Below are 227,442 nucleotides of genomic sequence, written 5' to 3'. Positions count from 1 at the left end.
AACCTTACCAACCGGACTAAAGATATGGCTTTAGTCCCGGGTGAAAGACCTGGGACTAAAGGTTAGGACCTTTAGTCCCGAATGATTAATTCCGGTTAGGAAAATCGAGATCTATTAGGTTTCCCAACCGGGACTAATGCTCGTTTCTGTACCACTGGTTCGTCATCTAATCAAAAGTGTTTGATTTTTTTCGTGGGAGAGAAGTTGAACTATGGCCTAGCTTCCATTTAATTTGTACTGTACAGTACCAAAAAAATATGTACACCACGGAAAGACCGTAGCTCACCTTGGTTCACGAATGGTTGAATGCTAATCGGCTAAACTCATCGATTCTTTAGTTCCTAGCCAAAGTTAACTGGCTACATACCAAATCGACAATTAGTTTTGTTAACAAAACTTCTCGATGATGATTGTAATAATTAACTGTTACCAAATTGAAATCTAGCGAATCGTTCAAAAAAAGGTGAAATCCAGCCATGCCAACTAGTCTTGGTGTAATTCTCATTGATCCGATGCCAGAAAATTAGATCTCAAAAATTTCAAAATAATACCCTCGATTATACGTAGGTGAAAATAGATTTCATTGCATTTTAGAAGATATAGACACTAGATTTAATGTTTTGGAGATGACTCAAACTATAGGGTGGTGCACGTGTACCGTTTGGTTTTGACTTTCCAAAACCTTTGATATGAACATTTCTTTTAACATTTTGAATGAACAAACTCGATCTTCCTTTTGAAAAGGAAGAGCTTATATATGTAACCGCCATAATGTTTCAAAAATATACATTATGTATTTGGCTTCAAAAGCATGAAAAGTCATGGGAGGAGCGTACTATTTAATTTGTAGTGCACATACGGAATAATTTGTCATCATATGCATGTGCCCATGGGACCGTACACAATATGTATGTGTACATATATTGCTTACTGTATATTATGAAAAAGGAAAAATATTATAAGTTGCTGTTGACGCCGGATTTTGACACGTGTTTTGAATCGGCGTCAAAAAAGGAAAAAATTGGCCGATGCGGCGGGTTAAAAGCTACAGTTGGGAATCGGCCGATTGACGCTACGGTGTTTCGGCCGATTGGCAAACGGAGTTGGTGAAGGTCGGCCGATTGGAGGCTGGAGTGGCTTGGGCCAGTATGGGCCTAAAGTGGGCCGGAGAAGAAGATTAGCTAAAGAAGAAGGTTGGCCCGTGTGATATGATAACCAACTCCGATACGAGTTGTGTTTGTAAATATTTATTGTTATTTTCAAATTAGAGATAGATCCTAGTCGGTTAGGAAATCAGTTGTAACAGGCTATAAATAGCCGTCTCTAGAGATTTGTAAAACAACACATCAATCAATACAATAAACCTACTTATTCTTCATACTTTACCTTCAAGTCGGCGACTTCGCCAAAAACCTTTTCTTTTCACGAGTTCGTACGGATTGGCAGGGCTGCATCGACACGATCTCCAGCCGATTTGTAAATTCCGTTTATCGAGTAATATCTAAGCTTTAACTTCGGGCGCATCACTGTCGTTTTGTTTAGATTTATTCACCAGTTATCGATATTAACTAGAATTATAGGTTTTATCTATTGCTCTAGTTTTATCACCAGTTATCCAGCTTGAGATTCGAACTGTCGGCTTCGTTATTGTTATTCTTATTTATTGCCATATAGCCGATTAGATCTACTTCAAGTGTTGCATTTCGTAGCGTTGTTTAAATTGCTCTAGTAGTTTCTTTACAATCGCTACTTGATCATCGGCTGCTCTATAGCCGGTCATCTCTACAGTAAATTGGCTGATTCGCTGATACGCTTTTCGAGACAGATCGGAACTTCAGCCGATCGAAACCCCCGAAATTTAATACTTTTCTTTCCTTGTCAATCAACAGGTTAGATTGACTGGCACGCCGCGCGAACTGCACCAGGGCAATAACCCGAACAGGAGTTAAGCAGATTCTCCCGGGTCGTGTGTCCGACGCTGAGGGTCATCGGCCGATTTTCAGCGCCAACAGTTGCATGACAACAATAACTCGTACAATGGTTATTGAGTTGTCTCGTAGTCCTACAATTTAGTTTCACGAAACAACGACCTCTTTCTCTCTCCTCGTTCTCTTTCCTCCACGTTATAAAAAAATCCTACGTGGCACTGCATGAGACGACCTATGAGACCGTTGATGTGTAGTAATGTATTTGCTCTAAACACTCTACCGCAAATCTAAAGGATCAAGCTTTTAAAAAAGTATTTCAATGGGCCCTCTATAGGCCCTCCATTTTTAGATGCTTCCGTACCCCCCGTCCATTCCTAAGCATGTGTTTGGTTTTGGGACCAAGTGGAATGGGTTGGGTCCATTCCACTTTACTAGGTTAGATTCAACCCGTTTGGTTAGGAGGGATAGGTCCGTTCCAGTTTTTTGTTTGATTGGAGGGGCTGAGAGGGTTAGGATGGATACAATTCTAACACCGTTAGCCACGCTTATCAGTGGGTCCCACCTGTCATCTATGGGTCCCATGTGTCATCCTCCTTTCCCTTACCTTTCTTTTTTTTTCTTCTGGTCGGCCTTATCTTCTATACGCGGCTCGTCGACCTCCCGGCGGCACCAGCCTCTACCGCGTCGCCCAGCAGGATCCGCTACAGTGCCGCCACCCCTACCGCCACCGGTGACCGCGCTCATCTCCTTGTCCTCCCCTCCACCGCCGCCGCCGCCCATCCCTCCGCACTTCTTCCTTGACCCCAAGCATCTCCGGTGCCTGAAGCGCGGCAACATCCCCGCGGAGCTCGCTGACATGCACCTCCTCAAGTTGCAGCTGTTGTACGTGCACGTCCGCCTCAGGAGGCGCGCTGACGTGGACGCGGGCACCGCCGAGCTCCGGCACAGCGTGGACGCCGTCCAGCCCTAGCGCGGCGGCATGCTCGTGGGCGGCGAAGCTCGAGCTCGACCGGCATATATTGCTTACTGTATATTGTGGCGAATGTAGGATGACATTTTGATGGTCTTTTTACTTTTTTAGCTGTAGAGATTGTTGGATATATAAGCACTTTTAGTTTTAATTTAATCCAGAAATAAATCATGAATACGATGAACATATAGTAGATTAAACTAGACATGTCTACACAAGATCTAGACAAGTCTATCATTGCAAATAGAATCACACATTCTACCATACTATCCAGTGCTATCAGACTGCAACAGATCATAATAGCTAGTATGGAAGACATAATTTGAGATAAGAGATCGTACGTTTCTTTCTTGATGAAGACCGGCTCCTGGACGACTACCGGGTACAACAGGCGATGACGATCAGCAGCCTGATGTTGTTCGCGACGACGAGTGACGCCCGAGCGACGAAGAGGTAGATGAGCCGTGGTGAAGGAGTTGATGAAGAACTTGACGAAGCGGAGGAAGCGATCGAGCAGTCGCGCAGAGCGCTTCCCAAAAACCTTATTCGCCCTCTCCCGGTGCAGGATCGCTGAAGACGACGGTTCCGGAGACCTGCTCTCCCAATTGCCGATGCACGCCGACAATCGGGATGGAGTAGACTACGGTGGCGGTGCAGCCGCGAGAGGAGGCAAAAACCTAACTAGTACAGACCATCTTAGGGATACCCTAACCTGGGGGCCTTCCCGTATAGTAGTCTATATTGCATCTTTTTCATGAGGGAGGTGGTCCATATATATAGGGAGGAAAAGCCCCGACACCCTCATCTATTAGCAATATGGGACTAATAGATGGTGTACCCCCTCTTTACGCAAATGGGCCTTTGAGATTTATTCAGAATTATCATATATATGGGCCAAGCCCATATATCTAACAATCCCCCACCAGATCTCAAATACCCATTTAGATGTTTTGCACATTTCTCACTACTGTTTGATATACCAGTATTTCAACAAGGACTGTTAAGTTGAACTCTCGCCTAGAGCTTCAAGCTACATTCATCCACAACTTGAACAATGGACTAAGCCTTGAATTGCAAGTTTTGTGCGGACAAGTTTCACTCAAAGTCGGAACTAGTACCTAGCTGCCAGTAGCCTACCCCGCGGGTGGGGCATATAGGTCGTACCCCCTGGTCTCTTCATGAGCTTAATAGAGATCACCCAAGTCTCACAGACTGCGACCTTACAACAGTCAGGCTCATATAGGTATATTTTTCCAAGATGTTCTGCAGGGCAACATCTTTGCTAATTAAAGTCAACAAAATATATTAAGGCAGTAGCCACCCTGCCATGCAGTGGTTTGAGAGTGTTGCATCATTTCTCGAGTGGGTTAGTAGGATACTCTCATGCTATCCCATGGCTTGTTCTTCCCAGATCCTACTTCACGAGATCTCCGATCACATAGGTTGGGTTACCACCATGGTGTAGCTCATATGGGTCTCATACCCATCTCCTTTGATGCACTGTCTATCACATTACGTGACAGCCCCTTAGTGAACTGATCTACCAAGTTCTTATCAGTTGAGATGTAATCCACTGATATTACTCTGGAGTTTCTCATTTTCCTGACAGATTTCAGACGTCTCTTAACGTGTCTTGATAACTTCATATTGTCCTTAGAATTGTTCACTTTGACTATCACCGTTTGATTGTCACAATTCATAAGTATTGCCGGCATAGGTTTCTCGATAATAGGCAAGTCCATCAAGAGTTCACGTAGCCAATTAGCCTTAACTGTGGCTGTATCTAATGCTGCAAGTTCTGCTTTCATGGTAGACCTCGTTAAGATAGTCTGTTTGGATGACCTCCATGAAACAGCACCACCACCAAGAGTGAAGATGTATCCACTTGTGGCATACAGTTCATCAGCATCAGATATCCAATTTGAATCACTATAGCCTTCCAGCACCGCAGGATACCCGGAGTAGTGAATTCCGTAATCCATAGTACCAACTAAATAGCGCATGACTCGCTCAAGCGCATGCCAATGATCATCTCCCGGATTAGAGGTAAACTGGCTCAGTTTGCAAACAACATATGAGATGTCAGGCCTAGTAGCACTGGCTAAATACATAAGTGATCCAATAATCTGAGAGTATCTTAATTGGTCTCTACCAATTCTCTTGTTTTTCCGAAGTATCAAGCTCGGATCATAAGGTGTGGGAGAAGGCTTACTGTCCTTGAAGCCAAACCGGCTCAAGAACTTTTCCACATAATGAGATTGCGTGAGAGTAATCCCATTCTCTCCTTTGATCAACTTGATATTCAAAATTACATCTGCCTCTCCCAGATCTTTCATGTCGAAATTTTGGCACAGAAATGACTTGACCTCTTTAATCACGTCAAGATTTGTACCAAAATTCAGTATGTCATCGACATACAAGCACAATGTAACTCCCTCACCCCCACCATGGCAGTAGTACACACATCTATCAGACTCATTGACAGAAAAGCATGCTGATATGAGTGTAGTATCAAATTTCTCATGCCACTGCTTAGGTGCTTGTTTCAGGCCATACAAAAATTTCAGCAATTTACACACCTTGTTCTCTTGACCCTTTATTACAAACCCATCAGGCTGATTCATATAAATTTCCTCATCCAACTCTCCATTAAGGACAGCTGTCTTAACATCCATCTAATGAACGAGAAGACCATGTGAGGCAGCAAGGGAAAGTAATACTCGAATACTGGTCAATCTAGCAACAGGTGAGTAAGTGTCGAAGAAATCTTCGCCTTCTTTCTGGGTATAACCCTTAGCCACAAGTCGAGCCTTGTACTTATCAATAGTACCATCAGGCCTAAGCTTCTTTTTGAACACCCACTTGCAACCCACAGGTTTACAACCATATGGTCGATCAACAACCTCCCAAGTTCCATTAGAAAGAATAGAGTCCATCTCACTATGGATAGCTTCTTTTCAATCATCTGCATCTGGAGATGCAAATGCCTCTGAAATAGTCTTAGGAGTATCATCTACGAGATAGACAGTGAAATCATCACCAAAGGACTTTGCAGTTCTTTGTCTCTTGCTCCTCTTAGGAGCTTCACTGTTAACCTCCTCATGAACTGGCTCAAGTGTTTGTTCAGCATGATCAGGAAGCACAATAGGTTCAGGAGTTGTCTCATCAATCATATCAGAAGATAGTCTAGACATACTATGCAATTGTTTCATAGGAAATATATTCTCAAAGACATACCAAGCCCATATATCTAACAGAGATATCACTTCTCATCGATAAATTATTATAGGCCACGCGCAGTGACACGGCAACACATATACCTGACCTTGATCACAGATTTTTTTTCATTATATTATATACTAGCAGAGGTTCACCCTATTATGGGTATGATCCGGCAAGCGAAACAATCGACTTTAGCAAAAACCATTTGGACGTCCGGAAGGACCAGCCCATCTGAGGCGGCGATGGTTGGCGTCTGCGCGTGGACAGTGTCACCGGCACCCTTGTTGTGGCTGGTGGCGGCGCCGCCGGCGTTCGTCGTTGCATGCAGGCCGCCGTTGTTCATCGGACGGAGTAGCCCACCTGAGGCGGAAACCACATCGGTTGGGTGCACCTCCGCGGCGACCGCCATCCCGGGAGGAATGCTTGGCGCGCCGCAGGCGTGCGGAGGAGCAACAAGGAACGCCTTGCCGCTGCCATTGCTCGTCAGGGCGTCCAGATGCTGTGCCGAGGTCAGGCTCACGGCCATCACGATCTGGCCCGTGCTCGTCGTCCTGCCGGTGCCGGGGATCGTGGCGTTGTTGATCACCAGCTGCAAAGGAGCATCTGCACACACGCACACGGTGATGAGACGACGACGGCATGCAAAATGCTACTCCCTGCATTCCAAATTGTAGATCATTTTAATTTTTCTTGGTGCATAATTTTTGTCTAGATACAGTTTATGTCCAGATACATAATAATATGTACAATTTGGAACTATGTTTTTGCGTAAAATTTATGATGCCATGTACATAGTCTTCCGCTGCATGCATACGTTATATGATTGTCGATTATTCGGACCGCGTGGAAGGCGTGGTTAGCAAACTCAAACTCATATGATTGTCTATTATTCTTGGGCCATTTGATTTGTGAAAGAAGTTTAATTAGCTTGTTGACCCAGCATATAAATTTACTTACTGCTGATGATCCTGGAGGTGTTGATCTTGCATCGCGCTGTGCCGTAGAAGACGACGACAGTATTATCGTCCTCCTTGCTCTCCGCTGCGAGCACGAGGAGGAAGCAGAGAGTGACCGGGAGAAGCATCTTGCTGGTTGCCATTGCAGCCTTGGTGGTTGCCATTGCAGCGAAAGGTTTGGTCACCATTTATAGGCGAGAGGTGGTGTTTCGATGCCGGGGCTGCTTTCGATACGCATGAATGATAACGTTCACTAGTAGAAAAATAATCTTCCATCCCTAATAAAAGTCTGGGTTGTTTTTGAACCCAAAACTAACCGGGATTAAAGGTGATCCTTAATAAAAAGCTCGTCCGCGGAGACACCTTAGTTCTAGTTGGTAACACCAACCACCAACCGGGACTAAAGATGACTAGTCCCGGTTGGTGTTACAAATTCGGACTAAAGTGTCCCCCACGAGTTACTACAAAAAGACTGCATCCTCTACTCAATTAGATGTGCTTTGTAGGTGAGATGGTAAAGAAGCTACGCGGGAGGTTTGAGGTCGTAGGTTCGAATCCAACGCACGACTCATGCGCATATTTTGCGTGAAAAATCACGTAACTTGTAACTTGCGCGTGCGTTGGGGGGGGCCTCCCGAGAATTTCCAATATTCTCTTTTGCGCAAAACCCTTTAGTCTCGGTTGGTAAAATCAAGATCTATTGGGTTTCCCAACACTAATGCTCGTTTCTCTACCTGTGTTCGTGGTCTCATTAAATTTGTTTGACTTTTTTCGAGGGAGAAGTTGAACTATGGCTTAGCTTCCATTTAATTTGTATTGTACAGTATCAAAAAAATATGTACACCACGGAATTTGTTTGACTTTTTTCGTGGGAGCGAGGTTGAACTATGGCTTAAGCTTCCATTTAATTTGTATTGTAGTAAAAAAATATGTACACCACGGAAAGACCGTAGCTCACCTTGGTTCGCGAATGGTCTAATGCTAATTGGCTAAACTCATCGACTCTTTAGCTCCTAGCCAAAGTTAACTGGCTACATACCAAATCCACAATTAGTTTTGTTTAACAAAACTTCTTGATGATGATTGTAATAATTAACTGTTACCAAACTGAAATCTAGCCAATCGTTCAAAAAAAGTGAAATCCAGCCATGCCAACCAGTTTTGGTGTAATTCTCATATCCGATGCCAGCACACAACCGCTAATGATCCTCGAGGTTGCAAAATTAGATCTCAAAAATTTCAAAATAATACCCTCGATTATACATAGGAGAAAATAGATTTCATTGCATTTTAGAAGATATAGACACTAGATTTAAAATTTTGGAGATAGGGTGGTGCCCGTGTACCGTTTGGTTTTGACTTTCCAAAACCTTTGATATGAACATTTGTTTTAACATTTCGAATGAACAAACTCGATCTTCCTTTTGAAAAGGAAGAGCTTATATATGTAACCGCCATAATGTTTCAAAAATATATATTTTATATTTGGCTCCAAAAGCATGAAAAGTCATGGGAGGAGCGTATACTATTTAATTTGTAGTGCACATACAGACTAAATTGTCATAATATGCATGTGCCCATGGGACCGTACACAATATGTATGTGTACATATCGTGGCGAATGTAGGATGACGTTTTGATGGTCTTTTTACCTTTTTAGCTGTAGATATATCACTTCTCATCGATTAATTAGTATAGGCCATGCGCAGTGCACTACTAGAGAAATGGCCTTTCGTCCCAAGGCTCAATAGTGCATGTATTTTGGCACCGAACCTATCGGATAGTCCCCGAGGAGGCCCTCGTGCCCCCGTTTAGTACCGGGTGGGGGCTCCACCCGGTACTAAATATCACCCTTTAGTATCGGATGGGAGCTCCACCCGGTAGAGCCCCCATCTGGTACTAAAGGCCTTCCAACCGCCGCTCGTCCTTTTCTGCTGTCTTTATTTCCCATCCGTCCCCGCCACTGCTATCTTATCTTCACATGCATCATCTGTTTTCGCCCCATCCCCGCTGTTATCTCTCTCTCTCTCTCCTTTATCTCCCCTTCCGCAAGCTAGATCTCGATCCACTGCCTCCCCTCCCCTCCCCCCTCCGCTCGCCCCTTACCGGCGCAGTGAGGAGCAGCGGCGGGGCGAGGTTAGACGGCGGTGGCGGGCAGAGGGCAGAGGTGTGAGTGGCGGAGGGTGGCGGGCGGGCGGCGGGAGGAGGGCAGGCGACAGGAGGGCGGAGGCGGGAGCGGTGGCAGAAAGGTGGAGGAAGGTGCGGGGCCGGGCGGAGGGTAGAAGTGGGAGAGGCGGCGGGCGGGCAGATGAAGGCGGCGGGGCCGGGCGGAGGGCGGCGGCGGGGGCAGGGCGGCAGGAGGAGGGTGAGTGGAGGTGGGGGCAGGCGGCAGGAGGGTGGAGGCGGGAGCGGCAGTGGCGGGAAGGTGGCGGGGCCGTGCGGAGGGCGGAGGCGGGAGAGGCGGGCGGGCAGAGGAAGGCGGCGGGGCGGGCGGAGGGCGGCGGCGGGGGCGGGGGCGGCGGGAGGAGGGCGGCGGGTGGGCGGCGGAGGACGGAGGCGGGGCCAGGCATGCGGAGGGCGGCAGGGGGGTTTGCTTTTTTTAATTGTTTTAATACCCTTTGGTACCCGCTATTTCAACCGGTACTAAAGGGTCCCCTTAGTACCTTAGTACCGAACTATTAGTGATGGTTGCAAAATTGGTACTAAAGTCCCTAGGAATGATGGCACGACAATGCAACCCATATACCTGACCTTCATCACAGATTTATTTTTTCATTATATTATATACTAGCGGAGGTTCGGATGAAGATATGCCTAGGAGCAGGCAAGCGAAACGATCTATGACTTCAGCAAAAACCATTTCGACGTACGGAAGGGCCAGCCCATCTGAGGCGGCGATGGTTGGCATCTGCGCGTGGACAGTGTCACCGGCGCCCTTGTTGTGGCTGGTGACGGCGCCGCCGGCGTTCGTCGTTGCATGCAGGCTGCCATTGATCATCGAACCGAATAGCCCACCTGGGACGGGAACCACCACATCGGTTGCGTGCACCTCCGCGGCGACCGCCATCCCGGGAGGAATGCTTGGCGCGCCGCAGGCGTGGGAAGGAGTGACGACGAACGCCTTGCCGCTGCCATTGCTCATCAGGCCGTCCAGATGCTGTGCCGAGGTCAGCCTCACGGCCATCACGCACTAAAGGGTGACCTTTAGTCCACCAACCGGGACTAAAGGGTCCCCACAAGTTAGTACAAAAGAATTACATCCCCTATTAAACTAGATGTGTTATGTAAGTGAGATGGTAAGGAACCTACGCGCGAGACTTGAGGTCGTGGGTTCGAATACTACGCACTGCGCACGAGTATGTTTCGCTTAAGGACCTTTACTACCAGTTGTACCGGTTGGGAAAACCGAGATAATGAGTTTTCTCGACTAGGACTAATGCTCGTTTCTCTACTGGTGAACGTTCGTTGTCTAATCAACTTTGTTTGACCTTTTTCGTGGGAGAGAAGCTGAACTATGGCTTAGCTTCCATTTAATTTGTATTGTACAGTAAAAAAAAATATGTACACCACACGAATGGTCGAATGCTAATTGGCTAAACTCATCGACTCTTTAGTTCCTAGCCAAAGTTAACTGGCTACATACCAAATCGAGAATTAGTTTTGTTAACAAAACTTCTTGATGATGATTGTAATAATTAACTGTTACCAAAGTGAAATCTAGCCAATCGTTCAAAAAAGTTGAACTCCAGACATGCCAACCAGTTTTGGTGTAATTCTCATTGATCCGATGCCAGCACACAACCGCTAATAATCCTCGAGGTTGCAAAATTAGATCTCAAAAATTTCAAAATAATACCCTCGATTATACATAGGAGAAAATAGATTTCATTGCATTTTAGAAGATATAGACACTAGATTTATTATTTTGGAGATAGGGTGGTGCACGTGTACCGTTTGGTTTTGACTTTCCAAAACCTTTGATATGAACATTTGTTTTAACATTTCGAATGAACAAACTCGATCTTCCTTTCGAAAAGGAAGAGCTTATATATGTAACCGCCATAATGCTTCAAAAATATACATTCTATATTTGGCTCCAAAAGCATGAAAGGTCATGGGAGGAGCATACTATTTAATCTGTAGTGCTCATACAGAATAATTTGTCATAATATGCATGTGCCCATGGGACCGTACACAATATGTATGTGTACGTATATTGCTTACTGTATATTGTGGCGAATGTAGGACGACGTTTTGATGGTCTTTTTACTTTTTTAGCTGCAGAGATATCACTTCTCATCGATTAATTAGTATAGGCCATGCGCGGTGAACTACTAGAGAAATGGTCTTTCGACCCGAGGCTCAATACCAGTTGTATTTTGGCACGATACTAATGTGAGCATTAGTACCGAGCCTAACGGATAATCCCTGAGGAGGTCCTCGTGCCCCCGTTTAGTACCAGGTGGGGGCTCACCTGATACTAAAGGTTACCCTTTAGTATCGGGTGGGAGCTCCACCTGGTAGAGCCCCCATCTGGTACTAAAGGCCTTCCATCCACTGCTCGTCTCCTTCTGTTGTCTTTATTTCCCATCCGTCCAACCCCCCCCACTGCTATCTTATTTGCATATGCACCATTCGTCCCCCACCCCGGCTGCTATCTCTCTCTCCTCTATCTCCCCTTCCGCTAGCTAGATCTCGATCCACTACCTCCCCACCCCTCCCCCCTCCGCTCGCCCCTTACCGGCACAGTGAGGAGCAGCGGCGGGGCGAGGTGAGATGATGACGGTAGCGGCGGGGCGAGGTGAGACGACGACGGTAGCGGTGGCGGTGGGCGGGCGGGGGTGGCTGTGGGCAGAGGGTGGAGGTGGGAGTGGCGGAGGGCGGCGGGGGCGTGTGGCGGGAAGGCGGAGACGGGAGCGACGGCGGGAAGGTGGAGGAAGGCGGCGCGGCCGGACGGACGGCAGAGGTGGGAGAGGTAGCGGGCGGGCGGGCGGAGGAAGGTGGCAGGGCCGGGCGGAGGGCGGCGGCGGGGGCGGGAGCGGCGGGAGGAGGGCGGCAGGTGGGCGGAGGTGGGCGTGCGGAGGAGGGCAGCGGGGCCAGGCGTGCGGAGGGCAGCGATGGGGGATTTGCTTTTTTTTTAATTTTTTAATACCATTTGGTACCAGTTATTTCAACCGGTACTAAAGGAGCCCCTTAGTACTGAACTACTAGTAAATCGGTATCAAAGAAGGGTTCCGGTACTAATGGCATTTTCCCTGGTCACGATGGCACAACACATATAGCCACAACACATATACCTGACCTTCATCACAGATTTATTTTTTCATTATATTATATACTAGCGGAGGTTCACCTTCATTATTAAGCTCATAAAGCCACGCAAGCGAAACGATCTATGACTTTAGCAAAAACCATTCCGACGTCCGGAAGGGCCAGCCCATCTGAGGCGGCCATGGTTGGCATCTGCGCGTGGACAGTGTCACCGGCTCCCTTGTTGTGGCTGGTGGAGGCGCCGCCGGCGTTCGTCGTTGCATGCAGGCTGCCGTTGATCATCGAACCGAATAGCCCACCTGGGACGGGAACCACCACATCGGTTGCGTGCACCTCCGCGGCGACCGCCATCCCGGGAGGAATGCTTGGCGCGCCGCAGGCGTGCGGAGGAGCAACAAGGAACGCCTTGCCGCTGCCATTGCTCGTCAGGGCGTCCAGATGCTGTGCCGAGGTCAGGCTCACGGCCATCACGATCTGGCCCGTGCTCGTCGTCCTGCCGGTGCCGGGGATCGTGGCGTTGTTGATCACCAGCTGCAAAGGAGCATCTGCACACACGCACACGGTGATGAGACGACGACGGCATGCAAAATGCTACTCCCTGCATTCCAAATTGTAGGTTATTTTAATTTTTCTTGGTGCATAATTTTTGTCTAGATACAGTTTATGTCCAGATACATAATAATATGTACAATTTGGAACTATGTTTTTGCGTAAAATTTATGATGCCATGTACATACATAGTCTTCCGCTGCATGCATACGTTATATGATTGTCGATTATTCGGACCGCGTGGAAGGCGTGGTTAGCAAACTCAAACTCATATGATTGTCTATTATTCTTGGGCCATTTGATTTGTGAAAGAAGTTTAATTAGCTTGTTGACCCAGCATATAAATTTACTTACTGCTGATGATCCTGGAGGTGTTGATCTTGCATCGCGCTGTGCCGTAGAAGACGACGACAGTATTATCGTCTTCCTTGCTTTCCGCTGCGAGCATGAGGAGGAAGCAGAGAGTGACCGGGAGAAGCATCTTGCTGGTTGCCATTGCAGCCTTGGTGGTTGCCATTGCAGCGAAAGGTTTGGTCACCATTTATAGGCGAGAGGTGGTGTTTCGATGCCGGGGCTGCTTTCGATACGCATGAATGATAACGTTCACTAGTAGATAAATAATCTTCCATCCCTAATAAAAGTCTGGGTTGTTTTTGAACCCAAAACTAACCGGGATTAAAGGTGATCCTCAATAAAAAGCTCGTCCGCGAAGACACCTTAGTTCTAGTTGGTAACACCAACCACCAACCGGGACTAAAGATGACTAGTCCCGGTTGGTGTTACAAATTCGGACTAAAGTGTCCCCCACGAGTTACTACAAAAAGACTGCATCCTCTACTCAATTAGATGTGCTTTGTAGGTGAGATGGTAAAGAAGCTACGCGGGAGGTTTGAGGTCGTAGGTTCGAATCCAACGCACGACTCATGCGCATATTTTGCGTGAAAAATCACGTAACTTGTAACTTGTAACTTGTAACTTGTAACTTGCACATGAATGACAACGTTCACTAGTAGAAGTAGAAAAAGGAACTTCCATCCTCAACAAAAATCTCGATTATTTTTGAACCCGGAACTAAAGGTGATCCTCAATAAAAGCTCATCCGTGGAGTCACTTTTAGTCCCGGTTGGTGTTACAAACCCGAACTTAAGTCTCTAGAGATTTGTAAAACAACACATCAATCAATACAATAAACCTATTTATTCTTCGTACTTTACCTTCAAGTCGGCGACTTCGCCAAAAACCTTTTCTTTTCACGAGTTCGTACGGATTGGCAGGGATGCATCGACACGATCTCCAGCCGATTTGTAAGTTCCGTTTATCGAGTAATATCTAAGCTTTAACTTAGGGCGCATCGCTGTCGTTTCGTTTAGATTTATTCACCAGTTATCGATATTAACTAGAATTATAGGATTTATCTATTGCTCTAGTTTTATCACCAGTTATCCAGCTTGAGATTCGAACTGTCGGCTTCGTTACTGTTATTCTTATTTATTGCCATATAGCCGATTAGATCTACTTCAAGTGTTGCGTTTCGTAGCGTTGTTTAAATTGCTCTAGTAGTTTCTTTACAATCGCTACGTGATCATCGGCTGCTCTATAGCCGGTCATCTCTACAGTAAATTGGTCGATTCGCTGATACGCTTTTCGAGACAGATCGGAACTTCAGCCGATTGAAACCCCCGGAATTTAATACTTTTCTTTCCTTGTCAATCAACAGGTTAGATTGACTGGCACGCCACGCGAACCGCACCAGGGCAATAACTCGAACAGGAGTTAAGCAGATTCTCCCGGGTCGTGTGTCCGACGCTGAGGGTCATCGGCCGATTTTCAGCGCCAACAGTTGCATGACAACAATAACTCGTACAATGGTTATTGAGTTGTCTCGTAGTCCTACAATTTAGTTTCACGAAACAACGACCTCTTTCTCTCTCCTCGTTCTCTTTCCTCCACGTTATAAAAAAATCCTACGTGGCACTGCATGAGACGACCTATGAGACCATTGATGTGTAGCAATGTATTTGCTCTAAACACTCTACCGCAAATCTAAAGGATCAAGCTTTAAAAAAAGTATTTCAATGGGCCCTCTATAGGCCCTCCATTTTTAGATGCTTCCGTACCCCCCGTCCATTCCTAAGCATGTGTTTGGTTTTGGGACCAAGTGGAATGGGTTGGGTCCATCCCACTTTACTAGGTTAGATTCAACCCGTTTGGTTAGGAGGGATGGGTCCGTTCCAATTTTTTGTTTGATTGGAGGGGCTGAGAAGGTTAGGATGGATACAATTCTAACACCGTTAGCCACGCTTATCAGTGGGTCCCACCTGTCATCTATGGGTCCCATGTGTCATCCTCCTTTCCCTTACCTTTCTTTTTTTTTCTTCTGGTCGGCCTTATTTTCTATACGCGGCTCGTCCACCTCCCGGCGGCACCGGCCTCTACCGCGTCGCCCAGCAGCACCCGCTGCAGTGCCGCCACCCCTACTGCCACCGGTGACCGCGCTCATCTCCTTGTCCTCCCCTCCGCCGCCGCCGCCGCCCATCCCTCCGCACCTCTTCCTCGACCCCAAGCATCTCCGGTGCCTGAAGCGCGGCAACATCCCCGCGGAGCTCGCTGGCATGCACCTTCTCAAGTTGCAGCTGTTGTACGTGCACGTCCGCCTCAGGAGGCGCGCTGACATGGACGCGGGCACCGCCGAGCTCCCGCGCAGTGTGGACGCCTTCCATCCCCAGCGCGGCGGCATGCTCGTGGGCGACGAAGCTCGAGCTCGGCCGGCATATATTGCTTACTATATATTGTGGCAAATGTAGGACGACGTTTTGATGGTCTTTTTACTTTTTTAGCTGTAGAGATTGTTGGATATATAAGCACTTTTAGTTTTAATTTAATCCAGAAATAAATCATGAATACGATGAACAGTAGATTAAATTAGACATGTCTACGCAAGATCTAGACAAGTCTATCATTGCAAATAGAATCACACATTCTACCATACTATCCAGTGCTATCAGACTGCAACAGATCATAATAGCTAGTATGGAAGACATAATTTGAGATAAGAGATCGTACGTTTCTTTCTTGATGAAGACCGGCTCCTGGACGACTACCGGGTACAGCAGGCGACGACGATCAGCAGCCTGATGTTGTTCGCGACGACGAGTGATGCCTGAGTGACGAAGAGGTAGACGAGCCGTGGTGAAGGAGTCGACGAAGAACTTGACGAAGCGGAGGAAGCGATCGAGTAGTCGCGCAGAGCGCTTCCCAAAAACCTTATTCGCCCTCTTCCGGTGCAGGATCGCTGAAGACGACGGTTCCGGAGACCTGCTCTCCCAATCGCCGATGCACGCCGACAATCGGGATGGAGTAGACTACGGTGGCGGCGCAACAGCGAGAGGAGGCAAAAACCTAACTAGTACAGACCACCTTAGGGATACCCTAACCTTAGGGTCTTCCCGTATAGTAGTCTATATTGCATCTTTTTCATGAGGGAGGTGGTCCATATATATAGGGAGGAAAAGCTCCAACACCCTCATCTATTAGCAATATGGGACTAATAGATGGTGTACCCCCTCTTTACGCAAATGGGCCTTTGAGATTTATTCAGAATTATCATATATATGGGCCAAGCCCATATATCTAACAATCCCCCACCAGATCTCAAATACCAATTTAGGTGTTTTGCACATTTCTCACTACTGTTTGATATACCAGTATTTCAACAAGGACTGTTAAGTTGAACTCTCGCCTAGAGCTTCAAGCTACATTCATCCAATGGACTAAGCCTTGAATTGCAAGTTTTGTGCGGACAAGTTTCACTCAAAGTCGGAACTAGTACCTGGCTGCCAGTAGCCTACCCCGCGGATGGGGCATATAGGTCGTACCCCCTGGTCTCTTCATGAGCTTAGTAGAGATCACCCAAGTCTCACAGACTGCGACCTTACAACAGTCGGGCTCATATAGGTATATTTTTCCAAGATGTTCTGCAGGGCAACATCTTTGCTAATTAAAGCCAACAAAATATATTAAGGCAGTAGCCACCCTGCCATGCAGTGGTTTGAGAGTGTTGCATCATTTCTCGAGTGGGTTAGTAGGATACTCTCATGCTATCCCATGGCTTGTTCTTCCCAGATCCTACTTCACGGGATCTCCGATCACATAGGTTGGGTTACCACCATGGTGTAGCTCATATGGGTCTCATACCTATCTCCTTTGATGCACTGTCTATCACATTACGTGACAGCCCCTTAGTGAACTGATCTGCCAAGTTTTTATCAGTTGAGATGTAATCCACTGATATTACTCCGGAGTTTCTCATTTTCCTGACAGATTTCAGACGTCTCTTAACGTGTCTTGATAACTTCATATTGTCCTTAGAATTGTTCACTTTGACTATCACCGTTTGATTGTCACAATTCATAAGTATTGCCGGCATAGGTTTCTCGACAATAGGCAAGTCCATCAAGAGTTCACGTAGCCAATCAGCCTCAACTGTGGCTGTATCTAATGCTGCAAGTTCTGCTTCCATGGTAAACCTCGTTAAGATAGTCTGTTTGGATGACCTCCATGAAACAACACCACCACCAAGAGTGAAGACGTATCCACTTGTGGCATACAGTTCATCAGCATCAGATATCCAATTTGAATCACTATAGCCTTCCAGCACCGCAGGATACCCGGAGTAGTGAATTCCGTAATCCATAGTACCAACTAAATAGCGCATGACTCGCTCAAGCGCATGCCAATGATCATCTCCCGGATTAGAGGTAAACTGGCTCAGTTTGCAAACAACATATGAGATGTCAGGCCTAGTAGCACTGGCTAAATACATAAGTGATCCAATAATCTGAGAGTATCTTAATTGTTCTCTACCAATTCTCTTGTTTTTCCGAAGTATCAAGCTTGGATCATAAGGTGTGGAAGAAGGCTTACTGTCCTTGAAGCCAAACCGGCTCAAGAACTTTTCCACATAATGAGATTGCGTGAGAGTAATCCCATTCTCTCCTTTGATCAACTTGATATTCAGAATTACATCTGCCTCTCCCAGATCTTTCATGTCAAAATTTTGGCACAGAAATGACTTGACCTCTTTAATCACGTCAAGATTTGTACCAAAATTCAGTATGTCATCGACATACAAGCACAATATAACTCCCTCACCCCCACCATGGCGGTAGTACACACATCTATCAGACTCATTGACAGAAAAGCATGCTGATATGAGTGTAGTATCAAATTTCTCATGCCACTGCTTAGGTGCTTGTTTCAGGCCATACAAAGATTTCAGCAATTTACACACCTTGTTCTCTTGACCCTTTATTACAAACCCATCAGGCTGATTCATATAAATTTCCTCATCCAACTCTCCATTAAGGACAGCTGTCTTAACATCCATCTGATGAACGAGAAGACCATGTGAGGTAGCAAGGGAAAGTAATACTCGAATACTGGTCAATCTAGCAACATGTGAGTAAGTGTTGAAGAAATTTATATCTTCGCCTTCTTTCTGGGTATAACCCTGAGCCACAAGTCGAGCCTTGTACTTATCAATAGTACCATCAGGCCTAAGCTTCTTTTTGAACACCCACTTGCAACCCACAGGTTTACAACCATATGGTCGATCAACAACCTCCCAAGTTCCATTAGAAAGAATAGAGTCCATCTCACTATGGATAGCTTCTTTTCAATCATTTGCATCTGGAGATGCAAATGCCTCTGAAATAGTCTTAGGAGTATCGTCTTAGGCATACACCCGGAGAATGAGTTGTCGGCCTCTTTTAACATGAGCAACTATTAGATCTCGTTGTACCAGCCAAGATCAAATAGTTGAGGGTCTACTGTTGGGGGTGCGTCTTAAGTGGACTAAGGGTAGGAACCCTTTGTGTATAATATCGGGTGGGAGCTCCACCCGATAGAGCCCCCATTTGGTACTAAAGGCCTTCCACCCACCGTTCATCTCCTTCTGCTATCTTTAGGCCTTCCATCCGTCGTTCATCTCCTTCTGCTGTCTTTATTTCCCATCCGTCCCCCCACTGCTATCTTATCTTCACATGCACCATCCGTCACCCCACCCCCGCTGCTATCTCTCTCTCCTCTATCTCCCCTTCCGCTAGCTAGATCTCGATCCACTGCCTCCCCTCCCCTCCCTCCTCCGCTCGCCCCTTACCGGCACAGTGAGGAGCAGCGGCGGGGCGAGGTGAGGTGGCGGCGGTGGGCGGGCGAGAGTGGCGGCGAGCAGAGGGCGGAGGCGGGAGTGGCGGAGGGCGGCGGGTGGGTGGTGGGAGGAGGGTGGTGGGCGGGCGGAGGCGGGAGCAGCGGTGGGCGGACGGAGGAGGGCGGCGGAGCCAGTCGTGCGAGGATTTACTTTTTTAATTTTTTAATACCCTTTGGTACCAGTTATTTCAACCGGTACTAAAGAGCCCCCTTAGTATCGAACTACTAAGTACCAGTTGCGAAACCGGTACTAAAGGGGTTCACAACCGGTAATAATGGCATTTTCATGGCACGGCAACTCAACACATATACCTGACCTTCATCACAGATTTATTTTTTCATTATATTATATACTAGCGGAGGTTCACCTTCATTATTAACCGATTACAAAAAAGCCTAGGAGCAGGCAAGCGAAAGGATCGATGACTTTAGCAAAAACCATTTCGACGTCCGGAAGGACCAGCCCATCTGAGGCGGCGATGGCTGGCATCTGCGCATGGACAGTGTCACCGGCACCCTTGTTGTGGCTGGTGGCGGCGCCGCCGGCGTTCGTCGTTGCATGCAGGCCGCCGTTGTTCATCGGACGGAGTAGCCCACCTGAGGCGGAAACCACATCGGTTGGGTGCACCTCCACGGCGACTGCCATCCCGGGAGGAATGCTTGGCGCGCCGCAGGCGTGCGGAGGAGCAACAAGGAACGCCTTGCCGCTGCCATTGCTCGTCAGGGCGTCCAGATGCTGTGCCGAGGTCAGGCTCACGGCCATCACGATCTGGCCCGTGCTCGTCGTCCTGCCGGTGCCGGGGATCGTGGCGTTGTTGATCACCAGCTGCAAAGGAGCATCTGCACACACGCACACGGTGATGAGACGACGACGGCATGCAAAATGCTACTCCCTGCATTCCAAATTGTAGGTCATTTTAATTTTTCTTGGTGCATAATTTTTGTCTAGATACAGTTTATGTCCAGATACATAATAATATGTACAATTTGGAACTATGTTTTTGCGTAAAATTTATGATGCCATGTACATACATAGTCTTCCGCTGCATGCATACGTTATATGATTGTCGATTATTCGGACCGCGTGGAAGGCGTGGTTAGCAAACTCAAACTCATATGATTGTCTATTATTCTTGGGCCATTTGATTTGTGAAAGAAGTTTAATTAGCTTGTTGACCCAGCATATAAATTTACTTACTGCTGATGATCCTGGAGGTGTTGATCTTGCATCGCGCTGTGCCGTAGAAGACGACGACAGTATTATCGTCCTCCTTGCTCTCCGCTGCGAGCACGAGGAGGAAGCAGAGAGTGACCGGGAGAAGCATCTTGCTGGTTGCCATTGCAGCTTTGGTGGTTGCCATTGCAGCGAAAGGTTTGGTCACTATTTATAGGCGAGAGGTGGTGTTTCGATGCCGGGGCTGCTTTCGATGCACATGAATGACAACGTTCACTAGTAGAAGTAGAAAAAGGAACTTCCATCCTCAACAAAAATCTCGATTATTTTTGAACCCGGGACTAAAGGTGATCCTCAAAAAAAGCTCATCCGTGGAGTCACTTTTAGTCCCGGTTGGTGTTACAAACCCGAACTAAAGTCTCCAAGGGACTAAAGGGTCCCCACGAGTCAGATGTGCTGTGTAGGTGAGATGATAAAGAAGCTACACGTGAGGTTTGAGATCATGGGTTCGAATCCCACGCACCGGACACGTGCATATTTCGGGTGAAAAAATTGCATGACTTGTGACTTGCGACGTGTGGGGGGTCTCCTAGGATTTCTAATATTTTTTTGGCGCAAAACCTTACCAACCGGGACTAAAGATATGGCTTTAGTCCCGGGTGAAAGACCTAGGACTAAAGGTTAGGACCTTTAGGGCCTGTTTTCTTCCACCTTGCTAAACTTTAGTTGCTAAAAGTTGCTAAACTTTAGCAAAGCTGTTTGGATACTCTTGCTAAAAGGCATTTAATGAGCTGTAAAAGGACCTATCTACCCTTATTAAAGGTGCGCAGGAGGGGGGAGACAAGCAATAAATGAGGGGTATATGTTGTCCAGCCCACCTTTTAGCAAGTTTTAGCAATCAAAAACTTGCTAAAGTGCTAAACTTTAGCAACTCAACTTTAGAAAGTTTTAGCAAGGGTGTTTGGCAGTTTAGCATCTAAAAGTTGCTAAACTTTAGCAACTAAAATTTAGCAAGGTGGAAGTAAACACCCCCTTAGTCCCGAATGATTAATTCCGGTTAGGAAAATTGAGATCTATTAGGTTTCCCAACCGGGACTAATGCTCGTTTCTCTACCACTGGTTCGTCGTCTAATCAAATGTGTTTGATTTTTTTCGTGGGAGAGAAGTTGAACTATGGCCTAGCTTCCATTTAATATGTACTGTACAGTATCAAAAAAATATGTACACCACGGAATTTGTTTGACTTTTTTCGTGGGAGAGAAGTTGAACTATGGCTTAAGCTTCCATTTAATTTGTTTAATTTGTATTGTACAGTAAAAAAATATGTACACCACGGAAAGACCGTAGCTCACCTTGGTTCGCGAATGGTCTAATGCTAATTGGCTAAACTCATCGACTCTTTAGCTCCTAGCCAAAGTTAACTGGCTACATACCAAATCCACAATTAGTTTTGTTAACAAAACTTCTTGATGATGATTGTAATAATTAACTGTTACCAAAGTGAAATCTAGCCAATCGTTCAAAAAAAGCGAAATCCAGCCATGCCAACCAGTTTTGGTGTAATTCTCATATCCGATGCCAGCACACAACCGCTAATGATCCTCGAGGTTGCAAAATTAGATCTCAAAAATTTCAAAATAATACCCTCGATTATACATAGGAGAAAATAGATTTCATTGCATTTTAGAAGATATAGACACTAGATTTAAAATTTTGAAGATAGGGTGGTGCACGTGTACCGTTTGGTTTTGACTTTCCAAAACCTTTGATATGAACATTTGTATTAACATTTCGAATGAACAAACTCGATCTTCCTTTTGAAAAGGAAGAGCTTATATATGTAACCGCCATAATGTTTCAAAAATATATATTTTATATTTGGCTCCAAAAGCATGAAAAGTCATGGGAGGAGCGTACTATTTAATTTGTAGTGCACGTACAGAATAAATTGTCATAATATGCATGTGCCCATGGGACCGTACACAATATGTATGTGTACATATATTGCTTAGTGTTTATTGTGGCGAATGTAGGATGACGTTTTGATGGTCTTTTTACTTTTTTAGCTGCAGAGATATCACTTCTCATCGATTAATTAGTATAGGCCATGCGCACCGCACTACTAGAGAAATGGCCTTTCGTCATGACGCTCAATACTGGATGTATTTTGGCTCGATACTAATGCTCACATTAGTACCGAGCCTAACGGATAGTCCCCGAGGAGGCCCTTGTGCCCCCGTTTAGTACCGGGTGGGGGCTCCACCTGGCACGGTACTAAAGGTCACCCTTTAGTATCGGATGGGAGCTCCACCCGGTAGAGCCCCCATCCGGTACTAAAGGCCTTCCAACCACCGCTCGTCCTTTTCTGCTGCCTTTTATTTCCCATCCGTCCCCCTCCCCACTGCTATCTTATCTTCACATGCACCATCCGTCCCCCCCACCCCCGCTGCTATCTCTCTCTCCCCTTTATCTCCCCTTCCGCAAGCTAGATCTCGATCCACTGCCTTCCCTCGGCTCCTCCCTCCGCTTGCCCCTTACCGGTGCAGTGAGGAGCAGCAGCGGGGCGAGGTTAGGCGGCGGCGTCGGGTGCGGGGGTGCGGCGGCGGGCAGAGGGCGGAGGTGTAAGTGGCGGAGGGCGGCGGGCAGGCGGCGGGAGGAGGGTGGGCGGAGGTGGGGGCAGGCGGCAGGAGGGCGGAGGTGGGAGCGGCGGCGGGAAGGTGGAGGAAAGTGGCGGGGCCGTGCGAAGGGTGGAGGTGGGAGAGGCGGGCGGACGGAGGAAGGCGGCGGGGCCGGGCGGAGGGTGGCAGCGGGGGCGGGGCGGCGGGAGGAGGGCGGCGAGCAGGCGGTGGAGGACGGAGGCGGGCGGGCGGAGGAGGGTGGCGGGGCTGAGCATGCGGAGGGCGGCGGCGGGGGGATTTGCTTTTTTTAATTTTTTTAATACCCTTTGGTACCAGGTTTTTCAACCGGTACTAAAGGATCCCTTTAGTACTTAGTACCGAACTATTACTAACGGTTGCGAAACTGGTACTAAAATCCTTAGTAATGATGGCACGATAACGCAACCCATATACCTGACCTTCATCACAGATTTATTTTTTCATTATATTATATACTAGCGGAGGTTCACCTTCATTATTAAGCGGATGAAGATATGCCTAGGAGCAGGCAAGCGAAACGATCTATGACTTTAGCAAAAACCATTTCGACGTACAGAAGGGCCAGCCCATCTGAGGCGGCGATGGTTGGCATCTGCGCGTGGACAGTGTCACCGGCGCCCTTGTTGTGGCTGGTGGCGGCGGAGCCGGCGTTCGTCGTTGCATGCAGGCTGCCGTTGGTCATCGAACCGACGGTAACCACCACATCGGTTGGGTGCACCTCCGCGGCGACCGCCATCCCGGGAGGAATGCTTGGCGCGCCGCAGGCGTGCGGAGGAGTGACAACGAACGCCTTGCCGCTGCCATTGCTCATCAGGGCGTCCAGATGCTGTGCTGAGGTCAGCCTCACGGCCATCACGCACTAAAGGGTGACTTTTAGTCCACCAACCGGGACTAAAGATCCCCATAAGTTACTACAAAAGGATTGCATCCTCTATTGAACTAGATGTGTTATGTAAGTAAGATGGTAAGAAAGCTATGCGCGAGGCTTTTGGTCGTGGGTTCGAATCCCACGCACTGCTGACGAGCATGTTTCGCTTAAAAAATCGCGTTTAGTGTGAAACACTCGGGACAAAAGGCTGGACGTTTACTACCAGTTGGGAAAACCGAGATATATGGAACCTTTTGGACTAATGCTCGTTTCTCTACTGTGAACGTTCGTCGTCTAATCAAATTTGTTTGACTTTTTTCGTAGGAGAGAAGCTGAACTATGGCTTAGCTTCCATTTAGTTTGTATTGTACATTACCAAAAACAAATATGTACACCGCACGAATAGTCGAATGCTAATTGGCTAAACTCATCGACTCTTTAGTTCCTAGCCAAAGTTAACTGGCTACATACCAAATCGAGAATTAGTTTTGTTAACAAAACTTCTTGATGATGAAAAGTGAAATCTAGCCAATCGTTCAAAAAAAGGTGAAATCCAGCCATGCCAACTAGTCTTGGTGTAATTCTCATTGATCCGATGCCAGAAAAATAGATCTAAAAAATTTCAAAATAATACCCTCGATTATACATAGGAGAAAATAGATTTCATTGCATTTTAGAAGATATAGACACTAGATTTAGGCCCTATTTGGGAGGAAGGGGCTAAAATTTAGCCCTGGCTAAACTTTAGCCCTCTCAAATGAAAGGGCTAAACTTTAGCACATTGGGTGTTTGGGAAGAGGGCTAAAGTTTAGCACCTCTTCTGTAAAATGTCCCTTTTGCCCCTACTGTGCTGCCCCTCCTACCGTTTTCCTCTCCGCCGGTGTTCAGCAGGGGCTTCTCGGGTGGCCGCGGGGCGCAAGCGGCCGGCAGCAGCGGCGCCGGCGAGCGCGCCGAGGAGGCGGCGTAACGTGGCGGCAGGGCAGGGGATGAGCAGGCGCGGCGCGGATCCAGCTGTAGCGGCGGTGGTGAGGCGGACTGCTCTGGCGGTCTCCACCGCCGCCACCTCGCTGCATCAGTCCGCCGCCGCCGACAAGCCGAAGCCGAAGCGCTCCCCGCGGTCGCAGAAGGGCGCCGGCCTGCTGCTTGCCCTCCAGTGAGGCGCCGGTCGCCACAGCCGCGGGCGCCGGCGCCATGGCCAGCGCCGGCATGGCCACCGCCGGATCCGACCGGAGGAGGCGGGGGTCGGCGCGGAGGCGGCAGGGGCGGGCGGGGCCGGCCAGGCGGCGGCGGCGAGGCGGAGGTGGCGGCACGGTGGCGCGGTCCAACCCAGGCGCGTGGATCATCGTGCGCACCGGCACCACGGGGTCGTCGGACAGTTGGCAGACGTGGGGCCGGCTCGAGGCGTGGCAGGAGTCGGCGGCGGCGGCGCCGGCGGCGAGCAGCAGGGACACGGTGCGACTGCGGCTGCACCTGCTCCTGGACGGGCAGGACGACTGCGTGCTGGTGTTGGAGGCGCCACTGGGCAGTGACAAGGGCGGCGAGTTCTCCATCGACATGGACAGGCAGGTACCGGCGCCGGTGCCGGCCACGGCGGTGGCGGCGGGGCACTGCGCGGTGAGCCTGGGCGCCGCGTGCGTGGGATCTGGCGCGAAGGAGAGAGAAGAGCGCGGGGAGGAGAGAGGGGAGGGTACCGGGTGGAATTTTGGATGACGGGGACCACTTTTAGCACTTTTAGTCCATTTTAGCACCTCTTGAGAGGCTAATGGATTATGGGGGCTAAAATTTAGCCCCTCCATTTTAGCCTAGATGTTTGGGAGCACTAGGGGCTAAAAGTGACTAAAATAGGGGTGCTAAAATTTAGCACCCCCTCCCAAACACCCCCTTGATGTTTTGGAGATGACTCAAACTATAGGGTGGTGCCAGTGTACCGTTTGGTTTTGACTTTCTAAAACCTTTTGATATGAACATTTGTTTTAACATTTCGAATGAACAAACTCGATCTTCCTTTCGAAAAGGAAGAGCTTATACATGTAACCGCCATAATGTTTCAAAAATGTACATTCTATATTTGGCTCCAAAAGCATGAAAAGTCATGGGAGGAGCGTACTATTTAATCTGTAGTGCACATACAGAATAATTTGTCATAATATGCATGTGCCCATGGGACCGTACACAATATGTATGTGTACGTATATTGCTTACTGTATATTGTGGCGAATGTAGGACGACGTTTTGATGGTCTTTTTACTTTTTTTTAGCTGCAGAGATATCACTTCTCATCGATTTATTAGTATAGGCTATGCACTGTGCACCACTAGAGAAATGGTCTTTCGTCCCGAGGTTCAATACCGGTTGTATTTTGGCACGGTACTAATGTTGTACTAATGTTGAGCATTAGTACCGGACCTAACGGATAGTCTCCAAGGAGGACCTCGTGCCCCCCATTTAGTACCGGGTTGGGGCTCACCTTGTACTAAAGGTCACCCTTTAGTAGGTCACCCTTTAGTAGGTCACCCTTTAGTATCGGGTGGGAGCTCCACCCGGTAGAGCCCCCATCTAGTACTAAAGGCCTTCCATCAGCCGCTCGTCTCCTTCTGTTGTCTTTATTTCCCATCATCCGCCCCCTATCTTATCTGCACATGCACCATCCGTCCCCCCACCACGGCTGCTATCTCTCTCTCCTCTATCTCCCCTTCTGCTAGCTAGATCTCTATCCACTGCCTCCCCTCCCCTCCCCCCTCCGCTCACCCCTTACCGGCATAGTGAGGAGCAGCGGCGGGACGAGGTGAGGCGGCGGCAGTAGCAGCCACGGCGGGCGGGCAGGGATGGGGAGCAGCGGCAGGTAGAGGGCGGAGGCGGGAGTGGCGGAAGGCGGCGAGGGTAGGTGGCAGGAAGGCGGAGGCAGGAGCGGCGGCGGGAATGTGGAGGAAGGCGGCGAGGCCGAGCGAACAATGGAGGCGGGAGAAGCAACGGGCGGGTGGAGGAAGGCGGCGGGGTCGGGCGGAGGAAGGCGGCGGGGGCGGTGGGCGGAGGGTGGAGGGTGGATGGAGGCGGGGGCGGGCGGTGGCGGGTGGGCGGAGGAGGGCAGCAGAGCTGGGCATGCGGAGGGCGGCGGCAGGAGGATTTGCCTTTTTTTTAATTTTTAATACCCTTTGGTACCAGTTATTTCAACCGGTATATCGAACTACTAGTACCGTTTGCGAAACCGGTATTAAAGTCCCTAAAGTCCCTAGTAATGATGGCACGGCAACGCAACACATATACCTGATCTTCATCAAAGATTTATTTTTTCATTATATTATATACTGGCGGAGGTTCACTTTCATTATTCAGGGGATGAAGATATGCCTAGGAGCAGGCAAGCGAAACGATCTATGACTTTAGCAAAAACCATTTCGACGTACGGAAGGGGCCAGCCCATCTGAGACGGCGATGGTTGGCATCCGCGCGTGGACAGTGTCACCGGCGCCCTTGTTGTGGCTGGTGGCGGCGGAGCCGGCGTTCGTCGTTGCATGCAGGCTGCCGTTGATCATCGAACCGAATAGCCCACCTGGAACGGAAACCACCACATCGGTTGGGTGCACCTCCGCGGCGACCGCCATCCCGGGAGGAATGCTTGGCGCGCCGCAGGCGTGCGGAGTGACGACGAACGCCTTCCCGCTGCCATTGCTCATCAGGGCGTCCAGATGCTGTGCCGAGGTCAGCCTCACGGGCATCACGATCGGCACTAAAGGGTCCCCACAAGTTACTATAAAAGGATTGCATCCTCTATTCAATTAGATGTGTTGTGTAAGTGAGATGGTAAGGAAGCTACACGCGTGGTTTGAGGTTGTGGGTTCGAATCCCATGCATGAGCATATTTTGCTTAAAAAAATCGCGTTTCTTGCAACGTGCGTGTTGGGGGGTCTTCCGAGAATTTCTAATATTTTTTTTAACTGCTCCAAACTAAATCACAGTAGAAGTTACAGCAACTCAGGCTGGACCAAAACAGCAAGGAAAATCGAGATATATGAACTAAAGGTTGGAACTTTACTCCCAAATGATTAGTAACGGTTTCCCAATCAGGACTAATGCTCGTTTGTCTACCTGTTCATTTCTCTACCGGTGAATGTTCTTCGTCTAATCTAATTTGTTTGACTTTTTTTGGTGGGAGAGAAGCTGAACTATGTCTTCCATTTAATTTGTATTGTACAGTACCAAAAAAAATATGTACACCACACGAATGGTCGAATGCTAATTGGCTAAACTCATCGACTCTTTAGTTCCTAGCCAAATTTAACTGGCTACATACCAAATCGAGAATTAGTTTTGTTAACAAAACTTCTTGACGATGATTGTAATAATTAACTGTTACCAAAGTGAAATCTAGCCAATCGTTCAAAAAAAAGTTGAAATCCAGCCATGCCAACCAGTTTTGGTGTAATTCTCATATCCGATGCCAGCACACAACCGCTAATGATGCTCGAGGTTGCAAAATTAGATCTCAAAAATTTCAAAATAATACCCTCGATTATACATAGGAGAAAATAGATTTTATTGCATTTTAGAAGATATAGACACTAGATTTAAAATCTTGGAGATGACTCAAACTATAGGGTGGTTATTAAGTTGTCTCGTAGTCCTACAATTCCTCTTATGAGGCGGTTGTTTCACGAAACAACGACCTCTTTCTCTCTCCTCGCTCTCTCTCCTCCACATCATCAAAAATCCTACGTGGCACTTTAGAAGATGACCTATGAGACCGCTGACGTGTAGCAATGTACTTGCTCTAAACACTCTACCACAAATTTAAACAATCAAGCTTTAAAAAAAGTATTTCAATGGGCTCTCTGTAGACCCTCCATTTTTAGATGTTTTCGTATCCCCTGTCCACCCTCATACCTACTCTCTAGGGAATGGGCACAACCCACCCACCCTTCTTCCTTCTCCTTCCCTGCTACCTGACTTTGCCCTTGTTGTCCTTTGCGTCTCTCGTCCAACTCCATCCCACCCACCTTCGCCCCACGCAGCGTCTGGATCCACCAGCCGGTTCGAGGTCATTCGCCCACTGTGGTGAGCTGAGATCGCCATCGGACCAAGCATGAGAGAAAGAAGAGGCAAAAAGGAGAGGAGATAGAATAGAAAACTAAATAAAATAGAATGCTTAGTAACTAATGAACAGGTCTCACTTGTCATAAGAAAAATAGAGGGTAAGAATTGAGGGCTATTGCTAGGGTTGGAGCAAGTTTTAAGACCCTCAAGAAATAGAGACATGTCCCATTTAGTGTTTGAAGGGTCTGATTTAGAGACTATTGCTGAAGTTTTTTTTGAATCACACAGTACAGATGCAGACACCCACATACACGCATAGACGCTCGTCCCTATAAATACACGCACGCAAATCTACCCCTAGGAGCACCTCCGAAAGACTAAGCATGTCGTCTACCACTAAAAGAATAACGCTGGATAAATCCTGAAATAAATCCAAAAAAAAGCGAGCACCTATGCAGAGTCGAGGATTCGAACCCGGGTAGGTAGTGTCGGATTTAGTGATCGGTAGTCCACCAGGTAACCTTAAAGGTGAGGTGCTCGGTGCGGTAGTTGTCGGGGGTGCCGAACGTGACCGGCAGGATTGATAGGATAGTCTTCGTAGGGATGGAGCTGCTCAAAGTTGAAGTCCATGCGCTTCAGGGGTCTCGGTGAAAATGATGTTGAGGCCGCTGCCGCCATCGATCAGCATCTTGGAGAAGAGGACTCTGTCAATGGTGGGGCACACCACCAGCGGGTAAGACCTAGGGTCCGGGATGTGCACTCAGTGGTCTTCCTGGAGAAGGTTATGGGCATCTCTGACCACCGCAGATACTGGACTAGTGCGACGGAGATGGAGTGCACTTCCTACCTTTGCAACTTGTGCTTGTGATTGTTGTAGAAAGCTTTAGGGTCGTCGATGACGATGCTCACCTCCTAGGAAATTTCTGATATTTTTTTGACGCAAAACCCTTTAATCCAGGTTGGTATCACCAACCGGGACTAAAGATATGGCCTTAGTCCCGGGTGAAAGACTCGGGACTAAAGGCCAGGACCTTTAGTTCTGAATGATTAGTTCTGATTGGGAGAATCGAGATATATGAGGTTTCCCAATCGGGACTAATGCTCGTTTCTCTCCCGGTGAACGTTGGTCATCTAATCAAATTTGTTTGACTTTTTTAGTGAGAGAGAAGCTGAACTATGGCTTAGCTTCCATTTAATTTGTATTGTACAGTACCAAAAAAAAACATGTACACCACGGAAAGACCGTAGCTCACCTTGGTTCAAATGGTCGAATGGCTAAACTCATCGACTCTTTAGTTCCTAGCCAAAGTTAACTGGCTACATACCATATTGACAATTAGTTTTGTTAACAAAACTTCTTGATGATGATTGTAATAATTAACTGGTACCTAAGTGAAATCTAGCCAATCGTTCAAAAAAGGTGAAATCCAGCCATGCCAACCAGTTTTGGTGTAATTCTCATTGATCCCATGCCAGCACACAACCTCTAATAATCCTCGAGGTTGCAAAATTAGATCTAAAAAATTTCAAAATAATACCCTCAATTATACATAGGAGAAAATAGATTTCATTGCATTTTAGAAGATATAGACACTAGATTTAAAGTTTTGGAGATGACTCAAACTATAGGGTGGTGCACGTGTTGGCCGGTGCCAGGGGCGGCATACCCTGGGGCCCAGGCATGGATGGATGGATACGCGTATAGGAAGCTTCTGTGTGTCACGCCCGTCGGCCCATCTCTCTCGGGCACTTGGCACTATTCGCGACTCAGCGCCGTCGGCTTCTGGGACCCGTTCCCTGAGCAGCTCGCCGCGCTCGTGTCGCTCGACCTCAGCGGCAACAGCATCGAGGGCCAGGTGCCCGCCGGCCTCGCCGCGCTGGGGAGCCGGCTTGAGGTGCTGAACCTCGGCGGCAACCGGCTCTCCGGCGTGCTCCACCCGGCGCTGCTCCGCAACCTCACCGGCCTGCACCTCCTCGACCTGTCCGGGAACCAGTTCACGGAGTCCGAGCTGCCACCGGAGATCGGCGAGATGAGCAGCCTCCGGTGGCTGTTCCTGCAGGGGTCGGGGTTGGCCAGCGCGATCCCCGAATCCTTCTTCGGGCTGGAGCAGCTGCAGGTTCTTGACCTGTCCATGAACAGCCTGACGGGAGCCGTGCACCACGATTCGGTGTCAGGTTTCATAAGCTCATGACCCTGGATTTGTCGCAGAATGGCCTCTCCGGGCCGTTTCCGGAGGAGATTTTTTTTCGGCCTCTCCGGGCCATTCCCCGTTCAAATTGCACAAGATTGTTTTTAGCATACCCTGTGATAAAATTCTAGGTCCATCACTAGTCGGTACGGAAGTACCAGATGATGTCACGGTCTCCAACACCAGCAAGCGTGTTGCGATTGTTGAAGAAGCGGTTAACGTACTTGCGAGTTTCGTTCTTCCGCTGGCGGACTTGGCCGAGGTTTTCCATGTTTTTAGGTCGAGTGTATGTAGCATGATAGTTTTGGGTGAAGGCTCTAGCAAACTGTCCCCATGTGTCGATGCAGCCTCGCGGGATGTTTTTCGAGCCATAGGAGATCTGCATTTCCCATCACCACCGGAAAGTAGGAGGCCATTTGGTCGCAGGTGCCATGCACAGCCTTGACCGTGGTGCAGTACGTCTTCAGCCAGATCTTCGGGTCGGAGCGACCGTCGTACTTCTCGTTGATGGCTGCCTTGAAGGTGGGTGGCCACTGGACAGCCCTGAGGCGGGGGAGGGGGTGAATGCGACGAACCTATCGATGTCCATGTCGTCGTCTTCCATAAGGCAGTACTGTATCGGTGGGGCCCTGGGGCATGCACCGTTGTGTGCTAGAACCACCTAAAATAATCCGGCTTAAGTGTGCTAATCATCACCTTAAATGCGATCGGACACATTAATCAGATCTAGATGGAAATTTGTTAGGTTTCACCCGATACAACCACATATTTGAGATCGAAACAAGCATACAAATACTCGTACGAAGATAAGCCCAGAGATTACAACAATCCAGATGAAAACATCACAGAGGTCCATATTTATGTATTACAATCTGAGTTCAATTCATAAAGTGATTCAGAGTTCAAGTGCAGCGAAAAGAATCGATAGTCTAACGACGATACATGACATCATGGTGAAGCCGCCCATGACATCACTCACCAAGGTCCTCACCCATCGAGGACGTGTCCCACTCAACCGTCCATCCCGGAGGGAGCTGGCAAGAACAAGTCAAATTAGCAACCATTGCATCAATTTCATTACCTGAAAACAAAGTCACAAGCAAGGCTAAGTATACTAATACTCCGCAAGGCTTACCTAACAAGTGGTATCCAATCCACCGACTCCTGGACATGCAAGGCATTTTGGCTGAAAGGTTGTTTTTTGCCAAAAACTTCTAAAATGGGTCCTTGTTTTCAAGTTTTAGCATCAAATTCTAGTTGATTAACCATTCTAAATAAGCATCTATTCTAAGCAAGCATGGTAGAACAATCCATTTAATCAAGTCTCAATATTAAACATCATCCTTGTTCATCTTTTTACTCAATGCAGCATAGTGGTCAAGCAGTCTCAATAATTGCGAGAAACAAACCTTGCAAGGTGGATCTAAACACACGACTTGCACGTACCGCGATGGGTCCACCCATTATCAACGGATCCCATCGATCCCCGGTGCATGTCCAGGGCCCACTTCCCTTGGATACAAGGCCCCACCGGTCCCTGAAACAAGGCCATGTCATGGTCGCACTTGTACCCACATGATATACTAATGGAACTGTTTCCAGAGAGAGCGGGGAAAAGGTCCACGCCCGGTTCAATCAGGTACTAGGCTTACCGATTACCATATTCTTCAGCATGTGTTTAGTACGTTCAAAAACTTGACCACGAACACCGACACATTTCGACCTTAGCAATTTGCTCTATACAGACGGAGCATCAACAAATTCAGGAACATCGCACAAAGACCCGCTCGTCGATCTTATGATTCCAACATAAGTAAACAGGCAATTCCTATATCTCACGAGTGACAGGAAATCACTTGACTTTTACCATGTCCCTATTTAGCATAGCAACTAAGCGACCTAACATGCTAGTATTCAAAACATGGGTATTAGGAGCATGCAACTAGGGTTTCGCTACAACTCCTATGGACTTAATGCACACACATAAGTAACAAGAATATTGTATAAATTTGGAAATTAGGGTTATACTCCGGGGCTTGCCTTCCCGCCCTGAATCAGCCTTGGGATCTACCAAACTTTGGTTCAGGCCTCGGTTTGCCTCGATCACGTTCAGCTCACCCTCCTTCTGTCCTTCTTCGCATTACGGGATGAGCTCGTACATTCCGTCGGTGATGTTAGCTTCTGCACGAGATGCATATGCATAAGATTTCTTTTATAATCTTTTGTGACGTAGGTTTTATTTCGTTAACCATTACAAAAACATGGGGTGTATTTTCTTTTGGCCACATTCACCTAGACAAGTCATAAACATTTCTTTTCTTTTGGCCACATTCACCTAGACAAGTTTATAAACATTTCCTTTCTTCACAAAACAGATTGGTTGGAAAAAAATATAGGTTTTAATTTGATGGTGATTGTGTACACATATAAAATTCTCAAAAATTTATTATTCAAAAGACAACAGGTTGTGCTATTCTGGTACTGTTTAGAAAATTTTTTTAGGAATGATCATGCTACTGATGAAGAGCATAAATAATCATTTGTGAGCCTACAAATCCTAGTAGCAATAATCTTTACAAAATAAACTAGCTTTCAACATGAATAAATATTCAGGAAACATCTGCTAGTATATGAACATCAATAATTTACAGGAGCTTTCCCCTACACAAGAAATCTACTATCAAAATTTAAGATGGATTTGACAATTATAGAATTTACTAAAAATCGAACATGGTTACACTACAGATACGAAGAATGATTTATAACTAGAGTTCTATCATCAGTTTAGTTCTACAAACTTTATAGAATGGTTTTCAACACTATCATATAGTACTATGAATTTATCAGGATATTATGAGTACGAAAACTATTTATTCCATAATAAGGAGATTAAACAATATGCATTTTGATAAGCAACAAAAACACATATTTCACAAGATCAAGTATTTTTACTAGCTAGATATGAGCATCAGAAAGCTAACAAAATTTATTTCGCATTTTTACCATTTCTCTATGATTTTATACGGATTTCCAAAGTTACAGCCATTTCAACTAAAACTAAACCCGAAAAAGGAAAAACACTTTTTGCAAGAAAACCCTCCGAAACACTTTTTCCCGATAGATACGCCCTTCATTTTATGAACTAACCCCTGACTTTTGCACTTAAGGTCCCTGAAACTAAAACTTAGATTACAAGGGGTCCTTGGCCGGCCGGCGGCTCGGGGAGCTCGATTCCGATGATGTGGGTCCACGAGGGCATAGGCTAGGGTCACGAGGGCGACGAGGGACTTAACAGCTGCCGGTTTGGTGCAGGACTCGGAGGAGGGCCGGTGATGGCTCGCGGTGGAGCAGTGGCGGCGCGGCCGCTTCGGCTTCGGCTCCGGTGATGGTAGCGGCAGGGGTGGAGGTTTGTGGGGCTGGGGAGGTGGAGTGGTTGTAGGGGAAGGCGCTCGTGCGCTTGGGTAGCGACGGGGATGGCCGGGAGGGGGTGCTCGTCGTGCGGCGGCAATGGCAGAGCGGTGGTGGTGAGGGCGGCCGGCAAGGCATGGACACGGGGCCCTTTTATAGGCCATTAGGGGAAGGGAAGGGGCGAGGCGTTGAGGTTGAGCCTCGCAGCTCACTAGTGCGGCAAGGTAGTGGCCGGGCGCGCAGGGAGTGGCTTGGCGTGCCGACCGCGGATTTTGTTGTGTAGGGAGGGAGATCACGCGCGCGAGGGTTGGGCGAGCTGCTACGCGCTCTTGTGCTGTTGCCTCACCGTCGACCATTGGCTTGGCACGGCACGGCGGCAGGCATCGCACGCCACGTGGCGACGGTTAGCGAGGTGACCGCGCACAGGGCGCGTCGCGTGCGCGTGGCATGCGAAGGTGCCGTCTTCAACGCGAGTTTTCTCACAAGTTTTGAACTACACATTTGAATCTCCAAATATAAAAGTTGGAGTTCAAAGTAGAGGCTACAACTTTTGTAAAAGCTGACATATGAAAAAACTTGATGAACTTGGAGATAAACTTGGGAGAAGTTTGGTGGAACGCCGGCCAAAACTGGGTTTGAAAATGATTTGATTTTTGTCCAAACTTCTTCTCAATTTTTGAGTACCTTCCACTCAAAATAAAGAAAAGTTCCAATTATAAAAGTTGCTCCATTTGAAGAGATCTATCACTTTTATATTGGAAAAAAATTGAGTTCTTGTATAAAATTTGTTTTTATTTGCTTCCTAAGTGAGCATCATTACAAGGGTGTTTAACACAACCATTTTGATTTTTCTTTGACTTATTTCTTAATTTTTCTTGATTTGGCTCTTAATTACTTGAGATGTCACACGTTGTCATGCTGGGGTGGGTTGTAGGCATTGCCAGGGGTGCCATAGCGACGGTCGCAATCGTCGCGGTGGCGTAGCTCCTCCTCCCGACGGTTGCGGGCCTCCTACTCCACGTCGCATTTTGGCTGGTTGACGACCGCCTAGAGCACCGAAGTCACAGTTGTATTGGGCGCACCACTGGAGCTCCGCCTCATCCTACTCCTAGTGACGGTCCTTGAGCTCACCACGGAGGTCATGGCGGTCGTAGAGATCGCGGTCAGGTTGACGACTAGGCCGACCGTGGCGTTCACCGTCTCCTAGCTGTCATGACGGCAGTTGTCGCGGTGGTGGTTATCTGGTCAGCGGTCGTCGTCGTCAGGATGGTGGTCATTGCCTTGGACTGGACCACCTCCTCCTCTTGAATGGGTTCAAGCCGGCCTCCCTTGTGGCGACTGTGGTCAGCTCGACTATGATCGGATCTACTCTGAGTAGATCGGCTTCGAGAATGCCGGGTAGATGTAGATCTTGAGTGCGACGATCAGCTTCTTGAGCACGCTAGGGACTGGGCCTTTTCCTCTATCTGGGCATTAGCAACACGGAGGTGCACCCGGATCCACTGTAGTTGCTCTGAATTCGGAAGGTTTTCCAGATCGGCAAAGACACCCCCAGGTTGGCCTAGGGTGTGGTAAAGACATTGTAGCCGGCTTGTTTTAAGTCGGCATGTAGATTGCGAGCACGCAGGGGGTTAGGGCGCCTTTGCCGACCTCCTGCATCGTCCTGGCCACCATAGTTGCCGTTGTTAGGTGCCGGTGGGACGGGCGGTATGCCGACCATTGCAGGGGCGGCAAACGGCTGACGAACTTGCTCGTCTCATTCCTGTTGGCGGTGCCTGCCGCGATCTCAATTCCTCTCGTTGGCCCTTCCTCCTGGGAGGAAGTTTTTCCATCATGAGAAGGTTCATCGGCGAAGACAGCGAAGACTTCCTGACCTACTGACGTAGAGCTTCCGTTGTCGCCCTCGCCGTAAGGGTTTGGGGTTAGGGCGAAGCGAGGGACTTGGAACTCGCCGCAGTCCAGAACCTGGGTGGGCCGTCAGATTGAATCTAGAAAGACTGCACGGGTTTTTCGAAAAACATGACAGCCGAGTTCTTGATGACAAAAGGGGCATGGGGAGAGCCCTGTGCCGACCTTCCGAGGCGTAGTACCGCATCAGAAAGGTTGATGCACTCAGCAATGATGTTGCCGATGCGATCTAGCCCCGCGATTAGATCGGAGGGTGTGGGTGGGCGGGTTGCCATGAGTATGCGCGGGATCCTCTCTAGGAGAGAGAGATCACCGACCTGCTAGGCAAGCGGCTTGATGATCCTCGAGTGAAGATCTTACTCCGTTGATGCAGGTCCGACGGATGCTGAGTTGGTAGCAGACACCGAGTCGGCGATGGAGGCGGCGGAGTTGGAGTCCACTGGCATGCTCCCAAAGCGGAGCTGGATAGGATTGGCGAGGAAGTCATTCATGTTCTCAGGGAAAATGATGCCGGGGCGGGATGCCATCGAGCTCGCTGGGGAGGATCTCACAATCACCCCTACCTGGCCCGCTAACTGTCGGATTTAGTGACCAGCAGTCAACTAGGGGATTACCTAGGTGGTAGATTTGTAGGCGGGGGAGATCGTAAGACCAAGAACTTGAATGTAACACAGGACGCAAGGTTTAGACAGGTTCGAGCCTCCGGAGAGTAGTACCCTACGTCCTGTGTTCTGGTGGATTGTATTGTTGATCGCAGGTGCGAAGAGTTAACGTGCCATGGGGTAAATTGCGTTAACCTCGAGGGGCACCCCTGGCCGCCTTATATATGCTGATGACCTAGGGTTACAATCGGATAGGATCTAATCCTAGTCGGTTATTACATGGAAAGCAATTTGAGTCGGTTTACAACAAGTATCCCGTGATATCCGGACAGAATGTTCACCCGACCTCCGAACTTGTGCTCCACGTATGTTCATGCCTTGGCCCGCACGGCGTGGTCGGACGGGCTCACCTGTCAGGACCGACCAGTATCCTGATCGGTGGGGAGCAATAGGTACCCTTATCCCTCGGGCAGGTTCCATCACACCAGATGAGCTGCGCTCAGTTCAGAGACTGCTGACGAAGTTGTTTTTATATAATTTGCCATACCAAATCAACAATTCTGTAAGTGTACACAATCATAAAGGGAGGTCTCCAGACACTGAGATGGGCTAGGCTTTTAGCTCGTGTGATTTGAATGATATGATGGGTTTTTTTTGGCTAGGCCAAATTTAGTAGACCTTTTCAAGTCCTACTATTTTCTTTTGTAGGGTAACACTTGGACCAAAACTACTATACTAAACATTTATTTATGCGGTAAAAAATATACTTGTAAGAAAGTCTTTTTGAATTCTATGTCGGCCGTCATATCATTAAGACCGTCTCCCCTCTTCCGCCACCTCTACGGCCTCCATTGTCGGCCGTTGTGCCACCCCAAAGCTCTCTCCAGGTGCGCAGGGGCTACAGCTAATACCCAACCTTGAGCCCTGAATCTTAGCGCATCACTCGATCAAGGAACCCGGTCTCTTTTGTTTCCTCTCAGCACGGAGCTCCACTTCCGCAGAAAGGGAGAGACCAGAATATATCATTTTAATGGGATAGTTGGGGAATTTCTTCTCAAGTGCCATTTTATTTCGCATCTTGCAAATGGCCAAATATTTAGTTGTTCAAGCCGATACAAAACCCCGTGCCTGTATACTGCTCGATCATCGATTTGTTGAAGAGTGCCGGCGCGTGACACCCACTCGATAGAAGCTGTGTGGCTAATCGGTCGACGGCGCCGAGACGTAGGAGAAGCCCCGCGGGAAGAAGACCATGCTGACGAGGAGCCGGAGGTCGGACTGGAGCATCCCGGTCGCCGGGAGCGCCGGGTTGCAGGAGGCCAGCGGTGTGTCCACAACGAGGTCGCAGTAGCTTGCGACGCTCGACGGCGCCACCGTCGTGTTCACCGCCATGCGGAATCTCCCCTTGCCGTCCGTCGTCGCGTTGGCCGCCAGGTCGGCGCCGTCCGTGCACTGCAGCTGCACCACCGCGCCTGCACGTGCCATGGTAACAAGCACGGTCACCGACAAATCGGGCACCAATCTAAAAGCAAGCTATAACGGTTGGGTTAGAGCTCGCGGGGACCTGCGAACCCTGGAGCAGAGCCCGTTCTCATGGACGTGCCGTTGTTGCAGGGCACGAAGCCCATCACGACGACGTCGGCTTGGATGCGCGGCGGCTGGACAGGCGGCGCGCCAGATGCGAGCACGATCGCTACCGCGACCCCGATCACCAGCAGGAGGCCCCTCTTGGACGCCATGGGTACTGGAAGAGAAGCGGTTGTGCGCTAGCTGTATGTTAACTGCGCGTACTTCAGTTCTTCAGTTGAGAGTGTGCGTGTATATATGATACAGCTTGGAGGCAGAGTTTGATTTCATCTCTTGATTATTTATGCTATCGGCTTTGATTAAGTGCGGTTATCCACGATTTAGCGCTTGTCACGTAGGACCGTGATGCACAGAACAAAAATAAAGAATGTGCTCTTTAGTCTTTACTTCTGCATTTCTGACGGCGGAAGATTGGTGGTAGTGCTGAGCGGTGACTGCAAATATGTGCAGGATGAGTAGCTAACCACTGTGACTCCGGTCTCCGGGCATGTGCAGAACGTCATTGGCTTCTGTTGTTCTTATCCTCACTGGGTCTTCAATTTGATTTGAAAAATAAAGCGTACCCTCAGCATCATATGGTAACTAAATTTTGGTATTATTTGTCTTCAGAGGGTGGAAGTGAAATGATGAAAAGCAGTGCTGCAGTTAGGTAAGGGCGCATGCTACACTCAACTTTTGTGAGTAGTGCTATTTCTTTCTTCTTCTTTTTTGCCTTTATGTTTTCTTTAGTCTTTAGAAAGCAAGGAAGAAAGGATATCTTTGTTTCCAGCGCACCTTTTACCAGTCGTTCAGAAAAAAAAAATCCCAGTGTCAGCCAAAAGGCGAACTCACTAGCGAGTCCCGCTTAATACACAAGAAGATTCTCTTCCAAGCAAGCAACAATCATCAGGCGTGTAACGTGTTTTCCCAGCATCATCAAATTTCCCTTATTTAGGGTGGTAGATAAGCTCAAGATTACTATGCAGGGGGACAGGTTTATCTTCAGAAAAGAATGGTGGCCAACGGTATCGATGTTAGTCATGCATGCATAAGACGCAACAAAAACTTCAGAACTTGGATCAATTTCCCTATGATTTCTAGTACACACGAATGTCCAAAAACATGCAGTTGATAGCGGGTAGCAGGACTACCGCTGCCAATAAGCTTCTTAAGTTACAGTATGACTGTATGAGAATCGTCGTCCCAACGATCCAGTTTGATTGTGACTCGATACTAACAATCTTGCGTACTACAGTAGCATATACCTACACTGAAGACTGAACAACCTTGGACTTACAGAGATCACCACATCTGTTGTAGAGTACAAGTACGACCATTGTATGAATCCATTTCCAGGAAGGCTGGGTAGAGACAGACGAGAGAACATGAGACCATGTTGCATCCTAGTAGCTGATTATTCTCGCCGGGCGTGGAAGGAGAATCCGGCGGGGAAGAGGTGGAAGATGCCGCCGAGCAGCCGCGTGAGCGGGCCCTGCAGGTAGGAGACGAGGGTCCCGACGTCGGTGAGGTCGGCGTTGCACTTGATGAGCGGCGTGTCCACCACCAGCGTGCACCCGCCGATGAAGGCCGCCAGCGCGCTCGTCATGTCCAGCTCCATGGAGAAGGTCCCGTTGGTGTTGGTGGTCGCGCCCGCCACCATCCTTCCCGCGCACCGCAGCTCCACGTCCGCGTCTGCATGCAGCATCGAAGAAAACAACCCAAGAGCTTGGCGTGAGCCAAAGAAGCTAGCTCCAGGAGCAGGAGCGACTGAGTAGAAGTGGTGATGAGCAGCTAGCACGTACTCGGGAAGACGGGGGAGGTGGCGATGTCGATGAGGCTGCCGGTGTTGCAGGGCACGACGCCGGTGATGACGAGCCGGCCTAGCTTGCCGAGCCTGGCCTCCGAGGTGCCGAGAACGCACGCCGCGGCGACCGCGGCCGCCGCGAGGAGAAGGACGGCCTTGGATGCCATCTGTCGGAGCGCAATGCAACCGGATGCCACTTTGCTTTGGTCGCCTGGATTCTTGCTAGTTTAAGGAAGGACTCTCTATATGTAGACCCGGAAAGCAGGTAGTGAAAGGCACGCACTTAGTACCACCAGTTTTACTACTTACTCAAGATAACTAACAGCACCGGGTTGAATAGCAATTTTAACTGCGTCGTCTTGCTTTGACCTCGGTCGAGTCAATCGGTGGTGGTTGAGGATCGGAGCAACTATCAGATGTGCGCCGCGTAGCACAAATTAAAACACGGTCTCGCATGAGAGCACCTATCGTTTCAGAAAAGAATGGGAATGCAGTGGTGAACTCGTGATGATTGCCAACTTTGTTTGGGATAAATTCGATCCTTACGCTTTTCTGAAGCAGATCTGGATGCTCCGTGCTGCGGTTGGTGCACTGCACTCACGGGCTAGGTGCTCAACTGCTCGAGGAATTGTAAACGACAAGGTGCCACGCATGTCGGCAGTTGTTTACTCCGGCAAACAGCATCAGGAACAGCACGGCCAGCTGGGCGATCTAGGGATGATGCCGCTATAGGAAAACAGTTAATCGGTTGGCATGCTCAGGCAGTGAGACTGATGAGGCTCAGCGGGTGCTGGCATAATTTGTTGGCACTAGCAGCATCCGAGCCAAGCGAGGCCGTCACGGATCAGATCAGAAACGAGTGCCCCACTCCACTCCGAGGACTGGCCGGCTGGGTGTACTCTCCACTGGTGCTTTGTGCGCGGCTGCCAACTCGTGACGCAGTTTTCCATTGGAGCTACTGTGCAGTGCAGCAGGAATGGTTTTGGTTTTCCCCCATGGTAAGCTGTTAGTGTCTGTCCATCGAGCGTCGCTCCTGTCGGGGAGAAAGAATTGGATTCGTCGTCGTGGTCGCGAGCTTTTCAGGCGTGCCACTGCCCAGGGGGTGGGCGGATCATGATGCGGGTGGGGTGCTTTGCTTTCCGCAGCGTGATCCCTGCTGAATTCAGCAGCAGAGAGAGGGTGTCGCAGTGGCATCCCTGCATTGATGTCGAAACGGCCCTGCTCTCTCTTTCAACTGGGCCTTTGAACGCACACCCAGTTCATGGGCTTTCCGTGAAGAAAACATTGGAACGCCGCGCCAGGCTGAGCGTGGGCTCAAACCAGCTAGTAAGTTTGGCCCAAAAGTATAGCAATTGCTGCTTCTCGCAGCCCGACCGAATTGAGTCCGGCGGCCCGACCACCCCAAAAACAAGATGTTCCACGGAATAAGCAGTCCGCTGCATGCAGCAGCTGATCCCTTTCCTTTTTCTTTTGTTTTCCCCGGCAACCAACACTGGGATGAACATTGTTTTTTGATGTGCCAATTTGCCTCGACAGTTTGGATCCTATAAAGCATCAGTATGACATACATCTAACTATCTAAGTAGGAAGAATCTGAGTAATGCAAGACTATGGTTATTGAAAAGATGCAATGAAACTCAAGCTGTTGTTTTCGCAGTTGTGTGCTAGCGTACGTGGGAGGCCCGCAATGATGTTAGGAATTCTGAAAGTAAAGGTTGCCACAAATCACTTGTTAAGAAGACACAAGTATATGTGGATACGATCATGATGCCATTGTCTTAAACCAATTCATTCTTTAAGGTGTGCAACCCAAAAGCAACCTCGATCAGAAGTGGGTTCCACTTAGCTTGGTTTGTGTGAATGTTGATGCGTCAGTCTTTTCTTCCTCCTCAAGCTCGGCGTGTGGTGTGGTGATTTGGGACCATCAAAATATGTTTCTAGCAGCTTGTCGTCAGTCGTTTCACGGTGTGTTACCACACCGTAGATTGCTGAAGCACTAGCATTAAGAACTGCTGTCAATCTTGCTCGGGTGGAAGATTTCAACAGGTTGGTTTTTCAATCCGATTGTCTGACCTTGATCAAGAAGGTGAATGCTGCTGCCAAAGGTAGATCCACGTACTATAGGCTTTATTGTCGCTGACATCAAAATCTTTGGTGAGTGAATTTATTTATGTTGTTTTTGTTCATGTAAGATGTAGTGCTAATGAGGTGGCTCATTTGCTGGCTAGATCGAGTGAGCTTGCTGCTTATTCTATCCACCGGCAATGTATCCCTGTTGGTATCCATGCCGTCGTAAACTCTGGAACAGTGAACGAATGAGCTAACTTTTTTCTTAGAAAAAACACTACGGCGTAATGATATGCAGTGATCCGCGTGGTAACTCCAAGAGGCCGATGTCTAATGGTTATTTTCATGTTCGGTTTAACCATGGTGTCGTGTCAGGCGGTAGCCATCACGGCATCCCGCATCCAAATAACTCGTCCGTCCGCCAGATCCAAATAAATTGATTTGATGGCGGTAGGTCTCCCCTCCCCCGTTGGTGGGGTGGGGTGGCGTGGCGTGGCGTGCGTCGGGTAAACGGTCATAAATCCATTTCCCTGGATGAGATCAGATCACATCCATGGAGTTGGATGGGTGAAGATGATGGGAAGAAGGCCTCCGCACTCGAGCGCAAAGAGAAAACGTTACGCGCCCCGGGCCAATCAGTCTCGAGAGTTTGGCCCTGGATCCCGTCCACCACTGTCACCATCCCTTCTCTTGTTGCTGTGGTTTTCCTCCGCCCGAGCCGGCCGTCTCCCACTCTCGCTGTCCATCCATCCATTCCCCGCATCCGCTGCCGATGGGGGGGGGGGGGGGGGGGGGGGGGGGGGGGGGGGGGGGGGGGGGGGGGGGGGGGGGGGGGGGGGGGGGGGTGCATCCCGGGATACGCAACCCAACTCTTTTCTTTGCGTGTGTGTCCCGTGAGATCCACCAGGGTTTCAGCGCTCGAGGTCGAGGCCACTCCTGTGGGTCGTGGCTAATCGCGACAGCGCCCTGCGCTCGGGGCTTCGGCTGGATCGAGCAGCAGCTACTAGCTGTGCGTGTCAAAAAGGGATTGGAACAGGCCTTGCTGATGCATAATGCATGGCCTGCACTTTACTGCTTAATTACATACACATGGATGCTGACGCATGAACGGACAACACAGGAGTAGGTAGTTTAGTTGTCTTACACAAAAGTCGTGATCATCATCCACACTTTTATTTAGTTAGGGGTGTTTCGATACACCCCACTAAAGTTTAGCACCTGTCATATTGGATGTTTGGATGCTAATTAGGAGTATTAAACATAGGCTAATTACAAAACTAATTGCACAAATGAAGTCTAAGGCCCTCTTTGGCACGGCTTATTTCGGCTTTGGCTTCATCTATTTCACGCAAATCGAGACACTGTAGCGTGAAGCCGTTTTGTAAGCCGGGACTAAAATGAACTAGAAGCCGGGTGAAGCCAGTTTTTTTGGCTTCACCGGCTTTGGCTTCACCGGTGAAGCCGTTTTGGGATGAGCCGTGCCAAAGGGGGCCTAATTCGCGAGACGAATCTATTAAGCCTAATTAGTCCATAATTTGACAATATGGTGCTACAGTAACCATTTGCTAATGATGGATTAATTAGGCTTAATAGATTCGTCTCGCGAATTAGCATAAGGTTCTGCAATTAGTTTTATAATTAGCTCATATTTATTCCTCCTAATTAGCATCCGAACATCCGATGTGACACAACCTACTATCTGAACAGTCCCTTAATTTCTGAAACAGCGGTCGTGGTCATCTATAGTGCTATACAAGCCATGACATGACCGAGTTAGGTCTCGTCCTTTGCATATGCATACGGTCTACTCCCATCATCTTCCAGAACCACAAGCATCTTAATTCTTGAAAAAACTTAACTGTCCCTAATCAACGGACAAAACCAGAGTCTGCCAAATGCTAGCGCTCTGAATTAAGTGATGCTCTCGTCTCGCCGGCAGCCCGGACGGGGACGGCCGCTGCCGGCCGCCTCGCCTACAGCTAGCGTCGCCTCCACTGGTCCCGATTCGATCCACGTCCCTGCTGCCGCTCAATTCCCAGGCCAACCATCGCGGTCAGGATCGTACGCGATGGCGCCGTGACCTTGTTGAGTAGCTGGTGAGTGAGCGCAACAGCAGGCGCTCCATCCAATTCAATTCGATCCAACTTTGTAAGGGTTTGTTTGGCTCCCACGTCCTAAACTTTAGCATTTGTTACATCGGATATTTAGATAGTAATTATAAGTATTAAACATAATCTAATTACATAGATGGAATCTAATTCGTGAGACGAATCTATTAAGCCTAATTAGTCCATGATTTGATAATGTGGTGCTGCAGTAACCATTTACTAATGATTGATTAATTAGTTTTAATAGATTTGTCTTGGGAATTAGCCTAAGAGTTCTGCAATTAGTTTTATAATTAGCTCATATCTAGTCCTTCTAATTAGCATCCGAACATCTGATGTGACACGTCTACTGGTATCATACACCTCAAAAGCTACTACGTCGACAGGACTGAAAAATCCGCGGCGATCTTGGTTGCAACGGCACAGCATGTGGAGATTAGCGGATTATCAAACGGCAAAAGCCCTGCGTGCATGATGACCGCTCGCTGTCACCGGAGGCGTGCTCCGGGCTCTGTTGCGTTGCTGTCCTCACAGGATCCAACACATGGCGATGGCATGGCTGAGCGAGTTTGTTGTTGGCCCGTGGCCGCCTGTAACAAGCTGATCGATCGATCCACCGTGCAACAGCCGGCCACTGCTGGCTGCTGCTTTGTCAGCGACGATCGAGCTCACCTTACATCTCCATGGGAGACTGAGGCTTGCGTGGCACACTGTCCACGTATGCAGGGGGCCATTATATACTTGCGTGTCTCAGGTGAGGTGCAACTGCAAGAGGGAGGGATTATTTGGGGGTCGCCTTCCTCTCGCCGTCTCGCGTACGCATAAGTGGCCCGACAGAGGTTCCAGCGAAGCAAAGCTTCTGCTTCTGCTTCACAGCCTCTCTCTGTTCCCAACAGGCAACAGGCTCCCTCCACCTCCCATGGAGCTCCCTCCCATGACCCAGGCAGATTACTGGTTACCTGCTCCAACACCCCGCACCACCGCCATCTCGTTTTCTCTCTCCGCGCCTCGCGTACATGTATAAAAAGGGAGGGGCTTCTTCCTCCTCCGCACTCCTCCTCACCATTTCCATCGAGCTCAAGAAAGGATGAGATCAGTGAGGAGGACCACGCTGGAGAAGCAGGGCACGTGCATGGATACGCTCTCCTCTCCTCTCCATGGACCGGAGCAGCTAGTATACATATTGCACGTGTTCTCCTTCTCCATCAAGGTCTTCCTCACTTCGCCGCTATTCTTGAATTGCAAGCATCAACGAACCCCTCGCCTTCATGTTCATGTTCAGGTATGCAACAACTTCAGTTCGTGGTCACTAGCACACTGATTCATGCTCATCCATCTTCTCAATGAAGAAAGACGCTGCACTGCGCATGCATGCTTTGTGGAATTGTTAGCTCTTCTTAATGGTTTATTCTGTACGTATGCAGTATGCTGCGAAGAATTACTTGCCATTTGTCTCCTCGTAGCTTCATGCAGCTTCTTCTCATCCGCAGCAGAAAATCAGATGTGTCATTTTCCCCTTTTTTCCGTCTCCCTTTGTTTATTGTACGACTATGACGCAGTAGGTAGAAAAATCCGAAACACGGCCTGTCGAATTCTTGTCCTTGATCCTGTCAAACTCAAACTTAAATGTAGTCCAAGTGGTGAATGTTGCTATATCAGAAGTTCAGAACTGAATAAATTCAACCTCTCCAAAAAAAAAAAGATTTGAAAAGCGAGCACGTCATCGACGCACAAGTGCGCGCGCCCGAAAATGATTACACCATCAGCCAAAGTAAAAATGATGAGGGTGCTGCATTGCTTTTTTTTTAACCCTAGTTTATCTCAAGCAGACGATTGTTAACTGCACGGTGGATGGATGCGTCAGTTGCAAGCATTCAGTGTCTACCGGATATCGTCGTGGCGCGACCTAGCGTGATTTGTTGTGTCAATTACTTTCGATATCCAATACAATGGTTGATCGGCGTTCTATTGCGTACCACGTAAATTCGTTGCGAATTAATCAGCTCGCAACAGTCGTCCACACCTTGCATATGCATGCAGCACTACACATTACAGACTTCTATATTTTTTACCCGCCAGTCGTCTACCGGTGATCCTCTATTTGATTATCTCTTTTAATTCTTCGTGCCGGTAATATTTTTCATCAAGGAAGAGATTGTATGTATTAGATGAGTCATCAGAGGTTGGTTAAACTTGCAATCAAGTACTAGGACCGGAGTATCGAAGCCAAACAGCAGTCAACATTTCTATTCCTATTCGTGTCGGTAATTAATTTGTCCTTGATTTACTCCTGTTGCCCTGAAAGAGAGACACTAATGACACTAAAAAAACAATGCTATGGAGTATCAGTATAGCCGTAGCCTGTTCTGGAATAACCTTCTGAGAAATTGTATAAACCATTTCTGTTGACCCTGTAATTCTATTCCACTCATTAATTTCCTACTAGTTGATGATGCATCATCCATGGACTTTTGACATGAGCTAAAGGTATTTGGTCGTTGAACATCAAGTCATCAAGTGATACCAAATCGCCACCCAGTCCAGGAAATTGTACAACGACTAACCCATGGGCCATGCATGGCCACTAATTCGTCTACTACTCATTTCTATTGGCTGACTTGTTGTCTTTAGTGGTGCCTCATCTGCATTGGGCTTTTCGCATGAGTCTAGGGACATTGGGAACCAAGTGGTACGGTGCATATACTATGCATAAGCAATTAACTTTGTGGCAATTGTGGTGCCCATTTACAATCACAAGTAACTTTGAGTATATTAGTAGTAGTGTTCACCCACTAATTCGATTCTCAGTCAACTCATTTCTACTGGTTGGCGTTGGCGATGAACCGTGGGCTTTTGGGACGAGGCTATGGACGTGTTGGAACTCAAGTGACACGGTCCTCTAGCATGGCGGAGGGGCAATAAGGTGGATGCAACTAAGGATGCGTGCACCCGCAGCCAGAGAGAGTGCTTCTATACGTGTGGGACGATATAGCCAAGTTAGCATTTACTTATCCAATTTTGAAATCACTTTGCCTTTGCGATTTGCAAAGACACAAAAGCCGATCCATGATGTAAAAATAATTCAATCCATTTTCACATTACAAAATACAAATGGTATATGATTTACGGAAATTCAGAAAAGCTTAGATATGATGTAACTACACCTCAGACATTTGTAAGCTAAAAAGCCTAAAAAATAACATAGGTAAAATTACACTGATCTAGATCTCGAGACAAAACGATACATATGTATTTGGTTGTACGCACGCACGGTTATTCACACCTATTACGGAACAGTTATTTTTTAAAAAGGAAAACTGTATGCGGTGCACTGTTTTAGAATATGCACACTTAAAAAGTTTGTACAAACACATATTCATGTATGTGTCTAAACTAATACAGAAGAGAACATGTTTTCCAAAGCTAATTATCTCCTTCATGCATGATCATAATTTTGTACAAAAATTTGCATGTACATATGTCATTTGTTATTATGCATATATAAGGTTAATTTATTTTTTTAATGTAGAAACATGTGCATATACTAAAAATAGGTGCGCTTGATAAAATGAAAAGTAAGTGTCTTAATAAATCACCCACACCCAGAGGTGGAAAAGATGTAGTGGAAGCTTATAAGCCTTTGCTCGTAAAACTGTAAATAAAAGAGTTCAAACATAAAATGAAGAGAAAAGAGGGATAAAAGCTCTACATCTTCTGCAAAGAGTGAATTATTTTAATTTGTAAAACTTTTACTTTTTGAGCTTCAACGTAAGAAATTGCAACTTATCTGTTGGCTATAGTTTGAGTTTCGCATCGTAACATCTATTTGCTTCCCAATACAAGATAAGACAGAATTGCTACTGCTTTGCTCTGTTTGTCACCACAGAAATTTGAACTATTGTGTTACTAGAATAATGTAATTTTTTATAATTATGTTCAAGTAAATTTGTAGATTTTTGTGAAATGCTGTAAATTCGCATCTGCCTGGTTGTTGAGCTATCTTCTCTTCCCTGCTACCCTGCTCGTAAATCGATGCAGCACTAGCAGGGCTAGCACCGTATGTATCACGCGCGCGCGCACAGGGCAATGGTAAAATTTTCAAATTTTGGTTAATTTCAAAAAAATTCAGTGGAAAAGTGCAAGCCACTGCACACACACACAGAGAGAGAGAGAGAGCATGCAGCACGCAACGTTTTCGCTGTGGCAATGGCGCAAAGCACAGAAAGGAACAACCGAGGAGTGCACGTACTTGCAGGAGCATGGCCATCTTCCTTTCCGCTGTCGGGCAGGTTACACAGTCCAATTCAGTTTCCCGATCAACGAGGAGGCCGGGGCTCCAGTCCTCCTGCTCCTGCATGCAGGGGTAGGCGACTAGCCAAAGATGAAAAGCAATTGCAAGACGCGCACGCAAAGGCAAGATCGAATCAGGTCAGGTACTGCGTGCACTGATCTCCATGCGTGTCTCCCGGGGGACGCAGGGAGGAAGAAGCATTGCATTGAAGCAAGCAGCGTAGCCTCCACGGACGAGCCATGGAAACCGGGATTCGCGGGGGGGCGATCTGACGGAATTTACAGCATTCACCGCCTCTGAATTTGCAGAGAGAAACTGCAACGTCTACAGCTGCGCTGCCTTCGGAATTCAGAAACGTACTGCTCTCCATTTCCATCCACGCCAAAACCATCAAGCGACTGTACTGCACTGTACGCGGGCTGCAGTGAAGCGGAGAAAAAAAGCTTTCGTTTCGTTTCGAGATTGGCTGATGCGACGGTGGTGTGTCTCTGATGGAGTGAGTGGAAGTGCGTCAACTCTGACAGGAAGCTCTCTGCCAGTGCCTGCTGAGTGAGTGAGTGCTTGATGATGGATGGCTGCGTCGAGTCTGTCGGTCTACTCCATCGCTCCCCTCCATGCTACCATGTCACCGCGCGCGTCGGATTCTGCGAAAGCGCCCATCTCCATCTCACACGCAGGCAGAGGCAGGGGCAGGGGCAGGGGCAGGCTCCTGAATGACATGTAGCTTGCGGCAATGGTCTAGGGCAACGGTGGGGCAGACGCCACGCAACGACGCAAGCGCACTGTCGCTCGGCGTCACCCCGAGTCACAGCACCGCTGATCCTGCCAGTCTGTCGCTGCCTCGCTGCGCCTTGGCAGGCCTGCGGTCAACCAGGGACGTCTCTGATTTCTCGCACCAGGCCGGGCTCTCTGATCTCCTTTCCAACAGCCTGTCTGGTGGGCTGGACAACACGAATGTCTTGGGCTGCAAATTGGAGCCCGTTGTCCAGCATGCGATTTGAACTGGCCCAAGAAAGGGAGAGTCGATCGTTTTGGGCCGTGAGCCTCCATTTTCGGGCTGGTTCGACGGCCGGGTAGCTTGTTGAAACTCTGAAGCCTGAACTGACGACTGATGGCCGCCGGCCGACCGGGAGCCCGCCAACCAAACTGCTCGCCGACTTCAGCCTGCTCGTCGGCGGCATTAGCTATGGTGGCCTAGCCGACTAGTGGGCGCGGCTCGGCGTCGGCGATGGGTACCGCGAATCCTCCATTGCCATCCCTGCAACCGCAACACCAGCAACCGGACCTGCTCCGCCTGGTGGACGACCTCTGCGCGTCGGGCCGCGCCGCCGAGGCGCACCACCGCGTCTCCCTCCTCCTCCTCTCCGCCGCGTCCCGCCTCGACGCGCGCACGGCGGACGCCCTCCTGCGCCGCCTCCTCCGCGCCCGCACGCCGCTCCTCACGCTCCGTCTCGTCCAGGCCGCCGCGCTCGTCCCCTCGCTCCCCAACTACAACCGCCTCCTCGCGCACCTCTGCCGCGCCGACCCGCCGGCGATCCCCGTCCTCCTCGCGCACCGCCTCCACCTCCGGATGCGCGTGCCTCCCAACGCCGCATCCTACGCCGCGCTCCTCGGCGGATACGCGCGCGTCCCCGACCCCCGCGCCGCGCAGAAGCTGCTCGACGAAATGCCCCAACGCGGGTTGGTCCCCACCTCCCTCGCACGCTCGTTCCTCGTCAAGGCGTTCCTCCGCGCCCGCGACGTCTATGCCGCAATGGACCTCGTCGACAACAATCTCTGGCCGACCATGGCAGACTCAGACGGCCATCAGCTTTTAGAGGACCAGGAGGTCACAAACGCCGCGTTCGCCAATCTGGTGCAGTGCCTGTGCGACGAGGGATTCTTCCACGTCGTTTTCCGGATCGCCGAGGAGATGCCGCAGAGGCAGTGCCACGTGGCTGACGAGTTTGCCTACGCGCAGATGATTGACTCACTGTGCCGATCAGGGCAGCACCATGGCGCGTCCAGGATAGTGTACATAATGAGGAAGAGGGGTCTGTGCCCAAGCGCCGTCTCCTACAACTGCATCGTTCACGGGCTGTGCACCAGCCCAAAGCCTGGGGCATGCCTGAGGGCGCACCAGCTGGTGATGGAAGGCACACGTTTTGGGTATCGCCCAAGGGAGGTGACATACAAGGTGCTCGTGGACAAGCTGTGCCGTGAGAATGAGCTCGCCAAGGCGAAGGATGTCCTGGAGCTGATGCTACAACACACCATTCAGTGTGGCCAGGACGAGGGTGGAGATGCTGGCGACGAAACCAGGACAAGGATATACAATGTGTTTCTTGGAGCCCTGCGTGCCATGGACAACCCAAGTGAGCAACTTGGCGTGCTTGTATCCATGCTGCAGGCTGGATGCAAGCCGGATGTGATCACCATGAACACTGTCATCCATGGCTTCTGCAAATCTGGGAGGGCCCAGGAGGCTAGGAGGATCCTCAACGACATGCTCAACGGAAAGTTTTGTGCTCCTGATGTTGTTACCTTCACCACTCTCATATCTGGATATCTGGATGCAGGTGATCATGCAGAAGCCCTCAATGTGCTGCACACTTTGATGCCTAGGCGCCGGTGCTCCCCTACTGTTGTCACTTACAATTGTGTCCTCAAGGGACTGTTTGGCCATGGGCAAGTTGATACAGCAATGCAGGTGCTTGAGGATATGAATGCCAATAACGTTGCAGCTGATTCCGTGACTCATACTGTGGTGATCAAAGGGCTCTGTGATGTGGGGCAGCTTGAGAAGGCAAAGGAATTATGGGACAATGTCGTCTGGCCATCAGGGATACATGATGAATATGTGTACAGTGCAATCTTCAGAGGTCTCTGCAAACATAGGAAACTGGAACAGGCATGCGATTTCTTGTATGAATTGGTGGATTGTGGGGTTGCTCCCGGTGTAGTGTGCTACAACATACTCATAGATGCTGCCTGCAAGCAGGGATTGAAGAAGCAAGCATATCTGTTAGTTAAGGAGATGAAAAGAAATGGCCTCACACCGGATGCTGTCACTTGGAGGATTCTTGGCAAATTGTATCACTATGAAGAGGAAGAACAACAGGGGCACCAGCCTCCGACGGCTGATGTAGGTCAAAGTTCTGCAGATGACACAGTGGAGCCTCTCATCATGACTAAAGAGATGCCTTTGCTGCCGCCTTTGCCGTCGTCCAAAAATGTCTATGAAATTAATGAGAATAATAGCCCCGCTGAGATTAATAAAGAGGTTGGTTATTTAACAGATATGGCTAATAATAACAAAGCCAAGGCTGAGGAGGTTGAATACTCAACAAAAATGACTGTGGAGGAACCACCAGATAATACCAATCCAGCAAGGGGAACAAAAGTTGGCAAGGGTGATATAACTTGGGGAGATGGGCTTAAGAAGCCAGATAATCAACCTTTAATAAGAGAACCACTCTCTAGAGTAGCAAAAAAGGTGTTTGGGATACTGTAGAGAGTGTTGCTTCTAGTCCTCCCTGAAGACTAGTTTGGAGGACAACAAATCAGCAAACTGAAACTCTTCAGTTAGATTGTGCTGACAACTGCAAGTAGGCTGACAACTCTGTGTTCATGAAGAATTCGTGTCATCGGAAATTATAATTTCCAGAAACATAGGTACCTTTAATACAGCCCAGTTTGCTCTTTCTAGTCTTCAGATGTAATGTGATATGTCTATATGTCTTGTATTGATGCAAGGTCGTCAGTGATCTAAGTGGAAAAGGCAATATCGTAGCAACACAAATTGCTGGATGTATTTCTTTGCACCAGAGGGGATTGCCTGCTTTGAAGCAGGAGTTGGGGTAAGGATTCCCAACGAATTCAACAAAAATGTTCAATTCCTTTCATGTGTCCATTGATTTTCAATTATCTTTGTGTTTATAACTTAGCAATTTTTCAATTTTCATAAAACTTTCCGACACTATATACAACAAGATGGATCGGTCATTGTTCATATTCTTCAATTGTAGGGTTTGACTTGTTTTTCCTAGAAAAAGGTCATTGATATGTGGCTATACCACAATTTATCAATGCAATTCAGGCGGGATTCTCTCCCTCCAGTGACCAATCAGAAAAAAAAATAATCATAGAAGAAGGGCTTAACTGTGATTATAGCAAAATGTCACAATGTCAACTTCCCAAGCACTTTCCGTAAATTTCTACTGTCCCAAGCATTGAACTACTTCATGCAGACCATGGTACATTTTCATTTCATCATTTAGACCCTTTTATCACCCTTATAGAGTTCAATCTACCTTTGTCCATGACTTGGTTAGACCACTTGGATACTTTCAGTGAAGCACCAGATGTAACAAGGAACAGTTTAGTGCTTTAACTCCCTCATGGTTAGGAACTCTCATCAAGAATTTCTCTGCATCATGTTTTATAGCCTTCCACTGGAGCTCCAGTTAAACATGAGCCCAAATCCTTTGTATTCTTTATTTGATTTGTGTTATGTCTGCTAGATGATCAGTATGCATAAATGCAGCAGTCTCTGTATACTTTGTTTGATTTGTGTTATACCTGCTGTGATGAACTGTACAATTTAACAGTATGTTTTCCTTATATAGGTTCAGTGGGAGAGTATCAGATTTGATCACATGAAGTATGCAGAAAATGGCTCATTCAAGGAACGGGTTTAGTTTTGTGTCCTGTATGAGCTTCAGCAGTCTCTTCTGGAAATGTAAGGCATGGAGATGGAGCATACCTCCGTACTTGGCCTGTGCATGCGAAATATGGTTTGCCCCGTTGCTAAGTTGAGCCGCAGTCCTCCAGAACACTTTGCTTGCATATTGCTGGCTAAGCTGAGTTGATGCTTTCGCATGGTCTCGTTGATAGTTACTACCAATGCTTACATACCTAGCATGCTGAAAACTGTTGTACTGCTTCCTTTTCCCTGGATAAGAGAAGTATCGAGTCATAATTGATTCACGGAGTGTTGTTTCTAGCTAATTTTATGTCGACATTTGTTCCTTTGCACGAAGGATGGGCCTGCACTTAACCCGCACCTACATGTTGTACCGCCGTTTGCAATTGAATTCGAAGCTTCCAATTCAGCTGCTTGGAAGAGGCTGCGTTTGGTAGAGCTCCCAGAGCTAATTCTCTGCTAAATCCAATTGGAGCTTTGCCAAACGGTTTTTCAGAGAGAAGTAATTCTTTGGTGATTCTGTGAAGTGATTCTCTGAGATGAACTAAGAGGCTGTGAGTTGAAAAAAGTAGCTTCTTCTAATTCTGTGAAGTGATTCTCCATCCTGATTTTAAGATTTTACGCTAGAGAATCAAAGAGAATCACTTTCAGGTACAGAATCAATCACTTTCAGGTACAGAATCAGCTCCCATAGAAAAACAGAATCAGATGGTGAGAACATTTGCAAGTGACTGAAGCTTCGATTCAGCAACTTGGAAGAGGGTAAAAGTAATAAGAAACATAAGAACAGTAGTCCTTTGGCCTAGAGTACTAGCAAGTCAATTTTCTTCCTCACGAAAAGAACAACAAGCATGAGTCACATTTTTTATTGAACCAATATAACTTTTCTGCAAAATGTATCGTCACGAATCAGAACTGCCTCATAGCTTCTTTTCTTCCAACTAAGCAACAAAAGCTTGCGAGAGATACAAACAATCAACCTCCAGTTTCCAACAATCCTACTCTTTGATATGCTTGCACGGTACAATGTCAATAGACTTCAGACAGTGGGAAGGAAGCAGAATAAGTACCGCACATAATTTTCACACCAACGCAATATTCTCTGTATCACCTTTGGCGTCAATCAGAGTACAATCTTGAAGTCGGAGGAATTCTAAACATGACATTTTCTCCAGTCACAGATAACTTGCAGACACAAAGTAGGCACAAAAATTGAGGCGATCAAATGTAAGGATTCTTCAAATTAACCATCCAAAATTCACCACAGCATAACATGGGAAGATAGGTGCAAATGACTACCGAGTACAAGTATCAAAATTCAACAAGCTCAAAACTAAGATATAAGTGGAATGCACTCTAATCTTCCTCCTCGCCCTCATTCTCGGCAATGTTGAAGTACCGGAGCTCATACACGGTGCGGTCCTTGTTGGCCGCAATCACGCGTAGCCAGTCCCGCACATTGTGCTTCTTCAAGTACTTCTTGGTCAAGTACTTCAGGTACCTGATAAAACAGAGAATGATTCTATCAGATTAAACAACTAGTTACAATCATTATTAACAAACACGTTCTGGATGCTCAAAGATGCACTTAACAAAAGAAAAGACAGAATGAAATTGACTGTCCCATTCAAGTGTTTACTTGAGTACAGGTTAGTTTGAAACTACACTAACCACAATGTTCCAAGCATCGAACATAATAATGCTACCATGTAATTTGTCATATGGCATCTGCTATGCTACAAGTTTCAATGACTGTTTGCAGCTGAAAATTATCAAAAACCACCTAATACCGGCACACAAATGCTAAAATTACCAAGTCACTGGAGTTTCCATTTGAAACTACGCAGGATCAAAATAGAGTACACTATCACGAGTGAACGTCTACGGTCATTGACGAATCCGCATGTAGCATTGCAGTCACAAAGCTCCTCCATACCGAAAAAAACCATCGATTCGCATAACAGAACTGAAAAATGGACCAAACCAAGCTCCTACATAGCAGTGACCTTGAAATATCGTGAACACACAGAGCTGAAACTAGACAGATCTACACAAGGATAATGGCGACCTGAGGAACAGATAGTAACAGTACGACGCAAGCACCGTGAAGAAGGTAGGCGTGGTATACCTCTTGGAGAAGGGGCCGTCGGAGGTGACGGTGACCTTGGTCTTCTCGCGGGAGACGGTGACGGAGTCGCCAAGGCTCCCGGCCTTGCCGCCGGCGACCTTGATGCGCTCCTGCAGGAACTTCTCGAGCGAGGCGATCTCCATGATCTTGTCCTCCACGGGCTTGGTGCAGTCGATCGTGAAGGTGACCGACCCCTTCTTCTTCCCCGCGGCCGCGCCGCCCTTCGCCGCCACCACGCCGCGCGCCATCTCCCCTCCGCTCGGCTGGTGCTCGGGTGGGTCGTGAGGTGTGGCGGCTAGGGTTTTCCGAGACGAGAGACGGGGCTGATGCGGCTGGTGACATATATATAGGACACGTGGGCTGCCATTCGATTGCTGCGAGTTGGCGGGCCGGTTTATTGGAGAGGAGTGATTTTGGTTGGGTTGGTTGGACTGGACCACCCACCAGTAAAATATGAGTTTATATGGGCCGTTACGTTCTGATGATCCACGTTATTGGGCCCAGTAATGGAGCACTCGTAATCGGTTGGGCTTCCTACTCCTTCCTTTTTGGTGGTGGGTTCCGCTGAGTTTAACGGATTGAAATGGCCCATTGGATTAACATTTCAATTTTGTTTTTTTTTGGTCTTATCGGAGTTTTTTTTGGGGCCTTATCGGAGTTTTTGGTGGGTAACAATTTGAGTTTAACATGTGCTTGTCCGATGTTCATTTTCTCAAAACAAAACAAATACCCCCTTCCAAAAAAACATGTGATAGCTACTCCCTCCATCCCAAATTACTATTCGCTTTGACTTTTCTAGATGGATGGAGGGAGTACTCGATTTTTGGAAATTTTCCCCGGTACTACACTGCTACCTTAGTTCTAGAGTACACACATATAAGCATAGAGTACACACATGTAAGCATGCTCCGTGTGTAAACTGCGAAGCAAATTGATATAGGCTGCAAACGAATTTTAAGTTGCAGCTGCAACCTGATCTGCTAGAAGCAGATAGAGTCTAATGTCATTTTTTTTGAACCTTAAGAACATATTACAGTTGTGGCACCATCTGTTTGACGCATACTTCCACAATCTACAGCACTCTGCTGATCAGAAACTGCCGCTTTCTGAAATTCTCCCCATTGTTTTACATTCTGCAATGAACAGCAAAGAAATGTAGGCTGCGGAATAAGGACCTGTTTAGGAGCACTCCACTTCAGAAAAACCAGCTCCACTTCACCAGCTCCACACTTCCTAGCTCCACTCCACCAACTCCAAAAAAACATGGAGCTGCTGCACGTGTTTGGCTAATGGCAGTGCTCCAGCTCCAAAAACATGAGCACTTGTTGTGAATGGTCTATTTTACCCTTCGTAAACGGACCCACATGTCGTACTCTTCTATTTTCTCCTCTCTTCTTCCTCTCTCTCCTCTCCTCTTCTCTTCTCAGTTTTTGGAGGTAGAACATGCAGACGAGGCGTAGCTGGTGCCAGCGCTCTCCGGTGGGCACCTGGCCCGAGGAGCTCGCCCCCGGCCGCCGCGGGGAGCTCACCCGCCGGCCCGCGCCCCGGCCGTGCCGCCGCGGGGAGCTCGCCCCGGGCGGCCTGCGCCCCGTGGGAGAAGAAACGGGGACGACAGGAGATAGAAAAATCGAACCGGTAACTTGTGTAACCAGTAACAATGGTGGGTAAATAACCCTAACTCCATGAGGAGGTCTGAAAAGGAGGTTTTTGGAGCACCTCTTGAGGTACTTCATAAAAAACGTGGATCTAACCTCTGCTCCACCTTTTTCCTGGAGCCGGAGTTGCTGGAGCTAGACGCGTTTGGCTGCAAAATTTTTGAAGTTGGTGGAGTGAAGCAATTTTTTCTGAAGTGGAGTGCTCCCAAACACCCCCTAAATATAACGACGAGAATTAGCAGGACAATAGAGAGAAAATGTGTATTTTGGCATCCACATATTGGTGTTGTTATTGCCAAATCATCGTCATCGACAGAGACACAGAACAAGAGCTAAGAAGATCTCAAGGTACATTTCTTCGAAGAAACATATTACAGTTTATATGGCTGCTTTCTGTGTAAACGCCGAAGCAAATTGACATAGTGTGCAACAGAAATTTTAAAGTGCAGCTGAAACCTGAACGGCTAGAAGCAGATAGAGTCTGATGTCATTTTTCTGAACCTGAAGAACATATTACAGTTCTGGCACCCATCTGTTTGCGCACACTTCCATAATTTACAGCACTCTGCTGATCAGAAACTGCCACTTTCTGAAAATCTCTAAATTATTGTACATACTGCAGTGAACAACAGGAAAAAAAAATGCAGGCTACGGGATAAATAGAGTGAGTAACGAATTTGCAGGACAAAAGAGTGTACAGGTGTATTTTGGCATCCACATACAGGTACTGTTATTGCAGAATTGTCGTCATGGTCAGAGACACAGAACAAGGGCTAAGAAGATCTCAAGATACATTTCTTCCAAGAAATACAAAGAAGAACACATGGAAAATAAAAGAAAGAACGAACTCGTGGCTACCAATAAGAGGGACTAACAAAGAAGAACAAATTAATAACACGAAGGTCGGTGGCATAGTCGTCGTGAGCTGGGGCCTCGACCTCCTGCTGCTGGCAATGGCTCATCATCAGTTTTCTTCTCTTGCAGCAGCAGCACCAGCAGCTACACGTATCCTCTAATTAACTATCCTACACACATGTATCGATCGATTCGATCCTTGGTTGATTGATTCAGTTCGATCATGGATTACCAGTATCTTTCCTTCCCGGCCTTCAACTGGATCTTTCCCTAGCTACAGGTACCACTGAAAAAGAAAACAATGATCCGGTCGGTGTGGATCATATATCAGTTGTCGCCGGCATTGGCGTTGGCATCCTTCTGCTGCTGGTCGCCGAAGATGCGGTTACGGAAGTCCTGGACCATGAGGGGCAGGCCCTTGGTGAGCGGGATCTTGGGCTCCCATCCCAGCAGGTCCTTGGCGCGGGTGATATCGGGCTTGCGCTTGTGCGGGTCGTCGGCGGTGTTTGGGCGGAACTCGATGCGCGCGTTGGGGTCGATGGTGTCCTGCACCACCTTGGCCAGCTCCAGCATGGTGAACTCGCCGGGGTTCCCCAGGTTGAAGGGGCCCACGTGCTCGCCCTCCATCAGCTTCATCAGGCCCTCAACCTGCATATAAGTGGTAATTGGTAATTGCATCTCTCAGTAGTTGATCTGGGTTACGCCCACGGTAACTAATTGTAAAGCCAGGAACTGCTGATGTGGAGTGAATAATTGTCAGGATCACTGGATCACAACACGAGAAGGTATAGTAAAAACAGCAGTGCCGATGAGGCGATGCAAAGGAGGATCGAGGACATGGACATGTTGGTATGGCCCTGCGTTGAGTTAAGCGATCGATCGGACGTGAACAGTGCCGCACAGAACAGGGACTATTCACAGCTCCATCTTTCGTGGGGAGGAGGCTGCCATGTCGGTAGCAAGCAAAGCAACCACCAAACAGTCTGGAAAGCAAGTGAGGTAGCAGCAGAAGTAGCAGTAGCACCTAACCAACCTGCCTGTACTGCGCGGTCCAAACCGTATCCAATTCTGTGCAACAACAAGTACTATGTACGTGCATTGCATGTATGTATCTTGTGCTCACTGGGTCAGTAAGTACTTGCATCGAATTAGGCATCGCATACACTCCGTATAGGGTAAGGCAGCTTTGTAGTTGTAGCTCGCTTTGCGTTGAAGCAGCAGGCGGCAGCAACACGATGGACCAGGCTGCTAGTGGGAGTAGGATGCTGGAGTTGTGTACGGGCATCAGCATTTAGTAGCAGTGAGGCCCAGCAGGCCCAACCAACCGAGCCGAACGGGTCCGTATCACCATGGCTTTCCTTCCTTCTTTCCTAGGGTTCGTCCGTCGTCCGGGTGGTCCAGAACGCACCCATCAACTAATTGGCACGAAAAGTTTGTTCACATTCCATCTCATCCTCACCAAAAAGAAAAAAAAGATTTTTCAGTATATACCTACTCGCGTGCCGTTGGGAGCACGGGTCCGCAACAGCAACCGCAGCCTAGCAGTTTACAGTGCAGGCAGAGATTGCTAGCTGCGTCTCAGAAGACGCGAAAGCCTCTGCTGCTAGCTGTATAATCTTTGCAGTAGCAGACCAGCAGTAAACAAGCAATGGAAAAGCTCTTTGCAGAATTGCAGCTAAAGCAACGGTGCATCGCGTGCGAATTGAATTGAATTTATAAACAAACGTAGGGAGACTGGAAGCTAGCGTAGTTAGGATCGATCGATCAGGCTGGCAAGCCAATGCGCTGGATGCGTTTGCTTGCAGTTGCAGGAGGAAAAGACAGCCCAATTGGCTGGCTTGCTTTGGAGAGCAGCTAGCTAGTGTGTGAGTTCTGAGAGGGAGAGCTTACCAGATCGGAGACGTACTGGAAGCTCCTCGTCTGCTTGCCGTCGCCGTACACCGTCAGGGGCTCCTTCCTCAGCGCCTGCACGTGCCCACATCAACATAACCAGTCAATCAATCAGAATTCAGCAACAGAAGCCATTGCCAGCGGTTACAGTACTGTCGCGGCAGGCAACAACACAAGAGCCGATCTATTAGCCAATGCAGCAATCGCTCGTCGTGACATGGATGTGGAGCCATGTGGTCGGCTTGTGCTAGTAACCGGCCACCACCACCTCTCGTTTCCTATCATGCTTTCACGTGTGGACCGATCGATTAGGTGTGCAGGTATCTGGTTCTGCAGGTCGCAACTGGACGTGCTCTATCGTTTCCGTGTTTCTCCGTGTGTATCAACATCAGGGCCTTGTCTTCCTTTGCAATTTGCATCAGGCATCAGTTAGTGGTGGGGGTTTTCGTGTCAGGATTCAAGTGAAAGCAAGTTTGTATGGAGGCTGACGGGGTGACGGCCACGTGTTGCAGGACTTTGGGTGAACAAACAACCCCACCCTCTGGCTTGCTTCCTTAACGTGAACTGCTCCCTCCGTCCCAGATTACTCTTTATTTTAGTTTTTTCTAGATTCATAACAAAAATCTAGATATATGCTATGTCTAGATACGTAGAAAAAACTAAAACAAATAGTAATTTGGGACGGAGTGAGTACAACACTTGTTGTGCTGAATAATTAGATGGACGACTTTATTTACCAATAAACTGATTATGTATTGTACTCTCGCAATTTAAACCATGAGAAGATTTCCATATATGTCTAGAGATCTGGAACCGCCAGTGGTACCACGATAATAGGGAAGGTGTTACGCAACAAAGCGGTTTAGATGTTCTTTGTTACCTGAGCGACGAAGTTGCTGACGACGCGGCCGTCGTCGATGCACATGCGCGGCCCGTAGGTGTTGAAGATCCGAGCAATCCGAACCTGCATGTGCATGCACAACAAAGGTTAACTAATTGTTAGTAGCTTTGCTACAATTACCTTTGTTTATTAATTATTGTAATCCTAGCTAGCTACTTGCATGCATACTCGATCACAGCTAGCTAGACCTCGATCGTCCCAGTCTATAATTTTTAATCCCTTTTTTTTACTTATATAGAGTTAGACTCTAGCAGTAGTAATTTTTAACACTGGAGGAGGAGTGCTGAATGATTAAAGCGTCCTGGTGGCGGGGCCCGGGCGACGTGCACACGAACCTCGAGGTTAGCGCCGCGGTGGTAGTCCATGGTCAGCGTCTCCGCCGTCCGCTTCCCCTCGTCGTAGCAGCTCCGAACACCTGCTCCGACAATCATCAGTCAGTCAGCAAGCTCAATCATGCATCAACCCAAAAACACAACGAACTTTGTCTGCTTCCTACAAATTAAAGAAAAAATTGGAAATTCCTATACAAATTAAGGCGTTCGATGCGATTGATGGTGGACAGCAAACATCAATGACCAGGTATGGATTTGAATTCGAAACGGCAAATAGCAGAGTAATGCAACACGAAGGAAAGGAAATTCCTACCGATTGGGTTGACGTTCCCCCAGTATGTCTCGACCTGGGGGTGCTGCAGCGGGTCGCCGTAGACCTCGCTGGTGCTGGTGAGGAGGAATCGCGCGCCGACGCGCTTGGCGAGGCCCAGCATGTTGAGCGTGCCCACCACGTTGGTCTTGATGGTCTTGACGGGGTTGTGCTTGTAGTGCACGGGCGACGCCGGGCACGCAAGGTGGTAGATCTGGTCCACCTCCAGGAGGATCGGCTCCACCACGTCGTGCCGGATCATCTCGAACCGGGGGTTCCCGGCGTGGTGGAGCACGTTCTCCTTGCGCCCCGTGAACAAGTTGTCCACCACGATCACGCTGTCGCCGCGCGCCAGGAGGCGGTCCACCAGGTGGCTCCCCACGAACCCCGCGCCGCCGGTCACCACCACGCGGAGGCCCTTGCGCTTCAGGCCCAGCGGGACGCGACCGGGCCGGACGCCGCCGCGGGGCTCCTCGAACAACGCCACCCTGCTGCTGTACTGCCGCGACGCCAGCCCCACCGCCGCGAGGTGAGCCACGCTGCTGCTGGTTCTGGTGGTGCCGCTCGACGCGGCGGCGGCGGACCCAGAGCCGGAGCCGGAGGGCGCGAGGAGGAAGACGAGCGACGCGAGAGCCATGCCGAGGAGCGCGAACGCCAGGCGCTGCTCGCCCATCACGTACCGCAGCGGCCGCGCCAGCCACGGCTTGTTGCCGTGCGGCGGCGGCGGCGGCTTGGCCGACGACGAGTACCTGGCGCCGGCTTCGTCCGCCGCCGGCGCGTCGTGGCCGCCGCGGTAGATCAGCTCCGAGGAGCCGGCACCGGCGGCCATGGACGACGAAGACATCATCATGGCCCGCGCCGGCGCCCGCGCGTGTGGTGAATGGCGAATTGAATCGGCGGTGCCCCTCGATCCGATGGCCGATGCGGTGGCAACCGAGGAGCGCGGCTCGCTTTGCGTGGGAGCGAGTCGTCGAGAGGCGAGAGAGTATTTGAGGAACGAGGAGGAGGCGCGGAGGTTGGTGGGCTCGCGGGCGGACGCGTGGGCAGTAAGGCGCGATCGGGCCGCCCACGTGGACCCGTTATTGGCGCCCGCCCCCGGGTGGCGAGCAGCCGAGCACGCACACTCACGTCGCAGCTCGACCCTCGATGTGGGCGAATTTGCTGAACCTGCCACCCGTACGTCGTTGCTTTGACTAGGGCATTATCGTACCACTACTAATGTCTAATGGAGTGAGTGACCGAGTCGTGGTGCCCACCATACCAGCAACTGCCTTCATACTATGCATCATAGCTCTACTAAGTTTAATGATTTTCTAGTAGTTAACACTACTACGTGCTTATTTTACATAGAAATAGTATCCTTAGTTCGGGGAGCGATCATCTCTCGCCTCCATGTCGCTCAAGCCGAGCGACTCAGGCGGCCTATGCGCCTCAGGCGGCCTCGCCCCCCCCCCCCCTCCCCACTGGAGCCGTGAGCCAATCGCTTGGTCACCCTTGCCAACGTCGTTGCCGCTGGTCGCCGTCAGCGTACGTCGCTGCCTGGTCCGGCGTTGCCGGATCCACCCCTGCCAGTGGGGATCCACCCCCAACGGCGTGGATCTGCCCCCTTCCCCTCCCCCAAGGCGGCTCCCTGTCACTGGCGTCCGCCGGTGGCCCTTGGGGCTGCTACCGGTGCCCGTGAGGGGCCGTGGAGGTTGTCTCACCGGGTCGTCGGGCTGCTGGGGCGACTCAGGAGATGTCGTTGCCACCGCTGGTCGTCATCGTCGAGCCTCGGGAGCCATTATCGTTGTCGCTGCCACTACTTGTTGCGCTACCCATGTAGGCGTTGGGTGCCCTTGAGCCCCCTGTTCCACCGCCCATCCTTTGTCGTGTAGGTGCCCATTGCCGGGCCCCTGGTCGTGGGCCTTTGTCCCCCTTTGGTCGCTCTGGTGGTGGGAGTTCTAGGCCTGTGCTGCCGCTCGTATCTACTGGCACCCCTCTCCGGGTGATGCTGCACTAGCTTGGTCGTAGATATTTTGGTCATCGGGCGGCGGTGGCGTGCTCCTTCACTACTTGCTGGCACGTTTTGGATCGATGTTGGGTCGTCACAGTCGCCTCTTGGTCGCCCATGGTCGTCTGGAGCCTTCCCTCTTCTCAAAGGTGCCTATAGATATTTCTCATCGCCGTCGCCATGGATCTCTCGCTGCCATCCCATCACTTTACCTCTCACCCAGGCCTCGACGGTCTGCTGCGTGGAGATGGTTTTGGGCGTCTTTGGCGAAAGCTTTGCCTGACATTCGTCGATGCCAACAACAGTTGTGTCCTTTAACATAGCTTACCCCGCTTGGGGGTGGGGGCGTTGTTGTGGCTACCAAATCCATTTGGTTTCGCCAAGTGAATACTTGAATTGCTCCTCCGTGGACAGTCGGATGGTGGCGTCGCTTCCTCCTTGGAGGTATCGTCTTGCATGACCTTCTCGCTCTGCCTCCGCTGGCTCCGGGTTGTTAGGCAATTAGTGATTCGCGTGTGTTCTTAGTGCCCTTCTCTCCTGCAAGTATCGGTCGTCTTAGGTCGTGTTTAGTGTGGTGGTGCTGTGGTTTTCTTTTCTTTTCTGTTGTGTTTGTGTTACCTGTCGTGGGTGGTGGTTCTTGTAACTCTGCGCTTTAGGGTCTCTCCTAAAGTGGCATCGTTGTAATCCGCCTCTTCTTAATGAAGAACGTGCTATGGACGTCTTAAAAAATAGAAATAGTATCCTTTAGTTGTAGTTTTCTAAGCAAAGAATGGCAATTAAACGGTCAGGTGGTTAGGACTTGCAAAACGCCTAGATAATTTACCAGTCGTGTCTTTCTTTCTTTCTTTTTGATACTGTTATTCTGCCAATTGGAATTGCTCATGTTAGGTGGTGTTCTTTTCTTCTTTCCCATCAAAGCTAATGTCTGCGCTGTATTTACCAGTTCTTCCCCGCTGTCAATATAGCATGACAGAACGAAGAAAACTCTGAACAGCTAATGTCTCTGCTGCATATATATTTACCAGTTCTTTCCCGCTGTCAATATGCCATGATAGAAGAAAATTAAACTCTGAACAACTAATGCCTGTGATACTTTCAACAGCGACGATGACATGTGTGTACATCGATGGAGATGGATCGGAGGGAATCGAGATGGAGGACCAGCTCGTCCGATCCCTCTTTATCGTGGCAGGATACGAGGTAAGGGGCAAACGAAATATCTCTGTACGTACGCAGCGTGTTTGACAAGTACGTTTCGAATAGTGCGATTCTCCACGTGGTCCGCCCTGCCCATTCACGTTTGGCAGGTTCTGACAGAATGCACGCGTGTGAGCACGCGTGAGGATAGATAGCAATTTCAGTTTTCCCATACTACTGTTAGCGAAAAAATTGGATGGTTCACATATACGAACACTCAACATTATGAATATACACACCTAATTCTATCTTTACGAGCACCTTCGAGAGACCGGACCGGTAGATCTTCGAGATTGATGAAGTTATCACTTGCACATCGCTATTGATGGGTATGTCACCTACCACTAAAAGAATACTGCTGGTTAAATCCTGAAATAAATTGAAAAAGTTGCGAGCACAAATGTCGAGTCGAGAATTCGAACTCTGCATGTGACATTAGAGTTTTTATTGAAAAATATTTGGAGCAAACCGTATTTTCTAAAAAACGTGAAAATTCTAGGAAAAAATCATGCTTATAAAGTCAGGACCGTACATTAGGGGTGCAAGTGGTGTGACCGCGCCGGGCCTCCAATTTCGAGGGGCTATCCCTAAGCAGCAATTAGTCTATTAAGTATATTAGTCTAATTATTTTCACATCAAGTCCAGTAGCCGGATGCTTGGCCAGTTTGGGTTTCAGTTCTATTATTCCCGCATTATAGCATGCATTAATGCTTATGGTAATTAAATTATAAGGTATAAATACATTTTTGTTATTTGCATTATGGAAATATGGGGCTACTATTTGTGTTTGGCACCCGGACCTGGTAAACTTAGATACGGGCCTGTATAAAGTATTTAGAAAACCCGAAGCGCAGGCATGTTGGTTTCAGCCCGGTCGGAGATGTCGGAGCCAGGCAACTCAATCCAACGCCAGGCGTTCGAACGCCTGGAAGCACTGCGTGGTTCAGGCAGGCAGGACCACAACCAAAGAAGCCGAAAGAGTCTAGATGCCTTGTTTTGACGTGTAGAGGACGAGACGCACGGTGCGCTTTACTACGGCTTTAGTAGTTCCCAGAGTCTTCCAACGTTTCTCTGGCCCGATATAAGTTGGCGACCATCGCGGCTACCAAACTGTTGAGTGCTGATGAGCGTACGTCAACAACAGGCGAACTGGTGGCAGTTGCGACCTGCTTGCCTCCGGGCTCTGGTCTCGATCTCGTGTAGGCCTTTTCTGCCTCCCGATCTAATCCCTTGATCCGCGCTCTCGGCAGCGTCCGGGATTGACCAAACAATAAACCGGGCGGGGCGGATCCGTCTGCCACGAGCTGAGGCCTGAGGCGGTTGGAAGCGCGCGCGCGCGTTCGCTCGTCGGCGGCGGGGCAGGCTGGTCGGATTCGGGTAGATCCGTGCACGGGGGTCCTGCGCTCGAGGGCTTTGCTTTCCGGTGGATCCGCGCACCACCGGTCGATCGATTGTGTATCCGTCGTCCACAGTCGACCCGTCGCCGCCGCCGCCTCGTCGGAGAGGACGTCATGCGTTGCGTGCAGATTTTCCGTTGGTTTTGGGAACGCGATCGAGCTCTCCGAAGTTGGCGCCGGGACGGGTACCGGTGATTGCCGTCAGGGTTCCGCTAACGTAGCAGTGAACTGCAGGCAAAGTCGTTTTCTATCTCTTGATGGCTTGGTGAACGGCAGTGGTATTATCGAAAAGGCGAGAGGGACACCCCATCCAACGGTGTAGTCGGTTAACAGTAATCCAGCCACACGACGGGTTTCACCTTTCATGCGTGACAAGAAACCACACCACACCACCCGGCCTCTTCCATAACCACAACATCTGGAGCAATCAGCTTTATGATTCACAAAAGAGAGAGAGAAAAAAGGCATGCTCCACGTTGCAGGACGTTGGCGTGTTGCCTTTCCACCGGGGAAACTAAGTCGGCCACAGGCCAATGCACGAGTCTATCCATACGTGGTACGCTTCAAGTGCTTGCGAAGCTCGCAACACGCAAACAAAAATGTAGTACATTTTTTCCACGAAAATATCATTTCAACAAAAAAAAAGACACCTTTTCAGCGAATGCAATTATGCATTGCTTTCCAGGAGAAGAACGATTAAAGGACGGTGATCAAGAAAAGCAAAGGCGATCGAGCTGCACGAAAACGAGCCCTAATAATTCGTAGACCCGGAAGGCCGGAACGGGACCCTGCTTTCCAGTTTCGTCTACCATTTGTCACGGCGAATTAAATTAGGCACCAGAAAGAAAATGGCTTGCGACGATGGCGACCCCGTCCCCTACCACACGCCAAACTTGCAGGAACGGTAGGGCATGCTAACTGCTAATATAAGTCCCCGGTGAAGTCAGAGCTCGCCGGGAAACTTGCCGGTTGGACGACGAGACCAGACGCGAACCATCCATCCATCGCCGGAAATTAAAACGAGGGCGACGACAGTGTCGGCACACCACCACCGCCGAACATCTCCACGATGCTTCATCGGCGGTTAGGCCTGAGCTACCTCAACAGGAACATCTGAACTATGACCAAACCCTCCCACATTCAATAAATGGCAAGTGTGATGAGGCTTTCGCAAAGACACGTACAGGTTGGTGTCACCAACATGCATGCACACCTCTCGGTTTTGTGTAAAAGGATCGTTTGTTGCCTCATCGCCTGTGTGTGGAGCTGCTACTCCAGATCTGGAGCCTGGAAAGTCCATGTTGTAATTTAGCATTACAATATTTCTTGTGTGTAGAGCTACTCCGGAACTTGTGTGTTTTGCTCTTTTTGTGGATCTAAGTTTGGCAGTACAGTTAGGCAGGGGATCATTGCCTGACTATCCGATCTGGAAAATTCAGCAAAAGCTGCAGAGAGTTCTTCAGAGATAAACACTGGTGGCTAGATAGCACCGTACCCCAGTTCGTAGCATGGATTGAAAAAGGAAACGGAACGAGATGGTATCATACGTGATGTATGCTCCATCCTTTTCCAACTCACTGTGACCAATAGCACGTCCTCTGTCCAAGCTGAAGAAGATGTGCTGCAACACTATAAGACTTGAAAAAGAGTTCAGGATCATTGTATCCTGCTGAAGTCACTGAACATTGCCTGCTCCTTTTGCTTCATGATTGATGGATGCAGGGTCAAGAAAGGCAAAGCGCAAGTTGAGAAAGAGACAAGGGTGTTAGGCCGTTATGAAGTTGGTGGGAAGCGGTGATGGGGATTTGAACTGGGCCACGTCCCTCAATTATTTCCTTCCTCATGGTTCATCAGCATAGAACTGCAGATCACTAGACTAGGTCACCAACTATGCCTCGCTACGACGACCCCGTCCTGTACGTTCATATGTTCCCTATTGACAGATGCTGACAGCGAGCTCAATATCTCAAGACTTTATTATTGTTATTTTTGGCCGAGGTCGCCACATTATACTAAGCTGATTGTCAGAAACTAGTAATGCTTTGGAGATTCGATTGCTACGAGATCTCAAAATTCTTTGATTTATGTAAATAAATCTTCTTCAGGTAAATAAACAAAGGCGCGGTCTCTGTTTCTGAATTTCTTTGGATGTTGAGTCAGTCAGGTCCATTTTTAAAGCATGGACCTGCTTGTTCTCTTTTATTTATTTCTTGAAACAAGGCATTCACTTGTGTCCTGAAACTGTTACACCATTTCTGAACTTTTAGCTAGTTTCTCTGACACTTTCCTTCTCTTGTGCATCTCCACCTTACGATCTGATTTTTCATCTATACAAATGCTGCACTTATCATTTTATCATCTGCAAAGGTGTGTAGGAGTATGTTGCAAGGCTCCTACTTCATGCCATTCAGCAACAAACCACGGAACTGCCCAGCCGCTTCTGCTACTATCCTTCCAGCGCACTGAAGATGTACATGAAGACACCGACAGACTACAGAGGATGCAGCAAAGCTAGGAAGCAACCTATAGGTTTGGTCCAATTGGACAATGATAACTATGATACCACAAATCGCCAATAGGAAACATCCCCTTTTGGCCCCTTTCTTCCTGAAGTTATGAATGAATTATTACATTTACAACCAGCTGATGAAGCACCACCACCACAAAGGAGAGGAGAGCAGAGGGCTCCATTCACTCGTCAGCACCTAATGTTGGAAGCAACACTGATGTTTCACCCATCACCTCCATAGCTTATTAGCACATTATGCGCATGTGCTTTAGTTGATGCCACCAACGTGCTACCAGCTATCACCTCTTGCAGTTTTATATTCCATACAGAGAAATGGAACGAATCTGATCATGTGAGGCGCGCTTAATTTGATAATTGCAAGGGGCATCGCCAGGCGAGATGTTTATTGGATCGAGATGAAGCTTCTCTGCGCAGTGAAGGTCACGGAGGGAGGATCAAGGCTTGCGTTTTAAAATCCCTGTTTAAGAAAGTTCAGAGTTGGTAATGGAGAGCACTAATACTCCGTCAGACATAATGGTTCATTGTCATGTGTGCCAGACGGCTTTTTGACTTTTGGGGCTCGGAATTGAAATCTGCCGGCGATGCGTGCCAACCTACCAGCCCGTCAAGGGACTGTTCACCATCCATCGTTTTTACCAGCTGCACTTGAGCAAGGCGATATCCATTGATTGGAGACATGAGCTCTCCAGTCAACAGCTTTTAAGCAGCGTCAGTGTCAGTCTACTAGTAAGTACCAGGTGTCCTACATCTCACTGAACATATCCTCATCTTGTTCCGTCAGGCGTACATCGGTTGTGCTGTGTAGACGCAACTGCATCGTCAGACTGTGGAGCGACAGAAGAACAGATGGGCCGTGCAATGTCGACGCATGCGGTTCAGGAACATGAGATGCGTGCTGCCATTTTATCTCTGACTTGAGAAACATCTGAAATGCGCTGTTAGTAGCGATGCGCGGCCCACTCCGATGGATCTCCGGGGTTCTCTGCTCGACCCGGCCTCTCGGGCGACTTTGGTGTGCTATAGCCCCTGCTCCTCCGATCCGCATGCACAGGATCTGCGATCCGATCCTATTGTTACCCGTGAACGTCCCGTCCAGCGCTCTTCACTCTGATTTCCGTTTGGCGCTGCAAGAACTCATGGCCATGGATGTCTATATAAGCATTGCTCATCAGCCATCTCTGAACACTACCAGCTCTGGCGCCTCTTCTTCTTCCTCGGCGGCCACCGGCTGAAAGAAAAGGAGGAATCGTGGTTGGCTATCTTAACTCACCACGGTTACGTGTTGGTTACGTGTTTATAAAGACGTGAAATTCACCAAGAGATATACATGAGTACGATTGTGATCACCTAGAACTCGTTTGCTTCATATGTTTGAATTACAACAGGACATCAACTATCTCTAAGCAAACCGCCGGCCTAAGACTGCCAACCCTAAGATCACATCCGCACGGTTCAGGACTCCATCGAGTCCAAAACGTATACAACCATATCTGTTAACACCTTCCCTCAATCTAAACTTCTCTTTCTCTTGAGATTTAGATTGCTCTTGAATTCTTCTAGCTTACTAGCCGATAGTGCTTTAGTGAATCCATTTGCAACTTGATCATGAGTAGATACAAACCGTATTTGTAATTGCTTCTTAGTTACTCTCTCTTGAATAAAATGAAAGTCAATTTCAATATGCTTAGCTCTTGCATGAAAAACTGGATTAGCTGAAAGATAAGTAGCTCCTAAATTGTCGCACCATAGAATAGGGGGTTGCACCAACCGAATACCAAGTTCCAACAGTAACGACTCCAACCAAATCAACTCAGCTGTAGCATTAGCCATAGACTTGTATTTTGCTTCCGTACTGGATCTAGATACAGTAGCCTGCTTTCTAGCACTTCAGGAAATAAGATTAGGATCAAGAAAGATTGCAAATCCTCCAGTAGACTTTCTATCATCAACATTACCAGCCCAATCAGCATCAGAGAAAGCACTCAAAACCATAGAGCTTGATTTCGCAATATGTAACCCAATATTCAATGTAAATTGCACATGACGAAGAATTCTTTTAACAGCAGTCCAATGAACTGAAGTTGGTGCATGCAAAAACTGACATACCTTATTCACAAAAAAGACGAGATCTGGTCGAGTGAGAGTCAGATATTGCAAATCCCCAACAATGCTCCTATAACGAGTGTGTTGACGCCGGATTTCGTCATCAGTAGAATCGGCGTCAAGGAGGGAAGAAGTCAGAGAAGTACGGATGGGAATCGGTCAAAAGGTGCTATAATGCGGAATCGGTCAGTAGCTTTTACTTCGCTTCAGGGTAAATACACCAGATTCCCAATCGGCAATCCTTTGCCGATTAGAAATCGGCCGATCAGGAAGGAGGACTAAGGTGGGCCTGTATGGGCTTGGAAAGATGGAGAGATAAGGTGGAGATTCAGCCCACGAAGCGTGGGGTAATTAGTTTAGCACGGATTGTGCTTGTAGATATTTGTTTTCTGTTTGAATTAGAGATAGAGTTCTAGTCGGTTAAGAAGATTATTTGTACGGGGCTATAAATAGCTACCTTTGTAAATCTGTAAACACAACAATCAATCAATACAACAAGTTACTTTATTCTTCGTACTTATTGTCAAGCAGGCGACTTCGCCATTACTTTTCCTTCTCACGAGTTCGTGCGGGTTGGCAGGGCTGCATCATCTTGATCTCCGGCCGATTTTGTAAGTTCCGTTTATCGAGTAATATCTAAGCTTTAACTTCTGGCGCATCGCTGTCGTTTCGTTTAGATTTATTCATTAGTTATCGATATTGACTAGGTTCATAGGTTTTTACCTGTTTTTTCTAGTTTTTATCACCAGTTATCCTGCTAGGAATCGGTAGTATCGGCTTTCGTTGCTTTCTGTAGTTAGATCCATTCGTTGCCGATTAGATCTTTTCCTAGTACTGTTTTCATAAGCTTTGTACCGATTGCTTTAGTATTTATCTGTTTACGAGGCTACAGGGATCGTGCTGTCTTATAGCCGATTTCATCATCACAGTAAATCGGCCGATCTGCCGATAAGCTATCTCGATCGGAAACTTAGCCGATCGCGGTTACTAAATTTAACACGTGTTCTTCCTTGTCAATCAACAGGTCAGATTGGCTGGCACGCCGCGCGAACCGCACCAGGGCATTCACCCGAACAGGAGCTAAGCAGATTCTCCCGGGTCGTGTGTCGGTCGCTGGGATTCGGTTGACCGATTTCTAGCGCCAACACACTTTTGGCACGCCCGGTGGGACCATTACAACCGCTGTCATGTCGAAAGCTGCTGAAGTCTCCGAAGATAACGTCATCGAAGTGACGGAAGCAGATCTAAAGGACGACCAAAAAGAAGATCTGAATCAGTATTTGGAGCAAGTCCGTAGAACTTGCTTGAAATCCTTCAGTCGTTCTAGGAGCGGGGAAACTGTTAAAAAATCTCCTTTCCCTACTCCCCGCCAGATTACAATTTCAGAAGATTCGGATAAAATGTCCGATATGATTCAACAATCCCTTCACCACGCCTTCATCAACCAATCCCCGGTACTTTCAAACATGGTGCACAATGCTGTTGTCAACTCCTTCGCCGGAGGTATACCACAAGGGTACAGGGGACCTACGTATTTTCAGCCGATTCCACCGAATCAGGCTTATCAGGCTTCTCAGCCGGTCCAATCCTCTATCGGAGGAACCGGTGCTTCTACGTCATCAACTCCGTTGGGATACGGCTCCATCCAGCCGTCCTCTGCACCACTCCCTCCAGTCATCCCTTTACCCTGGGGGGCACCCTTAAACACGACCGGTTTGAATCAATCGGTCAGCCAAGGAAATCCTCCGTTCCAGACACCCTCCCAAACGGCCACTCGGCCGGTCATACCACCATACCAGTCTATTACTCCGGAGCTCAACAAGACGTCAGAGCTCATGTTATATAATGAAACAAGTGGTGCCTACAAGCAGCCGTCCTTTACTACACTACCGGCTTATACTCAGATACCACCTTTTCATCAAACTCCTTTTATTCAACCTCCGATTTATCAGCACGTGCCGATCCCACCGCCAACTATTCCCCAGCAACAACCAGATTGGTCGGCGCAAATCGCGGAGGTAATGCAAGAACAATTCGGCCTGAAGCCGAAGGTGCAAACGTATACCTACAGGACACCATACCCATCTACGTATGACTTGTTGCCGTTTCCCCATCGGTACAAAGTTCCTGATTTTACCAAGTTTTCGGGGATGGATGATACGTCTACTGTAGAACATGTGAATAGATTCATCATCCAATGTGGGGAGGCAGCTACGCAAGATACCCTACGGGTACGGCTGTTCTCGTCATCCTTGTCTGGATCGGCCTTCCAATGGTTCACTACTTTACCACCAAACTCAATTATCACATGGGCCGATCTGGAAAGGCAGTTCCACAAGTACTTCTATGCTGGGGTCCATGAAATGAAGCTGTCCGATTTGACTGGCCTTCGGCAAAGAAGTGATGAGCCGATACCCTCGTATATACAAAGATTTCGGGAGATCAGGAACAAATGCTACTCCTTGGCTCTAACCGACGCGCAGTTGACCGATATAGCTTTCCAAGGCTTGCTGCCACACATTAAGGAGAAATATGCTTCACAAGAGTTCGAGAGCCTGAGCCAGATTGTCCACCGATTGTCCGGACAGGAGGTGCGTCCATTCGATCCAAGAAGGAATTTCCAGAAGAAAGTGGCGTTCCTGGAGGAATTAGAGGACGAGGAAGATGCCGACATCGGACTTGCAGAGTGGATTAAAGGAAAGAAGCCGATATCATGCCCGTTCGGCAAGAAGGAGCCGGAAGCATTTGGTTTCGATACAACTAAAGCTGACAAAATCTTCGATCTTCTACTCCAGGAAGGACAAATTAAACTCTCGCCTTACCACACGATACCCTCTGCCGAACAATTGAAGAAGATGAAGTATTGCAAGTGGCATAACGCCACATCACATGATACCAACGAGTGCAAAATCTTCAGGCAACAAATACAGTCGGCCATTGAGCAAGGCAGACTCAAATTTGAAGTGCCGGCAAAACCGGCTAAACCTATGAAGATTGATCAACACCCTTTTCCTACCAACACGGTGGATACGGGTAAAAATCCCCTCCAAACAAAAGTGCTGACGTCCGAATCGGCAAAAAGGAGCGGCTCTGTCGATCCCAGAAATCAAGTCACGCCCGAAGACGTCAAAGGGAAACGGCGAATGGAGGACAACGATGGTGAGTCTGATAGACCACGCATTACTTCCCAGTTCCTGCTCCAAAAGTACCAACGCCAACATGAACGATCGAGGTCCCGAGAGGAAGCAATGCGTCGGCACGAGGAACACTGGAGATGCCCATTCTTCATCCATTGTTGGGAAAATAACCTCAGGCTTCCATCAGCCGATACTTGCCCAGAGTGCAACGGTCCCTATCGAAGCAATCGGCCGTTCACAAGGTCTCGCTCCAGAGACGGAAGGCCAGAACCGATCAGCAGGAATCAGCGCAACCCAGATGATCAGCGCCCTTCCATGCGTGATCGGCTGGGGGGCAGAAGTGACCGATATGATCGGTCAGAAAGTAGAAGCCATAATAGGCAGGGGGGCAGGATCGACCGACACGATCAATCAAATAGCAAAGCCAGCGTTCACAGTCGGCTCCAAGACATGGCCGATGCTCGGGTAACAGACGAGAACCCGTTAGGACGCGAGCCAGAATGGGAACGCGCCAGGAAAGAAGGAGGGCCAATAAACCCCAGATGGTGTCCCGATGGTTTAACCAAATCACAAAAACGAAGAGTCCAACGCCTTCGCCAATGGGAACAGCAAGAAGAAGAGAGCACGATGGACAAGAAGGAAGGAAGGCCTCGGGTATGGCGCCCCAAAGGAAACGACAAGGGCAACGATGAGTCGGTGGGCGAGGAATCGGCAGCCGAAATCGGTATGGTTTTCATATTGCCGATGGAATTCATGACCCCTGCCGATCAGCAGGACGTGTCGGCAGTAGAGGAACAAACAGCACGGTTGGTTTTAGAACCAATGATGGCCACGTTCGAAAAGCCCGAAGACGACGAACGTCAACATATGAAGGCACTGTTCCTTAAAGGGCATGTTGACGGTCGCCCCCTCACCAGATTGATGGTCGACGGGGGAGCTGCCGTCAATATCATGCCGTATGCCGTACTCCGAAAGCTGGGAAAGAGCGACGACGACCTGACCAGGACGGACATGATGCTCAAAGACTTCGAAGGCAAGGTGTCAAATGCTCGCGGTGCTCTCTGCGTCGACCTCACTATCGGCAGTAAGACCCTTCCTACCACATTTTTCGTCATCAATGGCAAAGGGTCCTATAATATGCTTCTTGGCCGAGACTGGATACACGCAAACTGCTGCATCCCATCAACTATGCATCAATGCCTCGTACAATGGGTCGGCGACAACATCGAGGTGGTCAAAGCCGACTCCGCATACAGCATCGCAGCAGCCGACGCACAGCAATGGAGCTACGAAACCGTCAGGTGCATATCAGGTAGGATGTGGGAAACCGATTTCCTGAAGGTCACCGATTTTGGCCTACAGCCGATCCGAGCAGTCGGCTCCGAAGAAGCGCAATAGATGGATCAGTTCGCCCGAGAAGACGGGAAATTGGGACACGGATTCACGTCGGCCGATTCATTGGAGATGGTAGATTTAGGTGACGGGACCAAACCAAGGCCGACCTTTATTAGTGCAAATTTAGATCCAGAGTACAAGTATAAATTGACAAATTTATTAAGAGAATTCAAGGATTGTTTTGCTTGGGAGTATCACGAGATGCCCGGATTAGATCGGTCTATTGTTGAACATCGGCTACCCATAAAGCCAGGGTATCGGCCGTACCAACAACCCGCACGGCGATGCAATCCTAAAATTTTACCAGACATAAAAGCTGAAATAACTCGGCTAATTGAAGCAAAATTTATTCGGCAATGTCGTTATGCCGAGTGGATTTCTAATATCGTACCGGTGTACAAGAAAAATGGGAAGCTGCGTGTTTGCGTTGATTTCAGAAATCTTAATCAGGCCACACCGATGGATGGTTACCCCATGCCTACGGCCGACGTACTAATCGACGCTGCCGCGGGGCACAAAATTATTAGCTTCATGGATGGAAACGCCGGATACAATCAGATACTTATGGCCGAAGAGGATATACCCAAAACGGCTTTCAGATGTCCAGGCCATCTTGGTCTATTCGAGTGGGTGGTGATGACTTTCGGTTTGAAAAATGCTGGTGCTACATATCAGAGAGCCATGAACTACATTTTTCACAAACTCATTGGCCTCCTGGTGGAGATCTACATCGATGACGTTGTGGTCAAGTCCAAAAGCCACGAGGAGCACCTAGCCGATTTGCGACAGGTGCTAGAGTGTACCAAAAAGCATGGTCTCAAGATGAATCCCAACAAATGCGCTTTCGGCGTCTCCGCCGGACAGTTCTTAGGATTCATGGTGCACGAACGAGGTATAGAAGTCAACCAGAAGACCATAGCGGCCATCAACAAAGTCGTCGCTCCACAGAACAAAACTGAGCTACAGTCTCTAATCGGCAAGGTAAACTTCATCAGAAGGTTTATATCTAATCTATCCGGACGGATTCAGGCGTTCACACCACTTCTGAAGTTGAAGCCAGACCAGGAATTTATATGGGGAGAAGAACAGCGCAAGGCGCTAGAAGACATAAAGCGATACTTGGTCTCACCCCCAGTCCTGGTTCCCCCTCAAACGGGCAAGCCGTTTAAACTATATTTATCAGCCGATGAAAAAGCTATTGGGTCGGCTCTAGTCCAAGAGGTTGAAGGCAAAGAGCGGGTAATCTATTACGTTAGTAGAAGACTCCTGGATGCCGAAACAAGATATCCTCCAGTGGAGCGTTTGTGTTTGTGTCTTTACTTCTCGTGCACCAAGCTCAGACACTATCTACTGTCGGCAGAATGTATAGTCGTATGCAAAGATGATGTAGTAAAATACATGCTGTCATTGCCGATGTTGAAAGGACGAATCGGTAAGTGGATCTTAGCTTTATCGGAATTTGACCTACAGTACGAATCGGCAAAATCCGTCAAGGGTCAAGTCATGGCCGATTTCGTCGCCCAGCACTGTGGGCCGGAGATCGCTTTCTTGGAACTAGCGCCTTGGCAGTTATTTTTTGATGGGTCATCATGTGGAGTCGGATCAGGAATCGGCATCGTTCTCATATCGCCTCGGGGGGCAAGATATGATTTTTCTCTGCCGATAGAAACTGCCGCCACAAACAATCAAGCGGAGTACAGAGCCGTATTAAAAGGCTTACGATTACTGAGGGAAGTCAAGGCCGATGCTGTTGAGGTCTTCGGAGATTCGATGCTAATTGTGGATCAACTAACCGGAAGGGCCGAGTGCAAAGATGACATATTGCGAATCCATCACGAAGATTGCTTACAGCTTTTGAAAGAATTCAGATCGGCAGTAATCGAGCACGTCCCAAGAGACCACAACGAGGAAGCAAACAAACTCGCTCAACACGCATCTGGGTATCGGCCAATTCCGGGCGCCATGGCCTTAGAGCTTGCAGACGACGATTGGCGTAAGGAAATTGCCGATTACCTAAAAGATCCGTCTAAAAAGGTGGAGCGACGAGTGCGCTTTCATGCTACCAAGTACGTGTTGCTCGAAGATGATCTGTTCTACCGAACGATCGATGGTGTTCTTCTTAAATGCCTTGGGACAGAAGAAGCCAAGACTCTAATGGGAGAAATCCATGAAGGGGTGTGCGGAGCTCACCAATCAGCACATAAGATGAAATGGATGATCAGAAACAACGGGTACTATTGGCCTACGATCCTCGAAGATTGTTTCAAATATTATAAGGGTTGTCAGGAATGTCAAAAGTTTGGAAATGTCCAGCGTGCACCCGCATCGGCCATGAATCCCATCATCAAACCATGGCCGTTCAGAGGGTGGGGAATAGACCTCATCGGCCAAATTTATCCACCATCGAGCAATGGGCACAAGTTCATTCTGGTTGCTACCGATTATTTCACCAAATGGGTGGAGGCAATCCCACTAAGGACCGTGACGTCGGCTATCATGGCCGATTTCGTAAGGGATCATATCGTCTACCGATTCGGTATCCCTCAAACTATAACAACCGATCAAGGAACAATGTTCACATCGGGAGAATTTGAGGAGTTTACGACCGATATGGGCATCAAATTGCTAAATTCTTCTCCGTATTACGCTCAGGCCAATGGTCAAGCAGAATCTTCCAACAAAGGAATAATCAAGTTGATCAAAAGGAAGATTGAAGAATACCCGAAGAAGTGGCACCTATGTTTGACCGAAGCCCTATGGGCATACAGAATGGCCTGTCATGGGGCCACCAAGTTATCTCCCTATCAGTTGGTATACGGTCACGATGCGGTACTTCCATGGGAGTCAAGGGCAGGATCAAGGCGCATTTTACTTCAAGACCAGTTGTCAGCCAATGACTACTCGTCTCTTATGAAGGAAGAACTTGATGATTCGGCCGGCCAGCGTCTAAGGGCTCTGATAAGTATCGAAGAGAATAAAAAGAGAGTGGCCAGGTGGTACGATAAAAAGGTCAAAGTCAAGCAGTTTTCCCCCGGAGATTTGGTATGGAAGTTGGTACTACCGATCGGGTCGAAAGATCCTAAATTCGGCAAATGGTCTCCTACCTGGGAAGGGCCGTATAAAATCGGCAAATGCGCTCCAGGGAATGCCTATATCTTGGAAACAATGGAAGGAGAAGAATTCACTAGAGCTCTGAATGGGAGGTACTTAAAAAGATATTACCCAAGTATATGGGTCGGTGCCTAAGGAATCAACACGATCATACATGACCGATACGATTCGGTCTTGAGACACACATAAAGTCGACCGGAACGACCGATTACATCTATTCGGTACGGGCGACGCATCACATGGCCGACAAATGTCTAGTCGCCCTTAGAACAAAAATACAGCAACTAATTATTCTTTTTCTTACGCTCCCTCTCAGCCCGACCTAACTCTATCATGAGTCGGATGTATTCTTCTTCTATGGCCTTCATTGAAATCTCCGCTTCGACTTGACGGGGGAGATCTACGGGAGGGCGCGAAGTCCCCGCTCCCGCATCTTCAAGAGCGACTTGCCGAGGGAGTGGATGACTCCTGTCGATGGGAGGTCGCCGGCTGACGTTCCTCTCCACGAAGTCCAGGATCGTTCGGGCCTCCGTGGCGATGTCGTCTTTAAGATCGCCACAACGATCGCTCCTGACAGGTGGAGGTTGATGGTTACTTTCACTTACCACGGAATCCAAGACTACGCGAGCCTCCGAGGTAATGTGATCCTGGAGCTCCTCTCGGTGAGCCACGATCAACATCTTGTCCTCCGACGTTAATGGATCCTCGGAATGAATGCACTCAATGGCGCGCACGAGCTCGGGGCTAAGACGTTGTTGCTGAAACAAAGGAGGAATGAGGGGGGATTTTCTCTTCCTTAGGGTCTAAAAGAGGAAGGAAGGTAGAGGTCAAAGACTTCACCTGGTTAACAGAGGAAGAAGAAGACGACGAGGCCATGGCAAAGAAATTACGCCAATGAGAAGGGGCAGAAAAGTTAAACCGAGAACCAAGAATGGTGCTACCAGGAGTAAGCACCGAGGTTGGTATTTATAAAAGAATTCGTGGAAATCTGGTAAAGCTACGTCCCATCAGTAATAAGAGGGCAATAAATAGAAAGGGCGTTGCGAAGGGCGGTCAAAGAAGATAATAAATGATTCGTACAAAACGGTCAGTGTTTTTACAGATTACCCAGAAGGGTATCGATAGTCGTGATGGCCCGACGCCGGATCTGGTCGGCAGAGTCAAGAACCCGTTGGTCTTCTTCCGCCGATCCAGGAACCTCCGATGCGCTGCGATGGAGTCTCAGTGCCTCGTGAGCAAAGCGTTGCCTCTCCCGTGTTAAATCGGCAATAACAGAAGGAAGCTCTTGGAGTTTGTTCTCTTCGGCACTGATCGCCTTGGTCACTTGCTCCATTTCCTTGGCAAGCTCCGCCCTCCGACGCTTGAGACGGTCTATCTCACCTATGATCGCCGGGCGGGAGTCTTCTAGAACATGGATACGCCGATTCGCCTCTTGAGCCTGACGCTTGAAAGCGTCTTCCTCTTCACGAGCCTTGGTCAGCTTGGCGCGATCGGCCATGTGACGAAGGGCTCTGAAGACCGGGATCCTCATAGACTCGATGAAGGCCGCCGGCGCCAGGGCCTCCTCTGCCTCTTCTGGTACTCGTCCGCTGACGTCATTGAAGAGCTGCCGAATCGGTGAAGCGTCTTCTACTAATCGGCTGATGTCCCCTTGAAGGAGGGATCGGATGCTGGAAAGTTTGGCTCGGACGTCATCAGGAACGGAACTCAAGGCGACTTGGCGAGAAGCAACTTCTTCGTCGTCAGAGAGGGCAACCGCAAAGGAAAAAAGGCTGTTGTCGGGGGTGTCCTGTTCCTGAAGATAATAAAGAAGAGAAATAAATCAGCTGTAAGTAGAGCAAATCGGCTAAGATAGAAGCCGAAACAGAAAATTACCATTTTGAAGCGAATCTCCTCCGCCATGCCTTGCTCGGGGGCCTGCGCCATGGGTTCATCAGATGAAGAGGACTCCACGGTAATCGGCGCAGTGTTTGGACCAACCTCCTGACAAGAAATCGGTGATCGAGGAGCGATTGACGTGCCGATGGCCTGTGTCAGAAGTTTGAATAAATACGTTACGAATGCTCAAAGGAAATCGGTACGAGAGGCTCTATACCTTAACGGAAGGAAATGGGGGCGCGTCAATAGTCGGAGAGGCTGCTGCCGATTGTGGTACTTCTGTAGGGATGCTCTGTACAGTTAAGGTTAAAGAAAAGTTAATATCAAAATAATAACCGAAGGCAGCTCGACTCAGTGTTACCTGTATGGCCTCCAACAACAACGACGCGGCGGCCGCCCCAGCTTGCGTCATGGTTTGAGCATCGGCACCTTGAATAACCTGAGAAGGTGGTACGGCCGAAGTTTCTGCCGATACGTGCACAGGAGGATCCGCCGATTCCGTACGAGCCCGGACTCGGCGACTGGTTTTCTTAGTGGTCCTTTTATGAATTTGTTTCAATCGGCCAGTAATCACGTCAACAGACGGGGCGTCATAGCCGATAAGGGGATAAGTAGTGTATGGATAACTCTCTATTAGTCGTCCGCTGCGGCTGTGTGTTGGAGGGGTCCGATTCTCGGCCTAGGATAATAAAATCATTAGTCCTCGATCATGTTAAGAGGAATAAAAGGGAATAAAAATCGGCTATGTGAAGTACCTCGGCGTTTGGATCAATGTTAGCCGGGTCCAGAAGATTGCAGTATGCCGATGCTGAGTTGCAGAAGAGGAATTGCTTCCAATCGGCCCACCAAAGTTTGAACGGTTGGGCAGCAAATGGAGCTACTAGCCAGTCGTTCAAGTTAATTGTACTGGAGTCTAGAATTCGGTCTCGCAACCGACCGTAATCTAGGCCAGTTGTGAGCTTATCCCTAAACTTGATTTTGCCAGCAAAGTACACCTGAATCGGCAACTGACCCATGCCGAATTGTCGTGCTGCAGCAGAAGGGTTGTAGAATTCGTATGTAGGGGCATCTTTCCCTGAAAAGAAGTTGGCCGGTAGGAGCCCTGGCTTGATCAACCCTTCATAGAGATCTTCATCAAACCGGCCGGAAGTTGAATCAAAACAGGAGGGGAGCTCGAAAATTGGAATGTCTCGCTGGTAAGGAAACCAGATAGTTGCGTCCTCATTAAATCCATTATAAAAGCACCGAAAATACTCGGTTACCTTTGTAGCGGAATACGCACAACCTGGGAAAGCTGATGCCGCTTCACCATAAGACATGCATCGGCGACGCTCGGTAGGGTCTTCCGCCGATTCAATATTGGGAAACGTCATGTGGTATACTGGCTGCCGAGTGATCCTGTTCATATAAAGGTTCAACCATAGATTGATGAACCACCAAGGCCCGCCTGGGTTGCCGATTGGTTCTCCCTTGGAAAGTTTTGTGCCGATTTGATGGAGCATGTGGTATACAGCACCCAGAAGATGTTTCCCGAGAGGAATGTGGCTTCCTTTAGATAGTGCCTCGGCTAAAGATTGGGTGTTGGTTGTTGGGCCGGCGGCTCTTCCACAGAAAAGGTGTTTTTCTAGCCACATCATCAGGAAAGCGGTGTGCTCCCTGTTATCAATAGTACCGGTCTTCTTGTTATTACTAATAAAGCCCTTCCAGCCGCCGATTCCTCTTACGTCCAGCCGATGCGACGGTACGGTCAGAAGTTGGAAAGGCGTGTCAGGAGAGGATATGTCCAGGCCGGTCAAGAGGACCACATCGGCCAGAGTGGGGGTCATAGGACCGTGTCCAAATAAGAATGCATTAAGAGCATCAGACCAAAAATAGGAAGCCGCCATCACTAGCGGTTCGTTTTTCTCCATTTGCGACAGGGAAAGGTTGATACATTGGTCGATTTTGAGCTCATCCCACGAGACGCTCCTTGACGCGGCTACCCGTTGGTACCATTCCCTCCAACCTGGGGTTTCATTCGGCCAAGATCTAAAAGTGCTGGCCCATTGATATAAGTTCATATCAGATCGTTTGAAAGGTATCCGGTCAGTTTCCAAGTTTATAAAGTCTGCTGGGTCTGGGTCTCCCATAGGACCAAGGCAAACAAGGCCAGGACTACCCGTGAGATGAATAGTAATTCTATGTCTAACTGCCTAAAAAAGGAAAAGAGGCATAAGAATATAAAGAGTAGATCTAAGACGAATACGTTACCGATAGAGGAAAGATTCGGTATTTACCTCCGGTATAAAATTCTGAGTAATCGGTGTGGTCGCCGATGCAGATGCGGATGTTGGAGTCACAATGGGGATCGCCATTGGGATCTCTGTTGAAGCTCCTTCATCTGCGGATGGAGTGACGGTTGTCGCCACCGTTACCGAAGGCGCTACCTCCACCGGGGGTATTGTCCCTGGAGCATCGCGTGTTGGGGAATTACCGGAGGGAGTCGCCATTGAAGGGAAAGGAGAAGAAGTGATTGGAGCTGAAACTGGAAGACTTCGATGGCAAGATTGAAGAAAGAAGGAGGTGCGCGCGCTGGAAAAGGAGATGCGAGCTTGAAGATGAGTTGCGGTGAAATGATATTTATAGGGTGCCTGAAGAAAGGGTAAAGATGGAATTTTCACCGCGCCGGCGCATCGAGTTTTTCGGGGTAGTGGCTGTCGTGGGCGCCCGTTTCAAAAATTGCAATGATCAGCCGGGAGACCGCGAAACGGAAGGATATTTTCACTGCGGCCGTTTCGGAGGAAAGGTTATAAAAAAATTTTCGAAGTAAAAGACTATGTTTTACTCCGAAACTGGGGGGCATGTGTTGACGCCGGATTTCGTCATCAGTAGAATCGGCGTCAAGGAGGGAAGAAGTCAGAGAAGTACGGATGGGAATCGGTCAAAAGGTGCTATAATGCGGAATCGGTCAGTAGCTTTTACTTCGCTTCAGGGTAAATACACCAGATTCCCAATCGGCAATCCTTTGCCGATTAGAAATCGGCCGATCAGGAAGGAGGACTAAGGTGGGCCTGTATGGGCTTGGAAAGATGGAGAGATAAGGTGGAGATTCAGCCCACGAAGCGTGGGGTAATTAGTTTAGCACGGATTGTGCTTGTAGATATTTGTTTTCTGTTTGAATTAGAGATAGAGTTCTAGTCGGTTAAGAAGATTATTTGTACGGGGCTATAAATAGCTACCTTTGTAAATCTGTAAACACAACAATCAATCAATACAACAAGTTACTTTATTCTTCGTACTTATTGTCAAGCAGGCGACTTCGCCATTACTTTTCCTTCTCACGAGTTCGTGCGGGTTGGCAGGGCTGCATCATCTTGATCTCCGGCCGATTCTGTAAGTTCCGTTTATCGAGTAATATCTAAGCTTTAACTTCTGGCGCATTGCTGTCGTTTCGTTTAGATTTATTCATCAGTTATCGATATTGACTAGGTTCATAGGTTTTTACCTGTTTTTTCTAGTTTTTATCACCAGTTATCCTGCTAGGAATCGGTAGTATCGGCTTTCGTTGCTTTCTGTAGTTAGATCCATTCGTTGCCGATTAGATCTTTTCCTAGTACTGTTTTCATAAGCTTTGTACCGATTGCTTTAGTATTTATCTGTTTACGAGGCTACAGGGATCGTGCTGTCTTATAGCCGATTTCATCATCACAGTAAATCGGCCGATCTGCCGATAAGCTATCTCGATCGGAAACTTAGCCGATCGCGGTTACTAAATTTAACACGTGTTCTTCCTTGCCAATCAACAGGTCAGATTGGCTGGCACGCCGCGCGAACCGCACCAGGGCATTCACCCGAACAGGAGCTAAGCAGATTCTCCCGGGTCGTGTGTCGGTCGCTGGGATTCGGTTGACCGATTTCTAGCGCCAACAGAGTGCTATCTTCTAAACCAAGCGAATCACCCTCAAAGCTTGAGAGTTTTTCTAAACTGGACAACAGAGCTATACAACCTTTGCACTTATTCATGCCGACACGCATCAAAATTTTATGCGCATACTTTTCTTGAGAGGGTAACAGACCATCATTACTTCTTTGAACTTAAATACACAAAAAATAATGCAAGTCACCAAGATCTTTTAGAGCAAAGTCCTTGCACAGATCCAATAATAGAGCTAATATTGCTTCATTAGAAGAGTTAGTGACAATATATCATCAACATATATGAGCATATAAATTGTTACTCCTGATTTTTGATAAATGAACAACGACGTATCTGATTTTGAAGCAACAAAACCAAGCGCAATTAACTTAGTACTCAACCTTGCATACCAGGCACGTGGAGCTTGCTTAAGACCATAAATAACTTTATCAAGCTTGCACACTAGATGTGGGGCGCCATCTTTCTCAAACCCTGGAGGTCGTTTCATATAAACCTCCTCTTCTAGAACACCGTGTAGGAACGCATTCTGAACATCCAACTATCGTAAACACCAATCTCTAGAAACTGTCAAAGACAAGACAAGCCTCACAGTAGCAATCTTGACCACAAACTAAATGTGTCCTCATAATCAATTCCATATCTTTGTCGAAATCCTTTGTCGTGCCTTGTATCGATTAATTGTTCCATCAGCTTTCTTTTTGACTTTAAAAACCCATTTGCAGTCAATTAAATTGCAGCCATCAGCACAAAAAATCCCATATCTGATAGTCCCATCTGTGAACCTCTTAGGTTTGACAATGCCATGCTGAAGACGCGTGCGTCGCTGAACCGGTGGTGGAACTTGAGGTGCCAGCACATATGATCCAGAAGCCGGCGCAACAGATCCTCCAGGCGCTGTCGGAGACGCACCAGCCACAGGTGAAGGCGAGCCGCTCGATTCGCCACGCGGCGCATAAGCAGAGTTCGGCACGGAGACCTGCGACGCGCGATCGGACTCCAGAGGTGCAGTTGGGAAAAATGTCTGCCCCCCCCCCCCCCCCCCCCCCCCCCCCCCCCCCCCCCCCCCCCCCCCCCCCCAATCAAATCTGGAGCGGGCGAAGCAAAATCCTGGGAAGCCCCGAGCGCAGGTGGATCCATCTGTGAGGGCGCACCTGGCACAGACGCACCTGCTATCGGTGAATTTGTTTGGACTGCACTGCCAGGATGGTCTGTGGCCGAGACTTTGTTGGTAGCTGAAACAGGAGCATATGCACTGTTGTGCTCGGTGTTTCCTCCAGAATTTGGCACGACTGGTTCCTGCACACTGTCAGCACCTTCACTAGGAGGATTAGTAACATTAGCTACAAAACTTACATCCCCATAGCTAAACAAATGTGAAGGAAGGAGGTTAATTTCTTGGCGAATTTGGGCACCTGCATTGGGATGGAGGTGTGCAAAGGAAAAAATGCCTTCATCAAAGATAACATCTCTAGAGATATATATGCGACCAGTGAAACCTTTATGCATGGCACTATAACCAAGGAAGTCGTAGCGAAGAGAGCGGAAAGCAAGCTTGCGAGAATTATATGGTCGCAAATTTGGCCAACAAGCACAACCAAAGACTCGAAGGGAGGAATAATCTGGAGTTTCTTGTATGAGGCGCACAACTTGGACATCATAATTTATGACTTTACTGGGAAGGAGATTAATGAGGTAAGTGGTTGTAAGAAAGGCATGATCCCAATATTTCAAAGGCACGGATGCATTAGCGAGAAGAGCAAGGCCTACCTCAACTATATGATGATGCTTTCTTTTTGCTGCACCGTTTTGTTGGTGTGCATGAGGGCAAGATACTCGATGGGTAATCCCTATTCGTTAGAAAAAGGAGTTTAATTTCTCATCCTCTCCTCCCCAATCTGATTGAAGAGATTTAATCTTGTAGCTAAATTTTCTTTCAATGAGCTGCTGAAAGTCTTGAAAGACTTGAAACACATCAGATTTTTTCTTAAGCAAATAGATCCAAGTCTATTTGCTAAAATCATCAATAAAGCTAACGTAGTAGCTATGGCGCCCAATGGATAGAGGCGCCAACCCCCATACATTTGAAAGAACAAGATCAAGTGGAGCTTTAGATGCACTATTTGAAACAGGATATGGAAGTTGATGGCTCTTGGCCATCTGACACGGATTACAAATAGACTCTGAACTGTTTTCAATAGCACATGGAAGCTTATTTGAACTAAAAATTCTCTCTGCTATGGAAAAAGCTGGATGACCAAGTCTACTATGCCACCGAGTGGTAGAGGGCTTATTGACTGAAAAAACTTGTTTTCTGGAACCTTCTTTATGTAGGTGCGACCCTAGAGGATAGAGACCACCTCGGGATCTACCTTGATGGATGACTTTCTTCATTTCCTGATCCTTTATACAAAAAAAATTTGGATGAAATTCTATGAAAGCATCATTGTCTCGGGTTAATTTATGGATGGAAACTAGATTTTTGCTAGCACTATGAACATGAAGAATATTTTTCAGAATAATGCTTTTGCTAGGGGCATGTAAAGTTGTATGACCAATGTTACTAATTCTCATACCTGTTCCATTAGTTGCATGTACTTGATCTCGTCCAGTATACTTGTCATGCATTGTCATATTCTCGAGTGCACTAGTGATATGATCAGACGCTCCACTATCTACATACCAATTTGTGTCATAGCCATAATTGGTTGTAGCTGCCCCTGCCACCTTTTGATGATCCTCATCTTCATCATATCTATACCAACAACGATATGCTTCATGTCCCGCTTTCTTGAAAATTTGACAGACTATTTTGTTGCGTGGACCTTGCTTGGCTGAACTGGAGGTGCTAGATCCATGGCCACCTTGGTACTGTTGGCCACCACCTTAGCCACAGTCACCACCACGTCCACGTCCACGACCACCATGGCCACGTCCACCAAAGCCACGTCCTCTACCAATCATGTTAGCTAATGACTAAAACTGATTCCTTCTTGATACATCTCCATATGTTGATCATAAGTAAGTAGCTGGGAATACAACTCACTTAAGGAGAGAAAGCCAACACGACCAAGCATCGAAGATACAAAAGGATTATAGTCAAAATTAAGGCCGTTTAGAATGAAGTGAACCATCTCATCGTCGTATATAATTTTCCCAACAGTGGCTAATTCATCTTTGAAAGAACACATCTTGGTGAAATAAGCTGAAGTGGACATGTTACCCTTCTTTGTTGTGGAGAGTAAGACGCGTAGATTTTCTATCCGCGCCTTGGAGTGCGCCAAAAACATTCTTTCCAGCACCTCCCAAGCTTCTGCTGCCGTAATTGCTGTTGCTACTGGCGCCAAAGCATTCTTGGTGAGAAAATTTAGCAGGTAGCTCAACACTTGCTGATCTCTCGCAATCCTGGAGTCGTACTCAACATTGTGGATGATCTCCTTCTTGCCGTCTTCCTTGACCATCTCCAAGGTCTTGGGCGGCACCGGCGTAGATCCATCTAGAATCCCCATGAGTTGAGCTCCTCATATAGCAGGAAGGATTTGAGCCTTCCATAGAAGATAATTATCTCAGGTTAATTTCTCCGAGACTACTCTTAGCACCGGCATGGCAGAAGTTGATGTCGACGCCATGAAAGCAAGTTGCTGGCGCAGGAATTTCTGTTTCTGTCGCAGAAAATTATCCTGGCTGACGTGCAGAAAATTGAGCTGGCGCAGGAGCTTCCGGTGACGCACATAAATTTATGTTTCTCGCGTAGGAGGTTGGGGTGTTGGGATGTTTAGGAAGAGGATGCTTTGATTACCATGAAAGAAAAGGAGGAAATGTGGTTGCCTATCTTAGCTCACCACGGTTACGTGTTTATAAAGGGGTGAAATTCACAAAAAAAATATACAGGAGTACGTTTGTGATCACTTAGGACTCGTTTGCTTCATATGTTTGAATTACAACAGGACATCAACTATCTCTAAGCAAACCGTTGGCCTAAGATTGCCGGCCCTAAGATCACAACCGCACGGTTCAGGACTCCATCGAGTCCAAAACGTATACAACCATATCTGTTAACACCGGCCAGTGCCACTGGTCCCCCCACGGCGTTTCCTGTGATTTCCTCGACGACGCAGGCCATGCACGCCGTGAGAATCAGGCCCTCGTCGCTTACAGCCTCGATGTCCAGCCATATATCGCAAAACGTCGCCTCCACGTCGAGCGTGTAAGGGATGAGGGTCCTGATGTTCACGGCGTGCATGGCTTGCGCGATAGAGGGAATCTGCTTCAGGATACCACTGCATCTTGTTGTACTGGCATGTAAACCTAGCGGCAAGCTACATATTAGACCCCTTCGTTTTTTTTCCTTTTCCCCCACAGCGTGCAACATGCATCAAGGAACCAAAGCAAACGGCGACCGACTCCTCGTGGGGAATCAACAGATCACTGGTGAATGGTGATCGTTTCTTCATTTCTTGTGCAGTTCAAGAGGACTCAGGAGTCAGGCGAAATTTCACCGGCATGGCGTTCTAGGTGTACAGCGATGTCAACTCTTCTTCAGTTTGCGTTGCATGAATGCCTATTTGAGAATTGCTTACTAGCGAATACGACTATAACAATTGCGTGAGTTGTAGACAGTCACATGTGTAAGCCAGTGCATAACTGAACTGAACATACATTTTCTCGTACAAAACTGAACCGTACTTTTGAGAAATGAACTGGCAAGCCAAGGGACAAAATGTACAGCATTGTGGAACAGACCTCATGAACAATTGGCATACCATTTTGTCTGCACTTTTTTTTTCCAGTAGTCAAGCTAAATGGAAACAAAGCCTTCATGTCAGTCAATCGCAATGCCATACGCAGCTTCTCATGAGAGTGAACCATTGCGCCACAAGTCCATGCATCCTAGTATAGCAGAGCAGTATCTGAATATGAATGCTTAATCAGGACCTAACGAGGATGCAGGCAGCCAGCAGAAAACAAAGTCGAGATAGCTGCTCCTGTTGGCAATCTGCAACAGATTAAATGATGGATTGCTTTTGCATAATCAGATACGCAGCACCACGCAGCATGCCCATCTGATTAAGCATCACACTCAAGTTGCAGGAATCGGGCAAATGGGAATCGTGAGTCGTCCAATCTAACAAGCACGCGCGCACCTTGGATGAGCTTCAGCCTTCGGCTCCTCGCGGAGGCGGAGGATCTCGCGCTTTCCGGGTAGAGATGCGGCCATGGGAAGGGCTGACCTTGCGCTACAGGTGGAGGCGCGCGGCGGCGATGACGAGCCCGCGACGGCGGGGGCTGTACCAGGGAGGCGGTTTTAGTGGACGAGAAGGGCCATGGAGAGGGCGGCGTTCAGCTACCTATTCCGCGGCGAGGAGTCGGCTGTCTCCATCGAAGCCGCCGGCATTGGCGGCTGGAACGGGCCGCCATGGCGATCGGGGCGGAAGGGGGCCGGGACGGCGAAATCGGGGATAAATATTTTACGTATGCACCCCTGGATATTTTTATAAAACCCTCTGAAATGGATCGCGATCCAATAGTTTACAAATATACCCCTAAAATGGATCGCGATTAATTTTACATATACCCCCCTAAATCGGATACATCGTCTGCGTCCGGTGGCCGGTAATGTCGACGGCGGAGAAAAGCTCGACGCAGGCGGAAGGGGACCGAGTTCGTAGCTTCCGTCGGTGGCCGGACGAGGCTGAGTTGGCCAACCACTTCCGCGAACTCGAGGAAGAGGACGGGTAGGAGGAAGAAAGGGAGCGTTGCGGTGGATGGGAGAGGGCCGCGAGAAGTGTTCCGCGTCGAGTCGTCGACGAGCTTGTCAGAGACCAGATCGGAGTGCGATTGATCCGATCGGAGCTCGAGATCGTGGGGTCGTCGTGGCTCTATAGAGGAAGCAGGATCCAAACATCAGTATTCGGTACAAACATCTGCACCATATAATGTGAAACCTGAAGCTGCAGTCAGTGGCGGAGCTTGAGGGGAGAGTTAAGGGGGGCCGGCAACACTAATTTTACATTCAAGATCACTAAACAGTAGCTTAGTCAATGGAGTTTTTAGTTTGGCAGGGGGGCCATGGCCCACCCTGGCCACGACTAAGCGCCGCCATTGGCTGCAGCGACGACCCATTGCATCGAAACATCAGGCCTTCGGCTCAACAGGCCTCAACTGACGACGTGTCCTCTGGCTTCATCAGGCTTGCATCGGTTGTATGCTCCCATTCCCATTTCCAACCAGAAGAACACAGGGGACAGCTGCAATCCGCCACTCCACAAGAGCAGAGAAGGTGCAGGGCAATGCCGGGAACCTGATAGGGGGCTCCAATGCTGTTAGCAAATAGCAATGCGCAGTACTCATATCTCCGGGTTCTCTGGCTGACCAATCTTCAATCTTCATGCACAACTGACAGAGTAGTTGATGCCCCAATCAACGTAAAGAAAAAGAAGATTGTTGATTCGTCACAGCAGCCAAGGGCACAAAACATACACCTCATGAACATTTAGCATGCCATTCTGTCTGCACTTTTCTTTTCAGTTGTCAAACTAAATGGAAATATAGCCTTCATGCCACTCAACCACAATGCCATACGAAACTTCTCATGAAAAGTGCACCATTGCCACCACCATGCATCCTCATATAGCAGAGCAGTATCGGAATACGAATGCTTGTTCAGGACCTTACAAAGATGCAGGACAGCAGGAAACTAAAAGAAAACAAAGTCTGGATAACTGCTCTGCTCCTGTTACTAATATGTAAACTGCAGCATGTCTGGCCGACTGCTTCCGTAGCATAGTGGTAGTGCGTTCGCTTCGTAAGCGAAAGGTCGCGAGTTCGATCCTCGCCGGGAGCTCATATAATTTTTTTATTTCAAAAAATGCAGCATGTCAGACGAGAGGAAGTGCTTTGCCTATTGCTTGAGTGCTGAACGTTGGGTCAGATCATGGTACCCCGGATCAGTGCACAGTTCAGACCTGGCCACGGCAGCCAGGGTGAGATCCAGATCATGCACAGATGCAGCATCCAGGCATGCCAATGTTAACCACGGCAATTTAATTTCTTTCACATCCACATGAACTGCCATGGATGCAGGCCTGTCAGTGTTAATCACTGCAAAGAGGAGCAGATGAGAGAGGAGGAACAAACAATTGAGCGGAGTAGAGATGTCTGATCTCGCGCTACTAGTGAAGGCGGTGGCGGATGGTGAGCCCGCGACGGCGGGGGCTGTATGAGCTACATCGAGCCTGTCCGCGGCGAATACTCGGTTGACGGCTGTCTCCATCAAAGCCGCCGGCGTTGGAGGCTGGAAGCGGCCGTCATGGTGATCGCGGTGGATGGGAGAAGCGACCGCGAGGTCGGGGATAAATATTTTACATATGCACCTCTAGGTATTTTTATAAACCCCCTAAAATGGATCACGGATAATAATCACGATCCATTACTTTATAAATACCCCTTTAAATTGGATCACGATTTTTTCGGAAGTTAGAGGGAACACTATCTATTTTTATAAATTTCTTTTATTACAAACTATTTAATTTGTTTTCACGGGAAGTCGAATCTAAACCTGTTGGATCCTGTACTCTACCACTAGGTGTCAGAGATCCTTTCACAATTAATCGCGATCCGATTTTTTTTCAAAACGCCCCCTAATTCCGGGAATGGCCGGTAATGTCGACGACGGAGAAGAGCTCGACGCCAGCGGAGGGAGACGGAGCTCCGAGCAGGCATATCGCAGCTTCCTACGGTGGCCGGACGACGCGGAGTTCGCCAACCACCTCCGCGAACTTGAGGAAGAGGAGGAAAGGGAGCGGCTGCATTGCGGTGAGCACGCCGCTATTCGTCGCCTCTGACGGACGGCGGCGGTGGCGCCGTCGGAGACCGGGATTAGCGTCCACGGGCACGGCGGCTGATAAGACCCAGACGCGGATGATGAATCGAAGCATCAGTAGTACAAACAGCAGCACCATTGTGAAACCTGAAACTGCACTGCTTGGTCGACGATCCAAGCCTGCAGCACCTGTGCCAGCAAAACCAAATTCGATTCAAACCGACGCAGCTTATTATGTTTTGCCACTGTTTCGGTGTTTCCATTAATTTCATTCTTCTTCTTCTTCTTTTTGCAGGTTCTTCAGTCATTAGCCAGTGGAGATTGGATTGTAACTCAAGAGATGACTCAGAAGTCAGAACCCGCTGCAATTGTTGGTAGTCAGGCCATTTTAGGCATGTTCAACTGACAATTAAAATGCTTCTACTACCTTCAGTTGACCAAAGTTCACATCGGTCGATCAAAATAATAGGCTCGAGACAATCGATCAGGGTCATTAAAAACACAGTCGACAAGAGTTTGCCGCAAAATTACCAGCAGCAGATGAAAGCCATTCCATTCAAGACATTCAGGGAACATCTGCTATCAGCAATTCAGCATATCACATCATCTGAAATGCTGATTCAGTAGCTTACACAGAAAAAGTGGCAGCCCATCAGCAGGCAAAGTTTTCAGAAGTTCCCACAGAATGTCACAGGCAAATTATTTGATCGGAGTATAACATATAGCATCCGACCCGTTCCATGTCTCACTGCTGCTAATTCGTCACCCATGCCTAACCCAACCGTGCTGCCTACTTGTTTTGTGAGCTGCCATCAGATGATATGAACTGCTTCGCATATTGGTGAACCTTTGATCCTGATCCTTGCTGATGATCATAGTACTCCACCAGTGCGGACCCAGCCAAGGCAGCCAGTGTCAGAGCCTGAGCATGTAGCCTGCCAAAGTTAAAACATTCAAAGAATTAAGATTCAGCTTGGATTCGTTACATTCAATAGCCTAGAAATTCATATCTTTTTTGATAAATGCATGCAGCACGATTTCAGAAGAATAAATTCAAGCACAAGGTTTGGAGCTCTGATTTGAGGTTTCTAAGTCTGTTGCTAGCTTGTACATCTCAAAATATATTACGCACAAATGCGACTTAAAGAGTAGGTGTAAGGTAAATATCATTAGCGCCACATAACAAATGCAGATGTCAACGTTATTTAAGAGGAATCTGAAATAGCCTATGGTACAAGCAGTAAAGCAAATAGAAACTACCACTGCGGCCAGGGATATGTATTTGAACATAGAACAGAGCACAGAAAAACATATTGAATTATTGATGCACGGACATGAGTTGATGACACTAAAATGCCAAGATGGTATAGATATAGTATGTCCAAAAGAATTTAAAATTAGCATCTATTGCAGTTAATTTAAGTGCAGTTAAGCTAGTTTATTTAAATGGAGTTGAAACAGCATGTACATCATAAGAGCAGTAAAACAATGACCACCAGGAAATTGGATGACAGAACACAACAAAACACCTTGACGCACAGGGGACATGAGTTGATGCTGCTAACATGACAAGTTGGTATATTAATGCAGAGAATATAATCACAGATCCACATGCAAGAGCTAGTGGATGAAAAATTTATCCAAAAATGATATCAATCAAGATTCACCGTTGCAGAATCTCTTAAATAGTTAAGCAATTTGTCGTGTTGTGAATTTGCAGTGCTACATATACATGGCATTATGCATAAAACTTCCTAAAAATAGCCAGTGGAAAGGTTATCGGTGAATATGTGTACAAGACCCAACGAACCTTCTTGTGTATGCCGGACCTGTGTCCAATATCCATTGAATAAAAAATCAATTACAAACCATGACGATGATACCAGTTAATCCTCTATGATGGAAGTGAGTAAAGCTTTCTGTGCAACAGAATTTGCTATCATTAAGTGCTGATCCCTCGGAAATTATAATTTCCAGACGCACAGGTTGACTCGGCTAAATTTATTTTAACATGCGTTCTTACCAATCTATTCAGCACATAGGAAGACTATTTTTTTTGAAAGATTCCATTGTCTCTATACTCTGAAGTAATAATGGATAACTTGCACATAGGCAGCAACACAACCAGGAAAATTATTGACACCTTCTGGCCTTCTGAACTAGCTCCTTTGTTATACCCTCAAATGCATATCAGATAAGCAGAAGTGAGTCTCTTTCCCCCTTTAACTTAAGCCCAATCTCACACCAGTGTTTTTGGAAGTAGAATTAATTAAATGCTGAACTATCAACTTAATGGATGTGCAATATGCTGCTTATGAAGTTTGCATCCATAGCAACTTAATGCAGGCCAGATGCTTGGCCTAATGTAATGTGCCTTAAACACCCAACTCACTTCACTGGGAACAAAAACTCGACCACTGGGGATACTCCTAGAGTTCAACACTTTAAACGGTCCACCGCGAGAAACTTGGCATTCACTTCATGGGATGGTTGGTATGAGTATCGAGTACAAATTTGAAGGGGTTAAATACACTATATCTGTACAAGGATCCGTTGTTGTACTTGCATTGAACCTAAAGGTTAGTCAGTTTCCTCAGATCCAAACTACTTAAAGTATATCAAGTGGAACAAATAATGAAATAAGAGATAGTAGCGCAAGCCAAATTGCATATTCTGTGACATTATTTTGTCCTTCCTGATTAAGGAGTTTTGCTGTTCCAATAGAAATTTTGAACCAATCGATGTTTTTGGAGCTACATTTTACCTGACTAGAACCTAAACAATAAAGGGAATATCCTAGATTCTCTTAATAATAAATAGGACATCCACTAACATTAGAACATGCGAGTCAATTAGTCAATCAATGTTTTTTTTTCTGAAGCTATTTTCATCTGGCTAGAACCTGGACAACTACAAGCCTTGTGACCCAGAAATGTTAAGAGTATATTCCGCGCTTCATGTAAAAAATGCAGCACGATACAGCTACCTCTCGACAAGCATTGTTCATACAACCTTGCCAATTTGTTTCTCTTTTTAGCAGACAAAATGAAGGCAGCAAGCAGCGTAGCTCGTGAGTGCAACGGACCTGGCATGGATGATCTTGACGCTGGTCTTCATACCGGGCCTGGACCAGTTGTAGGCGATGGAGCCAACGATCCCGCTCAGCCACAGCGTCCCTTGGAGCACAAACAAGCCAAGCAATCAGCAAAGCGATTCCATGCCCAGGGAACAGGACGGCGCGGCACGAGAGAGAGAGAGAGAGAGAGAGAGAGAGAGAGAGAGAGAGAGAGAGAGAGAGAAGGGGAACGAAACAGGGGTGAAGAAAGCCCTCGTTTCAGAGGAGCAAGCAGCAGGGGCGAAGAGGATTTGGGAGCGTACCGACGGCCCGGAGCTTGTGGTCGACGACCCACTCCCTGGCCGACTGCAATGCGCTCTTCTCCTCCGCCATCTCGCCGGAAAGCTTCCTCCCGAGCCGCACCGACCCCAATTAATCCAATCTAGCTGCTTCCGAGTGCGACCTCTGCTGGACTGCGACGGTGGAAGGAAGAAGAGGGGAAACGGGGGGATCTTATAATAGCGAGCGAGCCGGCGGCTAGCCCGTGCGGTAGCGCGGGGGGAATGGAATCGGAAGAGGCAGAGCCGTACGTCACGGTAGCCAATAGCCACGGTTCAGCCACGCAGGCGCCCACGGGTGGCTGCCCCGGCGCGGCTAGCGGGGCCTGCTAGCCAGCCAGGTAGGCCCGAGCCGGCGAGACCGCGGACCAACCGGCAGAAATCAGGGGGTGGGGTGCCCGCCGGTGCGATCTGAGGGGGACGATGCTGCCGCGGCGGAGATCGGCGGCACGTGGCTGCTGGCCGCTTTGGCGTCGGCGTGGCGGAACATGCGGCGCATGGGTTGAGGCGGGCGGCTTTGTACGCACCACCACCGGGATTGAGTAACAATTGGAAAAGGGCACGATGAGGGGAGCTAGCTGAGCGGGGCAAGTACGTTGCACGGTGAAATCTGTGGTCAAAACAAAAACTGCGGCGGCGAAGGCGAAGCAGCGAGTCCGCGCTGGCGGTTTTGCCACTCGTGTCATGTCAGTCCACTCGTGTCAAAACAAAGACTCTTTGTCCCTAATGGAACGGTGGAAAAGCTAGGATCGGGTCTCTCGCAGTACCTAGTTTTTCCTGAGGATGTGTCGGCACGGTGCTTTTGACTGTGTTTTGGACAAGTCTCTGTGGGCCTTGCGTCGGATTAGAAACGGGAGCCGTCGTCGCTCTAAAGCCCGATCACATGATATGGCGACAAACTGGGCCTCCTCCTCTTGTCCAACCACCAGAATAACGGGCTCTGGCCCATGAAAAAGCAACGGTAGCAGCCTTCTGTCATTCTGCACCAGCCTAGAATTAGATCGCTACCAATTCTATTCAGCAGCCTTCGTGGCTTCGTCTGGATGATCCATGCATAACCGTCGCCAGTTGATCACCCAATTTTAGGCCCCTGATCCCCGTTCCTTTATAAGCCGTGCGTGCTCCCTCGGTGCTGGACCGTCAGCCATCCATCTTCCGGCCGGCTTTCCCACAGGCGAGAGGAGAGAAGCTCGACGAGATGCCGGCGGCGGCGAGGCGTGTGGTCCTGGAGGTGCTCCGTTCGGCCTCCCGCGACGCCTTCCAGGTGGCTTTCTCCTTCGCGGCCAGGCCGCCCGTGTCCACCATGATCAAGCCCGCCATAACCAAGCCCCTCCACGACAACAAGTGACGCGCTGCTAGCTGCTGGATTCGATCGTTTTAATTTTAACTTGCAGCAGCCACTCACTGACGGGGTTGCAAAACGGCCTGTCGCACGCGGCTTTCACCGACGATCTCGCCCGCTGTGAATGATATACTACTAGTCATGCTGATGTAGGCAATGCAAACTGCCAAGCTCTTGCTGATGTAAGCTTGACCATACGTCACCTATGTAAAATGTTTACTACTACATGTAACCATATCTTAAGGGGCCCATGCCCACGCCTTGTCAGCAGAGCACAATTATCTGCAGCAACGGAGCTTTCAGCATTGCAGGCCCGGCCAAATATTGACGCGCTCGACATACTACCGCAAGTTGATGGAGGTTGGGTGGGAAATTTTGGTCAGTGACGATCGGACAGACCAGCGAACTCGTACACCTGCTGCTGAGAAACTTGTGCGCCGGTCAAGGTGGTTCGAGCGTGCCCCCGCGGGGTGCTCACGATACTCTCGCCGCTGGGTTCGCCCACCCGCGGGCACCACCAAGCGCGTGGCCCGCCGTTTCCGGGAACGAACGCTCCCCGCGCCGAACAGGGGCACACGGCAACCGCGGCTCGAGTCCGGCCAACAGGCAGATGCGATGCCGTTGGCGCTGCTAGCCTGCTCCCTGCCAGTGCCCGGAACGGCCGGCCACACGGCGGTGACGGCAGCGAGCACGAGTCCGCGCGCGCTCCCCCATCTGGTCATGGTCAAGCAGAGAGGTGTGTGAGATGAGATGAGGCGTGCACACCTCATGGCGTCCCCACCACGTCATTGCCTCCCCGTGCGACGCCGAAAAAGTCCAAGCCCGCCCGCGCAGCCCTCATGTGACCGTGACCCGCCCCCCACATGCCTCCTCCTTCTCTTCTTCTTCTTCTTCTCCGTAGCCGATCGAGTCGTCCTCGACACACTCATTCCAACTCCCACCATCACCCTCCACTCCACTCCACTCCACCCGCCCCAACACACATCTCCCTCTCGTCTCGGTCTCGCATAACAGAAGCCGGAGACGGAGAGGACGAGCGAGCGAGCAACGATGATGAGGGGCGGCGGCGACGAGTACCAGCAGTACTACGGCCCGCGCGGGGCGCCACACGGGCTGCTGATGGCGGTGGTGCTGGGCCTGGTGGTGGCGGGCCCGCTCTTCATGGGCGACGGCGGGGAGGCCATCACGGCCGCCGTGGCGGAGCTCCTCGGCCCCACGGGGCTCCTCCTGCTCCCCGTCGGCCTCATCCTCGTCATCCGCATCCTGTCGTCCGAGCGCGGCGCCGCCGCGCTCGCCGACGTCCTCTCCTTCGGCGGCTCGCCGGACTCCGTCCACCGCGTCGGGGGGTCGCCCGTCGGCGTCGCGCTCGCGCTCACGCTCATCGTGGTCCTGCTCTACTACAGGACCTCGCTCTTCGGCGGCGACGGTGGCGACGACGAGTAGCGGGTAGCGCAGGTCGATCGTCATGCCTGTGATTACGAGAGTACTCCAAGTAATAAATATGTTAATTCTATAAAAAGTGGTGCTTTGTTGCGATCTGTAATGATGATCCTGGATCGCTCAGCCGCGCTGTTCTGATTCGGAAATGCGAAGCTTCTCCGCTGTACCACTTGAGTAGTTGGCCGTGTTTTCTTCTTAGTATTTTTTTTAACTGCTACGCAGAGCACATCACATGCGAGAGATGTGAGCGATTGTGCGCCAAGCTGAGCTGCTCTGCTCTGTTCTGTCTTCGGAGCACACAAGAGAAGAAGAAAGCACAGCATGGGTTTTTGCAGTAGCGGCCGATGTGCAGAGAATCAGTGGCCCATGAGAACACAGTTCCACTGTACAATGACAGTCCCAACTGAAAGAAGGGGACAAAAGCAGCCATCCTGAGTAAACTCGGTGACTCTACAGTAGCCTATCCACCCTTTTGGAACTAATAAAATTCGAAACCCATGGAGCGCGATTCACGATTCATCTCAAGTTTACGTTTCCTTAGTTTATGTGCATTTAAAAAACAGAAGCAGAACAAGGAACCATTGGAGTGCGATGTGCATTGATCTAGCTAACAGAAGTGCAGGATCGGGAAGGACTCCGACCTCCGAGTTATCATGAACAGCTGCCACCTGCATCATACCACACCCAGCAAGGTTCAGGCAACTGTCTACTCCCTGGAAGCGATAAATTATTATCATCTACATCTTCAGAATGATCAGGACTCCAGGGGTTGCTAAGATAAAGTAAATGCCTACAGGAATAGGTTTCTGTCATTCGGTGATAATTTCAAAATTCTATCATTTGCTGTGCAAGGATGAATCATGAGAATAGATTAATTTGACACAGCTAGTGCTGACATTGGGTTACAAAATATGCAGGCCTCAGAGCACAATCTTTCTGTGCCAATAAATGAGTTTAACTGGGAACAAGATCCATACTAACAGAGTAGCTGCTATACAACTGTTGAATTATTCTCATAATCAGCATACAACCATGCCACGAGTGTACCAGCATAATCAACACCACCTGGATTAACTGAAGACCTATCTAATCCAACAAACTGAAACCCTTACTATGTTGCAATGGTCCAATAATATAAACCCATGAGCACAAAACAGCTTAAATCTAAATACCATATGAGCATTGCAGTAAACCCGTTCGCATAAAGAGATCACACTTATAATTGTGTTCCTGGCGAAGCAGTAGCTCTTGAAGTAGCACTACCCAGCATGTCTGAAAAGCCAATAGAAGTATGTACCATATCGCTTGAATCACTGGTGGTGGTGGAACCTGATGCAGTAATGTGGATTTGGGCACTACTTCCTGATGCTGGGGATGGAGTCCTGGAGGGTCAGTCGAGATAACAGCGACTGAGTGGCAACTTTTTGGCTGGCTCAGAAATGCATGAAGGACATGTCAGTGAAAAAGAACTAGCTAACTTCTAGCATGCAGGCTGCAGTGCAGCTAACTGAAGAAATCAGAACTTTAGAAGTACCGATCTATTGGAATTTTGCCGAAGACTGCAAATTCAGTGCAAGGGAAGATAAATAGGTTCATCTATGGCTCTGTGATCCAGTCATCCGAGAAATCAAACAGAAATATACTTTGTTTCTGCCTTTCTTGCTCAAGGATGCTGGATAAATGATGCCAGTATAGTTGCAAACATTAACATCATCAGTCCACTATATAAATTTAATACAGCAACTTATCCCTTAGCAATCTACTGACCTCTAGTCTGATCCTTGTAAAGAAGGAACAATTCACATCATACCACTAGTAGAAACATTAATCACAGATGACACCACCTACGATTGCCAGTTACTCAATTCAATGAATTAAGCAAGCACAGAACTCATACAAAGGAGCTTACAACAAGAAGAAAGACCATTTTAAATTTCTCAAAGCGTGCATATTACCTGCTTTACATCTGCAGCTACCGTATCACAATTCCAACGCAATGCAATGCGTGATCGTTGACCCTTTTGGCACATCCGGGAATAGAACAGTGTCCCTAGAGACCACCTTTCCTCTAAGCCGCCCCTCTTCAGCCCTTGTAACCTCAATGCCGGCCCATTCAATCACCACCATGCTCCTCACTTCCCCCCTACCTTTTCCTTTCCCTTTCCACTTCCCTTCCCAAACCAAGTACAGCAATCCTCCAACATTGGCAAGTGTGGCACCGCACAAAAACTTTGGCAGCTCCCTCTCCAGCCCCTCCACTGCGCTCCACGAATCAGAGTCTGGATCATAGCCCTTAACCTGCCCCAAGTAATCGTAAGAGTACAGGATTCCTTCAACCACCGCAGCTCGGCCCTTCCACCCCATGTCAAGCACCGGTGACACCGGCGCCCACGCCTCCGCAGGTGGCGCCGCAGGATCGTAGGCCAAGCCGCCACGATCCGCCACCGCAAGGACCTTCCCGGCAAGGGACGCGCAGCCGTGCATCCACTTCTCACGGAGGTGGACAGGGCTGGCTAAAGTTTTCCACTTCGCATTAGGGGAGGAGAGGTCGAGAGCCTCGTCCCAGAAGGGGGACGAGGGAACGCACCCGCCGGCGACGAACAGTACACCGGAGTGCACGACGGCCGCGGCGAACTCCCGCGTGGAGGACAGGCGCGGACCGATGGACCAGGATCTGGCTCGGGGGTCCAATATTTGCACCGATGCAGAGGGGACCCCGGCAACGGATCCGCCGACTAGGAAGAGCCGGCTACCGTCGGTGGCGACAGACGAGGAGGACGAGACGGGGACGGGAGGGGAGGGAAGGGGGAGAGGGGGCCACCCGGGATGCTGGAGCAAGAGGAAGAAGAGGAGGGACGCGGAGGAGGGCGGCCGGAGGGAGAGGAGGATGTGGGAATCGGAGAGACGGAGGGCGCGGCGTGCCGCGAGGAGGGGCTCCGGATGGCGGCAAAGGAGGGCGTGGAACGCTCGGGAGACGAGGGCAAGGGATGGGTGCGCGGCGCGGGGCAGGAGCGCTATGCAGTGGACAGCCAAGTCGTCGGGGAGCGCAGGGATGAGGCTGCCGCGGATCAGTTCCGGCGGTTGAGATGGGGAGGTGAGTTCGGTGTACATGGCTCCGCCGTCGGCGGCGACTCGGCGGTAGGGGAGGAAGAAGGCGTGTGGATGTGCGTGCGCCTCACTGCCGGCCGTGTGGGGACGTCGCGTTAGAACGGAGTACATACGACATGGGCCGTTCTTTCTGGCCCAGTATGCAAAGTGAGCTTAATGTGTTTGAGCCCTGTTTCTTAAAGATCTGCCAATTGTTATTTTCAAAAAAAAAGACCTGCCAATTTTGCCTGCAGCTGCATCTCCAAAATCATCATCATCAGAAGAAGAAGATTACAAGCTTGACCCTTAAAAAACATGCTTGATCCCCGTTCTACAAGAGTAACATTTTTGTAATGAAAAAACATGCTCAAGTAACATTCATTAATGAAAGGAAAAGGGACTATTCTCTTTGTCTCATATGAAGTTGTGAACGTACTCGTGGAACCTAGCCAGCTTTATTTTGACAAATACTTCTTTAGGAAGCAAATAGACTTGAAAAATATTTTTAAGGTAATGGGCACTTCGTACGGTTTTTTAATAGCCAAAGAAAAGTGGATCCAACAACTTGTAAAATGTGATCCACTAACTTGTAAAATATTTTAATCTAGTACAGTAGCTTATCAAGTGGGTGCAGATTGGTCCAACAAATTATAAAAGGTTCAGTACAATAACTTAGCATGTGGGTGCAGATTGGTCAAGAACTTGTAAAAATGCTCATATTAGTGCAATAAATTGGTACATTGGTGCATCCCTAGTCCAAATATTGTAACAACATTTTTGCTAATGTCGGGCTAGAGGATATTCACGTCAGAACAAGTTATTCAGCATTACTTGACCATTGATATTCGTGTCGCAAGGGTAATGTATTTGACTAGGACTAGAACCTTCAGTGTTTAGGAAATTAATGTTATATATTTGTATTAGTTATTTTTATACAATAATTTAATTTTAATTAGGAATATTTAATTTTATATTCAATATTGATAAGTTCACCCTCGATGTTTACATTTTGTACAAACAATACCTTTTATAAGTTTAGCATAAATATTTTTTAAAGCCACATGTACTTGTTTAAAAGTAAAACTGAAAATTAGAAATATGCTTCTCTACGGTTGTTGAATACATGAGCATAAGCGCAGAAGAAACCTATGGTCATAGGGTCTCTCTTGTGAACTTTAGTCTTTCCCTAATAGCAATAGTGTAATTCTAAAATTTTATTCAGTTTTAACTAATGAACAAATAAGTTATATACACAGTTGAGAAGTAACAGACAGGTCATGGTCAATAACTTTTACTAATAAAAAATAAGAATTATTGATTGAATAAAAATTTACATGCCCATCTACTTTGCTTATTACGTTCTCGTTGTAACGTTTGGATTGTAGGTGCACCAATTTGCTAAGTTATTCTACCAAATTGAACATTTTATAAGTTGTTGAACTAATCCGGACAAGTTATTGTACTAGATTAAGTATTTTACAAGTTGTTGAACTAATCTGCGCTCATTATCCTTTGTATATAGCTTTTGCACGAGGTATGCGGTCGCATGAAAGAACATTGTGAATTTGTGGCATTGGCTTCGAGTACGAATGAAACCACCAAAATGCACCTTCTCTACGTCTTCCTTTCATATTCACCAAAATTACCTGATCTAATGTAACTGAGGGACCAGAGATGAGCTGAGACCTCAACCATGCATGAAAATCAGAAACAAAATCTAAACCTCATACCCCAGCACACCACAACCACGGAGCCTCCTCTGAAGATAAGCCTTATCCTGCAATGGCGCGACCACAGCAACCCACGTCGGACTCCAGCGCTGACCTGGCACGTCGCGCCGGCTCCTCCCTGTCCACCCAAGCTACTTTAACTTTCTCCGGGCCAACCATGTCCATCCCCACACACGCCATCTCTCCGCGCCACGAATCTCATCGATCCTCGCCATGGCCACCGCGTCCCTGTCCGCCGTCGCGGCGCCGCTGTCCGTCGCCGGGCTCAGGAAGCCGACGTCGTCGTTCCAGCCCCTGCAGCTGAGGGCGAGGCCGGCCGCCAGGATGGCCGTCCGGGCGTCGGCGTCCATGAAGGAGAAGGCGGCGGCCGGGCTGACCGCGGCGGCCATGGCAGCGGCGCTGGTGCTGCCTGACGTCGCGGAGGCCGCGCAGTCCGGGCTGACGCCGTCGCTCAAGAACTTCCTGCTCAGCATCGTGTCCGGTGGTGTCGTGCTCGTGGCCATCGTCGGCGCCGTCGTCGCCGTCTCCAACTTCGACCCCGTCAAGCGGGCCTGATCGGTCATTCGTTCGTTAGGAGGCACGCCTCCCCCTGTATCATGTATCGAGTGGTGTAATCTTGCTATCTTGTTTTGGAGAATGTTCAAACATGTTTATGATACGGAGTTCGAGTTAAATCATCGTTTGCTTTTTGTATATGTGATTGATGCTTTGATACATGCATGGTGTATAGTTCAATTAACACTGATGCTTTTACTTTGAAGTGATTACTGAATGGTAGAAATAAAAAAATCAATATATCTCCAGTCTTATACACCCGATTGTGTTTTAGGGGTAATTTCCACACATGTTAAACGACAAAAGTGTACATTAACTAACTAAATATAAAGTTAAAATCACAATTTATAAAATATACTCCCTCCGTTCCCTGGAATGTAGATCGTTTTAAAGTTCATAGATATTAGTGTGCATCTAAACATACACTATATCTAGAAAAATTGGAACGAAGGTAATTGGAACGGAGGAAGTAACATGTAACAATTTGGAACGGAGGGAGTAATATGTAACTGGAAAACCATCAGAAAACATCATGATACTTGCACGTCTTAGGTGGACATCTCGTGAGAAAATTGCAAGAATTAGTTATGTTGGGGATGACCACATTACAAGATGACTTAATTTTCCTGTTTGTGTTTTTTTTCTTCTTTCTTCCATCATGATATACAGCTTCCATACGCGCCTTTATTCTTTCATTTATACACAAAAGTAGATCGTTATAAAGGGCTAAGATTCCTATTTTAGAAAGTACATTATTTTAGTGTGTAAGTTTGTTTGCTAATTAAGTTTTTCTTAAAAAACACAATTCAAATGGAGACGGGCTGGCACTATGAACGCACTTGCGCGGGCGCAGGCCCATAGCCCTTTGAGTACCTTTGAGAAATTGGGTTGGCAGATATTGAGATTGGCAAATTGAGTTCGTTTATCAAGCATTTTGTGTGCGTTAACCTGCATGAATTTAGAGGAGAAAGCACGTGGCCTCATTCCTAAAATTTAAGACTCAGCATTCGTTTTTTCCTTTTCAAGTTACCAATTATCAATTGGGAGATAGCAGTGTAAACGGACACCAGAAAATAGGAATGCTAAGCATAGAAAAAAGCGCAGAAGCAACTTGTGATGCAAGGCACAAATATTGTTTGAGATAAAAGTTGATATCACGGAACACAGCTTAAGAGGCTGCTATACTGTACATGCTCAGCATTTGGACATTTGGACACAGGTTGGTTCACTAGTTCACTGTCATGGAGCACAACACTATGCACCTGACCAACACGGTAGTACATGCTCAGCATTTGGACTTGGGGCGCTTCACTATCATGACGGTGCAGTGCGTGTGGTGCGCGCAGTAGTCGCTCACGCTCCCCAGGAAAGCCCTGCACATGCCCAGATTTTCAGAAAAGGAAAACCCAAGAACGCAAAACGAAACATAACTGAAACCAGGGACGTGGGCATGCCAAGAACCTCTTGATGGCGCCGTAGCCATGGCTGCCGACGACGAGCAGATCGGCGTGGTGCTTCTCGGCCGCGTTGCAGAGCACGTACCTGGGCTCCCCTTCGACCACCTCGATCAGAGCGTGCACCTGCAGTGAGATTTGGGTAATAAGAAAGGAGCTCATCGCGCCGCAGAACCAAGCCCGTTGCTGCAATCTGATTGAATTACCGAGTTGGCGATGCAGACTTGGCGCGCCCTGCCGACGACGGCCTCGGCCATCTTGCGCAGGTCGGCCTCCACGCACCTCATCGCCTCGCCGGCTCCTGGACGGCAACGGATCATCCCAACTAGTCAGAGCAGCTCCCAGCCTTTTCTTGACAATTCTTTCTCAACAGCTCAATCAAGAAGAGGAACCGAGGAAGGACGGCCGATACGATACATACCTGGTCCGCCGAAGCTGACGACGGAGGACGCCGACGGCTTGGCGTGGACGATGACGAGCTCGGCGCCGCCCGCCACGCCGCCCGCCACGTGGCGCACCGTCCACTCGAGCGCGTAGTAGCTGTGCTCGCTGTCGTCCACACCGACCACCACCACCGTCTTCCTCTGCTGCTGCTGCTGCTTCTGGTGCTCCACCGAACCATCCACTGCCGCCGCCGGCGGTGGCGGCGGCGCAGGATGAGCAGGCTGAGCAGTCTTGGCCTCCGCCATGTACGCGAAAGAACCGAACAGGGCTATCGATCGATCGAGTCGAAACGAGATCGGTTGCACTGGACACTTGTGTTAGTCTATGTGAGAGCCGCGCCAGGTGAGCAGAGCAGGCTACTTATGGTGAGCGATTGGATGAGGGCGTGAGCAGGGCACGGGAAGGGGGCCGCGCCCGGGCGAAACCGCGAAACCGGCGGCGGAGTTGCGGCTAGCGCACCTGGCTTTGGCTGGGCGCGGAGACTGCTGGCGCGGCAAGGGATTGCCACTTACACACCTGACCCGGCCAGGCTCGTGTGCCGCCGCCTCGCCGCGACCCCGGTTTTGAAGTGGTCTTGCCGGTGGTTTTGCTCGGCTCGCCTCTGTGTTTCGGTTTTTTCTGGCTCTCTGCAGCAGGTGGTCTGCCGGATAAGGACGGACGATCAGCGGTGGCAATCGCTACTACCATCCTGCCACGGCCCAGTAGAGAAGTACGTCGATCCATCACTGCTGATGTCGCATTGCAGGCCGAAAGAAAGATCCTTTTGCTAGGCGTATGCGTATCGTGTGTGTGCCATATGATGATTCATCGAAAGGTGCTGTTGAGTGCTGGGCTTGAGCGTTTTCTGACAGGCAAACGTCTCCCGTGAAACCGCAGTTTGTTAGCCGAAATTGACGTGTCGATGGATGATGGTGCACAACTGCACAAGAGTGTACATGGAAAGGAGGCGTGAGTGAGCTTCTCTCTGAATAGCGGCGATGCGAGTCGAGCGGGCCAAAGCAAGTAGATAAAAACAGGCCGCGGCTCGGAGTTCGGCCCATTCTGCATCTCCAGGCTCTCTCTGTTACAGCGACGCACCCTCGCGATCTCGCCATCCTGATTGAGAGAAAGAGAGATGACATCACCAAAAACGTAGACACGGATCACGAGGATGAACTGAACTCCATCTCCCACTGGCTCAACCTCCGAAACATTTCTCTTTAGGCTATCCGCTCTGTTAACTGGACCTGACTGGACCTGAACTGCAAATTTACCGGCTACGGTCCTGCACCGCATACCTCTATCACAACCCCAACCCTTCCGTTTGCTACAGGGCACCTCCAAATCCAGAGGCTTCCGAGACGAATGCTATCCTCTCCACGCTCTCTCTTGCGCCATCCTGGAGAAACTGGAGCTCGGCAATAGCTGCGGGCGAGCCGCCATGGGCGCGAGCTCCGCGGGCCACCGTCGGCCGGGTCTCGGCGGCGTGGCGAGGGCCACGGGGAGCCGCGCCGCTGCCCGTCGGGTGCCCACGCATGGCCCCGCGCCTCCGGGCCGCCGGCCACCACCCGCCGCTCGGCGCGGCCTCTTCCTCCATCCCCTACACGGTGGTGCATGACGATGACCTCCACCTCCATCCCCTCCGTTTTGCAGGTTAGTGGTGGAAGTAGAGGCCAGGACATAGGAGTTCGAAGGCGAGGGTGAGCTTGGCGGTCGGCGGCATAGGTGGCGGGGATTTTCGAGTGGAGGTTGGGAGGTGGGGGAGGCTCGACCGGCGGCTATTTGGCAATGGTGGCTGGAGTAGCGAGGAATCAGCCAGCGGGTGGACTGCTCTGTTTGCTGGAGGAAAAAGAAAGAGAAAGAAGCGTGCGGCGGTTGATTTGGGGATCGGAATAGAAGCGTCTGCACGGCAACGTTTTCAGTTTACCGATCTCTATAATCGGAACTGTCATGTGAGCTACACTCTTGTACAGGTGTATTTAGCCCTTGAGAAAACATTTCTCTTTCTCTGATTTGTTTTCCCATCATCAATTCTGCGGGCTGCCGCCCGATGATCGATCGATGCCGCTTCCCTTTGATCGTCGCCGTCGACAGAAACTTTTCTAAAGCCACAAAGGGAAGGAAGTAGCAGCCAAGTAATCCTGGAGACGACCGTCACGTGCCTCTGCTTTGATTTACAATCACAATTGGATCAGCATTGTGCAGCTGCCGATTCTGCTGCGTTGAGTTTTCGGAGAAAGAGAAGCTGCGGCAGCGGTATCCATGTGACCGGCTGGTCACGAGATGCCTTGGCCCAAGCTGCTTAAAGTCTAAACAGAACAATATGATGCTTAGTTGGATGAGACTAGCTGCAGGTGCAGGATGACAAGATTGCATCATAAAATGCATGTTGCACGTCTGATCAGGCAAGCCTGGAATATGAGCGATATGCACTGTCAGTACTGTGTCACTCAGTCACTGTATAGTGGATGCAACTAGGCCCTTGTTTAGTTCACCCCCAACTCCCAACTTTGGCACTATGCAAAAGAAGATTCCCCATCACATCAAACTTGCGATACATGCATGGAGTACTAAATGTAGACGAAATTAAAAACTAATTGCACAGTTTTGTTGTACTTTGCGAGACGAATCTTTTGAGCCTAATTAGTCAATGTTTGGACAATAATTCATAAATACAAACGAAACGCTATAGTGTGCTACAGTGCTTAACAGTAATTTGGCACCTCCAAACTTTGCCAACTAAACAAGGCCTAGGTGGCACCTTAGGGTGCTTGGATATCACTTGCTAAAGTTTAGCACCTATCACATCGGATGTTTGATACTAATTAGAAGTATTAAATATATACTAATTACAAAACTAATTGCACAGATGGAGTCTAATTCGCAAGACAAATCTATTAAACCTAATTAGTCCATGATTTGATAATGTGGTGCTACAGTAACCATTTGCTAATGATGGATTAATTAGGCTTAATAGATTCGTCTTGCGAATTAGACTCCATCTATGCAATTAGTTTTGTAATTAGCTTATGTTTATATCCGAACATCCGATATGACACCGCTAAAGTTTAGCACCTGGTATCCAAACACCCCTTAATCTTTTTGGGCCTGTTAGCTTTAGCTTATAAGCCGGCTGAAAAGCTGAAACGGCTGATTTGTTGTGAGAGAAAAATACTGTTTGGTGGCTGATAAGCCAGCTGAATAAGCTGAAACGAACATGTCGTTTCTCATGGAGAATGTCAGAATGAAATTACTACCTGCCGGTCTTCGTCCTTGAGGCGTGGCCTGATCAGGGGATGTATGCATCCAGCCAGTGCAGCTAGGACTGGAAGGCAAGATCGACAAGGAGACATTCGAAACCACTGATCGCCAGTGGTGGCGGACAGTCGGACCCCGGGGTGGACAGTATCCCATCTACCGTCCGGAGTGGACGGTAAATGAAATACTGTTCACCCCGGAGCCATCTCGAACGTTGAATCGGGCTTGGGGGGCCGAGATCGGCGCGGATCGCGGCAAGGTAGCGAGGCGCCGAGGCCCTCTCCGTCTTCCCCACGTGACGCGTCCCCTGCGGTTCCCTTCCACGACGGGCTGAGTGCCGGCGGCCATGGTGTGGATGTTGGCAGCGCAATTGAACACGGCTGGCTCCGAGATGTTACAAGGTACATTGTCCACCCAACTTATTACAAGTACAAGTTATTTTATTTTCTTTCACTAGGTAGCTCATGTACCGTAAATCTATTTATGTGTAGGAAAATTCTACTGACTACGCTTTGCGGTCTGGATTCCTTCCTCCGTATCGGGCTGTTAGGTACCACATATCCGAGTTCGAGGGTAGGAAAACCCCTAATAATGCTAAGGAACTGTTCAACCTAAGACACTCATCCCTCCGCACAACAGTTGAGAGGGTATTTGGAGCTCTTAAGGGCAAATTTCGAATGCTAGACAATAAGCCATACCATTCATACCCCTTTTAAGTTAAGGTTGTCATTACTCGTTGTATTCTACATAATTGGATCTTGGGTTTTGGGTAGATGAAGTTGTCCTAGGGGAGGATTTCTCCCCACCACCCTCACAAACACAGTCTGCACCCACTCATGCAGCTATGTCATGGGAAGCTAGGGCCTGGGGTGCTAAGAGGGATGAGTGGGCTTTAGCTATGTGGCAGAACAAGGGTCTTCTAGGGTGTAATTCTTGTGTGCTTTAGTGAAACTGTAAGGAACTATGGTATAGCAGTGATGTGATGCTGGCTGAAACTTGCTGATACTTCAACTGTACTTAATTTAACTTGCTTTCTTCCTGCACCTGCTGGATCGGTGGCTGCCACGGTTAGTCTTCGGCTGTGAAGCTGGCATCGCACATGGAGGCTAAGATCGTCGACCCTGCCACCAGCGAGGCGCTCGGGGCGGGGCAGTGCGGGGAGCTTTGGGTCTGTGGACCAGTCATCATGAAAGGCAAGTAGACTAAGGGGGTGTTTGGATACCAGGTGCTAAACTTTAGCACGTGTCACATCGGATGTTCAGATGCTAATTAGGAGGACTAAACATGAGCTAATTATAAACTAATTGCAGAACCCCTAGACTAATTCGCGAGACGAATCTATTAAGACTAATTAATCCATTATTAGCAAATGGTTACTGTAGCACCACATTGCAAATCATGGACTAATTAGGCTTAATAAATTCATCTCGCAAATTAGACTCCATCTATGCAATTAATTTTACAATTAACTTATATTTTATACTTCTAATTAGTATCAAACATCTAATGTACACCCTGGTTTAGTAGCAAAAGTTGCCAAGTTTGAGTAGAAATTCTTGCTATTTTAGTATTGTTAGTTCACACTGGTTTTGTGCTTGTCTGCTGTTAAGCATAACATTCTTTGCCCTGATGCAAAAGGCAACACTGAAACGTCATGTACTACTATAGCATACTGTTTGCATGTAGCTATGGAAAGCAACTTAACTTTCCAGTGGCCATTCCAGCAAGGGATCATGCCGCCACTGGTATGTTCAAAAAAAAAAAATGCCGCCACTGATCCTTTCTTTATGCATGATATTCTAACAACCTTTTGCTGGAATAACTTGATAATGCCTTAGCACTTCAGGCAGTTGTCTAACTCCGGCCTGATTTTTTTTCCTTTTATGGCAGGTCGCACCGTACAAGGAAGTCCGCCGAGTGGCCTTTGTCTCCGCAATACCGAAATCGCCTGCCGGGAAGATCTTGCGGCGGGAGCTTGTACAGCAGGCCGTGTCCATGGGTGCCTCCAAGCTTTGAGGTTTATGCTGACTTGGAAATCTAGGAGGAAAGTTCTTGTGTAGTATACCAGATTACCAGACCGGGGATTTGTACATGCTGCTACAGTTTCAGGCTGACTCAGATATTCAGAGCTGGACGGTTGTACCTCCGGATGCTCATGCTTCTTTCATGCAACCAAGGGATGATGGAATAGATTTTTTTTTTCGGCAAACTTTTATGCCATTGAAGAATTGTGCTATATTTTGTCCATTTTCATAGCGGAATTTCCATTTAAAGCCGCGAAGATAAGAGATGGTATTTGTACCTTGTGTTCGTTACTTCGTTCTGATGAAAACATTTGTTTCGTTTTGTCAGAACTGAACTCAAACTGTCTTGTTGTCCCCCAGAGGCCCAGACTTTGGGCTGGGCTTCCATCGTGTCAGTGGGGTGGTATTTGGGCGCTGATGGATTCACAGAAGAGTAAGAACTTGTGTGACCTACTAGGTGCTGAACAGCTCTAAGTTTTAGGAAGCTTTTGACATGGGCATTTAGCTTTTGAAACATGGGCAAACATTGTATATTTACATATCCGACAATTACAAAAAAGGTTATATGCACAACACAAGCGAATATGTTTACACCTTTTAATATGAACCAAATTGGATGAATGCTGAATGCGCTGACTAAAATTCAAGCTGCATCAGGAGAAAATGGAGCAATTTAACCAGTTGAATTAGCTCCGTTTCATTAGCCGATCAGATCTTTTGTTTTTAAATACTTAGCCGATCAGATCAAATGACATCTTTTCAAGTTGTTCACGGCCTGACGAGTACTGTGCAGTCGTGTCCACCTTCTAAACCCATAAACCCCCTCTTGCAGCTAGCCCATATTCCCCCGCCGCCGACGCCGAAGCCCCACCCGACCAAATCGATGCCGTCGATCGCCGGCGGCGGGCGCGGGCGCCTCTTCGCCGCGCACCGGGACGCGATCTGGTGGCTCCGCCGCCGCCAGCACCCGCCCTTCTCGTCCCTCGTCGGCGGGGGAGGCCGAGGCGACGCGCCGCATCTGCCGGTGCTCATCGTCGGAGCTGGGCCCGTCGGGCTCGTCCTCTCCTTCCTCCTCACCAAATTCGGTAAGAGCCCCGTGCCCCTCGCGCGTCGCTGTTCCGAATCGTGCTTCTAAAGTAGTATAGGCGGTAGTGTTGAGCTGAGCGGAAGTTCAATGAGGGAACAGGACGAATGTGATGTGACGAAACAAGTCATCTCTCAAGTGCGCTTGCTAGTTTGGATGACTGCTTAGTGGTTCGACGAGCTTAGCTGCTTAATTTTTGGGAGGACTCGTGGAAATTCTTGTGAAGACTGGCAACCTCTGATACAGTCACTCGTTTGATTCCAATCTTGCAGGGATCAAATGCGCGGTGATAGAGAAGAATGTGGAGTTCACTCGCCATCCCCGAGCGCACTTCATCAACAACCGCACAATGGAGGTGTGTATTTTTACTAATGCACTCCTACCTCGCTATTGCAGCTTTATGTGTGTTGTTTGGGCGGTGGTTTCACGGGTGGTTGGCATTTTCAGATCTTCCGCAAGTTGGATGGCTTGGCAGGGGACATCGAGAGGTCCCAGCCACCTGTGGATTTGTGGAGGAAGTTTGTGTATTGTACTTCACTCTCTGGTTCCATTCTTGGATCGGTCGATCACATGAAACAGGAAGGCCAGTTCAGTTCTTCTCATGTTGAGCCTTGTTGTCTTGCACCTCTCTGCATATGTCTTCTGACGAGTAATTTTGGCAGATTTTGACAAGGTCATTAGTCCTATATCGGTTGCACACTTCTCGCAGTACAAATTAGTTGATTTGCTACTCAAGAAGTTGGAAGGTATTGGTTTTCAGACATGCTTTCCCAGTGAGATTGGTGACTCAGCGCAGGATTTGGGGTTGGAAAGCAAGATATTGATGGGGCATGAGTGCACATCCTTTCAGCAGACCGATGAGGGTATTTTGGTTGAAGCATCAGTTAACAATGGAGGGAAGATACGGAACAGAAAGCTACACTGTGGTCTTCTACTAGGGACAGATGGTGCAAGAAGCACCGTGCGTGAATTGGCAGGTATATCTATGGATGGTGAAAGGGACTTGCAGAAACTGGTCAGTGTGCATTTTCTTAGCAGAGATCTAGGCAGATATTTATCCAGACAGAGGCCTGGGATGTTGTTCTTCATTTTTAACCCAGGTGCAATTGGTGTACTGGTTGCACATGACCTGGAGAATGGGGAATTCGTATTGCAGGTATGTGAACCTTTGTGGTGTTGGAAGTAAGACGATCCATATACAGTTATGTAATCTTCATATGCGCACTAATACTAACTTATATTTTATTCTCAGATTCCATTTTACCCTCCTCAGCAGATGTTTGAAGAATTCAGCACTAAGGTGATTTCATTCTAGTAATTTTCTTGATTCTAGTTCGTTAGGTACTGAAATGCTATTTTCTGAATCAAGTTGTGTTTCAACATTTATTTCAGAAACACTCTTGCTGTAGTGCTCTTGAAACAACTTATTCATAGTACACTTGAATATGCTATACATAGATGAATTTGTAGACTAAATTTGATGGGTATATTTGCATCCTACTTAAATTTATGTTTTCTTGTCTTTCTAGGTATGTGAGCAAATTATTGTCAAATTAGTTGGATGGGAGCCTGCAGATATTCAGGTTTTAGACATAAAACCATGGGCAATGCATGCTGAAGTGGCAGAAAAGTACATTGGTTGCAACAATCGTGTAGTTCTCGTTGGCGATGCTGCTCACCGTTTTCCTCCTGCCGGTGGTTTTGGTTAGTGGTCTACTTTAAATTTTGATACTGAAATGTTACCATGTGTCCATATTAATATGCCTTACTATGCATATAAAGTCCAACAGTCAGAAACATGCATCTGCTGATTTGTTTACAGGAATGAACACTGGTGTTCAGGATGCACATAATTTGGCTTGGAAATTGGGCTTAATGCTGACTGGTGTTGCTTCACCATCAATAGTGCAAACTTATGAATCAGAGCGCCGACCTGTTAGACTCTTCTCACGGGCTTTCTGTTCATTCAATGTCAATGTCTCCACTTTAAAATTAATTAAGTGCCATAAATTGCTCGCTTATTGCAGGTTGCCATTTTCAATACAGAACTGAGTGTGGAGAACTTCAAAGCAGCAATGTCTATTCCTGCAACCCTTGGTCTTGATCCAACTGTTGCAAACTCAGGTAAAATGTCCTATTCCTGCATGATGAAGTAGACATTTTGTTGATTTTATTTATTTTCAACGTAAAATATTGACAACAAATTCAACTGACGATATACCTTGCTATCTGCCCCTTCTCATCTCATATATGCATTCCCTGCACATATTTGTCAGTGCATCAAGTTATTAATAGAAGCCTAGGATCAATCATTCCCAGAAATGTACAGAAGGCAGTGCTGGAAGGATTGTTTTCCATTGGTCGGGCACAAGTCTCAGATTATATTCTGAATGAGAAAAATCCCCTGGGGTCCTTGAGATTAGCAAGATTGAGAAGCATTCTTGATGAAGGAAGAAGTCTGCAGCTGCAATTCCCTGCAGAGGATCTTGGCTTCTGGTTAGTCTCATTACAACTGATCATTCTTCAAAAGAATATGTTTTTCTTTTCTTTCATTTTAGTTGCTGAGACAAAAAAGCTGGACAGAATATTCTCAGATCATGGTGAGATATGCAAATTTTCTTATGATCTTATTTGTGTGCTTTCAGCTATGAAGAAGGAGCAATACATGCTGAAAATTGCGGTGAGAAGACTCAGAAAGGAGTAAAACTAAAGCACTCGAGGGCATCAAGAAAGTACATCCCATCCGCAAAGGTTGGTTCGCGGCTACCCCACATGCTAGTAAGAGCACTGCCTGCTTCAAGTGAGGTTTGTCCCTTGGCACATAACCAATTCACTCATACACATGTTTTTTTGCTGTTACTCTACTGTTTTTGTTTTTTTGTTTTCACATTGCGACTGTGATCGATTCTTGCAGGGTGTGTTCTCAACACTGGATCTGGTAAGCAGGGATAAACTTGAGTTTGTTCTCATCATCGCACCACTGAAAGAGTCATATGAGATCGCCCGTACAACCCTCAAGGTAGCAGATGAGTTCAAGTTGTCAGCCAAAGTATGTGTCATGTGGCCACAAGGTTCTGCTGATGCGGAAGTGGAAGAGAGCAGATCTGAGCTAGTACCCTGGACGAACTATGTCGATGTCGAGGAAGTGCCTAGGGTATCTGGTAATTCATGGTGGGATATGTGTCAGATTAGCAGGAAAAATGTCATCCTGGTTAGACCTGATGAGCACATAGCATGGAGAACGGAATCAGACGTGGTGAGTGACGCTGATTCAGAAGTTACGGGAGTCTTTTCACAAATTTTGTGCCTAAATAATTCTCACCAGGTATAGGGATTTTCATTCATTGTCTGACTGGGTTTTACGGTGTCACTAAATTGGTATAGCAAAGAATCTGTTCGCGCTGTGATTATAACGATCAATAGATAATTGCATTCAAGTAATCGTTGGCATGCACCTGGGATGATGGTGAACACATTTTTTTCTTCCATACATGATGTTGAGGATAATTTGCCGGTTCCTTTTAGTGGAGTAGCATATGTGTTCTTTTGCTTTGAGCTCTCCTTTGTCGTCATAAGCTCAACTCAGCTTTTGGGATTATTACGATAAAAGTTTTGATTATAACTTTATATAATCAAAACTGAGTCCTTACTCCGGCCGGTGGTGGTGTACTGGTCAGGGAGGCCGGAGGCGTGCGATTTCGACCGCGTCGCAGAGCCATGAATCGACTGCCTTTTGGTCATTGGTGTGGCCGTGTGGGATCCGCTCGCGGCCGAGGGACCCCGTCCCATTTTTGTAGTTTTTGCATGTTGGCCCATTTAGACAGTTTCCTACAGGCCAGGACTCAGACGGCCAGAACCTGACCCAAGTTCACGGGCTCCGTCCAGTTTGCGGCCCATCTCAAGGTTGTTCATAACTTCAGAAATCAGAACGCGTGCCTCTTCCTCTCCTCCACCAGTCCTCGTATCCTCATGACACGGATAGCACAAACCCTAGCCGCCCTGGTGCAGAACGAACCTAGATCTGATCAGGAGGCCATGGATTTGCACACCTCCTCTTGGGCGCTGTTCCGACGTGGCCGGCGCTATTGTGTAGGGGCCGGTACCGGCGCCGGCCGGAGAGGCAAGTTCTACTTCAACGGCAGCCTAACCGAGCTGGGCGTGCAACTAGGGATCGGATACCCAGCAATTTAATTTTAGGATTTGATTGCAACGTACGTAACTAGTAACAACCAAGTTGACACCTTTTTTATCGTGCAAATTACCTGCCGGTCTTGGTCCCTGCGGCGTGTGGTCTGGTCCGGGATTAGAAAAGCTAGCTAGACGGCACTCATCAATTTTGCCTTTTGAGCTCTGTATAACTTTTTCACCACTACTGGTACATACTTCTACAGACCAGTGAATGAATTTCTCTGAAGCAAAGCAATTCTTCAGCTAGCCTTGTCAAAATTCAAAAGTACGTAGTTGAACACGGGATGCCGTACTAGAACCGTTGCCCATCTCTTATCATTCCTTAGCTTCTGTAGCTAGCAATGGACGGAGTAGCACTGTGGTAGACGTACGGTACGTACTTGGATGAAAAAGGAGCTCATGATCATCAGCTATTCAGCCATGACTGGGCATGCAGCAAATTCAAAAGGAATACGTATATGCATGTACAAACAATATATAATACGATAAGAGTTTGTACAAGCAAGCAGCAGTACTGGATGATATTTTCTCCCACGCGCATCCAACCAGCCGCGGAGGGGGTTGTGCGGGGATGAGGAGATGACGGGGGGTCCGTCCCGGCGAGGCGACAACGGGGGTCGCCGGCGGCGGCTAACCTTGGCGCCGCGGGCGAGCGCGGCGGCGGGGCTGCCAGCGGGCATCGAGGAATCTCAGGTATGGGATGCCTCTTTTTCAGATTCCGACGGGAGTGAAGGAGATCAGGAGCTGGGGAGTAGATGTGGGGTGCTCGACGAGAGCTCGGAGGAGGAGGGAAACGGGCGTGTTCGTCGGCGACGACAATCGGCGCCGTTCTTTAATTTTTCTCCTCAGCGAACCCGCTGGCCGGGGTGCGAAGCGGTGGCTCTCGCTTCTGGCCGCTGGCGGAGGAGTCGAGTTCGGATGAGGAGGAGGTCCGGCGTTCGCCGGAGCTGGAAGAAAAGTCGGAGGCGGAGTTCCTGCGAGATGCTACTTTAGCTGGTTTTACAGCGGATGATTTAAGAAGAGCTTTGGCTCGGTTGATTGTGGAGATGGAAATGCCAAACACCCGAGGACGCTTGCGCGGAGGGTAGTGGACGCCGGGGCGGCGCGGAGAAGACCTGAGGTCAGGCCATGGCGCGGTCCCCTTCCTAGGCGGGGGTCCTCACTGGAATGTTCACTAGGTGACATATGGGTGAAGGATCTTCGTTCTAAAGGACGAGCAAAGGGGAGGCTGAGGCTGACGGAGTTTGCCGATGCTGCTGTTCGGAGTGACTCTGACGCCGAGGTGTTCGTCGGTGCTCCGATGGCGGAGATGGCGGCGGAATCCTCAGATTCAGGCGATGGAAATTTTGAATATCGAACGGAACAAACGTTTCAGTTTCCTGGACCAAATGTTTGGGCTGGCTACTCGGGCTGTGTAAAGGTTGGGGCCCATCCATCTTTCCAGTGTGCGAGTGGTCTAGGGCATCTATTTACGAACGGAGGGAAACCCAAAGGTTTCGCGACGCATCGTCTTTCCACTGCCCAAAAACAGCACGCTTCGTTTGCATCTACTAAGCTACCTGCAACAAGCGATAAGGTGAGGGGGAGTGCTAAAGCAGTGATGCAGTGCGGAGCGGGATGGCACGCGCGACTTCCCAGGGGCGAGCCATGACAGGAGGAGGAGGCCATGACCGTGATGGTCGCCGGGGTTTTGGAGCAGAAGGGAGGTTCAGTGGAGGAGGTCATAGCGGAGGTGGCAGGACCCATGGAAGGGAATGGTTCCCAGCGACAGATAATGGTGGCGGCGCTAGAGGCCGAGGCCGCGGATGGCCGCGACTTGGTTTCGGAGTCAGGCGTGGAGGCCGTACCTCGAGGGATGGCTACCATGGACATGCAGGTGGATGGAACAAGCGGCAAGAGCAGGTAAAAGCAGGGCCGGGCCTCCAAAAATCCCAGGGGCAACGGTAACACAATTTTTAGAGCAAGAGCAATGCTTATGTTGGAAATAGCATTAAGGTGGGGCCTAAAAAAATGTAGCTTTTGTTACTGCTCCGCCCACAATGGTTCACAGTAAAAGGTGACATTAAGGTGGGCCTATTTCGTGGTAAAAAAAAAGGGTTCAATTCATCTACCGCACCCCCTCATCCCTATCACCTCACCATGCTGCTGGTCCTCTCTCCCGCTCACATCGTGCGCCCACCGCCCCTCGGTGGAATGGCGGACGGGCGGAGATCAGATAGGAGATCCTCAATTCGCTTATGTGATCAGGTGATTCGATTGCCAATTCCCCAATTCTCCATACCATTAATTATTAATTCACTATCAAGTTATTTAATTTCAACTGATTTATAACTATAATGTATTTATAATAATTTCAGCATTGTGGGGTATCATGTCGTCTAGAAAATATGAATCAGGTAACGAGAAAAAGAAAAGAAAAAGACGTGTGGATGAGTTGATAGAATCACTGTGGGATATCATGTACATATAATAATTTGATATGAATATTTCTTTTAGATACATTTAAGTATTTATTGGTAATATTTCATATATATTTATTATAATGTTTATATTAAAAGGTCCCGAGTTTTACTTTTGCCCCCGGTCTTCCCAAATCTCAGGACCGGCCCTCGGTAAAAGGTTGCGATGTTAGGCTTACAGGGAGACATGCCATGGGGAAGAAACTTGCTTTGAACTTTAGAGCCGAGAAAATGAGCAAGGAAAAAGATAACATGCCGAAAAGAGCTACAACAGAGACCAAGGGTGAAGATATTCAGATGGAGGAAGCAGTTGAGGGGAACGAAGGTGGCTGTGATGACGCAAGGCCGAGGGTTAGGTGCTTGAAATGCACAAAGAAGGGACACTTAGCGGCAAAGTGTTCAGTTGAGCTGTACTATGTAATCTGTAACAGCACTAAGCATGTGAATCATAGATGTCCAGTGCTCAAACAACCTCGGCCAATTGCGCATGTTGTGGGCTATGCAGTCCATGGACTAGGTTTATATCATATACCACATCCCCCTTTGCCTAGAGTAAGGAAGGTTTCAAAAATGACCTTAATCACAACAGTGGGAGGACAGCTAACCAAGGATCAGGTGCAAACCCAACTTCAAAGGATTTTTCCTAGTAAGTGGGAATGGGAACTTACTGACCATGAGGACAAGTCTTTCATCACAAAATTTCTTCAAACTCTAAATTGCAAAGGGCAATGGCCTTTGGAGGGGCTGATGTTAAGGAGCAGGGTATTCCACCAGATGTGAGATTGCAATTTGATGTTTGGCATGAAAAGGAGGAGGGTTTTTTGCTACCTAAAGTATGGATTAGAGTTGGGATGAGAAAGAATTAAGGGAGTTTCTTAATCTCTGGGCAGTTGGTTCCATGTTGGGATCAACACAAACAGTGGATATGGAAATGACAAGGAAGAATAATTTAGGGAGAGTTTTTGTGACGGTTCTTAATCCAACATTGATCTATCCACATCTTGATGTGGTGATAGGGGATCATTATTTTGAGTTGGAGTTTGAAGTGGAAAGAATAGGGGTGGATGAGAATGGAGAAGAAATAGTAATTGAATGGAGTGGAGATGCGGATGGAGAAGGGGAAGAGGAGGGAGATGGGGAGGACCATTCACCAGAAGATCCAGAGATGAGTAGGGAAACAAAAGGGAGGAAGAGTTCAGAAGGGCTTAATGAAAGGAAGGGAGGAGATAATGGTGGAAAACATACTGGTCATGCTAAACATGATGGGGCAGGTTTGGACTCTCTCAGGGAGAAAGTACAGAAGATGAATAAGCAGGAATTCATGTCTTTCCTAAAGGAAAAGATAGAGGTAATCCTAGATATTTCAGTACACAAGACACTTGAGGAACTAGCGGAGAAAGTTTTGGCTGAGGATAATGAGTCTTCATTGATGAATACAAATTTAGAGGAGATGGAGAGGGATTATGAATCTGACCGCATTGTGGACCAGCTAATGGGTTGTGATAGGGTGAACACTCTTGCTCATTCCGATGACAACAATGTTGGCAAGGAGTGGCAGGCTATTCAGAATATTTAGGAAGAAGAGATGGAGGGAACGGAGGACTCTTTGTAGAAAATAGTAATGCAGACACCAAAGACATTTGGGAGGGCTAAATCACCTTCTAATATTTATGCTTGGTTTGGTGATGGAGAGTTCCTAGTGGCTGCAGCCATACCAGAGGTGGTAATATCTCCTACTAGGGCTAGTCGAGGCTGGTGCATGCTACTGGTAAGCATACCTTGGTGAAGGCTGAGCGGAGGGCGGTAGAAAGAATTTGGAGAACATGGAAGGTAACCTGTCAAAAACCTTTTGTTGTCCTTTAATTTTAAGCAATGCTGTACATAACATTAAATAACTAGGAGTGTGTTGTGGTTCCACATATAGTGAAGTTGCTTATTCAGTAAAACAACTCATTTGGATAGAAAGTTCTAGTGTTTCCCATATACCTTGTCCTGATGACATGGTTAGTCAATTTTCACATGATAGAGGAACTGATGATGATAGCATAGATTTGTTAGAACAGATTATTGTTAAACAGCTTTGTGGGGAGCTTGTAGTGGAGATTTTTGATGATGACAACTATCACATAAGTAGTGAACAAATTGCTGTCACAAAAAGAAATAAGTCTAGCGCTAAGTCGCAAAGAAAAAAGACTTGTAAGGTGAAATTGTCAAATAAGCTAAAAATGGTTTCCAAATGAGAGGAATTTTCTGGAATAGCAAAAGTCTTAATGATTTGGCTAAAATAAGATTCCTTGCTGACAATGTTAAGGAGCATAACTTAGATTTTATTGCTCTGCTAGAAACAGGAAAAAAGAATTTCACCCAATCGACGCTTATTAATTTTTGTGGGGGAAGAAATTATATTTGGCATTGGACAGAACTCATGGGAGATCAGGAGGTATTTTACTAGGAGTGAATCTAGACATTATTGACATACAGAGTATAGATGAAGGAGATTTTTATGTGAAGTTCCACCTGAGAAATAGGAAAGACAATTTTCAATGGGTGTTACTGGATATTTATGGGGCAGCCCAACCTGAGTTCAAGGAAGTTTTTCTTAGTTCATGCGTGTAGAAAAAGAATCTACCTATTATGCTTGGAGGTGATTTCAATATCATCAGAAACCCAAGTGAGAAAAACAATGATAGGTATGATAATAAGTGACCTTTCCTATTTAACACCATTATCGATGGCTTAAATTTAAGAGAGATCGAGATGTTTGGATGCAAATTCACATAGGCTAATTCTTTGGAAACCCCAACTTACAAAAAGCTTGATAGAGTGCTGGTAAGCACGGAATGGGAACAGAAATTTCCCCTGGCCACAGTTGTTGCCCTGAGTAGGGAGATTTCAGACCACACTCCATTGCTTATGGACACCAGGGAAGGCAGTTAGACCAAGAAACAAGCTTTATTTAAGTTTGAGCTTGGTTGATTTTTAAGAGATGATTTTTTTGAGATGGTGTCAGACGTTTGGAACAAAGAGAAGAAAGGTTCTACGCCCATGCAAAAATAGCAGAATAAAATTAGGAGGCTGTGACAGTTTTTAAGGAGCTGGGTTAAAAGTATGAATAGGGTATATAAGAGAGAAAAACAAGAACTTCTTAGGAAGGCAAGAGATTTAGATAAAAAAGCTGAATCTCAGCTTTTGACACAACAGGAAGTCGATTTAAAATAAAGTATTAAGGATAGGCTAACTCAACTCCTTATAGAGGAAGAAATCATATGGTTTCAAGGAGCCAAAACTACAGAGCTTCTACAACGAGATAATAATACCAAGTACTTCCAGTTGATAGCAAATGGCAAAAGAAGAAAAACTAGAATATTTTGACTTGAGCAAGAAGAAGGAGTTATAGAAGGGGAAGAGAACCTTAAGAAATATATCACAAAATACTACAAAGGGTTGTTCGGCCTTGTAGAGAGAAACAATATCCTTGAATGAAGCTATGACCGAAGATATCCCTCAAGTGGTTAATATAGAGAATGAAGTCCTAACAGAGTGTTTCACTGAAAAAGAGGTTAGAGATGCCATTTTTCAAATGAAACATAATAAAGCACCGGGCCTGATGGTTTTCTGGTTGAGTTTTATCAAGTGTTTTGGAGCCTCATAAAAGATGACCTAATGGACATGTTTAAAGATTTCCACAAAGGCAAGCTCCCTCTTTTTAGCCTAAATTTTGGGATTTTAACTCTGATCCCAAAATTAAAGGAAGTTAAGATGGTACAACAATATAGACCGATTTGTATGCTAAATGTTAACTTCAAAATCTTTACAAAAGTTGTGGCTAATAGATTTAGTATAGTGGCAAATAAAGTTATTAGACCAACACAGACGGCTTTCTTACCAGGAAGATACATTATGGAGGGGTAGTCATTTTGCATAAAATGATTCATGAGCTCCATAGGAAAAAGAAAGATGGGATTATTCTCAAACTAGATTTTGAGAAGGCCTATGATAAAGTAAATTGGAATTTCTTACAACAAGCTTTAAGAATGAAGGGCTTTTCTCCTTTATGGTGTAACTAGATAGAGAACATTGTGAGTGGGGGCAGTGTGGGAATCAAAGTAAATGATGACGTTGGGCATTTCTTCCAAACCAAAAAGGGCTTGAGATAAGGTGATCGCTTGTCACCCATTCTTTTTAACGTTGTGACAGATAGGCTAGCAGTGCTGATCTCAAGGGTTAGAGAGAATAACCCGTTTAGGGGCCTAGTGCCCCATTTGGTGGATGGAGGCTTATCCATCCTCCAATATGCTGATGATACAATAATCTTTATGGAAAATGATTTAGAGCAGGATAAAAATTTAAAAATGGTGCTATGTGCCTTTGAAAAGTTATCCAGTCTCAAAATCAATTTTCACAGGAGTGAATTGTTTTTTTTGGGATGCTAAGGAAGTGGTAGGAGAATATGTGCAGCTTTTTGGCTGTAAAGAAGGATCCTTCCCTTTTAGATATCTTGGCATACCAATGAATCACCATAAGATATCAAATAAAGATTGGGGTTTGATTGAAGAAAGATTTTAGAAAAAATTTATAGTTGGAAGGGCAAGATGCTATCAGAAGGAGGAAGACTAGTGCTAATAAACTCAATACTCTCCAGCTTACCTATGTTCATGATGTCATTTTTTGAATACCTAAAGGTGTTTTTAGAAAATTGGACTATTACAGATCTTGTTTCTTTGGCAATCTGCTGAACACAAGAAAAAGTACAGATTGGCAAAATGGAGTATATTGTGTCAACAAAAGAGTATGGGTGGGCTAGGAATTATTAATCTGGAATTTCAGAATAGGTGTTTGTTAAGCAAATGGCTATATAAACTCGTACACGAGGATGGTATTTAGCAAAATTTGCTCAGGCAAAAGTATTTAAACAATAAGATGTTGACACAGGTTACTAAGGAACTGGGGACTCATAATTCTGATCCGGCCTCATGGAGGTTAAATTCATATCCAAAGGTCGTTTTAAAATCCAAAGTGGCAACCAAACTAGATTTTGGGAGGACTTATGGGTTGGAAATGAGACTTTAATGGATAGATACCTCTCTTTGTACAACATCACTAGGAAGAAAAATGAATCTGTTGCTTAAGTGCTAGGCACAATTCCTCTCAATGTGTCCTTTAGATGTGCATTGACAGGAAACAAATTGGCTCAATGGTTTGATCTGGTTGCAAGAGTGGCAAATTGCTCGCTGAACGAGCAGGATGACGTGTTTGTTTGGAATCTGAATAAGAGCAATAAATTCATAGTTAGGTCCATGTATACAGACCTAATGAGGACTGAGGGAACACCATCAAGGTGTGTGTCATGGAAGTTAAAAATACCACTCAAAATTAAAGTTTTCTTGTGGTATTTGAAGAAGGGGTCATTCTAACAAAGGATAATCTAGTTAAAAGAAAATGGCAAGGCAACACCAAATGTTACTTCTGTAGTTGTAATGAGACTATACAACATTTGTTTTTTGAATGTTATATAGCAAGGTTTGTTTGGAATGTTGTGCGTATTACTTTCGGTATTCAACCACCAAGTAGTGTCTATAATCTATTGGGTTCTTGGCTTAGAAATTTCTCTTTGAAGCTTAGAAATCAAATTCTTTGGGAGCTACAACTCTTTGTTGGGCTATTTGGTTGAGTAGAAATGATGTTGTATTCAACAGAAACACCCCTAACTCTTATATGCAGTGGACAAGAAGTTGGTCACTGCTATCTAAAGAAGAGAAGATTAATCTAAAAGAAAGCGGTTAAAAGCTGGAAGTCACAGTGATGGCGATTTTCAGCAACTTCGGTTGGAAAGTCAAGAATAGGCTTCAGTGCTAGAGTCTGTAGTTTTTCTTTCATTTGAATGCTTTGTTCTGCCATACATTGGCGGTAGCCAAGTGCTACTTTTTGTTTCTGTTCTGTTTGGCTGTAGACATTCACTGAGAATGGTTGAGGTCGGATATTTTTCCTTAATTAAAAAAAGCAGTACTGGGTCAAATTCCCTGTGGAGGCCAAAGAGAGCGCTACGGAATTCGGGATACACGTGGCTGATAGAGACCATGCCGGAATTGGAATTGATTAGACGGCAGTCGTGTTGAAAAACGGTGCGACCTGCTAGCGTTTATCGAATTGGACACTAGAATTGGAAAAGAATTGGACACTAGAAGGAAATCCAGCGTCCCGCGACGTATACGACCCTAAACATGCGTTCAATCCATAGATTGAGCACAGGCTAGCTGCTACAGCTACACGTGCGGTGCCCAAGCGCGCATCATCAAACCGGGGAAACAAACAAAAGCTTCCTTGAAGAAATGCATCATCAAAGCAGGAAAAGAAAGCTTCCCGAAGAAATGGCATTTCGGCATCAGAGTAGAGCATGGCAGGAAACGAGCGGCGTATGCGAGCAGGCAAGTCCTTTCCAACCCCACTACTAAAAGAAGACATGGAATGCATTTGGCTCTGCCATCCGGCGCCTTCCTTTCCTTTCCTTTGGCTCACCTGTCACCTCCTCCTATAAAGGAAAGCGGAGGAGCCCGTCGGCTTCGGCTCTTGCAAAAAGCCTCCCACTCCCGTCAACCACGCCGCACGAGCCCGTGGGCGACCTCCCTTTTCCTCGACCCTATCTTGGCATGCATTCTGCTCGAGCTCCATCATATCCGAAGCATCCGCAGCAATCCCATTCGCTCCCCGTTGATCCTACGAGACTCCTCTGATCCCGCCACCTCCTACTCGCGTCTCATCCCTTGCTCAGCCAGAGCCCCAGCCAACCACCAAGTTTCACATGAAGTTTGCCAAGAAGTATGCGACGTACATGAAGGGGATGGAGGCGGAGCTCCCCGCCGTGGGGCTCAAGCGCCTCAAGAAGATGCTCAAGAAATGCCGCTCCCACGACGGTGCCGCCGCTGGCTCCCCCGCCGCCGCCGACCGCTGCCCCGGGCATTGCTCTGGTAAAACACGAAACTAGCTTGCTAGTCTTCATTTCCTTTCCTGCTCTGAGCCAATTTCCATCGTTAAGCAAGTAGATTAAAAAAAACCTTCACTTCGTTCGCTTAAGCAAAAGGACACCAAGCCTTTGAGCAGGATTGCAACTGCTCGATGTCAGGTGGCAATATTTTTGCATTGTAAGCGCGTCATATGCCTGCAGGTTCGATCCGCTCGACAGTTTCTTCACGGAACACATACCCCGTCCTGTTGGCACCTGTCTTATGGTTTTACGAGTTCAACAAGTTTTATATTTCGAGTTCTACGAGTCGATCCTTCCTGACAAAGTCCACCTCACTTCACCTTGTTGACGTTCCTCCTATTGCAATATCTTTTTGTGAATGTCTGGTTTCATGGTTTGTTTATCAACATGACAACATCCTGACCTTTCATTCTTGAAACCAAAAGTTTGCTTTGTCCGTTGAAAACAACCCTTGGAGCATAAGCCAGTTGTATTTCGTTTAGCTTTTCACCCGATCTATATGCATACGCCTGTTTTGAAGGTAAGGCCTATATTGTGGGTTGGAGATTTCTCTACCGGCACTGCAAATTTTTAGTCCTGGATTAATGTAGATTATATCAACCAAAAATACAGTAGCATATATCTCGGTAAACGGTGTCTGTGGTGCAACCATTGGCCCTTGGCCGCACTAGGTCGTACTACCTGTCAAATAATTTGCAAGTGCTTACCCTCTTCCAGTGCAGAGGTGCCGAAGATGATGGCATCTGTAAACAAAAGGCCACTTGTCATCCACCGTGTCGATCTAGCATTTGAATGACGCATTCTTTTTTAACCAAGACTTGTCTACTCTGATTTTGGGGGATGACTTTGGGGATGCCTACCTCTTTTGTATATTGCCTGTCATTTTTGGTTCACTAAAGAATTTCTAACAAACGTGCAGTGTGCGATGGGAGTTTCTTTCCATCTCTTCTGAATGAGATGTCGGCTGTTGTCGGTTGCTTCAACGCAAAGGCCAAGAAGCTGCTGGAATTGCACCTGGCGTCAGGCTTCAAGAAATACGCCATGTGGTTCACCAGCAAGGGTGACGAGAGCCATGGGAAATTGATACAGCAAGGCAAAGACTTGGTTACGTATGCAATTATAAATGCCGTGGCCATGAGGAAGATTTTGAAGAAGTATGACAAGGCATGACCTTCGACTCAAGCATCTTGCACTTTCTTAGTACCTGAGATGAGAAAACAATATCACTTCGATTCTCTTAATATAATACTAGAAAAAAATAAAATAACTAGAAAGCGTGCACCAAGTTTGCATACATTTACCAGGACCTTTGTTTTTTTGAAGTGCATAAGGTGCTATAGGGTGCGTTATCGTTAGGGTAACTGTATATTTGAGCTGCATTACCATTTTTTATAGACTGAAAAGGAGCTAAATCCACACACACAAAAAGAGATCCATCTGCCTTTGCATTTCAGATTATAATAACTAGGTGTGAGTAGTAAGCACTCACAAAGAAGTAAAAGCAACTCCTTTTCCAGATACATTACTCAAAGCAAGGGCAAGAATTCAAAGCTCAAGCTCAGAGTCTGCACATTGAGATACTTCAATCCCCATGGCTCTGTGAGCTGATGGCATTCTACATGAACTTGAGAAGGAGCAAGAAGAACAAGGCTGCAATTGAGCTCTTCAGTGACTGTTCCCTCATATTCGATGATGACAGACCAACGCTCTCATGCAATCTCTTTGACTCTATGCATGTTGACATTAGCTTGACATGTTCCATTTGCTTGGTGAGCTAACTTCTGACAACGATAGAGCAATTTTGCTCTATGGACTTCCATTACAAATTTACGTTAACAATATATGCTGATTACACTGTCCAAGTTGCATGGGAAAGAAATATTCCTTTTGTAACTTCTTGTTCCTTGTGATATTTAAGCCCACCGTCCAATTCTCTTTTTTATTCTTGCTTTTGCAGGACACAGTGTTCGATCCAGTCTCTCTTTCTTGTGGTCACATATTTTGCTACTTGTGCTGCTGTTCTGCTGCATCTGTGACCATTGTTGACGGGCTAAAGTCCGCAAATCACAAATCAAAATGTCCCCTATGCCGACAGGTAAACAATTTATCACTTAATTTCAATGAGCAGATACTTGGACACTGCTCAAACAACCATTCTATCTTCATTGCAGCAAGGGGTCTTTCCTGATGCTGTGCACCTGGATGAACTCAATATGCTACTGAGCCATAGGTAAGTGTGCCTATACAACCTCCCAGAAGTAAAGAGAGATTAAAAAAACTGCTCTCTGTTTTTCATCTCTTGATTATGTATTACTAATACACAATTGTTAATATCCCAACAGTTGTCCAGAGTACTGGGAGAAGAGGACGCAATCAGAGCGAGTTGAGCGTGTTCGCCTGGCTAAGGAGCATTGGGAGTCACAGTGCAGAGCATTCTTGGGCATCTAGATAGTGAGTTTCTACCAGTGGAAACTTGGTTCAATTTGTCAAGATTTTTGTCGGTAGATCATGCTTTGCCACAACTCTTTTGGTAATAAAGTTGGATCTAACCTCTGTTGATAGAATTTACCTGTAAGCAGTTCACTTTTGTGCTCCTAGCTTGGCTGCAGAAAGAGAGCAACTGTAGTGGCTGTTCAAGTGTAATTGCATGTGTTTACATGTAACCCTCTTGATTCACCTTTGTGATTTTATCCTAAAAGTATGAAGTAGTTCCATCATTTTTCTGGACCACTTTGAGTCCATATACATCGAGTTTACATAGGACGTATGGTTGCAGGACTCCTGCATCTATGCACAACCGAAGATCCACACTGAAGTCATGCAATCGCTGGCTCTAGTTTCCAACAGCATATGTTATGTTTATGTCAAAGGGAACAAAACGAACTATGTGTCAGTTACTTGTACTACCTCAGTTACAACTTACAAGGGTGAGAGTACTGAGTCAAACTACTTCTGAACTCATACATTTTCTCTAGCCAAGCATTATCATCTTAACCAACTTATCTTTTCCCTTCTCCCTACTCTAGCAAAATCAGGTCCTAGATAATACATGCCTGCAAAGATGTAGTGTCATGGACATGATTTGACACCAACAACTTATAATAACATCTCCAGAGTTCAACAGAAAAACATACTCCCCCCGTTCCAAATTGTAAGTCGTTTTGGAATTTTAGACAAAACATATATCTAGATGCATAGCAAAAGCTATGTATCTAAAAAACCAAAATGACTTACAAATTGGAACGGAGGGAGTATTTAATTTGTATCGTTGCTGGAAAAAATGCAAGAAGAATACCTGACTTGACAGGATGTCAAAGAATATTAGCCATACAATGGCCATTCTTCAGTCAGCTCTTAATCTCAAAATCTCTTTTGCTGTTCGTTTCCTAAAATACATCATGTGTTCCTGCAAACAATAGCTCATTTAGACAAATCCAATCTACATGAACAAGGTAAATGCATAAAGATAGTTTCCTCGTAGAACTTTACGTGTAACAATATACTTAACCAATCAACTTACCTGACTGAAAGATGGTTCAAGACCTCTGCTATGGAAATCGATGTATTTGAGCATAAACATACCACAATCCCACCTGTAACAATGTAAAGGTGTCAAACATATCCAGGCTGCTGATTGCTATGTACAGCATAAATTTAGGATAGAAAACACTTGGATGTTGAAAATGCAGTATTGTGCTCAACACTGGAATTTAATACTTTATATGATTTCCTTTTCTGGAACCAAAGAAATAAACAATCGCACACTGAATTTATGCAGTGATCAGTACTAGAAGGAAGAAGTACCCATTATGCTGCAAAGGAAGACGGTCTGATACTTCTACCACCCAAGAACTAGTGTCTATCTCTATACTCTTGTCCTTCAATTCGTCCATGATATATCTAGTCTGGCACAAACAGAAAACATAATTTAGACCTTCAACCTCACAATAGTATATACAATAATCACAAAACTGGAATAGTTTGCAACCCCATGCATTTCAGACAATGAACTCTAGTAGCAATGTAACATTCGGTTTGGTGGGTAAGCTTACCAGTACTCTCAGTACATCATGGCCCGAACCTCCAAGAGAATCAAGATATTGGAAAGTTTTATCCTTCATGTTTATAACTGCCAGGCACCAATGTATATCTCTATGTACTGGAATAAAGATCTGTATGATAAATTATGACAATCAGTTGAAATGTGGGAAATAAGCATATAAAAGGGGGGAAAAGGACAGTAGAAAAAAACAGCAACTTTACTTTCTCACACTCAGTAAGTCCATATCCCAACTTTTTGAATGTTGTCCATCTTCTGACAGACTGATAGTCATAACCAGCTATTCCACAAGTAAGCTGGGCAATAATTAAGAAGTTGTGAGATCTGCAAGACACTAGCCAAATGCTAAAACAAATGAGAAGAATTAACTTGTAATTTAAAGGAAAGTTAGACTCCAATCATATGCTGGTATTCTAGCTAAACTGAGATGGATGCTAAGACAAAAAAAGGTGATCTTTTATAATGTATAATTCTTGCATGTAAATGAGGCAATAAAAAAAGTAAGGAGTTCTGGCAGAAGCTAATTTGTCAATGCCATTTTCTGAACTCCAGGAGAACAGGAAAATGTGTTCAATTTACGAAAAGAAGACCAAACACATGTATATATCAGGTAATCACTATATGTTCTTTTATATATGCATAAGAAGACCAAACAGATATATTGTGAGCTTCAAGGTAAGGGTCCGGAATCAAGTTATCACTATGCAGATCAGTTAACTTGTTAAAGAGACCATCTACTATGAGGTAGATGCCTGTTCATAAATTATTGTACAATCTCACATTCTGATTTCCAATAGCAAAACTTGCTGATATTAACCAAGATCCATCTTGACAAGACGTAAACCATTGATTAACCAATAATTAAATCCCTGATTGGTAATGCTTTTGCTACCTATGCAGTATAAGACCATAAGTCCCAAATAGGATTTATATATATATATATATATATATATATATATATATATATGCAAATAGGCCCAACATTTTAAAAGGCATTCTATATTTGCAGTACAGGAAGAAAAGACAATGTGGTCTGACAAACCTTCTTGTAAAAGAATGTATTGAAGAAATGGCATTTCAAAAACCTTTGGGGCTCCCTTTCTGCCCTCTCCTTCAACAATTCGATATATAAATTGATGACCTGCAAGGAGGAAAAACTATAACACCAGAGGTAGCAATATGACCCTAGCATCACACAGATATGTTGAAGCATCATTTAACATCTCTTTCAATATGTTCTGTCTCAGATGAAGAAAAGGTATTCAGTACACTTGTTTCAAAAGAAGAAGAAGAAGAAGAGATCAGTACAGGTATTCACCTCATCATTTAACCAACCACGAGGTCTCAAGCATTCAAGTTTTTCTTTAGTAATCGCAATGTTAGAAGGCTCATGCATCACTATGATTTCATTACTGCAAAAAGTAGAGAGGAGGAATCAGAATGCCACTTAATTGCACCAACATTATCAAGCAAAAGTTGCATACAAAATCAAGCATTGGATGCAAAGAATACCTATGACCACTATCATATAGAAGATTGTTAACTTCTCTTTCATCTTTGTCGGTTAGAGGTGTAAATAGTTCGGACAGATCCTGCAATAAACAAGTACAAAAATTCTTGCATGTCAATGATGTTACTACATATGAAAAGCTAATTAAAGAAGTCACAACCAATGAAGGGTAATTGGCCAATATGCTAATTTATATGTTTGACACAGTAGAAACTACCAAAGGAAGATTACTTTTAAAATTGAGTTTATACAGACAGATCATAGTGTCTACTGAAATTTAAGGCTCAAAAGGAAGTTACAATACCCTGGATCTTTGGTGGTATTCACCCTAACTAATAAATGCACAATAGTTATTTAGATGAGCTACTTCCACAAGTATATTTCACAGAACACAGTTCATAAAACCTTAATGCGCACGAGCCAATTTACTACTCAAATGAACAAGCCATGTGTTTGTTTTCTCAATATACTCCATGAATCAATAATGGCTACCTACTTGTATCTATGGGACAGCACAGAGCACACCGGGGAATTCAGTATGCTTGAGCTCCTAGAGACTCACCTCGAATCCTGACTCACGCAATCTCGTCCACTCGAGTGCCTCATTGTGGAACGGCGCCCTCTTCTCCGGCGGCGTTGGAGACTCCAGTGCGGAGACGCTCCAATCGCCAATTCCCCTCCTCACGACATCGACCTTCTCCGGTTCAAGGTCCGGCTCCAACGTGAGATCCACTACTTCCGGCGACCCCTCGAGCCGCTCCCTGCGCACATCCAAGCCACCGTCGCTGGTCGTCTTCCGCAGCAGCTGTGAGATGAGGTTACCCATGTTTACTGAAGCGGGATTCCGGCGACTCCAGGGGGCTGGTGCGCCGGTCGCGAGGAGGAACCGGAGGGCGAAGGGGCGAAGGCCAGGGAAGCGCCTAACCCTGGAAAAAGGTCTGCGGCTGCGGCGGGTAGTGGAGATGTGGTGGCGGGCGTCGTCGAAGCGGAGCTTGCGGCGGCGGCGCGGGGAGGAGGCTAGCGCGATGCGGAGGTTAAACGGTAGGACGGCAGGGAACGGGCTGGTGCTGGGGAGGCGGTTGCTGCGGCAACGGCAGAGGCGAGCCGGAGATGTGCTCTCGTCGTGGCAATGCTTGCAGGGAAGGTGAGGCGCGCTGGCGAGCGCGATGCGAAGGCCGAAGCACCGGACGGCGGGGAACGGGGTGGGAGCGAGGAGGCGGCGGCGGCGAGTCGGGGAGGCGCCCCCGTGAGCATCGTCGCGGCGGCGCTTGCGGCAGTGGCGGGCTGCAGCGCTGCTCATGCCGCCGAGGGACGGCGGCGCATGGGATGGCGGCGTGCGCGCGGTAGCTGGGAAGTGTTGGCGGCGGCCGCGAGGAGGAAGGGGAGGGGAGGGAACTGCGAACGGGGAAATGGATGCTGGCGGCGGAGTTTGGATTTGAAATCGGGGACAGGGGATCGACGGGATCAAGTAGCCGCCGGTAATTTCGCGTCTAATTTCGATTACGGTACAAAGTACAAACCGTAAACATATCGAAACGGTGATAATTTGATACTTTTTGTCACCCGCAAAACCTTGTCAAAACCTTGTAGCAATACTTCATGAACCGTAATCAAAACTTTGAAATTAAGCTCATGAAGTATTGCTGAAGCCGGATCCTAAAAACCGAGAATTTTACTCATGAATTACTGGTGAGTGGATCACATAAACCGGTAGAATGTGAAAATAGGTTAGATTTCAAAATCCAGTGAAAGTCGGATCATAGTAAGAGGCGATCATAATGAAACCCGTAATCAAACTTCAATAACTATGCTGTGGTGGTGGTGGAGGAGGCGAGCGCGGTGGAGAGTTAACGAGATGTTGTCAGATCTCGATAAAAGATGGTGCGAAATTACGACCGTAAAAGAGTGCCAGCACGCACTAGTTATAGTGCATAGAGAAAAATATTGCATGAGTGAAAGTAAGAGATTATAAAAAGTACACAATAAATAAAAACCGAGTATACGGTAAAATGCAAGATAGACGGAGTGCTTATGAAAAGAAGAAAAATGACGTGATTCAAGCAGTGTTACACTGTAATTTTGATTCAGTGGGTCAAGTTCGGTATCAACTTTCTCGTTGGTACAGTAAGATAACCGGCCTATTAGACTGGTGTGACTTGTAAAATTCTGATTAAAAATATTATAATGAATAATGACACTTGACACGTCTACAAATTAGATTTCTTAAACTTTACGCAAGTGGCAATCTAGAAAGCTCCTCTACCATAGCCTGCAGGGAAACATCCAAAACGAACGCAGACTAGTGACCGGCCCCGTCCGTCCGTCCGATGTGTACTCGGACCATCGTCAACCGTCCCGAGTCGGCACCACCCCGCCTCCCCGTCTGCTCCCACGTGCCGTCCGTCCGTGTAGCCATCGACCATCACCGTCTCCCCACGCCCTCTCCCTCGTCCCACCCTTTCCGCGCACTCCACATCGCCTTCCCCCCTCCCTCCCCTCCCTCACCCACCGCCCCCAGCCGCTCCAGGGCCCGGAATGTCGGACGAAGGCGGCGCCGGCGAGCCGCTCAGCGACCGCCAGAAGCGGGAGATCGCCGTCTGGTTCCTCTCCAACGCGCCCGCCGGCGAGATCCACTACGTCGCCAAAGGCAACCCCCCTCCTTTCCTCCTGATCCTATGCGTGCAATCCGGCTCGATTTTTGACTCTGCTCGAATGCGTGGCGTGGCGTGGGTCCGCAGATGTGCGCGCTCTGCTGGGGGACGACGCGGTGTACGAGGCCGCCGCCGCGGAGGCCTTCCCGGAGTACAACAAGGCCCACCTCGTGTCCCTCGAGCTCCCGGACCGCAGTGGCGACGTGAGCATCTCTCTCCTGATTTCTGTTTGCTGATTCGCTCTGGCGTTTCGTATTCTTAATATGCGCAGCGGTTATGATTTTGGGAAGGGAGGCTATATCTGCAATAGCATCGCCATCTGTAAATTACTAGTAATTAAGTCATAGGAATCCTGCCTTTTTGCATCAGTCATTGCTACTATGCTTTTAGATTCAGAGGCTCAGAGCACCTGCGGACTGCATAATTGTTGTTTATGAGAACTTAAAAACATTTTGGCAGATCCCTCCCTTTGATAACATGATAAGTAGGGGCATTTTGTGTTGCAATGGTCACTGTCAAATGAAAGTTGGGTATAATGCCTTTATGCTTGCCGAAATTTTGATGAAACATTGATTTCAATTGTGTGTGTGCAGATAATCATCACAACATTTGGGGAGCTTGACAAGAATAATTATCTGGACCCCAGGACTGCTCAAGTTGCTACTGTTGATCATATTAAACAGGTAATGTTGCACAGCACTAACAGTGTTTCCCCTGCCATACTAAACAGATCTGTTATACCAACTGTACAGCTGATGTTTTTCAATGTTAGGAAACATAGTACACCAAACAATCTAATCATCTTAGAGAATAGTTTACCTTAAGGTGTTTGGTGAAGTTTCTTATTAAGTATATGGATGTGGGGCTCTTTCTAGTTTTACAGATTTTATATGGTCACTCTCAAATATAGATCTTCATTTAATGAATCCATAATGTTTTGTATTTTCATGATAAAAGACTTGTACAAAATTGAGGCCTGCTGCAGATGAGGAGCTTCCATCAGCTTATATTGAAGAGTTTAGGTAGACTAGCTCAACTTCTTTCCTTTTACTCATTCTCAGCTTCCATATTATACCACCCAACTCAACATATGTTGCCTAATCTTATGTATTAATACAGGAGTGCTTTAGATGTTGAATTGTCAAAATATGTTGCTGAAGCTTATCCCAAAGGGGTCTGTGCCGTTTATTGTACCAGTGGAAAAGATATAGAGGGACCAGGAGCAGATTTCGGTTTTGCAGTAGTTATTTCTGCTGCTAAGCGTAGCCCACAGAACTTTTGGTATTGTTCGATTCATGTCTTCTGTCTTTTCCTTGTTCTTAAAGAAATCATGTTTTCTTTATTCTTGCACATATGGATCAGTGTGTTTGGTTCTGCATTATAGGGAGACTTCAACTTTTATGGACCCTTTTTAGCCTTTAAGGTGATTTACCAATTACCATTTTCCATATTCTCTATGGTTTAGATCTTTATTCAGGAAAGATCCTTAAAATCTGATTTTCTATCAGTGTCTCCTTGCATTCCTACTTATTTTTTTTCATTCAGTATGCAACTTTTGGTCATTAGGTTTTTCATGAGTAACTGAGTATACTGTTTATCATCTGCCTATAACTTTATGACATGTTTAATACCTCTACGTTCTTTGTATTTCTCTGTCTGAAGAATTGCTTATAGATTTGCTCTGCCTATCACTAGAGTTGTGTTAAGCATGCTCCTTATAGATTTGCTCTTTTAATCGTTTAGCCTCTGATGAAGGCCAACTGGTTACTGAATATTGTGTCATCCAGCAATGGCAGCTGGCGTTCAATTTGGACTATGGAATTCAATTATGAGTTGCAATTTGTTGATATTAAAGGAAAGATACAGGTTGGCCTTTTTTACTTAACTGAAACTAAGAGCTCTAACTTATGTTAGTATAATAAATAGAAGTTGATAACTTTTGTGTAAATATCGCTTGCATATACACCAGGTAGATGCTCACTATTTTGAAGAGGGAAATGTCCAGCTGGATACTAACATCGATCGCAAGGACTCCACCATAATGCAGGTTAGTTAATGAATTAATTTTCAATTTTTAGCCCTTAATATTAATATGTCATCCTTTCTTTCCTGACCCCACACATTTAGTCCATCCGCTGTTTCATTGGTTGTCACCTGTTTGGTGTGTTTCACCTGCACAAAATAATTCATTCTACAATGTAGCATATTCCTTCTACATGGTATCTATTTGATTTAGGTGTTTGTTAGAACTTAAAAAGTATTCCATGTACGTGTTTCGTTATAATGCATGCATTTAGGCATACTTTCTATGATTTAGTATCTATAGTTTGTAGGACTACCTGGTTCTCTCTTCTTTAGAAAAGTAAGGAATAAAGAATGAAGTGAACTTAAATCATGCCTCTGACATTATATTTCTCATGTTTGATATTTTAGTCACCGGACGATTCTGCGGTTTCAATAGCCAGCATCATTCGACATCATGAGTCTGAGTATTTGTCATCTCTTGAGGTCTGAATCTGTCTGATGTTTATATTCAACCAATCAGCCACTGATGCTAAACATTGAATAATGCTGAGTTTTCTTTACACGCAGGAATCATACTTGAATTTATCTGATGCAACTTTCAAGGTAGGCAGGAATGGACAGTTTTAAATGATAGTTATAATAGTTACAGTGCTATATCGTCATTGCTACATGTCCTTTTGACCTTTTGTTTCACAATCGCTGAAACTGCTCATAATTTTGGCACAGGATCTTCGGAGGAAACTTCCAGTTACCCGAACCCTTTTTCCATGGCATAACACATTAGCCTTCAGTCTGACGAGAGACCTCGCCAAAGAACTAGCGCTCGGAAAATGAAGTCTGCAGACTATGTCACCAGATAGCTTCAAGTGGAATTTTTATCTCCATGCCATGTGATGTTCTGTAGATTGTGCTATTCATATGTCGTAACCAGCAATCTTCATCTTTTGATCGGTGAGCTTCACCGCCCGTGTAAATCAAGAGAACACACTTTTTGTGGAGAATTGCATTTCCTGAAAATATACATCCATTCAAATTTCCTCCCGTCTGTCATCCAGAAGTAAAATCTTGCCCTCTGCAAGGCTTCTATAGACGTGTGTTTGTTTAATCACCATTGCCATGGATTATTACAGGTGTTCATGTCTCATTTAAAAATCTGTATTATGTGGAGATTGATATCAGAACTCAGACCAAAGAATGCACAGTTTTTTTTTAAGGTAAGAATGCACAGTTTTGTTTTAAAGGTAAGAATGCACATATTAGCCATTACTGCTGTTATGAAATTTCTATATGGGCCACATGATACGAACCCAAATATTAGGCCCGGCCCGGCCCATATGGTCCATACTTGGCGCAGCCCAAAGGAAATTTATAAGCCTCTGACTCGGCTCTTCTTCCTTCTCCTTTCCTCCCTCCCCCAACCGAAAACCCGAGCTTCCTAGGGTTCCGCCGCCATGGTAAGTCCCCTTTCTCGCCTCCTCTGATCATGGACCTCTCTCCTCAACTTCCTGCTCCTCTCATTCCGATCCATCTGAGCTCCCCGGCTCTTCCGTTTGCTCATCGATTTCGCTTTTTTTTAAAAAAAAAATTTGTGCTGATTTTTCCCGTGCACGAGTTGGCTGCAGCCGCAGGGAGACCACATAGAGCTGCACCAGAAGCGCCATGGGCGGCGCCTGGACTACGAGGAGCGCAAGCGCAAGCGCGAGGCGCGCAAGGTGCACAGACTTTCGAAGGATGCCCAGAAGGTGCTGTCTGATCTGACAATTTACCAACGTTTTGGGTTGTTGTTCATGTGTTCCTGTTGCTGATGACTGCGTGCTTTTTTGCTATCCCAGTTGCTTGGTGCTAAAGGTAAGAGGTTCGCCAAGAAACGGTATGCCGAGAAGGCGCAGATGAAGAAGACGTAAGCGCCCGTTTGCTACTCCCAGTTCATTTGATACTTTAAGCAGTAGATATGAGTTTGAATTTGATGCTTCTAGTATATGTGAGAATTAACTGATTCAACTGATGTATGAAAATTTGTAAGTCCTACTCCTACCTAGGGACAGGAAGTCTGAGCATGAAAATTTGTTGACAACTCAATGTTGAATATACCTTTCTGACTGCAATTTTATTTATGCGGGTTTTACTTAAATTGGCTCTTTTGCAGCCTGAAAATGCACGATGAATCAACTTCACGGCAGAAGGCTGATGATGTCCAAGAGGGTGCCCTTCCTCCGTATCTGCTGGATCGTGATCAGACACAGCGTGCCAAGGTAAATGACTGTTCTTGGCTTCTCACCAGCTAATTGTAATACAGTCATCTTATGGCATTGATCATTGGTGTCTGGTGAAACACAGGTTCTTAGCAACACAATCAAGCAAAAGAGGAAGGAAAAGGCTGGCAAATGGGATGTTCCCTTGCCAAAGGTATTTTTCAACTCAAAAGGCCAATTCCTGGTTGCTGCAGTATGTTCTTGTGTACATTGACTAACTACTGTCACAATTTTGTTCCTTTCAGGTCAGACCTGTAGCTGAAGAAGAGATGTTTAAGGTTCTGCGAACTGGCAAGCGAAAAAGTAAGTGATGATGGGGTTTGTTAATGAATGTGGAATTTGTTTGCGTTAGTTTTTTTTTTTGCATGACAAGCTACACATTGTTATGCTTTGAGGAAATTTAATATGCTACATGCGTGCAAAACAACTGATTTTTGTAAATAATGTGTTCCATCTATTAAAGATTCTATAAACACTTCATAAGATAGCACACAAAATTGTACATCTCTTTCCTTCGATCTGAATACTGTAGTTGATCTTATTTTCCTTATTATGCAGCCAAGCAGTGGAAGAGAATGGTTACTAAAGCCACCTTTGTTGGAGCTGGGTTTACAAGGAAGCCGCCAAAGTATGAACGGTTCATCCGGCCAACTGGTCTGCGTTTCACTAAAGCTCATGTGACTCACCCAGAACTGAAATGTACTTTCAACCTGGACATTATTTCTGTGAAGAAAAACCCAAATGGTCCAATGTACACTTCTCTTGGTGTTATGACAAGGGGAACAATCATTGAGGTATGTCAAGCATTTTTTGCCAATCATTGCATAACTATCGTGGTTGATACTTTTGGTATTTGATTATCTAGCAATATTTGATGCTTGTCATAGTCACTGAGATAAGATATACCTCTCCCCATCCTCCAAAATTGGTGCTTACATTGGCCTTCCTTTCAGGTGAATGTTAGTGAACTTGGTCTGGTAACTCCTGCTGGAAAAGTTGTTTGGGGTAAGAGATCTGCTGGCCTTTGCGTTTCTTTTCCAGACCTTCCCTGAATCCTTCAGTAAACCAAATTTCTTGTGTTGCAGGTAAATACGCCCAAGTAACAAACAACCCAGAGAATGATGGGTGTATCAATGCTGTCTTGTTAGTGTAGAGCCATAGTGAACTTCCGTTTTGCTTGTTCATCTTACCATTTGTATCCGCTCTGATGAAGATGCATTTTTGACCGATGTTGTGGCAATTCAGGTAGTCTGTTGTGCACCATGGGCATAACATGTGGCAGATTCCAGTAGCTTATTGTGCACCATGAACATAACATATCTGTATTGTGGCTTCACAACAAATGGCTTCACAATTTATAGCCCGCTGTAAAATTTGAGGAAATTCAGATTAGCAACGTTTTCTGGAACTTAATGGTTCTCGTTGATGAGCTGTCTTTGTACATATTATCATGTATCAACCTACATCTAGTTTAAAATGATCGTCATCAAAGATTTGATCATCTTCTGTCACGGTGGGATGTTTAAATCAAACATACTTTTTCGGAATGCTTTAATTCAATATGAATGCTTCACAAGTACAACTACAGATAAAACTTGCGAGCAAAATACTGATTTCTTGAGTAGCACATCAAATCCAAATGTTAAATTGAAGTCTGTTTCTCCTTCAATAATTCACACCATGTAACTTGGGAAGATGATAATATGGAGGGCCATCAGCAGATGAAAATTCTATCTACTGGAGCTGAATTGGTCACATTCAGATAATTGACGTCAACTGCATTCTCCCCGAAATCATCTGCAGAAGTGTTTTATCTGTTATTAAACTGATACACATGTCATGCCAATGACGAAACAAAGCGCCGGAACCTAACCTTCGTACACTGTTCTTACAATTTGAACATAATCACGAATCATCTCTTGGTAGATAATGCCATCAGGATGTGCATCCAAGACGACCAATGTTCCTGTCGCGTGTGGCGCAGCTGCTGTTTCACTGCAGCGCATAGTTTGTTGCTACTAGTACTTACAGGTTGTATTTGTTTTCCAATGTAGCGTTCTTATGCAAAAAAAACCGTGTGCGTGTGCCCGGATAGTCCGCGTTGTAATATTCTTTTTCTTTGTCAAGGTGCGCAGCTCTCCGCGTATTCTCAAAAAAAAAGTTGCGGAGGAAAATCATGAAATGCCAGTTAATGCATAGAGATTGAGATTACAAAGACATCATAGTTAGCAGCAGTCGCTGGCACTGAAGTGTTCAGCTTGGAGCTTGTTGGAATCGTAGCACTGATGGTGAGGTATGGAAGCTGCAAGAAATTGCGCAGCAAGTTGGAGATACTACGCCGGCCGGTACAGCCGATCGCTGGTTGCAATTGGGTCCTAGTGGCTCGACGTCGTCAGAAATCTGTACTTTTTTTTTCTAGAATACGAAATCTGTACTGAAACAGACCCGCTCTCTAGTCCGGTGATCCAGAGACCGTCGACGCAGCAAAGATCGACAAGAGCACGCCATTGACCTGACTTCAAGTACAGTATGTCAGTATCATATGCAGTTCATTGTTTCCTCTATTTTTCTCTACACAACTCCCAATTGGGTGGTGATTTTGGGTATAGAAAAGGGTTCTGGCTGGTTAAAATTTCTCGGCAGCATCACTTGTCATCCTGCACCCAACAGGATCAGTTTGTTCTTGGTGGATAGATAAGAGACCGGACCTGCAAGAACTAAACGCAAATCGCCGCCATGGCCGACCTCCCACTCTACCTCCTCTTGGTATCTCTGCTCGTCGCCATCCCACTCTTCTACTTCCGCCGGTCGTCAGCGCGGGGGCACGGCAGCGCGCTACGTCTCCCGCCGTCGCCGTGGGCGCTGCCGGTCATCGGCCACATCCACCACCTCGCGCTCGCGGGCGCGCTCCCGCACCGCGCCATGCGCGACCTCGCGGCGCCTCGGCCCGCTCATGCTGCTCCGGCTCGGCGAGCTCCAGGTCCTCGTCGCGTCCTCGGCCGACGCGGCGCGCGAGATCATGCGGGCAAAGGACCTCGCCTTCGCGACGCGGCCCATCAGCCCGACGGCCAGGCTCCTGCTCGGCGAGGGCAGCTACGGCATCGTCTTCGCGCCCTACGGCGACGGGTGGCGGCAGCTCCGCCGGATCTGCACCACGGAGCTCTTCTGCGCGCGCCGCGTCCGGTCGTTCAGGGCAGTGCGCGAGGAGGAGGTCCGCCGCCTCCTCCGCTCCGTCGCCGCGTCGGCTTCGGCGTTAGCCTCGCGGTGAACCTGAGCGAGATGGTGTCGGCGTACGTGGCCGACGCGTCGGTGCGCGCCATCATCGGCAGCAGGTTCAGGGACAGGGAGACGTTCCTGACGCTGCTGGAGCGGCGGCTGAAGATCATGCCGGCGAGCAGTTTGCCAGACCTCTTCCCCTCGTCGCGCCTGGCGATGTTCATCAGCCCGACACCGCGCTTGATGATGCGCGAACGCGAGAAAATGATGGCCTTCATCGACACCATCATCCAGGACCACCGAGACAACAGTGCCGCCGGCGTTGACGAGGAGGATTTGCTGGACGTGCTCTTGAGGATACAGAGGGGGGACGAGCTGGATCCACCTCTCACCACTGACAACATGAAGAACGTGATAGTCGTAAGATTTCTCGCAAAGGAATTTTTTTAGAAGTTCTGCAAACTTTGTGCAGATAACAGATCACTTACGTACTGTGATTCCTCCAGGATATCTTCGCAGCGAGCAGCGAGACATCTGCCACGACGCTGTCCTGGATCATGGCGGAGCTCATGCGGAACCCGAGAGTGATGAGAAAGGCGCAGGACGAGGTGCGGCGAGTCCTCGACGGGGAGGAGAGTGTCACTGAGGATAGCCTCGGCGAGCTACGTTACCTCCCACTGGTCATCAAGGAGGCGCTCCGGCTGCACCCTCCGGCGACGTTGCTGATTCCACGGGAGTGCCGGAGCCCATGCCAGGTCCTCGGCTTCAACGTGCCGGCTGGAGCGATGGTGCTCGTGAACGCGTGGGCGATCGGCAGGGACCCGAGCAACTGGGACGCGCCGGAGGAGTTCATGCCGGAGCGGTTCGAGAACAGCGACGTCGACTTCAAAGGGTCGGACTTCGAGTTCATCCCGTTCGGCGCCGGGCGGCGGATGTGTCCGGGCATAGGGTTTGGCCTGGCGAACATGGACCTCGCGCTCGCCTCTCTCCTTTACCACTTCGATTGGAAGCTGCCGGACGGGATGGAGCCCGGCCAGCTAGACATGACGGAGGCGCTGGGGATCACGACCCGCCGCCTCTCCCACCTCATGCTCGTCCCCACGGTCCGCGTGCCGTTGCGCGGGAACAGAGACTAAGGTGTCTTTGGTTGCATTCGTTCAAAATAATAATAATTCTTTTATTTGGTTATACCCAATCCATCAAGGATGAAACCATCCCACTTAATATATTACTAGTAGAATTGCTAGTGCGTTGCTACGGGTCTTTACCCTCTCTAAAATAATTATTTGCTTATTCCCGATTCATGTTTTATGGTGCTTTACTACTCTTCTTCTTCTCGTTCCCGAAATTCTGCACAAGAAAAATTAAAGAAGGAGATAAGTTATCATAAGGAGAAAAGTTCATGGATTTTGTACCAGGTGCTATCACAAGAATACAGAGGTTCTAGATGTAATTTGATGTTGTGATCTGTCACATTTTTAAATCAATCTATATTAACCCCCTCCACCGCTGCCCGGCCAACGAAGCTAGTACCGCTCCGCTGCAACAGCCCCCCACGCTGTCATGCGAGGGACACGCTGCTTGTCATGCGAGGCGCCCGCACCCACGCTGTCCTGCGCGCTGGCGTTGGCGTGCCAGCCATGGCTGCAGCGAGGTGGGGAGATGCACACAGCCATGCCAACGGTCTTCCAAGCCGTACTCCTCTGTCGATGCGGTGCCGCTGTGGGCTGAGGCTGCCGTTCTCAACCACGCTATCCGCTGCAGCTGCTCGGTCGTCCTTCTCCTCCCCCGCTAGATTTGCAGCGCCCGATAGGAAAGGAGAGTCTTTCGGCATGGGGAACTTCATCCTCAACATCCCGACGAGCTCACAGTGTGACTGCCGAGAGCAGCACCAGCATCCGGGCCGAAGATGATGAGATCTAGTCCAGCACCACTACGACGCTGCGCTTGGCTTGGGCCTCCGCGTGTACAGGGCAGGTTCTTCAGCCGTTGCCGGGACCGCCACCAACGGAGGGGGAAGCAGCAGCAGCAAGCTCCCCGTCATGGTCGCCTCCCATGGCGGCAGCTTTTGCACCAACTCCTACGCGACGCGCTGCGACTCCCCGGGCGGGCGCGGCGAACTCCAGGAGGGAGGCCGAGTGGTGCGGCGTGGGGAGGGGGACAGACGGCGGCGGATTGGGAGGCTGACTCCCTGGGCGGGCGCGGACCCAACTCAGAGTGTGGGTGGACGCGGGCGCAGCTCAGAGCAGGGGCGGCACGGGACGTGGAGGGACGGCGGCGGGGAGCTGGACTGGAGGGCAGCGCGGAACATGGAGGGGCGGCGACAGGGGGTGGCGAGAACTCCGGGAGGGAGCCATAGACGTGAATCACGGCGCAAGAGGGACGGGGGCAGCGCGAGGGATGGGCAGAGGCGCGGGAAAGAAACCGAGGCGGAGACCGAGACCGGAGAGAGACACGCACCACGGTCAATAAATCAATTGTTAGGCCCACCCGTCAATAACTAAAGTTGGCCCACCCGTCAATGATTAAAGTTGGACCAAACTAAAAAAGTGGGCAGAAGCGGTCCATACTTTATAAATAGGTGTGTGTGTATATATATGTATGTAGATTCTACTAATAATAGGGTGTGTTTGGTTTACTCGTAATAGGGTGTGTTTGATTGGTTGTATAATTTGATTCACGAATGAAATGATTCAAAATAATAATGATCCTTTTGTCTGGTTGGATGAATTGTACACTACACTAGAAATGATTTTTACAGGCGGGTAAATGAGCTCTGTGCTGGCGAGCGGAGCACCTGCCAGCACAAAGGACTATCCCACTTAATACATTATTCTACTAATTAGAGTCAACCATACGGTACAAGCAAATTGGTTGAATCACACTATCCTGGATCATCCATACATGCACCATGTGGTGCATGCAACCAAACACACACATAGTGAACCATATGGTATAATTAAATTGGTTTAATCCCACCATTCAGGATCATTCATACGTGCATCAATTAATGCATGCAACAAAACACACATTTAGTAGCTTGATGGTCCTTGTGATCATTCATTAGTGCCCAGGCTGGCCATGTGATCATGTGCGTAATCACGTTGTCATGAATTGATTACCCGCTCCAAACTATTTTTGGAACAGGGGTAGAAATATGTGGTTAAATTATCAATCGTTTTTTAAATTTCATTTTAAGGTACTCCAATTTCAAAAAAAAAAAAGAGCTACTCCTGGGCGAGTTACTTTCCAGCCCTGTGCCTCTAATTCACTCCATTTTTCGCCCTATATATGCTTATCCAAATGCTTATATATACCAGAAAATGATAATTTGTTCCCAATAAATATTTTTTTTCTGCACTCATCCATAGATGTAGTGGGATAATTTGTTGTTTTCGGACCAACCATTAAGATTCTTGCTAATGACAAAGTTTGACTTGCTAATGACTAAAGGACAAGCTTATCAGTAATAATTTTTGAATTGCCAATGACTAACAGACAAATCCTAGATAGAAGTCTTTTAAATGCTTGGGATACCAGCAAAAGTAGAATGTACCTCTTGAATCTAGATATTTAGCTTCTTTTCCCTGCTAAACAGGTTTTAGCAGAAAGCAGAGGAGAGCTGCGTCCTGATCCACGGTTTGATGCCATCAATGCTGTATCTTTGGCCACTGAGGATGATGCTGATAATACTGTTGAAGTTCATGTGTTTATACGTGACAACAGTGACATATCACGCAGGAGGAGGTCTAAAGCCACTTGATATTTAATCTTGTTCATTTTGCAATCATCACACTTAGCTCTCTTAGATTTTGTAGAAATCTACAATGGCCTCAAAGCTTCTCTTAATCAACACCTACTATCTATCTTCAATTGCAGAAGATTTTTCTAAATTTAAAATATCAATTAACTGGAGGTCCTAGGCAGTTACCAGTCAACCCTGCCAAGCGTCTGATTCCCTTTGAATTATAGACAAGTGAGATATATATGACATATCAACTGACTAGGATGGTGGCGATGGCAACTGATGCTGCATTTCACGAAAATATGTTGCTTTGCATAACTAAGTTACGAAAGATCTATTGTAGAATTGATTTGTTCAACCAGAAACTTTGGGTGCTTGCTTGTGCTGGCTTATGATATTTGCTTATCTTTCTTACATGCTTTAATGCTTATAGATTCAAACGTCACGCGCTTCTTTCTTTTATATACAGAAATCTGGATGGTATTGCTGGCTGTAATGTAGACGTCTTCCCTGAAGAGAGGGACCTTCTGAACAATCTTATTAGTGCAGTCTGTTCAATTGATCCAGATATCCTAGTCGGACGGGAGATTCAGTCAGATATCTGGGTATAGGCTTACTGAAAAGGATTTCAAGAACACCACCGCATGAGCTGAATCATCCACGTAAAGTTCCAGTTGATGACTCTAGTCAGATGCTTGCTGAAGCATCTTCTGCTGATGATGTTGATGATGTCAGTGAGAATGACTGGATTCATAATCATGCCAGTGGTATACATGCTGGTGGAAGAATTGTTCATAATTTATGGCGTCTAATGCGTGCAGAAGTTAAGCTTAATAATTACTCCCTTGAAGCTGTAGCTGATGAAGTACTGAGGAGAAAGATACCAACGATACCAAACAGGATATTGAACCGATGGTTTGCAACAGGTCCTGGACGAGGAAGACACCGTTGCATAGAATATATTAGCACTAGAGCTAGAATCAACCTTGAAATAATGAATCAACTGGACCTGGTTAATTGAGTTTCCTCCATGATATTCTTCCTAGTATATTGTCAACTTTGTTTTTTTTTCAGACTTCCCTTGTTTGTTCAGTTCAGATATTTTATCAGTTAAGCAACTTGTCCTTTTGATTTTCTACTTCTTTTATCATTTGAACAACTTGGTTCTATTTACATGTCCTGAATAAGCTATGGACTTTTTTTCCCTGATAGCTCAACATTACAATCATGATGATCATCCTATTGTTACTTGTCCTGGTATGCAGGTGAATCGAACATCTGAATTTGCTCGTGTATTTGGTATTGACTTCTTTTCTGTTCTTTCTCGGGGATCTCAGTATCGTGTTGAATCTATGCTCCTGAGATTGGCTCATACACAGAACTACCTTGCAATTTCGCCCGGTAATCAACAGGTGCATTTTTCTGCCACCTGCCAATTTTAGTTCATTTTTTTGCTGTAAATATACTGTAGTTGCTCATTACCCAATTCTGAACCTCCAATATTAGAACAACATATCTTGTTCATTTTGAAATTCTACTGATGAGCATATATTGCATGAATTTTTTCTGCCAAAGATGGATTTTTTTTTGCAGGGATCCTAAGATGTGGCGTTATGTAAGTAGCTAGAAATGGGCTCATCGATTTCTTTAGAACTACAGGCTGGCCATTCACAACCTCACTTGAACCACAAAAATAGGATATGTTTTCTACTAAACTGTTACTGATGCTGATTTGCAGGTTGCTTCTCAACCAGCCATGGAGTGCCTGCCGCTTGTAATGGAACCAGAATCAGCCTTCTACCCTGATCCAGTTGTTGTACTGGATTTTCAGTCCCTCTATCCTTCCATGATAATAGCATATAACCTATGTTATTCTACATGCTTGGGTAAACTTTTCCCATCAAGAAGATCCGCATACACTTGGAGATCTGAAAAATCAGCTGCTGCTTACCCCAAATGGGGTCCTGTATGTGCAACCTGAGGTGATGTTCTTAATTTCTGAGCAATATCTGATGTTGGTAATGGCAAATTTGAAACATTCCATAGATAGTTGTTCATATACTACAGTTTACCTGAATACCTCTATGGTCGGTAGATCAACCTGTGTGATTGTCCTTTGCTGCCATCCAGATGAATTACTGGATATATTGTTGAAAATTTTGTTTTCAGCTACATGTTTAGTGATTCCTGGTACATTCACTGTATCACTGCACATTATATTTCCCTAGTAACTATTGACCTTTCCAGAACAATCTTAATGGTACTCTGCAGATAAGAAAAGGCGTGCTTCCTCGCCTTCTAGATGAAATATTGTCAACGAGAATTATGGTGAAACAAGCAATGAAAAAGTTGGGTCCATCCGAGCAAGTTCTGCACAGGGTATTCACTTCTTGTAAACCATTTTTCAAACATTAGGTGAAATGCCTAAATATCTTACGGATATGGTGATTGTACTATGATACAATAGTCATTTGCTTAGGCTGTCCTCATGTTGCTTTCCCTTTTGCAATCTTTATTTTCAGTAAAAGGGTTTTCTTACCATTGGTGGATACATTACAAATAATTAATTTGTTTCCAGATATTCAATGCACGGCAGCTTGCATTGAAGCTGATTGGCTACACAGCTGCTGGGTTCAGCGGTCGGATGCCTTGTGCAGAGCTTGCAGACAGCATTGTTCAATGTGGTCGTAGAACGCTTGAAACAGCAATATCATTTGTCAACCAGCATCCTTTGTGGAAAGCTAGGGTTGTGTATGGTGATACTGACAGGTATTATTGTGTTTCATGTTTTCTCTATAAAGTACAATGTAGCCATACTATACTTATACCACTGCTTCTGTTGCAGTATGTTTGTTCTTCTAAAAGGGCGTTCTAGGGAAGAAGCATTCAGAATAGGAAAGGAGATCGCCTCATCTATAACTGCGGTGAATCCTGATCCAGTCACATTGAAGTTCGAGAGTCCTGAACAGAATGAGCCAATCTTTGATGCAAAGGGGATAGAAACAGTTCCGAGAGATACTTGCCCAGCAGTTGCAAAGATCTTGGAACGGTCTATCAGAATAATGTTTGAGGAACAGGACTTAACCAAAGTAAGTAGTATTTTCCTTCTTGCAACAATTACTTAATCTCCTCTTTATAAGGACCATTTTCCTTCTTTTTATTGTTGTTTTTGTGAAGTGCATAGCTTGATGGTCTTCAACCATTGCAGGTCAGGTCATATTTGGAGCGTCAGTGGACACGACTATTATCGGGGAAAGTTGTAATCCATGGGGAACCAGGGGCTCGTCTCGCCGACATGGTTATTGATCCTTATGGTCTCCTAGAAGTTGGATCTCCTTATAGATTAAATGAACTATATTACATAACCAAGCAGATTATCCCAGCACTACAACGTGTTTTTGGACTCCTTGGTGCCGACCTGAATAATTGGTTTAGTGAAATGCCTCGCCCCATACGACCAACTCTTGCCAAACGGCAGTCTGCTTCTGGTCATGGTTTATTTTCTCGTGGTGGCAGATTCATCTGGTTAGGATTGAATAATAAAGCCTCCAGCAAGGGAGGCAGAATAGATACATACTACATGTCAAGCCACTGTTCAATTTGTGGTGATCTAATTCAAGGATCAGAGACCTTCTGCGAAAATTGCTTGAAAAATGAAGCTGTTGTTGCCACAGTAGTTGCTGGTCGAACTTCAAAGTCTGCAATGCCTGGTTATTATGTCAAACATACTTGTGTAGTTTACCTCACATTTACAGATTTACTCCACTCAACAAAAAAGCTAGAGAAATCTTGAGTTCAAACTGAGTTTACATGCTAAGCAAAATAGTATCATTGGATGAAATGCTGTTTCATTAGCATTTACATTCTATAATGGCAACTTACTAGTCACTTAATTGATTCCTAACAGTTGTGTGCAACAAGAACTTAATGTCAATATTTGATGTTTAATCTTTTTTTGGGCATAACAAACACATAGTTTTGATCTGAGCTGCTTAAGAGGAGTTGGCAGTGACGCTTTGAACTTTGTCCAGATATGTGGCCACTGCGGCGGCGCAGACTGGATCGTTGAAAGTGGGGTCACGTGCATTTTCCTTGCATGCCCAGTCTTATATGAACGGAGGAAAATTCAGAGGGAGCTGAGAGTTGTCTCAGAATCGGCGGGAGAAGCTGGTTATTACCCTTTTTGCTGTGCTGAACTTTTTTGACCAAGAACATTTTTCGGGGTTGCGTCGTCTTCTATGTTCATACCGTGCAAATTGTGAAATTTGTAGCTTGTACGTCACACTTGTGTATAGTTGCTGCTGCTGCTGCTGCTGTTGTCGTAACGATGTACATGTATTGAGGAAATAGATGCAAAGGATATGTAACGAATGAGCTCTACTTAAAGGGGCACGTGTACCACATAGCTTGCTGCAGACCTGTTTTTGGGTTCAGTATGTTGTTGGTGTAGCATTATTGTACAACATGTATCGAGGAAAGAGAGAGATGTAATGAAGGAGCCACGTTTGAAGGGAGATATGTGATACCTGAGTCAATCCCTGACTGGATATTTGACTCTATGCCTAGCGGTGGTGATTACTTCATTGGCAATGTCTGTCCTGCAAGGATGGACTTCCGCTGGTTCTGCTTGGGCAACCTCATTGCGATTCTGTCATCTTTAGCAACTGGAGAAAAAGCTAAAACAATATTGGATCTTGTGGAGGAATGCTGAGAAAAACTTATTGTAGAGATTGCCTTGAAGATCTGTTACCCTTCAATGGAAAACCAGGGATGGCAGATAGTCACTGGATGCGACCCAAAATCACCTGATGTTACTGGAAGAATACATTCAGGCAAGCTTGCAATATTGAAGTACTTTGCCCAGGCCCCAGCCCAGACAAGTACTCCTCAAAATAACAATTTGATTTTTTTTGCATTAAACGACATCATTTTACACAAGCACAATCCAGCATTCAAACAACAAAGTGATAGACGAGAAACAAACAGAAGCTGTTATGTTCTACTTCTAAAATAGCAGGTCAAGTCAGGTAAAACAGAATCTTCAGAGAGACTTCAAGTAGGAGTACTACAAATCAGTTGCTCAGCAGTAAACCTGAAGACAATTCTGCAACACAAATTAGGCGCTGGAATAAGCATCCGGAACAATTTATGGTGGTTTCATACAATCAGTGTCCCAAGATTATTCAAACACACACATTAGGTAGTCTCTGGTAGTGGGTACTGACAGTCCATCCTTGCATAGATAGATAAAAGGATGGAGCTTTCAAAGCAAAGACACAGTCAAAGTACCGACTCGAGGGAGTAGTGGATGTTGGCAAGCTTGCAAACACACAGTCTAGACTTGTGCTTAATCATGCGGAGCCCATTGCCATTGCCCTTGTCGTTGCAACTGTCTTTGTCACTGTCACTGCTACTGCTACTGCTACTGCCATTGCCATTGCCAGCCAACACTTCCAAGCCAGAGAAAACAACAATTGGACTGCCATCTGAAGCTGATAGTCCATCCATCGAAGGGGGCCTGCCTCCCATATCTTGGAAGAAGTTGATGATACAAAACCTACCAGAACCCAAGCTGACAATCTTGGCAGGATTAAACAGATTCGGGAGCCATTCCGCCGGCACATGTGGATCCCCCCAAACATAGTGCTGCTGCTTCTTCGGAGCATGCCCTCTCAGGATAGGGGAGAGGTCAGCTGCACATGGGAGCTGGTGATTACCAGCAGAGGCGCCAAACCAGAGCTTGAGCTCAGGGACGTACTCGGCCTTGCCGGAGAAGGGCATCTGCCAGTCACCAGCCATGCTCCACTTCTGGCTGACCGTGTCAAAGCAGTATGTGCCATGGCCGTTCACAGAGACGCAGATGATGTTGCCCACCACAGCATAAGACTGTACCGAGGTAGGCTCGTCAGGTCGATGATCAAAGAAGGGCGGCCGCGGGAGGGCGTCGCAGTGCCATGACTTGTGGGTAATCAAGTAGTGTCCACCTGCGCAGTTGCGCCAGATGAGGGCCTCGAACGGAGTGGCATTCATCTCGTCAAGAAGCGTGTCCATGATGTAGAGGCTGCCGCCGTCCTGGTCCTGCTCGCCTTCAGGTCCTTCAGGGCTGGGGACGGAGAGGGCGACAGGGAGCTTCTTGGGCGCATGGAGGCAGGGCGTGCTGATCGAGCAGCGAGCCTTGGTGTCGTACAAGGTGGTGCGTTTCCCACTGTCGGCGAAGAAGATCTTGGTTCCAGAGAGAGGAAAGGAGTGCAGCCGGTTCCAGTCTCCTTTGGTCACCGGGCACGTCGATGGGCGGAGGCTGAAGATTGGTGGCGGCGGCTTAAGAGTACTCTCCAGCTGCTTATCTGTGAGAGCTGCCGCCTGTTTCTTCTTTGGGTCAATCCAGGAGGACAGAGCATTTTGCGGCACTCTTTTAAGTCTGGGCAGATCTCGCGCCTTTGCTGCTGCTTCCTTTGCCGGGTAGAAGAAATTGTCGTTGTTGAGGCGGCGCAGCGAATAGATGCCTTGATCGTGGTTCGCCATCACCAGATTCACGTACCGCCGGAGGCTCATGGTTGAAAAATCCGAGCTTGCTTCAAAACCCTTCAAATCCACAACAGAAAGGAAAGCATTAGAGCAGAAAATCCTCCCCTTTCATCTATTTGATTGACGTCAACAAATTCTATCATCCAGACTTGCGGATTGCTCGAGTAATGTTCCCCTTAACTGTGACATCATATGTAATTTCATTACGGACTTCTAATTTGACAGTTCCTGCAATATTTACTCTAAAATAGTTCATAAACCACAATAGTATGCAAAGGCTTGCATATTTACTCCAAAATAGTTCATAAACCACAATGGAATCTAAAAGGCAGTTTGAGGGTTTTAAAATCCAACATAAGACAAATACCCTCAAAACTTGGATTCATATTAAAAAGCCAACAGAAACGATCTTAATTAACATGGATGAGTTAATCAGATCATTTGAGAATTTAATTGATCTCAAAACTAGTTCAGTCACTGAACATCTGCAGCAATTCAATAAGAGAATTTAACTACTACTACGCATTCAAAAAGATGAGAATCAACTAAGTGTCTGCAACCATTTAAGTGTCCTAGATGAGAATCAAAAAGATGAAAATCAAAGGAAACCTTGCATAAGACATTTGTCTGCAATCATTTAAGTGACCTAGATGTTCCAAAACATCGGACGGAGCCGGAGGTGGAGGGGAGGGCACCTGGCGGCGACGCGAGGGAGGAGGCGCTCGGGGTGGGAGGGGATGGGGAGGGAGAGGTCGGAGGCGGGGAGGGGAGGGAGAGGGAGACGGCGGGGGAGGCAGCGAGTCGGGACGGGCTCGGCTAGGGTCGGCCGGTCGGGCTCTTCTTTTCGATCAAGGGTTAGCACATTGCCGTTGGCACAGTAAGTTACGTTACGACGATGGTAATGGTGAACGTCGGCATAGATTTTTTTTTCTTTTTTCCTTACATTGGCACTGAGATAAGATATACCTCTCCCCATCCTCCAAAATTGCTGCTTACATTGGCCTTCCCTTCAGGTGAATGTCAGCGAACTTGGTCTGGTCACTCCTGCTAGAAAAGTTATTTGGGGTAAGAGATCTGCTGCCCTTTGTGTTTCTTTTCCAGACTTTTCCTGAATCCTTCAGTAAACCAAATTTCTTGTGTTGCAGGTAAATACGCTCAGGTTACAAACAATCCAGAGAATGATGGGTGTATCAATGCTGTCTTGTTAGTGTAGAGCCATAGTGAAATTCTGTTATGCTGGTTTATCTTACCATTCGTATCCGCTCCGACGAAGATGCATTTTTGACCGATGTTACGGCAATTCAAGTAGTCTGTTGTGCACCGTGGGCATAACATGTGGCAGATTCCAGTAGCTTATTGTGCACCATGAACATAACATATCTGTATTGTGGCTTCACAACAGATGGCTTCACAATTTATAGCCCGCTGTAAAATTTGAGGAAATTCGGATTAGCAACGTTTTCTGTAACTTAATGGTTCTCGTTGCTATCCCCTTGTGCTGCTGCATTAATCTCGTTGATGAGCTGTCTTTGTACATATTATCATGTATCAACCTACATCTAGGTTAAAATGATGGTCGTCAAAGTTTTGATCATCTTCTGTCACGGTGGGATTTTTAAATCAAACATACTTTTTCGGAAGGCTTTTAATTAAATATGAATGCTTCATAAGCACAACAACAGATAAAACTTGCGAGCAAAATACTGCTTTCTTGAGTTGCTCATCAAATCCAAATGTTACTTTTGACGTCTGTTTCTCCTTTAATAATTCACACCATGGTAACTCGGAAAGATGATAATATGGAGAGTCGTCAGCAGATGAAAATTCTATCAACAGGAGCTGAATTGGCCACATTCAGATAATTGACGTCAACTGCATTCTCCCCGAAATCATCTGCAGAAGTGTTTTATCTGTTATTAAACTGATACACATGTCATGCCAATGACGAAACAAAGCACCAGAACCTAACCTTCGTACACTGTTCTTACAATTTGAACATAATCACGGATGATCTCTTGATAGATAATGCCATCAGGATGTGCATCCAAGACGACCAATGTTCCTGCGGTGTGTTGCGAACGAAAATCATGAAATGCCAGTTGATGCATAGAGATTGGGATTACAAAGACATCATCAGATTACACACAAGGTGTACTGGAAACAAATATCATCAGGGAAAAAGAAAGGATCAAAGTAGAATGCAAAAGCAAAAATGAGTACTCAGTATCACCATACCTGGTGCTAACCAAGCTTTCGTCTCCTTTGAAGGCAATGGTGCTAACCAAAGGATATTGCGCAAGTTCATAGAATCATCATATGGTACATTGGATCCTATAAATCAAGAAAGGGGAGTTCAACAAAATAATGCTCGAACATGAACTGAAGGAAAAGAAAGTTGATTATCTATCCAACTACAAACAATCCAAAATCATACCTGCTTGGCAATATCCCAAATTATAAGGAAACAATTCCTTGTCAATTGCTGGATATTCTTTAGCATGGAATCTGCATTGAGAGAACCATCATGAGGTTATGACTAAACCAAACAATTAAAACATTTTTTTACACTTTGACACGATTTAGCTCTTAAGTGTTCTGAATATACCTAGGGGATAACTTGAAAGATGATACATTGACAGGAATGTCATGAAAACACTGAGATAAAATCTGATTTTGTCCAGCTCGGTTAACTTTCTCTAAGACTTAAAAGATCTGTAGGTTTTAGGTGATTAGGTCTGGATTGGCACATGAAAATTTGACATATTGTGACACCAACAGACGTGTCTGAAATCAGATAGCTATTCTGCAACAATTAATGAAAGGAGGTCTGAGGCTCTGAGCAATGAACGCTAGAAAGTTCTGGGAACAAAGCTTTTGCAACAGTTAAAGGCACCTACAGAATTCCGAGCCGTCCTGTTTCATATGAGAGGAAAAGATGCCCATGGAACAAATCATATCGACTGAGTGATACGTTTAGTCCAACCGAAGGTCCCCGTGCCACAATCAATTCAAACAAGAACGCCAAATACGAATTGAGCTCCTGTTAATAACACAAAGGGGTCATAACATGTGAACAAACTGCCCAACTTAGGAGTATAATTTCAAGCAGGTTTGAGCTAAATATGGACCTCATTGGCGAAGCGCCTCCCATATGGTGTTCTTGTGAGTTGGCATTTGTCCTTCTGCGTCCCCTGAACATCTGGCACCTGTTGCAATGATTTAATTTGTTAGGCAGTAAAAAAACAATTATATTTCAGGATGATCTTGAAACTGCGGCCGGGACTTAGATCATTTTGTGCACCAAGAAGCTACGAGAAGGTACCGTAATTCAAACTTAGTACAGAACTATGGCCCATACCACCAAATTCAGACTGAATTATCACTTGCAGCCGTGCACCATCGCGTGTATCTATCCAAACTAGTTCTTGCAATCCAAAATGATATCAAATTGGATCCTCCTTGAAATTTTTCTTTGCATTACCAGTGCAGAAGATAATAAGTTAATAACCGAGAAAATGGGAGAGCTGAAGACTCACTGGCAGCATTGTTGGATCCAGCGCGCGGTGGATGGCCCCGGGATCGCCGCCGGAGTCGACGGCAAGCCGCGCAAGCTCCATGACCGGCGCCGGCGGCCACATCACCATCTCGTCCGCCTCCGCCGCACCCGCATCGCGACCTTCCCGCAGAAACTTCCGGGAGCCTCCGCCGCTCCAAGAAGAGACCTTTGAGGCAGCCGCGGGGTTGACCGGGGAGAGAAACCGGAGGCAGGCGCGGAGCCGCGAGGCCTCCGCGGGCGGCACCCGCGCCGCGGCGCCCGGGCCGGCGAGGACGGAGAGGAGGTCCGCGGCGACTGCCTTCGGGGAGGGAGGCGGGGACCGGGACCGGGACCTGGCCGATGCGTGGGACGATGACGGTGGGGATGGGTCGGCGCAGCAGGAGACGGAGAAGGAGACGGCGAGAGAGATGGTGAAGGCCAGCTTCAGAGGGAGGGGAGGAGGCCGGAACAGCCGGTGAAGCATCCTCTGTCCCTCAGCAGCTTCTCCTCTGTCCCTGTGCTGCAGAGTTCACTACGATTTTGAAGCAGATTTTCAATGGAGATTGGCGAGCTGCGAAGGATGATTGGATCGAGAGGACAATCAGTGCCCAGACGAGCTGCTTGTCTTGAACACGATGAACATGCTGTGCGCTTGCTTTGCGCCTGGTGGGTGGATGATTTGCTTGTGCTGTCGTCAACCTCATAAAATTTTGATCGAGTCGAGACTAACTCATGTGTTTATACGCGGGCTTGGACAATAATTGACGGGATTACCCGTAAACCAAACCAAACCAAACTCTGAAGTCCCTCTGATCCGAACTGATTCCTTCTGAAAATTGTTGCGACGCAGGACGCAGGACTGCTGCCGGCTGGATCACGCGGCTTCGGATCAGTACACAGACAGACTAGTTAATTGTGGGCTGTGATCGTGACGAATCAGCATTGATTCGCGAGCTGGGCAGCTGCAAATTGAACAGGGAGAAGGAGAAGAAAGGGGAAATGGTCTCCAGCGAGACTAGGGGCGCTGGGTTAGGGGTTGCCAGGGAGGGCCAGCGGCGGGAGGCCGGCCCGGCGGAGGTGGCGGTCGCGGGGGCGGTGAGGCGCGGCGGCGGGGGCGCCGCCGGTCGGGCGGTGGTGGAGGGTGGTTGGGCGGTGCCGGGGCGGGGCAACGTAGCCGACGGCAGCGGCGGACGGCGGGGGCGGAGGAGGGAGGGGTGGCGGTGGGAGGACGGGAATCGCCGGCGCCGGTGAGGCAGCGGGGAGGAGGAGGGCGGCGGGGGCGGACGAGGAGGGAGGGGCGGCGCCGATGAGGCAGCGGGCGGTGGGGGCGGACGAGGAGATTGATCGCGTTCCGAATATTTGCAAATGTACCCCTATATTTTACAAATAGACCGCGATCAATAGCTGTGATCCGAATATTTACATTTCAAATAACCCCCTGGATTGATCCTAATTTCACAAATTGGCCGCTGGTTTGCCTCTGCTCCGGCTCCGGCTCCGGCCCGTCCCCCGGCGATTGCTGCTGCCGCCGGCCACCACCTGCCACTCCAGCCGGAAGCGCAAAGACCCCATCCCTCCCAGCCCTTAGAATCAGCTATGCACTCCCCTAATTCGCGCAGGAAGGAGCCAAGGAGCGGAGGAGGCGCACACGACTCGACGACCCGGAGCCGCCACCAGCCGTGCGCTTGAAGCTCGCGAGATCGGTCGAGCATGGCGGCGGCTTTGCCCGCAGTAGGCGCGCCGTCATCTCGTCCCGGACTGCGGCAGTCGATGCATCGAAACCGCGGGAGCGAATTTGGTTGCTGGCTCCTGGGGCATGGCAATCCAATTGCACTTCGCTGAAGATGGCAATGCGCATTGGAGGACTGTGCGATGAAAAGTGGATGAAATCAGAGGTGGGTCATGGTGAAATGGTGAAGTATGAAGGCGTGGAAAATTCCCCAGCGGAGAAGTTTACATCCACATCTGACTCTGTAAATCATGGGGCCATCTGTAGAGCAGAGAGGAAAAGAGACGGAGCACCCTGGCGCGCCTCTGGAAGGTAACCGAAGGGGCATGGCACGCGCGTCACCTACGTGGCCACTGGTCAGAGGTAGGCCGGCCACGTCGCGAAGCTGCATGCCGCCGCCGCGTCTCCCGGAACCCTCCGCCATCACCCCCTGCCGCTTCGATCCATGCTTATTATACATCCATGCTCCGATCATCACACCTCGATTGCCGCTACAGCCACCTAGCTCGTCGATCAGACCAGCACGGTATACATCGCCAGCCATGGCGCAGGGCGAGCGCGAGCAGCTGAGCGTGGTCATGTTCCCGTGGCTCGCGCACGGCCACATCAACCCCTACCTCGAGCTCGCCAGGCGCCTCACCTCCACCGACCGCGACGGCGTCGACGTGGTCGTCCACCTGGTCTCCACGCCGGTGAACCTCGCGGCGATCGCGCACCGGCAGACGGACAGGATTCGGCTGGTGGAGCTCCACCTCCCGTCCCTCCCCGACCTCCCTCCCGCGCTGCACACCACCAAGCACCTCCCGGCGCGCCTCATGCCGGCGCTCAAGCGCGCCTGCGACCTCGCCGCGCCGCGGTTCGGCGCGCTCCTCGACGATCTCCGCCCGGACGCCCTCCTCTACGACTTCCTCCAGCCCTGGGCGCCGCTCGAGGCCGCGGCGCGCGGCGTGCCCGCGGCGCACTTCAGCACCTGCAGCGCCGCCGCCACGGCCTTCTTCGTCCACTGCCTCGGCAGCGCCGACCGCGCGCCGCGGGCGTTCCCGTTCCAGTCCGTCGGCCTCGGCACCGCCGACGAGGAGGCCAAGTACACCGAGCTGTTCGCCTTGCGCGAGGACCCCGCCGCTCTGGTCTCCGAGCGCGACCGCCTGCTGCTCAGCCTGGCGCGCTCGTCGGGGTTCGTCGCCGTCAAGACGTGCGCGGACATCGAGCGCAAGTACATGGACTACCTCTCCGAGCTCCTGGGAGGGAAGGAGATCATCCCCTGCGGGCCTCTGCTCGTCGACTCCGGCGGCGGCGGCGGTGCGGCCGAGTCCGACCGCGTCATGCGGTGGCTGGACGGCCAGGAGCCGGGCTCCGTGGTGCTCGCCTCCTTCGGCAGCGAGTACTTCATGTCGGAGCATCAGATCGCGCAGATGGCGCGCGGCCTGGAGATGAGCGGCGAGCGCTTCCTGTGGGTGGTGCGGTTCCCGGAGAGCGCCGGCGGCGGCGAGGAGGACCACGGCGGCGCGGCGCGCGCGCTGCCCCGCGGGTTTGCCCCCTCGCGCGGGCTGGTGGTGGAGGGGTGGGCGCCGCAGCGGCGGATCCTGTCGCACGGCGCCTGCGGCGCGTTCCTGACGCACTGCGGGTGGAGCTCGTTGCTGGAGTCGCTGGCGGCGGGGGTGCCGGTGGTGGCGCTGCCGCTGCACATCGACCAGCCGCTGGGCGCCAACCTGGCCGCGGAGCTGGGCGCCGCCGCGCGCGTGCGCCAGGAGCGGTTTGGGGAGTTCCGGGGCGAGGACGTGGCGTGTGCGGTGCGCGGGGTGCTGCGCGGGGAGGAGGGGAAGGCTCTGAGGCGCCGCGCAGGGGAGCTGCGGGAGGTGGTGGCGCGGAACGACGCAGACGACGCGCAGGTCGGCGAGCTGGTGCGGCGCATGGCGCGGCTCTGCGGCAAGGGGCAGCGGGTGGCCGTGCCCAACTGAAACTGTGGTGCAACGAAACGGTGCACGGCTTCAAAGTTGAAACACGATTTGAATTCGACGAGGAGACATTGTTTAGTTGTCATCGTCTCGGGTTTGAACTGGCAGCCATCGTCTCGGGTTTGAGCTGGGCTGCCAGTTGACACCTTGGGCCCTTGTTGGCTGTTTGAATGTGTTGCAAATAACCCATGGAATCCTGTTCCTTGTTTGCTACTCCCTCCATCCCGTCCCAAATTATAAGTCGATTTGACTCCATCCCAAATTATATATTTCTAGATTTTTAAATTTTACTATACATATCTAATATACATAATAAAAAAGTTATGAATCTGAAAATACCAAAACGATCATACATAATAAAATAAAAGTAATAGTAAGTTATGAATCTGGAAATACCAAAACGATCTACAATTTGGGATGGAGGGAGTATATTATTTACTAGTAAATATGCCCGTGCGTTGCAACGGGAACATCCAGCTGTTGCTATTCACAAGTTATCTTGTTTTGATGATACTCAGCTATCATTTGTTAAGCGTGGAGTCACCGCCACTAGCTAAGCACAACTGGTATCGTTGATTGTCATGGCACTGCCACCACTTTTGCTCACTCGATTTTCACAAATTGTTGCTATTCGCAAGTTATCTTATTTTGATGATACTTAGCTATCATTTGTTGAGCGTGGAGTCACCGTCACTGGCTAAGCACAACTGCTATCGTTGATTGTCATGGCTCTGCCACTATTTTTTCTCACTCGGCTTTTGCCTTGTTCAGCCACCAACATCAGCTACATCAAAGAGCGTTTTGTAGATGCTTTGATCAAGGGTGGCATCGCTTCACTGTGGAGGATATTCACTGTGGAGGATATGGGCTATCTCAATTATTCGCACATTAAGTTTGAGTGCTTTAGAAAATCCTTCAGTTCCTAGTTTTTATCTATAGAAAGATCCTTGAACTACAAAATATTTTTTTTATTCTTCGGATTAGTTTTATTGCTATTTAATTCTTTTATTATTCATTTGTATCTAATTTTTATAGTCAAATTTACTTGACAGTTTAAATTATTTTGGACCAAAACACGAAGTACATCTAAGGACAAAACACTAAGCAAATTTAAGAGGCGGTCGTGCCAAGCACCATTCCTACCTCTCTCTTGAGATTTTTTCATGTGTTTCTTCATCATTCAAATAGGCAAACGGCAGCTGCAGAGCACCCATGCCAAGCATCGGCTCCACCTGCATCTCTCTCTTATTCCCTCTCTCAATTGCTCATCTCCAGGTCTTCTTGTCAGTTGCTAGTGCAGCATGTCCATGCAAGGATCTTGAGGGCAAGCTCAAGCATGACCTGCAGCCTCGCGAGCTACTCCTGTGCTCATTTTCCCTCCCTGCACCACGAGCTACTCCTGCGCTCATTTTCCCTCCCTGCACCACGTTGAGGATCAATGTGCCATGGGTCCATGGCTGAAGCAGATCGACACGAAGGGGAGCAGCAATAATAAGCGGTGTGCATGCAAGGGCAAGGTGAGTGGGCGGCGGAGGGCGGCCTCCGTATTATTTCTGCTGCCTACGAGTTCTGGCCGACCACGACGGAATAGTTCCAACCTTCCATCATCAAGAACTATTTCAAGGATCGCAGGTTAATTACGGAAAAAGTTGAAGATCATGATGCACTATTTATATTAGGTAGAGATTACTGATTTCATTAGACCTCCAAGTTTAGCCAGGATGGCGTGGTGGAATGTCCGGCGAACCAAACCATTTCGGTTTAAATAAAATCCAACTTGTTCATCTCGTAAGCAATGCAATTGGGGTTCTTCTATAGTAGTATAGTATCGCGTAACATGACAACTTTGAAAAGTGTGACATGACACAAAGGGTTGAGAGTAGCGTTACTTTTTTTTTTTGTTTTGAAAGTGATTAGCGTGACTTATAGCACCATACGCAGTCTGCCGGTGCGCATGCCTTTGGTTGATGAGACATTGAGACCGTCACCCGTGAATGGATCAGCTGAAGCCGCCTTATGACCTGCACGGAGGCACCTCAGCACCTGAGAGGAACGAACGTCCCGTGAATGGGCTCAACAGTCACCGGCGATGCCGACGAGGCAACACGATAACAAAGTGCTCATCAACAGGGCTGTCGTCTGTGCAAGGCTGCAAACTTGTCCTCCCAAAATTGACCCTACTACAAGGAACCGTTCATTCTTGTGCATGCACGTCAAGTGGCAATGTGCTATGTATGGAACACGAGTGAACGTAGTTTACTATAGTTTTCTGAAATTTCGGCGAAAACCTGACAATTCAGTCTACCAAACTCTTCATTTTATGTTGAACTATGCGCACCAAAAAAAATGCACTAGTACATGCATCTGCAGCTATAGTGGCTCCTTGTGCGCTCGTCAGCTCGAGGGGGAAAGAAAACAATCCAGTTCCAGTTTGGAAGCTTGCGTTGTGTGCACTTTTGCATGCGTGGTCATGCACGCCTGATGACGCGAATGCCCTTAACCCCGCATGCTAAAACTGACTATACTTACATGTTTGGCACCAAGCAGTAGTAACTAACCTTATTTTTCTGCCTGTACTGTCATCACCTGCTGTCATGTACCGAAAGTTGAACGGGTCCGTTCGCTTTTCTTACTTTTTTTTAGCATGAACTTTATTTGAAGGGTCAGTTTAAGAGTGCCTGTCATTGCCCGTCATGTTTGGCTAAGGGACTTGGCCTCTCGGTTTCAGCGCTTTGTTACATCCATTGGACAGAATGAACAGGAGACATACCCAACTCACCCAACTCTGCACGGGGAGTGTTACGTGTGTTTAACATTATTTAATTTGTCCCACATCTGCTAGCTTTCTACTTCCTCCGTTCCAAATTATAAGCTGTTTTGGTATTTCTAAATGCATAACTTTTATTATGCACTTAGATTTTGTATTTTATATTTAGAAAAGTCAAAGCGATCTACAATTTCAAACGGAGGACGGCATAACAAAACGACCTACATTGACGCACCGCAGGACAGGTCACAGGACTGAAAGGAGGAACGATATACACTTGGCTTGATTATGCCCCCAAAAGAGTACTATTGTGATTTGCCCTCCACCCATTATAGCTTAATAAGTAACTACCAAACCACGTCACTCTCTATCGACTGTCAATGGAGTTGTATCCTATCTCCTCTTCGTCCTTTGTTGTAGTATATTAGCACGCGAATTGGGGCAAACCGCGAACGAATCCGGGCAGCAATGGCGCCGCGGGTGCACTCCTCTCCATCATCATCGCCGCCGGCGACGTGCGCGGGTGAGCAGAGGAAGGTGTTCACCGTGTGGATGAAGTCGCTGGTGCTCAACGGCCACGGCTGCACCGTGTACGACTCCGGCGGCGGCATCGTCTACCGCGTCGACAACTACGGGTCCAGGTGCAGCGGCAGCGTCTGCCTCATGGACCTCGACGGCTCGGTCGTCCTAAACGTTGTTAAAAAGGTACAGCTAGGCCGTTACTGACATAATCCACCAGGCCATGTGATTTTTGCGTTGCCGCTGCTCATGCAAGTTCTTGATCTCATGTCCATGGTGCCCGATCGCACGCAGAAGCTCGCGTTTGGCCGATGGGAGGGGTACAAATGGCGAGGCCAGAAGCAAGAGCCGAGGCCATGGTTCACGGTTACACGCCCGGTCATCAGACCGTTCCAGTGGAGCCACGGCCGCCCGGCGGCGTCGTCGTCGTGCGAGTTCCGGTGCGACACCACCGGCCGCGTCATGCGGTACACGATCGCCGACGAGTGCCGCGCCGGGAGCGGGAAGCAGGGGTGCCGGATCGTCGACGAGGCCAGCGGAGTCGTCGTCGCGGAGGTGAAGAGGAAGGTGACGGCGAGCGGGGTGGCGCTAGGGGAAGACGTGCTCTCCCTGGTGGTGGAGCCTGGTACTGACCTCTCGCACGTTGTGGGGCTAGTGCTCGTGTACGGGCTCATGAATCGCACCATGTGAAGCTATCTTCAGAGAGCAGGGGAGCCTAGTGAAACAGGAGCCCTGACTCGTCGGAGATACGAGAGTCGAGTAGCAGCACTAAAGAGAACAATCTTTTCGGTTGATTTGTTAGCGATGAAATAGAAGATTCGCTTTCAACTTTAACGTAAGGATTTACAAAAGCTTGTCTAACACCCTTTAGTTTTGAGGACCAAATTTGCGCTACAATCTGGCAGAAGCTTGTAGGATATAGATTGCTTGCCACAATCCAAAGCTAAAACAGACCAATTCATGTTAACACCAGCAACAACCAACAGGGCAAGCAGGCAACTCTTTGAAAACGTATAATTTTCTTCCATGCGCCATGCCGTAACAGCGCCCTCTTTATAGTTCAACTGCAAGAGTACTAGCTTTTCACAATGGGTGAGCATTAGGAACACTAGTTTGAACACATCCCACTGCCGAGCAGCAACGACAATGACCACGGTGAAACGACATGCATTTGCCATCAAGATACATTAAACGATCACAATCTCTGGCTACATGCAGACATCCAGGCTCGACGGGAGAGAGACGACCAAGCACCAATCCAGCCAGGCACTATTTGCCCTCGTCCTAAGACTCCTAACTTATCTGGAAACCGACCCCAACATGAATAAAGGTTTCCAGCAAATTATCTGGAAACCGCCTATACAAAAAGGCTATTTCTTGCCTCATCTTCTCGGCTGCTTTACGCTAAACGCTTCTGCTGTATGTACAAATCATCTTAAGCTTAAGCTACATGAAGTAGCTGAGCGATGTCTTCTGCCTCGACCCGCCTTCTCCGTAGAGGTCGTTCCATTGGACAAGCTCGTTCATATTGTTTGAATCCGATGATATACTCGCACAAACCTAGACAGGTGACAAGCCATGTTAGCAACAGATTTTGATTGTATGCGGCAACAGAAAAAATTAAAATTATGCGACAATAAAAGGAATGAAACTGGACATAACGTTTACCTGCTCATGTGCGTGTTTGAAATCACTATACTTCAGGGAACGAACATCACTGCTAGAACACTGAGGTGGTGCTGGCCTATTTTCTGCTTCTGCTAAGATTCTCTCCTGCATTGCACAAAATAATCAGTTAAGTTTATGTAAGTTTGAACATGCCTAAGAACCAAATGGCCAGCAGATAAAACTGAAGATCCTTATAATAACGTAAAGTCAATGCTCTTTGCATACAATTATGTCACAAGACATAAATAAGTTCATTTTTATAAACATTGGTTGTATCTAGTAAGTATATTAGCCACAACTATGGAAAACAATTATGTTGTAGACATTAAGAAACAAATAGAGAAGTGTTGTAAGAATATAAACTGACCTTTTTCTCCCTTTCAAGAATTTCCCTTATGGGACAATGTGCAGCAGTAATACACAGGTTCTGCAAAATAGTAGTTGCCATCAACACGAATAAAGTGAAATTCAAAAAAAGGAAATAAATAATCTAAATAAATACCTTCAGATCACTGCCTGAATATCCATCGGTAAGGTTAGCTAGTGCGTCCAGATCTACATCATCACCCAAATCTTCTTTGGCTAATATTACACCAAGAATCTTTTTTCTATTGGGTGCATCTGGCAAGTTCACCATCAACCTAAGGAAAAATTGTCAACGAGTTATTTTTGGCATGGTACCATTAGCAGCAAAGTATAGACCATAAACACGCAATGCAAATTACCTCCTGGGGAGCCTCCTGACAACAGCCTCATCAAGATCAAATGGCCTATTAGTAGCAGCAAGTACTAAAACACGTTCTTTGTCTTTTGTTCTCAGACCATCCCAGTTCACCATAAACTCATTTTTCATCTTCCGCATGGCTTCATGTTCCCCTGGGTTCTCACGTCTTCCCAGCATGCCATCAACCTAATACACAAAAGGGGCAGCAAGGAAACAAGTTATTGAGTAAAACAAATCAGTGCAAATCATAGGCACATCATCAGTGACAATAAAGAAATTCGCTGACTAACCTCATCCACAAAAATAACACTAGGAGAAATTTTGCTTGCAAGTGAAAACACTGCTTTCACATATTTTTCCCCCTCTCCAAACCACTGTTACAATTAAAGGGTTAAAATCAAACAAAATAATGACAGCAGACTCAATGATATGATATTGCTGAAGTACCTTCGAAGCAATGCTTGACATTGATATGTTGATAAAATTAGCACCAGCCTCTGTTGCAACAGCTTTAGCAAGCATGGTCTTTCCTGTGCCGGGTGGACCAAAAAGCAATATCCCCTTACATGGCTGGTGCACATAGATAGTCAGAACTATTGAGTGCAAATAAAGTAAGTTGGGGGAAAAACACTACATGAAATCTAACAAAACAAATAATACCAGTAAGTAGCATTCAGCATCCTAACTTAACAATTCCATTGTTTCAGTTTAATACAGGATACAGGATAAGAAATACACGGAGTAATCATTTTGCAAGGAAACGGAAAAGCCTCTACAGTAGCCAAAATAATCCCAACAGGATGTGATTGACAAAGTCAAATGAAAAACAGCGCACTCAAGGAAACAGAAAACAATGGAATTAATGGGCAGAAAAAATAACAAAAGGCCAGTCTCGACAAATAAACTTAAGTTCGGATAATTGTATGTACCTTCATAAGTTGTCCTTTGCAGAACAACTCAGGTCTTTGCAAAGGAAGCATAACTAACTCCTTCAAAGTTTCCTTGACATTTTCTAGTGCTCCGATGTCCTCAAAGGTAACACCAATCTCATCTGGAGGGATCACATCAGTAAGTAGCCGTTTTTCAAATTCATTCTCTGTGACGACATCCTACAATGACAGTGAATGTAAGACAAAGGCACAGATATAATATTTTAGTCATTATAATAACAGATCATAAGATATAAAATTTTCTTTGTTGCCTACTCCGTTTCACAGTATATATTGTGCAATCGTAAGATGAATCAATCTTAATTCAAGCAAAAAAGTCACCTTGAGTGATTTCTTTGTGCTTTTCTTCTTAGGAAAGTGGATACTGTCCAACATATCAACTCCATGCTTAAGGCTGCAGTTTAGCAAGGATCAGCAAAGCAGTCACCTGATAAAACTAGGAAACAGGAATTCAGGTAACAAGCCAATGATACAAACTGACAAGCTTAGAAACAATACCTTTCACCGGATAGAACAACTCTCACATCCTTTCCAGGAGTTTGAATGGTTCGATCCTTGAGATGATGACTCAAAGCATAACCAACTATTTTATCAACACCTGATAATACAATTAGCAGGTTAATGATGCTACAGACTAAATTATACCAAATCAGCATGGAAGGAAGGACTTCAACTCACATTCGCTTGTAAGAATACGATCCTTCACACAAACCACTGATTCTACATCAGTACAATCCATACTATGGCGGGTTAGGAACTGCATCCAGTAGCAGAAATATATTAGACTTTCAAGATTACTCATCAAGAACAGAAAAGGCAGTAGAGTCAAGTAAAAAGTCCCTGCAGTATGTGACTATCCCAAGATGTAGCATAATATATAGACAATTACAGATAAACAAATAAAAATCACTTGACGTATGAATAGTTCTCAACTATATAATAAGCCCATACAGAAATCACAATCGATACAATTAATATAATGTTTTTATACTGTCCCAACCCCAGAGAAGCAGGATGTTTGTCTAACAGAATAACAGACCGAAAGACAAATTATGCCTACAGATCTGCAATATGCATCATACTCAAAGCAAAGGGATGTGCAACCAAACAACTACTTGACTTTGAAATGAGCATAGTAGCACTGGTGAAGTTGTTTTTGAAACCGAACAGACCAAAGAAAAAGAACAATTAAGCATTACAGTGCTACACCAATTATTGAAATCAGAAAGATAACAAGAGTCAAGTAAGCAAACATAAATAGTTTATAAAGGAAAGTATAGAGACGCCTTCACACCAGATACTTACAGACTGGATTTTCAAAACATTAGCCTTTGCCTTAAGAATTTCAATGTCACGATCCAATAGCTGTTTCCACCGGGTGAGCTCTGATTCATCCTGTAGCATATTTTCAAAGTTAAAACTAGCAAACGAAATTCCTTGACATATAAATCACTCGAGAATTAACATAAATGCCAGACCTGCGGTGTTTCTATTGTCACTTTATTTGGGAAAAGTTTAGTTAAATGCTTTGACATCTTCAGAGCTTCTTTATTTTTTTCACTCACACGGCCAAAGCTATCCTGCATTGATGAGACACAGATTGTAAAAGACAAAATAATAGGTGTAAGTGTACAGTGCAATCAAAACCTGAAATTTAGTAACCAGATAGGTCAATCAAGATGGAAGATCGCAACAAGTAAACAAAAAAAAGTTTGCTGATATACCACCAATTTCACCAGTCGGTTGATGATGTTCTACAACACTAGATTGCAATAAGTAGGAAACATTAACCCTCTATCCCACATCATCCTATCTTCTAATGTAGCAATGTGGCACATAGGAACCAGATGGCGTGCAGATAATAGTCCACAAGCTAGCGGGTAGCCAGCTCACAAATGTCTCGGTATTCAAATACAAAGGCATCACAGAAGCAGAAGAACATGATAGGACTTAATGTAAGCAAACTTCAATTTGCAAGGTAAGCAGAATCAAACTATTAACCACACCTGGAATGCTAGGTCAAGTATTGCTGCTTGGCTGTAAGGAAACTTGAGCCAAGGAGACCCACTGTTTGACTGCAGACAATACAATTAAACTTTAGCTATATACAAGGAGAGGAAAATGATTAGAACAGAGTTGAGTGTACATTCTCTTCAAAAGTACCTTATCTTTCCGAGTGTCCGTCTGAATCTGGGATCCAATAATAAAAACTCCAGCTGGGAAACTTTCAAGCTTTTTCTTTAGACCATGGTAGGTATAATTATGTCCACACATTTTCTCAACATCCTTAAGAAATAAGATTAGAGGCTCATTTTGACTTTCTTCAGAGGCAAACTGTGAAGAGAAACAAATGAGTAACAACAAAAGAACAAGATATACTGATATAATTAAATGCAAGAAAGACTGTATCACCTCAAACACAACATCAAATGGATGTTTTGCTCTATCTTCCCATCCTGGACCATCGAGGCATAGAGAATCAACTGGCAGAAAAAGTGAATGGACAAAGTGAGTTACAAATTTACAAGATAGAAATAAATTACAAAAGTCAGGATATACGTCTGATCTAGTTATAAGTGTTTGAAGAAATATGAAAACAAGAGAGATGCACCTGAACAGAATAAACCATGGTCAAGCTCACAGTTGCCACCAAGATCAATGCCCCCAGGGATCTGTTTATCAAATCTGACTCCAACTTTTGAGGATCCATTTTCCTCAAAAGGAAGCCTCACTTCACCTTGTGAACCATAATCTGGGGCTCTGCAGATTGATGAATGTATCAGCCTTGACATCAAAATGAGAGAAGTGACAACAATCTGAGATTATCCAAAAACAAAGGGTGGTGATAAATTATTTTTTAGACATAATTAACTAACGCTCAGTCATAGGTCACCTCTTGTTAGACTAACAAGCATGAACTCAAACTACATAGGCACAGGGCCTTTGTTCAATCAGGAAGACTATACAACCACAGTTGAAGTAGGGGGGAAAAAAATCAATTTCAGCACCATACAATGCTCATCGTTTGCAGGAAATAGAGTTGATGACAATTACATTTTCTACTGCATACAAATGGTGCAACCTACTTGACCTTGAACCTATTAATCCTTCCAGCCGACACAAATATTTAGTTTGGAAACATAAAAAATCATACACGGTAATTTCACTAATGTCATGAAACTAATGGATTTTATAAATCTATTCTAGAAGAAATAGGTGGTCAAAGGTTCATTGGAGACCACGCCATGTCTAAAGCGTCAAGTATCCCTAGTGTAATTTTTCTTTTTTGCATTGATGGCAAAACAAAAGGTGTAACTTATCCCAATAGATACGGTGGCTTTCTACAGAACAGTTTGTCCCCATACTGGATTTGTACATAGAATCCTACTCTTACTACCCATGTAACCCTTAAAGTAAATTACTACTTTAAAATATTTATTGGAGCATTCATGCAAGCGAAGCAGGAAAACTTGAAGCGAAGAGACCAACCATAACAATTGAATTTTCAAACATACCTCTGTCCCTCAAGGAACCCTGAGGATCGTTGAGGGCCAATGTATCTCACCCTATCACCTGAAACAAACCATGAGAAATTAATACAGCCTGGAAATGGATAGCGATCTATATCAGATCGCAGGAGGTTTTATTATTACATTACAACATTGTTGGAAAATACTGCAATTTCCTGTCAATTTTCTAAAATGTAGATGAAGGCTAGCATACCCAGTTTGACAGTAAACCACTACAATACAAAACAGTGGCAAAAATTAGCCAAGGTTTAATGAGGCAAGAATGACCTTACCTTTTTTGTATGACTCATCCTTTGATTTTGAAGGCTGTCCCTGAAACAAATATATTATCAAACCCCCATTATTTAAAGTGAAGCGATATACCAAATAAAAAGATAGAAGACGATTTTTCTTTCCCTCCCCTGTTTCTGATTAATTTTCCAGTTCTTTCATTCTCGGTCAACACTGTTATTAGATTTTGCCCAGGTAATTTCGAGATTACTGGATTTTGTCAAAATGCAGTATACAATATTCCTTCTTCCAAGCTTTTTTGCATAAATTTGAACTAGAACTATTCCCATTGGATACAACAAAGTCCAATTTACATCAGGCAAGCATCAAGATATGAAATTACTTTGTAAATAGAAGAAATACTGCAGAACTTTACTGCACTTTTATGAACAGATTTTTTTTTTAAAAAAAAAGGCAAGTTTCTAAGGGGAAGCAAATGTATCATAATCTTATAAGCAATAGCAGCATTACAAAGAAATATCAAAGGCAATAGTATAAGGAGAGCTTGGAGCATGTGTGGTTCTTCTGTGTCACCTTGTACATTAAGGTTAATGGGTAAGAAATGTAATTAAGTCATGAGGTTTCACACATTTGTTGAGAGCAAAATTGATCTTCTACTAGCAAGGATTTCCTTGACCACTACCAAGACTCCAAGGGTAGGGTAGGAAAAAAAACCGAGCATGCCTTTAGCTGTCACACAATATGCAACTATTGAAAAATAGTACCGGAACTATGCAAGTAGTATGGTTAGGAGGCTTACACCAGACAGTAAGGAATAATCTATGATGATCAGTTTAGCTTCAAAGGATTTGGTCAGCGCTTTCACCAACAATTCTTGGTAGATCTCGGACCCTATAAGCAGGCAAGTTGATTTTAATATAAACGTAGCAACAAAAGTTGTGGTATCATATTTATAGAGCAAGAATGATACCTGCTGGACCAGATAATAGTACCCTTCTACAAAGAGAAGATATACCCTTTGTAAACTTTGCAGATTCCTTACAACATAGGTTTACATATGCTGATGACAGGAGAACATTTTTTGTATTCTCACTGCAAGGATGAGGAATTATTAGAAGATACTTCATAACTACAAGAGACTAATCAATCAACATGACTATTAACTTCAAGGAAAACATATATTTGGTAATCAGTATTGATCAGCCCTATTCAGTGCCGCTGATTAACTAGTCAAAGATTATTCAGAGATTAGAATTACGGTTGCAGTCAGATGGAGGAATAAAAATGAGAAAACAATTTTTTTAGTTAGTAAATAAACAAAAGAAATACAGGTCGATAACAACTCTTCAGTATCCAGAAGTACTGCATCATTGTAATTACGACATGTTAATATGAAAAACATGTGCTATCGCAAACTCAACCATTACTATGTTACATGATGAAGAAATTAGGGACATCACTTCGTTCAGCACTTTTTACAGAATGAACTGCAACATGAAAATATATAATGTTCAGAATAACACAAAAGAGCTGTTGTAATGTGAGTGTATACCTAAGATAATATGGAAAATTATCGAATGACTCTGATATGTCACTTGAATTTATAGTCGCCTTCTTCAGATCATCCTTTAAAAGTTGATGTCGACCAAATGGCACATTTTCTTCAGAAGTGCAGTAGCTCTGTTCCTCCATAGTCTTACATAAACTGCTGACTATCTCCTTATCTGTTCAAGACCAAACAGTAGACTTCACCTTAAAATTATCATTCTATTTAGCACCGTGCATCTTTGCAAAAATAACTAAGGCTCCAGAAATATAACAAATTTTGAGAAGCATGAGTCTAGGGAAAAAAATCAAATTATCTTGAAAGGCACATGCTAACTCCACATCAGCGGTTAGCAGGGGATATTTGAAAATGAAGCTACTATGATATAGGCTCACCATGAGGAACCAGTGGAGGTCGGCCATTTCCAAAGTTTAATGGTGTTGATATTTTAGCTGTTTTAGATGACAGATGATCCAGTGCAAGTGCTGCATATCGGTCTTGTTGAGCGACAGATGTTGAACACAAAGATGATGTGCTTGATTTTTCCTCTGGAAGTTGCTGAAATATCTGCCAACACATTAAGGAATATCATACCCAAACAGATGCTTGTCTAAACCATCATCCATACTAGCAGCAGGCTTCCAATAAGAGCAATAGAGCCTAGAGAAGAACTAAAGAAAGTAGTTGGTGGTAAAAAAGGATACATAAGCATGCCTCCCAAGAGAACTAAAAACGACTTCATCACCACCAACTAAGGTGACCTTAGCAGTCTTGTCCAGGGCCTTCCCGTTGACATGGACAACTTTAGATACATAGATCTCAAGGGCAGCACCCCTCTGGTACAAAAGTCATCATTGAGTTCAGAATACAGGCAAGAAAAGTAGAGGAGTGCAAAGCAACAAAAATACAGGTACCTTAACATGCTTCAGTTTGCAAACAGGTGACCCCGGAGATGACTCGGTGAGCTTCAGGTCATTCTTTCCACCATGTCCAACAGTGAAATGAGTAGGATAAATGGGAATCGAGGGATACTGGAGAGAAAATGGCAGAAAATTATCACAAAATCATTAACTCCACTGCACACACAAACAAAGTAGACTAAATGGAACTGTCTCTTCAGAGGCAAGGTTGGATGGCCTCTGTCCACCATCATCAACCACTATGACATTTGTAAGGTGAACATGCACCACCTAGCCCTGAGAGCTAGGCATCTTTTCTCCCCACCTATCCCACTTGACAACTTTTGTCATCAACTTCAATAAGGAATACAATATAAACGCAGGACTACAGTACTACACCATTAAAAATGAAAGTGCATTCTTTAGACCTTTTATATAAATTGCAAGGTGAAAAAAATTATTCCGTCAACATAAATGGTGGCCTAGCAGGGTCAATTGACAATGCAGGTAACAAGGAGCTCGTGATAGCTAAAGTTGAATGTAGACCACACAACCATTATTAAAGTGATGATTGGCAAATTACCAGACTAGTACACGAATATAGATTGCACATTCAAGGTTCTTTATAGAGATATGAAAAAGGCATGATACATGTCGGCAGCACAACACCAGGAGAAAGATAGCGCACACTTGAAAAGAGCATGGGAGCATTACTTTAATGAGATAAATTACATATTCTCAAGTTTGAAAAGATACAATGATAATGCAGCAGATAATGGTTGCATGTTGCCACCTGATATCATGCATGATGTAATACAGCACACAATTCACATTAGCCCTACTATTCATAAGATGATACATTGCAAGCAAACACACGATATTTTGCTCATTCATTCAAAAACCAAGTTAGAGATGGAATGTCAAAGCAACTCAAAAGATACAAGTAAAAAAAAATGTTAGCAGATCGTTAAAATATTTGCTTTCAGGATGAAATTGTTTAACTTAAATGTTTACTCTGCTCAGTGCTCACTAGATATTTTGGCAGTATGTGATGATTTGGGTACAACAGTTGAGCTCACCACCCAATAAATTGGACATTCAGGACTGACTGTAAAATAAAATGGTATCACTTGCGTTGCCTGTAAGTAGAGCCCCTTAACTTAACCCTATCTCAACTGAAATTTGTGGGGCATATCATTTCCACATTGATTCAGGAGTTCGATAACCAACCTCAGAAGATTGGGAAATCAATCTACCCCAAGCCTCAGAGCGCCCACTCGCCGAAACTGGCCGCGTCTTCCATAGTGTCCCCTCGTCTGTTGGAAATGACCTTGTTGGCCTACTCTTCTTCCTCCTCCCTAAAATCACGAAGAAACCGAATCAAATCAAAAATCTCGACCGACTAAACCCAAACCTAGGTCTCTCCAATACGCAGACGGCAATCCACCCACGCAACCAACCAACCAAATATCGGACCTCCGGAATTGGACACGGTGGACGACGCCGCCACGTCGACGGTCGACCGCGCCACGCCCTGCAGGTTATCCAGGGAGCTGTCCAGCACATCGACGGCCGCCTGCTCCACCGCCTTGACGCCCGCCGTCCCCTGGTCCTCCGCCGTCGCAACCTATCACCATCACCACAACGCAGCCACGGTGTCAGATCAATCCCCCCTGAAAATCCGCACGCACGCACACACATGCAGCGTCCGTACCGCGACTTTCGCGCGCTTCCCCGATCGGCTCCGAGGCGGCGGCGGCGGCGGCGGGGGCGACGACGGGGCGGGGTCCACGGGCGCCGCACTCGCGGGGGACGCCGGCGGCGGTGAGGCCTCTTCGGACGGGGCCCGCCGCTTCGCCGCGGAGCTCCGCCTGGTGTCGACCATCGCGCCCGCCCGCCGCGGAAGGTGGACGGGTGGGCTCTCCGGCTCCCCGGTCCCGGATCGGCGACGCGAGGCGGCCGGCCGCAACGGCAGTGGGGGGCTGGAACGTAATTTCGCGGCGGGGCGGGACGGGAGCGAGATGCCGTGTGGGGGGTTGTGGGGATGAGTCGGGCGGGGGGTTCCCTTCCCTTTCCTTCTCCTCTTCCGTTTACGGAACGTGAAAGGGTAGGTGGCGGGCGAGCGGGCAGGGGGCGGCCGCTTATATATAGGCTGCCGCCGGCCCGGTTCGTCTCAGGAATCCATCGGTGGCGGTTCACGGCAAGTTATATATATCTCTCGGCGGAACCGGGACAAGTACGTGATGGGCCCCACTCCTTTGGTTACTCTTTTTTTAAGCGGCGTAGCCTTTTTGGCCTCTGCCGACTTGTGAGCTGTCCTGTGGAGGTGGAGGCCAGGTGAGTTCGCTGTACCCGTGCGTGTGCGCGCGGCGCTGCGATCCGGTCGGCGTTGACACGTCGGCGAGGCCGTTGGGTGCGGGGTCGACGCCGATGCGGCGGCCACCGGCGCCGCCGTCTCGGCGGGGTGGGGTGTGTGTGTGTGGGCCTATGGGGTGGGTGGGGGGTGTTGAATGAATGAATGGGTCCGGGTTGTTGCCTCGCCGGCCGCTGGGTAGGGGCTGGCGTTTAGGTGCGTGGTGTAGAAAGGGAGTGTGGATGGCAATCGGGTGGGTCTGACCCGGCGGGTGTGGGTCTGGTTTCTTCCCCCGCAGGGCTGTGGGTTCGGGCGGGGGTGAGTTTTGATTTACCCCGTGGGTGCCCACAGGCCTTCGAATTAGGTCCAGTCAGCAGCTCAGCATGAATACTTAGCGCAGATTTTCAACCCACGAAGCCAACGAGGTCGGCCCACAACGCACCTAATGTTACATTCCAATAACATATATGCCCAACCCAACTTGTAAACCCTGCCTGCAGTCTGCACGTCTCTACCGCGCCGCCCCCTCCCTCTCTCCCCGCGCCGCCGGCCGCCTCTGCACCCGCCACTCCTCCCTCTCTCCCCGCGCCGCAAGCCGCTCCTCCCTCTTTTCTCCGAGCCGCTCGCTGCTCCTTCCTCTCTTCTCTGCGCCACCCGTCACTCCTCCCTCTCTTCCCCAGCACCGCTTGGCCCTCTGCCGCCACACGCTGCCTAGCCCAAACCCCGCGGGCCGCGGCTCCTTATCATCCAACCTGGCGCCACCTAGCCCTCCATCGTCGTGCGCAACCCTAAACCAGCGGCGGCGAATGAGCACGATTCGGCTACAGCGCTCGATTTGAAAGCTGGTGGCGGGGATGGAGGGAATGGCGCGACCGCCAACTAGGAGGAGGGCGCGGTGGCGCTGGTAGAGGTGAGGGGCGGCGGTGGTGCTGGCAGAGATGAGGGGCTCGGGTTTCGGGGTCACATCGGGTTACGGGGGCCCGCGAGGTTCGGGGGCCGGTGCACATTTTCACTCGAAATGAGGTTCGGGGTCAAATTGGGTTTTATTCTCGGATTTCGGAGGTGGGTTCGCGGAAGCTCCACCCAACCCCGACCTGCCCCGTTGACATCCCTAAAAGGGAGGCGCGGCGTTAATTGGGTGCGAGGTGGGGATTGAAGAGACGACGACGACGACGGGGTTCGGTGCCCCTTTCGCCACAGCGGCGTGTCGACGTAGGTGGTTTTCACGGGGAGATGGGATGGTTTTTGGCCGCATCTTCATCTTTTTCTTCGCCATACAGGGATTTGAGTATCTCTGTCTTATTTTAGACCAATATTTTTTGCAGAAACGCTTTATCATTTAGCGTGGAAATTTTACGTTGCTTTATACCTGGAAAAAAAACATTACTCATTTCAAAATCCAATGTTCCTCGCTACAAGACTTGTCACTTAGCAGCAATTTTCATTGTTTTGTGCGCCACAATATAGCCGGGTAAAGTTCCTTTAGAAACAAACCATATTTGTTCGCGTCTCGAGCCAACCTTTTTACTTTGTGATCTGCTCTTTATGTTACGTCGCGCCTCACATATATTGATCAACTTGTTTCACGAACACGCCATGTTCAGTGTTTGTTTTCATGCAAAGCGTAAAAGTAAAACCTTTACACTAGATGGGCTACAATTGCGGGGATAGATCCAATGACGTGTTTCTCTGAAGTGCCGTTCACACAGATATGTATGCATAAATATATTTTCCTACAACGGTTATAGGTATTTGATGTCAAGTAAAGACATTATTAACATATACATTGAATGTGGACGGGCTTATGTCATCATGTTCCACTTTGGCTCGTAGTTTCCTCTCACAATAAGCCTACCAATCCTACCTCGCATTAAGACAAGAGCCTCATTTGGTGGGAGCGATCGGACCCGTACTTGTGGATGTTCCTTCAAAAGCCCTCCACGAATACAAGACTTTAAGACATCTCAATTGTATGTTGACTTACAATTCCATGTCTCATGTGTCAAACTACAGGAGGATGACGAGATGACTTTGAAAATATATGTTATATGGAAGTATAATTTGTATGTAAATCCATTTCCTTGAATACAAGTAAGTAAATGCTTCATTGCAAGTGTTCGAATAGATGCATTGTGTCGTCAAAATCAACTTCGATTTGTAGTTTTCTTTTATGAAGTATATTATTCATTAGCTGATGCTAAGGTAAGACACTTATTTGGTGGAAAAGGGATCCAAACAGCGTTCGTGTTTTTCTTGGGCTTCAGGCTTGCATTCTGAACTTAGTGATGAAATTCGTTTTACAGGGACGAAACACTCAAAGTTTTATAGAAGGAAAAAATAATGCAGTGCTTTTTTCCCCGGGCCGTCCCGGCAAAAACTGTGAGGCCCCGTATAGAACTAAGCGATGTCTACTAGCGATTGTTTTATAATAAATTTATTCATAGTTTTTTTTTCTGAGGTTGAGGTCATTCCTTATCCTTTGTTTTTTTTCTTACGCTTTTGGTGAGCAGAATCATATTTTCTAGTTGGTCTGCAAAAGATATGGCTTCGATTATGAAACATTAGATATTTAGACCATTTTGATGCGCATGTATAAAAAAAATAAGGCAAAAGCTTGTTAACTAGTCCATGTGAAGCAATAAGTAGAATTGATCAATCGAGGAAAGAAAAGAAAAACCACCTTGTGACTAACTTGCTTGTCTTCTGGCTGTGCAACTCAGTAAGTGAGTACGTCCCGTTCAGAAACAAGGTCTCAAAGAATTAAGTTCCACAACTCCAGCCTCCACTACGGCGGCGTGACGAAAAAGTTTTGAGCTCTGGCATTGCGTTAGAGAGATAAATGATCACGAGAAATATATTTTAGGCTAGGGATTAGTAGGTTTGATTGGCTTTGAAAAATGGAGGTCCTGTACCGTCTCACGGGTCGCACACCACTAGGGACAGGCCTGTTTTTACCTCATGAAAATCGTGCTCGCGAGCCATGAGTGTAATCATGAGGTGTTCCTTTGGCGACGGAGTCGCCGGCCGTACGTGGCCGATTCAAGGTAGCTAGCGGAAAGCAGCACGTGTTAGGCGTGCTGGTTGGACCTCCCCACGCTCGGTGGTCCGTTGACGCAGGCCGGGCAGATCTCATCTCAGCTCAGTAGTCCTCAGCTGGACGCCGGCCGGCACACTCAGTGACAGAAAAAGGGTGAAAGCATCCCATGGATGCACCGGGACACGCCTGCGATCGCGACGTTGCCGTCAAACACGCGGGCCCTCCGCCGCGCGCATCAAATCGGAGCCTCGGCTTTTTATCTTCCCCGTTGGGGGAATCGCTTCGCTGCGCGCACGCATACGCATCCAGCGACGCCGACCGCAGTTGGTAAAGCAAGGATACGGGCAGGCAGGCGGGTCGCTTTGCTTGGTGCTGCCGTCCACATTTGGCGACCTTTTCGCCTGGCCGCCGCTGCCCGAATGGAGCAACGTCCAAGGGTAGGAGGATTCTGAGCGGCGCAATCATTCAGGCAGCAGGATAGGCATCGCCCCACTGCAACTAATTGTCATCGCAGCCGACTAATCATCAGGTCAACTGTTCGAGAGAGCAGGAGTAGCATATTGTGGAAATTGGAGAAGATCATCCATCATCGCTGAGCCTCCGAGTTCAGAATAGTAGGTGCGGGCAGCGATGGGCCGAAAACAGAGCCTCTATAGTGGAGTTTGGGCGAGAGAGAGAAGAACGTGTGAGCTTCCTTTTTTTCGCCGAGAGCGAGGCCCGTAAAAGACACATTCGGACCCGAGGCCCAGAGAAGAAGGGACGACGAGGAGGCGGCCGCTGGCTGCTTGGACTTGTATATCATCGGCATGAATTCCTCGGCGAGCGCAACCGACAGGAACCAAAAAAAAACCTACAGCTTTCACATCACCAACCGCCAACGCGCCAACCACAAGAGATAAGGAGCCTGTTCGCTTCAGCTTATAAGCCGACTGAAAAGCTGAAACGGCTGATTTGTTGTGAGAGGAAAATACTGTTTGATGGCTGATAAGCCGGCTGAATAAGCTGAAGCGAACAGGCTGAAGATAAAAGGGCCTTCAGCTGGACTTATAAGCCGACTGAAAAGCTGAAATGGCTGATTTATTGTGAGAGAAAAATATTGTTCGATGGTTGATAAGCCGGTTGATAAGCTGAAGCGAGCAGAGCAAAAAGGTGGAGCCAAGAGCACAAGATATAACATTGCAATAAAAGGTTGGCTCACGACAATATGATTTTTTATAAAAGATATAAAAGGTATAAAAGGTTATAGCCTTCTTAGTTTTTCTTCTTTTATCCTTCCTTTTTCCCTTCTCACGACAATGTGATTTTTTTCTTTCCGTTTCATTTTTCTTCCTTATTTTTAGGTAGGTTATTTTGTATCCAAATTAACTCTGTGAGTTCATGTAAGTTGCTTTAGATATATTTCCTCCAACCCATAAAACCAATTCATCTAAGAAATTATAGAATAGGTTAACAAGAGGTAAAAATAATCTTGATTGTCCCTAACATGCCCGTATGCACATGCGCAAATTAGATATAATGACTTGTTTGCGGAACTAAGTTTTGAATCACACAATGATTTGTCTCTTAAGGCAGAGGGAGTATGTTTTTTATTTATGTTTCACTTTTTTTACTTTCTTTTTTCTTTTATAGATTTGTTGATATTAAAATCATATATTTTGGGACTATAGCACTTGATGGTTTTTATTTTTTTATGTTCCCTTCTTTCTTTAGTCTCTTATGTAATTTGATTTAACTCTCATTCACTATCTAATGTATTTTTCTTTTATTATCCATTCTTTCTTTACCTATCCTCTTATCCTCTTGTGTAGATATTTGTTCTGTAGGTTAGTATAAATTGTTCTTGATGTATAAATGTTTTGTTCCATAAGTTCATATTGTCTTTTTCTAAATTTTTTCTTGAGTTCATCAATTTGTTCTAGATATACATATCTTTATTCAGTTCTAGGTATACAAAGTTTTGTTCCGAGAATTAGTATAATTTCCTCTAAACATATACATCTTTGTTCTATTAATTTGAATAATTTATTAAATGCATACACTTGTTCTGTTCCTTTAGTTCATAAAATTCGTTCCTTGGGTACAAATATTTTAGAAAAATCTTTATATAATTTGTTCGAGGTGTACACTTCTTTTGTTCCATGAGTTCGTATAATTTGTTCGGATGTACACTTGTTTGATTCCATGAGTTCGTATAATTTGTTCCAGGTGTATATTTTTTGTTCCATGAGTTCATATAATTTGTTTGAGGTGTACATCCATTTTGTTCTTTTAGTTCATAAAATTTGTGCGATGTGCACACTTTTCTTTATCAATTCATATAATTTGTTTGAGGTGTACACTTTTTTTCCCATAACTGTGTAAAGTAATGGAAAAATTATTGCTCAAAATATTATAATATATTTTACAAAAATTTTTCCATTCAATTTGTAATATTATATTTCTTAGAGACTGTGTTGTTGAATGCATCTACAATCACGCTCATATGACATCACACTAAATTCTCATGGCCATATTACTCAACTATCATGCATATGTCATCATTTGCACCCGTGTGATCCATGATTAGAGAGAGATTTGTGAATTGAGCTAGTCGTGAAGATTCTAAGGTAAAATTTTACCAAACACTATCCTATAGCGTGCTCTTATTTTGAAGATTTTGTTGTAGCAACAAAATAGTACAATCTAAATTTAATTTGGATGCTCTATTTAAGATTTATATGTGTTTTTAAAATATTTTGAAATTGCTTTCATACTTTTCTAATATGAAATAAATTACTTATGTTTTTTGAGATTAAAATAGCACTGTTTATATTTGAAAACACATATATAATCAAAACCACACTTGAAAGTTGAAACCAAGTAGACAACCAAATTTGTTAGGTTTCCGTAGTTTGATGGTCAAAGATGTATGAGTTTTTACTTTAATTGCTAAAATTGGACGTTGGTAGTAGTTCAATGGTAAAAAAAATGAAATTATTAATTTTCTCGTAGTATATTATTATTTATGCACAGTTTTTAATCTTTTTACACATAAAAAACTAGTTTTTGTATTTTTTTGTTAAATATTATAAATGTTTTTTTAAATCATTCAAACATAGTTAAGCGTGATCTTGTCGTAGAAAATATAATGGTGCAATTCAAATTTAATTTGGATGCTCAGTTTAAGAGTTATGATTTTTTATTTCAAAATCCAATGGTGCAATTCAAATTTAATTTGGATGCTCAGTTTAAGAGTTATGATTTTTTATTTCAAAATCCTTTGCATGCATGCAAGATGATCCATCCATCTAAAATTTAGCTATTTAGCTGTCTAAAGTTTAGAAGTTTATTTTTAGACTAAATTTTAGTGGTTGTTTGGATCCACTAACTAAAGAGTAATTATTACCGTGCTACCCTCCATCTCCCTCAGCTCACCCTCCTCCCTTCTGCCAAGAATGGAGCGACTGAATCGTTCTCCTTCCAAGTCTCCTCTCTCCCCCATTCTCCTCCCCCGTTCCAATTCTTAACTCCCCGAGGCCCCAAAATCACGCACCCAAAGAGGGCAAGTGCTGCCTGCCTCGGCCCCCGGGAGGGGCTCCGGCGGCGCCACCCTCGGCCGCGCCGAGGTGCCCGGCGCCGTGCTCGTGCTGGAGTACGCCATGCTGGCTGTACCCGGACCTCCACACGAGGGAGGGGCACGCCGTCGGCGAGGGAGGGACCCACGCGACGGAGCGGTGCAGCGGCGGGCTCCCCGTCGAGGGTGCCCGCGGAGGACCCGGCGGCGCGGCGGTGCCCCTTGCGAGCGGCGGCCCCCAAGGAGCGAAGCGGCGGCCCCCAAGGAGCGACGCGGCGGCGCCCCCGGCGACCGTGCGCGCGGCGGCGGGCTCCCCGTCGAAGGAGCCCGCGGGCGGCGGCCCCCAAGTTGCGGCGCGGCGGCGTCCACGGCGAGTAGCGGCCCTCAGGGAGCGCGCGCGGCGGCGCCCCCGTCGAGGGTGCACGCGACGGCGGACCCTGCGAGGGACGGGAGGCAGGGCGCGAGCGGCGAGGGTGGGGCTGTTGGCGTGGGAGGGAAACGAGGGAGGGAGAGCGGTGCAGGGGGATTTTCCGAGGAAATGAGGAAACGAGGAATCCAGAGCGCGCAAAACGCCATGGCAGTATGGCACCGACAGCTCTCTCTAGTCTCTACACGCTACCAGATGGGCAAATACAACAGGCTGAGCCAACAGATTCCCACCAAAAAACGAAACCTCCCTATCAGCAATCTACACACAGGATTCTCAAGCCAGCCAATGGCACAGCTTAGAGCAGCTCTCAAATCAAAACCTCTAAAGATCAGATTCTCTTCCAGAGGCATAAAAATATTTTCAACTCAAGAAAAATAAAGTAACTCCTCTCAAATCAAAACCCCTGAAAATAAAACAACTCCTCTCAAATCAAAACCCCTTAAAATTGAATTTTTAGGGGGCATAAAAATATTTTCAACTCAAAAAAATAGAGGCCATAAAAATATTTTCAACTTCAAGAATAACCTCTATCCTAGCTCTCTATAGACCCCAAAGAATAACCTATAAAAAAAATATTTTCAACTCAAAAAAATAAGGACCATAAAAATATTTCTGACTCCAGAAGTAACATCATCGAAAAATAAACCATGGATAGAGGGCTTCCGGAGACCCACCACCCACCATGGATAAAGGGACGGAAGCTCTCTATAAGCTCTCTAGAGACTCCAAAGAATAACCCGACCCACGGAATCTATCCAGAAGCATACGCACGGAATGAAGGTGGAGGGAAGAATTTGAAAACATCCGGAGCCTGGAGTGCGTTTTTTTTTTAACTCGCTCCTGCTGGAGTTGCCCTTGCCGGCTTCGCCCGTAACCTGACAGGAAAAACAAACAAATGGCAAGAGATAACCTAATCGCATCGGATTAGCCAAAGATTGCGACATCGACCGACTTTTATACAAAGGCAGAGAAACAGAGCACCACACAAAGCAGAGCGCTAGTGGACTACATCATCATGGTCCGTGACAACGTCCCACCACCATATCTAGTACAACATTACCACCAAACTTAAGCCCCCGGGTTCTCACTTTCTTATTCAAGTTTCAGTTCGAGGGCAATCCAGAGCTTAACCCATCATCAGGGTGATGCTAATGCGCTAACGGCATAAACACACTACTGGGCCTCGGCCTCCGGCGACGACGCGAACACCTTGGCGATGCGCTCGGTGGGGATGGCCGGGAGGTACTTGGCCCCGGTGTAGCCCTGCTCGGCCGCGGCGGCGATCACCTTGTTGTACTTCTCGGCCCAGTACGCCGCGGTGGGCACCGCGATCTGAGCGACCTGCGGGAACACCGGGAGGCCGTTGAGCGTGCGCCAGGTGGAGACGGCGAGGTGCTCCGCCGCCGGCTCGTAGCGCACGTACAGGTCCCTGGCCACCGGCTCCACGCGCCCGTACACGTCCTTGGCCACGGGCTCCACCTTGGCGAGCGCCGCGCGGGCCGCGCCCTTCACGCCGGACCGCTGCGCCTCGGCGGCCAGCTCGCGCGCCACCTCCGGGATGCCGCGGGCCACCGCGTAGGCCTGCGCTGACGCGGCCTTCAACGCGACGGGGAGGTGCTTGTCCACCTCGTGCACCGTGTCATCCACCTGCCATTGTTCACGCACCAAGGTCAGCAAGAAGCACAGAAGGCAAGAACGCACGGGACTCATTTGTTACCATATGCTTGAAAACCACCAATTACTTACAAACAACTACCATTACAGCTGGATTGTTACTAAGCAAGCTTAATATTACCATGCAAACTCATTTGTTACCATATGGTTGAAATGATGAAATCTACTACTATTTAATTGAAAACAAAGATCATTATAGCCGAGTTTGTTACTAAGCAAGCTCAAGGTAATTTAACCCCTTGCTAATTTAGCCGTCGACAACATGCATCGTAGTCTCCGCCCGGTGCCGCTAACATGCGCCGGAATCAAGGGGATCTGGCGCGATGGCACTTGAGACATGGGCGGATTCCCCGCACCACCGCGGGAACCCCGCACACCCACCCGAGTAGTGATGGGGTCGCAGCGCAGGTGAGCCGCACACGCCCCGCTCGCGTGGGGGCCGTAGCAATCATGCACCGCAAGGAAAGGAAAATATCCATACGGCGGCACAGAACCGTCCAAAACTACCGTGCGCCACACGGCGGCTGGAGTCGTTTCGGCCGCCGGTGTGAAACCGCCCCAGATGGGCGCAGGCGCAGACCACGGAGGCCACGGTGCCGTGCTTCCCCGCGAAGCAACGGCGAGACCCGTGGCCGGACGAACAACTGCAGGAGTAAAGTAACGGGGGGTTTGGGTTTTGTGACTGGGCGGGCTAATTACCTTGCGGTCGACGAAGGCGAGGACGTCGAGGGGCACGCCGTGGAAGCGGTCGTAGACGGGGCCGACGACGCCCTTGACCGTGGACTCGACGGCGTCGACGCCGGGGCGGAGCGGGCCGGCGTGGTCCTTGGCGAGCCCGTAGAGCCCCGCGAGGCACACCGCGGCCTGCGCCGCCGCCACATGGACGAAATCCAGGTACCTCAGCTTCGGGGCCCTCCTCGCCTCCTGCTGCCGCTCCACCACCACCTCCTTCTCCACCTGCGAACGAACCGACAGATCAGACCCAAAAACCCCCCAAATCCCAAACCAAATCAGCACCGATTCGTCCCATTCGGAACCGAAAATTGAGAAGCGGAGGGGAGGGATCACGCTTACCACTTGGGGCTGGGGGTTGGGCTGCTCCGCCATCTCGCGGATCAGACGGGGTTTCTCTGGAACCTGATCGTGAATCCGGACTGCGGGAAGAAGAGAAGAGACGAGACGATTTTTTTCTCCTGCTTCGCTGGAAGTCTAAAACAAACGAGGGAACGGAAGGGTTGGGGAAAGCCGGCTATATAGGAGGCGAGTGGTGCCGTCGGGCCGTCCGATCGGGGCGCGGTCGATCGAGGCCGTTTGGGACGGCGCCAGAACACTCTGGAGCGGGGCCGCCACGTTGGGGCTCGCGTGAGCGGCACGTCGCTGGGGTCTCGCGTCCACGTCGCCACCGCCGTGACCGGCCTGTATCTTTTACTCGCTGGGGATCGATCTGTGTGCGCGGGTAGACGAGTGGTTGAAGGGCTTTGCCGCTGGGGCTGGGACGGCACCGGTTGGGCAGGGGTGATGTGAGCTGATGATGTCGACACCAAATTCTAGAAGTCTCGGTTGGGGATGCATAATTTGGGTTCGTTTGGTTCTTTTACTTATTTTTGGCATATGTCACATCGAATGCTTAGATACTAATTAAGAGTATTAAACGTAGACTATTTACAAAACCCATTAAATAAGTGGAGGCTAAACGGCGAGACGAATCTATTAAGTCTAATTAATCCATCATTAGCAAATATTTACTGTAGCAACACATTGTCAAATCATGGACTAATTAGGCTTAATAGATTCGTCTCGCCGTTTAGCCTCTACTTATATAATAGGTTTTGTAAATAGTCTACATTTAATACTTCTAATCAGTATCTAAACATTCGATGTGACGGATGCTTAAGCAGGAGAAACCAAACCATGCCTTTGATTTGAAGATAATACGACGAGACGCTGCCTTTTGATATTCTGTCTGCAACGCCTGTTTTTCGCTTGCTCAGCTTCGTTATTTGGCTATGAAACATCGCATCGAGATTAGACTCTACAATTGAAGGCAAGCCTTCCTCAACCAGCGACGCTATGAGCTGATCAACAGGTTTAAGTATGACCACTGACAGATCACAGGATGATGCATTGCATTTTCAACGTTCAGTTCAGGGGTGTAGCACCTAGTACGAACGAAACCCTGGTACAGATGAAGCGTTTATTATATCGCAGGCCTAACAGCTGGTGGCTACGACGACATGCCCATGCGGGCATGCGGTGCCAGAATGAATACGACAGACTCACGCGCCACGGTCGAAATGGCGCACAAATGAGATCACCACAACTTGCAGAAGCTCGCACGCCGGGATAGGGATATTCCATTGCCGGCACCGTTGATGCACCCTGCAACTGCAATCGATCAAACCATCCTGCACGGACCCACGTGTGTCCGATTCCAGCTGTTCTTCAACTTTTTGGGCCTTTTTCTTCAGCTCGACGGATTCAGATCGGATCCAGCCTTCAGCAACTGTAGTTCTTTACCACATCGCAGCCGATCCACAAGCTCGACTCAACAGTACAATAGTCTGATTAGATCCACCATCAGAAATATCTTCATCACTTTCACAAATCACAACTACCACTCGATCTCAATTGATGGCCAGAAACTATGGACCAGGTTCATGATGATTTCACATGCCGAGCATTCCAACGGACGTTTGACACAGTAGGGGACCAAACGAAACTCCTGCCTTCTGCAGGCTATGCCGGGCAGATCTGTGCGTCAAGATGCGCCACGACAAAAGCAGACGAGGCCAACTGAATCAAGAATACGTATTCAAGATCAAACAAGTAATTTCTAGTAACAAGAATATTGGAAACAACATACAACTGTCCTAGTTAGTATATGCCTCCGCTGTTTAGCTTCTCCTGAAACCAAATACACTTTATAATTGCTTTTTGTACTCCCTCGCAAGAAACGGAGCAGACACGAGCACAATTAGCTGCAGCTGCACTACTCAAGAATGATCTCGTACACCTCGAATGTGGAATTAGCCTTTGGCAGCTAACGCCTAACAACATAGGCTGAGGGGCACAGTGAATGAGTGGAACTGTTGTACAGACCTGAGCTCGTTGCTGGAAGCAAAGCATGCAAACTCAGGTTTTTCCTCGCTATCTAGTGAAGGCCACACTCCTGGTCTACTTGGTCTATAGTGATGCCTGGGCTAAGCCCTTCCTGCATGTGCTGCTCTGAACCCTGTTTGGCGTACAAATGTTACAATAGCACATATGATGAATGCAGCAAAAATGGCAATGAAATGCTGATTGAAAGCTGAAGCAGCAATTATAACACCAAACAGCACCAGAGGAGATTCTCAGGCAAAACAATTAACATACACCCTATGTGTGGGGCGTGAGCCCTAGCTAATCATGATCTCATGGCAATGACTAACGCTAGACAAACTCATTTTGTCCATTGTGGTGATCCTGTAGTGGACAGGAGCCATGCTTGCATTACTTCAGTACTGCAACATGTACACTATAGTACAAATCAAAGTACCCATCACATATCATTAGCATTTTTGCAAGAATTTTCCTCAAGTGACTTGTAGTAATAAGAATACCACAACTATTAGCAAGCCTTATGAAAGCTGTGTCAGTGCTAAGGCCATGCATACGCATTGGATAGATGCACAGCAGGCCAACAACTTAATTGACTACCATGCTTCATAGTGGCGTACTGCACAGGATGATGAACTAAGAAATAATTATTGCTACAGAACAAAGGCACATCTTACCTGTGGCTTCAGAGATGGTAGTTGCTGCTGCTGCTGCTGCTGATCTTGTTGCAACATGTAGGATTGCGGCTGAGACAACCTGTAGTATGGCTCCTTGAGTTCAAGTTTTCCTGTAGATGTCTGTAGGATACCACCTTGATCCACACCCCACATTTTAGCTTCAAGGAAGAATCAAAAGGAGCATAAGAACTGTAGTTTCAAATATAGAAAACTAAAGAGAAATGAAAAAAAAATGAGAAAGTGCCTAACCTGACATTGTCAAGTATATTGTGTAGCTTTGAGAACTGTGGGCTACCAGATGAAGGCGCCCGGTTATTTCTTGGCCAGCCATGACATACAATGGCTGTGAAAGCACACATCGCAGTTGGTACCAATGTGTGGTGGGGGAGCCTGGAGCAGTGGTAAGCCACCTTTGCACAGTGCTGCAGTATAGCATAGCATGTTTGAAAAGATGGGAGACAGATTTAAAAGAATAGCTGCAACTCAGAAATACTACTAGTATACAGAGAATTCCAATATAGACTGAGATGTACTGACCTCCCATTGAACAATACATCAAACCAACAAGCAAGGCCATGTACTCTAGTGCCAACAGATGCTACAAAACTCAAAGGAATGTCAATCTCGTAAAGCTCCTCTTCCTGGAAAAAAAGAAAAATAAGCATGTGATATTTTGCAACAAACAAACCAAACTTTCAGAAAATTTACATGTAATTTTGATCTCATCCCCTGGAGCACAATCTTACCTTCATGCTAGTAAAATCAAGTGTATGATAGGTTGGTGGAGAAATCAATAATCTTGGGTCAAATGCATCTACAACAGGCTGCATGAGAATAAAATAAGCATTTAGATTCATCAAGTAAAAAGGAAAAAAACACTCAGATCAACAAGAACCTCTCTAGCACATAACAAGGCAAGGGTAACAGAAGAAAACTCAGAACTGCTCACTATAGCCATAAAACTTCTGTGATAGGTCATGTGTCAGAACTCAGAAATGAACACAATTAATTTCAACTTCAGTAATCAATAGCCATATCTACTCCAATCTTATGCCCATTCTTCCAATTTACAAGCACACATAAAGGCAGTAGAGATTGTGCCCTGCTTCAATGCAAAGTACTTTGGGAGTATAGGAAAAATTATGGTTTTGTAAAATACTTTGGTTACAGAAAACTACTGGGTGTTTGGATGTAACAAACCTTTTAGTGCTAATAAAACCATGGTATTGCTCTTTTTGGACTTTTAGAAACTCCACTCGGACCTCTTTTTTGTAAACCACAGTTTTGCACATCTTTGGCTTATAAAACTACAGTTTTTGATACCATAGTTTTTTAAAACTAAAACATCAAAACAAGCTGGATAGGGAGTAAATATATCTCTTCAAAATTATAGAATGGGGACTGTGAGGTGTAACCTGTGAAAAATATCCCTGGAATGCTGAACCATGTAAAGGTGTAAGATCAACACCAAAAAAGTTGTGCTGCTGCCAAAAGAGAGCCTGCAAGCGCGTGCGCGCGCGCGCACAATCTATTAGACAATGTTGCACGAGAAAGATTTGAGACTAAAAATAAAGACACACGGCAAGAGATAATTACTGCATAACAAGCATGTGTAATCAAATAAGACGGATCTTTTCATGGCAAATCGAATAGTCTTCTAGGAAAGCAAACAAAATGGCAACACTGATAAGAAAATCAATGACTGATAAGCAAAAGTGATACTTTAATACCTAGGGAAGTTTTTTCAATAAGCATGCTTTAATATTAGATAGATACCTAATAGGACACTAAACATCAATGAATACTGGGTTTCAGAATTTAATTATCAAATCCCTGTGGTTAGCTGGTTAGCCTACTAGCCCACAGATCCACCTTAATACTCGCTTTACTTATGTTCAGAATGCCCAGTGATCCAGCACTAGACTTCAGGCCTCAGTCAAGGCATTACCGCTACTTGAATAGCAATGTACCCATTAAGTTGAGCTTTCAGCCCTTCAGAGTCTCATGGATAAGAAAGATTGAGCATGCACCATTGAAGGAGTGATATACCCTCTTATATTTAGTATCAACAAATATCAACAAGTACTCAAGATAGCAAAAACAAACTCCTTGATTGCATTTGCACATGAATGTTTATGACAATATTAATAAAACATCACAAAAGGGATTAGACAACGAGAATGTAAGAAAAACATAGTGATGATTTAGTACCTTGTTTGCCATTTCAACATAAAGGTATTCGTCAGAAAATGGAGCCATGTGAATCCTGGCAATATTCAAGTCATGGAGTAATAATGAGTATTTTTGTGACAAAATCCAAAGAACTATGCATTACTCTGAGCTCAATATTTTAAATGTTATTGGACTGCTTGTAAGAACATTAAACAACTATGTTGAAAAAGAAAATCACTTAAGCAACCTTCTAAAAGAGCCCTATATGATCTCCTAATTACATTCCAATCCCACCTGAATTTTCAAATGGCATCCTCCCGGTGTGGTTCTATTGGCCTCTGATGACTTCAACTCCACAAGTGCATGCTATCAAACAGAATGACTAGTGTGCCTCTCGAAGTAGAAATAGGCAAAAATAACATGGCCAGACCATGGGCCTGACTACATGGTCTAAAAATACCTCAAAACCTTAGGAAGCAACGCACCAGGAAGTCTGCTACGGTACACACATCTAACTGAACCAATGAAATGCAGAGGTTGGTCCAAGTCTAAGATCATGCTAATATGTACTTTGGTGATTCAGTAACATTTATTGCCGTATGACAAACATAATGTATTGATAATTTATGCACATTATGACATTCACAATCTATGATTAACAGCCACCAAGCGATCTGTTCGGAAATTGCACAGGTAGAAAAAACTGAACCCAGAGTAAAGACAAAAATCATGAAAACTGAACCCCAACTGAAAGCAAACAGACAAGTGAATCAAGAATGATTTCAGACTATGCTGATCCCAGAGCAGCAATTTAAATTTAGTATGTAACTCTTGATGGCAAACATACCTTCCTGTTGTTGGAAACATTTTACCATCTGGAGCAAGGAATCTGTCTCTAGCAATAACATAGGACTCCAGCATCCTCTCATTAACCAAAAGGGTTCCTAAAAGCAAGGAATGCAAATCAGTAATCAGTGCAGCCAAAAAAAGAAAGAATCGTGATGTACAATTACTCAAAAAGTTTGAGTTGCCAAAGTCGTAACTGCAAACAAAATTTTCTTCTGCCCAAACCAACAGCTAGACTAAGCCCAGATACTTGATTCATCCAAATTGTTTAATCTTTATAAGCGTGACTGTGCCTGACCACAATCGACAGAACAGAGACCTTTTTTATATACATTAGTGCCTACTTTGCACATTTAGGATTTTGACTTGGAGAACAATTTTCTCCAAGTCATTTTTAGTGTGATAATATTTTAGATCATAGTGTAAATTTAACATAAACTGAATTTGTTTGGTTAAAAAGTGATATACCATAGCTTCTGCGTGTCTGGTGTATTGGCATTTGCCAGTTGGCACAACATCCAGATAACACTTCGCTACTAATTAACTAAAGTAAACTGAAATTTTATCAATATATGTTTAAACAAGCAGATGTTAAGTATACTAAATTGTTTAAAAAGGTATATTGACAAGAAAGCAAATTAGAGCATATTTCCTAAATCAAACGACATAGTGAAAAATTACACATATTAGTTGGTGTAGCTCAGGCATGCAACTCTCTAACAAGACTCAATGAATGGTTTATAAGGCAAGTGATGTCAGTCACCTATCCTACAAGGTTACCAACTGGTCACTGCTAATACAAAGGGCTCATAAATGAATGATAATTCTAACCCAAAAAGGTTTTCATATTGATATGCTTGTTTTTATAACAGGTTTAGGGTTGTACAATCCCAAAATTTTCTTTACCTAGCCACAAAAACTTATAATACCATAGCATAACAGTAATCAGTGTACAGCATACTGCAGAAGAAATAGGATTGTAGGATCTGGACACAGGGACAGAAAACTAGCAGGACATTGCAGAAAATAAAGCGAGTGTTCTGAGTCATACCCATAGGTTCAGAAATTAGTATATCAACCTTCTCTGGAAGTTCGACTTCCTCAACCTTGCCTTTGATGACCTATTTAGGAGGGGGGCAAAGTATCAGTTGAGGATCAAAGGTGACCAAAAAGGGAACAGATCCAAGGGATTCAAAACAAACCGTTATCCGTTGACCAAGAGATGGGTTCCCAGAGATTAGCCGTTGAGCATGTTCAGCCATTTCAGATGCCTCAACTGCGTAAACATGTTTGGCACCAGCCTAAATACATACCAAACACAATCTGTCATATCATATCACTATATAAAGGACAGAAGTAGGAGATGAAATGGAAGTTTAAAGCACACCTGGGCAGCAAATAACGAAAGAATACCACTACCAGCTCCAACATCGACCACAACTCGGCCCTCAAAGTCAGATCGGTTTTCCATTACAGCAGCATAGTATGTTCCTGAAGGGAAAGAACACAAACTACCCTATTAATATTTAATCAGAAAGTTGAGTATCATGACATCCTGCGGATTAAGGAATAAAATGAACTGAGCTTCAGTGAAAAAGTTACCTGTCCTCACAAAATCTTGTAACATATTTTGCTGATGTAATAGCTGGCCATAGTAGTGGAAATACATCTTTGCTGACGATGCCTCAATTTTTGTATCAAATTTGCTTTTCGAAGCAATTATTGATCCATTCTCCAATGGCTCACCTGTGTGGGATAAGTTACACAATCAGCATATCTGCTCTATTTTATCTTTGTTTTAATGCACTGCAGGTGCAGAGTGTTCATGCAACTTCTCAAAAATAATTTTTTGACATTATGCACAGGCTAATACTATGTTCTGATTGATAGAACGACAGTTGCTCTCTGGAAGATACAAAGCAAAAATATGCACATTCTGGAAATGACCAAGAACATAGCTTTTTATCATGAAGGTATAATTAGAGTATGTATGGAGATAAAATTCTTCTGATATTTCATCGGATTGTAGAGTTAGATGAGCATGCAAACCACAGTGCAAGTCAGTATGCCAGTATGTACTCTGAAATTCATTCATGCTCTGGGCAATTGTTTCACGCTTATATGATGTGGATATGGGGAGATACAATCAATGCTATTTACGTGGGTATTAGAATTAAAACTAACATTAAGGTAATGACTCATAAACAATGCAACAAAACGTACTGCTGAAATTATCTGAAACAAGTCATGAAAGGACAAACCAGCTTTTCCACTAATAACTTGTTGTTTCCATCGTTGGAAAGCTAAAGAGAAGGCTTTGCTCTCAGCTTCTGTCCTAAGAACAACCTTAATTGCTCTTGAAAATGACTTCTGCCTCAAAGAATTGGGAGTTAACATGAAGCCATTTAATATGTACTACAAGAAAGTTTTAATGTGCAAGGAAGATAATGATCTTCAAATTCACATATTAACTTTATACATCTAGTCCATGGTAAGGAATTTATGCACAAAGTTGTTAATATGTCAGCAAGTATGGCAGCAGTGTGTTAAATACATGCACCTTTATGTCATGTCGACATATAGTAACCACTTATCAGCAGAGGCGTAGCTCCCCATACAGCAGGGTGAGGCAGCTGCCCCAGCTACCCGGCGGAGTAAAGACCACCCTCCCCTTCTTCCTCGGCGAGATCTTGGCGCGGATCACGGCGACGGCGCGCGTCATTCGTTGGTCAGGGCGTCGAGCGAAGGAAGAAGAAAGGGGAATATGGCTGTATGGGCCACTTGGGCTAGTGAGCCTGTGATGTGTGTACGTAGCCCAACTGTAGAAGGCCGGGTCCAGCCAGTCCTTTGCTTGACGCACACGCACCTCAAATAGAGCCTGCCCGTCACCTGGCCATTCTCTGCTCTATGCTGGCCGTCGGCCACCGGCCAACATCCGCCCCTAGAGTCCTAGCCGAGCTGCCCGGGCATCGGCCACTCCCTAGTGCCCCGACTGATCCAATCTGCTAGCGCAAATCAGAGAGAGATCCATGGAGGGGAAGCGACGGCGTGCAGCAAAAATAGCGGCGACGGTTAACATCTATGGCAGCAGGACCATGGTGAGTTCTGCCCCCAGCTAGAATTCTTGGCGAGCTACGCCTGTGCTTATCAGAGTGCTATTTATGTTGCAATTTAGGAAAGGCAGTGTATATTCAACTAAGCATAGGTCAAATCCTGTGAAGATGGATAAAAAGAAGTGCCAGCGCATGTTTGCCATCCAAACCTGAAGCTACGTTCAACTACATTTAGAAACATCGATCATTTTACATATAGAGGGAGGAGGGGTTTGCCAGCTTCGCTGATTAATCTAGTATTAACTAAGTAGTGATTAGGAGAAAATATGCCCCCCAAAAAAATCTGTGCTCCGGAAACAGAATGCAACGCAATGCAACCTGCTATTCCTGCCAAGCTACACAACTAGTTATTCCCACAAAGTCAGCACAGGCAATCGACCAAACAAAAGCACGAAATTAACATACAAACCGCCGAAGCAACAGAATATCACCTCCTCGACGCCAGCCTTAGCCTCCGACTCGTCGTACACGCACAGCCACTCACTCGGCCCCAGCTTAAATATCTGCAAAACCCAATGGTGTTACGCCCCCAAACGTATGAAAACAGCGCGCACCTCCACAAAACCACGCCCAATCAAGCCAAATTACACCCAGAGGCAGCACACAGCGCCACTACCCTCCCCCGCTTTCCGTCCCAAATCGCATTCGCTGAGATCACTGCGGCTACCTGCGCGTCGAAGAGGTCGATCTCGACCGTGGGCTCCACCTCGGGCTTCCCAGCCTTCACGAGGCTGAGGCGCGGGGCTCCGGTGGCGGCGCCGACGCCGAACGCGGCAGTGGCCCCCTCGTTCGCCGGCGCGGCGGCGGCGGAGACGTCGGAGAAGGTGACGTTCGGGAACAAGTCCGGCGAAGCCATTGGGCCCGGCACCCCGGGATCGCAGAGGCCGTCTAGGGTTTGGGGCGGGGGAATGGAGCTGGGGGCTAGGGTTTTGGGGGGAGGCGGGGGCGGGAGGGGCGGAGGGCGAGCTGCTGCTTGTACGCGTGGGTGGACTGGACTGCACACAGTGGCGAGGCCCCCGTACAAGTAAAGCTTTTTTTATGCGGGAGACGACGCGGACACGCCGCCAGCGCCAGAGTTTGCGGCGACTGGGCCCACGAGTCAGTGGGAGGTTTCGCGTGCGAGCTCGTCACTTTCCGCAACCGCGCCACAAGTTTGTTTTTAATCCCCGTCTAAATCGGGTAAATTGTGAACTGGGCTCTCAGGACATTTCTGGGTAGTGCAAGGTCTTTGGCAAGGCTAAGGCTTCGGCGGTGGCTTCTCCACTAGCACAAGCTGAAGTCCCACTAAAGGGCCGTCTGTAAAATGGCTTCAGAAGGAGGTTTCCCGAAATTCGCTCTCTGGAGCTATTCGAGGGAGGGGGAGCTGGAAAATGAGCTTCTCGTGGCTTCCTCCCCAACCCGCATCCCCAGCATACCAAAATACCCCTGAAGTTGGATGCAATTACAGGGAAATTGCCACTGCCTCACCTGGACGGCTGGACGCCAGGACCATCAGTGTGGCCCCGCCCAGCCTCGTCGTCGGCGTGAGGTCCCGCGTGCTTGCCGCAGCATGGGCAGTCGGCAGCGGGCGCTGCGGCGTGGGGTGGAGGCGGCCGGTGCTGCGACACGAGGTGGAGACTGCCGGCGCTGGGAGCGAGGTGGAAGCGGCGCAGGGGAGGAGGTGCGTCCGGAAGGCGCTGATGGAGCAAGGGAAGGAGGCGAGGCGGGGGATCGAGCGAGAGCCGAGCGACAGGGAAAAGGAGGGCAGGAGGTGGTGGAGTGGATAAGGGAGAGAAGGGAAATTAAAAAGAGTAGAAAAAATAAAGGAAGAAAAGAGAAAAATAAATAATAATAATAATAATAATAATAATAAGAACATTATAGATATTTTATCTTTTTATCCATATTACACAGCTAGGAGAAGCTATTTTGCCATATATTTTTTCATCCAGACAAGCCGAAGTAAAAAAAACTACTTCGCTAAAAAAAAGCCGTTGAAAGCCCATAACACATGTGGGCCACTTATGGGGTCCGTACTTCTGCTTGGGTAATTTCCTTCCCATTTCGGCCATGCGACAAATGGATGTAGCTGAACAAGGGGTTCGAGGTCTCGTGGCTTGGTGTCTGTATTTCCCCATGCATGTGATTGAGCTATAATCACTGATTCTAAGCACTGGGGAATCTTGGAGGAATAAAAAAACGACCTAAACACGCAATATCTTGGAGGAATAAAAAAAACATGCCAAAAACTACGGGTCAATTTGGTAGAGCTCCACCTGTTCGTAATTCTCAGTGGAATCTAATTCTTGGAGAGAAATGATTCAGTGGCTGAAAGTGATTCTCTATGATTTTGTTTATAGAGAAATGTTTTCTGTGCAAGAAATGAATAAAGAGAAACTACGTTTTCTAGCTCCTAACCCCTCAGTTCATCTCAGATAATCACTTCACAGTATTAATAGAGAGTCACTTATCTCTGAAAATTGTTTAGCAGAGCTCCTTCTAGATTCAGCCTCTCTTGGAGCTCTGCCAATCAGATCTGTATGTCCAACACGTTGCTCCGCTTTGCTCTATATGTATAATGTATTTTGGGTCAGTATACTAATGATTTAAAATAAAAAAAATACGTAACTGAAGATCGCAGCGGATAACTTGTCGTCGTGATTGGATCAACAAACATCTCTCCAACCATGAGTCTTCATGCCAGCATCTACAACTGTCGTACGTTAAGTTACTATAATACAAAGATAAATAAATTTATAGACACCTTTCATTCCATCGCTCCTTTTTATTTTTCTTTCTGAGGATGAGTTTGGTGGTCCACATGTCCTCTGTCTCAGCCGGGTCAGCCGCTAATCATCCAAGTGGTGGAACAGCAGTCCTTGCACAGCTGTAGCGCCTGTAATGTTGAATTGCTGATTGCAGCTCAGAACAACAGCATTGATATCGCTGCAGCTGCAAAATCGTCAAGAAATGCTGCAGCAGGTTCACAACTGAAGTTTTCATACGAACTGGAATCAAGCAGGACGACGTGATGCACAAACGTGCGGACAATGCCACACCATTTGGTTTCAGTTGACGCCTCATTGTTCTATCCATATCTCTTTCCTTTGGGCATCACAGCCATCTAGCGGAGAGGGAGCATGCAGTTAAGCACATCTATTCTTTGAAAAGAAAGGAGCTGCATCGATTGGTTCATTAAGCAGTCAAGGCTCAGAGATCACCAGATCCATCATCCATGGTGGCAGAATACAACGTGGAGATGTTAGAAAGAGTTGCTGAGGATTGTGATGGCGCGCAACCAATGAGCTGCAGAGGGACGATACGTCGTCTCAAAGATTCAGATTACTGAATTTTGTTTTTTTTTAAAAAAGATCTTCAGTTCTGCTATGCATGGACGAATGAAAAATCGATGTATTGGCTTCAAAGTGGGGCTTGCATTGCATAGATCAAACCCAAAATGCCAGGGGACAAAGCCAACACAAAAGAACTAGGAATAATCTCGCATGAGCACCGGCCTCAACACGGATGTGAATGCAGTAACTGTAAGAATCAATTGACTTACATATATGGTCATACATCTCACAATACACAGCGTCATTCTTAGCATAAGAATAGCAACAATTTACAGCAAAATGGTAAACATCAATTCAATTCGTTTTCAGTTCCTCGTACCCAAGAGAAGCACCAACAAATAAGCAAAGAAAAAGAACGGCGCGCGAATGGCGGAGCGGCCTAGCTCATCCGCGGCACTGCGTGATGGCGGAGCAGCCGCGGGTGTAGGGGTTGGCCTCCGCGCCGGGTCCGCAGTTGTAGTAGGACGCGCCCCGCTGCGAGCACGGGACGCTGTCCCTGTACAGCGCCAGGTAGCTGATGTACCCCGTCGTCGTCGTGGCGTCGTCGGCGCTTGTCGAGTTGGCGTCGGCGCTCGTGGCGTTCGCGTCGGCGCTCGTGCCGTTGAGGTCGTCCAGCTGCCTCCTGCCGATCATGCCGCCCCGCCCGAACACGTCGTCGTCGCCGCCGATGACCAGCTCCTTGTCGGCCCCGCGCACGTAGGCCGAGGCCGACGCTGCGGCCACGGCGAGCACGGCAACAACGGCGAAGAGCAGCGGGGCGTGCCGTGCCATGGTTGTGCTTTTGTGGACGACGTGCCGGGGGTCTCTTCTTGCTCTGGAGTCGTGAAATTGTGAATTGTGATATGGCCGGCAAGAGCCCGCGGAGGTCAGAGATTTTAAACAGGGGGCGGCGAGCCAAGGGGAGGAATCATTTGGACAGGCCGGCCCTCCAGCTGCCGTCTGACTTTCGAGCTCTCTCTCTTGGCAGTTGCTAGGGGATTGGGCTTCCACTAACAATAGGATATATGTTCCCCCAAAAACACAGTTGCACCAACGGGGTTAGTTCCAAAGACTAAAATTTAGGACCCGTTTGGTTACTTTTGCTTATTTTTAGCACGTGTCATATCGAATATTTAGATACTAATTAGGAGTATTAAACGTAGACTATTTACAAAACCGATTACAGTAGCAACACATTGTCAAATCATGGACTAATCAGGCTTAATAGATTCGTCTCGCCGTTTAGCCTCCACTTATGTAATCGGTTTTGTAAATAGTCTACGTTTAATACTCCTAATTAGTATCTAAACATTCGATGTGACGGGTGCTTAAATTTAAGTCAGTGAACCAAACCAGGCCTTAGTTACTATCATATTAAATATTTAGATACTAATTAGAAGTATTAAATATATATTAATTACAAAACCAATTGCATAAATGAAGGCTAATTCGCGAGACGAATCTATTAAACCTAATTAGTCTATGATTTGATCATGTGATGCTACAGTAAATATATACTAATCATGAATTAATTAGGCTTAATAGATTCGTCTCGCGAATTAGCCACGGCTTATACAATTAGATTTATAATTAGTTCACATATAGTCATTCTAATTGGTACGCAACTCGATTAAAAATTAGTTCATGAAACGCCCTCTTAGAACTATCGAGAACAATCTCTAACTGAGAGAGATGTTGGTCGTTTGAGGAGACCTCTTGGAAGGAAAAAATGCCCCCGCATGCGCCGCACCCGCTCCGCCCGCCAGCAATGGCACCCCAGCCGGCGCCACCCAAGCTTCTGCGCCGCCCAACCACCCTGTGCAGCATCACCGTCGCATCCTGGACATCCTCCTCCACTACGAGCAGCCTGCGCACGCCGCGCCTCCTCTCAGATCTAGATCTGCGCAGGTATTTCTCTGAATCCCCACCACCTCCGCCGGCGACCGGAGGCCCGCCGGCTCGTGCTGCGTCCGTCATGCCAGACACACCCGAAGAGGTGCAGCGCACCTACGCAGACGTCGTCAAGGCGCACCACGAGGTGCCTCTGCCACCATAGCCCCAAGGCCACCAACCGGCGCGTACCCAGCTTCAATCTGCCATTATTGTCTCAGCCAGGAGTAGCTACTGCGCCGTGCAAGCCCGGTCACCTCCGCGGCAGGCCGGCCTATCGCCGGCATAGCTCGGCATTGTGCCACTGCCCCACGCGCCTCCTGCCGCGGGATGCAGAGGAGCTGGAGCCAAGTTGGACCTGCGCCAAAGGTCGTCGCCGTTCAAATCGCCAACCACCTGCCCTGCGGCGAGGTACGACGCATTCAATTCCCGGGTGCCGCTCCACTTCAACCATCGCCAACACCTCCTCGCCGGCCCTGCAAGCTTTTCGACAGAAGACCTGGGAAAGTGTTTCATTTGCCTCAACTCCCACCACCGCGCGGCGAATTGTAGAGATCCAGTTCTCTGCTTCCGGTGTGGGCACTCGGGCCACAAGGAGCGCCACTGCAAGCAGCCCCCTCGTGCTGCAACCTGGCGGTGCAGGACGCCTAAGCCAGAGAAGCAAGTCTTGCCGCCGCTGTCGCCGAGCGCCGGCGAGGTGCCGCCGCCTCCTCCACCCCAAGCTGAAAGGTGACATCATGCTGCAAGTCGGAGACGCGGCTATTTGCCCCCGAGGAGGAGGACTGCATCATCCCCACCTCCTACGCCATTGATGCTGATCTGCACGAGTGGGAACGCACCGCTCTGGTGTCTTGGGCCATGCGTGCGCCGCCGGGACCGAGGCGGCCGAGGTCGCCGCGGCCATCCGCGACGAGTTCCGCCTGCGGCAAGATGAGGTCATCATCACCAACCACCACCCGGAGGCCTTCCTCATCAAGTTCAAGCACAACAAGCAATGGCGGAGGCAGCCAAGCGCGGCAACGCCAAGAGGCAGAGGGTGGAGATCCACTTCATCAAGTGGCGGAGCCTCAACCATGTGGCGTGATGTTGCTGTACAGGGTGCGCCTGTGCCTCGACGGCGTTCTGGGGCACACCTGGACGGAGGACATCGCCGAGAAGATCATCAGTAAGTCATGCGGCCTCAAGCAAATTGAAACCAACCTCATGCACCCTGCAGAGACAAAGACAATTGACTTGTGGGCTTAGACGGCAGATCCGAGTGCCATCTCCAAGAAGGTGTGGCTCACCTTCACAAGTTGGGCGAAGGACAAGCAGTTGGCCTCTATTCTGGTGGCTGTGATGCCGTCGGAGCATTGGTAGCACGGGTGCAAGTACTGCGTGTACGTACAGCTGGATGGGACCCATGATTACACGCGAGCGACGGTGGATCACGACAGCGCGACCCCAGCCAAGCGATGGCTTCCCCATGGCACCTTGGGGTGGCTGATGGAGCGGAGGTTCCAAGCCGTCTTTTCGAGGCGCTCCCCCATCACCCTCCCCCGCTGTCGCGGTCCTACCAGCTCAGGAGGAGCAAGGGCCAGGACGGCGAGGAACGGGATGAACGCAAGGGCAAGGACAAGGAGGAGCGCAGCCGTTGGGGATACAACAATGATCACCCGGGGGCTGACAAGGGCCACTACCGGAAGAGGCCGGAGGACGACGACGATGACGACCTTGGTGGCTGAGGAAGATCGCGCGACAGGCGTCCCCAGCACGGCTACAACGCCGGGGCACGCCGCCGGCGCAGGAAAGGAACAGCGCGGCGGCCGCATAGGAGAGCACATCGGCGGCGGTCGGCCAGCGCTGAGCGGCGGCCAGCTCCGGGCCTAGATGTGGCACCGGCACATCGGCTGCGGCCTAGGGTGCTGCTGACGGCACCGCCCTTCTCTCCATCGACGACAGCAACCGTGGCAGGCTGCATCGGCGCCCCTTCATTCATCTGCGGGTTCCCGTATCCAGAATTCCTCACCAGCGCCACCATCCTCGATGAGGAGCTTGGTGGTATGCAGCTGCTAATGGAAGCCTCCGATTTCTCCTCCAGTACGGTAAAATTGAGTATGAATCTCATGCACACCGCCTCAATTGAGAAGATGGAATCAATGAAAATTTATCAATTGAGAAGATGGAATCAATGAAGATTGCCCATCTTGCAGCGAGAAGGAGCAGAAAGAGGCCAAATTGTTAGAGATTATAACCTTGTCCTGTCGAAGGACGTTGCACAAAAATGTCAGATGAAGAAAAGGTCGAAACCTGCGTCTGTGATCTTATCTGACTAACATTTGCTAGCTATTCTGAGTTAGTGGGAAAATGCAATTGTGATCCTTTGGAGTGTAGGGGGTCTGATCAATACACAAGGAAAATTTTTTTGAACGAACTCAAGGAAAATGATCTTACTTGATGGTTGATTGCTGGTCCATAGGTTCTTCATGCTGTCATTCTAATTTAGCTAATGTTCTGAACTATCTAGTGCGAACAGAAAATCTTTCAACGCCATCTAATGTTCTGAACCTATCTTGTGTGAACAGCAAAGCTTTGGTTAGGAACTACTTGGAGATGTTATTTTGAGAAAGATGTCAGCTTGTGTTATCTGCAATATACTGTTGGTGTGAGGAAGCTGAGGCACAGGACGATGACGGCTTGCCAGTCTTGTGATTCTTGAAGGGAGAAGAGGCATTGCCTTGCAATTTCTTTTCTTGCTGAATTTTGTTGCTATTGATTGGAGTTTATGCGAGTTAATCTTTTACGAGTTGATCTATGTATCCGTGAGTTGATTCATGACGTAATTTTTATAAACATTCTATTTATGTTCATCTTATTTGCTTGATCTTATTAGTATCAAAGAAGCAACAGAATGTCATACAAGAATCTTATTCATACTTAATCATGGATGGATGCATGTATTAAACAGTATACAGACAATTAAATAGACGACCCACTGTAAAAGCTGTCCATTTAACTGTCTGTATGTGATGTGCCAAATATTTGCAAACGGCAGCCGTCTAACTGATGTACATGCTTGTGCCCTTAGAACGTCAAGCCTTCCATTAATCAACACGGCACACATCATCCTACTGCCAAAGAAGGAGGGTGCAGAAGGCGTTGCTGATTACCGGCCGATCAGCTTAATCCACTTGTTCATCAAGATTAAGGCTACTAGTCCATCAACCCGTGCTCCTGCACGGGCTAATATTTTTATAAGCTATTGGATTTGAAAATTATTTAGAAATTAAACTCTTAGCTAATAATCAAAATTGTTTACCTACTACTCTCTTATTTTTCCAATACTTATATAGATATGTATCTATCTTTGTCCGGTTGTGATTGATTTTTAATTAATAATTATTCTATGCACTTTTTCATTCATATTCATACTTTTTCCATTTTGTATCGCACCTCCAATCCTCTATACATTATGTTTAGCATACAAATCAATATTTTTCATCGATTCCACACATACATGTATACATGGTCTAATGGTGGCACTCAATCATGTGTATATACTTTAATGTAGTATTTTTATATTAACAATGACATAAATAGGTAATTTAGAATCATATATTAGTTTACTTTTTGAGATTTCTATATGATGCACATGAAAATAATTAGATTAAGATTTAGGTATTTACTTTAGGTTATTTTTAATAACGACATATGTGGGTAACATAGATAAAATTTTAGAATGACATTTTAAGTTATGCTTTATAATGATGTGCATTAGTAAATTGGATGAAGATTACGGGGTTAGATTATGTTTACAATAGCTGAGCTCGGTAATTTAGATATAGGTTTAGAGCTCATTTTTGAATATTTCCACAATGACAGTGGTGGATAACTTTTTAGAAAATATAATAAATCAATGGCTATGATTATTAGAGTTTAGAGGATTGGTGTTTGATGTTTTTAATTTTTATGAGAATCTCTCTTTTTTCTTGCTTGTCTCATGGAAACTAATGCGGAGTCTTCATTGGAAAAAAAGAGATTACATTGCTACAAAACTATTACCATAAGCTACCTCTCGTTTGTTAAATATTCGAACACAGTACTTATGTAGATATTATACTTAGGTCCTGTTTGGCACGGCTCCACTCCTAAACTCCAGCAACTCCATCAAAAAATTCACCCAAACACCCCAACTCCAAAACTCCATGGAGTTGCCAACTCCATGGAGCTGTAGTGCAAATGGAGGTGGAGTTTTGGAGCACCTCTTTTGCTGCTCCAGAAACCTCTCTTTTGAACCTCCTCGTGGAGTTGGTGGGTAATTACCCACCAATGCCACTGGTTACACAAAAAAACGTTTCATTCTATTCTCCCTTCTATTCTCTTGAGCCCCACTCGCCGCCAGAGCTCCGCCCGTCGCCGCCCCCGTGGCCGGTCGGCCTCGCCGCCCGCCGCGGACCGCCGCTGCCCCCCGTCGCCCGTCGCCGCCCGCCGCCGCGCCCGTCGCCCGTCGCCGCCCGCCGCCGTGCCCGTCGCCCGTCGCCGCCCGCCGCCCGTCGCCGCCCGCCGCCGCCCAGCGCCGCCCCCGTCGCCGCCCACCCCGCCGCCCGCCGTCGAGCCCGCCGCCCACCCCGCCGCCCGCCGTCGAGCCCGCCGCCCACCCCGCCGCCCGTCGTCGCCCGTCGCCGCCCAGCCCGCCACCCACCCCGCCGCCCGTGGAGGGTCTCCCGTGTGCAGCACAGTGCAGTGGAAAAAAGGGAAGAAGAAGATGGGATAGAGAGGATGATAAGTGGGGCCTTAATTGGGGGCAACAATGGCAATCCACACTGAAATCGATCTTTTTTGGAGCTGAGAGCACCCATCTAGCCAAACATCCCATTTTTGTTCTGGAGTTTTGGAGCGGAGCTGGCTCCATGTGGAGTTCAGGAGTGGAGCAGCTCCACCCGAAGTTGGAACCATGCCAAATAGGGCCTTAATATCCTCATCCAATTGTGATAGATTTTAGTTTGTAATTACTCTATAATATTTTCATCCATATTTATAATCTTTAACTTTCCACTTTGGACCGTTCCTAAGTTTGAGTGCTCATAAATTTAATAGAACTATCCATAATGCTAAATATAATTTTAGCATAGAAATGTATATAGCCATAACTTTATATCGTTATAAATGGTGACACACATCACACATCATGCGTATAGACCTTAATTATTATATCGTATACCAATAGTGTAAGATATAGACGATTTAGAATCATATATTGTTGTATATTTTTAATTAAGGTTATTTGATTCAAACGTAGGGTTACCTCATGTTATTTTTAATAATAGCATGTGTGGGTAATATAGATGCAAATTTAAGGGGTTATTTTAAGTTTTTTAAAGTAATAGTGGTAGGCAATTCAGTTGCAAATTAGGGAGTTATTTTGAATATTATTTATAATGACATAAGTGGGTAATTTTGATGAAGATTAGGGGTTACTTTAGTTTATTTTATATAATGGCAGAGGTGGGTAATTTTTTAGAAAACATAATAGATCCAATGGCTATGATGATTTGAATCTATCGATTGATGGTCGGATGTTTTGCTTTTTTGTGAGAATTTCTAGGATTTCTCTCTTTTTCTAGAGTGTCCACATAGGAATCCTAGGTGGCTTCATCTGGAGGCTTCAAAAGGAACCTCCAATTAGTAATAGTAAGATGGCTTTGCGGTTAGCACCCATATGAAGAACCTTGTATTGTCGACACATAGCGCTTTCATCAAGAAAAGAAGCATACACGATAACTTCCTAACAGTTCGCAACATGGCTTGGCGATTCCACAAGAACAAAATTCCGACGCTTTTCCTAAAGCTCGACATTACAAAAATTTTCGACTCCATCTGATTTTCCATTTATTTAGTTTGTTTTTCTTAATGGGATTACTTCTCACTCTGCTGGAACGGCTGGGCTTCCCTCAGAGGTGGCGAGGATGGATTTCTTCTCTACTTTACACCTCCTCTTCATGGGTACTACTGAATTACTGAATGGCATTCCGAACGGACCCATCACTCATGGAAGGGGCCTGCGGCAGGGCGACGCGCTATCTCCATTGTTATTCGTCATTGCAATTGAGCCTTTAAGGGGATTGCTACAGCTGGCAACTGAACAAGGACTAATTACTAAGCTTAGAGGGAGGAATCTCAACATTCAGGTCTCCATGTACGTTGATAACACAGCAATCTTCATGAACCCGATTAAAGAGGACATCGACACTGTAACCGAGTTGCTTAAAAGTTTTGGCGAAGCATCAGGCCTGAAGACAAATTTTGAGAAATCAAGTATTGTCCCCATAAGATGCACAGGTGTAGACCTTGACCATGTGCTCGGCAGTTTACCGGCAATAAGAACAAACTTCCCAACGAAATACCTTGGTCTCCCACTCGTGCACTTTCAACCGATCATTGACAAGACGGTGGGTAAACTAACTACCTGGAACGCGAGAAACATAGCACCGGCGGGAAGACTCACCCTGGTCAAAACTGTGCTCACCTCACAATCCATCTTTTTGCTTACAGCACTCGACGCCCCTAAAGAAGTTATGGAAGATATTGACAATAAAAGAAAACGATTCTTCTGGGCAGGCACGGCAGCACTAATAGGGGGTAAATGCAAAATGAACTGGACAAGATCGGCAAGACCAACCCGGCTTAGGGGTTTAGGCATTCTAAACCTAAAAAAGTTTGCGAGAAGCCTAAGGTTGCGATGGTTATGACAAGAATGGAAGGCACAAGAAAAAACATGAGTAGGCTCGGAAATCCCATGCAACAAAACGGATAAGCTGCTGTTTGCCGCTTCCATAACTTTAACCATAGGTGATGGAGGAAAAATCTCATTCTGGAACGGTGGCTAGGTTCATGGGCAGAGACCGGTAGATATGGCTCCGCATCTCTGCGAAATATCGAAGAAGAAAAACTACACACTTAGAGACGCCATGACAAATAGGAACGGGATCAAGGACCTCAACATATATCAGCAAAATTTTTCAACAAGACACATCGAGGAGTTCATCCTACTTTGGCAAGCAATGCAAAGCGTCAACCTTATCGAAGGAGCACAGGATGAAGTACTATGGAAGCTTAGTGCGGATGGTAACTACTCAGCAAAATCGGCATACCATGCGCAATTCCTCGGATCGGCCACGAAGAATTTTGACGCGCTAATTTGGAAAGCTTGGGCACCCACTTCCTGTAAAATCTTCGGCTGGCTGGCCATCCAGAACAGACTATGGACAGCGGACAGGCTCCAAAGGAGGGCATGGCCAGATCAGATTGTCTGTCCACTGTGTCGCCGGGAAGCAGAATCGGCCAAGCACCTCTTCGTTGATTGTAGGTTCACAAAGAAGATGTGGGAGAGTATTTCGACGTGGCTAGCAATTCCAGAGCTGCACCCGGCGGCCTGGCCATAGGCGGCGAACATAGAGAGGTGGTGGATGGCATTGGCGAGCATCCGGTGTGAATCACACAAGGGCTTACGATTGATAATTATGCTGGCATCTTGGGTTATTTGGAAGGAACGTAATGCAAGGATCTTCAATCAAAAGGAATCAACGACAACTAGAGTCTTCCGCATTTTCAGGGAAGACTTGGCATGTTGGATGATGGCAGGAGCGAAGCACATTTCACTTTTAGCTGGTCAAATATAGGACGCGTTTCTATTTGCGAGTGGAGTGTGTATGTATCTTACCCCAAGCGGCCTATAATTATTTTTCCCGGGAACATCTCCCTTTTAATATAATTTGCAGCTCTCGTGCCAGTTCGTTTAAAAAAAATTTAGAACTCGCTAACAGGATCTCATTCTCAGTTTAGCTCTGACTTCTTTTGTCTAATCACCTAATAATGTAGTAGTATGTATAAACTTTTGGCCTAAGCATTGGACACCAGATCGTCCATGCATTCATTTAAAAATAGTAAATATATAAGATAAATACTTTCACAAAAAATGTCACCTTAAACATTGAAGCATCATATAAATAAAGGGACATAAAATTAAACAAAATAAAAGTGGACTAAAATTTCAAGTAAAAGGAGAACAAATAGCAAAAGCCCAATATTCCATAGTAGGGCCCAATGGACCCAAAACTCTAACTGCATTAAGGCCCAGAACAAGGTCTAGGGTTTATAACCCAAACCAATCACGACCACCTGTTCCCTCGTCTCTGCTCGTCACGCCGCCGCAGCTCACATCTCGTCTCCCCCTCCCCCGAGGTGCGTTGCGATTCCTGGTCCCCGAATTCTTCCAATTTCGGGCCTGTTCGCTTCAGCTTATTCAGCCGGCTTATCAGCCACCAAACAGTGTTTTTCTCTCACAATAAATCAGTCGTTTCGACTTTTCAGCCGGCTTATAAACTGAAGCGAACAGGCCCTTCGTTTCTTTGGTAATCCGCATCTCAACCTGCATGAGGGCCAGTTTACATCGGGCCTGCTCAAATTCGTATGTTTCTTCGATTCGGTTGTTTCTGTCATTTTTTTGCTATAATTTGCTACCGATGTGTATCTGAGAAAATTGTCGTGATTTGCATTGCTTACAATCTACGAGTGTGCTTGTACTATTGACCATGTGCACTATATGATGCTTGGAATGTGTCGTCGAAGAGAGAATGGGGTTTGTCTTGTTCCTGTAAAAACAAAGCAAGTGAGGTAACCAGGTAACCGGTATTTGTTTAGTGGTAGTTCCAATTGGGCGCGGGTAGATTCAGTAGAACTATACTTTTGAATTTTAGTTTCGGATTGCAATGAAATGCCATCGATGTGTGTGATGGATGGTTTCATTAGTTTTGGTCTTTACTATTCACTCACACATGATAACTTGCTTATCGTGCTGATTGTTTGCCTGGTGTGCTTTGTCTGAGACTGTGCGGTGGTTCCGTGGTTGGCACTTGGTACTGAGATATTGGAATAGTCCATATGAATTCATAGTTAGACCCTACGAAACACGGATACTCCACCGGGGACCGTATCCCGTATCGGATACGTATCCGATACGGATACGCCCCGGATACATATCCGTGGCGTATCCACGTATCCCCGATTAAATGGGCCGAAAACTTCGGATCGGAAACGTTTCCGCGCCTGGATTCGGCCCAGCCGGCCCAACATCACAGCACATCCCACCTCCTGCCCTACTCCCGTGACCCGTCGGGCGTCGGCTCTCCCACGCGCAGCCGCCTCACGCAGCGCATCGCCGCATCCTCCCGCTCGACCTGACGGCTGACGCAGCGCCTCCGCCTCTCGTCGGCCGCCGTCCGCTAGCCGCCGTCCGTGAGGCCGCCTCCTGCCAGCCGCCGTCCGCCTCCCGCGGCCACGGGCCGCGAGGCCGCCTCCCGCCGGCCGCAGGCTGCCTCCCGTCGGCCTCCGTCCGCCCGTGATTACTCCCGTCGGCCTCCGGCGTAAGGAGCCCCAGCCCCTGTTCAGGTGCGTGACTTCCTCTGATAGTGGTAGTGCAGGCCTCCCGTGAACCGTGAGTTCCTCCCAGTAATGGTAGCATAGCATCCGTAAAGTGCATAGAGATTTACATTTTCTGTGTAGTGTATCCAGGCAATTTGGAAGTATAATCCATAGTCTACAGAATAAGGGCCCATGCAAGCATGGATGGTGGATTAAGTTCAGGGGCAGTGTGATCTTTATAATGTTGGCTATTGCACAGTTGTTGATTATCCTTTCTTTTCAATACTTAACTGGTTCAAATACAATTGCTTGGAGAATAGTAGCATATAGATTGCAAGTAGGAGGTAACGCGATGATAATTGGCCAATCTCCAGAATCTGGATATGAGTTTATATTGATTGATTGCAGTCCCAGGCTCCCATCCTCTCCTAAATTAGAACCTGCTATCATGTTATTCTCAGTGTAATAGACCTTAAATGTCTCTATGTTGAATTTGAACATCTATTTTGCAATTTAATATGCATTGTTATTTATTTATTAAAAAAATAGTTAAAACGTATCCGCGTATCGGGTTGTTTAAGAAATTGCCGTATCCGCGTATCCGTATCCTTCCGATACCAATACGTGTATCCGTATCCGTGCTGCATAGGTTAGACCATCTAGTTCTCTGTTATACAGATCCATTGTAATTAGATCTGTTTCTAATTGGTTGCATCTTTTCTTCTGTGAACATCAGTAGTGCTGCCGTATTCCCCCAATCTCCATCATGCAGAACGAGGAGGGTAAGATGGTGGACCTCTATGTCCCCAGGAAGTGGTATGTGCAGCGATCTTATTTGCGTAAAAGCTTTGTGAAATAGCATGCTATGGGGACACCACACATTCTTGACTCTGGTTTTTGCAGCTCTGCCACAAACAGGATCATCACCGCCAATGACCATGCTTCGTTCATAGAGTCAGACTCTGAGGAGGAGGAGTCGGTGTACGACACCGCCTCAGACGGCGACGAGGGAGAGGAGAGGCAGCAGGAGTTAGAGAGCGATGACGAAGACGAGGATGTGGAGGAGCGAAGCAATGACGATGAGGAAGGGGAGGATGAAGATGAAGATGAGGGCGAGAGCGAGGAGGAGGAGGTGAAGGAGGATAAAAAGAAGAAGAAGAAGGAAAAGGAGCCGGCGAAGGAGATGGTGAAGGAGGATAAAAAGGAAAAGAAGGAAAAGGAGGTGGGGAAAGAGGAAAAGAAGGTGAAGAAGAAGAAGGGGGAAGGGAGCGGGATTCTCTCGAACAAGCTCTGCTCTGAGCTCCCCATCTCTGAGCTCACTGCCAATGCCATCAGAGAGATGAACTACACCCACCTCACCCAGGTACCGCCTACCACTGTTTAAAATTTGCCATTGTATAGGCGTAAAGAGTGCAATTTATGCGAATTGCTTCTGTTCTCGCTTCTCAGCGCAATTCTGCAATTGCTTACCTTATTTTGTTTTATTTTTGGCAGAGATAGACTGCACAAAAGTTAATTATTTCTGTGAAAGTTTGTGTTATGTGGGTCGGTTTGCTACTATTTTTGTTTTTAGTATTGATGTGTGGTTTGTTTTCATGCTTGCAGATTCAAGCTAGATCAATACCACATCTGTTGGAAGGAAAGGATGTGATGGGCGCAGCCAAAACTGGATCAGGGAAGACTCTTGCGTTCCTTGTACCAGCGATTGAGCTGCTCCATCATCTGCACTTCTCGCCGAGGAACGGGACAGGAGTTATCGTGGTTTGCCCGACAAGGGAGCTTGCTATCCAGGTATATGGTTTGGTGTTGTTGATTTCCTCTGACAAATCATGATGCGACAGTATTCCTTTTGATTGAGCTCACATGCAGTATTCCTTTTGATTGATCTCACATGTTTTAAGGCTGTACAAGAGCTTTCTGTTGGAGAAACATTCGAAATCAGATGTGTCAGCTAGGATAATAATTACACTTTGTTAAGACAACATTTTGTAAAAATGAAAAATTGTTCGTGTTACATTGCTTTTAAGATAAGTTACAGAAAATGGTTCTTCAAATTGCAACTGCCAAAAATTGGCAAAATGTGGAACTTGAAATTGTAAATGCATTAGTATCTAAATTTTGTATAGTTGCAGTTGCAGCTCCGAGATTCTAAACATAAGTTAATGAATTGAAGCTTTTTATTTCACTTTTCTTAATCATTGTTGATTCATTTTCTCTAGACACACAATGTTGCCAAGGAGTTAATGAAGTATCACTCGCAAACTCTTGGATATGTTATTGGTGGTAATAACAGGAGAAGTGAGGCTGATCAGCTGGCAAAAGGGGTCAATTTATTAGTTGCTACCCCGGGCAGGCTTTTGGACCATCTACAAAATACCAAGAGTTTCATATACAAAAGGCTAAAGGTAATGGGACTTCTTTATATCGCTTTCATTTCAAAGTTTGAAGAAAATATGTGTGTTTAAGTATCATTTCGTTTTTAAGTTGCCGCATTAAGTAGCAAAGGCAAACCTGCAGTTGCATATCTCTAGTGTGCTAAACATACTTTTTGCATCAGTACTGCTTGACACTACGAAGGGATTGTGGTTTACTCCACCTACTGCAATTGTCCATGACTGATTGCTAAGTGTGAACATTAAATTAGAGTGTAGAAAAATTTGTTGCTGATTACACGAGGTATATGTAAAATTGTAAACAATGCTATACTTTATTTATTAAGTACTTTATCTCTGTATCATGTTTCTTCTTGGTTGGTTATTTGTTTTACCAGTCCTTGTTTGCTGTATTGGTTTTTTATCCTTATTAAGCCATTTCCATCTCCGTTACATCTTTCTGATGGGTTTGGTATTAGTCCCAGTTTGGTATTAGTCCCACCAAGATTGTAGATTTAGTTTGTCTGGAGTGTCAAAAATTGTTGGAGCTAAATAGCAAATAGCTGATTACTTTTTTAGGTAGCTAAGACTTGTATGTATTGTACAATTTTTTCTATTGTCTAATGGGAAATTATGTTTTAAACATTGTTTGGCTGGGATGGGCTCAAACTTAAGGTACAAAGCATGAAAGATTTGACAAACTGGGCTGGGCTGCCTTTCAGTGTTAGCCTGGCCTTTTCATTCGCCATCTGTTTGTGTTTACATGGAACTGGAAAACATTATTCATGGCCATGAATGCCAATATGCCATGAAACCCCTGCCCACTTTAGTCTGACAAAAGTCATTTTTATTAATTTTGCAGTGCCTTGTAATTGATGAAGCTGATCGCATACTCGAGCAAAACTTTGAGGAAGATATGAAACAAATATTTAAACGCCTACCACAGGTATATGAGCTCTTGCAGTTCTCATTTTTACAATGTACCCCCCCCCCCCCCCCCCCCCCCCCCCCGGTTCCAAATTGTAAAGTTGTTTTGCCTTTTCTAGATACATACAATGTATCTAGACATAGTGTATATCTAGATGCCAAAACAGCTTACAATTTGATATGGAGGAAGTAGCTTTGAACTTTGCACTGACATAATGTTTTCTCTTTCGTTGTATTATGGATGATATGCAGAATAGGCAGACTGTTCTTTTTTCTGCCACACAGACTCCAGAGGTTGGTAGATCTGTTATCCAGTTTATTCAAAATTCTTATCCATGATTTCTATAGATTGCTTTTCTTCTTATGCTTTGATGTATCTCACACAGGTTGAAAAATTTGCTAAATTGTCATTTGAGAAAAATGAAGAAAGTAAAGAAAAACCAGTTTATGTTGGAGTTGATGATGATAACTCAAAGGTAAGGAACTGCTTCACCAGGTTATTCAACTATACTTTCAAGAGTATTTTGTAGGAAAAATAACCTTGATTCTTCAGCAGGCTACTGTTGAAGGCTTACAACAGGGGTATTGTGTCATTTCTAGTGAGAAGAGGTTCCTGGTTCTGTATGCTTTCCTAAAAAAGAAACAGAATAAGAAGGTCATGGTGTTCTTTTCATCATGCAATTCAGTCAAGTTCCACACAGAACTTCTGAATTTCATTGGGATAGAGTGTTTTGATATCCATGGGAAACAAAAGCAGCAGAAACGAACTACAACATTCTTTAACTTTTGCAAGGCAGAAAAGGGCATCTTATTGTGCACGAATGTGGCTGCACGTGGACTTGATATCCCTGATGTGGTAAGGTTTTGGCCTGTTATCTTTTAACATGAGACATAATTTTTTGTTCCCAGCTAATTGAAGCATCAGGTTCCTTCTTTAGGATTATATCGTGCAGTATGATCCTCCAGATGAGCCAAAGGTTGGTGACTCTAAACAGATCCAGTGCAATCTACTACTCTCTTCCTCTAACTGCAATTTGGAATTTCACTTTCAGGATTACATTCACAGAGTTGGGCGCACTGCACGTGGTGACAAAGGCAAAGGAAGTGCCTTACTGTTCTTACTACCAGAAGAATTGAAATTTCTCATTTACCTGAAGGTATTTATGAACAACATAATATCCGTGCCTTCCCCCCTGAATTAAGAGAAATCACACATTTATTGATTGTCTGCAGGCGGCCAGGGTTGCCCTGACTGAATATGAGTTCAGTCAAAAAAATGTGCCAAATCTGCAATCACACCTCGTAAGTATCTCTTTCAGGATACCCAAATTATTTCAGTTCCCCTTCTTTTGTCGGGCATTTATAACTAGAATTGTTGTGCAGGAGAAAATTGTTAGCGATAATTACTATCTAAACCAGTCTGCAAAAGAAGCCTACCGATCCTACGTTTTGGCGTACGACTCCCACTCTATGAAAGACATTTTTAACGTCCATCAACTCGATCTGCAGGTAAATTTTCTGCAGAGTTTTCAGTTATCGCACAGTTGATATTTCCTAAAGTTTAGTTTATCCCTTGAATCAACCAAGGTAGCAGAGAATGTAAATATAACTTGTCCCGTTGGTATAAGATAAATGATGCTATTTCATATACCCTGTATGGCGTCAACGGCATGAAAATGAGCATCAGTTAATTGCGTATGGATTGCCGCGTTGTGGTACCGTACAGAAAACTCAACAATCTAATGTCGAATTCGTTGCTATCCTGCAGAAAGTAGCTGCATCATTCTGTTTCAGAAGCCCTCCTAAGGTGAATCTGGACCTGGAGAGCAGTGCAGCGAAACATAGGAAGAAGAGGAGATTAGATGGTGGGAAGAGGCATGGCATCGGCCCTTCGAATCCTTACGGAAGGAAGGACAAAGACGGTGGCAATAAGCGACAGTTCGCGAGGTTTTAGAAAAGAAAGAGCCTTTCACGGGGTTGTGTAATACCAGAGCTTCAATGTTACTGGCTTTGGAAAATTTTGACGGATCACTTATGCTAGGGTGGATGAGATATTATCACTCGTGTTAAGGGATGGTCACTTGATGCGCAATTTCTCCCCACACAGTGGAATGGATTCTTGATGATTTCATAGTGCTTCGGTTGCTGCACAAGCGAAAGGATCAGTTCATACATAATCCCTGTTAGGACCGTGTAGGGTGAACGCAAGTTTTTGCCAATTTTACATTGGATATTCGGATGCTAATTAGGAGGACTAAACACCAGTTAATTATAAAACTATTTGCACAGATGGCTAATTATAAAACTATTTGCACAGATGGAGTCTAATTCGTGAGACAAATCTATTAAGATTAATTAATTCATCATTAGCAAATGGTTACTGTAGCACCACATTATCAAATTATGGACTAATTAGGATTAATAGATCCGTCTTGCGAATTAGACTCCATCTGTGCAATTAGTTTGTAATTAGACTATATTTAATGCTTCTAATTAGTATTAAACATCCGATGTGACAGTTGATAAAGTTTAGTGGGTGTATCCAAACGGACGCTTCGTTAAATCTAGCGTGGCTATGGTTTCACCCAAGCAGCTACTCCCTCCGTCCCCGGTTAACTGTCGCTCGGGAACCGTGTTCCCCTCTAGTTCCCCAACGACAATGTGACTGGTGTTAAACTTTAACAGGGTGCAGCTACTTCTAAGGCAAGAATTTCTTCAGGTTTACATGAGAGTGTGTGTTCCTCCTGATTCCGTGGCTTGCGGCCACAGGGCAACTTGGCGCGCATATGCGGAAGTGCGGCAAGTTTGAAGCTGCCTTCCATAATCGAACACTGATGCCGTCTCTTCTTGTACTAGATGGAAAAAAGGAAAGGACACAGTACAGCATCCACTTCCATCTGTGTCGTGTGCTCTGCTCGCGCAAATTCGTTGGTGGCCTGGTGCTCGAACAAAGTGATCAAGCTAGCCGAGGCTGTAGCAGATCGATCTGGACTCGGACAAAAATATGGTGGTATGATGAGGGTAAGATGGTAAGATGGTGGACCTCTATGTAGCAGATCGATCTGGACTTAGAAGTAGCTGCACCCTGTTAAAGTTTAACACCAATCACCATCATGCAGAACGAGGAGGGTAAGATGGTGGACCTCTATGTCCCCAGGAAGTGGTATGTGCAGCGATCTTATTTGCGTAAAAGCTTTGTGAAGTAGCATGCTATGGGGACACCACACATTCTTGACTCTGCTGGTTTTTGCAGCTCTGCCACAAACAGGATCATCACCGCCAAGGACCATGCTTCGGTCCAGATCAACATTGGGCACTTGGATGAGAATGGGATGTATGATGGCCGCTTCACCACATTTGCTCTCTCTGGATTCGTCCGTGCTCAGGTGCTGTACTCCTGCTGACACTGACAGTAGCTGCATGGTTTTACTTTGTGGATTAGAGTGTTAGACTGTTGGTGTGCTGTTCGTCCTGTGCTACCATTCTCATGAAATGGGTGATCATTTGTTGACTGGATCTTATTGTGGTAACTTAGACTATGATTTTGGGCCTGGTGATGTATGCTGAACTTGTGTAGTGCTTCTAAGGTTTTGTTATGACTTTGTTGTTATAACGGTATTACACCAATGCTTGTGTTTATCCCGTGACCCAGTTTTTTCAAGGATGGCCTAAAATGCTGTTGCTAACAGGTCCGTCAAGATGAATATTTGTGAGTTAGTTGCATGGTTAGATAGGGTTTGGCATTAGCATTCTTGCAGTTTGAGCGTGAATGCTTCTGCGATGTTTTCTGAGTTTCTTGTACTGTTTGGTTTTGCAGGGTGATGCTGACAGTTCTTTGGACAGGCTGTGGCAGAAGAAAAGGGCTGAGATCAAGCAGTAGATGAATTTACATGGAAGTTTTTTGCTAGATCTTGAAGTATTTGTAAACCTTGAAGAAATTGTAATGGTTGTTCGTCTAAGTATCTATCGATGGTCAGTGTTGGGTATTGTGAAAGTGTAGGCCTTTGTTGTAGTCCTGGAGAATAACCGTTAAATTCAGAATTACCTATTTACTCCAGAGCTCAATTGAGTAACAATTCAATCACATTTGCGATGCTGATCAAATTACAGAGACAAATTGAACATAGCTCAACGAGAGATACCCAACGCGCACAGCACAGGCCCTGGTTAACTAGCTGCTAATAAAGTGGATTCGGCATAGATAGACTACTGAATAAAGTAGGTGCCATGGAAAAGCCCTTTCGGCAACATGCCGTGGTAGCTGCTCACTGCGCCGCGTTTGGCTATCTCAAGCTCCTTGCCGTCCGGCGAGCGCCGCCTCAGCGTAAACGTAATAGCGGATCGCCACCCGCGCAATTCACAATACGAACTAGATGATCTCGGTATCCGCATCCGATTCGAGACCGAACCGTACCTAGTAGTATACATAGGAATATTTTTGTCCGAGTCCGGATCGATCTGCTACAGCCTCGGCTAGCTTGATCACTTTGTTCGAGCACCAGGCCACCAACGAATTTGCGCGAGCAGAGCACACGACACAGATGGAAGTGGATGCTGTACTGTGTCCTTTCCTTTTTTCCATCTAGTACAAGAAGAGACGGCATCAGTGTTCGATTATGGAAGGCAGCTTCAAACTTGCCGCACTTCCGCATATGCGCGCCAAGTTGCCCTGTGGCCGCAAGCCACGGAATCAGGAGGAACACACACTCTCATGTAAACCTGAAGAAATTCTTGCCTTCTAAATGGGGTTTGGCTACTTGCATCTTCCACTAGCTTTAGATTGAGTTCTTTTGATGAACATTAGTAAGTTTGCCTATTTAGAAACGGGACTTTAGGAACTAATAAATCCCTAGGATTTAGTAGAAGAGTTTTGAAAACTACACAAATCTTAAGCAATGAGGTGATTAATTTCATCACAGGTCATGCTTGGGCCTGCCCTACCCACACCTAGACGGAGTCCGACCATGCTTCAAGATTTATGCAGTTTTCATAGAAGAGACCACCAGAACAAAACTACATGTTTTAGGTCCAAGAGAAAATTAGGTTTACGATAAAATTCTTCCCATAAAAAAGAGAATTGTTCCAGAAAAAAAGTGTTATAGCTTTACTTCGAACAAAAATTGTTTAAATAGAACAAAAAACTATATACATGGAACAAATTATGCACACTCATGGAATGAAAGAAAGACTAGCCTGTTTCAGAAGAATTATTGAACTTGGAAAAAAATTCAAGTAGAATAAATTTTATATGTGTTGAGTGAACAAACATGGACCAAAAGAACAATTGAGCTGCATTATTTGAGTGTGAGGAAAGATGAATGTGGACAAAAACAGCTCGCATAACTATTTTGATAATGATTAGAGAAGGGGAGGAGGGTGATCGGCACCGACAAGAGGTTTCTTGCCGACCAGTCAGCGCCTGATATTTCTCGTATGCATGTGATATGTGAGCTTTAAGTATGTTTTTGTGTTTTAGCAAAAAAAAATAGAGATTACGATGGAAACTAGTAAGGCGCAATAGTGATGCCAATCTAATGGTTAATGGTTGTGTCTGAAATACTAAAGAGAAATTAGTGGTATTATTTTTGGACTTTTTTCTTGATATTATTAGATGATTTTTTATAAATTTTTAAGGGTGGGGCAAGATGGTTGGATGCAAATTTTTTAATTATTTTTGAGATCTGTTGCACCTAGTAGTTGTAGTTCTTGCGTTTCACAATGTTTGTTCGAACTGCGTATCTCTAGTAATACCTAATTAATTTTTATCAAACTTGTGCTCATTAGATAGATGAATACAAGAGCTATCTAATAAGAATAACCGTATGATCCAATTTCACGGGGAAAAAAATCTACTTTATGCTTACCAGGTATGTAAGGTGGTTTCATTAAAATTAGTAGAGGCAGCATTTCTCTAGATATTGTTCCTGCTCCTCCGGATAGAGCATCGACACCAAAGCAAGGTGCTGACGCCGGACTGTAGGTGCCGAGGCTGGTCCTATGCTCCACTACATAGCACTAGCACTCTAGCAGTGTCTTCTTTGATGTCTCCCACCTTCCTCCTCCAAAGTGAAGCTACTAATGTAGGTCATGGATGGCCGGGCACGCGCGCACACAGCAAGCACAAGAGAATACAAGAGCAGGATAGGCCCTAGCCCCCTACTACTCTTGATGTAAAGCAAGCTTTCCCCAGAAGCACCAATGTGGCAGTGTCCGGCTTGTTGTGCCTAAACACAGTGCTGCCGCTTCCTCTAAGCATGCTCATGCTGCGCTCCCATCATGAAAGTGTCCTCCTCCTCTTCACCCCGTACTTCTTTTGTCCTTTCATCCCCTTTTGGTTGCTGAAAGAAATCGGCTGTTTGGTACACGGTCTGATCTCCAAAATTATTCGATTTATCCACTTTTTTTTACTGTTACTGTGGATTGGTGAAATTCTTGGTTTTTCGAAAGTACTAACGGTTTCCGTTTTGGAATTGGCTCCTTTCAAGTTGGGTTGGATGTGATATGCTTGTACAGAGTAGAGGATAGAATCCCTGCTTACGTTGGAATTGCGATGTGTGAGATATTTCGCAGACAGTCTTTTTAGCGACAGTGACGTGAGTGAAGTATAGAGGAGAACAAATATACGTAGAGATTTGTTCGAGTAACCTTTTAAGCAGCAGATCGCTCTCGTTGCTTTATGCCGTGCCCACCACCTGTTCGGCAAAATGGCTGAACGCTGCAATCATAGATGATATGTGTAATACACTTGATGGATTGTGCATTTCTTGCACATGGCCTTATTTTGATCATGGTGGACGCAGGTTGGCTTCTTGGAAGAGGACACTGACACTCCCTTCTGCCGTCGAGTAACATGGTGAAGAGATCTTGTAATGCATCTGTGGAGTTGTGCGTGCACATGGCCTTATTCTGATATTGGTGGATGCATGCTATCCATTTTGAAGAGGACATTCACTCTAGTTTCTGCCGCTCGAGTAAGAAGGCGAGGAGATCTTGCAAGGATGATGCATGAAAGGTGAGGAGATATGATAAGAACAAGGCTACAAAGGATCGAATAAGTTGTCTTGTTGATTAAACACTGACTACTTTAGCAAAGAATTTGTGCACTGTTTTCCTTTTTCTGTAGGTAGTTGATGGATGCAGAGCAGGGGGCACGCACGCCAGCATTCTACGTTGCACCACCATTGGGAGGCCACCATATGCGGCGAGCATCCGCAAACTGTGAATCCGCACCCTTTATCCTGAATTGACTGGACAATATCACAACGAAAGTACAGCAGCTGCAATTATCACGTACACACCTGTTCCATCGACATCTCCTTTTTAATTGTTCTGCAATTCTGCCACATCTAATTGGAGAATGGAGAATGTGTCCTCAAATCGCTAGGCATGAAGCATTTCTTCAATTCAATTGCAACCACCGCCTTTCAAATGGTGTTTAGTTAAATACTGAGCTTACTAATTGAGCATATATACACATCCTTACTTTATAAGCAGCCTTCACATGTTTATTGTCGAGGTTAATCTTGGATACTTCAAATAGGCATTTGGCATTGATTATGGTCACATGTTTTATCGGTTCAGTGGAGCTTGGGCCCAGCTATGCAATCTAAGGCTTGTGCTCTTTCGATCAGGCTGAAGCACCTGTACCGCATAATGTACGGAACACAATTTGTGTTTAGGTTATGTTGTAGCCCTTCATCTTTTTAATAGTATCATATGAAGCCTTCAGGCGCTGACACAACATTTCAAGAATAACTTTTGAAGTGGATAAATGCGTTCTTATCTTTCGGTGCTGCCCACTTTCTTGGTTGCGTCTGCCTTCTGTATCCTGGCAGATGGCGTACATTCCTTAGGTGTATTATTGGTAGCTTTAGTGGTGGTTAGACAATTATCATTGTCTCTCCATCTGCACCTTTTTCTCACAAGTGTTAATGTAGGTTTTCCTGTGAGATATGATGTTGCCTATATGTTCTGATTGGATGTTTAGCATCATGCCTGTTGAAGTAAGTAGTCTTCTGATATTTTGTAGCTACGGCAAGAACAAAAATGTCCATTCTCATAGGTTCATATTTGATCTCTTGTTGTTAGCAGCTTTGTTCTAAGGTCTACGGGACTGTCTGAGAGAGAAAGCATCAAAGGTTGTTTTAGGTGTTCTCCAAATCTGGAGAGTGTGGTCAGTATTAGTCAGTGTATCCTACCCCTATAACTGTTTTAGCCATCCCCCTTCAGAATTAGAGGTTTTGGCACTGTACAGTTCATCTATACCATTGGAGGTAATTGACCTACATTGATCATTGTTTCTTCAAGGCCACAGATGATATGGCTAGTTTATTGACCAAGAACACGATGAGCAGATTGATAAACAACCTGCTCGCCCTCCCTAGGAGGCTCTGAGTTCTGAGGTTTATCTTCTGCTTAACCCTTGATGATTATCCTGTACGGGTACATATAGAGCCATTGGCTCCCTAACAACTTATCCCAAATATCTAGCCGGTGTAAATCTAATCTAAGCCGGCACCAACAAACTGAAATGAATCCAAACTAATTTGCCTAGCCACAATCTGTCGCCTGGCCCTTCTTCCTACGCTGAAACTGCCGCCCAAAGAAGGTGTCCACAACAACAGAGCTGTATTTTAAAGGCACAGCATGACAACACAGGTAAAATTCTATGTGACTAGATGAAACGAGGTAACAGTTAAAGTAGAGAGTCAAGACAGGGACAATGTAAAGGTATCATTGAATTGCACTACACTTTTCAGAAATTCTGAAAAGTGTAGAAAGACAGTATGTGGATCATCTTACATGGGGTGCTCTACCCAATTGGTCCAGAATCTCCCTGATAAAGTAGAAATATTAAGAAGATATGGGTCTCAGATCATGCACTATCACATTATAAAAGGGGTGCACTAGCTCCAGAAATTGTTACTCTGAGCCATTGTCTTCCTCCTCAAAGTAAGGCCTATCTTTATTTCTTCTTTTGCTTCAAATATGGACGAGCATAAGTTAGGCTGCAAGGGAAATGATGTTCTGCAAGAGCTTGAAATACTGACTATGAATGCCAAAGCAGCCCAGGAGCTTATATTGAGAAAAATCCTTGAGAAGAATCAGGCTACTGAATACCTGAACAAATTCATGAATGGGTCCGCAGACATTTCTGCCTTCAAGAGCCAGGTCCCAGTAGTGACATATGATGTCGTCCGATCCTACATTGCAAGGATTGCAGGGGGTGAAGAATCTTCAATTTTATGTGGAGAAAAAATTGTAGAGCTCCTCCGAAGGTGTGCCTCTCTTCCTCATTCTCTCAGTAGTCAATGTTTTAGCATCCGTATAGTAAAGGTACAAGTATCATCATACATTTATTAGCAGACTCTTTGTACCGATGGACGCTGGTTTGATGGACGCTGGTTTTATTGTATAATGCGACTAATAGGAGGAAAGACAATAATTGATGTTAGACCATTAATTATTAAAATGCTTGCAGAGTAAATCCGATACTAAGTAAGGTTTTCAGATAATGGAATATAAATTCTGATCTGTGAGTAAACAGAAAATGTTTGTCCTGCTTTTCCACCTTTGCTTACAAATTCGTTCAACCCTCTTGTAGTGCTCTTAGTATTTGACAATATAAATACCTATTCAATAAGTTCTAAATAACAGATAAGCAGCCCTTAAAATATTTGGAGCAATATCTATGTGCTAAATTTTTAAAGCTATTCTACCCCGAAGGATCTTCTGAGCATGTTATGTCTTCCTTTATGCATTTGCACTATGTCCTATGCAATCAAGCACCACTTGCTACTATGTGTTGAACAGCTTAGGAGAATTTTCTCCATTATCTCACATCTGAAAAGTTCACTAACCTATGTGAAAGCATTAACTGTTTATATGGTGCTTAAAGTGGTGAAAATAGTTTCTCCTCTGTTTACTTATCATGACTACCTTTTTGACAGTAACTCTCAGGGACTCCACTATTAGTCTTCTCTAAATTGGGGTAGGTTAGTTCATGTAACGCTCTCTGAACTTGCAGGACAGGTTGAATGCCTATCTCCCCTACTATGTTCTCCGCCAACAATTATCTGACACTTTTATGAACCACACATCTTACAGTCTTACAGATCATCTCTGTTTGTCCCCATAAAGAAGAATGGAAGTTTAGTAGAACATTAAAGTTGTAAATGTGCATAGGAAAGCATATTACTTTTTTGTCTTGAAAGAACTGATTGATGCAAGTGTTAGGTTTTACTGTTTTTAAGATCTGTGACTGTGATATTAACCAAATTTTTTTATTTATAGCTCTGGAACTTCTCGGGGTGAGCCAAGATTGATGCCGTCCATCTCAGAGGATCTTTATCGTCGAACGTACCTGTATAGTCTCATCATGCCTATCATGAACAAGTAAGGTTTTGTTTTTCTATAGATTTGTTGTCATTCATCATGGAAGCAAAGTCATAGATTTGTTATAATCATCATGGCACTTGAAAAGTCGAATAAAAGGAGCTAGGTCAGGGTTCTTCTATACTCTAAATCTCATATTGTTTGACCCACCTCCGTGCACTCTCGAAAGGAGCTAGCTTAAATCATGAGGACATTTATCCAAAGTTCCCTCTTGTGGTTGCTATTTAAGAGTTAGATGACAAATGATTCTTATCTCTCTTTCTTTATAGAAGCTATTAATCTTTTCTTTGAAGTGCTCTATGGATAGACTCATAGACAGAGTACAGAGAAAGGCAACTCACCATTTTGGATGTCTCCTGATCAGTGAGTTTTTTTTTTGTATTTTTTATGTTAGTAGTTACATAAGCTGGGTCCAGTTGCAGTACACAATTGAACTAGTTCCCATTAACTTACTAGTTAAAAAGTTTTAGAATAAATTGAAATGTTAGATTTCTGCTCTAGCAAGGTGAAACGTTGTACAAACCCATTAGTTAACTAATGGAATTAGCCGGTTACATTGTGTGTGTGTGTGTGTGTGTTTTGGGGGGTGAGGGGGGGTCCATTCCATTGGTTTCACATTTAGCGCTTGGATTTTACCATGGCTTTAACAAATTTTGACTTGGTCAATCTGCAGGTATATACGAGGCCTTGGTGAGGGGAAGGCCATGTATCTTCTCTTTGTGAAAGCTGAAACATTGACAAACGCTGGCATTCCAATCCGATCAGTCCTCACTAGCTATTATAAGAGCCCTCACTTCTTGCAGCGCAAATACGACCTGTATAACAAGTATACCAGTCCTGATGAGGTTATTCTTTGCCCTGACAACAAGCAAAGCATGTACTGCCAGCTACTCTGTGGCCTGGTAGAACGCCAGCATGTCCTTCGTCTAGGAGCAGTTTTTGCCTCAGCATTCCTTCGGTCTATCAGCTTTCTTGAGCAACATTGGTGTGACCTAGTTAATGACATCCGAATTGGTCAGCTCAGTTCCAACATCACCAATTCCACATGCCAGTTGGCCATGCAGAGTTTTCTTGCACTGCCCAACCCTGAGCTAGCTGATGAAATCGAGGCGATATGCAGCTCTGGGTCATGGAAGGGAATTCTTGGCAGGCTCTGGCCTAATGTTAAGTACATTGAAGCTGTTCTTACGGGCACGATGGCACAATATATCCCCATGCTTGAATTCTACAGTGATGGTAGGATTCCCTTGGTCTGCACCATGTATGCTTCCTCGGAAAGCTACTTTGGCGTCAATCTGAGGCCACTGTGCAGCCCAAAAGACGTTTCTTACACCATCCTTCCAAACATGGCCTACTTTGAATTCATACCATTGGAGGATGGCCTCAAGTTGACAGAGGATTATGAGGTGGTGGAGAATGACAAGCTTGTCAGCATGGTGGATGTCAAGATCGGATGCTACTATGAGCTTGTCGTCACCACATTTTCGGGTAAGAAACGTCTTGCAATTAGCTTGATAGCACAAATTTGTGTGGAGTACGCACTTAGGTTAACTGAAAACAATAATGCTGCTCACTGAAACAGTGATTGTCGGCATGACACATGTAGCCTGCTAGCGGGTTTTATTTTAACAAAAAGTGCATTACTTCCCGTGTATTTTTTTGAAGAGCAACACAAACTTACATACGTCCAAAACTCTTAATTTGGTTTTCCTTTTCTTTTTTTTTTGCCCAGGTCTTTACAGGTACAGGGTAGGTGATGTCCTTCAGGTCACAGGCTTCTACAACCGTGCACCCCAGTTCAAATTCATCTGCCGGAGGAATGTGATCCTCAGCGTTGATACAGACAAGACCAATGAGGAGGATCTCCACAATAGCGTCACCCGTGCCAAGAAAATCCTGGAGAGCCGAAACTACCTCCTCTTGGAGTACACTAGCTGCACCGACACCTCCACTATCCCTGGCCACTATGTGTTGTTCTGGGAGATTAAATCCACCTACGAAGATGCAACACCGTGCGTACCTATTGATGCGCAGTTCCTTGAGAGCTGCTGCATCGCTGTCGAGGAGGCACTAGACTATGTCTACAGGCGCTGCAGAGCCCATGACAAGTCAGTAGGGCCACTGGAGATCCGGCTGGTTGAAGCTGGCGCCTTTGACGCTCTCATGGATCTGTTGGTCAGCCAGGGCAGCTCCATTAACCAGTACAAAACTCCGAGATGCATTGAGTCTGGTCCTGCGCTGAAGCTGCTCAATTCCAGGGTCACTGGTTCGTTCTTTAGCCCCCGGGATCCTGAATGGGCTGTGTAAGCTTTCAGGTTTAGCCATGTACTGTGCTTCCGAGGCTGTTCCAAACTCTGTTGTTCACTGCGTGCTGAAAGGAGGAGCTTCTCTAGCCGTTCACTTCGTTTGTCTGGCTGCGTTGTTCAGAAGCTCCCCTCTTAAATTTAAATAATTTGAGAAGTTTCATCTGAGTTTACCGCAGGCACCTCATCTTGTTTTCTGTTGTATGTGGGTAATGTAATAGTCATGCATTCATATAATGCAGTTCTATGGAGCTGATTTGTCACATGGTCATTCTGGGGCATGGCATGCACAAGTTGCAGTGTCTATTGACATGGTCACGTAACTTATTTGAGATATGTTGCGTTTGCACCAGAGGAGAAGATCCTTATCATCTGAAAGATGCTGCAACAGAATGTGGAGAACAAGTTGCTTTCAATTCTTTGCACGTATATATGTTTCTGCAGATTAACAGCTACTGGTCTCTGCTGTTTAAACTCTGGACATACAGCAGGCCTGTGAGCAAGCCCTCCTGATCGCTGATTCGCTGCTACGAGTAGTCTGCTAAACCAGGCCGAGTTGGCTTCTGCAGCCCATGGGCCATGTTGGGCCTAAAGGTAACTCATTTACAATATTTTCGTCATCCTTCGTGATGTTGCTGTGCACTGCAATGTTCCAGAAAGGAATGAAAATGGCCAAGGGCTGTCCCACGTGTCGGACAGAAAGTGCAAAGACGCCCACTGTGCATGCGCTAATACCTTCTCGCAACTGATTGATACGTGCATAGTAGTAGTACAGTAGGATACAACGCCATGCACCGATGCACGCGTACGTGTAGGCCCGAAGCTGTCTGCAACAAATAAAAGCTTCCTGACCTGGCCACTGGAGACGGCCACGGCCGGTTTGGAAGCTTCGTCTCTCGCCACCTGGCCCGTCCGACGTGGACATCAGAACTGAGCCGTGCAAACAAATTTCATCGCGTCGGTCACCACAACGCCAAGCCTCTTTTCTGCCTCTCTCGACGGCTGTACAGCACTCGAGGAAGTGAGGAGCTTTTTGTGTTTCATGAAGTTGCATCAGAAACGGAGCTCGGCCATGCCGGCGGCTTTCCGAAAGCAACGAGCTTTTTCCTTTCAACCATGGTAATCATGGCCTGTCACGCTGGGGCTTATTGCTCGCATTGCAGTGCTTCCTTCCGAGCTAAGACTCGAGTAGCCAACCAGCCAAAGTTTTTTGGAGGGGCACACACACACATCAGAATATCAGATATCTCAAGTGATGGCACGTACACGTACGTGCCTGCACTCCGAATGGACCCAACAAGATCTCCTTTTTCAGATGGGCCTGTGTGTGCGTGTGCTTTCCCTTCCGTTCCTCACTGCCACTGGTGTGCTAAAAAGCTTGGTAGCTGCTCCAAGAAATCGAGTTCGGCCATCGACGATCGAGCACAGCCTACACAGCTCCATGTCAGCCTTTGCCATCTTTTCCTCAGTGTGAAGTCATCACCAGCACCAGTGCGAGCCTGGCGCTGGCCCTTCTCGAATTTTGTTTCTTGCTTTTCTAGCTACTGCTCGATCTCGAGCTTAGAGCTCTGAGCTCGGATCTTTCAGGGCGTACGGTACCATACCAAGAGATACGGTGCCGCTGCGCACTAGCACTGCCCAATGCCCATGTACCTACGCGTTCCTGGTCACCACCTTTTTCAGGTGAAAACAAAATACTCTGTTCACAGCATAGCATGAAAAACATTGTATATGCACGGTGAACTGCCGTACACTGTATTCATCTCGACAAATTCTACAGGTAACAGTACGTTGGGCTACTGCGTACCGTACTCGTACGTAGGACGGTAGGAGTACGTGCCAGTCCATTATGATGCAGTGTAAATCAGCATTGTCAAAGCCCAGATCTGCAGAGATTCCGTCGTACCCGTCGACGGGACTAATAATAAAGCAAAACAAGCTTTCAGTTTGGCAAAGGAGGCATGTGCAAGTTGGTTAGTCAAACCATGCTGATGGCTAAGTGCTGGGAGGGTATCTTTGTTCGTGGAGCAGCTGCAAACCTGCATACGCAGACACATGCGGCGGCATGGGAGGTGAAATGATTTCAGAGATTAGGTCTCAGCTCGGCTGGAATCTAATCCTAGCATGCATCATGCATGTGGTGGTGAGCATTATATTGGTTCGATCAAAGGACAAGCTAATGCTAATCCTAATCCTATAGTAGTAATCTATGGCTTTGCTTCGGAAAGCAACACTGTAACCAAACGGCGAAAGATCTTTTTTTCCTCCACTTTGAAGCTAACTCAAAGTCTTGTCAACTCTAGTGTTATGTTAATCAGGAGAGGATCTAACTAAATCTTCCTAGGCCAGTCGCAGACATAACAGTAACAGAGACAAGTTGTTATTACGATCATCATGGCATAAAAAAAAATTCAAACTTATACAGTATTGTGGGAGTGAAGAATTGATAACTAGGAGCAGTGCATTTGCATTGAACTGGGGTCATGAGTTGAATCTCCCCACCTGCCTGTCAGCTCATTTTCCGCATCGGCCATTTACGCAGGCATCACGCAGGAGCAGGGCTTTGGACTGGTCGGGATGAATGAATGAATGAGCTGCTAGCGGCAGGCACAGTGCTTAGTGGAGTGATTCGTGCGCTAGGAGGAGTATTTAGTTGCAAAATGGCAAAGGAGAGCGCCATGAATGCCGGAGCTGCTGGCTCTGCTGCTGCGGCTCTGGCATTGGGGCATTGAAGCAGGGAGGGCCGGGGGCCATGCATGAAACCCCCCTGCCAGGTTTGTCCCTCGCGCTCCACTCGATGCCGTCTGAGCCTCGGAGGCAGGCAGGCAGCCTTGATCACGAGTAGATGCATGTAGATCCTCCTCATTCATCATACGAGAGGGAAAACAGAGGCAGAGCATTGCCCCTGCCCGGTGGATGGATCATGGATGGATCCCGATCCATTCATACATTTGCTGTTGCGCGCAGGGCAGGCTGTTGCAGCCAGGCAGGGGATTCAGCGGCCGGCCAGGCCAAGCCTCCCGGCGGCAGCGTGGTTCTCTCCACCGTCCTCCCCGGCGCGCAAAAGGCCAGGCGCTAGAGAACAAAGGTTACAGCCGTGATTCGGCGCCGCATCAGCCGGCGCAAAGCCAAGCGGGAGGAGGAGCCATCAATTCCGCTGCGGGGATGCAGACGACGAGGCCCGTCACGCCCACGTGTACGGACGAGATCCCCGAGTCGCCCGCCCCGCCGGCGCCCCGCTGCATCCACGACTCGGGGAGCCAGCAGCAGAGCACAGCGCGGCGACCTGATGCCCCCCGATGCCGAGCCGACTCCCATTCCCAGGTGGAGGTGGAGAGGAGAGGAGAGACCCGCGGCGGCAGAGTCCGGAGCCCGTGAAGTGAAGAAACTCCGCAGCGGCGCGGGGGGGCTCAGGCAGCAGCTGGGCCGCGGTCAAACCGGCTGGCGTTTTTTTTTATTTTAATACTTTTAAAACTAAAATTTTAAAAACAACCCACGCCAAACTAGATTTCTAAGAACTAGTCTTTTTAAAGTCCTTTTCACCCCACGGAGCTTAACGCAACTAAAAGGGCTAGCTTTTGGAAATCCAACTTTTAATAAAAAGGACTGGCTCTTGGAAATCTAGTTTGGCCTGTGTGTTTAAAATTTTAGTTTTAAAAAGATTAAAATAAAAAAAATTCGGCGCGGCGGCCCAGGCCGCCCCGCGCGGACCTGGGGTGCCCGAGGGCCGAGGCCGCGGCGAGGAGATGCACAGGCACAGCGCCGCGGGCGTCAACCCAACCGACAGAGCCGTCAAAGCGGCTCAGCCTTTGGTGGGGGGATTACAATAGATTAACCCCCGCCGCTGCTGCGCCTAGCTCAGCTAGATTCCGTTTAGGCCAACTCGAGGCTGCGTACGTCGCGTCGCGTTAATCCTCGTGCACCAACACCTGCGCGCCCAAGCATCAGTACCTCAGACTTCACCGGGCAGCAGCGTCCAGCGGTAAAACAAAAAATGACAAGACCACCTGCCAACTACCACTGGCACCATGTACTATACTACTCTACTCGTAGTGCTGTACGGTCATATACTAGCACAGCACACTCGCTGACGCCGTCCTGTATAACTGTAAGCGGAGGAACGGGACGGGACGGGGGAGACAGGAAATCCAACCACGACCAACGAACACACTCTCTATTCCCCTTGTGTGCACGGCCACGGGCTTCAGCTTCGCAAGGAAAAGCCTGTGTGCCCGGCTGAGGATCTTGACATGCCATGTGCGAGCTGCGGAGCGACGAGAGGGGGGGCTCTCGGCAGCGGCAGCAGCAGGACATCATCGGACGACCGCACCGTGCTCGTGTGCCCCTTCCTCCTGTTACTGGTCCGATGCACACTGCACCCCGCGTACGTTGTGTCGTCGTAACGCCTGCCTCGTACCATGTTTGAATGAACCACCTG

The 227,442-nt window shown here is 46.8% G+C and overlaps 30 protein-coding genes, 1 long non-coding RNA gene, 2 other non-coding genes and 2 pseudogenes across 57 annotated transcripts; 17 read left to right on the top strand and 18 right to left on the bottom strand.

The window, feature by feature from the left end:
* Positions 1 to 6,047: 6,047 nt before the first annotated feature.
* On the bottom strand, positions 6,048 to 7,255 carry LOC117845321 (uncharacterized). The gene is made up of 2 exons (XM_034726324.2): positions 7,078 to 7,255; positions 6,048 to 6,723 (listed from the first exon to the last, which is right to left on the bottom strand). Exons 1-2 carry the CDS (start codon positions 7,238 to 7,240, stop codon positions 6,269 to 6,271), a joined length of 618 nt encoding a protein of 205 aa, XP_034582215.1. The 5' UTR covers positions 7,241 to 7,255; the 3' UTR covers positions 6,048 to 6,268.
* Positions 7,256 to 12,354: 5,099 nt separating this feature from the next.
* On the bottom strand, positions 12,355 to 13,427 carry LOC117842951 (uncharacterized). Its single transcript, XM_034723480.2, has 2 exons — positions 13,250 to 13,427; positions 12,355 to 12,891 (listed from the first exon to the last, which is right to left on the bottom strand). Exons 1-2 carry the CDS (start codon positions 13,410 to 13,412, stop codon positions 12,443 to 12,445), a joined length of 612 nt encoding a protein of 203 aa, XP_034579371.1. The 5' UTR covers positions 13,413 to 13,427; the 3' UTR covers positions 12,355 to 12,442.
* Positions 13,428 to 19,412: 5,985 nt separating this feature from the next.
* LOC117842952 (uncharacterized) lies at positions 19,413 to 20,475 on the bottom strand. The gene is made up of 2 exons (XM_034723481.2): positions 20,298 to 20,475; positions 19,413 to 19,939 (listed from the first exon to the last, which is right to left on the bottom strand). The coding sequence occupies exons 1-2, from the start codon at positions 20,458 to 20,460 to the stop codon at positions 19,476 to 19,478; spliced, it is 627 nt and encodes a 208-aa protein (XP_034579372.1). The 5' UTR covers positions 20,461 to 20,475; the 3' UTR covers positions 19,413 to 19,475.
* A 17,508-nt stretch (positions 20,476 to 37,983) lies between these two features.
* Positions 37,984 to 38,790, bottom strand: LOC117842301 (phylloplanin). The gene is made up of 2 exons (XM_034722693.1): positions 38,501 to 38,790; positions 37,984 to 38,408 (listed from the first exon to the last, which is right to left on the bottom strand). Exons 1-2 carry the CDS (start codon positions 38,673 to 38,675, stop codon positions 38,137 to 38,139), a joined length of 447 nt encoding a protein of 148 aa, XP_034578584.1. The 5' UTR covers positions 38,676 to 38,790; the 3' UTR covers positions 37,984 to 38,136.
* An 825-nt stretch (positions 38,791 to 39,615) lies between these two features.
* On the bottom strand, positions 39,616 to 40,684 carry LOC117842300 (phylloplanin). The gene is made up of 2 exons (XM_034722692.2): positions 40,305 to 40,684; positions 39,616 to 40,194 (listed from the first exon to the last, which is right to left on the bottom strand). The coding sequence occupies exons 1-2, from the start codon at positions 40,471 to 40,473 to the stop codon at positions 39,917 to 39,919; spliced, it is 447 nt and encodes a 148-aa protein (XP_034578583.1). The 5' UTR covers positions 40,474 to 40,684; the 3' UTR covers positions 39,616 to 39,916.
* A 9,205-nt stretch (positions 40,685 to 49,889) lies between these two features.
* Positions 49,890 to 53,740, top strand: LOC117843492 (uncharacterized). 2 transcript variants are annotated; one of them, XM_034724099.2, is made up of 3 exons: positions 49,890 to 52,426; positions 52,516 to 52,611; positions 53,380 to 53,740. In XM_034724099.2, exon 1 carries the CDS (start codon positions 50,001 to 50,003, stop codon positions 52,263 to 52,265), a length of 2,265 nt encoding a protein of 754 aa, XP_034579990.1. In that variant the 5' UTR covers positions 49,890 to 50,000; the 3' UTR covers positions 52,266 to 52,426; positions 52,516 to 52,611; positions 53,380 to 53,740. The 2 variants fall into 2 exon arrangements, with proteins under 2 accessions (XP_034579990.1, XP_034579989.1); XM_034724098.2 differs by having other exon boundaries at positions 52,508 to 52,611.
* Positions 53,741 to 54,668: 928 nt separating this feature from the next.
* LOC117843494 (large ribosomal subunit protein eL22z) lies at positions 54,669 to 55,911 on the bottom strand. The gene is made up of 2 exons (XM_034724101.2): positions 55,585 to 55,911; positions 54,669 to 54,957 (listed from the first exon to the last, which is right to left on the bottom strand). The coding sequence occupies exons 1-2, from the start codon at positions 55,830 to 55,832 to the stop codon at positions 54,813 to 54,815; spliced, it is 393 nt and encodes a 130-aa protein (XP_034579992.1). The 5' UTR covers positions 55,833 to 55,911; the 3' UTR covers positions 54,669 to 54,812.
* Positions 55,912 to 58,010: 2,099 nt separating this feature from the next.
* LOC117843493 (UDP-glucuronic acid decarboxylase 2) lies at positions 58,011 to 62,503 on the bottom strand. Its single transcript, XM_034724100.2, has 5 exons — positions 61,531 to 62,503; positions 61,221 to 61,300; positions 60,865 to 60,948; positions 59,985 to 60,059; positions 58,011 to 58,742 (listed from the first exon to the last, which is right to left on the bottom strand). Exons 1-5 carry the CDS (start codon positions 62,375 to 62,377, stop codon positions 58,422 to 58,424), a joined length of 1,407 nt encoding a protein of 468 aa, XP_034579991.1. The 5' UTR covers positions 62,378 to 62,503; the 3' UTR covers positions 58,011 to 58,421.
* A 24,688-nt stretch (positions 62,504 to 87,191) lies between these two features.
* Positions 87,192 to 87,333, bottom strand: LOC117846724 (small nucleolar RNA Z247). Its single transcript, XR_004638454.1, has one exon. It is a non-coding gene; the product is annotated as a small nucleolar RNA Z247 (small nucleolar RNA).
* A 3,617-nt stretch (positions 87,334 to 90,950) lies between these two features.
* TRNAT-CGU (transfer RNA threonine (anticodon CGU)) lies at positions 90,951 to 91,022 on the top strand. Its single transcript has one exon. It is a non-coding gene; the product is annotated as a tRNA-Thr (tRNA).
* A 1,489-nt stretch (positions 91,023 to 92,511) lies between these two features.
* LOC117842767 (uncharacterized) lies at positions 92,512 to 95,612 on the bottom strand. Its single transcript, XM_034723277.2, has 3 exons — positions 95,379 to 95,612; positions 95,086 to 95,176; positions 92,512 to 92,935 (listed from the first exon to the last, which is right to left on the bottom strand). Exons 1-3 carry the CDS (start codon positions 95,446 to 95,448, stop codon positions 92,791 to 92,793), a joined length of 306 nt encoding a protein of 101 aa, XP_034579168.1. The 5' UTR covers positions 95,449 to 95,612; the 3' UTR covers positions 92,512 to 92,790.
* Positions 95,613 to 97,362: 1,750 nt separating this feature from the next.
* On the top strand, positions 97,363 to 98,352 carry LOC117842765 (uncharacterized). The gene has a single exon (XM_034723275.2). It carries the CDS (start codon positions 97,786 to 97,788, stop codon positions 98,176 to 98,178), a length of 393 nt encoding a protein of 130 aa, XP_034579166.1. The 5' UTR covers positions 97,363 to 97,785; the 3' UTR covers positions 98,179 to 98,352.
* A 720-nt stretch (positions 98,353 to 99,072) lies between these two features.
* On the bottom strand, positions 99,073 to 101,378 carry LOC117842763 (F-box/kelch-repeat protein SKIP6). 3 transcript variants are annotated; one of them, XM_034723272.2, is made up of 2 exons: positions 100,131 to 101,378; positions 99,073 to 100,019 (listed from the first exon to the last, which is right to left on the bottom strand). In XM_034723272.2, the coding sequence occupies exon 1, from the start codon at positions 101,284 to 101,286 to the stop codon at positions 100,156 to 100,158; it is 1,131 nt and encodes a 376-aa protein (XP_034579163.1). In that variant the 5' UTR covers positions 101,287 to 101,378; the 3' UTR covers positions 99,073 to 100,019; positions 100,131 to 100,155. The 3 variants fall into 3 exon arrangements, with proteins under 3 accessions (XP_034579163.1, XP_034579164.1, XP_034579162.1); XM_034723273.2 differs by having other exon boundaries at positions 99,073 to 99,557; XM_034723271.2 differs by having other exon boundaries at positions 99,073 to 99,603; positions 100,131 to 101,376.
* A 1,765-nt stretch (positions 101,379 to 103,143) lies between these two features.
* LOC117842766 (uncharacterized) lies at positions 103,144 to 103,685 on the top strand. The gene has a single exon (XM_034723276.2). It carries the CDS (start codon positions 103,206 to 103,208, stop codon positions 103,545 to 103,547), a length of 342 nt encoding a protein of 113 aa, XP_034579167.1. The 5' UTR covers positions 103,144 to 103,205; the 3' UTR covers positions 103,548 to 103,685.
* Positions 103,686 to 104,658: 973 nt separating this feature from the next.
* On the bottom strand, positions 104,659 to 105,959 carry LOC117842764 (uncharacterized). Its single transcript, XM_034723274.2, has 4 exons — positions 105,423 to 105,959; positions 105,208 to 105,302; positions 105,009 to 105,127; positions 104,659 to 104,920 (listed from the first exon to the last, which is right to left on the bottom strand). The coding sequence occupies exons 1-4, from the start codon at positions 105,688 to 105,690 to the stop codon at positions 104,833 to 104,835; spliced, it is 570 nt and encodes a 189-aa protein (XP_034579165.1). The 5' UTR covers positions 105,691 to 105,959; the 3' UTR covers positions 104,659 to 104,832.
* A 3,822-nt stretch (positions 105,960 to 109,781) lies between these two features.
* LOC140221970 (4-coumarate--CoA ligase-like 9) lies at positions 109,782 to 110,698 on the top strand. The gene is made up of 3 exons (XM_072291925.1): positions 109,782 to 109,875; positions 110,369 to 110,427; positions 110,573 to 110,698. The coding sequence occupies exons 1-3, from the start codon at positions 109,782 to 109,784 to the stop codon at positions 110,696 to 110,698; spliced, it is 279 nt and encodes a 92-aa protein (XP_072148026.1).
* Positions 110,699 to 111,530: 832 nt separating this feature from the next.
* On the top strand, positions 111,531 to 115,231 carry LOC117842122 (uncharacterized). The gene is made up of 11 exons (XM_034722475.2): positions 111,531 to 111,791; positions 112,063 to 112,145; positions 112,238 to 112,373; positions 112,453 to 112,946; positions 113,043 to 113,090; positions 113,320 to 113,494; positions 113,613 to 113,725; positions 113,818 to 113,914; positions 114,067 to 114,286; positions 114,436 to 114,595; positions 114,705 to 115,231. Exons 1-11 carry the CDS (start codon positions 111,590 to 111,592, stop codon positions 115,119 to 115,121), a joined length of 2,145 nt encoding a protein of 714 aa, XP_034578366.1. The 5' UTR covers positions 111,531 to 111,589; the 3' UTR covers positions 115,122 to 115,231.
* Positions 115,232 to 125,114: 9,883 nt separating this feature from the next.
* Positions 125,115 to 132,795, bottom strand: LOC117842418 (uncharacterized). Of its 5 annotated transcripts, none has more exons than XM_034722873.2 (10): positions 131,552 to 132,776; positions 130,992 to 131,071; positions 130,798 to 130,891; positions 130,522 to 130,620; positions 129,683 to 129,775; positions 129,472 to 129,591; positions 129,224 to 129,324; positions 128,940 to 129,012; positions 128,715 to 128,825; positions 125,115 to 126,623 (listed from the first exon to the last, which is right to left on the bottom strand). In XM_034722873.2, exons 1-9 carry the CDS (start codon positions 132,287 to 132,289, stop codon positions 128,763 to 128,765), a joined length of 1,461 nt encoding a protein of 486 aa, XP_034578764.1. In that variant the 5' UTR covers positions 132,290 to 132,776; the 3' UTR covers positions 125,115 to 126,623; positions 128,715 to 128,762. The 5 variants fall into 5 exon arrangements, 4 of the variants coding, with proteins under 4 accessions (XP_034578764.1, XP_072147788.1, XP_034578763.1 ...); XM_072291687.1 differs by lacking the exon at positions 125,115 to 126,623 and adding an exon at positions 126,916 to 128,111; XM_034722872.2 differs by lacking the exon at positions 125,115 to 126,623 and adding an exon at positions 128,254 to 128,472 and having other exon boundaries at positions 131,552 to 132,773.
* Positions 125,237 to 131,660, top strand: LOC117842419 (probable E3 ubiquitin-protein ligase BAH1-like 1). 5 transcript variants are annotated; one of them, XR_011897454.1, is made up of 11 exons: positions 125,237 to 125,402; positions 126,339 to 126,583; positions 126,937 to 127,188; positions 127,377 to 127,514; positions 127,591 to 127,649; positions 127,762 to 127,870; positions 129,198 to 129,246; positions 130,032 to 130,089; positions 130,489 to 130,650; positions 130,727 to 130,789; positions 131,503 to 131,660. XR_011897454.1 is itself a non-coding variant. In XM_072291690.1 (7 exons), the coding sequence occupies exons 1-6, from the start codon at positions 125,237 to 125,239 to the stop codon at positions 127,865 to 127,867; spliced, it is 966 nt and encodes a 321-aa protein (XP_072147791.1). In that variant the 3' UTR covers positions 127,868 to 127,870; positions 129,198 to 130,090. The 5 variants fall into 5 exon arrangements, 3 of the variants coding, with proteins under 3 accessions (XP_072147791.1, XP_072147790.1, XP_072147792.1); XR_004637506.2 differs by lacking the exons at positions 130,489 to 130,650; positions 130,727 to 130,789; positions 131,503 to 131,660 and having other exon boundaries at positions 130,032 to 130,090; XM_072291690.1 differs by lacking the exons at positions 130,489 to 130,650; positions 130,727 to 130,789; positions 131,503 to 131,660 and having other exon boundaries at positions 129,198 to 130,090.
* Positions 132,796 to 133,460: 665 nt separating the features above from the next.
* On the top strand, positions 133,461 to 136,938 carry LOC117842420 (F-actin-capping protein subunit alpha). 2 transcript variants are annotated; one of them, XR_011897455.1, is made up of 11 exons: positions 133,461 to 133,636; positions 133,728 to 133,843; positions 134,234 to 134,323; positions 134,598 to 134,662; positions 134,760 to 134,921; positions 135,428 to 135,506; positions 135,610 to 135,687; positions 136,074 to 136,148; positions 136,233 to 136,268; positions 136,392 to 136,616; positions 136,796 to 136,938. XR_011897455.1 is itself a non-coding variant. In XM_034722877.2 (10 exons), the coding sequence occupies exons 1-10, from the start codon at positions 133,525 to 133,527 to the stop codon at positions 136,497 to 136,499; spliced, it is 921 nt and encodes a 306-aa protein (XP_034578768.2). In that variant the 5' UTR covers positions 133,461 to 133,524; the 3' UTR covers positions 136,500 to 136,702. The 2 variants fall into 2 exon arrangements, 1 of the variants encoding a protein (XP_034578768.2); XM_034722877.2 differs by lacking the exon at positions 136,796 to 136,938 and having other exon boundaries at positions 136,392 to 136,702.
* A 27-nt stretch (positions 136,939 to 136,965) lies between these two features.
* Positions 136,966 to 139,330, top strand: LOC140221750 (uncharacterized). Its single transcript, XM_072291692.1, has 9 exons — positions 136,966 to 137,119; positions 137,288 to 137,407; positions 137,498 to 137,565; positions 137,812 to 137,917; positions 138,003 to 138,071; positions 138,163 to 138,220; positions 138,476 to 138,711; positions 138,871 to 138,922; positions 139,003 to 139,330. The coding sequence occupies exons 1-9, from the start codon at positions 137,117 to 137,119 to the stop codon at positions 139,068 to 139,070; spliced, it is 780 nt and encodes a 259-aa protein (XP_072147793.1). The 5' UTR covers positions 136,966 to 137,116; the 3' UTR covers positions 139,071 to 139,330.
* A 1,059-nt stretch (positions 139,331 to 140,389) lies between these two features.
* LOC117842416 (desmethyl-deoxy-podophyllotoxin synthase-like) lies at positions 140,390 to 142,383 on the top strand (annotated as a pseudogene).
* A 390-nt stretch (positions 142,384 to 142,773) lies between these two features.
* Positions 142,774 to 148,671, top strand: LOC117844504 (DNA polymerase zeta catalytic subunit-like; annotated as a pseudogene).
* A 1,283-nt stretch (positions 148,672 to 149,954) lies between these two features.
* LOC117845274 (uncharacterized) lies at positions 149,955 to 152,939 on the bottom strand. 3 transcript variants are annotated; one of them, XM_034726249.2, is made up of 2 exons: positions 152,370 to 152,939; positions 149,955 to 151,460 (listed from the first exon to the last, which is right to left on the bottom strand). In XM_034726249.2, the coding sequence occupies exon 2, from the start codon at positions 151,428 to 151,430 to the stop codon at positions 150,159 to 150,161; it is 1,272 nt and encodes a 423-aa protein (XP_034582140.1). In that variant the 5' UTR covers positions 151,431 to 151,460; positions 152,370 to 152,939; the 3' UTR covers positions 149,955 to 150,158. The 3 variants fall into 3 exon arrangements, with proteins under 3 accessions (XP_034582140.1, XP_034582139.1, XP_034582138.1); XM_034726248.2 differs by lacking the exon at positions 152,370 to 152,939 and adding an exon at positions 152,099 to 152,269; XM_034726247.2 differs by lacking the exon at positions 152,370 to 152,939 and adding an exon at positions 152,013 to 152,161.
* Positions 152,940 to 153,092: 153 nt separating this feature from the next.
* On the bottom strand, positions 153,093 to 156,099 carry LOC117845275 (uncharacterized). The gene is made up of 7 exons (XM_034726251.2): positions 154,940 to 156,099; positions 154,532 to 154,609; positions 154,301 to 154,443; positions 153,838 to 153,908; positions 153,639 to 153,734; positions 153,373 to 153,465; positions 153,093 to 153,296 (listed from the first exon to the last, which is right to left on the bottom strand). The coding sequence occupies exons 1-7, from the start codon at positions 155,420 to 155,422 to the stop codon at positions 153,214 to 153,216; spliced, it is 1,047 nt and encodes a 348-aa protein (XP_034582142.1). The 5' UTR covers positions 155,423 to 156,099; the 3' UTR covers positions 153,093 to 153,213.
* Positions 156,100 to 156,289: 190 nt separating this feature from the next.
* On the top strand, positions 156,290 to 158,933 carry LOC117843392 (UDP-glucosyltransferase 29). Its single transcript, XM_034723975.1, has one exon. It carries the CDS (start codon positions 156,919 to 156,921, stop codon positions 158,623 to 158,625), a length of 1,707 nt encoding a protein of 568 aa, XP_034579866.1. The 5' UTR covers positions 156,290 to 156,918; the 3' UTR covers positions 158,626 to 158,933.
* Positions 158,934 to 161,326: 2,393 nt separating this feature from the next.
* On the top strand, positions 161,327 to 162,805 carry LOC117843550 (protein LURP-one-related 11). Its single transcript, XM_034724178.2, has 2 exons — positions 161,327 to 162,094; positions 162,203 to 162,805. Exons 1-2 carry the CDS (start codon positions 161,858 to 161,860, stop codon positions 162,596 to 162,598), a joined length of 633 nt encoding a protein of 210 aa, XP_034580069.1. The 5' UTR covers positions 161,327 to 161,857; the 3' UTR covers positions 162,599 to 162,805.
* A 250-nt stretch (positions 162,806 to 163,055) lies between these two features.
* LOC117843549 (uncharacterized) lies at positions 163,056 to 173,575 on the bottom strand. 3 transcript variants are annotated; one of them, XM_072291685.1, is made up of 28 exons: positions 173,171 to 173,575; positions 172,921 to 173,083; positions 172,687 to 172,814; positions 171,472 to 171,588; positions 171,262 to 171,393; positions 170,953 to 171,124; positions 170,564 to 170,735; positions 169,982 to 170,103; positions 169,811 to 169,902; positions 169,053 to 169,086; positions 168,766 to 168,823; positions 167,862 to 168,010; positions 167,663 to 167,733; positions 167,414 to 167,584; positions 167,257 to 167,325; positions 166,729 to 166,830; positions 166,556 to 166,645; positions 165,929 to 166,007; positions 165,749 to 165,848; positions 165,572 to 165,644; positions 165,230 to 165,409; positions 164,748 to 164,870; positions 164,591 to 164,674; positions 164,302 to 164,486; positions 164,079 to 164,217; positions 163,944 to 164,003; positions 163,577 to 163,681; positions 163,056 to 163,468 (listed from the first exon to the last, which is right to left on the bottom strand). In XM_072291685.1, exons 1-28 carry the CDS (start codon positions 173,339 to 173,341, stop codon positions 163,355 to 163,357), a joined length of 3,255 nt encoding a protein of 1,084 aa, XP_072147786.1. In that variant the 5' UTR covers positions 173,342 to 173,575; the 3' UTR covers positions 163,056 to 163,354. The 3 variants fall into 3 exon arrangements, with proteins under 3 accessions (XP_072147786.1, XP_034580067.1, XP_072147787.1); XM_034724176.2 differs by having other exon boundaries at positions 169,053 to 169,092; positions 172,933 to 173,083; positions 173,171 to 173,574; XM_072291686.1 differs by having other exon boundaries at positions 169,053 to 169,092; positions 173,171 to 173,570.
* An 8,178-nt stretch (positions 173,576 to 181,753) lies between these two features.
* On the bottom strand, positions 181,754 to 183,741 carry LOC117846168 (stress-related protein). Its single transcript, XM_034727282.2, has 3 exons — positions 183,578 to 183,741; positions 183,203 to 183,460; positions 181,754 to 182,476 (listed from the first exon to the last, which is right to left on the bottom strand). Exons 1-3 carry the CDS (start codon positions 183,608 to 183,610, stop codon positions 182,003 to 182,005), a joined length of 765 nt encoding a protein of 254 aa, XP_034583173.1. The 5' UTR covers positions 183,611 to 183,741; the 3' UTR covers positions 181,754 to 182,002.
* A 1,556-nt stretch (positions 183,742 to 185,297) lies between these two features.
* On the bottom strand, positions 185,298 to 193,348 carry LOC117844684 (probable histone-arginine methyltransferase CARM1). Of its 2 annotated transcripts, none has more exons than XM_034725436.2 (15): positions 193,075 to 193,348; positions 192,839 to 192,910; positions 191,556 to 191,664; positions 190,897 to 191,040; positions 190,682 to 190,785; positions 190,497 to 190,595; positions 190,346 to 190,415; positions 189,296 to 189,392; positions 188,488 to 188,542; positions 187,692 to 187,775; positions 187,023 to 187,100; positions 186,814 to 186,917; positions 186,526 to 186,698; positions 186,277 to 186,434; positions 185,298 to 185,735 (listed from the first exon to the last, which is right to left on the bottom strand). In XM_034725436.2, the coding sequence occupies exons 1-15, from the start codon at positions 193,261 to 193,263 to the stop codon at positions 185,655 to 185,657; spliced, it is 1,617 nt and encodes a 538-aa protein (XP_034581327.1). In that variant the 5' UTR covers positions 193,264 to 193,348; the 3' UTR covers positions 185,298 to 185,654. The 2 variants fall into 2 exon arrangements, with proteins under 2 accessions (XP_034581327.1, XP_034581328.1); XM_034725437.2 differs by having other exon boundaries at positions 191,556 to 191,661.
* Positions 193,349 to 195,914: 2,566 nt separating this feature from the next.
* Positions 195,915 to 196,911, bottom strand: LOC117845874 (uncharacterized). The gene has a single exon (XM_034726955.2). The coding sequence runs from the start codon at positions 196,508 to 196,510 to the stop codon at positions 196,124 to 196,126; it is 387 nt and encodes a 128-aa protein (XP_034582846.1). The 5' UTR covers positions 196,511 to 196,911; the 3' UTR covers positions 195,915 to 196,123.
* A 1,725-nt stretch (positions 196,912 to 198,636) lies between these two features.
* LOC117846345 (uncharacterized) lies at positions 198,637 to 200,457 on the top strand. Its single transcript, XR_004638286.2, has 2 exons — positions 198,637 to 198,773; positions 198,854 to 200,457. It is a non-coding gene; the product is annotated as an uncharacterized lncRNA (long non-coding RNA).
* Positions 200,458 to 205,765: 5,308 nt separating this feature from the next.
* Positions 205,766 to 212,398, top strand: LOC117846262 (DEAD-box ATP-dependent RNA helicase 27). Of its 3 annotated transcripts, none has more exons than XM_072291681.1 (14): positions 205,766 to 205,828; positions 207,747 to 207,823; positions 207,911 to 208,370; positions 208,613 to 208,798; positions 209,227 to 209,412; positions 210,242 to 210,325; positions 210,559 to 210,600; positions 210,693 to 210,782; positions 210,860 to 211,162; positions 211,245 to 211,283; positions 211,359 to 211,463; positions 211,540 to 211,608; positions 211,690 to 211,815; positions 212,075 to 212,398. In XM_072291681.1, the coding sequence occupies exons 2-14, from the start codon at positions 207,774 to 207,776 to the stop codon at positions 212,258 to 212,260; spliced, it is 1,926 nt and encodes a 641-aa protein (XP_072147782.1). In that variant the 5' UTR covers positions 205,766 to 205,828; positions 207,747 to 207,773; the 3' UTR covers positions 212,261 to 212,398. The 3 variants fall into 3 exon arrangements, with proteins under 3 accessions (XP_072147782.1, XP_034583284.1, XP_034583285.1); XM_034727393.2 differs by lacking the exon at positions 205,766 to 205,828 and adding an exon at positions 206,772 to 207,034 and having other exon boundaries at positions 207,744 to 207,823; XM_034727394.2 differs by lacking the exon at positions 205,766 to 205,828 and adding an exon at positions 206,773 to 207,034 and having other exon boundaries at positions 207,744 to 207,823; positions 210,863 to 211,162.
* A 152-nt stretch (positions 212,399 to 212,550) lies between these two features.
* Positions 212,551 to 214,280, top strand: LOC117846264 (small ribosomal subunit protein eS21). The gene is made up of 3 exons (XM_034727401.2): positions 212,551 to 213,469; positions 213,560 to 213,692; positions 214,124 to 214,280. Exons 1-3 carry the CDS (start codon positions 213,420 to 213,422, stop codon positions 214,184 to 214,186), a joined length of 246 nt encoding a protein of 81 aa, XP_034583292.1. The 5' UTR covers positions 212,551 to 213,419; the 3' UTR covers positions 214,187 to 214,280.
* A 2,401-nt stretch (positions 214,281 to 216,681) lies between these two features.
* Positions 216,682 to 223,275, top strand: LOC117846263 (probable indole-3-acetic acid-amido synthetase GH3.11). 6 transcript variants are annotated; one of them, XM_072291683.1, is made up of 6 exons: positions 216,682 to 217,042; positions 217,107 to 217,318; positions 217,400 to 219,584; positions 220,600 to 220,701; positions 221,375 to 222,189; positions 222,434 to 223,275. In XM_072291683.1, exons 3-6 carry the CDS (start codon positions 219,295 to 219,297, stop codon positions 223,006 to 223,008), a joined length of 1,782 nt encoding a protein of 593 aa, XP_072147784.1. In that variant the 5' UTR covers positions 216,682 to 217,042; positions 217,107 to 217,318; positions 217,400 to 219,294; the 3' UTR covers positions 223,009 to 223,275. The 6 variants fall into 6 exon arrangements, with proteins under 6 accessions (XP_072147784.1, XP_034583288.1, XP_034583290.1 ...); XM_034727398.2 differs by having other exon boundaries at positions 216,683 to 217,318; positions 217,400 to 217,596; positions 219,374 to 219,584; XM_034727397.2 differs by having other exon boundaries at positions 216,682 to 217,318; positions 217,430 to 219,584.
* The last annotated feature ends 4,167 nt before the right edge of the window (positions 223,276 to 227,442 follow it).

Source organism: Setaria viridis, chromosome 2, assembly GCF_005286985.2.
Source record: "Setaria viridis chromosome 2, Setaria_viridis_v4.0, whole genome shotgun sequence".
Taxonomy (NCBI): Eukaryota; Viridiplantae; Streptophyta; class Magnoliopsida; order Poales; family Poaceae; genus Setaria; species Setaria viridis.
This window is presented reverse-complemented; position numbering and strand designations above follow the sequence as displayed.

What these genes read in the sequence shown, in the direction of transcription:
- LOC117845321 (XM_034726324.2), bottom strand. Translation starts at nt 7,240, where the DNA reads ATGGCAACCACCAAGGCTGCAATGGCAACCAGCAAGATGCTTCTCCCG. An exon ending in CACCTCCAGGATCATCAGCA is followed by an intron (nt 6,724 to 7,077) that starts GTAAGTAAATTT and finishes GCGTGTGTGCAG; the next exon opens with ATGCTCCTTTGCAGCTGGTG.
- LOC117842951 (XM_034723480.2), bottom strand. Translation starts at nt 13,412, where the DNA reads ATGGCAACCACCAAGGCTGCAATGGCAACCAGCAAGATGCTTCTCCCG. An exon ending in CACCTCCAGGATCATCAGCA is followed by an intron (nt 12,892 to 13,249) that starts GTAAGTAAATTT and finishes GCGTGTGTGCAG; the next exon opens with ATGCTCCTTTGCAGCTGGTG.
- LOC117842952 (XM_034723481.2), bottom strand. Translation starts at nt 20,460, where the DNA reads ATGGCAACCACCAAAGCTGCAATGGCAACCAGCAAGATGCTTCTCCCG. An exon ending in CACCTCCAGGATCATCAGCA is followed by an intron (nt 19,940 to 20,297) that starts GTAAGTAAATTT and finishes GCGTGTGTGCAG; the next exon opens with ATGCTCCTTTGCAGCTGGTG.
- LOC117842301 (XM_034722693.1), bottom strand. Translation starts at nt 38,675, where the DNA reads ATGGCGTCCAAGAGGGGCCTCCTGCTGGTGATCGGGGTCGCGGTAGCG. An exon ending in CTCTGCTCCAGGGTTCGCAG is followed by an intron (nt 38,409 to 38,500) that starts GTCCCCGCGAGC and finishes TGGCACGTGCAG; the next exon opens with GCGCGGTGGTGCAGCTGCAG.
- LOC117842300 (XM_034722692.2), bottom strand. Translation starts at nt 40,473, where the DNA reads ATGGCATCCAAGGCCGTCCTTCTCCTCGCGGCGGCCGCGGTCGCCGCG. An exon ending in CACCTCCCCCGTCTTCCCGA is followed by an intron (nt 40,195 to 40,304) that starts GTACGTGCTAGC and finishes TGCTGCATGCAG; the next exon opens with ACGCGGACGTGGAGCTGCGG.
- LOC117843492 (XM_034724099.2), top strand. Translation starts at nt 50,001, where the DNA reads ATGGGTACCGCGAATCCTCCATTGCCATCCCTGCAACCGCAACACCAG.
- LOC117843494 (XM_034724101.2), bottom strand. Translation starts at nt 55,832, where the DNA reads ATGGCGCGCGGCGTGGTGGCGGCGAAGGGCGGCGCGGCCGCGGGGAAG. An exon ending in GACGGCCCCTTCTCCAAGAG is followed by an intron (nt 54,958 to 55,584) that starts GTATACCACGCC and finishes CTGTTTTATCAG; the next exon opens with GTACCTGAAGTACTTGACCA.
- LOC117843493 (XM_034724100.2), bottom strand. Translation starts at nt 62,377, where the DNA reads ATGATGATGTCTTCGTCGTCCATGGCCGCCGGTGCCGGCTCCTCGGAG. An exon ending in ACCGCGGCGCTAACCTCGAG is followed by an intron (nt 60,949 to 61,220) that starts GTTCGTGTGCAC and finishes ATGCACATGCAG; the next exon opens with GTTCGGATTGCTCGGATCTT. An exon ending in TCCAGTACGTCTCCGATCTG is followed by an intron (nt 58,743 to 59,984) that starts GTAAGCTCTCCC and finishes ACTTATATGCAG; the next exon opens with GTTGAGGGCCTGATGAAGCT.
- LOC117842767 (XM_034723277.2), bottom strand. Translation starts at nt 95,448, where the DNA reads ATGGCGGAGGAGAAGAGCGCATTGCAGTCGGCCAGGGAGTGGGTCGTC. An exon ending in CCACAAGCTCCGGGCCGTCG is followed by an intron (nt 95,177 to 95,378) that starts GTACGCTCCCAA and finishes TTGTGCTCCAAG; the next exon opens with GGACGCTGTGGCTGAGCGGG. An exon ending in GTCAAGATCATCCATGCCAG is followed by an intron (nt 92,936 to 95,085) that starts GTCCGTTGCACT and finishes TAACTTTGGCAG; the next exon opens with GCTACATGCTCAGGCTCTGA.
- LOC117842765 (XM_034723275.2), top strand. Translation starts at nt 97,786, where the DNA reads ATGATGAGGGGCGGCGGCGACGAGTACCAGCAGTACTACGGCCCGCGC.
- LOC117842763 (XM_034723272.2), bottom strand. Translation starts at nt 101,286, where the DNA reads ATGTACACCGAACTCACCTCCCCATCTCAACCGCCGGAACTGATCCGC.
- LOC117842766 (XM_034723276.2), top strand. Translation starts at nt 103,206, where the DNA reads ATGGCCACCGCGTCCCTGTCCGCCGTCGCGGCGCCGCTGTCCGTCGCC.
- LOC117842764 (XM_034723274.2), bottom strand. Translation starts at nt 105,690, where the DNA reads ATGGCGGAGGCCAAGACTGCTCAGCCTGCTCATCCTGCGCCGCCGCCA. An exon ending in CGTCAGCTTCGGCGGACCAG is followed by an intron (nt 105,303 to 105,422) that starts GTATGTATCGTA and finishes GTTGCCGTCCAG; the next exon opens with GAGCCGGCGAGGCGATGAGG. An exon ending in AAGTCTGCATCGCCAACTCG is followed by an intron (nt 105,128 to 105,207) that starts GTAATTCAATCA and finishes ATCTCACTGCAG; the next exon opens with GTGCACGCTCTGATCGAGGT.
- LOC140221970 (XM_072291925.1), top strand. Translation starts at nt 109,782, where the DNA reads ATGGAGGCTAAGATCGTCGACCCTGCCACCAGCGAGGCGCTCGGGGCG. An exon ending in TGGACCAGTCATCATGAAAG is followed by an intron (nt 109,876 to 110,368) that starts GCAAGTAGACTA and finishes GTTTGCATGTAG; the next exon opens with CTATGGAAAGCAACTTAACT. An exon ending in AAGGGATCATGCCGCCACTG is followed by an intron (nt 110,428 to 110,572) that starts GTATGTTCAAAA and finishes CTTTTATGGCAG; the next exon opens with GTCGCACCGTACAAGGAAGT.
- LOC117842122 (XM_034722475.2), top strand. Translation starts at nt 111,590, where the DNA reads ATGCCGTCGATCGCCGGCGGCGGGCGCGGGCGCCTCTTCGCCGCGCAC. An exon ending in TCAACAACCGCACAATGGAG is followed by an intron (nt 112,146 to 112,237) that starts GTGTGTATTTTT and finishes TGGCATTTTCAG; the next exon opens with ATCTTCCGCAAGTTGGATGG. An exon ending in GCAGAGGATCTTGGCTTCTG is followed by an intron (nt 114,287 to 114,435) that starts GTTAGTCTCATT and finishes GTGTGCTTTCAG; the next exon opens with CTATGAAGAAGGAGCAATAC.
- LOC117842419 (XM_072291690.1), top strand. Translation starts at nt 125,237, where the DNA reads ATGAAGTTTGCCAAGAAGTATGCGACGTACATGAAGGGGATGGAGGCG. An exon ending in CTGCCCCGGGCATTGCTCTG is followed by an intron (nt 125,403 to 126,338) that starts GTAAAACACGAA and finishes ACAAACGTGCAG; the next exon opens with TGTGCGATGGGAGTTTCTTT. An exon ending in TGACATGTTCCATTTGCTTG is followed by an intron (nt 127,189 to 127,376) that starts GTGAGCTAACTT and finishes TTGCTTTTGCAG; the next exon opens with GACACAGTGTTCGATCCAGT.
- LOC117842418 (XM_034722873.2), bottom strand. Translation starts at nt 132,289, where the DNA reads ATGAGCAGCGCTGCAGCCCGCCACTGCCGCAAGCGCCGCCGCGACGAT. An exon ending in GACTTACTGAGTGTGAGAAA is followed by an intron (nt 129,592 to 129,682) that starts GTAAAGTTGCTG and finishes TTTATCATACAG; the next exon opens with ATCTTTATTCCAGTACATAG. An exon ending in CTTCCTTTGCAGCATAATGG is followed by an intron (nt 129,013 to 129,223) that starts GTACTTCTTCCT and finishes ACATTGTTACAG; the next exon opens with GTGGGATTGTGGTATGTTTA.
- LOC117842420 (XM_034722877.2), top strand. Translation starts at nt 133,525, where the DNA reads ATGTCGGACGAAGGCGGCGCCGGCGAGCCGCTCAGCGACCGCCAGAAG. An exon ending in CTGTTGATCATATTAAACAG is followed by an intron (nt 134,324 to 134,597) that starts GTAATGTTGCAC and finishes TCATGATAAAAG; the next exon opens with ACTTGTACAAAATTGAGGCC. An exon ending in CGTAGCCCACAGAACTTTTG is followed by an intron (nt 134,922 to 135,427) that starts GTATTGTTCGAT and finishes TGTGTCATCCAG; the next exon opens with CAATGGCAGCTGGCGTTCAA.
- LOC140221750 (XM_072291692.1), top strand. An exon ending in GGGATGTTCCCTTGCCAAAG is followed by an intron (nt 138,072 to 138,162) that starts GTATTTTTCAAC and finishes TGTTCCTTTCAG; the next exon opens with GTCAGACCTGTAGCTGAAGA. An exon ending in CAAGGGGAACAATCATTGAG is followed by an intron (nt 138,712 to 138,870) that starts GTATGTCAAGCA and finishes CCTTCCTTTCAG; the next exon opens with GTGAATGTTAGTGAACTTGG.
- LOC117845274 (XM_034726249.2), bottom strand. Translation starts at nt 151,430, where the DNA reads ATGAGCCTCCGGCGGTACGTGAATCTGGTGATGGCGAACCACGATCAA.
- LOC117845275 (XM_034726251.2), bottom strand. Translation starts at nt 155,422, where the DNA reads ATGCTTCACCGGCTGTTCCGGCCTCCTCCCCTCCCTCTGAAGCTGGCC. An exon ending in TTTGGGATATTGCCAAGCAG is followed by an intron (nt 153,735 to 153,837) that starts GTATGATTTTGG and finishes CTTGATTTATAG; the next exon opens with GATCCAATGTACCATATGAT. An exon ending in GAAAGCTTGGTTAGCACCAG is followed by an intron (nt 153,466 to 153,638) that starts GTATGGTGATAC and finishes AACACACCGCAG; the next exon opens with GAACATTGGTCGTCTTGGAT.
- LOC117843392 (XM_034723975.1), top strand. Translation starts at nt 156,919, where the DNA reads ATGGGGCCATCTGTAGAGCAGAGAGGAAAAGAGACGGAGCACCCTGGC.
- LOC117843550 (XM_034724178.2), top strand. Translation starts at nt 161,858, where the DNA reads ATGGCGCCGCGGGTGCACTCCTCTCCATCATCATCGCCGCCGGCGACG. An exon ending in TCCTAAACGTTGTTAAAAAG is followed by an intron (nt 162,095 to 162,202) that starts GTACAGCTAGGC and finishes GATCGCACGCAG; the next exon opens with AAGCTCGCGTTTGGCCGATG.
- LOC117843549 (XM_072291686.1), bottom strand. Translation starts at nt 173,341, where the DNA reads ATGGTCGACACCAGGCGGAGCTCCGCGGCGAAGCGGCGGGCCCCGTCC. An exon ending in GGGTTCCTTGAGGGACAGAG is followed by an intron (nt 168,011 to 168,765) that starts GTATGTTTGAAA and finishes ATCAATCTGCAG; the next exon opens with AGCCCCAGATTATGGTTCAC. An exon ending in TGACAATAGAAACACCGCAG is followed by an intron (nt 166,646 to 166,728) that starts GTCTGGCATTTA and finishes AATATGCTACAG; the next exon opens with GATGAATCAGAGCTCACCCG.
- LOC117846168 (XM_034727282.2), bottom strand. Translation starts at nt 183,610, where the DNA reads ATGGCGGAGCAGCCCAACCCCCAGCCCCAAGTG. An exon ending in CCAACCCCCAGCCCCAAGTG is followed by an intron (nt 183,461 to 183,577) that starts GTAAGCGTGATC and finishes GTTCGTTCGCAG; the next exon opens with GTGGAGAAGGAGGTGGTGGT. An exon ending in TCGCCTTCGTCGACCGCAAG is followed by an intron (nt 182,477 to 183,202) that starts GTAATTAGCCCG and finishes GAACAATGGCAG; the next exon opens with GTGGATGACACGGTGCACGA.
- LOC117844684 (XM_034725436.2), bottom strand. Translation starts at nt 193,263, where the DNA reads ATGGCTTCGCCGGACTTGTTCCCGAACGTCACCTTCTCCGACGTCTCC. An exon ending in TTTCGTTATTTGCTGCCCAG is followed by an intron (nt 190,596 to 190,681) that starts GTGTGCTTTAAA and finishes GTATGTATTTAG; the next exon opens with GCTGGTGCCAAACATGTTTA. An exon ending in ACTAATTTCTGAACCTATGG is followed by an intron (nt 189,393 to 190,345) that starts GTATGACTCAGA and finishes CCTTGCTTTTAG; the next exon opens with GAACCCTTTTGGTTAATGAG.
- LOC117845874 (XM_034726955.2), bottom strand. Translation starts at nt 196,510, where the DNA reads ATGGCACGGCACGCCCCGCTGCTCTTCGCCGTTGTTGCCGTGCTCGCC.
- LOC117846262 (XM_072291681.1), top strand. Translation starts at nt 207,774, where the DNA reads ATGCAGAACGAGGAGGGTAAGATGGTGGACCTCTATGTCCCCAGGAAG. An exon ending in GACTTGATATCCCTGATGTG is followed by an intron (nt 211,163 to 211,244) that starts GTAAGGTTTTGG and finishes TTCCTTCTTTAG; the next exon opens with GATTATATCGTGCAGTATGA. An exon ending in CAAATCTGCAATCACACCTC is followed by an intron (nt 211,609 to 211,689) that starts GTAAGTATCTCT and finishes ATTGTTGTGCAG; the next exon opens with GAGAAAATTGTTAGCGATAA.
- LOC117846264 (XM_034727401.2), top strand. Translation starts at nt 213,420, where the DNA reads ATGCAGAACGAGGAGGGTAAGATGGTGGACCTCTATGTCCCCAGGAAG. An exon ending in CTCTATGTCCCCAGGAAGTG is followed by an intron (nt 213,470 to 213,559) that starts GTATGTGCAGCG and finishes TGGTTTTTGCAG; the next exon opens with CTCTGCCACAAACAGGATCA. An exon ending in CTGGATTCGTCCGTGCTCAG is followed by an intron (nt 213,693 to 214,123) that starts GTGCTGTACTCC and finishes TTGGTTTTGCAG; the next exon opens with GGTGATGCTGACAGTTCTTT.
- LOC117846263 (XM_072291683.1), top strand. Translation starts at nt 219,295, where the DNA reads ATGGACGAGCATAAGTTAGGCTGCAAGGGAAATGATGTTCTGCAAGAG. An exon ending in ATTGTAGAGCTCCTCCGAAG is followed by an intron (nt 219,585 to 220,599) that starts GTGTGCCTCTCT and finishes TTTTATTTATAG; the next exon opens with CTCTGGAACTTCTCGGGGTG. An exon ending in TGTCGTCACCACATTTTCGG is followed by an intron (nt 222,190 to 222,433) that starts GTAAGAAACGTC and finishes TTTTTTGCCCAG; the next exon opens with GTCTTTACAGGTACAGGGTA.